The sequence below is a fragment of the Ornithorhynchus anatinus genome, chromosome X5, assembly GCF_004115215.2.
Source record: "Ornithorhynchus anatinus isolate Pmale09 chromosome X5, mOrnAna1.pri.v4, whole genome shotgun sequence".
Taxonomy (NCBI): Eukaryota; Metazoa; Chordata; class Mammalia; order Monotremata; family Ornithorhynchidae; genus Ornithorhynchus; species Ornithorhynchus anatinus.
In genome coordinates, this window is record NC_041753.1 from 2279104 (window position 1) to 2529141 (window position 250038).

Sequence of the window (250038 nt, forward strand, 5' to 3'; positions counted from 1 at the left end):
AGTTAAGTAACTTGTCCACATATGGTCACACAACAAAGAGGCAGAGCTGGAACTAGAACCCAGGTCATCTGACTCCCTGGCCTGTGCTTTTTCAATTAAGCAAATAAATGCTGCAGCTGCAGTTATAGCCCCCTCCCCCTTGCCTCCCTCTCCCCCCACCCCCACCCCGAAGGCTGTCCCCAACATCCTCTCCTACCAGAATCACTTCCTCCTGTGGGGATGGGTGGGGAAGGGCACGGGTGCCTCTGGGCTTCCAGAACAGCCTGCATCAGGTTAGTTGACCAATTCAAAGAGGCGGGCCCCCGCACCCAAATGTGGGTTTGGGACCCTCCGTGAGGGGGGCCTGGACCACCTCTCTGGCCAGGCCTTATCCACGCAGCCCAAGATCCCATCTCCAACAGCAGCAGGGGGACCCTCTGGAGAAGTCTAAGGGGTGGTTGCCTTCCTGGACCCCCATCTTCCCAGATGGGGACACCTCATCACCTCCCACCCCCCAGCTCTCTTCCACCGCTCCCCCCGATCACCCACAACAGAAGCCCCAGTCCATGAGTTGATTCAGATGTCTCTTGACCCTGCTTATGTTTCAGGTCTGCCCAAACTACGATGGGAACCAATTTCCCCTTTCTTGCTTGCAGGGGAAGGGTTTTCCCCCGCTTTGTTCAGAATCTACAGCACTTCAGCGGATCAATCAATCGGTGGGATTTGTTGAGCAACTATTATGTGCGGAGTACTGTACTATGTGCTTGGGAGAGTACGATTCAACAGAATCGGAAGCGCGTGCCCCGCGCACAGGGAGCTGAAGGTCTAGAGGGGAAGACAGACATGATTATAAATGTCGGTTATGGGCACGAGGGCTGTGGGGCTGAGGGTGGGGTGAATCTCAAGTGCTTAAGGGGGATCTATATCCCTACCTATGCCCTGGTCTGATGGGGTTTGCTGAACCCCAAATCTGGGTTTGCCTCGACTTCCCCCTTCGTGATTTGTAAACTTCAGCCATGTCCTTTCTCAGCCTTTCTCTTTCCAGAGTTGAGCCGGAAGAGCAGGGGCAGTGATTCAGTGCTTATCGTGGGGCTGAGCACTGTGCTAAATGCTGGGGTTGATGCAAGATGAACACAATGGTTTTTTCCCTCATGGGGCTCACAGTCTAAGAGAGACGGAGAACAGGGATCTTCCCAGTGTTTAGAACAGTACTTGGCACAGAGTAAGGGCTTAACAAATACCATCATTATTATTATTATTATTCTCCCCATTGAACAGATGGGAAAAGTGAGGATGGAGGACATGCGACTTGTCCAAGTCACTAGAGAAGCCGTGTGGCCTAATGGATGGAGCACGGGCTTGAGACTCCCGGCTCTGCCACTTGTCTACAGCATGACCTCTGGCAAGTCGCTTCATTTCTCTGTGCCTCAGTTACCTCCTCTCTAAAACGAGGATAAAGACTGTGAGCCCCATGTAGGACAGGGACTGTGTCCGACCCCATTAGCTTGTATCCAACCCAGTGCTTAGAGCAGTGCCTGGCACATAATAAGCGCCTAACAAATACCACAGTTAACAATTAAGTTCTCACAGCAGGTTGGGGAGTTTAGAACCCAGGTCCCCGACCTCCAGGCCCATGCTCTTTCCATTAGGCCCCTCTGCCCCCTTAGTCGTTTATTCTCATTCTGAAACTCCTCTGTCCCTTTGATCATCCTGGTTGCCCTTCCCTGTCAATCAAACGGTGGGATTTATTGAGCGCCTCCCAAGTACAAAGTGCTTCTGAGAGTGCAATATTGTTAATAGACATGATCCCAGCCCTCAAAAGGTTTATGGTCTAATTGTCCAGCAGAAGGGCAAGAGGCAGCAGGGGTGGGGAGGGATGGGTTGGGCAGAAGGGAAGGAGGCAAGAGAGGAGAGAGGAGACAAACAAAACAGAAACTAAAATAAAAGTTCACTTCCTCAATACCGGGGAACTCATGTGACGGGCTCGGATTCCTTTAAAAGTTCCCTCCAAGGCGTTCCACTGGATGTTTTCGGACTCCTTCCTCCTCGACAGATCCCAGGACCTCGCAGTCGGGAACGCTGGGTAGGTAACTCCGTTTTCCTCTCGCCCTCCTTTCCTGGGCTACCACATCCCCGCTGGGCTCTGAACAGTTCTCTCACAGGAAGTGAACAACGAAATCGCTTCCTCCATCTCGCTCTTGCCTCGATAAACCCTAAGCGGGTTGGCTTTTGGGAGGGGACGCAGGCTCGGCCTCCATTGACCCCTTTGTGTGTCTGTGGGGGGCCGCAGACCGGAGGGTTGCGGATGGCCAAGATGGAATGGTTTTCTTGCCGAAATCGGGAGGACTCTTAGGAGGAATCGCAACCAACTGGAAGTTGGGTGAAGCAGCGAACCTTGGGCTGTTCCTAAATATGGAAATGTTTTTTTCGAACTGAATTTATGGATGCTTTTGAGGAAGGCTGGGACTTGGGGGTCGGGGTGGGGCATCACTCAGAGGGAAGAGGAGGAACAAATCTCAGTCAACCCCAGCCCCCAGAGGGCCAGGGGAGGGGGAGATATCCCTTGTGGGCTTTAACCCTCCCTTCTCCAGGATTCAGGTGACCTGGACCTCTATCTGTCTGGGACCGATAGCTCCTTCTCCCTATAGTGCTATTTAGGGGGTCAAAAGCAAAAACAGTCCCCCAGTGCTACAAACAATATGATAAGGGATCGGTTTGGGCGTACGGCCAACAGGCTGGTCAGGACTGGATCCCCCCCTAGCTTCTTCAGACCCACACATGCTCACCGGGAATTTTACCATCAGAGATATCTTCTCTGAACTCAGAGGATTACTTACTCTCTTTAGCTCTCTCCTCGTCTCTTTCCTTCTCTCTGTAATTCTTTCTTTTGCTCTGTCTCCATTTCTTCTCTCTCTCCCTCTCTCTTTCCTTCTCTTATTAATCCCTTCTGTCTCCATTTCTTCTCTCTCCCCTTTTCCTCTCTGTATCTCCTCTTCTTTTGCCTTCTCTCATCCTTCTGTCTCCATTTCTTCTCTTTCTCTGCCCTGCCTCCCCGTGTCTGCTCCTCCCTTTCCTTCTCTCATCCTTCTGCCTCTGTTTCTTCTCTTCCCTCCCTATCTCTTCCTCTTTTTCATTCTCTCTCTCTCTCGGTCTCTCTCCCCACCCCCACTCTCCCTCTCCCCACCCACCCCTTTCTCTGGGCAACTTTTTTTCCACACCAGTTGGCCGTGGTGGCCAACGGCTGGTGTGGGAGAAATTGAGGGCATGTCCGATTCTCTTTGCCAAGGTTGGGTAGTCCCTGGCACTTCCATGACCAAGGACAGCGGGTTGGGGGTAAGGATGGTGGGGGGGCGTGCGGCTGATTGAGAAATCTCAGCACCTCACTGTCACACTGTACTGGTTGGGGACGGAAGTGGTGTAGGCCCCAGCCTGCAGCTTAAATGGCCCACCCACAACCTCCCCTGGTGTCCCGCCCCTTCCTCCTTATTCAGGCAGGATGAAGCAGTTGGTGTGGCTTTTTCTGACCTGGGCCTCTGCCCAGGGGTTCCTGCAGCAGGATTCATCTTTGGACACCCACTGGGACCTGTGGAAAAAAACCCATGGCAAACACTACAGCCAAGAGGTAAAATGGTCTGGTGGGAACACTGCCCGGGAAGTGGAGTGGCTTTTAGAAACAATTCGGGCTTGGGAGTCAGCGGACCTTGGTTCTAATCCTGGTTCTGCCTGCTGGGTGAACTTGGGTGAGGCACCTCACTTCTTCGGGCCTCAGTTACCTCATCTGTAAAATGGGGATTGGAGTATGAGGTCCATGTGGGACAGGGTCAGTGTCCGACCTGATTAATTTGTATCTACCTCAGAGCTTAGAACGGTGCTTGACATATAGTAAGTGCTTAACAAGGACCATTATTAGTATTATTATTATTCAGTTTTTTCACCTGTTAAGTGGGGATTCAATGCCTGTCCTCCCTCCTACTTAGACTGTGACCCCAATGTGGGTCGGGGACCGTGACCAAGGTCACCTAGTAAACCTGATGCTGAGCTGGATCTTGAACCAGAGTCTGCTGAGTCCCAGTTCAGGGCTCCTTCCACTAGGTCACCCTGAAGCCTGAAGGTGGGAGGGGGCCAGGTGGAAGGTTTAAAAAACTACCCCAGAGAGGGGAGGAAAAGAGGGGATGATAGGGAGGCTGTTTGTCCTTTTGTCAGCTGGCTATCCCTGGTCTGGATATGACCCCGGATACAGCCTGTGGGTCTGGGATTTTTAATTTTGTCGCCCAGCTTGTGTGCTCTAATAGATAGAACCCAGGTCTGGAAGTCAGAAGGATGTGGGTTCTAATCCTGGCTCCGACAATGTCTGCTGCTGTGTGACCTTGGGCAAGTAATTTGACTTCTCTGTGCCTCAGTTACCTCATCTGTAAAACGGAGATTGAGACCGTGAGCACCACATGGGGCAGGGACTGTGTCCAACCCAATTTGTTAGTATCCACCCCAGCACTTAGTACAGTGCCTAGTACATAGTAAATGATTAACAAATACCAAAATCATCATTATTAATTATTATTTTGTTGCGGCTCCTGGGGCAGAGTGCCACGACTTGGAAGCGGAGTCCATGAGGAGGAACCTGGGAGGAGATGCGATGGGGGAGTCACCCAGAATAACTCTCTAGGCTACCTACAAGATGTCCAGAGTGACGTATGTGACGTCCCGAGAATCTGGAAGTCTGGGGTTTCCAAGGTCCAGGGCTGATAGGATTTCGGGTTGGTTGGCCCATCCATCTCCAGCTCTCTGGGGGCAATAGGCAGGGATGTGCCCTGATTGGCTAGAAACTTCTGGCACATGCCCAGAGGCCTGTGATGAGCAACCAACGTTCTTACTGGCTTATAAAAGCAAAGAAGATCCGATAACAATTACAACATGAACAACCAAAAAGGTCTAAATGTGATGACTGTAATTAAGTCCCTCAGGCACTGCCTACGCCTGTAATTTTTTTTTTGTTTATATTAATGTCTGTCTCCCCCTGTAAACTGTAGACTGTGAGCCTGTTGTGGGCAGGGAATTTGTTTATTGTAACATTGTACTCTCCCAGCTGCTCTGCACTCAGTAAGTGCTCAAAATACGATTGGATGAATGAATTAATGAACTGAGACTATTCTAGTCCCAACTCTGCCACTGGCCCACTGCGTGACCTTGGGCAAGTCACTTACCCTCTCTGGGCCTTACGGTCCTCATCTGTAAAATGGGGATGAGATCCCTGCTCTCCCTCCCAGGGACCTTGGGCAAGTCACTTCACTTCTTTGGGCCTCAGTTTCCTCAGTTTGGAACAACAGGAAAAGAAGCGTAGCCTAGCGGATGGAGCATGGCTCTGGCAATCAGAAAGATCTGGGTTCTAGTCCTGGCTCCACCACTTGTCTGCTGTGTGACCTGGGGCAAGTGGCTTTATTTCTCTGGGCTTTAGTTACCCCATCTATAAAATGGGGGTTAAGACTGTGAACCCCATTTGGGACATGGACCGTGACCAACCTGATGATCTGGTGCTTACCCTAGCTCTTAGTACACTGCCTGTTACGGAGTAAGCGCTTAAACAAACACCTTAAAAAAAACGAGGCCGCGTGCAACAGAGGCTGAGTCCTACCCGATTATCCCCACTGGCGCCCAGCACATAGTAAGTGCTTCATAGATACCGTTATTTTTAGGTATGCCTGCTTTCGGCATGGAACTTAGGGTCGTAACAACCGCGTCCTTTTCTCGTTCCCGCTTTGAGAACCGTTATTAGGGCTGCCTCCTGAGTTTGTGCTTCCCTCCCTTGACTTCAGAATGAGGAAACAGTCCGGAGGCTGATCTGGGAAAAGAATCTGCGATTGGTGATGCTGCACAACCTGGAACACTCCTTGGGACTTCACTCCTACGATTTGGGGATGAATCATTTGGGGGACATGGTAGGTCAATCCCATCAGCCGGGAGATCTGGAAGAGCAGTAAGAGGAGTAGCAGTAGGAGTAATAACGAGCGGCGATGGCAGTTGTAGTAATTGGAGCGATAGGGGCAGCGATAGTAATCGGAGCAATAGGGGCAGCGGTAGCAGTAGCAGTGGTAACAGGAGACTGTGAGCCCGTCGTTGGTCAGGGATGGTCTCTATCTGTTGCCGAGTCGTCCATTCCAAGCGCTTAGTACAGTGCTCTGCACATAGTAAGTGCTCAATAAAGCACTTGAGAAGCAGCGTGGCTCAGTGGAAAGAGCTCGGGTTTGGGAGGCAGAGGTCATGAGTTCTGATCCCCGCTCCGCCGCCTGTCAGCTGTGTGACTTTGGGCCAGTCGCTTCACTTCTCTGGGCCTCAGTTACCTCATCTGGAAAATGGGGATTCATTTTCAGGACAGCGTTCTGCACAAATAAAGACTAATAAATACCACTGATCGATCGATTGACGGCTAGCAGTGACTGTTGCGTTGAGACTACTCAGGGGGCTGGGAATTAAGTGGGGAACGCTTTTTGGACAAGGTGGGATATGGGGAGGAATTCAAACAGCCAGGCATCCCCACCAACTTTCAGGGTTGCTAAAGTGTGGCAAAATAGCTGAGTTTCCCAGCACGTTCTAGGAAAGACGCTAAGGAGATGTGAACCCTCCCAAAGTCAGTCCCCAATTGGGGCTGAGGGGGAGAAATCTCAAATAAAGCCCAGCCTGGAGATGCAGATGCAGGGAATAAAGAAGTGAAGGTCCACCCTGGGTCCACCAGCCATAGACATTCCAGGGTGACTCCAGACAAAGAAGCTGAGGTAAAGGAGAAGCTGAGGGAAGGCCGAGGGAGTGGGTATATGTGTGTTCGGGGGTGGAGTGGGGTGTGGGGCGGCAACTCGAAAACCCAGGCGTGCCTGTCTCCCTAGACCAGTGAGGAAGTGGCCTTTCTGCTGAGCAAATTGCAAGTGTCTCCGCAGCGGACCAGGAATGCCACCTACAGGTCAAACCCCACTCAGAACTTGCCCGACACGGTGGATTGGAGGGAAAAGGGCTGCGTGACCGAAGTGAAATCTCAGGTGAGTGGGGCATTCTGGCACGGCAGTTGTGCTCTGAGTTCGGCCAAGGGGCGACTCCCCTGGGAGGAAAAGGTCATCCGGTCAAGACCCCTGCCTCTGGACAGGTGAACGGCCACCTCCTGGGCCATGACAGGGTCCTTTTTTAATGGGTCGGGAGGCAGCAACCTACCCTAGTGGCCTGGTGGGTCCCGTGGAAAGAGTCCAGGGCTGGGAGTCGGGAGACGTAGGTTCTGGGCCTGCTCCATCGGCTAGGCCACCCTGCTTCTCCGCATGTGATGTCACGTGCTCCCAGCTCTGCCACTTGTCCACCACGTGACCTTGGGCAAATCGCTTCTCTGTGCCACAGGTTCCTCATCTGCAAAATGGGGATTCAATACCTGTTCTCCCTCCTACTTAGACTGTGAGCCCCACTAGGGACAGAGACTGTGTCCAACCTAATTATCTTGTATCTACTTTAGAGCTTAATACAGTGCTTGGCACAAAGTAAGCACTTGGCAATTATTATTATTATTATTCATCTCCTGGTCTGATATTCTGGGATGGTGAGTGACTCCTTCTCCTACAAACAACTTCCGAAGATGGAAGGCAGTGGACCAGCTCCCTGCCTTTCCCCTCATTTCTGTCTCTCCACACTGCTGGAGATATGCGATTAACTCAACCTCCACAGGAAGTTGGTCGGGACTGAACAAACCACTGGGTCCAATGTGAATCTCAAAAATGCACAGGAGGGAGGTTGTAGATAAGTCACTAGATGGGGAAGCTGGGAAGGGGGAGGGAACGATTAGAACGTTCCGTGATCCATCCCCAACCAGGAGGGAAGATAATGATGGTATTTGTTAAGTGCCTACTATGTAGCAAGTGCTGTTCTAAACGCTGGGGTAGACACAAACTAATCAGATTGGGCACAGTCCCTGTCCCCCTTGGGGCTCACAGTCTTAATCCCCTTTTACGGATGAGGTAATAATAATAATAATAATGTTGGTATTTGTTAAGCGCTTACTATGTGCTGAGCACTGTTCTAAGAGCTGGGGTAGATACAGGGTAATCAGGCTGTCCCACGTGAGGTTCACAGTTAATCCCCATTTTACAGATGAGGTAACTGAGGCACAGAGAAGTTAAGTGACTTGCCCACAGTCACACAGCTGACAAGTGGCAGAGCCGGGATTCGAACCCATGAGGTAATTGAGGCCCAGAGAAGTGAAGTGACTTGTCCAAGGTCCCGCAGCAGACAAATGGCAGAGCTGAGATTAGAACCCAGTTCCTTTTGACTTCTAGGCTTGTTCTCACCCTACGGACTTGAGTCCTGGTATTTACTCAGTGCTTACTTTGGCTGGGCACTGTGCTAAACCCTGGGATTGATGCTGGTTCATCTGCTTAGATGCAGAGGGGCTCACAATCTAAAAGGGAGGGAGAGCGGGGGTCTTATTCACATTTTACATATAGGGAAACTGGGGGTCAGAGAGGTCCAGTGATTTGCCCCAGGTCACACAGCCGGTCAGGGTAGAACCAGGACCAGAACTCAGAACTAATGACTCTCCCTTCTGTGCTATTTACACGAGGCCCTGCAGCCCATTACCCTCATTTAACAGACGGGGAAAACGAGGCCCAATCAGATCCTGGAACTTGCTTCACGTCATGCAGCAGGCCCAGGCAGAGCCAGGACTGGAACCAGGGTCTCCCTACTCCCCGTCCAGTGCCCTATCCACTGGGCCACGCTGCCCCTTGCATCCCGGGGGTGCTGGAGGGAAAAGAATCTCGGGGAGGGTCCGGGAGTCTGAGCAGGGATGGTGACTCTTTTGGGTTGACAGTTTTTTCCCGTGTCTCCCTAGGGGTCCTGTGGGGCGTGCTGGGCTTTCAGTGCTGTGGGAGCCCTGGAGGCCCAGGTGAAACTGAAAACGGGAAAGCTGGTGTCCCTCAGCGCCCAGAACCTGGTGGATTGTTCCTCCAAATATGACAATCATGGCTGCAATGGGGGCTTCATGCAGCGGGCCTTCCAGTACATCATCGACAACAATGGGATCGACTCCGACGCCGACTACCCTTACAAAGCCAAGGTGAATGGGCACTGTCAGAATGATGGGATTGGCCAAGAGTTCACTGTAAAGATAATAATAATATTAATATCCGTTCAATGTATTAAATCGTATTTATTCGATTGTATTTATTCAGCGCTTACTGTATACAAAGCACTATAGAGAAGCAGCATGGCATAGTGGATCGAGCACAGGCTTGGGAGTCAGAAGGTCATGGTTTCTACTCCAGGCTCTGCCACTTGTCTGCTATGAGACCTTAGGCAAGTCACTTCACTTCTCTGTGCCTCAACTCCCTCATTTGTAAATTGGGGATTGAGACTGTGAGCCCCATGTGGGACAGGGACTATGTCTAACCCACTATCCTCCCCAGAGTTTAGTACAGTGCCTGGCACATAGTACGTGCTTACCAAATACCATAATAATAATAATTATTATTACTAAGCGCTTGGGAGAATACAATAGAAAAATAGACACATTCCCTAATGATGATAATTGTGGTATTCATTACATGCTTTCCAAGTTCCAAACACCACTAAATGTTGGGGTAGGTGCAATTCAATCAGATAGGTCACAGTCCTTGTCCCAAATGGAGCTCACAGTATGCGGGGGAGAGAGAACATGATAATATCCATGATAATAATAATTGTGGTATTCATTAAGTTCTTTCCAAGTTTCAAACACCACTAACCATTGGGGTAGTTACAATATAGTCAGCTCAAGCACAGTCCCTGTCCCCCATGAAGTTCACAGTCTGAGGGGAGAACAGTGATAATAACTGTGATAATAATTACTGTGGTATTTGTTAAGTGCTTTTATTATGTGTCAAGCACCATACTAAGTGCTAGAGCTCATTATGAGCAGAGGACAGGACTGCTAATTCTGGTGTATATTGTACTAATCCCAAGTGCTTAGTACAGTACTCTGCACACAGTAAGAGCTCAGTGAATACCGTTGATTCACTCATTCAAATCTATTTACTGAGCATTTACTCTGTGCAAAGCACTGTACTAAGCACTTGGGAGAGTATAATATAACACTGATGGATTGACTGATTGATAGGGTAGATACCAGATAATCAGGTCCCTCATGGAGCTCACAGTCTAAATAGGAGGGAGAACAGGGATTAAATCCCCATTTGGTAGACGAAGAACAGAGGCACAGAGAGGTGAAGTGACTTGCCCAAGATCCCACAGCTGGCAAGTGGCGGAGCAGGCCCTGGGCTCTACCCCCTAGGCCAAGCTGCTTCTCAGCTATGTCTTCACCATCACTCTAGTATCGGCGTAGTTTCAAACGGGCATCTGTGTGGTGTTTTGAGGGACGCTGTGGCGTGACATGACGTGATGTGTCCAGCGTCACACAGGCAGGGGTCAGTGCGGCGGGATGGCCGTCCTATGGACGGTGGCCAGATACCTGAAGCCCAGCTGGGGCCCTGATATATCATAAGGACAGTGGTGGGATTTTGTAAGTGCTTACTCTGTGTCAAGCGCTGTATTAAGTGCTGACATAATCAATCAATCGTATTTATTGAATGCTTACTCTTTGGAGAGCACTTTACTAAGTGCTTGGGAAGGACAATTTAACAGTTAGTAGACACATTCCCTGCCTACAATGAACTTACAGTTTGGAGGGGGAGACATTTATGTATTTACATTAATGTCTGTCTCCCCCTCTAGACTGTAAGTTCGTTGTGGGGAGGGAATGTGTCTGTTTATTGTTATACTGTACTCTCCCAAGTACTTATACAGTGCTTTGTACATAGAAGGCATTCTATAAATATGATTGAATTAATGAACATTAATACAAGTAAATAAACTATGGATGTAGCCATAAGTGCTGGGGGAACTACAGTAGAAGCAGATCAGATACAGTCCCTGTCCTACTTGGGACTGATAGTCTAAGAGAGAGGGAGAACAGGTATTTCATCCTCATTTTACAGAGGAGGAAACTGAGACATAGAGATGTTAAGTGACTTGCCCAAGGTTACGCAGCAGTTACTGGCAGAGGCAGAATTAAAACCTAGGCCCTCTGACTCCCAGGCACATGGTCATTCGACTATGCCACACAGCTCCTCTGTAACTCTTTCTGGGTCTATCTCCTTAATTAAGCACTTACTATGTGTCAGACACTGTTCTAAGCGCTAGGGAAGATACAAGGCAGTCAGGTTGGACCCAGTCCATGTCCCACATGGGGCTCACAGTCTTAATCTCCATTTTACAAATGAGGTAACTGAGGCCCGGAGATGTTAAGTGACTTGCCCAACATCACACAGCAGACAAATGGCAGAGGCAGGATTAGAACTCAGGTCCTTTGATTCCCAGGCCAGTGCTCTATCCGCTAGGCCACGCGGCTTCTAATTAGCGCATTAGGTCCTTGTGGGCAGGGAACAGGTCCCGTGCTTCTGTTGGCCTTTCCTTGGTGCTTAGAACGGAGTTTCTTCCTCAGAAGTTGCTTAATAGACTCCAATCTTAGGCCCGACCGCCATCTGTGGTTTATTTCAGGGTCTGTCTCCCTCTGCTGGATGGATTACAAGCCTCTTGAGGAGCGGGATCGGGTCTGCTGACTCTACCCTCCCAAGGACCTAATAATAATAAAATTGCGGATTTGTTAAGTGCTTACTATGTGCAGTGTGTCTGTTTATTGTTATATCGTAGTCTCCCAAGAGCTTAGTACACTGCTCTGCACACAGTAAGTCCTCGATAAATATGACTGACTGACTAGTACACTTAGTCTAGTGCTCTGCACACAGTAGGAGCTCAGTCAATCCCATTCTGCCTAGAAGCAGTGAGGAGCAAAGAGGGGTTTGCAGGTCATTGACGCGTACCCTTTGTACCGTTCAGGATGGGCAGTGCCAATACAACCCAGCCAGCCGTGCTGCCACCTGCTCCAAATACACGGAGCTCCCGTACGGCAGCGAGGACGTGCTCAAGGAAACCGTGGCCAACGTCGGGCCCGTGTCGGTGGCCATAGATGCCAGTCGGCCCACCTTCTTTCTCTACAAGAGCGGTAAATCTCTGCTCCTCTAAGTTCCCCCTGGGCCAGGAGCTCCCTCCCTGCCCAAAGCTGCCAGGCCACAACTCTCCTGCATCAAACAGAAACAACTCAGAGAAGCAGCGTGGCTCAGTGGAAAGAGCATGGGCTTTGGAGTCAGAGGTCATGAGTTCGAATCCCAGCTCTGCCACTTGTCAGCTGTGTGACTCTGGGCAAGTCACTTCACTTCTCTGTGCCTCAGTTACCTCATCTGTAAAATGGGGATTAAGACTGTGAGCCCCATGTGGGATTCCCTGTGTCTACCCCAGCGCTTAGAACAGTGCTCTGCACATAGTAAGCGCTTAACAAATACCAACATTATTATTATTATTATTAACTCACCATTGGCATTAAAGCCCTCAATCTCCTCGCCCCCTCCTACCTCACCTTGCTGCTCTCCTACTACAACCCAGCCTGCGTACTTCGCTCCTCTAACACCAACCTTCTCACTGTACCTCCATCTCACCTATCTCGCCACTGACCCCTCGCCCATGTCCTGCCTCTGTCCTGGAATGCCCTCCCTCTTCAGATCTGACAGACAATTACCCTTCCTGCCTTCAAAGCCTTATTGAAGGCACATCTCTCCAAGAAGCCTTTCCTGACTAAGCCCTGCTTTCTTCTCCCACTCTTCTGTCCCCCGATTTGCTTCCTTTATTCACCACCCCGCCCAGCACCACAGCACTTATGTCCATAACTGTAATTTATTTATATTATATTTATAAGACGGTAAGCTTGTTATGGGCGGGGAATGTGTCTTAGTGTTAAATTGTACTCTTCCAAGCGCTTAGTACAGTGCCATGCACAGAGTAAGTGCTCAATAAATACAGTTGATTGACTCTTCCAACTCCAAAGCCTTTCCCAAGACCCCAGCTCCTCTGGGAAGCTTTCCATCAACTAATCAGTCCATCAGTCAGTGGTATTTGTTCAGAGTTACTGTGTGCCGAGAGAGTGCTTTACTAAAGCTTGGGAGAGTACAATACAACAGAGTTGGTAGACACGTTCCCTGCCCCAAACGATAATGTCGAGTAGCAGCATGGCCTAATGGATGGAGCACAGGCCTGGGAGTCAGAAGGCCCTAGCTTCTAATCCTGGTTCCACCAATTTTCTGCTATGTGACCTTGGGCAAGTCACTTAACTACTGACTTAACTAACAAATAATGGTATTTATTGAGTGCTTACTGTGTACAGAGCACTGAACTAAGCACCTGGGAGAGTAAACTACAGTAGAGTTGGTAGACACATTCCCTGCCCACAAAGAGCTCACAGTCTAGAAGTGGACAGAGATTAAAATAAATTACACACTGGGGTAATGGCAGAGCACTAAGGATATGTACATAGGTGCTGGACCAACTCTGTTATTTTGTACTCTCCAAGCACTTGGTACAGTGCTATGCGCACAGTAAGCACTCAATACATAGGATTCAAGGATTGATTGATTGATCGATTGCTTTGGGGTTCAAGGTGGGGTGAATAGCAAATGCTTGGAGAGTGGGGTGAATACTCAAGTCCAGATAGTGGTATTGGGGATTTCTGCCACTGTCACTTATTCAGGGTAATCCTTTGTTTTTAGGTGTGTATTTTGACCCAAGCTGCAATAACACAGTAAACCACGGTGTGCTTGTGGTCGGATACGGAAACCTCGATGGCAAGGATTATTGGCTTGTGAAGAACAGGTAATCAATCACTCCACCACATTTTTCACCTGTTTCATAAAGTTCTATTCCTCTGGGGGACCTTCTTTGGAAGCTATGTGGTCTAGGGGAAGGAGCCCAGGCCTGGGAGTCAGAACACCTGGATTCCAATCCCCGGTTCCACCGTCCCCCCTTTGTTTGCTGTGTCACCTCTGGCAAATCACTTTGCTTCTCAGGGCCTTATCTTTAAAATGGGGATTAAATATCTGCTCTCCCTGCCCCCTAGACTATGACTGATCAGGGTTATCCTTTCTCTATTCCAGCATTTAGCACAGTTCTTGGCATATAGTAAATGCCTAACAGATACTGCAATTATTACCCAATAATAATAATAGTAATAATGACACTATTTGTTAAGTGCTTACTATGTGTCAAGCACTGTTCTAAGCGCTGGGATAGAATCAAACTAATCAGGTTGGACACAGCCCCTGTCCTACATAGGGTTCACGATCTTAATCCCCATTTTGCAATTGAGGAAACTGAGACCTAGAGAAGTGAAGCAAATTGCCCAAGGTTGCACAGCAGACAAGGGGCGGAACTGGGATTAGAACCCAGATTTTTCTGACTCCCAGGCCTATGCTCTAGCCACTAGGGCATGCTGATCTGCTTTGTACTTCCAGTCCATGCCGAGTGCTTAGCACAGTGCCCAGGACCCAGTGGATACTCAACAAAGCCCTCCTTTCCTCTTCTCCTGCTCCCTTCTGTGTCACCCTGACTTATTCCCTTTGTTGATTCCCCCCACTCACATCTTCACAAAACTTATGTCCATATCCACAATTTTTAAATTTATATTCATATGTTTCCCCCTCTAGACTGCAAGCTCATTGTAGGCAGGGAATGTGTCTGTTTATTGTTATATTGTACTCTCCCAAGTGCTTAGTTAGTGCTTTGCACACAGTAAGCACTCAACAAATATAATTGAATGAATGAATGAATGAATGAATGGGAAAAACAAAGATCAGGAGAAGTTCGGTTGGTTCACCTGAAGGTGGATTTGCAGCAGGGGTAAAGAATCCTGGTTTTATTTGTTGCATTTATAATGTGGTTTATTATTTTTTTCTTTTTATTTCCTAAAGCTGGGGCCTTAATTTTGGTGAACAAGGGTACATCCGAATGGCCCGGAACAGCCAGAACCACTGTGGCATCGCCAATTACGCCTCTTACCCTGAAATCTAGGCGGGTTTCCCTCACTGTGCCGTCCAGTCTAAAACCTGCTTCTCCTGGTTTCACTCCTACTTTCTGCCTCCTGAAAACGTGATTTATTTTCCTGGTGAGAACGGCTCAAGGAGCACCTTCCTCCAATTCAAACGTGCTTGGTTAGAAAGCTCAAGTTCCAGAGGTAGGATGGTGTGATTTACAGACAACGCAGGACTGATCCTCACTGCACTAGCTCTATACAAAGCACTTTTAAGAAAGAGGATTGTAGCTCTGTCATGTCACAATCAATCGGTCCATCTGTTGATGATATTCACTGAGGGGCTTTTGAAGGACACACGGTCGAAAAACAGTAGCAACCAGGTCTCTTTGAAAAATGGCTGAAACTGAAACTTCTGTGGGACCGAGGAGTTATATTGGAGGCTGTCACTGGTTACTTATTGTCTGTTTTAATTAGTTTGGAAAAGACACCGAATTTTTGGAAATTACACTGTCTGAACCAGTTGTTAAAACATTTAACAAGTGCCCTCATCTAATACTCCAAACAGGAATCACTGTAGTAAAATAAAACAGTAGCTTTCATGATTAGTCTTATCGTCTGTATGTCAACAAGGTGGTCAGTAAAGGTAATGAGTTTATTTCACAGGGCTGGATTTGAACAGAAGCAAGCAGAGAGTGGGAAAGATCAACAAATTGGGCATGTTTACTGACTAGTAATAACCCACGGGAGTGTCAGCTCTTCGTGAGCAGGGATTACCTCATTTCTACATTCTTGAGGAGAACTTATCGAGCACTTACCTCAGTGCATTGCACCAAGTGAGCACGAGATAATAAAAATTACACAGAAAAAGAGAAGCAGCGTGGCCTATTGGATAGAGTGTGAGTCAGAAGGACCTGGGTTCTAATTCTGACTCTGCCAATTGCTTGTCAGGTGACCTTGGGCAAATTACTTAACTTCACTGTTCCTCAGTTTCCTCAACTATGAAATGGGGATACCTGTTCTCCCTCCTACTTAGACTGTGAGCCCTATGTGGGACAAGAACTGTGTCCAGCCTAATTAACTTGTACCTACCCCAGTGCTTAGAATGGTGCTTGACACATGGTAAGCGCTGAATGAATACCATCAAAAAACCAAAAAGCAGGCGCTTACTACATGCTAAATGCTGAATACTAGTACAGTCTTGTCTTGCCTTATGCTGTCGAGTCCTTTCCGACCGATAAAGACTCCATGGACGCATCTGTCCCAAAATACCCCACCTCCATCTGAAATCATTCTGGTAGTGTATCCATAGAGTTTTCTTGGTAAAAATTAGGAAGTGGTTTACCATTGCCTTCTTCTGTGCAGTAAACTTGAGTCTCTGCCCTCGACTCCCTCCCAGGCCGCTGCTGTCCAGAACAGGTGAGTTTTGACTTGTAGCAGATTGCCTGCCATTCACTAGCCATTGCCCAAGCTAGGAATGGAATGGGTAGGCCTCTGCTTGACTCTCCCTCCCGTAGCCAAGACTGGTAGAGGACTGGAAACTCTCCAGGTGCGACCCTGAAAGGGGCTGGGAGAGTATTAATACAGTAGTATGCCCATTATCATTATGTAGCCTAGTTCTCCTTTCTTTGTTCAAAATATGGTGCTTCTCGGCAATGCTGCTTCTCAGAGGAAGAAAATGACATTCTTTTCTCTGTGTCCCCCATCTTTCCCAAATGGGAGTTTCTTAGGGATGGATGTAAGTTTTTTTTTAAAGTGTGCTCCAATACTAGGATTGAAAAGATAATCTCTTTTGCCCAATATGAAATTCTAAGGTTTTTTTAAAAAAAGGAACTCCGGAAGTCAGATGTTTTCCCCATGAAGTGTTGACAGCCACTTGTAGCTTTGAGTTTGGCCCCCACCCTCCCACCCCATTTCCCCCAAGTAAAAATAATCCATAAAATGGGTAGATGAATTGAAACATTATGATGGGCAAGTGGGGATCCCTGGCTGGCTGTGGGGTTCCCGAGGTTTTTCAGGGTCAGATGGAGATCTGACAAATTTAGCGATCTCTGTTGACAAGTCCACAGGGCCAAGAAAGAGCAGGAGGGGCAGCGGGGGGACTGCATTGGGACTGAGTCAAATTTTCCTTCCTAAAATCAACTTTCCTATCAGTTCTGGGTTATGGGATTCATTACGTCCTTACTATGTACCAAGGACTGTGCTAAACACTGGGGGAGAAGGAAACATAACAGACCTGATGCACTCCCTTTCCTAAATGGATCTCACAATCAACCTGATAGATTTTTAACTGCTGGATTTCCTTGGGACATGCTGCTTGATTTTTTTTTAAATGGCATTTGTTAAGCACTTACTATGTGCCGGGCACTGAACTTAGTGGTGGGTAGATAAAACATAATCAGCCCATGTCTCATGTGGGGCTCAGAGTCTTCATTCCCACTGTATAGATGAGTAACTAAGGCACAAGGAAGTGAAGTGACTTGCCCAAGATCCCACAGCAAGCAAGTGGCAGAGTCGGGATTAGACCCAGGTCCTCCTGACTCCTAGACCTGTTCTCTATCCATTAGACCACTCCGCTCCTTAAAATAGATGGTATTTTCTGAACACCTCCATAATGGCTATATCAGTGCCCCTGATTTCCTCTTTTCCCCTACTCCCTTTCCTTTCTGCGTTGCTTATGCATTCAGATCTGTCCCCTTTAAGCACTTGATATTCACCCCACCCTCAGCCCCTCAGCACTTATGTCCATATCTGTAACTGATTTTAATGTATATCTGCACTTCTAGGCTGTAAGCTCCTTGCGGGCAGGGAACATGCCTTCCAACTCTGTTGTATTTTATGGTATTGTACTCTCCCAAGTGCTTAGTGCTCTGCACACAGTAAGCACTCAATAAATACAATTGATTGATGGACTGATGGATTCTCTGCTCAGTACCCACCTTTACCTCCCATTAAGTCCGAAAATATTCACCGTTAGCATGATTTTTCTTCTCTTTTTTTGGAGTGAATTTCTGAGAGATTCAGCCAAATCGTTGCCCAGGGTCTCATGGCATCTGGGATGTTGGAAGACCTGTGGGGGGATTTCTGAAGTGGGAGGATTTTGTGTGAATCTGAAGCATCAGCAGGCTGAGCAAGATTGTGCAAACTTCTTGGGAAGGGTCAGATAATGAAAGCTTCCTTTTAGGGCCTTTGGGACCAAGTTATTTGCCAAGATGATAAGAATAACTCATGCATGTATGATGATGATTATTAGTTATGGTATTAGCGTCAACATTATCTTCCTGGAGGACAGTCAAATGAAACTTGTGGCAAATGTAAAATCAGGCAGTGAATCAATCATACTTATTGAGCTCTTACTGTGTGCAGAGCACTTGTACTAAGCACTTGGGAAAGTACAATATAATAGTAAACAGACACACTCCCAGCCCTCATTGAACTGGGATGTGAGCAACCAGAAGACATGGCAAGGAATGGAAAGCATCCTCTCCATCTTTCAATATCGATATGGGATGAATGAAATGAAATGAAATTAGGACCTGGGTTCCAATCTTGGCTCTACCATATGTTCATTCAATATATGTCTGCTATATGTCCTTGGATGAGTCACTTTACTTCTCTGCACCTCAGTTCCCTCATCTGCAAAATGGGGATTCAATCCCTGTTCTCCCTCTTACTTAGACTGTGAGCCCCAGATGGGACCTGATTATCTTGTATCTACCCCAGTGGTTAATACAGTGCTTGGCATATAGTAAGCGCTAAACGAGTACCATGATGATGATGATGATTATTATTATCATGCTATATGTAATGCATATTACATATAGCATACAGATATATATTATGGATTACATATGCATTATATATGTAATTTAGCATGTATTTTATATAGCATACATTATACCCAAGCACATCTTCGGTGGTTACCCACAGATTACATTTTAAGTTTTCAATACTGCTCTTCAAACTTGTGACAATTTACTGTAAAATGATTCTTGCACAAGTTGCAGAAGGAAATGAAACAAATTTTAGTGAAAATCTCATCCTGGGAACTGAAAGAGTATGTCATTAAATACCTCTTCCTGTTTTCTATTTCTCTTCCCTGGGGGAGGAAGAGGGAATATGGGCCACATTGGTAAATTTGCTGATCAATCAATAATATTTATCGAGTACATACTGTGTTGAGAACACTGTTCAATGTGCTTTGAATGAGAGTAATGGCATTTTTAAATCAATCCATCAATCTGTGATATTTATTGAGCACTTACTGGTTGCAGAGCACTGTACTAAGTGCTTGGTAGAGTCCAATACAATAGAGTTAGTAGACACTTTCCCTACGCACAATGAACTAGGCCCTAATTATGTGCCAAACCCTGGAGGAGACTCAAGATAATCAGCTCATTCATTCATTCATTCAATTATACTTATTAGGCACTTACTGTGTGCAGAGCACTGTACTAAGCGCTTGGAAAAGTATAATACAACAATAAATGGTGATATTCTCTGGCTCACAGTCTAGAGGGGGGGAGACAGACATCAATATAAATAAATAAAATTACAGATAGATACACAATTGCTGTGGGGCTGGGAGAGTGAAAGGAGCAAGTCAACTCAGATCAGACCCAATCTCTGTCTCACAGCTGGCTCAGAGTCCAAGAGGAAGAGAGAACTGGTATTTTCCCCCCATTATACAGATGGGGAAAAGGAAACCAGAGAGGCTAAGTGACTCGCCCAAGGTCACACGGCAGGCAAGTGGCAGAGCCAGGGCGAGAAGGGGGGGTGGTTGGAGGGTGTCTCCTGATTCCTAGTCTTATCTGTTTTCACAGTCATGGCATTCTCTCTCTACAGTAGAAGACACAATCTCTGCCCTCACTGAGTTTAAAAGCTAGTGAGGGAGACACAAAATACATTGCACATACAACCAAGAGGAGAAAGAAAAGAAGGTTATGTAGATGAGTAAGTGATTCAGTGAGAAAACTCTGGTCAGAATTATGATTTGTTTAGATGACTGAAACAAGGAAAGCTGACTTTAATTTTGCTTATTCAAACGATCACATGGTTCACTCGTGGGTAAATCTGTCATCCCCTTCTTAAAGCTCATTTGTTAGGAACTTGCTGATTTAGTATTGAGGGTCATGGAAAAAACAGGGAGGTCTGAGGCTGAGTCTTAAAATCTACTGACTTTTTAAAGAAAAAATGTTAAAAGGTAAGAACCATCTTTCTATCCCACATCTCATGTTATTAGATCACCCAGGAATTTGAAGTTTCCTCAGTTTCTCCAATGATAACTCATCTGTAGGTAACAATAGCTCGCCTGCAAGAGAAGCAGCGTGGCTGAGTGGAAAGAGCACAGGCCTGGGGGTCAGAGAACTGGGGTTATAATCCTGGTTTTCTCACTTATCTGCTGTGTGACCTTGAAGAAGTCACTTCACTTCTCTGTGCTTTAGTTTTTTCATCTGTTAAAAGGGGATTAAGATTGTGAGCCCACTGAGGGTCAGGGACTGTGTTCAACGGGATGAGCCTGAGCCTCTTCCACCACCTTAGTACAGTGCCCGGCACATAGAAAGCGCTTAACAAATGCCACAATTATCAGTATTCTGATTATTGTTGCTAGGATGATGATTATTATTAGGGTGACCCAGCAGTCTCAGGCAGTTCTCTCCAGGATCCCAGCCAAACATCGTGAGGGAAGGATAAACAACTTGGTGCTGGAAACTACTGATGAGAGTCATGACGAAATGCATGCTGAAGGCTCGGTCTGCAAAAGTACTGATTTTTCCTAGACGCTCCAAAATCTTAAAATAATATCCTGGAACCCTTCCAGATTTCTCCACATTCCACCTCCTCAGCACACCTCTGCACAAACCTAATAGAGATTTATTCAGTGCTTAGAACAGCGCTTGGCACACAGTAAGCATTTAACAAATACCATCATTAATCCTCTTCTGAAAATTATGGCTAATTTTCTCATATCCCCATTGTTTCATCCATTATCTTGGATTAACTCCCCCCATTAGGCTGTGCTAGTTTGAGGGTGGTGACTGTACCTTGTGTCTTTCCGAATGTTTCTTAGGAACTCTGCCCAGTGCAAAACAGGTAGCCGGAGGTCTGTCTATATTAAGGAGGGCCACATGATGCCTTTTATCTTCTCATTTATAAATTATTTCAGTATCTGTTTGCCCTGCTAGACTGGAAGCTCCTTGAGAGTAGGGATTGTATCACAGATTACTAACTCTAATTAATAATAATAATAATAATGATAATGTTGATATTTGTTAAGCCCTTACTATGTGCCGAGCACTGTTCTAAGCACTGGGGTAGATACAGTGTAATCAGGTTGTCCCACGTGAGGCTCACAGTTAATCCCCATTTTACAGATGAGGGAACTGAGGCACAGAGAAGTTAAGTGACTTGCCCACAGTCACACAGCTGACAAGTGGCAGAGCTGGGATTCGAACTTTCCCAAGCTTGGAGTACAGAGATCAGTAAATGCTATTGATGGATTGATGATAATGATGGGCAAAAGCCATTTTTACTATTCCCATATTACTGAGTCCAATTTTTTGACTCCATTCAGAAGGAGAGTTGGTAAAGTTGGTGAGGGCTCAAGACAGCAATGATGGTGTAGGGCCTGAGCAGTAAGCGCTCAATAAATATGATTGAGTGAAAGAATGTTGGCTAGAGGTTACATTGAGGAAACTAACGAGTAAATATATGCAATTCTCCCAGGATCTGTCTCCCACTTTAGGATATGGCATTTGTTAAGTGCTTACTATGTGCCAGACACTGTATCAAGCACTGGGATAAATACAAGCTAATCGTGTTGGACACACGCCCCACATGAGGCTCACAGTCTTAAATCTCCATTTTTTACAGATCAGGTAAATGAGGCCCAGAGAAGTGAAGTGACTTGCCTACGTCACACACCAGAAAAGTGGCGGAGCTGGGATTAGAACCCAAGTCCTTCTGACTCCCAGGCCCATGTTCTATCCACTAGGCCGTGCTGCTTCCTTAAGACTGTAAAATCCTTAAAGGCAGGAATTGTGTTTACTAACTCTTCGAAGTTCTTTAGCACCCTGCTTTGTAGCCATTAGGGGCTCAATAAATACTACTGACTGAAGCAGTATGGTCTAGTGGATAGAGCGTGGGCCTGGGAGTCAGAAGTACCTGGGTTAATAATAATAATAATAATAATAATGGCATTTGTTAAGCACTTACTATGTGCAAAACACTGTTCTAAGGGGAAGATACAAGGTGATCATGTTGTCCAACGTGGGGCTCACAGTCTTAATCCCCATTTTATAGATAAGGTAATTGAGGCACAGAGAACTTAAGTGACTTGCCTAGAGTCACACAGTTGACAAGTGGCGGATCTGGAATTAGAAGCCATGACCTCTGACTGCCAAGCCCGGGCTCTTTCCACTGAACCACGGGTTCTAATTCTGACTCCACTCTTGTCTTCTATGTGATCATGGGCAAGTCACTTCACTTCTCTGTGCCTTGGTTACCTGATCTGTAAAGTGGGGATTAAGACTTTGAGCCCCTTATAGTGAACTCATTATGGGCAGAATACATGCCTGCTAGTTCTCTTGTACTGTACTCTTCCAAGGGCTTAGAACAGAGCTCTGCCCATAGTAAATGCTCAATAAATACCATTTGATTGATCGATACGGGACATGGTTTGTCTCCAACCTGACTAGCTCGTTTTAATTGAGGAAAGTCCAGAAGCTGCCTGGCATAGTGGGTAGAGCTCGGGTCTGGGAGTCAGAAGGACATGGGTTCTAATTCTGACTCTGCTACCTGCCTGCCGTATGACATTGGGGAAGTCACTTCACTTCCCTGTACCTCAGTTCCCTCATCTGCCAAATGGGGATTCAGTACCTGTTCTCCCTTCTACTTGGACTGTGACCCTCCTGTGGGCCCTGACGATCTCGTATCTACCCTAGTGCTTAAGAAATCCTGGCTTTGCCACGTGTCTGCTGTGTGACCTTGGGCGAGTCACGTCACTTCTCCATTCTTCAGTTACTTCATCCGTAGACTGGGGATGAAGACTGTGAGCCCCACATGGGATGGGGGCTGTGTCATTCATTCAATCGTATTTATTGAGCGCTTATTGTGTGCAGAGCGTGTCCAGCCTGATTTGCTTGTATTTTCACCCCGGCCCGGGGGGTTAGTATAGTGTCTGGCACATGGTAACGGCTTAACATCTACCACAATTATTTATTACTACTCCAGTGCTTAGCACATAGTCAGTGCCTAATACCATTGGAACACCCCCCGCCCCGCAACCAGGAGGCCGAAGGGCGCTCAGGCGAGAGGAGGTGTGAGGTGTTTCTGGCGGGAATCCTCTCCCTCGAGCCCCTCCCCCCGGCCCTCGGTTCCGGTCTTCGCTAGGCCGGCGGTTGGCGGCCCAGCACGGCTCGCGCCTCGGCGAGCGTTCCTATTGGCTGTCGGCGGGAGGGCGGGGCCTAACCGGAGCGCGCTTCCCAACCGCTGAGGCGACGCGGGAGCGGCGCCCGGCTTTGCCTGTGTCGGGCCTCTGCGTCGCCGGCCCTCTCTCCTCGGAGACGCCAGAAAAATTCATTGTTGTCTCGTCAGAGCGGTAATTTATGCGGATTATTCATTCAATAGTATTTCATTAGCCCCAACCACACACACACATCAGGCCTCGGATTTGGGAGGTGCGGACCCGTCCCACTCTCCTTAGCTTTTTAGGGAGGGAGGAGGCGAGGGATCCTGCCCCCCTCATCCATTCTTAGCAACCTTTTTTAAGCGTAAAAAGAACCGGGAAGGAAACGGGAGTCTCCCTCACCTCGCCCACTCCCTTTTGAGTTTCGTTTTTTGACTAAAAAGAGGGGCAAAGGGGGTCGTCTTCACCACATCCACTTTTCTCAAAGCTCGCTTTTTGAACTAAAAAACCCTCCTCAAAACAGTAAAAGGACTTGGGGCCACCCCCATCTCATCCACTCCCTTCACATTTCTCTTAACTAAAAAAAAAAGTAACGGGGAGTAAACTTCACCTCATCCACCCCCCTCCAAGTCCGTTTTTGAAGTTCAAAACAACTTACGGGACGAGGGGTCATCCCCACATCCATTCCGTCTGTCTCGTTTTTTAGCTTAAAAAAAAAAGTAAAGGGGAATCGATTTCACTTTACTCAATGCCCCCAAAGCTCGTTTTTGAACTAAAAAAGGCATAAAATGACGTAGTAATTCCTACCTCCTCCACTCTCCCCGAGCTCCTTTTTATTAGCTAAAAAACAACCACCCAACAATAAACAGTTAAGGGGAGTCAACTTCACCTTGACTCCCCTAAAAGCTTGTTTTTTGAAGTAAAAGAGAGTAGAAGGACGTACTCATTCCTACCTCCGCTTCCTTCGATCTTCGTTTTATTAAGGAAAACAACAACAACAAAAAAAACAGTAAAGAGGAATCGACTTCTCATAGTTCGTTTTTTGAAGTAAAAAAATAAACATGGAAGGGAAAGGGAGTAATCTCCACCTCATCCACTCCCCTTGTTTCGTTTTTTAACAAAAAAAGTAAAGAATCGATTTAACTTTATCCACTGCCCTCAAAGCTCGTTTTTTGAACTAAAAAAGGAAAAGGACGTGGAGTCATCCCTATCTCCTCCACTCCCCTCGAGCTTCATTTTTTTTTAAGTAAAAAACAAAAACAAAGGGGAGTCGACTTCACCTCAAAGCTCGTTTTTTGAAGTAAAAAAATAGGGAAGAGAAAAGGGAGTCATCCCCACCTCATCCATTTCCTTTGTTTCTTTTTTAACTTAAAAGAAGTACAGTAAAGGGGAATCGATTTAACTTTATCCACTGCCCTCAAAGTTCGTTTTTTGAACTTTAAAAAAGGATAAAAAAGGACATGTAGTTATCCCTACTTCCTCCACCACCCTCGATGTTTGTTTTTTTTAAGTAAAAAACCCCGCAAAGCAAAAAAAAAAAGAAAAACAAAACAACATAGCAAAGGCGAGTCGACTTCAGCTTATCCACTCTCCTTGAAGCTCGTTTCCTGAAAAAAAAAAAAAGAGAAGAAAGACAAAGGGAGTCATCCTCATCTCATCCATTACCTTTGTTTAGCTTTTTTTAACTAAAAAACAAAAACACCCAATAAAGGGGAATCGATTTCACTTTATCCACTGCACTCAAAGCTCGTTTTTTGAACTATAAAAATGGGAAAAGGACTTCCCTACCCTACTCTAGGTCTTCCCTACCTCCACTCCCCTCGAGCTTCGTTTTTTAAATTAACCCCCCCCAAAAAAACCCCTAAAAACAGAAAAGGGCAGTCTACTTCATCTCACACTCCCCTCAAAGCTCTTTTTTTGAAGGTATTAAAGGGTCAGGGAGTCATCTACACCCCATCCATTTCCTTTGTTTCGTTTCATAACTAAAAAAAATAAAGGGGAATTTATTTCACTTTATCCACTGCTCTGAAAGCTCACTTTAAAAATTTTTTTTAAAAGGTAAAAGGATGTATAGTCATCCCTACCTCCTCCACTTCCCTCGAGTTTCGTTGTTTTAGTAAGTCCCCCCCCTCCAAAAAACTAAAAAAACCAAAACAGTAAAGAGGAGTTGACTTCACCTTATTTCCTCCCCTAAAAAGCTCGTTTTTTGAATAAAAAAAATAATAGGGAAGGGAAAGGAATCATCCCTACCTAAACCTTCCCCCCTTTTTCGTTTTTTTTAATAAAAAAAAGGTAAAGAATCATTTTCACCTTTTCCACTTTCCTCAAAGTTCGTTTTTTGAACTAATGTCAACGGATGGGGAGTCATCACTGCATCTATCCCCCTTAAAGTTGATTTTATGAACCACAAAAATGACAGTGAACGGTGAGAAGGAAAGAGAGACCAAAAAAACCCCTTTCCGCTCCCCCAAGCCTGGAAGCACACTTAACTGGTTTTCACAAACAATGAGCTAGTTTATGTCACAGACTTGGATTGAAACCAGAATCTCCTTAAAAAAAAACAACCAAACCCCCCCCAGCTCTCCCTTCTCCCTTTCCCTCCCCCTTGGCCCAGGAGATGATTCCAAAACCACAACGTTGAGGCTTCCTCTCCCTTTCAGCCTAGATGGGGGTTTGATTTTAGACAAGGACATTTAAAATGGAAAAGAAGGGGGCTAGATTGGATTTAGAAAGGACACCCTCTTCTTCTCCACACCCTGACAGGAAACGAGCGGGCTCTGCTGCCTCCTTGCGGCCTGCGTCCTTCCAAGAAAGTTCATGAAAGCAAAGCCAGGTTCAATTTTCCAGCCCTAAAGAATCAATAGGATTTTCTAAAGTACTGCTAAAATACGATAGAGTCGGTAGTCATGATTCTGCCATAAAGAAGAATGTGTGAGACTCTCCTAGCCCTTTAGATCTGCAAAACCCTAAAAAAGGCCTTTCCTCAGGATCACATTTATTGATATTTAGTAATGATGATGATGATGGAGGTATTTGTTAAGCCCTTACTATGTGCAAAGCGCTGTTCTAAGCACTGGGGGGATACAAGGTGATCAGGTTGTCCCACATAGGGCTCAGTCTTAACCCCCATTTTACAGATGAGGTAACTGAGGTCCAGAGAAGTTAAGTGACTTGCCCAAAGTGACACAGTTGACAAGTGGCGGAGCAGGGATTAAGAACCCATAACCTCTGACTCCCAAGCCCTGGCTCTTTCCACTGAGCCATGCTGCTTCTCTTGCTTCTCCTAGTAATGTGCTAGAGAAAGTGTCACAGCTCAACCTAGAAAAGGCAGTGTCTCAGGCCTTATTCTGAATGTTTGGTTTGGGAAGATTTGAAAATAAAGTTGCTAGATGTTGTGTGAATTTTTATGGATGGTTGTGCCCCTCATCCTTGAAGAAGATACCACCCACTGATTGTGAAATTTACCTATGGAGGCACGTGAGTCTGAAAAGGCCAATGTGAGATTCAGTGAATTTATTGTTGGACAGGAAAGCTTAAAGGAAACTCATCCCTCATTCCCCTTGGTAATGCCAAAGTAAAACAAAGATGATGGTATGGATGAGGATTCTACTCCCCTGAGGGGTCCAGATGTTAAAGTCCACTGGAAAAATAAAAATTGCTATACAAATTTGTGGTATTTTTGGAAATTATGAGTATATTTTCCCCAGACAGAATTTAAACTCAAAAGTATTTAAAAAATCCATTTGAAAAATCTGTTTTTCATTCCCAGCCATTATGTATTTCACGTGAAGAAGAGCTGACATAAAGTTTGTGTTTGATTCAAAGGTTGAATTACAGTGAGTGCTTTGAGTGCTTTATTAGCTGAAGAAAGATGGTGACTTCTCAGCACCAGAGGCCTTTAAAGGTAGAAGTACATTTATTTTAATCCCAAATGTCCTATCTCATTTAATGTGAAATCACATTTCAGAATCCAAAAGACCGAACTGTGAAATTCAGAATGAAGGCAGCGATCCAAGCCACATACCCTGACCAGCCAATAGAAGGAAAGTTGTCCTGGCTGCATATTTCAGTTGGGATGCTTCCAATTAAGCTTCCCGGAACTGGAAGTCCACTTTATAAAAGCCTCAAGTACTACTGGGATTCCCCTCTGCCAGCTCACCAGAGAGGTCCCAGGGGTGGGTCCGTCCTCTGAAATGCAAATATCCCTTTTTGTCAGACTTTGAAAGGTCAGAGTTCAAGTGTCTTGCTTATGTCACTACCACTACATCTCACCTATCCTGTTGCTAGAAGAAATCTCTTCCACCCATGGGTATGAAATGAACATTTTGTCAATTATGGTAATAATCATCATCATATCATAATTGTGGCACATCAAATGCTTATTATGTGCTAAGCACTAGGGTATATCCAAAAGAAATAAGCAGATTGGACACAGTCCTTGGTCTTTTTTTGTTAAGCGCTTAGTGTGTGCCAAGCAGTGTTCTAAGCACTGGGGTAGATATAAGGTAATCAGGTTGGACACAGTCCAACTGGTCCCACATGAGGCTCACAGACCAAGTGGTCCCACTTGAGACTTAAAGTCTAATAATAGGAATAACTAAAAAAAGAGTGGCATTTGTTAAGTGCTTACTGTGGTTACACTACGAGAATGACTGCAGATGGAGAGTGGGGCATCTGGGAGAGATGCGTCCATGGAGTCGTTATGGGTCGGAAATGACAGCATAAGACGAGGTGTGCCAAGCACTAGGGTAGATGCAAGCTAATGAAATTGGCACAGGAATTACAGTCTAAGAGGAAGGGACAATGGGTAACATCCCCATTTTACAGATGAGGAAACTGAATTAATCAAATAGAGCTTTATTGACTTGCCCAAGGTCACATATAGTGGGACAGGGCCAGAGCTGAGATCAGAACTGAATCTCCAGACTGCCAGTCCCATTCTCTTTTCACTAGATCCTGCTGCCTCAGTTGTCAATGACCTACAGTCCATCATTGTATCAGAAGCCTCACTGTTGTCAACCTAGAATTTCACCAAATCACACTGGAAAATATTTTAATTCACACTTTTCAGTCACATCAACCCAGCCCCACACTGGACACTTGGCTATTTCCCTCTTATTGTCAAGACATGTACCTATGCAGATTTTTCTTGGTTGATCTATGTGTTCAGCTATTTTCTCTGGATCCAATTTGTGATGCCTCCCTATTATATCCTTTTTCTCCCACCTGAATAACTGTAGTATTTGTTATAAAACTGGGCTATCTGTTAAGCCCCTTCTAGGTGCCAAGCACTGGGGTATGCCCCAGACAATCAGGTCAGACACAATTCCTGTCCCCCAGGGGCTCAGATTATTTGTAAATTTTTGTCTGTCCACCCCATTACACTGTCAGCTCCTGAAGGGGAGTGATCCTGTGTCTTGTTTCTGTTGTACCCTCTGTGGTACTAATGTTTCTTAGTAGTATTTAGTACCCATAAGGCACTCTAAAAAAATCCCAACATCAACAATAATAATGATAATAATAATGACCCTGTTGAATTTTAGGTTGGAACGGAGGGCCCTAATGCCACAATAGAGAACCGATCTTTAACATTTGTGAAGAAGCTCCTTGCAGTTTCCGTGTCCAACATCACATACTTCAGAGGAATATTTCCAGAAGATGCCTATCGAACAAGACACCTAGGAGGTAAGGTGACATTTATAAAAGACTATTTCACTCTGATTTGCTGTGGTTTCTGGCTGTTGTCTCATTTCCTAATCTTGCTGTACCATTTAAGGGTACCTTCTCTAGATGGAAAGCTTGTTGTGAGCAGGGAATGTATCTACCAACTCTTGTATTGGAACTCTTCCCAAGCCCTTAGAAGCAGCAGTGCGTAGTGGATAGAGCATGGGCCTGGAAGTCAGAAGGTCATGGGTTCTAATCCCTGCTTCACCTCTTGCCTGTGTGGCCTTGGACAAGTCATTTCACTTCTCTGTGCCTCAGTTACCTCATCTTTTAAGTGGGGGTTGAGACTGTGAGCCCCTTGTGGGAAGGGACTGTGTCCAACCTGATTGGGCTGTATCCACCCGAACGTGTAGAACAGAGCCTGGCACAGAGTAAGTGCTTAACAAATACCACAGTTATTGTTATTAAGTAAACACTCAGTAAATACCAATGACTGATTAACTGATTGATTGAAGGGCCATATGCAATATTTATCTGTGATGGAAGGGTCTTGTTTTTTTTCCCCAATGCTTTTCAGATGGTTTAAAAAAGACACTTCATATTATACTTTGAACAATCCCTAACACCAAAAGTTTTGCAGTAATAAACTGACTGAAGGGTGGTACAGGTTTGTATAATACATATAACTCTTTCCCTAAGTGACAAGCGTAGTTACCTTTTCTCCCGGAAATTATACGTAGTTAATTCTATTTCAATTGATCTAATACAACATAGTTCCCCCAGGATATATTAATCTCTCCTGCATAAGATCACAAAAGGGTACATGGCCTAATCTTTCATTCATTTTTCAGCAGCTTGAAAGAAAAACAAAAAAAAAGTCTGTACCTTGGCTGGAATGATGATCATCACTGTAAGAATAATTTTCACAGTAAAATTCTAGGAGTGTATTCCATATTACCTTTCTCCTCGGAAGGAAAACTAATTCCCTGTTCCTCTCAGAAGCAAAACTAGATGACAATGATGAAGATCAGGCATTCGCTCATTGTTCACTTCTATTTGTAATGTAAATTTAACAATGCCCGGCTATAACATGACTGAAGAAAATAATGAAAAAAATTTCTACCTGTGATGCCTTCTGCTTCCTAAGAAGAGAGTCATTGATTAAGCGTTAAGGTAGATAGATGCAGCAGAGTAAGATCCGACACAATTTCTGTCCCATGCAAGAGAGGGAGGGAGAGCAGGGATCTTTGCCTCATTTCACAGATGAGAATAACATCAGGTTACTTGCCCAAAGCCAAGTGACAGGTCAGTGACAGAGGTGGGATGAGACCAAGGCCCTTCTCCTGACTCCCAGTCCCACCCTCTGACAGGTCGCGGTCTAACTGTTTCTATTTTTTGTCCAGATGTCTGTATCAAAATTTTGAAAAACGACACCTGTCCGGGATCTGTTCAATTAGCGAAATGGTAAGTATCAGAGAGAGTGAGGATAGTGGCTTCTAAATCATTCTCTGCCAGCAACTCCAGTGAAGGCAAGGAGAAAGAGGGTGTATGTGTATGTATGTGGGGGGTGGTGGGAGAGGAAGTAGTAGAAGTAAGAGTATCTATTAAGCATTTACTACATAACAGGGCACAAAGACCCGACCCGGGTTTTTGTCTTTGGGTCAACATGTAAAAAACAAACAAAAAACCCCAATCACATCAATTAAGTTGTAATAATGGCACAACTTTAACCACCATGTGAACATGGCCTAGTGGCAAGAGCCAGGGTTTGGGAGTCAGAGAACGTGGGTTCTAAACCCGCCTCTGCCACTTGTCTGCCGTGTGACCTTGGACAATTCACTTCACTTATCTGAGCCCCAATTACCTCATCTGTAAAATGGGGATTAAGACTGTGAGCCCTACGTGGGACAATCTGATTACCTTGTATCTGCCTCAGTGCTTAGAACAGTGCTTGGCACACAATAAGTCCTTAACAAATATTATTGTTATTATTATTATTTTGCAAGCCTTTGCAGAAAGAGGTCATCTTTGGGAAATTAATTCAACAGCCAAGTTCACATGGTTTATAACCAATGCAAATAAACTGATTTTTGCAGGATATTGGGATGCTATGATGCTCTGCAGAAAAAATATGTAAGTCTTTCAATATTTTACGTCTTTAGAGAACATCTATATCCTTATGTTTCTTCTAGCTATACAGAGAATCTGTATAATATCATACATATATAATAAGCATAATATTATAATCATGAATCTCATCTTGGGATATACTAATTGCCTCCCCTTCCCAATAAGCTTTTTTCCAAATGGGAATTTTGAAACCACAGAGGAGAAATGTATCTTCTCACCCATTTTGAAAAAAAAAAAAAAAAGTACCTCATAAAATTACAATTTACATTTCCTGTTTTTTGTTGTCTTCTCAGCTAAGGATGCTTATTCTAGAAGTAAGTGTTTTTCTACATTTATTTGTTTTTGAAAACAAGTTAGATTACTGGAGATTCACTGTTTCTTAAATTGTTTAAATAGATTTACACCAGCTCCGGAAAACCTAAGGTACGTGCATTTGTCTTAGAAAGTAAATATGCCTTTAATATCCAAAAAAAGTTTTTTACCATCACAACACCTAATGATGTCACCCAGAAAATTTCACAGAAGCCTGCCCAAATCTATGCCAAGAATACAACCGTGGTCAAAGCAAATAGTGCAATCCTGCTGCCCATTTCAGTCGTACAACCTGTGGCCATCAAAATTTCCACCCTTCCAGAATGCTTAACGGAAAATCCTCTCGGAGTCCCGAGGCTGCCCTCTGCCCACCGCCCCCTCTGACTGTCCGCCCCTCTTGCTTATTGTCTGGTGCTGGTCCTGGTCTTTAGAGACTCAGACTCCAACAGTAGGGGAAAAATAAAAATGCTCCCGAACAGGTTGTGACCTAGACTGTAAATTCATCGTGGGTAGGGAATATGACTGTTATATTGTTGTACTGTCCTAAGCACTTAGTGATAATAACAATAATAATAATAATTTTGGTACTTAAGTGTTTACTATGTGTCAAGCACTGTTCTAAGCACTGGGGTAGATACAAGATAATCAGGTTGGACACAGTCCCTATCCCACATGGGGCTCACACCCTTAATCCCCATTTTATAGATGCAGTAACTGAGGCATAGAGAAGTGAAGTGACTTGCCCAAGGTCACACAACAGACAAGCGGTGGAGCCGGGATTAGAAACCATGTCCTTCTGACTCCTAGGCCCGTGCTCTATCCACTAAACCACGCAGTAAGCACTCAGTAAATATGGGTGACTGCCTGACTGTGCTTCATTCTGGTTGAGGCGAGGCAGCCTGAGAATATGGATTCCCGTTTTACACATTCACAGACCCAGCCCCTTGTACCTGGTACCCAGGGTTCTGGGTTCAAATAACCTCTGTGTTTTGTCATTTAGAAAATCACAGAGGGCTATCAATTTCAATTTAATTACACCGAGGAAGGAGTCAAAATGGACTTTTTAAGGTAAGCCTCTCCGCTGCTCTCTGCTGGGCGTAGTTTACACGGATGAAGATGGCCACTTCCCAGGTCTTCTACACAAGCCCATTCCAGATCAATCTCCTCACTCCTCACCAGTTCCCTCACTCGGTTCCACCAGTCACTCAGGTGACCCAGAGCCCCAAAAGATTCATGAGACTGGGGATACTGTCTTTTCCTTATGTCGTGCCTCAAGTACAGGATTTTCCCTCAGTGGGCACTCAATCGATCCTTTCAAATTAATCCATGGTATTTAGTGAACATTTACTGTGTGCAGAGCTCTGTACTAAGTGCTTGGGAGAGTACAACACAACAGAGTTGGCATACACGATTCTTGCCTGCACGGAACTCCTGGTCTTCATGACCAACTGACCATCGCAAAGAGCCTGCCAGTTTCCCACCAGGAACATCAGGCCACTCACTAACGCTAAGGAGCCTGTCCCCTGTTAGATCCTTTCATTGAAAAAATGCAAAAGTGACCAAAGAAGAGCATTCAGTTTCATAGGTGTCTGAGGGGAGCAGCTGAGTCATAACCCCATAGGGGCTAGTCTGGTGTTTTTCAGGCTGAGGTTTAGTTTAGTAAATTGTCCTTTGGGTCCGGTGTGGTTTAGTAAATTGTCCTCTGGATGGGAATGGGGGAGGGAGAGAGGAATTTGAGACCGTGAAAGAGCTTAGAACTGTAATATTTGTGTAAAAGCATAAAGCTTCCAAAATGCTGTCCTTCCTAGTGCTGACCAAAACAATGAATATCCTTGGGAGGAAACGAAGAAAACAAGCATTACCCTCATTCAGAAGCTTCACGTTCTGATGCAGAACCTGGGCCCTTTACCTAAAAACTTCGGACTAACCATGAAACTTTTCTACTACGACAGTGGTAATATATTTCATTCCACCTTATGCAATCAGATTTCAAAATGTTGGAATGTAAGCAGAGGGGCAGGGATGACATCCACTCTAACTTTGCCGTTTTCTCCCAAGCGCTCAATCAACCTATCCATCAATCTACAGTAATTATTGAACATTACTCTGTGAGGAGCTCCGTACTAAGCACTTGAGAGAATACAATGGAGTTATTAGACGCCATCTCCACCCTCAAGGAGATTACAATGTAGGGAGGGGAGAAAGACACTAAAATAAATTGCAGGCGGGGAAAGCAAATGAATACAATGATATGCGTTTAAGGGACTCAACCCCTCTCAGTACTTAAATGCTTAAAGTACTCAGTGCTCTGTACACATTAGATAGTTTAAGTGGTCCTAGGTTTAGATGTGTGATAGTGTATCACTTCAATGATTCACCGTTAAAAGAATTTTCAGAGGTGGTTGGCTGCTAAGAATTCTCATGTAGGCATCAAGTTTTGAGAGGGAAGGTCACCCCTAATGGCAGTACAGTGCACTGTTCTCTGAATGTGAGGTCAGGCGTGTCAGGCAGGGCTGTCCCTGAGGTGTCCTTTATGAACTCGTCCTCCTTGTTATGTTAGCATGGCAGCTTCTGGTGAGGAGGGATTGTTTCTGTAATCTTCCAAGTGCTTATTCATTCATTCAGTCAGTCAGTCAGTCAGTCAGTCAATCGTATTTATTGAGTGCTTTCTGTGTACAAAGTACTGTACTAAGCCCGTGGGAGAATATAATACAAGAACAAACAGACGCGTTCCCTGCCCACAATGAGCTCACAGTCTAGAGGGGGAGAGAGGCATTAGTATGCATAAATAAAGAAATTACAGATCTGTACATGTGCTATGGGGAAGGGAGGGAAGATGAATGAAAGGAGCAAATCAGGGTGATGTAGAAGGGAATGGGAGAAGAGGAGAAGAGGGACTGCTTAGTGCAGCACATTGTACCCAGGGAACCTCAATCAATTCCGTTACTATTATGGCTAATAGAACTGCTGCTGCTCCTGCTTCCACTACTATTACTATGACCAGGTGGATTCAGGTGCTTAGTTTAGTCCCTGGCACTTGGTGAGCGCTCAGTAAATACCAGTGACAGGATGCACTCTTGTTTTCTTGACATCGCACTTCGGGAGTAGTGGTAGTAGCAGTCAGTCAGTTGAAAGTATTTATTGAGAGCTTACTGGGTGCGGAGCACTATACTAAGTGCTTGGGAGAGTTCAAAAGACTGTAAGCTCATTGTGGGCAGGGAATGTGTCTGATTATTATCATGTTGTACTCTACTAAGGGCTTAGTAGAGTGCTGTGCACACATTAAGCACTCAATAAATATGACTGAGTGAATGAATACAATATAGCAGATACATTCTCTGCCCACAACGAGCTTAGAGTCTATTCATTCATTCATTCAATAGTATTTATTGAGAGCTTACTATATGCAGAGCACTGTACTAAACACTTGGAATGTACAATTTGGTAACAGATAGAGACAATCCCTGCCAATGACAGGCTCCAATGCACTGTGTTAATGTTGGTATTTAATGTTGGTATTTGTTAAGCGCTTACTATGTGCAGAGCACTGTTCTAAGTGCTGGGGTAGACACAGGGGAATCAGGTTGTCCCATGTGGGGCTCACAGTCTTAATCCCCATTTTACAGATGAGGTAACTGAGGCACAGAGAAGTTAAGTGACTTGCCCACAGTCACACAGCTGACGAGTGGCAGAGCTGGGATTCGAACTCATGACCTCTGACTCCAAAGCCCGTGCTCGTTCCACTGAGCCACGCTGCTTCTCGTGTTAAGCACTTGGGAAGTACAAAATGCAATACGAAGACGGGGTACCTTCTGTGCCCTCAAGGAGCTTAATACCTCCATGGAGGGGAGTCAGAGAAATTAGTGAACAGACAGTGGCAGTCAATCCAGGAGAATGAGTGTACGTATGTTCTTACGGGCCGGAGCTGGCCGAAGGCTTTCTACTGCTCAGGGTGCCGGGAATTAATCGAGGAAGGCTTGTTGGTGGAGGTGGGAATTCAGGAGAGGTTTGACTGTGGGGAGAGCTCTGTTAGGCAAGGCAGGGAGTCCCCGGCCCAGGAAATGACATGAATGAGGGGACAGAGGCGGGAATGAACAGTTGGCGAACAACTCGAAGATGCTGTGCATTGGTTCCCTAAAGTAGTTCTTGTCAGTAGAGAAGCAGCATGGCTCATTGGAAAGAGCACGGGCTTTGGAGTCAGAGGTCATGAGTTCGAATCCCAGCTCTGCCACGTGTCAGCTGTGTGACTGTGGGCAAGTCACTTAACTTCTCTGTGCCTCAGTTACCTCATCTGTAAAATGGGGATTAAGACTGTGAGCCCCACGTGGGACAACCGGATTCCCCTGTGTCTACCCCAGCGCTTAGAACAGTGCTCTGCACATAGTAAGCGCTTAACAAATACCAACATTATTATTATTATTATTATGGGGAGCAGGGAAGGGCAGCTTTTAATCCTGGTTTCTTGTAGTGACTCCTCCAGACTACCAGCCCCCTGGCTTCAAGGATGGAAACTGTGACGAGGTGAGGTTTGAGGAATCCCTGATGTGCCTCAAAATAGGGGCAATCCTAGCTCCCTGTCATACTATGAAGCTGATGGTGACCACCAAAAAGAATCGCATCAAAAACAACTGCAATGACATTGTAACCGAGGAAGATACGGAAGAATTGCAGAGAAAAAGAAAAGTGCCCAGACCCCTTTCGGACAAACCTGGGGATGTAAGTTTTTTCAGATGGGTGTTTTTCTGTCTTTTTTTATGGTATGTATTAAGCATTTACTATGTTCAACGCATAAGAAGCAGCATGGCGTAGTGGATAGAGCACAAGCCTGGGAGTCAGGAAGTTATGGGTTTTAATCCTGGTTCTGCTACTTGTCTGCTGTGTGACCTTGGGCAAGTCACTTCACTTCTCTGGGCCTCAGTTCCCTCATCTGTAAAATGGGGATGAAGACTGTGAGCCCCACGTGGGACCGGGACTGTGTCCAACCCAATTTGCTTGTATCCACCCCAGTGCTTAGTACAGTGCCTGGCACATAGTACATGCTTAACAAATATCATTATTATTATTATTACTAAGCAGGGTAGATACAAGCTAATCAGGATGGACACAGTCCACATGAGGCTTACGGTCTTAATCCACAGTTTACAGATGAGTTAACTGAGGCCCAGAGAAGTGGAGTGACTTGCCCAAGGTCACACAGTAGACAAGTGGTGGAGCCAGGATTCAAACCCAGGTCCTCTGACTTCCAGGCCCATGGACTTACCACTAGACCATGCTGCTTCTCTAGGATGCTTTTTTGATAGAGAAGACGGAAGGCCAGTACTGGTCACTTGTCTCCCTTAGAGAAGCCATCCTCTCACCCTGGTCATTCCATCACTTCTAATTTGCTTGTGGTAATATTTTACTACTTTTCCTTCACCGGAACTTATATCTGCCCCAGAGCTTAAAACAGTGCTGGTCACCTAGTAAGTGCTAAACAATCACTAAAATAATAATAGTGATAATAATAATAATAATAATGGTATTTGTTAAACACTTACTATGTGCCAAGCACTGTTCTAAGCACTGGGATAGATACAGGGTTATCAGGTTGTCCCACGATTTCTACATTCCTAGCGCTTGTACAGTGCTCTGCACATAGTAAGCGCTCAGTAAATACTATTGAATGAATGAATAATCCCCATTTTACAGATGAGGTTACTGAGGCACAGAAAAGTTAAGTGACTTGCCCCAAGTCACATAGCTGACGAGTGGCGGAGGCGGGATTGTACCCTCGACCTCTGGCTCCCAAGCCCGTGCTCTTTCCACTAAGCCACGCTGCTTCTCTATCATCTGACATACGTCCATATCTGTAATTCATTTATTTATAGTAATGTCTCCCCCTCTATACTCTAAACTCGTTATGAGCAGGGAATGTGCCTGTCATATTGCTATACTGTAGTAATAATAATAATAATAACAAAAATTATGGTCTTAAGGACTTGCTATGTACCAGTCACTCTTCTAAGCACTGGAGTAAGTACAAGGTATTCAGGTTGGACAGTTTCTGTCCCACATGGGGCTCACAACCTTAATCCCCATTTTAAAAATGAGGTAACTGAGGTGCAGAGAAGTTAAGTGATTTGCCCGAGGTCACACAGCAGACATTTGGCGGAACCGGGATTAGAAGTACTTAGTACAGCGGTCTGTGTACAGTAAATGCTCACTAAATATTATTGATTGATTGATCTGACTACTTTATCCAGGAAGTACCGGACAAACGTTCCAAGATGAAAAGGAGCCTGACAACTTCCAGAGGTTAGTAGTGTGTCTGCTAAATAAATAGACGAGTTCACCCTCTTAATTCACCCTGATAAGTAACTGGAGTATTTAAAAGAATCTCTCCCAGGACAAGGTCCAACCCCGCAAGAAGAGAGAGCGGCGAGCCGGGGAGTAAGCCAACATCTGACCACCGCTCATTCTCAGGTACAAAACCAGAGCTCGGACTCTCCTGGGGAACCGGTTTCATAAAGTACAGCTGGTGGTGTTTACCAGAGCAACTCCCAGAACCTAAGACCTCCTTATTTGAGACAGTTTATTCCAACACTTTTTGGCTAAAAAAAAACAAAAACCAAAGAGTCCAGGAGCCCCTGGGGACATAAATCCATCGCGTTTTCCTGCTGGAACTCTGGTCTGGCTCCACAGTGTCTCTTCCGATTCAGGTTGAGTCATCGGCAAGTCGGCTGCAGGAATTTAGAAGCTCCAAAGGGAACACGAGACACAAAAGGTATTTCAGGAACAGCAGCTGACTATCGCCGAGGGGCCACTGAACCTCTCTGAACCGGCTGGCAAAACAAGGCTATCTTTAATAATAATAATAACAGTAATAATAATAATAATTACTGTGATATTTGTTAAGAACTTACTCTGTGCCAGGCACTATACTAAGCATTGGAGTTGTTACAAGATAATTGGGTTGGACATGGTTCCTGTCCCACATGGGGCTCACAGGGTTAATCCCCATTTTATAGATGAGTAAACTGAGGCACAGAGAGGTTAAGTACCTTGCCCAAGGTTGCAGAGCTGGGATTAGAATTTAGGTCCTCTGATACCCAGGCCTGTGGTCTTTCCACTAGGCCACACTGCTTCTCCCTGTACTCTTTGTAGAGATGAGATGATCATCATCAATGGTATTTATTGAGCGTTTACTATGGAATCCTCTCTGGATGGCACCTGGAGAGTTTCCAGTCCTCTATCAGTCTCGGCTATGGGAGGGAGAGTCAAGCAGAGGCCATACTCATTCCATTTCTAGCATGGGCAGTGGCTAGTGAGTGGAAGGCAATCTGCTGCAAGTCAAAACTCCTCTACGTTGGGCAGCAGTGGCATGGGAGAGAGCTGAGGGCCGAGACTCAAGTTGATTACACAGAAGGCACTTTTATATTTTTACCAAGAAAACTCTATGGATACCAGGACGATTGCAGATTTAGGTGGGACGTTCTTGGGGAGATGTGTCCATGGAATCACTATGGGTTAGAAATGACTCGACAGCATAGGATGAGACAAGACTGCATGCACAGCACTGTGCTAAATTCTTGGGAGAGGACAATACAATAGAATTGATAGACCCCATTCTCTGCTCTCATGAACATAGTCTAGAGGGGGAGCCAGATGGGCAGTCATTTGTGTTTGAGGGGTCCAAGTTATTCCTAAGGGTGCCCTGGGCACATTAATGCCCACTTGGTTGTCGCCTTTATTCTGTGGGGGAGCATCAGGGCTTAAATACCGGACAATGGCTTTGTGTTAGCCGGAAGAGCGGAACGCCCAAAAGCACAGTTTACTCCGTTATTCTGCAGAGCCAGGACCAGAACAAAGCTAAGGCTATGCCTAAATCTGGTATTCGGTAGACGCTGCTGACGCTACAGGGCGGCCACAGCCTTGCTCAGAAGTTAGTCCTGCCTCAGCTCCGCAGTGTCGGGAGGAGAGGGTCTAGCAACAGTGTGGTCTAGTGGATAGAGCCTTGGCCTGGAAGTCAGAAGGTCCTGGGTTCTAATCCTGGCTCTGCCACTTGTCTGCTGTGGGACCTTAGCAAGTCACTTTGCTTCTCTGGGCCTCAGTTACCTCACCTGTAAAATGGGGATTGAGACTATGAGCCCCACATGGGACCAGGATTGTGTCCAAACCGATTTGCACGTATGTGCCCCAGTACTCAGTACAGAATCCGACACATAGTAATAATAAGAATATTCATAATGTGATATTTGTTAAGCATGTACTATGTGCCTGGTACTGTACTAAGCGTTGGGGTGGATACAAGCAAATTTGATTGGACACAGTCCCAGTCCCATGTGGGGCTTACAGTAATTGAGGCCCAGAGAAGTTCATTCAGTAGTATTTATTGAGCGCTTACTATGTGCAGAGCACTGTACTAAGCGCTTGGGATGAACAGGTCGGCAACAGATAGAGACAGTCCCTGCCGTTCGACGGGCTTACAGTCTAATCGGGGGAGACGGACAGACGAGAACAATGGCAATAAATAAAGTTAAGGGGAAGAACATCTCGTAAAAACAATGGCAACTAAATAGAATCAAGGCGATGTACAATTCATTAACAAAATAAATAGGGTAATGAAAATATATACAGTTGAGCGGACGAGTACAGTGCTTTGGGGATGGGAAGGGAGAGGTGGAAGAGCAGAGGGAAAAGGGGAAAATGAGGGTTTAGCTGCGGAGAGGTAAAGGGGGGATGGCAGAGGGAGTAGAGGGAGAAGAGGAGCTCAGTCTGGGAAGGCCTCTTGGAGGAGGTGAGTTTTAAGTAGGGTTTTGAAGAGGGAAAGAGAATCAGTTTGGTGGAGGTGAGGAGGGAGGGCGTTCCAGGACCGCGGGAGGACGTGACCCAGGGGTCGACGGCGGGATAGGTGAGACCGAGGGACGGCGAGGAGGTGGGCGGCGGAGGAGTGGAGCGTGCGGGGTGGGCGGTAGAAAGAGAGAAGGGAGGAGAGGTAGGAAGGGGCAAGGTGATGTAGAGCCTTGAAGCCTAGAGTGAGGAGTTTTTGTTTGGAGCGGAGGTCGATAGGCAACCACTGGAGTTGTTTAAGAAGGGGAGTGACATGCCCAGATCGTTTCTGCAGGAAGATGAGCCGGGCAGTGGAGTGAAGAATAGACTGGAGCGGGGCGAGAGAGGAGGAAGGGAGGTCAGAGAGAAGGCTGACACAGTAGTCTAGCCGGGATATAGAAGTTAAGTGACTTGTCCAAGGTCACACAGCAGATAAGTGGCGGAGTCAGGATTAGAACCCAGGTCCTTCTGACTCCCAGCCCCTTGCTCTATCCACTAGTCCATGCTGGTTCTCACTAGGCCGCATTGAACAAATACCACAATTATTATTATTATCTGGTACGCCACTCCTAAATTACATTAGCCCTAGGAATGGGCCGGGGGGAGGGTGGAGGCAGAGGCTGCTGTCCAATTAATTAACAGTGGTATGTAATGAGTGTTTTTTGAGCGTCGAGCACTGACCTACGCACATGGGAGAGTACAATACATGGCCTAGTGAAAAAAGCAAGGGCCTGGGAGTCAGAGCACCTGGGTTCTAATCCTAGCTCTTCCAGTTGCTAGCTGTGTGACCTTGGGCAAATCACTTCACTTCTTTCTGCCCCAATTCTCCTGTTCTCCCTCCTACTTAAAACTGGGACTGTGGACAGGGACTGTGTTGTCCAACCTAATTAACTTGTATCTATGCCAGTACTTAGAAGGGTACTTGGCTCATAGTAAGCACTTAACAAATGCCATACAAAAATACAGTGGCGTTGGCGGATACTCTCCCTGCCCAAAAGGAAGCAGCGTGGCCTAGCAGAAAGAGTCGGGGCCTGGGAGTCAGAGGGCCTGGCTTCTAATCCCGGCTCTACCACTTGTCTGCTGTGGTACCTTGGACAAGTCACTTCACTGGGCCTCAGTTACCACATGGGTAAAATGGGGGTTAAGACTGTGAGGCCCATGTGGGACATGGACTGTGTTCAAACTTGTATCTACCCCAGCATTTAGTACACTGGCTGACACATAGTAAGTGCTAAACAAATACTGTTTTAAAAAAAAGAATTTACAATGTACAGGTTCAGGCGAAGGAGAGGCATTAAATTAGTAGCTCTGGGAGAAGAGAAATCAGGACTTGTAACTTCAGTTGATGGTTCTTGGATGCCCAGTACAGAGCTTGGTCCATAGCAGGCACCCACTACAGCACTCGGCCCACAGTAGGCATTCAGTACAGTGTTCTGCAAACACTGGCATCCGATACAGTGTTCTGCAACAGTAACAGTAATAGTAATGGTATTTACGGAGCTCTCACTGTATGCAAGACACTGTACTGAGCGATTTGGAGAGTACAATAGAGTTAGAAGTCACAATCCCTCTCAAGGCTCTTCAACTCTAGAAAGTGGGGAGGTAACACAAAAAGATTTACAGCTAGGAGGGGAAGGCGGAATGGATATGTCATTGGGTAAGTGTCCGTTTCAAACGCGCATTCTGGTAAAAGCGGAAGTCACAACAATTAAATGGTGACCGTAGTTTGGGAAAATTAACGAATCACTCTACATCTGTGCAGGCCAAGGAAAATCACCCACCTAGGGCTACTAAAAAAACTCAGAAGAAGAATCTGAGGAAAACTGAACTGCCTTTCAATGCTAAAGAAAATCAGAAGAGTCAGTCTTGTTCGGGGAGAGCTGGAACTGTAAGTAGGGGTGGTATTGATTGGGGGCTTCCCAATCAGTCATTAATGGTATTTATGGAGTGCTTTCTGTGGGCATAGCACTGTACTAAGTGCTTGGGGGAGGAGAGTACATCCAAGTTGATAGATCTGTTCCTTGCCCACAAGTCGCTGACAGCCTCGAGGGGGAGACAGATGGAAATTTGATGATGGACGTGGACATAAGTGGTATGAGGCTGGGGGTGGGGTGAGTCTCAATGGGAAAGCCCAGCAGAAGGCCAAAACACATTCCCTGCACCCATAAGGAGCCCTAATTTTAAGTTGCCAGTCAAAAGAGAGGTGTAACCGCTGAGCTGGCAATCTTGCCCCACCTTTCCTCTCTCCTTTTCTGCCCTTTTCCCTCCCCTTCTCCCCACCCCACTGGCAGGGCAACTTGGCTCACACAATAGCAACGCACACACCAAAGAGAAGTGTCCACAGCAAACACTCAGATCCCTCCACCGCCAACACACCCACGTCACTGACTCTAAGCACTGAACAGCTGATCCCCTGCACCCCCCCCCCCCCCCCCCCCCGGCTCTAGATGGGCCCTGATCCGTTCTCCCAATGATCGCCTCCCCGCCATCCAGCTCCGCTGCCCAGGGGCTGCCCCCTCCACCCCGGCTCGGGTCCAGCAGACTGACCTTCCACAGCCACCCTTTCCCAGAAACCTCCTCACCGGAGAGGATGGGGTGGCATTATCAGATCTCAAAAGGCCCTGAGCCCTTTACATGCATCCCTCATACAGGACTGATGACAGCCACATGGAGAGGGTTCCTCAAGGACCTCTGACTTTGGCGTTGGCTTCATTCGTTTGGTTATTAAGAGTCAGACAGGTCCCACTGGGGCCCAGAGATTAAGCCCAGATGGGCTTCTCTATTCTCCATCTCCAGCATCTTCCTTTCCTAAGACTGCCCTGCATATCTGACCCTAACCCTGCTTCTTTCTCCAAAAGAAAGAGAAAACAGCTAAAGATCCCTCCCTCTCCCACTCAAAATAGGTCACCCTCTGCTTTCCCTGCAGGGAGAATTTCAAAAGGCCAGGATTTAATCGCCTCCTTGAAATTTCACACCCAGAGGCCCCAGGAGGAAGAAAATACCCTATTTATCCCATCGTCTGTCATAAACCAACATAGTACAGTGTTGGTTGGTTGGCTGGGAGAGTATAATACATGGCCTAGTGAAAAGAGCAGGGGCCTGGGTATCAAAATAGAAAACCAAAAAAATAGTCTTGTTGTTTTCCAAATTGGATTTTCCCAAAGGAAAACATCTTTATGGTTGGCAGACTTTATTTTCCCTCCACAGGACTGTTACATGGATTCATCTCGCCGCCAAAATCAAGAAGCAAATCCCAAAAGGAGGAGATTCAGCAAACCAAAGTAGAGATGGATTTTTTTTCCTTCCTGCCATGGGGTCCAGGGAAGGGAATTCTCGCTAGAGAATTAACCTTTGGATCATTTAAGCTAAATGGCATTTTGATTCAAAAATATGAGTTTTGAAGGGGTTGTCTTAGTTGTTGAGTTTTCTCCCAAAGGAAGGAGTAAGTTAATTGTTGAGAAAAGCATATGTTATTTATTGCAAGCCTCAAGATGATTGGTTTGGGGAGGTAAAGCCAGGACAGGAAAGATGGAGTGAAACCCGGGTTGCCCCAAGGGAAGATCCCAGGAGATGGGATCCATCCATTTCCCAAGGGCGAATCTGGGCATGGGTTCGGTGGCAGGGCTGGGGGTTTAGACATGTGTGTACCGGATTCAGCGCCTGACATCTTCGCACATTCCTTGACCACCATCCTGAGTCATACAGACATATTAGCAGCAGAGATGGGAGTTTTGCACACATCACATACTGTCTGCTGAGAGTATTAAAACTTGGATGGGGAGGACTAACCCTGGCCCTTTGTAGGGCTAACTGTTCCTAAAAACTTTAGTTTTAGTGTTAGTGACTAGGGTAATTAAAACAATATTTATTAAGCAAGGATGATTACAGCTTTACTCCTCAAGAAGGGTATATTAATGTGAGGATACAGCATTTGTATTCTGGTGTTAAGACTTAAGGAGTGTTATACTGAAGAAGTAACATTTTGAGGAAAATAAAGTATCGGTTGATGCCCAGTTTCTGGCTTTTCTGGTTTTGATTTTAATTGTATTCAAAGCAAAATCACAGATTCTGTAGCCAGGGGAGCTGAGTTCTAGTTCCAGATCTGTCACTGGCTTACAGTGTGGCCTTGGACAAGTCGCTTAAACTCTCTTGGCCTCAGTTTTCTCACCTGTAAAATGGGGATAATTATATCTGTTTCTTCCTACCTTGCAGGGGTGTTGGGAGGCTAAAATGAGATCACTCATATAAAAGGCTTTTAGAAATACAAAGGTGCTGTTCAAAAACCAATGCGGTAACATAATTTTATGGCACATATAACTTCATAACATACTGAACTAATAAAAAATGCAACCATTTGATGTCTCTAGGTCGAGGGAAGGGAATTCGGACTTGGGGAGTGGCCATTCACCCTGAGGCTTGCTGCCTCGGTTTCCCTTTCTCATAAAAGGTGGGAGGAGCGAATCCCATCCCTTTACCCACTACTGTACCACCCCTGACTTGCTCGACCCCTCCTGGGCCAAGCCCGGACCCCACCAAGTGTCAGATCCAGACAGGACACCCTCCTGCGCCGATATGTAGCAGTGAGACACTGTGGGAAGAGCTCAGGCCTGGGAGTTAGAGGACCTGCGTTCTAATCCCAGCTCTGCCACTGGACCCCTGTGTGATATTGGGCAAGTCACTTCACTTGAGAAGCAGCGTGGCTCAGTGGAAAGAGCCCGGGCAGGGGAGTCCAGAGGTCATGGGTTCTAATCCCGGCTCCGCCGCTTGCCAGCTGTGTGACTTTGGGCAAGTCACTTCACTTCTCTGGTCCTCAATTACCTTATCTGTAAAATGGGGATTAAAACTGTGAGCCCCACGTGGGACAACCTGATCACCTTGTATCCCCCCAGCGCTTAGAACAACGCTTTGCACATAGTAAGCGCTTAAATACCACCATTATTATGATTATTATTATCTGGGCCTCACTTCCCTCATCTGTAAAATGGGGATTAAGACTGGGCGCGCACCTAGGACAGGGACTGTGTCCAACCTCATAACCTCGTATCTACCCCAGCGCTTAGTACAGTGCTGGGGCACATAGGTGCTTCCCAAATCAATCAATCAGTGGTAATTGAGCGCCTGCTACATGCACAGCACCGGAGTAAGCGCTTGGGAGAGGACAGTTACAACCGAATGGGCCGGCCACGCTTCCTCCTCAGAACGAGCAAACGTTATTATTATTACTGTCACAGGCCGAGGCGGCCAGTTGGAGGGAGGTCACCGGACCCGGCCAGAGCCCCGCCCCCCCGGGACGGGACCTTTCCCCTCATTGGCCCTCCCCGCTGTCCGTCAGGGCCCGGTCCCGCCCCCCCCCCCCCCCCCCCCCCCCCCCCGTGGCCGGGGTCCGGGGTCCGGGGTCCGGACGGCCCGAAGCCCAGCACAACGGCCGGGCGACGGACGGAGGAACCAGGGGGAGGGCGGAAGGGCAAGGCCCGCCCCCCGGCGCCGCCGATTGGTGGCCCCTCCGCCCCCCCGCCGCCCTCCCATTGGTCCGGCGGGCAGCGCGGCCCAAGCTAGGTTGCCTAGGCAGCCCGAGGAAGCTGATGTGTTCATTCCTCCTCCGCGGAGCCCGACCAGGAAGTAAAGTTTGGGCTCTGCCTTCCCGGGCGGGACCGCTGAGCGCGGCCGCGGCCACGACCACCGCCACGGCCACCGCCAAGGCCGAGCTGGTCCCCGGGGAGGGCAAGGGGAGGACGGCGGCGCCCCGGAGCAGCCGCGGCCCTCGCCCACCCAGCACCCCGAGGTGCAGCAGCGAGGCCAGGTGAGCAGAGGGGGCGGGTCGGAGGGCCGACCCCTCACCCCCGACCCCCGACCCCGCAGTCACCTCCATTAAAGGATGCCCGGGGCGGGGGAGGGCGTTCCCCGGGGGGATCGGGCCCCGCGCCACATCATCCCCTCCCCCGGCTGCACGTTTACCTTGGACATTTGCAGGTGTGTGTCCGGGCCGGAGGTGTCGATGCAAGACAAAGTTTCGTTCCCCAAGCCCCCTTCTACCCCTTTTTTCAGAGCTCTAAAGTTTCCTGGATTCAGGATTGGAAAACCTGCAGCTCCCTCCCGCCCCAACCCCCGACACTGCAGTGTCCCCCTGCTCCCGATCGCCCTGATCCCCCCACCTCTGCTTCCCTTTTCTCTCTGATTATTCTGTTTGGCATAGGTTCCCCCAACCCCGGAGGTGACCCCCCTCCTCCCCCAAGGAGCTGCGTGCCCCTGGGTTACTGCAGGTCACGAAAAAGTACACCTCACATACCGTCTCTCTATGGGCTTTCCCTCTGGCACTGGACCCTTTGCTATAAAGTGGGTTTTTTTTTGTGTGTGTGTGTGTGTGTGTGTGTGTGTTGGGGGGGCAGCGTGAGGTGGTTTTTTTTCAGCCTGTAGCCCTGATATTTTCCCCTGTTCTTCCCATGGGCCCAAATGAGGGACGTGCCATTCTAGTTCAGTCTTTCAGTGACCTTTAGGTCAAGATTTGGTCTCAAAATATGAGCCAGGGTGGGGTTTCCTTGTTCTTCCTTGTTCCTTGAAAGAGTTAGGTTAGGGATTGTCTACGTGTCAATCTCTTCCCCCTCCTCCCCCCTCCCCCCACCGCAACCTCCCTTGCTGCTGCTTAAGGCGTAGATCAGCCTCAAATTGGCCTTGTCAATCAGTCCATCAGTCGTACTGACCGAGCACTTATGCTGTGCGGAGCACTGTTCTAAAGTGTTTGGGAGACAACAACAGAGTTGGCAGACTCCATCCCTTCCCCTACTCTAGACTGGAAGCTTGTTGCGGGCAGGGAACAGGTGTCTCAACTCTGGGTACTCTCCCAAGTGCCAAGTACAGGGTTACACTCCGTAAACACGCAATAAATAGGATTGATTCTTTCCCTTGTGAGCTTACAGTAACATTTTTTGAGCATCTACTGGTCATAGAGCACAAGACTGTAAGCTCGTTGTGGGCAGGGAATGTGTTATATTGTTGTACTCTCACAAGCACTCAGTACAATGCCCTGCACACAATAAGTGCTCAATAAATACTAAGTGCTTAGGAGAGGACAGCAGAGTTAGTAGACTCAGTACCGGCCTTGGGGGAGCTTCCAACCTTTCAGGGGAGACTGATAATAAAATGATTTACAGAGAAGAGGAAGAAGGAAAAAAGTACAGGTACATGAGTTAATGTCCGAGTAATCTCTGTTGGTCTTGTTGTTTCCCTTGGGGTGTGGTGGGAGAGGATGCTTACTGAATTTGTGGACACCTGAACCCCTCCGTTGGGGTCACTGAACCCTAATTTTCAACGTTTGCTAGGCGATGGGCGTGTGTGTATGTGTGCTTCGATTTGGCTGCGTGTCCCACTAGATTGTAAGCTCCTTGAGGCCAAGGATCATGTCTTAGTATAGCAGTTAGTGCAGCACACAGTAGGGGCTCAGTAAATACAGTCCATTGGCCAATAAAGGAGGCTGATCAATATGGGTGTTTGATCAATAAGTACGACTGATTGATGAGTGAGGATGGTGGATCAATAAGTACTCCTGATCAATTAGCAGGTAGGTCTGACTGATAAGTTCCGTTGACTGATTAGCAGGGATGGTCAATCTATGAGTACAAATGATTGATTAAAAAAAAAGGTATTTGTTAAGCACTTACTATATGCCAGGCTCTGTACTAAGCATTGGGAGGGCTAAAGGCTAATCAGGTTGGATACAGTCTGAGACCCCATGAGCCCCACAGTCTTAATCCCCTTTTTTCAGATGAGGAAACTGAGGCCCAGAGAAGTGAAGTGACTTGCCCATGATCACACTGCAGACAAGTCGTGGAGCCAGGATTAGAATCCAGGTCCTCTGGCTTCCAGGCCCGGGCTCTTTCCACTAGGCCATGCTGCCTCTCGTTGATTAGGGACGGCTGATGTGTAAGTATTGTTGGTTCATAGCAGGAGCAGTTGATTGATAAGTACTATTGATTTCTCCATAAGGATGGTTGATCAATAAGTGCTATCAGTTGGTTGCTCAGTGTGGATTGTTGCTTGATAAGTGCTGTTGGTTGCACTTATGTACATATCTGTAAATTACCTTCAATTATTTCTATTAATGTCTGTCTCCCCCTCTAGACTGTAAACTTGTTGTGGATAGGGAACCTGTCATCCAACTCTGCTATATCCTCTTCTTCCAAGTGCTCAGTACAATACTCTGAACATAGTAAGTGCTCCACAAATACCAGTAAGTGATTGATTGAAAGCTCAATTAGGCTGGTTGATCAATAGGGGTTGTTGATTGGCTAGTCAGCAAGGATGAAGGCTGTGTCACTTGTTTGCCAAGAGAAGCAGCTTGGCCTAATGGATAGAGCCCGCGCCTGGGAGTCGAACTGCGGTTCTAATCTCGGCTCTGCCTTTTGTCTGCTGTGTGACCTTGGGCAAGTCACTTCACTTCTCTGGGCCTCCATTCCCTCATCTGTAAAAGGGGGATGAAGACAGTGAGCCCCCTACGGGACAGAGATTGTGTCTAACCTGATTAGCTTGTCTTTACCCCAGCACTTAGTACAGTGCCTGGCACAGAGAAAGGGCTTAACAAATGACACAGTTACCATGATTGCTTGCCCTCGCTCTAGGGACCGGTGAGGATGAGCACCCTGACTCACCGGGGGAGACGCCCAGAGGGGAGCAAGGCATTGGAAAAGCGGGTGGAAGGAGAAGAGGCCGGAAGCTGGGCCCAAGGGCCGGGCAGTGGCAATGATATTGACGGCGGTGACTCCAAGGACATCCGGCTCACCCTCATGGAGGAGGTGCTGCTCCTGGGCCTGAAGGACAAGGAGGTAACGCTCACACCCCCCGGGCCTCCCCGAACCCCCAGCTCTCTCCCAGAAAGCTTCGCGCCAGGACAGCCTGGTGGGGAAATGAAGATTATGGAGAAGCAATGTAATTCACAGGTCTGGGAGTCAGAAGGATCTGGTTCTAATCCCGCTCTGTCACGTGTCTGCTTTGTGACCTTGGGGAAGTCACTTCACTTCTCTGGGCCTCAGTTAATCTCATCTGTAAAACGGGGTTTAAGACTGTGAGCCTCAGGTGGGATGTGGACTGCTTCCAACCTGAACAGGTTGTATCTACCGCTACGCTTAGTACAGTGCCTGGCATATAGTAAGCACTTAACAAATATTAAAAAAAATCAGTTGTATTTATTGAGTTCTGCACAGAGCAAGCACTTACTACAGTGCTCTGCAAAAAATAAGCACTCAATAAATGCCATTGATTGACTGGTCAAGGAGCTTCCAGTATAGCAGGGAACAAATCCCCTTGAATAATTTATGGATAGGAGAAAGAAGTGACTATGCATTTGAGTTAGTGCTTAAACAATAAGGGGTGTAGAACAGCGCTTGGCACATAGTAAGTGCTTAACAATTACCATCATTATTAAGATATTGACTAAATCGATATACCTTGAAGTCCGGCGGGTGGGTATGGTCCACAGGTATTGGGGGAAAGGTAAAGGAATTGGGGAAGACCTCCAGGAAGAGGTGTGATAGAAGGGCTTTGAAGAAGGGGAGAGCAGTGGTCTGCTGGCTATGATGGGGGAGGTACTTCCAGGCAGAAGGGAGGGTGTGAGCAGGAATTTGGGAGTGGGAAAGATGTGGTGGGAGAAGAGAGTGGATGTGTGTGGGCGGGGGGGGGGAGGGGAGGATGCGTGGATAGGGAGGGGAAGGGAGAGAGAGGAAAAGTGAGCACATTGCCTCTCCTCAAAGCCGATGGTCAGAAGTCTCGGCTTGATCAGGAGATGGATGGGCAATCATTGGAGGTTTTTGAGGGGTGGGGAGATTTGGATTGAGCAGGTTTTTTTTTTTAATAGGAAAATGATTTTGGGCAGCAGAGTGAAGTATGGACCAGAGAGGGGAGAGGCTAGAGGCAGGGAAGTCAGAAAGAAGGCTGCCTCATCCAGTTTTGTGTCAACCTCTCCAATAAGAATGGAAGCTCCTTGAGGGCAGGGACCGGGTCAGCTAACTCTATTGAACACTCTCAAAAGCTCAGCACGAGGTGGTGCACACAACAAGTGCTAAGTTCATACTACCGATTGGCTAATGAGATGTGGGCATAGGATTGACCTTGGCTATTAGGATGTTTGCTGGGCAGTTGGAGGCTGACTGAGGTGACATCATCCAGAGGAGAAACTCTAGTTACTGGGCTAGCTTTTTTCTCCTTACCCTGGTCTCTGGGGCGATGTTCTCCCCATCCTCGCTCCTTTCCCACCACACCCCAGCTCTCACACTTCGCTCCTCTCAAGCCAACCTGCTCCCCGCTCCTCGATCTCACCAACCTGTCTCACACCCTCCCACCAGCCTGGAACGCCCTCCCTCTCCACATCCACCCCTCTCCTCATCTTCAAGCTTCCTCTGAAACCACTCTTCTTCCAGGAGGCCTTCTCAGATTAATCCCTTGATGGTCTTATGCAAAACAGTCCTTTTGTGTTTAGTTTGGAAGCTTCAGGACTGAGGCTCAATAAATGCCATTTCTACTGCTCCTCTGAATTGGATTTAGTATTGGTCGTTCCCTGCTAGACTGGTAAGCTCCTTGAGGGCAGCGATCATGTCTCCTAAGTATGTCAATCAATCAATCAATCAGTCAATCATATTTATTGAGTGCTTACTGCGTGCAGAGCACCGTACTAAGTGCTTGGGATAGTACAGTATAACAAAGTTGGTAGACATGTTTCCTCCCCATAATGAGCTTACAGTCTATACAGAGGGGAGACAGACATTAGTAGAAATAAATAAATTACGGATGTGGACATAAGTGCTGTGGGCTGGTTGGGGGTGGTAAACAAAGGAATGTAGTCAGGGTGATGCAGAGGGAAATGGGAGAAGAGGAAAGGAGGGTTTAGCAAGGAAGGCCTCTTGGACGAGATGTGTCGTTAATAAGGCTTTGAAATGAGGGAGAGTCCATTTTCTGTTGGATATGAAGAGGGAGGGGGTTCCAGACCAGAGGCAGGACGTGGGCGAGGGGTTGGTGGCGAATTAGGTGAAATGGAGGTACAGTGAGCAGGTTGGCATTAGAGGAGAGAAGTGTGTAGGCCGGGGTATAGTAGGAGAGCAGCGAGGTGAAGTAGGATGGGATGAGGGGATTGAGGGCTTTCACACTCTCCCAAGCACTTGGTTCAATGCTGTGCTCACAGTAGGTGCTCAATCAGTACTATTGATGAATTCTAACCCTATCATACTCTCCCAAGTGCTCAGTATAGTGCTCTGCACCCAATAGGCACTCTAGCAATAGTATTATTCTTACATTTTGAAGCCCTGATTATGTGCCAGGCACTGTACTAAGCTCTGGGGCAGATTCAAAGTAATCAGGCTGGACACAGGCTCGTCCAACACGGGGTTCACAGTCAAAGTAGGACGGAGAACAGGCATCGAATGCCCATTTTCCAGATGAGGAAACTGAGGCCCAGAGAAGTGAAGGCCACACAGTAGGCACTTGACGGAGCCGGGATGAGAATACAGGTGCTCTGACTCCCAGGCCTGTGCTCTTTCCACTAGGCCAAGGTGTTTTCCTGCTAATACTATCGAACCATTAATTGCTTTGCTCTTGAAGGCCGACAGTGAGCACAAGTTTTGAGCTTCCTGCCGGCTTGGGGGGCAGAGGCGGAATCGGCATGAGGAGAAAGAGGAGGATGGCTAGTGGTGAGATTTTTCATCGGTGCCCGCAGGGCTGACGGTCTACTCCCGCCCCTCCGCCCCTCGGCTTCCATGATCTTTCATTGCTGCCTCGCCCTTCTCCCCAGCTCCCGGGCACGCTGCCACCTGCCTTCCACCTCTGCCCGACTCTGGCCCAGCCTGAGAGGATGTCCAAGAGTTTATATTCCACCTGCCGTGTCTGAGACAGGTCAGGGTCTCCCGAAGGTCATTTGCTCCAGATGATGGTGGCGGCCAGCTGGGGCGAGTGACGTAACACCCCCACACTCGGAGGCAGAGGCCCCAAACCACCCTCTACCTGCCTCAGGTTCCCAGTCGGGAGTGCCTGCTCCCTTTTGGTCAGGAAGTCCTTCCTCAGTTCTGCCCTAAATCTCTCCTGCTGCACTACAGACTGGTTTCCTCCAGTTTGGACTTCTGTCGGGGAGGAGAAGTGAGCAGAGTCTTCCTCAGTGATAGAGATTGAGCATCTATTGTGTGCAGAGCAGTGTACTGAGTGCTTGGGAGAGTGAATAGAGATAGGAGACACAATCCCTGCCCTTAAGGAGTGTACAGTCTAATCTGTGCAGAGCACTGTACTGAGCGCCTGGGAGAATGCAATAGAGATACAAACCACAATCCCTGCCTTCAAGTAGCTTATAGTTGAGAAGGGAGAGACAGATATTGAAATAAATTATGAGTAGGGGAGAGCAATAGAGTCTACAGAGGTGTAAGGGTGGATCGAAGAGCGAGTACCCAAGTGCCTGGGTGACACAGAAGGCCTGAAGTGGTTCTAAGGGGGAAATACGTTAAGGAGGTGAGAGGTAAATCCAGAAGCCTTCCTGGAGGAGGAGTGATCTCAGAAAGGCTCTGAAGATGGAGAGAGTGGCGGTCTGCCGGATGTGAATGGGGAGGGAGCTCTAGGCAGGAAGGAGGGTGGCCAGAGAGATGAGATTGAGGTGCAGGTATTGGTTGGCTGGAGGGGAGCAAGGGGTGTGAGCTGGAGTGTTGGGTTTGGGGGAGGTGGGGAGGGAGATTAACAGTGGGGAAGAAGGGACAGGAGGCTCTCAAAGCTGAGCAGCTGTGTGGCTGGGAGCCGGGGTTGGCGAGCTGGCATCCCTGGGAGCCTTGGGCCGAGGCTGACGACAGATGGGATGGTGAGCTGGCACCTTGTAGGGCACCTCGGGGAGTTGGGGCTGAGCCTGGCTGGGGCCAGTGTGCTGGCATCTTTGGGAGCTCCAGGCTGAGGCTGCTAGGGCCTCAGTGCGCTGGCACCTCAGGGCGCACCTTGGGGAACCTGAGGCCGAGACAGCTGGAGGTCTGGACATCATCAGAGCCGCCTTTGTTCCTGTGGGCAGAGAGTCCATCATCGCAGTGGCTGAGGGCAAAGTCCGACATGGTGACGCCCTCAGGGACGGAGTGGGAGCTGGACTGGCCTGCCTGGAGCAGCTTATTTCAGTACCAGTGGCTGGAGGCCCCAGGGGAAGGGAGTGACTCCAGTCGGGAGCCAGAGCGGGACCGGGACAGCCGGCCGCCATCATCCTCACGGTCGGCGATTTCCCAGGATTCCCTTTGGGCCCGATCCGCCCTGCGTCCTTCAGAAAGAAGCTGGCACTCCTCTGCTGGGCACGTCTGAACAGACGAACAGAACTGAGAGGGAGGAGGGTCTGAGCCCCCTTGTCATGGTAAGGTTGGCTCTGTCAGCTTGGACAGTCAATCAAGCAGTGGTATTTATTGAGCGCTTACTGTGTGCCCTATTCTTAGCACTTGGGAGAGTACAATACAACAGAGTTATTAGTCACATTCCCTGCCCATAGGGAGCTTACAGTCTAGAGAGTAAGAGGAGTTACAAAATTTCTTTTAATAGCATTTTTAAGCACTTACTATGTGTCAAACACTGTTCTAAGGGTCAAGTTAATCAGGTTGGACCTAGTTCCTGCCCCGCAGTCTAAGCAGGAGGTAGAGCAAGTTTTGAATCCCTATTTTAATTGAGGAAACTGAGACCTGGAGAGGTTAAGTGACTTGCCCAAGGTCACTCAGCACACAGGTGGCAGAGCCAGGATTAGAATCCAGATTCCCTGGCTCCCAGGCCCTGATTAATTCCACCAAGCCGCGCTGCTTCCTACCAGGTGCTGTGGGGCTGAGGGGGCCCCGCATTAATCTGCCAAGGGTATGTACTGAGCACCTAATGTAAGCAGGCCACTGTACTAGGGGCTTGGGAAGGGCAACAGAGCAAGACAACCATTCCCTGCCCTTAAGAAATTCACTAATCCCACCAATGAATCCATTATAATAATAATAGTTGTGGTAATAATAATTTTGTTATTTATTAAACACTTCCTATGTCTTTATTGCACACTTACTGTGTGCAAAGCACTTGTCTCTGCTTGGGGGAATCCAGTAGAGTCAGAAGGCACAGTTCCTACCCTTAGGGGGTCTACAGTCTGCTAGGTGAGATTTACAGAGGGGAGGGGAGTTTTTCTGAATGTGGAGAATGCAGTTCCCTCCTTTGAAATGTCGGAACCAGTCCTTTGGAATGTCGGAATCGGTTGGTCTGAAGCCTCTGAAGCCTCCAGCTGGAAAGCAGAGCGGTGGGGTGAGTTTACAAGCCAGGAAAAACACGTCCTGGGTAATTACCATTATAATACATGATCAAATAACTCCTGGGAGGCAGGGAATGTAAAACAGTCCGTCAAATAACTCCTGCTGGGCAGGGAAGACGACTTTCCCAGACGCTTAATCCATCAGTGGTATTTACTGGGTGCAGAGCACTGTACTGAGAGCTTGGGAGAGTGCAATACAACAGAATTTTTTTTTTTTAAATATGGTATTCGTTAAGCGCTTTCTCTGTGCCAGGCCCTGTATTAAGTGCTGGGATAGATACAAGCTAATCAGTTTGGACCCAGTCCCTGCCCCACATGGGGCTCACAGTCTTAATCCTCATTTTCCAGATGAGGTAACTGAGGCCCAGAGAAGTTAAGTGACTTGCTTGAGGCCACACAGCAGATGTTAGTCATGTTCCCTGCCCAAAACGAGCTTTCGGTCCAGAGGGGGAGACAGAGGTTAATATAAAAAAATTACACCATAAGTGCTGGGGCGATGAAGATGGGATGAATAGCACTCCCTTCCCCCCCAAAGACTCAACTCCCTGGGGCCATCAATGGCAGGGAGGGGGCCTGGGAATTTGTTTTTTGTGCTAGAGGGTGGGGGCCAGATGTCCTTTTTTCTCTCCCTCCATTCCCACCCCCTCCCAACTACCTTGAGCTCAGAGCCTGAAGCTTCCTGGCCCTCATGATGCCCTAAAGAAGCTGGGGTGAGTCGCAGAGGGAGGGGCTCCGGTGACCCCCCTGAACCTCAGGGATTCACTCTCCCTTGAACACAGCCTCAGGGTCCTCCTTGCCCTCCTGTACCTTCCCTCCCCACCTCCACTGGTGCCTGAGTAATTGTGGGGCGACCCAGGGAGTGTGGGAGGCGGCCGAGAGCGGGGGTGGGGCAGGGAAGTCAGGAATGCCAGACTGTCCAGCTTCCTCCTACCCAGAAATCCAGAGAACGCTCCTGCCCGCCCATCAGCTAGGATTTTCCCAAAGCTCTCTGCTTTCACATTGCTGACCTCCCTTCGACCCTCCACACCCCCGCAGGGGAGGGAGAGGCAGCCGTCGCCATCTCTCATTTTGCAGGAGGGGAAGCTTGCGGTCCAGACAAGTTAAGCCGCTTACCCTGGGTCACACAGCAGGCTGGGATTAGATCTAGTGTCCTCAGACTCCGGATCTCTTCAACTGGGCTCTGCTCTCTCCCAGATTCATTCATTCATTAGTATTTATTGAGCGCTTACTATGTGCAGAACACTGAACTAAGCGCTTGGAATGTACAGTTTGGCAACAGATAGAGATGATCCCTGCCCAATAACAGGCTCACAGTCTAAACTCTCTGTCTTTTGGGGGCTGGGCGTGGGGTGGATGTAGGTTGTTGAAGGTCATCGTTTCCCTCCCCCTGCCTCCAAGCTGACTGCTCTGGTAGCCAGAGTCGTCCAATAGTCTCTTCGCCATCTTCATATGTTCTCCTCAGTTCTCCTCATCTGGCCCTGACTGAAACGAGGAGAGAAGAGGCTGTCTTTGTGGCCAGGGGTGGGTTGGCGGCAGAATTTAGAGGGCTGGGGGAGGGCCAGGGGTGGGCTGGGGCAGATTGAGGAGGGCTGGGCGGTACTGGTGGTGATCTGAGGGCAGATTGGGGGGCCTGAGGGTTGGTTTGGAGGACGGGGCTGGGGGTGTGCCGAGGAGGTTGGTGCGGGCTGGTGGTGGAAGGCCCCGTACACCAACTGGAACCTGCCCAGCAAGATTAAGCATTTCCTCACCACATCCGGGTCCCCCGCCCCTCCTGTGTATACAGAGCCTCTCTGGCACCTGAACTCATGGGGCAGGGGGCGGGGGGCAGTTGCCAGCGGGGCACAATCCCCTGTCTCACCCAGGGGCCCATTCCCCCCTCCCCTGCTGGCCCCCCTCATGGGGGCGGGGCAGGAGGGGGCTGGTGTCCAGTTGGCGTCGATCATGCCTCGTCCTGGCTCTGGCAGTGGGCAGGGAGGTCACCACCACCCTGGGGCTCACGACCAGCCTGGAAGGGGAGGGTGGTTGTCTCCCCACCCTCCCCAGGACCCTCCAGAGCAGTGTGGGGCTGGAGGCTGTGAGGGAGCAGGGTTGGCATGGTTTGAGCACCTGCTGCGGGTGGGGTACTGGACTGAGAGCTTGGCGAAGGCCTACAGAAGCACCAAACCCACGCCCTGCCCACTGGGAGCTTCCACTTCAGCAGTGGAGAGGCCGACCCTGGAGTCCTCCCAACCCTCCCTCTGCTGCTCTTGGGCCTCAGAGTAGCTGGGGCGGGGGGTTTGGAAAGAGCCTGGGCCTGGGAGTCAGAGGACCTGGGTTCTAATCCCAGCTTTGTGGCCTTAGACAAGTAGTTTGACTTCTCTGTGCCTCAATTACCTCATCTGGAAAATGGGGATTAAGACTGGGAGCCCCATGTGGGACAGGATGTGTTTTCAACCTGATTATCATGTGTCTATCCCAGGGCTTAGTATAGAGCCTGGCACATACTAAACGCTTAGCAAATACCGTAATTATCAGTATTATAACTAGATTGGACCTAGTTCCCGGCCCCCATGGGGCTCACTGTCTCAGAGGCAGAATAGGAATTTTATCCCCATTTGGCAGAGGAGGAAAGCGAGGCCGGAGAGGTGAAATGACTGTCCCTAGGTCACACACAGCAGGGAAGAGAGTGAGGTTAGAACCCAGGTCTCCTGTCTCCCGGTCACACTGCATCAATCATATTTATTGATTGCTATTGTGTGCAGAGCACTGTACTATGCACTAATAGTCCTCTTGACTGTGAGCTCTTTGTGGGCAGGAAATGCATCCGTTATATTGTTTGTCCTCTCCCAACTGCTTAATACAGTGCTTGGCACACAGTAAGCACTCAATAAATACGATTGAACAACTGACTAGAAGATAACAGACTTGCTACATGTGTTTCTGGTGGACGAAGCTCACGTCTTCTCTCTCCCTCCCTCATTCCCTCCATTGTCCCCCGCCGCTGCCCACCGCCCGCTGCCCACCCGTGGCCCAGGGCTACACATCTTTCTGGAATGACTGCATCTCCTCTGGCCTCCGGGGTGGCATCCTCATAGAGCTGGCCTTGCGGGGGCGCATCCACCTGGAGCCCCCCACCATGCGAAAAAAAAGGCTCCTGGACAGGAAGGTATCATGCCGTCCGGCCTCCCCCTCCCCCTTCTCCACTTCCCTGCTCCCTGGGATGCCGGACTCCCCCCACCCACTCGGTCTTCTGCCTTTGGGATAATTTAACATTCCCCACCCCTCCTCACCGATTCTGTATTTGAGAAAATTGGGACCCGCATGGATAAGGATCCTGCGGTCTTTTTCACCGTGTCCCCTCCCACCCTCCCTGTCTGCTCATCTCTCCCTCCCTCTTTCCCTTCCCCACTGTCTCCCCTTCTCTCCCTCCCTCCTGACTGGCGCCCCTGCTAAACCCATGAAAGCATTGGTGTTGATTCATGGCTCATCTCAGATCCTGACTGGATCTTGGGGGACCATTTTCCCCCTTCCCTGGGTCCCGGGGGCTGGGGGAGAGGAGGAAAGGCACAAAAGCGAGGCTGAGGGATGGGAAGGTGGCGGGCCCAGTGGATAACGGGGTACCTGGGTAACCCCCCACTCTGGGCTGCAGGTGCTGCTGAAATCAGACAGTCCAACAGGAGACGTCTTGCTGGATGAAACACTCAAACACATCAAGGTCACGGAGCCGGCAGAGACTGTCCAGACCTGGATAGAGCTACTGACTGGTAAGGGAGCCCGTGGCCCATCTGTGCCCCCCTCAGTCCGCCCCCATCCATCCGTCCCGCTCTGTCCACCCTGCTGTCCTGGCCCCTCCCTGGGCACTTGACTTGGCTCCCGGGGGGGTGCTCCGAGCTAGCCGTGTCCCCTGACCTCTGACTGCTGGATGGAACCCTTTGGATTGACTGGGGGCAGTAAGAGAGGGGGGCTGGGCCTTTGAGGAGCGTCCTTTAGTGGTTATGGATACATGCAACTGTCCAGTCAGTCCTTCGTTTGATTCTTCGTCTCGACAATATACTTCTCTCTGCTTCTCCCGGTTAGAGCGTAATCTCCCTGTAGGCTGTAGTCTCGATCTTCTTTTGTTCTTTCCCAAGTGCTTAGAACAGTGTGCTGCCCACAGGGGGCAGTCAATACCGTTACTGCTCCTACAGTGCATCGCCCCCAGGGGGCGCTCAGCCAGGGCCCTCGCTGCTCCTACCGGTCACTGCCCTCACCTCTGCCACAGGGCACTCCCCCCCCCCCCCCCCCCCCCCCCCCGGCGCGTTTGGCAGTGTCCTCACTGCTCCTATGGTGCATCGTCCTCAGAGGCTGCCCAGCCAGCATCCTTACTGCTTTCACAGTGCACTGTCCCCACCACACACTCAACCAGCATCCCATGTGCGCTGTCCTCAGCGGGCACTCAGTAATACCCTCACTGCCCCCATCGTGTATTGTCCCCAGGGGGTGCCCAGCCATTGCCATCACAGCTTCCACAGTGCATTGTTTCCAGGAGGAGACCAGCAGGGCCCTCACTGCTCCCACAGTGCCCTGCCACCAGGAGACACTCGACCAGTGCCCTAATTGCTCCCACTCCCCAGGGGGCCCAGTAGGGCTCTCCCTGCTCCCACAGTTCCCTGTCTGCAAGGTGTGCCCAACCAGTGCCCTCACTTGTCCCACAATCTCCTGCCCCCAGGGAGGGGGCCAGCAGGGCTCTCACTGCTCCCCCAGTGCCCTACCGGCAGGGTCCTGCCCAGCCAGCACCCTCACCACCCCACCCCGCCTCACCTGCTGACAGGGGAGACCTGGAACCCTTTCAAGCTGCAGTACCAGCTGCGGAACGTGCGGGAGCGCCTGGCCAAGAACCTGGTGGAGAAGGGCATCCTGACCACGGAGAAGCAGAACTTCCTGCTGTTCGACATGACGACGCACCCGGTGAGCAACGCCACGGAGAAGCAGCGGCTCGTGCGCCGCCTGCAGGACAGCGTGCTGGACCGCTGGGTCAACGACCCTCAGCGCATGGACCGCCGGACGCTGGCCCTGCTGGTCCTGGCCCACGCGGCCGACGTGCTGGAGGGCGCCCTGGCCTCTCTGGCTGACGACCGCTACGACGTGGCTGCCGCCCGGGCCAAGGGGCTAGTGGAGCTGGACCCCGAGGCCGAGGGCCCCAAGCACGGACCCGCCGAGATGATCTGGGCTGTCCTGGCCGCGTTCAATAAGTCCTAGGGGGCGGATGCCCGACCCCTGCTCCCCCGCAGGGCCCTGCCGAGAGTGATGGGCAGGGGACAACCAGGGCAGGAGGCCGTGCCGGGGAGAGACGTGTCCTTTGGTCTTTTTGGGAACTGGTTGGTCTTTGTCTTCTTCCTCCTCGATAGCGTGGTGGGGGGCCCTCAGCCATGCTCTCTCTGCCCCGTCCATCCATCTGTCCATCCGTTCAGGGCCCATTGAGCCTGCTCCTCATCCTCCTCTTCCTCCCCTTCCCCTCCTCCCCAGTCTCCCCCTCCTTCTTCTTTTCTTCCTTCTGTCCTCCATTTCCCTCCCCTTCTTCATGCCTTTCTCCCTCCCTCCCCCCTCCCGCCTTTTATCTCTCAGTCCATTAGGGGGTCAGTGGAGAGGCTGTGGGGAGGGCGGACCTCGGATGAAGTCCGAGGTTCTTGTTTTGTTTTTGAGGCACCCGTTCCCTGCTTGTGAAGACCCAGTCATCCCTGGTCCCTGACCCCCACCCCAGCCTGGCGTGGTGCCGACCTGGGTCCATTTATTTTGTGGCGGAGCCTGGTTCTCCCCCATCTCCTCCTGGCTGTGGGCTTTCCCGGCTCCCCTGCCGCCAGGCCCCACGGAAAGGTCCCTGACCCCCAAATGGGGATGAAGCTCGGCCCCCACCCCCCTCCAGATCTCCGGGCAGCACCCCTCCCCAACCCCCCAGAAAGGTCCACAGATTTGGGGGAGTCCCCGTTTCCAGCTGGCAGGGAGAGGTCACCAGCACCCGTCTGCAGCGGCAGGGGCTCCCTCCACTTATCCTGGGAGACCCCAGGCTGCTGAGACTTGGGGTCTTCACAGGACTCCGGCCAGGACCCCATGGATGAGGCTGCTGGTCCAGTCTGGCCCCTGGGACGAGGAATCCAACGAGCCCAGGCCCTGGAATCCCTGCCCGCCCCCACCCTCACCAGGGGTCTCTCTTCTTTCAGCCCCAATGACTCTCTTGCCTGGAAATCTCTTGACTGGAAATCCGGTTTTCCTATGGAAAGCTTTTGTCTCTAGCACCAGATGGGGGGGGGAGGGGCGGGGACTCGTAGGGGACTGAAGGGAGGAGAAGGTTCTGGGTGTGAATCCGTCCTCCCTCGCCCTCTCCCTTTCCTAATAAACGGTGAATTCTAGGCTCCTCCTGGCCTCTCACTGCCTGGTTTCTGGCCTGGGGCGGGGCTGGGCTCACGGAGTGGGTGAGGCTGCAACCCAGGAGGATTAGGTCAGGCTGTGGCCACCCTGTTCATTTTGCTGCCATTTTCTGGGTTTGTGGAGGAAAACAGGCATCAGTGGGCCCAGGGAGAAACTCAACCTCCCCGCTGGACTCTCTCTGGGGGCTTCCCAATGCATTTATTATCATCATTATCATCATCATTATTACTAATAATAAGTAATGATAATGATAATTGTGGTATTTGTTAAGCAATTATTATGGGCCAATCACTGTACTAAACACAGGGATAGATACAAAATAATCAGGTCCTACATTATGCTCACAGTCTAAGTAGGAGGGAGAACAGGTATTGAATCCCCATTTTGCAGATGAGGGAACTGAGGCACGGAGAAGTGAAGTGGCTTGCCCAAGATCATCCAGCAGGTAAGGGGTGGAGTCGGGATAAAACTCAGGTCTTCTGGCTTCCAGATCTGTGCTCTTTCCACTAGGCCATGCTGCTTCTCTAATCTCACATCTAATCAATCATTCAGTGGTATTTGAGTGCTTATTGTGTGCAGAATATTGTATTCATTCAATAGTATTTATTGAGCGCTTACTATGTGCAGAGCACTGTACTAAGCGCTTGGAATGAACAAGTCGGCAACAGATAGAGACAGTCCCTGCCGTTTGACGGGCTTACGGTCTAATCGAGGGAGACGGACAGACGAGAACGATGGCAATAAACAGAGTCAAGGGGAAGAACATCTTGTAAAAACAATGGCAACCAAATAGAATCAAGGCGATGTACATTTCATTAACAAAATAAATAGGGTAATGGAAATATATACAGTTGAGCGGACGAGTACAGTGCTGAGGGGATGGGAAGGGAGAGGGGGAGGAGCAGAGCGAAAGGGGGAAAAGAGGGTTTAGCTGTGGAGAGGTGAAGGGGGGGTGGCAGAGGGAGTAGAGGGAGAAGAGCTCAGTCTGGGAAGGCCTCTCGGAGGAGGTGAGTTTTAAGTAGGGTTTTGAAGAGGGGAAGAGAATCAGTTTGGCGGAGGTGAGGAGGGAGGGCATTCCAGGACCGCGGGAGGACGTGGCCCAGGGGTCGACGGCGGGATAGGTGAGACAGAGGGACGGTGAGGAGGTGGGCGGCGGAGGAGCGGAGCGTGCGGGGTGGGCGGTAGAAAGAGAAGGGAGGAGAGGTAGGAAGGGGCAAGGTATTGTACTAAGCACTTGGGAGAGTATAATACAGCAAACACATTTCCTGCCCACAGTGAGTTTACAGACTAGAGGAGGAAACAGACATTATTATAAATAATAATAATGTTGGTATTTGTTAAGCACTTACTATGTGCAGAGCACTGTTCTAAGTGCTGGGGTAGACACGGGAATCAGGTTGTCCCATGTGGGGCTCACAGTCTTAATCCCCATTTTACAGATGAGGTAACTGAGGCCCAGAGAAGTGAAGTGACTTGCCCACAGTCACACAGCTGACAAGTGGCAGATCTGGGATTTGAACCCATGACCTCTGACTCCAAAGCCCAGGCTCTTTCCACTAAGCCACGCTGCTTTTCTAATAACGGATATGCACATAAGTGCTGGGAGGCTGGGAAGGGGAATGAAGAAAGGGAGCAAGTCAGATGCAGAAGGGAGTGGAAGAAAAGGAAAAGCTTAGTAGACTGCTCTACACACAGGAAGTGCTCAATAAATTCTATTGGTTGATTGATTGGTAGCTGCTCCCTGGGAGTACTGCTGCTTTAGGTCTTGTCCGGACCAGGCCCTGGCTGCTTGCAGTGGCTCCTGTTGTGGGGTGAGGAACAAGATTGTGGGGGCACAGGGTCCTTTGGGGGTGTCATGGAAAAGGCATTGAGTGAGGTGGGACAGTCCAGTGGAAATGGCACAGAGCTGTGAGTCAGGGACCTAATTTTTTTAATGGTATTTAAGTGCTTACTATGTGCCAGGCACTGTACTAAGCACTGGGATAGATAGAAGCTAATCAGGTTGGACACACGGGCCTTTCCCACATGGGGGTCACAGTCTTAATCCCCATTTTAGAGATGAGGGAACTGAGGCATGGAAGAGTGTCTTGTCCAAGGAAACACAGCAGACAAGCTGCAGATGAGTTTATTTGCTAAGCATTGACTATTTTTCTTGTTCTCCCAGCCTCTTAGACTGTGAATGTCGTTTGGGGAAAGGGCTGTGTCCTTTCTGATTATCTTACATCTGCTCCAGGGGCTTAGCACAGTGCCTGTAACCTGGTAAATGCTTATTTAATACCATTATCAGTCAGTCATTCAATAAGAAGAGATATAACATTGCCTAGTTGATAGAGCCTAGGCCTAAGAATCAGAAGGACCTGGGTTCTAATTCTGTTCCACTACTTCTCTGCTGTGTGACCTTGGGCAAGTCATTTTACTTTTCTGTGGCTCAGTTACCTCATCTGTAAAATGGGGATTTAAACTGTGAGCCCCATTTGGAATATGGACTGTGTCCCTTGGGCGCCACTTGAGAACGAAACGAGCTGCCCCCTGGTGGCCAGATGTGACGATGACCCTGAAAGAAACGAGTTGCTCTGCCCCCCTGGTGGCCAGATTTGACAATGATCCTGAAATCCGTTGGGCGCCACTAGGGAACGAAACGAGCTGCCCCCTTGTGGCCAGATTTGGCAATAACCCTGATATCCCTTGGGTGCCACTTGAGAACGAAACAAGCTGCCCCCTGGTGGCCAGGTGTGGCAATGACCCTGAAACTCCTTGGGTGCCCCCTGCGAAAGAAACGAGCTGCCCCCCTGGTGGCCAGATGTGGCAATGACCCTGAAATCCCTTGGGCTCCACTTGAGAACGAAACAAGCTGCCCCCTGGTGTTCAGATGTGGCAATGACCTTGAAAGAAACGAATTGCTCTGCCCCCCTGGTGGTCAGATTTGACCATGATCGTGAAATCCTTTGAGCGCCACTTGCGAAAGAAACGAGCTGCCCCCTGGTGGCCAGATTTGGCAATGATCCTGAAATCCCTTGGGCGCCACTTGAGAACGAAACGAGCTGCCCCCCCGCCCGGTGGTCAGATATGGCAACGACCCCGAGATCCCAGTCTTAGGGAGAGGGAGAACAGATACTTAATCACCATTTTTTAGATGAGGAATCTGAGCCCAAGGAATCTGAGCCCGGGTGCCCTGGCGCCCAGTCTTGTGGTCTATCCATTTGGCCACACTGCTTTTTCCCAAGTCTCCGTTATAATCCTTGTTGACAACATCAACCAATCAATGAATGGTATTTATTGTGTAGAACATTGTACTACGCATTTCGGAGAGTACAACAGAATTAGCAGACACGTTACCTGCCACGAGTTTTTACCTGCCCACGAGGTTATAGCCTAGAGGAGACATTAACATAAATAAATAATTTATAATATAAAATTTAAAGATATATGTCAGTCAATCGTATTTATTGAGCGCTTACTGTGTGCAGAGCCCTGCACTAAGCGCTTAGCGGAGTAGAGTACAATATAACAATAAACAGACACATTCTTTGACCACAACGAACTTACAATAATAATGGTATTTGTCCAAATGTTCAGAGGTCACAGATCCAAATGCAAGGACCACACAGAAGAGAGAGGGAACAGGGGGAAAAAGGGCTTAATACCTCTTAGAGGAGATGTGATTCAGCCACCTGGGAGAGGGAGGAGTCGCCCCCCACTTTCTCTCCAATCATTCAATCAATCCACCAATACTACTTATTAATCATCATCACTATCATCATCAACAAAAATGGTCTTCATTGAGCACTTACTATGTGCACAGCACTTGAGAAAGCACAACAGAATTAGCAGGCACGTTTCCCGTTCTTAACGAGTTTACAGTTTAGAGAGAGAGAAACGGCCAGCAGAAGGCGACAGAGAGCCGTCACAAGGAAATCTCGTCGCCCCCTCCCAGTAGTCTGCCCGGAGGCGCCACCGTGTGGTGAGTTCGTAGCATTGCAGGAGGTCGCAGATCTGCCTTTCGGGAGGAGGGAATGGGCAGCAGCTGGTGCAGAGTTCCTCATCAGGCCAAACTAGACCCAAACTAACACTCGATGGGGCCCCAGATCCTACCTCTCTCCGGGCCACAGGGACCGACTGGTTTCTCTCCTGGTGCCTCTTCCCCGGCCCCGCACAGGCCCCGCACCGGCCCCGCTCCGGGCACCGGCCTCTCCCCTGCAAGGACGTGAATAGCCAGCAGAGGGCGACAGAGTCACTCCAAGGGAACCTTTTCAGCCCCATGGGACGTCTGCTCGGAGGCGCCACCGTGTGGTAAAACTGCAGCATTTCAGGATGTCCAGTCCCAGCCGGGATCAATCAATGGTATTTCTTTGGCAATCACTTTATGCAGAGGGGGAGACAGACCTGAATAGAAATTACGGATATGTACGAAGTCCACGGAACCATCCAGGGACCGGAACCAGAGCAGAAGCAGATTGCTGTCAACAATGGCGTCCGCAGAGGCATGTGCAATCAATCAATGGTATTTATTGAGCAATTACTACGTGCAGAGCACTGTTCGAAGCGCTTGGGAGAGTATAGCAGAATTGCTAGACACGTTCCCTGTGCATAATGAGTTTACAATCTAGGGGTGGAGACAGACATTAATGTGAATAAATAAGTAATTTTATAATAAGAAATTTAAAGATATGTACATAAGTATTGTGGGGTTCATTCATTCAATCATATTTATAGAGCGCTTACTGTATTCAGAGCACTGTACTAAGCGCTAGGAATGTACAATTTAGCAATAAAGTGAGACACTCCCTGCCCACACCGGGCTAATAGTCTAGAAAGGGGGAGACAGACATCAAAACAAGTAAACAGGCCTTAATACTGCTCATTCCGCAGATTTTAATTTACTTGTTCTTTCCCAGTCCTTCACCATCGGCAGCAGCCATCTCCATTTCTGAACCTCCTGGCCATTCATTCATTCATTCAATAGTATTTATTGAGCGCTTACTAAATCACTTCCTCCAGTTGCTCTCAGCACCCCCTCCTTCTCACCCGTTTCCCCTTGATTACCTTGACAACTTCTTCATCTATCAGTGATATTTACTGAGTGCTTACTGTGTGCAAAGCCCTATAGTAAGCGCTTGGGAGAGTACACTACAACAGTTGGTAAATAGTTCCCTGCCCACAGACAAGCTTACGGTCCAGAGGCTGTCCATTTTGCCCAACAAGTGTGACTCACCCAAGCCTCCCCATCACGTCCTCAACCCTCTCTCACCTCCCACTCTCACCTTTCCAATCTCTGTCCTGCTTTCAGGGTCTCCCATTTTCCCCCGTTCTCCCCAGCCTGACTCCTCCCTCGTACAAAACATATGCAGGAACCAAGGAGGGCTGACCAAAAATGGAATTTTCCCTTATTACACCAGCCTCTCATATTAGCTCTGATTGGGACTAGTGACCAATAGAAGTGCTTTAAATGGTGTCTCATCAATCAGTTGCTGAGCTGAATTACAGGGAGCAGTATGGAAAGTGAGAATGAAACTAGCTCCCAGATAGGGACTGTGGTTTTGCACAATTCTGCCTCTGATAAACGAAGTTAAAGTTCACAGGGCCAACTTTCTTATTCCCATCCTCCCCATCCCACTTCGTCAATCCCACCCTGTTGATATTTCTTCAACTCTTCTCTTGTGCTGAGGAGAACGGGTGAGAGACTGATCACTCCTGGTTCCAGTTGAATTTATTTGGTATCAAAACCCATTACTGTGGAACCCATTACCAGTGATGTTGACATCAGATTAGGTTTCCATTCCCCAGATAAACTGCATGGCTTAGTGGGTAGAGTTTGGGCCTGGGTTCTAATTGCTGCTTTCCAATTGTTCTAATTGTTGTGTGACCTTGGACAAGTCACTTCACTTCTATGTGCCTCAGTTACCTCATCTGTAAAATGGAGATTAATACTGTGGGCCCCATGTGGACATGGACTGGATCTAACCTGATTAGTTTTTATCTATTTCAGTGCTTAGTACAGTGCCTGCCACTAATCCTGGTACTAATTTTGCCTTGATTACTATATATATCCCACCTTGATTACTGTATCAGCCTCCTCACTGACCTCTGCGACTCCTGTCTCTTTCCACTCCAGTCCATATTACACTCTGCTGCCTAGATCATTTTTCTACAAAAATGTTGAGGCCATGTTTCCCCACTCCTCAAGAAACTCCAGTGATTGCCCATTCACTTTCACATCAAACAGAAACTCCTTACCATTGGCTTCAAAGCACTCAATCATCTTGCTCCTTCCTACCTCACCTTCTACTTTTGTACTATAACCCATCCCATACCCTTTGCTCCTCACTTAACCTCTCAATCTTGTACCTTCTCAATGTACCTTGATCTTGCCTGTCTCGCTGCCGACCTCTTGTCCACGTCCTGTCTGTGGCCTGGAACGCCCTCCCTCCTCAAATCCGACAGACAATTACTGTCCCCTGCTTCAAAGCCTTACTGAAGTCATGCGTCTTTCAAGAGGTCTTCTCTGACTAAGCCCCCTTTCCTTTTCTCCCACTCCCTTCTGCCATGCCCTGACTTGCTCCCTTTGCTCTTCTTCCCTCCCAGCCTACCAGCACTTTTGTACTTATCTTTAATCTAATTTATTTATATTAATGTCTGCTCACTGTAGGCAGGGAATGTCTGTTACATTGTTGTATTGTACTCTCCCAAGCGCTTAGCCGAGTGCTCTGCACACAGTAAGTGCTCACTTAATGGAATTGACTGGCAAACAATAACATTTAACAAATACCAGAAAACAAAACAAAAAACTTGTGCAGGAGCGGCACACCCTTGGAACCCTGACTTCAGAATCATTACGTTGGGCAGATGTCTTGTTACTTCAGACAGAGGACTGGAGTAATGAGCTTGCTGAGAATCAATCAATCAATCAATCAATCAATCAGTAATATTTATTGAGTGCTTGCTGTGTATAGAGGACAGGATTAAGTGCTTGGGAGACTATGATGCAATAGAGTCTGAGGATGACAAGTGCAACTACAGGAATCCCCTGATTTAGTGCTCTCAATCCTGCTCTCATCTTTGGTAAATACTGTTTTCCTGCATGTGTGCAGTGAGGGGATTTCAGTCATTCAGTCAATCAGAGGACCTGGGTTCTAATCCCAGCTTCGCCACTTGTCTTCTGTGTGACCTTGGGGAAGTTACTTCACTTCTCTGTGCCTCAGTTTCCTCATCTGTAAAGCAAGGAATAAATCTTCCTCCTTCCAATTTAGACTGTAAGCCCTATGTGGGACAGGCACTGTGTCCAACCTGATTATCTTGTAATTACCCCAGGATTTTGAAAGTACTTGGCATATAGTAAGCATTTAATAAATACCGTAAATAAATTGGCACCGGCTTTTGGTCCTCAAGTCCTCATGACAGGATCGGGACTTGGCTGACAATAATGGGGGGAGATGCCATCATCATCATTATATCCATTTTTTAAATTTATTCCTTATATTTCTTCTCTTCTCACTGTTACCAGTCATTCTGATGCTTTTCTTCCTGTGGGCTGTGGACAATTTGTGTCTGCCTGTCTTCCCCTCTTCAAGAGCAGACATTTTACCTTTTGCTGACTGTGTGCTCTCCTGAGTCCCCAGTATGGACACTTGTTCAATCTTAATGGCTAAGGAATGAATAAGTGAATGAATGAATAAGTAACTGAAGGAAAAATATATCAGTCTTCTGTAATTTCCCTACAGAACAGTAATGATGTATTTCTAGCCCCATGTAGTTGTTGGAATTAGCAGTGCCAAAGGGAGAAGCTTCAAGCTGTTCTGCTGCCATGAGGGGCTGTCCTCTGCCCTCCGCGTTAAGGGTCCAGTGGAGATGAGCTGTCTTCTGCCCTCCAAATTTGGAGTCTGGTGGAGGTGAGCTACCCCTCTGCCCACCCAGTTCAGGGTCCTGTGGAGGCAAGTTGTCCTTCTGCACTCCAAGTTCAGGGCCTGGTAGAGGTGGTGGTGGCAGCAGGAGGGGAAAGAGCACTTGGGAACTGATGGAATAGAGCCATGGTAGTTGCTTTCCTGCACTAAGCTCTGCCCCAGTGGGGACCCTCCTCTGGCAGCAGCAGCAGACAATGACCCCCAGGTTGGGCCTGCCCTGTGGGAACAGCAAAGGACCTGGGGACACAGGCAGCTGCACCCCTGGAAGGGGATGGAGAACTACAGGGATCAGAGGACAGGGGCTGAGCATGAGGGACCCCAGGGCTGTGGGCTAAGCAATAGGTTAGTGGCCATAGGAAAGGGATCCTCATCCCCAGAGGCTGAGGCTGATTCCTCCCCAGGGGTCTCCTTAGAGGGTGCATGGACAGGGACAGGGTTTCTCTCAGCCTCTCCAGGCACAGGGCAGATGGTCAGGGGGGTTGGATCTGAGAACCAAAGGCTGAGGAAAGGCCAGAGGGTCCCGGAGAAGGTGGTGTGGGCGAAAGTATAGATGTGGGATCCATCAGTCCTACTGTAGAACGAGATGTTTCCAGCCTCATAGTCTAGGTAAACCCCCACCCGGCGGGGGAAAACATTCAAAGAGAGAGGAGTCTGTGGAGAAGTAAGGGCCCAGTACCTGCTTCTAAACCCCTCCACAACCCAGAATCCATTCTTTGGTGACTCGGAAACCTCTGCTTTTTTCTTCACATTTTCCCTACAGACCCCCAGCCCCCAAGCCTCCCTCCCGCCAACCTCCACCTCCCAATAATGTCTCCCCGAGGTGAAGCCCTCTCGACCCAATACGCGAGGGTAAAAATCAAATCCCTCAGGGTTCTCGGGCAGAGACTTGGGGGTTTCTCTCCATGTGACACATTTCCAATTCTCCAAGAGGGCGAGGTTGGGATGAGCTGTGGCTGGATCCAGGGTGATGTCCACTGCAGAGAGAGAGAGTCCAAGGGTCAGTGCTGGGGGTTCAGTGGGTCTCTCAGGGCCTCTATCCCTGCCTCAGGTAAAGGGACATCAGACAGAGGGAAGCCCAGTACCCTGGGAGAGAAGGCTGCAGTGGCCTCCCTGTCCCTGCCATCATATCCCCTCCCTACTTCAGACTCTGAACCCAGCCTTTTGGACAGTGTTTGCACTGTCAGATGAAGCAGAGAAAGAGGAGGAGCAGTGCACTGTGGGACCTGTCAGTCTTGGAATGAGGAGATGAGCTCAGCAGGAACATTTTCACTCTCTCCTGGTTTGGACCACTTCTCTGTAGTCATGAAAGCTGATATTCTTGTCTGGACAGAGGCTAGTGGTGGTGAGAGGCTAGAGGCTAGAGGCTCTAGAGGCTAGACAGTGGTGACAGCATGAAAGTGGAAATCAGAAGAATCTGATTTCTAATCCAAGCTTTGCCACTGCCTGCTGTGTGCATTGGGTAAACCACTTCACCACTCTCTCTCTCTAGGCCTCAATTTCTATATCTGAAAAACGGGCATAAAAATTACTTGCTTTCCATCTCTCTTAAACTGTGAGTCCTATGTGGGTCAGTCTGTTTCTGATCTTATGCTCTTTTATTTAGCTCAGTGCTTAGCACAGTATCACCATTATTCATTATGATTTCTGGAACTGCAGTCCTTCATATCATGCCAGCTTCTGGAAACAGCCAGTTCCCCAGACATCCTGGGGAATAGGCAGGTCATTTATGAATGTGAAGCTTGCGGGATACAGAGTGAGCTTTATCTTGTCAATGCTGTAGTAGTAGTTGTAATAACATTTATTGAAAACCATTGAGGTTTAGTGTCCTGCATTAAGTGCCACGGCAGATAGAAACTATTGAGATGGGACACAATTTCTGATCCACACAGGATTCACAATCTTTCTTATCTCTATTATGAAGTTGAGGAAAATGAGGTCAGGTGACTTGGCCAAGGACACATAGCAGGCTGGTCGCAGAGCTAGGACTAGAATCTCCTGACTCCTAGCTCCAGGCTCTTTCAAATACAGCGTATGTCACCCCCTGCCCCTCCCCACTTTTTTTCTTCTTTACTTTAAATAGTGTTTGTTCAGAGCTTTCTATGTGCCAGGCACTGTATTAAGCAGTGGAGTATACAAACTAATCATTTTGGACATGGTTCATGTCCTAAATGGGGCTCTCAGTTTTAATGCCCATTTTACAAAAGAAGTAACTGAGGCACAGAAAATAATTGAGGCACAGAAAATTTAAGTGACTTGCCCAAGGACACTTAGCAGACAAGTGGCAGAGTGGGGATTAGAGCCTAGGTCCTTCTGACTCTCAGGCCCATGCTCTTTCTCATTGAGGTCAGGAATTGTACCTATTTATTGTATTATAGTCTCCCAAGTGCTTAGTACAGTGCTCCGCACACAGTAAGTTCTCAGTAACTATGAATGAATGAATAAATGTTGGAGAAATTCCTGGCATTGCAGGCAGGAGCTAGTCTTGACATATGCGGGGAGACCAGGTTGGGGAGGGGTTGGCCAGAGAGAATATCAGGGTCACTTACATGCATGTAATTGGGCCTGACTCCATCCTGCAAGAAAACGAGAGAGAGAGAGAGAGAGAGAGAGAGAGAGAGAGAGAGAGAGAGAGAGAGAGGGTCATCACCAGGCCGGTGAAAGAGGCACTAACATCAAAATGAGGCAATGGATGGAAATGAAGGAAACACAGAACTTACTGAGCTCAGCCTGGTGTTTCCCTGAAAAGGAACAGAAATAAGTCAGGGATCCTCCAGACAGGGAGAAACGGGAGTAGTCATTTAGGTCTGGGATATGCCCAGAACTTGGGATTAAACCATCAATTTTCTTGTAGTTTTACCATTTTTATTGTGTTTTTTCCTTTTCATCCTTTTGAGTTCCTCCTTTTTTCTGAATTCCTTTTTCCTGCTCCGCTTCCACAAGAGACAAAGGCCCCAGGTGACGAGCAGTCCCAGTGCAGGCAGGGTCACAGACAGAACAATGATCCTGACCCTTGGGAAGAAGTGAGCTGAAAGGGGACAATCCAATCAATACTTTGACTTTAGCATCTTCTTCTGTTCTCTTTTATGGGAGTTTCAGCCTTTCTTTGGAGTGAGTGTCTCTCCTCCGATCACCCCTAGAGGCTCTACAACAGAACAGAGGCATTTTGGAAAAGTCAGACACTTACTCTCCCCATCTTCAAAGCCTAATTGGAGGAACTTCTCCTCCAAGAGGGCTTCCTTCACTAAACCCTCATTTCCTCACCTCCCACCCCCTTTTGCATTGCTATGACTTTCTCCTTTATTCACCCATCAGCCCCATAGTACTTATGCACACATCTGCAATATATTATATTAATGTCTGCCTCCCCCTCTAGACTGTAAGTTTGTTGTGGGCAGGGAATGTGTCTAGTAATTCTGTTATATTGTACTTTCTCAAGCCCTGAGTAGAGTGCTCTGCACACAGTAAGCACTCAGTAAATACAATTGATAGATCAGACCCCATTCTGGGGTGGGGACTCAGGGATGGGACAGCCTCTTCCCTGCTATCTCTCCCCCACTCCTGGGACTTTGGGTGCCATCCCGAAGCAGAGTGGCTTAGTGGAAAGAGCACGAACTTGGGAGTCAGAGGTCGTGGGTTTTAATCCCGGCTCCGTCACTTGTCTCTTGACCTTGAGCAAGTCTCTTAACTTCTCTGTGCCTCCGTTACCTCATCTGTAAAATGGGGATTAAGACTGTGAGCCCCATGTGGAACAACTTGATTAGCTTGTATCTACCTCAGTGCTTAGAACAGTGCTTGGCACATAGTAAGTGCTTAACAAATACCACCATTATTATTATTATTATCCAGCCTACGTGCACTCCAGCCAGACTCCTCTATCCTCGACCCCCCACCTTTTGGAGGTAAGAATCGAAGTGCACAGCTGGGGTGGGAGAAATTTGCCTGAAAAGTTCAAAGGGAGATCTCCATTGATGGCGGGGCATCATTTTTTAATGGTATTGGTTAAGCACTTACTGTGGATCAAACACTATTCTAAGTACTGGGGTAGATAGAAATTGGTTGGGTTGGACACAGTCCCTGTCCAGCATGAGGCTCACAGTTTAAGTAGGAGGGAAAACAGGGGAACTGAGGCACAGAGAAGTTAAGTGACTTGTCCAAGGTCACAGAGCAAGCAGTTGACAGAGCTGGGATTAAAACACAGGTCTTCCGACTCCCAGGCTTGGGCTCCTTCCACTAGGCCATGCTGCTTCTCAGTGTACAGGCATTTGGGTGTTTGTGATGTTGCACAGTGTCCTAGAGTCATGCTACCAGGCTGCTAATGGGACTACCCATTCTGGGACTCATTTCCAAATAACTTCATGGTCTTACTTGTGAGTACTGTTAAGTTCGGTTGTTCAGGAGTTGGAAATGGAAATTGCTGAATGTGTATGTGTTTGGGATAGTGGCATGTAAGAGTGAGAGTGAGTTTCTTTTTCATGTCAAGTTGACATGTGTGTGTAATAATAATAATAATAATGTTGGTATTTGTTAAGTGCTTACTATGTGCAGAGCACTGTTCTAAGCGCTGGGGTAAACACAGGGGAATCAGGTTGTCCCACGTGGGGCTCACAGTCTTAATCCCCATTTTACAGATGAGGGAACTGAGGCACAGAGAAGTTAAGTGACTCGCCCACAGTCACACAGCTGACAAGTGGCAGAGCTGTGTACACACATCTCTCTACTACCAATTATTCTGCAGCCCCCAACCTTCTTGGCTTTGGTACAGTCTACAGTGGAGCCTGAGACATAGGGAGAAACACTCCCCAGTGGTCACAATGAAGAACAGTCAAAGGTCAAATCAGTCATTCACCTGCCACCCGCAGCTCTATGTTGGCCTGTTCATGTATTATCTTTAAAACTGCAATAGTAATGTCCTTTATCAGACTCTCTGACACAGTGTATTCTCACAGCCACACTTCCTTTTGCTATGTTGTCTCTCAACAACTCCGTTCTCTCTTGATACTCCTCCATCTGCTCCTGTAACTGGTCCTCTCTGTTCTTGTATAAGTGCATGATGTCAGAGGACTGGGATCAAAACCACCTGACCTCCATGTGCTCAGCGCTCATCTTGGGGTACAGGTGACACGGTAACTCGGTGTCTTCCCCCACCTGGGCCAGGATGGGCTTGGCAGGACTAATCACAGCAAACTGAGCTGCAGGAGCAAAGGAATACAGAGAGAGAGGAGCTGGTGCTGACCCAAGGCATAAAAAAACAGGAACCAACCCCCCTGCTGTTTCAGACCAAACATCCATCTGGCCCAGGATTTTGTCCTTGACTGTGCATGGCACTTAGGTGCTTGAAGGAACCTTGAGATAGTGACTCAGACATCCATCCCAATTGTCTCATATGTGAACAACCTTACAATTTAACTTGTCCTATTGTGACCGGTCATGGACTCTTGGCCAGGAATTTATCCAAATTGGGTCATCCAGACCAATTGTTATAGGTGAACAAACTAATATCCCTAACTTCCTCTCTAGTTATCTATCATGGACTCTTTCTCTTTTATGGTATTTGTTAAACGCTCCATGAGGGTTGTTCCTCGTGGGGTTCACAGTTTTCCTCCCCATTTTACAGATGAGGTAACTGAGGCACAGAGAAGTTAAGTGACTTGCCCAAGGTCACACAGCAGACAAGCGGCGGAGCTGGGATTAGAACCTATGACCTCTGACCCCCAAGCCCAGGTTCTTTCCCCTGAGCCACGTGAGCCTGGGGGAAGGACAAATCAATGAAGTGACTAATTCCATGCTCACAAGGAAATTTCCCTGTAAAGATGAAGGGGACCAAAACAAACAGTTGACTTTCATCTGTCACTGAGGGTTGTTGGGGGTGACAGCCCATGGAAAAGGTGGATCACCCCCTGTGGGCAGGAAAGGCCAAACCAGAGTGAACCCATGCTGACTGGAGTCTGAGGAGGAGGTGGCTCAGGAGGACTGGACTGCCCAGATGCTGCTGCCACAAAGTGTTTCATGGGGATGATTGGAGGCCAGAGACTCTGGAGGAAGATTCTTGGGCAGGGTGGGTGTGGGCATCCCTGGTGCATGCTGGAGCCCCACCCAGACAGATTCCATGGGGACAGAGCTGGGACTGCAGTGTCTTCCCTGCTCCATATGGAACCTGAACCCAGAACTCAGAGGGAGCATATAGCTTCTCCAGAACCCCTGACTCCTGACCTTCAGAGCTGCCCCTAAATTCCCTTCCTATAATGGCTATGGAGGGCGGGGAGAATGGACTGTGCCAGAGACCCACCCCAAAACAAGAAACCCCCACTTGCATGTCCATTAGCAAGTCTTCTCCAGGCTACCCAGCCTCTCCCAGAGCTGAGTTATCAGTCCACAGCTGGCCAGTCCGTGGCCACAACTGATACCAGCTTTTCTGGGTAGCAATGGTGCTCAACAGCCTAAGTACCCCATCAGAGTGGCATGGTGGGAACGTGGCACTGATAGATAATGAGGGGGTGGGGAGAGATGATAAAAACCTGAAGGCAATAAACATCCACACTAGGGACCAAACCATCCGAGGAGCAGGGAAGAGGAGGACCCTACTCCCCCAAGGCCCCCTTTTCTGGGTCAGGCCAGGAGAAGATCCTGGAGAAGAGTCAGAGAGAACAAGTAAATTCAAATCTGTGGACTATGCACATGCCTCTGTGTATGCCACTGGTTACAGCATATTCCTTCTGCTCCAGTTCCTGTCCCTGAAAGGTGTCTGGTTAATTCTTACTGCCGTGGACCACTTTCTGCTGCCTGTCCCAGATCACCATCGCCACCTGCTCTAACAGCGAGATAACCACTGAGCCACTGTTTCTTCTCTGAGGGACATTGCCACGGTCTCTGGGCTCCAACAGTGGCAGTGATGATGGGTTTTCCAGATTCCTCAATGCCCAGATGTCTTCTCTTCCTCCAACTCCTCCAGATGGCCACGCTAGGCTCAGGTAGGGAATCTTTTCTCTCTGCTCCGAGGGGACTTCTGAAGGAAAAAATTTTTCCACTCATTCCCAGTCTGAATAATTTCCCCCAGAAAGCAGAGCCAAAGAAAATGTTTTTTTCTCAGATCAGGGGACTTCTAGTGCTTTCAGAGGGTGAACGGGGGTGACTCTCTCCTTCCCCTGGGGTCATGTATCTTCCCCTCCACTAAAGCCCCAGTGCCAGATCCTTGGTTTTTTTTTTCCTTTTTGTAATCATAATTGTTAAGTATTTACTATGCCAGGCACTGTATTAAGCACTGCGGTAGATGTAAAACAGATCAGACACAGTTCCTGCCCCATGATAGGGCTCACTGTCATAATCCTCTTTTAACAAATGAGGCAACTGTGGCACAGATACATTAAATGACTTAACCAAGATCACACTTTAGGTGAAGTTGTGGAGCTGGGATTAGAATCCAGCATCTCTGACTCCCAGGCTCATGCTCTTTCCACCAGACCATGCTGCTTCTAATCCTCTCTGTTGGTTTGCCTTGGTTACAGCTCAGTTTGCTGTGATTGGACCTGCAGAGCCCATCCTGGCCCTGGAGGGGGGAGATGCTGAGTTATCCTGTCACCTCAATCCCAAAATGAGTGCAGAGATGATGGAGGTCAGGTGGTACCGAGCCAAGTTCTTCCCGGCCGTGTATGTGTATCGAGCTGGGCAGGACACAGACAAAGAGCAGATGGAGGAGTATCGAGGGAGAACAACATTAGTGAGAGATGCTATTGCAAATGGGAGTGTGGCACTGAGAATACACAATATCAGAGCTTCTGATGAAGGAAGATATCACTGCTTTTTCCAGAGAGACGCAGTAAGCGAAGAAACCATTCTAGAACTGCGGGTGGCAGGTGAGTGAGTGGCTGGTTTTTCTCTTTGGGTGTTCCTCACTAAGACCAAAGAGGGATGTTTCTCTCACCTAGTAAGCACTTATCAAATACCATAACAATAAAGAAGATATTAAAAATGATCTAATTCATCCCCAAAACTTTGCGGATTGTCCTCATCCTGCCCATGGGCCATCCAGCTGCCCCCAGCCCCATGATGGTTTTTCTATGATAGAACTTTTCTATGTACTCCATGACAGTACATTTTCTATGGTATTTGTTAAGTATTTACTGTGTTCATTAATTCATTCATTCAATCACATTCATTCATTCAATCAATCAATCAATCACATTTACTGAGGTACACTGTACCTTGTGCAGTGTACTGTACTAAGCACTTGGGAAAGTACAATACAGTCACAAAGAGTGACAATCCCTGCTCACCTTGAGCTCCCAGTCTAAAATGGGGAATATGCCAAGCACTGTTCTGAGATAGATCCAAGTTAGTCAGGACAAACACAGTTCCTGTCCCACATGGGGCTCCCAGTTGAGAGGGCTGCCCAGTGGAAAGTTTTCTGTTGGTCAGTCTCTTTCCATGTTTGTTTCTGGACTGGATTCCTGGGATGCCCAGGGACTTGGAGCTAAGGTGTGCAGGACACCTACCCTGACACCTACTGGATTGTCTTTTCTCACATCTGGGCCTGGTTGTGCTCCATTGTGGTGGGGACTGGTCAAAGGTCAAATGGGGTTGGGTGGATGTGGCGTGGGGTGTGGTAAGGACTAGTTTCAGTGTCTAGGGGCAACAGGAGTCATCAGAGTATCACATCCTCCGTTATGAACTTGAGTAGTGAAGGGGACATGGTTCTGGATAGGGGCACAGGACTCCTGACCCTTGGATCTGGGCAGGGTTGGGGCAGGCAGGGTTCTTGTGTCCCCAGACAGTCTGATTATGCTCCAACGCAGTGAAGCTTGGTCAGGAGTCACATGAGGTAAGGGAGGGATGGGTGGAAGGGAGCTGAGGTGAAGTCAGGGCTGGTTGGGGTAGGGAATCACACCTACTGTTGCATATGCACGCACACATACAAATTTGAGTTGTGAAGGGGACAAAGGTCTGAATGGGTTTCAGGCCAGGGAAACAGAAAATGGAGGTGTGGAGTGAGGTCAGGAGGAACTTCAGAGTTCAGTTCAAGTTAGTACAGAGTCCAGGATCCTCCTCCCCATCACAACCTTCTTCCCCCCATAAAAACATTGGGTGCTGCATTAATGCCCTTCTCTCCACCTCTTTCTCTGTGGGAAGCACTGGCAGGGTGGACACAGGGAGTGGGAGGCCCAAAGGAAGCAGTATTTTCCTTAAACTATGGGGATCCTGTGCAGGAAGAAACTGTCGAAGCCCGAGAATGGGGAAAAGGGGCTTGAGACACACCAACTGGGAATCACGAGAGGTTCCTTCTCTCCAAACCCATGGATCTCTCACTCCAGCCCAGACTGGTCAATGTAATGCTCTCCCTTTTTGTTTCCCTACATTGACTCTGAGATCTCTGTTTTACCCAACACCCGGAGCTCCCAGCTCCAGGCCCACCTGGAGAGAAGAGGGAAATCTTGGAATCACTTGTCCCTGCTTTGAGCTCTCACTGTGGCTTGGTGCAGAAACATAGCTAGGATCTGGCATCCCTGGATATGCCCCCCTCATGGGTCCTAATTCTCCCAGAGCCTGGGTAAAGTCAGGGATTGCCCCATACCTGTCCATGATGGCATTTTTGGAAATGTTGTTTCAGGTCCCTTATTCCCGAGGGCCTATCCTTTGATGGTGACTCTTGCTGTGACTCTTCCTGCACTAGGACTCCTTATCACTGGGGGTCTTTATCTCATCTGGAAATTGGACAGTGATAAAGGTAAAATACCAAAAATATTTCTGTGACATCCCTGTTGCTGCAGGTTAAGGCAGGAGACCAGAACTGAAGTGGGGAAGTGACAGACAGATCAGAGGTCAGATGCCCCCGCCCACAACCCCATCCTTCCACAAATGACACATAACCTGATGTTCCATTTTCCCCAAAGAAGGGACTGACTCCACACATGGGGTGTGGGGAAACCATAGGGTATAGGGGCCCCAACCCCAACTTCTGTAGTTCAGAATGAAGTCCACCTCTCCCCACCCTGATCCTGCAACCAAGTTCCCCCAGTACAGCCACCATCCCAATGAAGTGTGGATAGAGCATGGGCCTGGAAATCAGTAGATCATGAGTTCTAATCTTGGCTTTGTGCTTTGTGACCTTGGGCAAGTCACTTCACTTCTCTGGGCCTCAGTTCCTTCATCTGTAAAATGGGGATTGAGACCGTGAGCCCCACTTGGGATAGGGATTGTGTCCAACCCAATTTGCTTGTATCCACCCCAGCGCTTAGTATGGTGCCTGGCACATAGTAAGCACTTAACAAATGCCATATTATTATTATTATTGTTATTATCTGAGCTCTGGGAGTTGGCTGGCTGATACTAAACCAACTGGGGTTCCTTGAAATTCTAGGACAATGAACTCCATTCCAGATCCATGGATGATTCTCTGATCAGTGGGGATTCTTTGCAAGGGACCAGTCCCATGTTGCATGACCAAGACACATACTCCCCTCTACCCCATCCCATCCTGTCCCAACATTAGAGAAGCAGCGTGGCTCAGTGGAAAGAGCACGGGCTTTGGAGTCAGGGCTCATGAGTTCGAATCCCAGCTCTGCCACTTGTCGGCTGTGTGACTGTGGGCAAGTCACTTAACTTCTCTGTGCCTCAGTTCCCTCATCTGTAAAATGGGGATTAAGACTGTGAGCCCCACGTGGGACAACCCGATTCCCCTGTGTCTACCCCAGCGCTTAGAACAGTGCTCGGCACATAGTAAGCGCTTAATAAATACCAACATTATTATTAGTCTGTGGATTGTTTGTGGAGGGTTGGGGTTATGGGCTGGTGTCTTCCTTAGGCAGCTGGAAATTCTGACCTTTGATCTTTCTCTCTGTCTTCCCCACCCTGGTTCTGGTCTCCTGCCTCAACTTGCAGTTCTCTCTGTCTGGAAACTCTCTGACTTTATCTCTGTTCCTTTTCAGGAAAATTCCAGGCTGAGCTCAGTAAGTTCTGTGTTTCCTTCATTTCCCTCCATTTCCTCTTGTTGGCATTTGCGTCCCATCCACCAGCCTGGTGATATCTCTTCTATCTGTTCCCTTGCAGGGTGGAGACGGGCCCTGTTCCCTGCTGGTAAGCGACCCTGACATACTCTGTGAATCTCAGCTCCCTCCCGCCCTGGGGCTTCTGTCCCTTCCCAGCTCTGCTCCTGAGAGTCAGACCCAAGGTCGTTTCCAGGACCATCTGTGGCCTCCTCCTCCTCCCTGCTGCTGTCAGGGGCCCCAGAAGCCTTCTGGAATGGCTGAATCAGATGTGGGGGGCACTGGGGAGCTGAAGCTTCTGGGAAGAATTGGGAATCCCCAATAGAGACCTGAGTGTCCTCGGTCCTGAGCCCTGGTGGGGTGGGTGAGTGGGGAGCTGGGCTCCAAAGGAGAGTTCTGGATGGGGATGATTCTCTCTGGGAAAGAAAGAGGTGAGGAGAGAGTGTCTCCTTTTGGCATCTCCAGGCCGGGTCTATGTCCCTGTTTCTATCTGGACTCTGGACACTGACCCTGAGGGAGGAAGGGCTGGGGGTGGGGGGAGGGTTGTGTCTAGCCCATGGCAGAGGCCACACACCCACTTTCTGTTCTTTCCTGTGGCTACTTCTGTCCATCTCCCTTCCTTCTGCCCTCCTCTGCTGGGGTCATCCAGCTGGTCAAATTGTCACAGGACAGGGTGACCAGTCTTGGGGTTCAGTAACACTGTCACTGCTTAGCCCAGCCAGCCCATCCCAGCCAGCCCAGGGGATCATCCCCACAATACACTGCTCCGTCTATGGACAGCCTGTTCAGGGGCAACTGGGCTGCCATTTCTGGGTTTTCAGAAGGGAGAGGTATTGGGGAAGGTCATTCTGCTCCTCTCCCAGGGTGTCAGTGATTCCTCAGTCACCCCAACGCTGGGGACAGGGGACAACATCCTGGGGGGATGGAATCCCACAGCGAATGACCCTGCTTATCCCTAGGGACCCCAATTGCTCCAGCACTGACCCTGGAACTCTCTCTGCAGATGACATCACTCTGGATCCAGACACAGCTCAGCCCGAACTCATTCTTTCTAAGGATCTAAAATGTGTGACCAGGGGAGACACATGGCAGGACCTGCCCAACATTCCTGAGAGATTTGATCCAAAGGCTCAGGTGCTGGGCCGTGAAGGCTTCACCTCGGGAAGACATTGGTGGGAGGTGGAGGTGGGGGACAGGACCTGCTGGGATGTGGGGGTTTGTAGTGAAAATGTGACGAGAAAAGGGATGATCCCTGTGTCACCTAAGAATGGATTCTGGGCTATAGGGTCAGATGGATCAAAGTACTGGGCCCTCACTTCAGCACTGACATACCTTTCCGTGAAAATACCACCCCACCGGGTGGTGGTTTACCTGAACCATGAAGCCGGAGTCATCTCGTTTTACAGTGGAACTGATGGATCCCACATCTACACTTTCTTCCACACCACCTTCTCTGGGACTCTCCACCCTTTCTTCTTCCTTTGGTCCCATGACCCAGGCCCCCTGACCATCTGCCCTGTGCCCAGTGGGACTGTATGAGATCCATCCCCTTCCCCCTCCCAGGATGCCCAGTGCCCCCTAAGGGGAGGGACCTGCCTCAACTCCCACCCAACCCACACCTGAGGTTCCTCCTGCCCCTTAGGCTACAGATCCCCTTCTGGTAACAGCTGCAGCTGCCAATGTCCCCGGCTCTTCTAATGCTCCCCCAGGGCAGGCACAATCTGGGAGTCATTGTCTCCCTGATGCTGCTGCTGCTACTTCCAGGGAGGGCCCCCACAGGGGGCAGAGCTGAAGAAGACTGTGACACTCTGATCTTGGACGGGACAGTGGTGTCCTGAAACTGCTGCCAGAACCACATGCTTAGGACAGGAGGATGGACAGGGCTGGATTTCCCAGACACTGAGGCTTGGGCTAAAAAGGGATCATGAGACTGCCCAGCTCATGGACTTGGGTCATCTAGAGGGAGGGAAGACCTTTCTTGTGGATCTTTCCACACCATCCAAGTCAATCCCTGACATTCCATCATGTGAACCTGCAGAAACTGCAGATTCTTTACAGGATTCCCATGACAACCTTAGGACAGTTTTTGTCTGTCCATCTCCCCCGATTAGACTGTAAGCCCGTCAAACGGCAGGGACTGTCTCTATCTGTTGCCGACTTGTTCATCCCAAGCGCTTAGTACAGTGCTCTGCACATAGTAAGCGCTCAATAAATACTATTGAATGAATGAATGAATGACTGGGCCCCTGAAGGCTCCCCCATGGGCACCACCACGCTTGGTCAGGGAAGAAGATGGTGATGTATAGGGGGATGGGGATGGCTCAGCTTTTGTCACATCAGGGGAAATTCACAACTGTTTGTGGGTAACAAGGCAGCAGAACAGCTCTCTGAACCTGGCTCATCGTGGCTGGGCTCCACTGTCTCCCTCTCCACTGTCTCCCTCCAGCTCTGGGATCCCACTGGGCCACTATCACCCTGCTCTAGTCGTCCCTCCGCATCAACCACTGAATGACCTCTAACTGCTGACAGTTCCCCAGCCCCGTGAGTTTATTGGAAACAGATAACTTCAAACAGAGACCACCAGGCAAGAAGTCCCAGAGAGACCAAGGTGGGCTGGGAGTCCATGGAGGCTGGAGTGGAATCCAAAAAGAAAATGACAACAAGACAAGGTCTGCTTCAGGATGTGAGACTGTTTCCTCTGATTCTGGAAGAATCCAGACTGGGAGTGTTTGTATCACTTCCGGGGATTGGATTTTCTGCCCTTTTCCCTTTGTCTCGGTGCTGATGGTGAGAGTGTCTGCAGCATCAGTGTCTTTTCCATGCTGATGACCTGTTGGTTCTGTCCCCTAGGTCTCTGATCTCTCTGTTAGCTGCCAATAAGGGCTTGTTTCAAACCCCCAAACTGTGTGTGTCTGCTATGTTGATTGGGTAGAAGCAATGACAATAGCATATACTGAGCAGCAACTGGATTTTGTGTTCTGTACCGAGTGCTGGGGAAGGACAAAACAAAGAAGTGACTAATTTCCTTCCCACAAGGAGATTCCCCCTTAAAAATGGGGGAGCAGGCACAAACCATTGACTGCCATCTGTCACTAAGGGTTGTTGGAGTTGGCAGCAGGTGGAGAAGGAGGATCAGCCCCGATGGACAGGGAGGGCCATGACCCCAGGCTGCGGGTGGTGGTGGCTCAGGAGTAGAGGACTGTCCAGATGCTCCATCCAGAAAGTGAAGTCGAGTGGAGACCCCAGCAACAGAGCCCTGACCAGGGTGGGTGTGGGGACCCCTGGGGGTGCAGGTTGGAGCTCCACACTGATAGAGTCTGAGGAGACCTCAGTCTGGCTCCAGGCTAGGGCAACCCCGGGGGGACAGGGCTGGGGCTACAATGTCTTCCTGGTCCACAGAGAACCTGGGACCTGGAGCTCAGAGGAAGTGGGTGGCTTCTCCAGACTCCCTGACCCCATGACCCCCAACCTCTAGGCTACAAGCTTGTCATGGGCAGAGAACGAGGCTAACAACTCTTTTATAGTGTACTCTCCCAAACACTTAGTACAGTGTTCTGCACACAGTAAACACTGTTGCGGACCGCCGCAAGATGGCGATGGTGAGGCCAGCCTCAAGCCTACGTCATGGAATCTGCGTCATTGCTATAAAATACCCGCGCCATTACCTGTGCCATGTGGACTGTAAAATAGCCACGCCACGTGAAACCCCTCCACCATGTGCTACTTCAAACCTCGCGCACCATTCTCGCGCGGACCGGTCGGGTGTCACGGGATCATGAAAGTGCTTACTGATTGGTTACTGTTACTATGTGTGCCTAGCCCCGATTGGGTGCCCTGTGTCAGCAGGGGGTTTCGCCTTACCAATAAAGCTGGCAGGGCGGCCCAGGATCGGGGTGGTGCGGGCACTCGTACCCCACTGGGGTGAACGGGCCGCTCGCCACTTTCCTACTGTCCTGTTCTTTGACCCGTTCTCTCGGAGTCTTTCGTCTCTTCATCGACTAAACGAACCCTTTCTAATTTGTCTAATTATTGTCGATAACAACACTTAACAAAAATGACTGATTGTTTGATTTACCTACAGAGCCGCCCCAAAAGTACCCTCCTAAGATGACCCTGTGAGGAGGGAGGACTGAGCCCTGTACCCAGAAAGCGAGGGGCTGCTCCAAAGCAGGAAGCCCCCATTTTACATGTCCTTGAGCCACTCCTCCCCAGGCCATTCAGCCTCTCCCAGAGCTGAGCTATCACAGTGCAGCTGGCCAGCCCATGACCCCGAATGATACCAGGCTTTCTGGGCAGCCCCTGTGCTCAGAGGCCCCAGCACCCTGTCAGAGGTGCAAGATGGAAATGTAGTACTGATAGATAGTGAGGGGGTGGAGTAGAAACTGTAAGAACCTGAAGACGATAAGCATAACCACCAGGAGAGGGACTGTTCCAAAGCAGAAAGTCCCCAGTCTCCATGCCTGTAAGTCAGCCCTTGCCCAGAGTCGAGCTATCAGTTCCCAGATGGACAGCCACGGCCACAATTGATACTAACTTTTCTGGGCAGCAACTGTGCTCAGCAGCACCAGTGCCCTCTCAGACGGGCACAGTGCGGATGTGGCACTGATAGATAGTGAGGGTGGGAGAGAGATGGTAAAAACCTAAAGATGATAAATGTCCACCTGGTGAGCCAGAAGTGGGGTGACCCCACTCCCCCAAGACCTCATTTTCCTAGGTCAGATCAGGGGAAGATCCCAGAGCCAAGAGAAACATCTTATTCAGTTCCCTGTCTTCCTACTGCCTAGTCCAGTTTGCCCACAAAGGTTGAGGGAGACTGTAGCATCCAATGGACAGATCATTGGCTAGAAGGTTCAGGAATAGAGCTGGTGGCTGCCAGTGGTGAAGGAGTGGGAGAAAACAAGTAAATTAAAATCTGTGGAATGTGCAAATGTTTCAGTGAACACCATTAGTTACAGCAAAGTCTTTGTTTTTATGGTATTTGTCAAGCATTTCCTATGTGTCAAACATAATTCTAAGAGCTTAGGTAGGTGCAAGTTAATTAGGTCAGATAGGCTCAGTCAAATACCAGTTCTAGACTCTGCAGGGTGTCTGGATGATTCTTCCCACCCTGGACCCCTCCCTGTTGCCTGTCCCAGGTCACCGCCTCTTCCTTCTCCAAAGGCAAGATAACCACTGAGCCATCACTCCTCCTTTTGAGAACATTGAACAAGCCAGAGTCTCTGGACTCCAGCAGTGACATAGATGGCAGGTTTCCAAGGCCCCTCCATGTCTGGATCTGTCATCCCCTTCCTCTTCCTTCTCCTCCAGATGACTATGCTGGGCTCAGGTAAGACTTTCCTTTGTTTCCATATCTCGTTATATAAATTTCCTGTGTACTCTCATTCTCAACATTATTCCCCAGAGAGCAGAGTTTAGCAGATGGCAATCTCTACCCTCTATCAGTTCAGAATGCCTTGCTGAGCTCTGCCACTTGTCTGCTGTGTGACTGTGTATGGTAACTTCAATTTTCTGGGCCTCAGTTGCCTTATCTGTAAAATGGAGATTAAGACTGTGAGCCCCATGTCCAACCTGATTAGCTTGTGTCTACCTCAGAGTTTAGAACAGTGCCTGGCACATAGTAAGGGCTCAACAAATACCATAAAAAAACAAAAAGAATCCCAGACCGTGGCATAGTGAATAGAACATTCACTATGTTGGGAAGCAGGGTGGCTCAGTGGAAAGAGCCCGGGCTTGGGAGTCAGAGATCATGGGTTTGAATCCCGGCTCTGCCACTTGGCAGCTGTGTGACTGTGGGCAAGTCACTTCACTTCTCTGTGCCTCAGTTACCTCAACTGTAAAATGGGGATGAAGACTGTGAGCCTCGCACGGGACAACCCGATTACCCTGTATCTATCCCAGCGCTTAGAACAGTGCTCTGCACATAGTAAGCGCTTAACAAATACCAACGTTAACATGGGCCTGGGAGTCAGTAGATCACGGGTTCTAATCCTGACTCTACCATTTGTTTGCTGTGTGACTTGGGCAAGTCACTAGCCTCTCTGTGCCTCAGTTGCCTCATCTGTAAAATGGGGATTATGTCTGTGAGCCCTATGTGGGACAGAGACTGTGCCCAAACCGTTTTGCTTGTATCTATCCCAGCACTTAGTACAGTGCCTAGCACAGAGTAAGAGCTTAACAAAAGCTACAATTATTATTATTATTATTATTATTATTAAGGAATGTTAAGAGGCCATCTGGGTCAGCCCTCTGCCTCCAGGCAGGTGTGCAACTAGGTCAACCAGAGCCAGTGGCTTCTTTTGAAAAGATCTCTTGGAACAGAGACTCTCTAGACTGTAAACTTGTTGCAGGAAGGGAATATGTCTGTTATATAATAATAATAATAATTATGGTATTTGTTAACCGCTTACCCTGTGCCAAGCACTGTTCTAAACACTGGGGTAGATACAAGGTAATCAGGTTGTCCCATGTGGGGCTCATAGTCTTAAACCCCATTTTACAGATGAGGTAACTGAGGCAGAGAGAAGTGAAGTGGCTTGCCCAAGGTCAAGAGTAGCAGAGCAGGGATTAGAACTCATGTCCTCTGACTCTCAAGCCCATGCTCTTTCCACTAAGCCATGCTGCTTCTCTACTGTACTTTCCCAAGTGCGTAATACAGTGGTCTACGCAGAATAAGTGCCCAGTAAATAAGATTGATGACAGACAGAGGGTGGACAGGGGATAATTCTGCCCTTCCCCTGGGGAGATGGGTCTTGCCCTCTTACTGAAACCTCAGTGCCAGTTCCTCTATGACTACCTCTCTTTGTTACAGCTGAGTTTACTGTGATTGGCCCTACCAATTCCATATTGACCTTGGAGGGGAAAGAGGCTGAGTTACCCTCTCACCTGGACCCCAAGATAAGCGTGGAGGATATGGAGGTGAGATGGTTCCGATCCATGTTCTCCCAGGTTGTGCCCGTGTATTAGGAATGGAAGGACCAGCCCGGAGAGCAGATGGAGGAGTATCGAGGGAGAACAGAAATGATGAGAAACGCCATAGCCGAAGGGAGTGTGACTGTGAAGATACACAATCAGAGGATCTGATGAGGGACAGTACTGCTGCTTTTTCCAAGGGAACTCATCTTATGAAGAAGCCAGTCTGGAGCTGCTGGTGGTAGGTGAGTAGTTCATTTTTCCTTGTAATTGTTCCCCTTTGTGACCAATGGGGATGTTTCTCTCTCCAACTGACCACTGCAGTGTCTTATCTCTTTCCAGAATTCCCTCCAATCACAGAACACTGCCCAGTGTCCTCTCCTTCTGCCCAGGGTCCTGTCCTGCTGTCCCAGCCCCTGCTGGTCCACGGGCTTCACTGCCAATGAAATGTTTCCTTTGAACCTTTTTTTCTGTGTCAGTCTCTTCCCGGATCTCTTTCCAGTCTGGATTCCGGGGACAGCCTGTAGTTTGGGGCTTAGCCCAAGTACCTCCCCCCACTCCCAACCTTCTCCTGGTGATAAGGGGTGATCTACTGCTGCCCCTCTCCCCACTCCTTCCCAGGGGGAAGCACTGGCAGGATGGACACAGGGAGCGGGACCCCAAGGGGAAGCAGTGGTTCCAGGTTCCATAGGGATAGTGGGCTGGAACAAACAGTCGAAACTCAAGAATGGGGAGAAGGGGAGAGAGACCCTCTCACTGAGAACACAGCGCTTTCCCTGGGGAATCACGAGAGGCTCCTTCTCCTCCCTGACCCCACTGTCCCCTCAGGAAACTCTCACCCTTTGCCCCTCCTCATGGTGGCTCTGAGCTCTCTGTGCTCCCAAAACCAACAGGCTCCCAAGCCCGCCTCCATGCAAAGAGGAGGGAAGTCCTGAAGTCCCTGACCCAGATCTGGGCTCCAAGCATGGCTTGGACCAGAGCATTGCTGGAATTCCTGGACATACCCCCTCCCTTGGGGTTCTAACTCCCACAGAGCTCAGGGAAATATTGGATTTGTCCTATATTTCCCCCTTATGGAATTTTTTTGAATTCTGTTTCAGTTCCCCTAACAATGGGACTCTCTCCCTGTATGGTAGCTCTGGCTGTGATCCTGCCTGAGTTAGACCTGGTCATCGTTGGAGGCCTTTGTTACATCTGGAAATTTACACTTTACTAAGGTAAAATAGCAAGAATATTTCTGTGATATCTCTGTTGCTGCAGACAAAAGCAGGAATTAGAAACCGGGGTGGGGAAAGCAGACATACAGGTCAGAGATCAGAGCTCCCATTTGCTGGAGAAGGCACCAGCCCACAGCGCCAACCTCCCACCAACGAACCATGACCTGATATTCTGTTTCCCCCAGAGAAGGGACTGACCCATCCTGTGTCTGTGCCAAATGTCACTCAAAGAGGTGAGGAGACAATAGGGAGGAGAGATCCCAGTCCCCACTGCTCTACATCAAACTGGAACCCACCACACCCCATCCTCTTCCTGCCACCACCTGCACCCTGCCAACCAGTTTCCCCAGTGCAGTGATGACTCCAGCAGAGCGTGGAGATCTGAGCTGGGAGATATCAACTGATAACAACCAACTGCTCTTCCTGGAGATTCTGGGGTCAGTGGTCACCATTTCAGATCAACGGATCACTTCCTAGGCAAGGGAGAATTTTTCCTAGGGAGGCCAGTCCCTGGCTGCAAGGCCCAGACACAGACCTCTGCCCCCCGCCCCCGATCTCACCACATTTTGTCCTCTCCCAGCCTACCCCCAGATCCCCTGTCTGGAGTGGTCCTGACCTGTTTTCTGTTCTTTTTCAGTGAAACTCCAGGACAAGTTTAGGAAGCTCTGTGTTTCCTTCATTTCTTTTAAATTCCTCATGTTGGTGTTTTTGCTTCATTCTCCCAATCAATCACTCATTCAATGGCATTTATTGAGTGCTTACTGTTTACAAGTAAGTAGACTTACCACCCCTCAAGAAGCTTACACTCTGAAAGGAGCGATACAATGTAATCTCTTTTTGGGCAGGGAATGTCACTGTTTATTGTTGTGTTGTACTTTCCCAAGTGCTTAGTACAGTGCTGTGCACACAGTAAGTGCTTAATAAATGCAATTTAATGAATGAATTAATTAATTTAAAATGAACTACAGGTAGGGGATGCAACAGAGTATAGGGAAGCAGTGAAGCCTAATGGATAGAACAGAGGGCTTGGAGTCAGAGGACATGGGTTCTATTCCTGGCACTGCCATGTGTCTGCCGTGTGACTTTGGGCAAGTCACTTTACTTCTCTGTGCCTTAGTTACCTCATCTATAAAATGAGGCTTAAGACTGTGAGCCCACATGGGACACGGACTGTGTCAAGCCTGATTAGCTTGTTTCTACCCCAGCACTTAGTACTGTGCCTGGCACATAGTAAGTGTTTAACAAATACCATAAAAAAGTATAAAGATTTGTACATAGATGCTGTAGGGTTGGGAGTGTGGTGAGTACCAAAGGGCTTAGTGGGTGGGGCTAATTGCATAAAGAGTAAGGAGAAGAATTAGAGTGGGAAAATGAGAGTTTAGTCAGGGAAGGAGACTTCCTGGAGGAGATATGATTTTAGTAGGGCTTTGTATATGGAGCAGAGTAGTGGTCTGTCAGATATGAAAGGAGAGGGAGTTCCAGGCAGGAGGGAGGATGTGAGCAAGAGGTCAATGATTAGAAGAGATGATGGTGAGACGAGGTTGAGAAGCAGCGTGACCTAGTGGAAAGAGCATGGGCTTGGGAGTCAGAGGTCATGGGTCCTAATCCCGGCTCCACCACTTGTCTGCTGTGTGACCTTGGGCAAGTCACTGAATTTGCCCAGTTAGATTAGATTAGACTGTAGCCCGTCAATGGGTAGGGATTGTCTCTATATGTTGCTGAATTGTACATTCCAAGTGCTTAGTACAGTGCTCTGCACATAGTAAGCACTCAATAAATACTATTGAATGAATGAATGAATGAACTTCTCTGGGCCTCAGTTACCTCATCTGGAAAAATGGGGATTAAAAAATGTGAGGCCCACGTGGGACAACCTGATTACCCTGCATCTACCCCAGCCCTTAGGACAGTGCTCAGTACATAGTAAGTGCTTAACAAATACCATAATTATTATTAAGATCCACCAGTTGTGTACTGTGTGACCTTGGGCAAGTTATTTAACTTCTCTGTGCCTCAGTTACCTCATCTGTAAAATCTGGATTCAGACTGACTGTGTCCAGCTTGATTATCTTGTATTTGCCCCAGTGCTAAGTACAGTGCCTAGCACATAGTAAGCTCTAAACTAAAAAATGATCGGTTAGAGAAGGAGAAGGAAAGTGAGAAGACATAAAGTTGTTCAGAAAATTGGGAGTAGGGTTTGGGGGCTGTGGACGATAGGAAGCAGTGCCTAGAGCACAGGCCTGGGCGTCAAAGGATCTGGGTTCTAATCCTGGCTCTGCCATTTGCCTTCTGTGGGACTTTGGGCAAGTCAATTAACTTCTCTGTGCCTCAGTTTCCTCAACTGAAAAATTGGGATTCAATAATTGTTCTCCTTCCTACTTAGACTGTGAGTCCCCTCTGGGACAGGGACTATACCCAGGCTGTTTGTCTTGTATCTACCCTAACATTTAGAATAGTGGCACAAGGTCAGCTCTTAACAAATACCATTCAAACAAAACAAATCTGTGGTTGAGGTAGGTAGTGGAAGTGGATTATAAGGCACCCAGTCTGGTGATGTCTCCTTTGCCTATTCCCTTACAGGGGAGTGATTAGGCCAGTTAGATGCAGACATGAATAATAATATTAATAATGGTATTTGTTAAGTGCTTATTAATGTGTGCTAGCCACTGTACAAAGCACAGGGGTAGATACAAGGTAATTGGGTTGGACACAGTCCCTGTCCCACATGGGGCTCACAATCTTAATCCTCATTTTAAAGATGATGTATCTTAGGCACAGAGAAGTTAAGTGATTTGCCCAAGGTCAAACAGCAGATATGTGGCAGAGCCAGTATTAGAATCCAGGTCCTCTGACTCCCAGGCCCATGATTTATCCCCTAGGCCATGCTACTATTTTCTGTGGGTGACAGCTCCCTCCCTCTCATGGGCCTGTGTCTAAAAGGGGCCTCATCAGCCTCCTTCTGACTTGTGACTTCTCCCACTTCTATCTCCCCTCCCACTGTCTTCCACTGCAGGGGACATCCAGCTGGGCACATTGCTACAGGACAGCATGTCCAGCCCTAGGGTCCAGTGACATTGTTACTGCTGAGCTCAATCTTGCCCAGCTTATCTTTCCATCCTGGGGTATCCCACAATACACTGCTTCTCCTGTGGCAGGCTGTGCAGGGGCAGCTGGTTCTGCTGTCTCTGTGTGAGTGAGGAGGGAAGGACATGGGGAAGGGGAAGTCTGTTTGCTCCCCTCCCAGGTTCTCGGGGACCCCTCAGCTTGCAACTCTTCCCTTGGGGCCAGAGGAATAGGTTCTGGGGGTCTCACAGATAATGGCCTTGCTAACCCTTGGGACCCTGAGCCCCCATTGCTCTGACCCTTGGATTCTCTCTGCAGCAGACATCACTCTGGATACAGAAATGGCTCATCCCCACCTCGCCTGGTCTGAGGATTGGCAACATGTACTGTGAGGATACACACCAAAGAACCCTCCCAATATCCCTGAGAGATTTGATATGGAGTCCTGTGTGCTGGGTCCTGAGGGCTTCACTTCGAGCAGTGGAGGAGGAAAGGGTGATAGCCACAGAATCACCGTGCTACTTCATCAACATCAGTGGAATTTTTTGAGCTCTACTATGTGCAGAGCATTGTAGTAAGCACTTGGGAGTGTACAGTCCAACAGAGTTGGTAGCCGCCTTCCCTGCGCTCAACAAGCTTACTTTGGAGACAGGTTTCATTTCTGTCAGGTTTTTGTTTTGTTTCATGATTAAAAATGCTCTAGAATCTAAAATAGAATGAGATACTGTTTTTCAAATGCGTGTGGTAAAAATTTTGCATTCCAGGCTGGCAATGGCAGCTTCCCCAGTACAGTTCAGATTTAATGCTTACTCCCAGGTGGGATAGGGGTGATATAGCAGCATTTGACAAGAGGGAGATGGGAGAGATGATGAGAGATGCAGCCGGGTCCAGGCCTACAGAAGAAGGTCCAAGCTTACTTTCTTTCCCTCCCTGGCTGCCTCTCCGCTTGGGAAGAAGCAAGGCCTAGTAGAAAAAGCATGGGCCTGGGAGTCAGAAGACCTGGGTTCTAATCTGGGCTTTGACATTTGACTGCCTTGGTCAAGTCATTTTACCTCTCTATCCCTCAGTTACCTCATCTGTAAATGGGGATTAAATCCTTCTCTTTCCTACTTAGGCTGTGAGCCCCATGTGGGACAGGGACTTGATCCAACCTGATTAATTTTGGCCTACCCAGCACTTAACGCAGTGCTTGGTATGTATAAAGCGCTTAACAAGTACCATAACACAAAAGTACCATAGTAGTACAGGTGAAAGTAGCATTTAAAGGATTTGGGAAACCATTGGTTTGACCACTACCTGGGCTTCATGGCAGCCGGTCATTAAGAGACAGAACATCAAGCCACAGTTCCTTTGTAGAATCCTCCTATTGCCACCAGCCCCTTCTCTCACCTCCCCCACCCCAGGACCATTCAAGGATGGGTCAAGTGGGGCCAGGGAAGTTTTGAGGAGGAGAGTCCAGGGCACAGTTAAGGGATGAGCCTGTAGGGCATGAGAAAGTGGGTGAGGAGACTCCAGAGAGGCAGTTGAAAACAAGCTCCCCACTCCCACCTTAATTCCGGCCCCCAGTAGGGAAGCAAAACCAAGACAGGAACTGGCTCTGCTCCTGCAGTGCCGCGGAGGAACTGAGCCTTAATGGGCAGTCATGACTGGCGAATCCCTTGATGAAAGTGGAAGGGTGGTGCCCAGTGATTAATACTGAATGAACCTGCCCAAATGAAGCAATTTAAATGCTGTCTTGGTCCAGCTCCTGTGCAGAGGGAGGATAGGGGGATGGCCAGGTGGGTGGGGGAGGGGGATGCAGCGTCTTCCCCACCTCATGGGGAACCCCAGCTTCAGAGCTTGGAGGGAGAGGGAAGCTCCTCCAGATCCCATGACCCCCAACCTTCAGAGCTGCCCCCAAAGTTCCCTTCTACGGTGGCTATCAACTATGGTGGGTGGGGAGGGCGGACTAAGTCTTGAACCCTGAGACTCAGGGGTCGCTCCAAAACAGGAAGCCCCCAGCCTCTGTGTCTATGAGCCAGCCTTCTTTGGTTCATCTGGCCTCCCCCAGAGCTGAGCTATCAGTGCCCAAGTGTTCAGACTATGGGCACAACTGATAACAGCCTTTCTCGGCAGAGGCTGCACTTAGCTGCTCCAGTACCCTGTCAGAGGGACACTGTGGGGAAGTGGCACTGATAAATAGTGAGGGGGTGGGGTAGAAACTGCAAGAAGATGATAAACATCCTTACTCTCGATGACACCACCCTCAGAGCTGAGAGCGGGAAGAATCTGCTCCCCCAAAGTCTCCTTTCCTGGCTCAGGCCAGGGGAAGATTCCAGAGCTTAGAGAAACATCTTATCCCTGCTCCCTGCTCCACTGCTGCTTGGAACCAGTTGGCCCACGATGGTTGGCAGAGACTCTGGTATCTGATGGACAGAGCATTGGCCAGAAGGTTCAGGAATGGAGGTAGTGGCTGCTGATGTTGGAGTGGGAGAAAACAAGTAAATTAAAATCTGTGGAATGCAAACGTGCTTTGCCAGAAGCCATTGATGACCGCAAACTGCTTCTGCTTTGGTTCCAGTCCCTGCAGAGGTGTCTGGATGGGTTTTCCCTCCCTGGACCCCTCCCTGCTGCCTGTCCCAGGTCATCATCCCTGCCTGCTCTAATGGCGAGATAGCTACTAAGTCACTGGTCCTTTTAAGAGGGACATTGAACAAGCTGGGATCTCTGGGTTCCACCAGCAATGGCATTAATGGCGAGTTTCCCAGAAGCCTCTGTGAGTGGATGCCTTATCCTCTTCATCCTCCTGCAGATGATCATGCTGGGCTCAAGTAAGAGTGTCATTCATTTGTTTTGTTCCTTTGTTTCGTTCCTTTCCTTTTGTTTCGTTCCTTTGTTCCATAGTCCTTTGCTCTATGGGATCTTCCCAAGAAAATAAAATTCCTGTGCATCCCCAATCTGAATGTTTCTCTCTAGAGAGTAGCACCGAGGAGATTATCTGTCATTTCTCATCTCAGGTTGCCTCTGGTGTCTTCAGAGGGTAAACAAGGGGAGGTTCTCTTCCTCCCCCATGGTCACACATCTCTCTCTCTCCTACTGACAATCTGGCACCAGCTCCATCCTTTCTGTCTATTTCCTTTGTCACAGCTCAGTTTTCAGTGATTGGACCTGTCAAGCCCATCCTGGTCCTGGTGGGGGAAGATGCTAAGTTACCCTGTCACCTGGAGCCCAAGACAAGTGCGAAGGACATGGAGGTGAGATGGTTCCGAACTCATGCCTCGAATGTTGTGCACCTGTGCCAGAACGGAACGGACCATCTTGGAGAGCAGTTGGAGGGATATCGAGGGAGAACAGAATTGTTGAGAGATGCCATTGCTAATGGAAGTTTGGCTGTGAGAATACATAAAGTCAGAGCCTCTGATGATGGACAATATTGCTGCTCTTTCCAACATGGCTCTGTATACAAGTGGACCACTTTGGAGCTGCAAGTGACAAGTAAGTGGCTGGGTTTGTTCTTTGGTTGCTTCTTACTGAGACCAGTGGGGGGAGTTTATCTTATCTCAGGCTATCCTCCTTTTTAATGGTATTTGTTAAAATAGCATTTAATTTTATTATGGTATTTAATGGTATAAAATGGTTTAATGGTATTTGTTTATTATGTGTCAACTACTGTTCTAAGCACTGGGTTAGATACTAGTCAATCAGGTGGAACACAGTCCCTGTCCTACATGGGTTTCACATTCCACATAGGAGGGACAAAAGATATTCGATCCCCATTTTATAGATGAGGCAGTTGAGGCAGTGAGAAGTGAAGTGCCTTGCCCAAGGTCAAACACCAGGCAAATGGCAGAGCCGGGATTAGAACCGAGGTCCTCTGACTCCCAGACCTGAGCTCTTACCACTAGGCCACACTGCTTCTCTGCCCAGAATCCCCCCTAGCTCCAGGACCCTGCAGAGTTTCCATTCTTCCCACCCAAGATGTTAACCTTCTGCCCCCCAGCCCTCTCCTGGCCAGCGGGCAGGACTCCCTGGTGCAACATTTCTATGGATTCCTTTCTTTATGACAGTCTCTTCCCAGTTCTGTTTAGCTTGGGGCTAAGATGTGGCTTAGGGCAGGACAACCCCCTCACACCTACTGGACTGGTCTTTCCCCCAGAGACATTTGTGTTGTCTAATATTTGGGTTTCTCCTGACCCAGGGGCCATGCAGTGTTGGGGGAGTACCTGGATTTTATGGTCCCAGACCAGTTTGGTCAGGGTGGGCAAGGCCATGTCTGGGTCTGGTTATGTTCTATCGCTGTAGGGACCAGTCAAGGGTCACATGGGGCCAGGAAGGGTTAGGTTAGGTGGAGGTGGGGTGAGGTAAAGTCAGAGCTGGGTTGGTGCAGGGTTTCGGGGTGTCATAGAGTCATAATAATAATAATAATAATGTTGGTATTTGTTAAGCGCTTACTATGTGCAGAGCACTGTTCTAAGCACTGGGGTAGACACAGGGGAATCAGGTTGTCCCACGTGGGGCTCACAGTCTTAATCCCCATTTTACAGATGAGGTAACAGGCACAGAGAAGTTAAGTGACTTGCCCACAGTCACACAGCTGACAAGTGGCAGAGCTGGGATTCGAACTCATGACTTCTGATTCCAAAGCCCGTGCTCTTTCCACTGAGCCACACATCTTCTATGAAAGACGGCTCAGTATTGTTTCCATCTATCAGATTTGTTTCCAGGAGGATAAGATATAGAAGAGCAAGTCAGTGACAAGTGTTAGGGTATAAACATAATGAATAAAACAAAAGTAGACAGTCCAATAATCAATTAATGGTATTACTGAGGCCCTATGGTATGCAGGGGAAGTAGCATGGCAGTGTGGCAAGAGTAGCAGCTTGGGAGTCAGAGGTCATGGGTTCAAATCCCAACTCCGCCACTAGTGGGCTGTGTGACTTTGGGCAAGTCACTGTACTTCTCTGGGCTCGGTTACCTTGTCTGTAAAATGGGATTAAGACTGTGAGCCCCACATGGGAAAACTTGATAACCTTGTATCTACCCCAGGGCTTAGAACAGTGCTTGGAACATAGTAAACGCTTAACAAATACCATCATCATCATTATTATTGTTATGCAGAGCACTATACTATGCACTTGGGAGAGTGCAAAGAAGCGTCATGACCTAGTGGAAAGAGCCTGGGCCTGAGAGTCAGAAGACCTGGGTGCTAATCCTGGCTCTGCCACTTGTCTGCTTTTTTGACCTTGGACAAGTCACTTAACTTCTCTGTGCCTCATCTACAAAATGGGGATTCAGACTGTTAGTTCCATGTGGGACAGGGACTATATCCAATCTGACTAGCTTATGTCTATCTCATTGCTTAGTATAGTGCCTGGCACATAGTAAGCACTTAACAAATACTACAAACATTATTATTATTACAATACAACAGAGTTGGTAGACACATTTCCTGTCCACAACAAGCTAGAGGGGGAGACTGATATTAATACAAATAAACAACTTACAGTTATTTTACAATATTTACAATAAATCTGTAACTGCTTCCCACATGTGTACTAACAGTTTCTGAAGAAAAAGCATGAACGTGAGTGACTTGACGAGGTTAGGGGTCCCAAACACAGAAAACATGTGTTCTGGTTGCCATATTCATTCATTCATTCATTCATTCATTCATTCATTCATTCATTCATTCAATAGTATTTATTGAGCGCTTACTATGTGTGGAGCACTGTACTAAGTGCTTGGAATGTACAATTTGGCAACAGATAGAGACAATCCCTGCCCAATGATGGGCTCACAGTCTAAACGGGGAAGACAGACAGCAAAGCAAAGCAAAACAAAAGAAAACAAAAAAACAAGACAACATCATCCAGATAAATAGAATCAAGAGGATGTACACCTCATTAGCAAAATAAATAGGGTAATAAATAATATATACAAATGAGCACAGTGCTGAGGGGAGGAGAAGGGGGAAGGGGGAGGAGCAGAGGCTGGTGTGGGGGACAGGGGAGAGGGAGCAGAGATGGGAGAGCCCCGGCAGAGGTACTGACAAGGTTCCCTTGGAAGGAGTTGGGAATTGTGATAGAAGAGTGCAGAGAACAGATGATTCAAAACAAGGCATCTGGGCCAGTAAAATGAGAATGAGAAAGAATTTCCACCCCAGGTGAGGAGTCTCTGATGCTCCATTCAGGCCTGGGGACCCACTCAGGGTGGGGGCTGGAGAACTCAGGAAGACCTCTCATTCCCCAGCTCTGGGCTCTGACCCTCACATCCGCATGGAATGGTACAAGGGTGGAGGAATCTGGATGGAGTGCACATCGGCCGGATGGTACCCGGAGCCTGTGGTGCGGTGGAGAGATGCCAGGGGACAGACGGTCCCCGCCCTTTCTGAGTCCCGACCCCGAGCCAGAGATGGCCTGTATGGAGTGGCAGTGTCCTTGGTCGTACGAGATGACTCCGTGGGGATGGTGTCCTGTTCCATCTGGAACCCCCGCCTTGGCCAGGAAAAGAAGTCGTCAATTTCCATAACAGGTCGGAATGATTCCCAACCATAGACTCAGAATTCAGGAAATCTGTTAGAAAGTCTTTAGCAGGAATCTGAGGAAAGATGGACCATTTCTCCCTTTCAAATCTCTCGAACACTTAGTCTCTGTCCTGGGATTCAGGGAATGGATTTTACCCAATTTGATCCTTTCTCCCTCATATTCTAACCAGAATGGCATTTGGCCCTCTGCATTCCCCATCCCTGCAGTAAGTGCTTGGGAGAGAACAATAGATCTTGTAGACATAATCTCTGCCCTCAGGAAGCTTGCAATCTAGGGGTGGAGAAAGACATAAAATAAACTACAGGTACAGACCCAAGTGCAAAAGAAAGGGAGAACAGGATGGGGAGATGAGCAGTTAATCATGGAAAGCTTCCTGGTGGAGATAGGAATTTAGTAGGGTTTTAAATCTGTCAATCAGTGGTATGTAATGAACACTTACTTTGTGCAGTTCATGTACTAAGCTCTTGGGAGAGTACAATACAACAGGATTTTGAAGATGGGGAGTGGCGATTGGTCAGATATGAAGGGGGAGAGAGCTCCAGACTGGAGGGTAGGTATTAGCAAAGGGTGGACAGGGAGAGAGTCACGGCCCTGCACAGAGGAGGGAAACAGCAGTGATTTGTCCCTGTTTCAGCTCCCTTCTTCTGGAACACCCAACCTTGGAAGATGACTCTGGCTTTGATCCTGCCTGTGCTGGGACTGGTCATCGCTGGAGGCCTTTATCTCCTTTGGAAATAGTACAGGGAAAATGGTAAAGGAAGAAGAACGTGCCATGTAATCCAACTTCCTGCTGTGGATGGTTGGTCGCCAGAGTGGACAAGGGGTGAGGGCAGATGGACGGAGGGGTCGGTATTTAGTGCCAGCAGCTTAGAGAAGATTCACTATCCCATTTCCCATCCCTCTCTGTGCCATGATTCTTTATTTCTTTTTAACTCTATTTGTTAAGTGCTTATTATGTGCCAGGCACTATATTAAGCACTGGGGTAGATAGAAGATATTCAGGTTGAACAAATCCATGTTCCACGTGGGGCTCATAGTCTTAATATCTGTTTTACAGATGAGATAACTGAGGCACCTAGAAGTGACTTACCCAAGGTCACACTGCATCAAGTGACGGATTAGAACCCAGGTCCTCTGACTCCTAGGCCCAGGCTCTTTCCTCTAATTTCAGTTTGCCTTTCAGTTTCCCCCAGAGACATGTTGGACCTTCCTTGTAATTGTGCCAACACAGAACAGGAAGAAATATAGGAATTGTGACTCCAGCTCTCTTGTAGAAACCTTAAACTCACGATGTTCCTGCTATTAACCTCACTACCCTCATCCTGCCCTCATCCTGCTGTCAAGTTCCCACCAGTGTGGGCACATTCCAAGCAGAGCATGGAGACCTGAGCTATGAGAGATGCTGGTGGATAACAACCATCTGGCTCTTCCTGAAGATTCTGGGGAGAATGGTCACTATTCCAGAATCATGGATCATTCCATGGACAGTGGAAATATTTTCCAAAGGGCCAGTCCCCTGCCGCATGTCCTTGACAGAGACTTCCCCTGCCCCACCCCATCCCCATCCCCTTCCATCTCATACCCAGTTCCCCCGGTCTGAAGGGTTGTTGACTAATTTCTGTTCTTCTTCAGACAAACTCCGGGATGAACTCAGTAAGTTCTGTGTATCCTTCATTTTCCTCCATTTCCTTAAATTGGCATTTGTGATTCCTTCATCCACTCTGGTGATATATTTTCTCTTTCTCTTCCTTGCAGTGCAAAGACAGGCCAAGTTCCATACAGGTAAGTGACCCTGATATTTTCTGTGGTCTCAGCTCTCTCCTGCCCTGGAGAGAGCTAGCTCCATCCCTGAGACAGACCCAGGTCCATTCCCAGAACCTTCTGTGGCCTCTTCCTCCTCCTCCTCCTTCTTATCTTGTCAGGGACCCAGGAAACTCCTGGAATGGCTGGACCAGAGTAGGGGAACACACGGGAGCTGAAACCCTAGACAGGAATAGGGGATCCCCAGCAGAGACCGGTGGACCCTAGGTCTTGAGCCTGAGGTCAGGGACAGAGTGCAGCGTGATGATGTCCCCCTCTAAGTTTTGCTGGAGAGAGTCATGTCTCCATGTCCAGGTAGACCCTGAGTGTGGCAGTGCCCGAGGGGTCCTGCGGGGTGGGTGCCACAGCTCTGGAGTGACCTCCCCCAGCCCACAACCATCTAGACCAGCCAATGGGGTCTGGGCCCCCCATAATTCTCCCAGGGGGTTCCTCTGGCCCCACCACCCCCTCCGAACAGCCACTCCTGTTCTCCATGGTGGGGATGCTCCCGGGATCCGGCCTGCCCTGAGCTCCAATGCTCATCCTGCCACTCTCTCTGCAGCCACTGTCACTCTGGATCCAGACTTGGCCCAGCCCCTCCTCCTCCTGTTCAAGAATTGGAAACATGTAACACTGGGAGACAAATGGCAGAACCTGTCTGACAACTTGGAAGGATTTGATGAAGAGCTCTGTGTGTTGGGCCATGAGGGCTTCACCTCAGGGAGACATTGCTGGGAGATGGAAGGGGGCAGATGGCAGTGGCCGGGATCTAGGAGTTTGTGGGGAAAATGTGAAGAGAAAAGCGGTGATCTCAGAGTCACCTGAGATTGGATTCTGGGCAGTGAGGAAATGCAGAAATAACTACTGGGCTCTCACTTTTCCCCACATAACTCTCCTCTTGAGGTCATGTCCCTGCCAGTTGGTGTTCTTCATGGGCTACGAGGCAGGAGACATACCATTCTACAATGGGACTGACGGATCCGTTTACACTTTCTCCCTGTCTCTTTCTCTGGGACTTTCCAACTCTACATCAGGCTTTGGTTCTTAGATCCAAACCCCCTGACTGCCCTGTGCCTGGCAGGACTGAGGGAGACCCTTGCCCTGACCCTGCCCCCTCTGAGGAGATCCCAGTGACACCCCCACCCCACAGAGATAAGACCAGCCTCACTGGGAATGTGGAACACTTTCCTGGGGGCAATGCCTTATTACTCCCAATTCCACCAACGCCAGGGTCCCTTCTGCCCCTTAAGGGAGCATCCCAACAACTGCCCTTTGCTCCCTGCACGGGTCCCTTCTGCCCCTTAAGGGAGCATCCCAACAACTGCCCTTTGCTCCCTGCACCTCTCCGTCCCCCATGGCTGAAGCTGCCTGTGCTCCTCTGCTACTCCCCCCGGGGCAGGCCCAGCCTGGGGGATCTCTGCTTGCCTGCTGCTGCTGCTGCCACATGGGGAGGTTGGAGTTGGAGACTAATACTGCAATCCCGATGGGGATGGCAGTGCCCTGAAATGTGCGGCCTAATGGAAAAAGCAAGGACCTGGGAGTCAGAGGACCTGAATTCTTATCCTGACTCCATCACGTGTTTGCTGTGTGACCTTGGGCAAGTCACTTAACTTCTCCGTGACTCAGTTACCTCATCTGTAAAATGGGGATTCAACGCCTGTCGTCCTTCCTACTTAGATTGCGAGCCCTGTGTGGGACAGAGACCTTATCTGTCCTGATTGTCTTGTTTCTCCCCCAACGTTTAGAATAGTGTTTGACACATAGTAAACACTTAACAAATTCCACAATTATTATTATGTTGCGGTTCCAGTACACAGTCACACCTCAGGGCAGACACCCGGTGGGGCTGACCCCTTCTCTTGTGGCGGCACTCTGTCGCCCTCTGCTAGCCATTCCCTCAATAACGAGCGTGAGGAGAAGCAGGGAAGGATCCACCCAAGGAGAAGCCAGTGTCGGGCCCAGTGGCCTGAAATGGGGAAGATCCAGTGTCCAGTATCCAGGGTCCAGTGTTGAATGTCCAGTGTCCAGTCTTGGTGTGTGTCTGTTTCATGCTGCCACAGCGGGCTGACCTCTGTTGGTCAACCTGAAAACTACAGATTGCCGAAGCCTTTAGCAACATCACTCCTTAGGGGCTCCGACGACGAAATAAAAAGCTGATGGGCAAGCTACAAAGCCTATCGAATGGAGGGAAGATGAACTCGGTGTCATCTGGAATTTCCCTAGCACCAGAAAGCTGCCCTAAGGGGTGAAACTGACCGGAACTCGGGAAGGAGGAGTTGGTCCAAGTGGCTTTAATTAGATAGGGTCTGTTAATCGTGGTGGGTTTTGACATCAATTAAAGGGAATCTTGGTTGCCTGTGCAGAGAAGTAGCGTGTCCTACTGGATATAGCCCAGGCCTGGTAGTCAGAAGGAACTGGGTTCTAAACCCAGCTCCATCACTTGTCTGCTCTGTGACCTTAGGCAAGTGATCTAACTTCTCTGTGCCCAATTTCCTTCATCTGTAAAACGGGGATTAAGACTGTGAGCCCTACTTGATAAGACTGTATCCAACTTGATTGTCTTGTAACCACCCCAGTGCTTAGTACAGTGCCTGGCACACAGTAAGTGCTTAACAAATGCCATTTTTTTTAAAGGTGAGCAGCCAATTGGTTTTGTGGGAGCAGAGTGACAATAAGGAGTCAAGGATGATACCATATGTTTAGGCTTTAGTTACTGGGAGGGTGGTGGTGTTCTTAACAGATATGGATGTCTGTCTTCCCCTCTAGACTATAAGCTAATTGCGGGCAGGGGATTTATCTGTTGTTATATTTTACTCTCCCAAGCACTTAGTACAATGCTCTGCACACAGTAAGTAATAAATACGATTGAATGAATGAATGAATGAATATGGGGAAGTTGGGAGGAAGGGAAGGGTCAGGAGGGAAGATGAGAAGTTCATTTTTGAGAAGGCTGCAGCAGTTGAACCATAGGGCTAAATTCCTGTCTCCGGGTATAGAGACTTCCCTGTCTGTATACTCCACTGTGACCAATCACACCCTAGCCAGGCTAACGACCTTAGCTCACTAGCACCGGAGGGGTTGGCAGTAAGTAATAGGAAGCATTAATACTTCCCATATCGCCTGGTGCTACCTACCGGAGGGGTTGAGTGAACAATAAGGCCAAACAATTGGACCCAGAATGAGAAAATTGTAATGGGTCTTGTCCCTTGATCCTTTTTCACCCCAAATACAGCCAACGGAAAGGAAGAGGATAGGGAAGTAGAAAGGTATATCTTGGGAGGAATGTCCACGAACTCTTGGATGTAGGTTGGAACTCTGTCTCACCAATGTGAGCTGGGGATGCCCACTCTGTCAGACCTGGTGTGGCACCGAGAGACCTATTGGACGACTTCATTAGAGTTAGGAGGAGTGAGTATTCTAGGAACTTGACCTGGGAACTTGCAAGGAAGCCCCTTTGGGATGGTTTTGAGAGGTAGCCTGTTTGACGTTACTTGTTTGAGAGGTAGTCCGTTTGGGGTTTCCTATTTAGAGGTAGCCCATCTGGGATTAATTGAAAGGAAGCTCATTTAGGGTGGTTGAGAGTACTTGTGGTGGTTTGTGAGGCATCTCCTTCCCAGTTTTATCAGCTGCTAGAAGTGGGGTACCATGCTGACTGGTTTATTTATTGCTTATTAGTCTTGGAAGAACTTTGCTCCTGAAGGTTCTTTGTGTTATCATCTTAATAAAACTGCTTCCATCACCCATAACCCCAAGTTGGTGAATCCATTTCCGACCCTCCGATCTGCAACTCAGAGGTTACCTGGCAGCTGATTGCACCCGGTGATACCCACTCATGCCCACCCCACATGGGTTTGAACTAGTCTTGGTCCTACAGCTTTTTCAGCTGTTGCTTTCATGTTATTCATCAGGGTCAAGTTTTTCTTGTCCATAGGTACATCTGACTTAATTGTTCCCCTGAGGATAAATAGTTACTTTATTGAAAATTTTAAATATTAACTCTCCTCCCAAATCCTAGTTGTTAGATTGATTCCAGCTTATTCCTGATTCTTAGGTATGAAGCAAACTGAAGAAAACACAGAAAGAGGTCAGTGTATAAAATCTGTTACCACACAAAGTTGTGCATGATAAAAATAGCAGTTCAAGAGGGGCTTAGACTGGCCGATGGGCCAGTAGTTCATGAGGGGACACTAGGGGGAAGATTGTGGGTATTGGGTAGTACGTTCCTTACTATTATTATTATTAGTAGTAGTGGTAGTATTTTTTCTTTTATTATTTGTATGGTATTTGTTAAGCACTTACTATGTGTCAAGCACCGATCTAAGTATTGGGGTAGAAGTGAATTAATTAGGTTGGACATAGTTTCTATCCCACAAGAGGCTCATAGTCTAAGTAGGTTCTGCCCAGAAGCCTGGTGGACCTGGTCCTCTGAACTGATAGGGAATAGGTGCCCTACTGAAAGTTTCAGATATTATCTCTCATCTCAAATCTCAGTGGCTAGATCGATTCCAGTTTATACCTATTTCATAGGTATAAAACAAACCAAAGGGAATCAACATCTTCATACAGAAGGAGGTCAGCATACGAAATCTGTTACCATAGGAAAATGCGCAGGCTGAAAATATCAGCAAGTTCAAGAGGGGCTCCAATTGACCGATGGGTTAGTGGTCCACGATGGGATCCGGGACTTGATTGTATAAAGTAATGGCTGGGGTCCTGAGCTTCCAGTAGAACGCCCCCGGCTCAAAGGGGCCAAACCCCCCAGCAGCCCAAAGCTGGGCTCTTGGGCGACACTCGGAATTCGGCCGACCTCAATTTTCAGGAAGATAGGCTGTGAGTTCCAGGAATACAGCCAGCACTGGTCATGTGTTCCATTTCCTACTGGAGAGCTTCTCTTTCATTTCCAACCACCCCTGGTGCCTCTTTTCCCTGACTACAGAGATGATCCAACTACACGCAGGGATCAGATTGGAGGAGAGACCCTACTACTCCCCCTCCCAACATTCTTCATTCCAGCCAGGTTTGTGAAGAATGAGATGGGACTGTCCCCAGGGTGGGGCAAGGGTAGGGTGGTCGACCTAGACTTTGCCCTCTCCCCTCACCCATGGCTGGGGAGACATTGTATACCTAGAAAAGTCTTTGTAGTCCCAGGTGCTGCCTGACCCTGGGGTGTGCCCTGCTGGGCAGACTGGGAAACCCTTCAGGGAGAGTTGAGGCTGCTTAACCCAGGAAATCCTCAGCTCTTGCCTGCAGTTTCACTTTGGGAGACAGAGAAGAGAGAGGGGGCTTCTGGATACCCCTGGATGGGCTTGAGACACTCCTCAGGGACGGGGATCTGGTCACCTGGAGTGTCCCAGAAATCCTGGGAGAAACACGGCCTCTGCCTCCTCCCTGTGGTCACTGGAAACTCCCATAATTACCCAGGAGTCCAACATTGATGGTGATATAGGGAGGAATTCTTCCATATATTCTGTGCTGGGGGGTCTTTGTCCTGTTGTGAACTCTGTGTGAGGATCAAGTGACTGGGTACTCTCCTCCCACCATTTGTTTTATGCCTCACCATAACAGGGTGTAGTGGGGAGTCCAGTCCAGAATTCAATCTGTGCCCTGTTCTGCTTTCACTTTCACACTGTCTGAAGGGGTAGCAGGAAGGATGGAACATTCTGGTTTCAGCCATTCTCTGTGGGGAGGGGCTGGCAGGAGCCTCTGGGGTCAGAGATCACTTAAAAATCCCAGGCATTTGCCCAGCTCTTGTCAGGCTCCCACCACCACTGACTGGAATCTGGCAGGCAGAGATATTGGAGCCCCCAAAGTCTCTAAGGCCCCTCAGTCTCTGATCTCAGACCACCGGTCCCCAGGTCCGTGAACTGCAGCATAACCCTGGCCGAGGGGTTGGAGCCCTGACTCCTGCTGCCCATGTTGGAGTCAACAGTAGATCCAGGTTGTCTTCCTTATTCATCCTGAGGGGCAAAGACTGTGGGAGATATGGAGGAGGCCAGCTGTGTTGGGGATTGGGATCTGGGCTCTTGGTCATGGAGATTTTGTTTGGGAGAGAGGATGTCACAGGTGACCAGGAGCTGAATATCTTCCTGATTCAGGTCCCCCAGCCTGTCCTCCCTGGATCCCTCCCCTGCTGCCTGTCCCAGGTCATGGTCCCTGGCTGCTCTAAAGGCAAGATAACCACTGAGATACTGTTTCTTCTGTCAGGGATATTGAACTGGGCTCCAGCAGTGCCACTGATGGTGGGTTTTCCAGCATCCTCCATGCCCAGTTGCCTGGTCCATCTCCTCCTTTTCCTCCTGCTCCCAAAGGACATGCTAGGCTCAGGTGAGACTTTCCTGACCCTCTTCCCTCCTCCGTGGGAACAGCTCAAGCAGAATTATAATTCTGTTTGTACCCCCTGTGTGAACATTTGACCATGGACCAGTCTCCCTTCCCTCTACATGTCCAGATGCTCAGCAGGAATAGTTTTGGGGTGGCTCTATTCTTCCACAGGGGGCTGTGAATGTCTCCCCTCCCACTGAGGCCCCAGTGCCAGCTTCTCTCTGATTGTCTCACTTTGTTCCAGCCCAGTTTTCTGTGATTGGACCTGACAAACCCATCCTGGCTCTAGTCGGGGGAGATGCTGAGCTTTCCTGTCACCTGAACCCCAAGAGGAGTGCTGAGCACATGGAGATCAAATGGCTCCAATCCCAGTCCCTGAACATTATACACTTGTATGACAATGGGCAGGACAATAATAATGTTCAGATGGACAAGTATCAAGGAAGAACAGAGTTGGTGAGAAATGACATCAAGGAAGGGAGGTTGGCACTGAGAATATCTGAAGTCAGAGCCACTGATGATGGACAGTATCTCTGTATTTTCAACGAAGGTCCTCTTAGTGAAGAAACCACCCTGGAACTGCAGGTGGCAGGTGAGTCACAGGTTTTCCCCATGAACAATAGGGAATGTTTCTCTTCCAGTTTCAGCGACTCCATCACGTATCTACTTTGTGACCTTAGGTTCTTGTGCCTCGTTTTGTCATCTGTAAAATGGGGATTAAATACTACTTCCTCCTATCTAGACTGTGAGCTCCATGTGGGACAGGGGTCTTGTCCAAACTGCAAACCTTGTATCTACACCAGTGTTCAGAACAGTGCTTGGCACATAGTAAGCTCTTAAAAAATACCATAAAGAAAGAAGGAGACATTTGTGTTTTCTGTGACACTCATGTTTTTCTGACCTTTGGGACTGTGCAGGGTTGGGGCAGAATCAAGTTCTGGGTGGTTCTGGTTGGGGTAGGGCATGGCCCTGTCTGGATCTGCTTATGCTTCATCATGGTTGGGACTAGTTGGGGGGCAGTCACCTGGGTTCAGCGGGGGTTGGGTGGAGGAGAGGTGAGGGCAAGGCTGTTGGGGGCAGGGCCTGGGGGAGCTATAGGGGTCATCAGAAGATTGTAAGTATATCCTTTGATTGACAGCTCAATTCTGTATCCATCTCCCACCTGCAGTCATCAGTGAACCTGCTAAGTCAATCTCATTCTGTGCATGTGTAATGTGTAAAAGAACAGCTTTGTTTAAGTATACCAAGACTGTCTTTCTTCCCATTTCTATCAGAACTGTAGCAGGGAAGTCTAGACAAAGTACTCCTAGTCAGTGACAAGACTGAGTACAGATATAATGGATAAAATGATGGTAGGTAGTCCAATAAATGCAATTCAGCTGTATATCTGGGTACTAAAGGAGGCTGTTGGGAAGACAGCTCCTAGGAGGGAAGTAGAGGCAGAAATAAGGAAGGAGGAGTTCAAATGAGAAGCAGCAAGGCTTAGTGGAAAGAGCCCAGCCCTAGGAGTCAGAGGACCTGGGTTCTAATCCTGGCTCTACCACTTATCTGCAGTGGGATCTGTTTGCTGTGAATAAATTTCATTGGAGGTTCTTGAGGAAGGGAGTAATATTATTAATAATAATAATGATAATGATTATAATGATACTGGTAGTATTTGTTAAGCATTTACTATGTCCTAAGCACTGTACTAAGTGCTGGAGTAGATAAAAGTTAATCAGGTCCCACTTGGGATTCACAATCTAAGTAGAAGGAAGAACAGATATTGAAACCCTATTTTAGAGGTGAGGGAACTGAGGCCCAGAGAACTGAAAGGACTTGTCTAAGGTCACACAGCAGGTACGTGTCAGAGCTGGAAATAGAATGCAGGTCCACTGACTCCTAGGCCCGGATCCTTTCCACTAAGACATGCCGCTTCTTGGTGATGTAGTCTGAATGGCACTGTGAGAGACTGATCCAGGCTACAGAGTGTGGAGGTTGGAGTGAAGAGGGGAGGGGCCAGTAAGGAGGAGTCTTAAACAGGAGTCCAGATGGGTGAGAGCTAGAGTTGGGACCAGGCTTTGGGCCATGAGTGAAGACAAGAAGGGGCAGATACCAGAAACAAAGTGGAGCAACACAGTGGACAGGGCTGGGGGGAAGCCCCTTTGGGAAGAAGAAAATTGAGGTCTGGAGTGAGGGTGTGAGTGAATTAGGAGGTCCAGAGAAAGGTATAAACAGAACCCGGGACCCTCCTCTGACTCAGAATTTCCATTCCAGATGTTGTTATAAATGATGTCCTGATGTCCTCTCAGCTTCAGAGCAAGGGTCCAGGAACTCAGGTAGATCTCTTCCTCTCCAGAAATGGGCTCTGACCCCCACATCCGCCTGGTGGGGCATGAGGATGGAAGGATCCGGCTGGAGTGCTCCTCGGCTGGATGGTACCCAGAACCCCAGGTTCTATGGAGAGATGCCAGAGAAGAGACATTCCCATCTCTGTCCAAGGCCCTATCCCAAACTGCAGATGGCCTGTTTGGTGTGGCAGCGTCTGTGATCATCCAAGAAGGCTCCATGGGGACTGTGTCCTGCTCTGTCCAGAACTCCTGCCTCAGCCGGGAAAAGATATCAGCCTTCATTTCTATATCAGGTTAATGATGTTCCAAATCACAGAGCCCAGAAATGGCATTTATTTATTTATGTATTTATTTATTCATTCATTCTGTGGTATTGTTAACCCCTATGCATGCAGAGCAGTGTGGAAAAGCCTCCTGGATGAGGTGAGAATTGAGGGATGTAGTCTGGTGGATTTGAAACTGAAAGAAGAGTCAGGCAGAGGGAGGACTGTGAGCAACGGTTTGGGAATGGGAATGTAGGAAATGAAGTAAGATAGAAACTTAGCTTGGAAAGAGAAAAGAGTCTGACTTGGGGAGAAACTTGTCAAGAAAACTGATATCAAAGAAGGAGAGAGCTGATTAGCCAGAAGCTGTGATTTGATGAGTGGGGGAATGGGTTTAGAGGGATGGAGAGGCAAAAATCATACATCCTCTTATTGGTCTTTCCCAACTAAGCCTTCATTTCCCCTACTCCCTCTTCCTTCGGTGTCATCTATGCACTTGGATCTGTGCCTTTTAAGCACTAGATATTTACCCCCCCCGCCCCCCAGCCCCACAACATTAGGCAAATATCGTAATTCATTCTAATATCTCTCTCCATCTCAAGACTGTAAGCTCCCAGTGGGCAGGGGGTATGTCTATCAACTCCGTTGAATTGTACTCTCCTTTGCCCTTAGTAGAGTGAAGCAGCGTGGTGCAGTGGAAAGAGCACGGGCTTTGGAGTCAGGGCTCATGAGTTCGAATCCCAGCTCTGCCACTTGTCAGCTGTGTGACTGTGGGCAAGTCACTTAACTTCTCTGTGCCTCAGTTCCCTCATCTGTAAAATGGGGATTAAGACTGTGAGCCCCACGTGGGACGACCTGATTCCCCTGTGTTTACCCCAGCGCTTAGAACAGTGCTCTGCACATAGTAAGCGCTTAACAAGTACCAACATTATTATTATTAGAGTGTATTCATCCAATAAGTGCTTCATAAATACCATTGATTTAGTAATTAATTGACTGTAGAAAGATGATCAGGTCCACACACTCTAGCAGGAGAGGATGGAGGCAGGAAGGCCAGGAGGAGACTGAGGCTGTGGTCTAGTCAGCACATGATGAGAACCTGAACTGGGGGGAAAAATGGGGCAGAGCCAGGAAATCTTGTGAAGTAGGAAAAGACCAGTTTCTCCCTCAAGTGCTTCCTGGCAATGACTCTGGGTTTGCTGCATCATTGTCCCTTTGGGCTACCTGTCCTGAACCCCATCTGGGATAGGCAGGAATAGCGGTTTAATAATTGTCCTTGCTGTGGATCTGCCACTGTTTTGGGAGTCGTTAGCCCTAAATCCTGGCTTAAATAGCCTTTGGTGACATTAGTCATTCAATCAATCGTATTTATTGAGTGCTTACTGAGTACAGAGTACTGTACTAAGCACTTGGGAGAGTAGTAGGCTGAAACTCCCTCTAGATTGTAAGGTCTCACTAGACTGTATGCTTGTTGTGGACAGAGAATGTGTCTATTATATTGTCATGTCATATTGTCCCAAATGCTTAGTATAATGCTCTGCACACAGTAAGCACTCAGTAAACACAATTGTTTGATTTATTGAAGGGTACTTACCTATGGATTTCTTCCTAGGTTTTTTCTGCCCCTTCTCTGAGCTTGGGGCTCGCTTAAATGTCTGCTGCAGGGCCTCAGGAAGAGAGTGAGCCAAGGAATAAATCAACCAATTGTATTTATAGAGCACTTACTATATGCAGAGCACTGTACTAAGTGCATGGGAGAAGTACAATACAACAAAATTAGCAGTCATGTTCCCTGTCTATTACGAGCTTACAGTCTAGAGAGGGAGACAGGTAGTAACATGAATAAATAAGTAATTTATAATATTTGATTTAAAGATATGAACATAAGTGCTGTGGGACTGGGGGTGAGATGAATATCAAATATCCCAAGATCACAGATCGAGGCACATAGATGATACTGAAGTGCAAAGAACCAAGATGATTATTCTCTAGAAGGGTATAACCCATAAACAAGGGAAGGAAATAAACTCTATTTGACCCTGTTTCAGCTCCCTTCTTTCACAACGCCCACCCCTGGATGGTGGCTCTGGCTCTGATCCTGACTGCACTGGGACTGATCATCACTGGGGGCCTTTATCTCATCTGGAAACTACGCAAGGAGAAAGAGGAAGAGTGTAAGGGGAGAAAGAACCAAGTCATAGAAGCAAAGAAAGAACGTGAGGAGAAAGAGAGAACACAAAAAATCAATGGTAACGGAACAAGAATTTTGTTGTTTGCCCCAAGTCCTGCTGGGAATGCAGGTGGCCAGAGTGTATACAGGAAGTGAGTGAACCCACAGGTAGGTCAGACCCCAGATCTCCCAGGAGCCTAGAAAACTCCCCAGGATCAGAACCCCCATCCCTCTTCATCCACGCTTCTGACAGCAGCCTGTCACTGACCTGGAACAATTTTCACACAAAGGGAGGATGACAAGAGTCAAGCGCCACCTCCCACTTCTCTAGTAGAGACGGAATCCCACCACTCCCCATCCATTTCCTGCCCCCACCCCATCCTGCCATTCAGTTCTCAGTGCAGCCACAATCCCAGTGGAGTCTGGAGATCTGAGTGCTGGGAGAGGCTGACCTATAACAACCAATTGGCTCTTCCAGTAGTTTCAGGAATAGTGTCACCATTCTGGGTCAATGGATCATGCCCTGGGCAGTGGGGGATTTTTTCCAGGAAGGCCAGTCCAAGACGCAGACTTGCCATCTCCATCTCATCCCTTGTCACCCCTAGTCCTCCCCATCTGGAGGGTCCCTGACTTATTTCAGTTCCTTTTCAGAGAAACTCCAAGATGAGCTCAGTAAGTTGTTTCCTCCAACTCCCTCTTTTCCTTCATATTGACATTTGTGATCCATTCAATCACTGTAGTTATGTTTTCTCTCTCTCTGTTCCTTTGCAGGATGGAGACGGGTCCAGTTACCCCCAGGCAAGTGACCCTGACAATGTCTGTAGTCTCAGCTCCCTCACCTTGAGGGGTCCTGGCTTTCACTGGCTCTATCCCTGAGAGCCAGACCCAAGGTTCTTCCCAGAACTCTCTGCTCCTCCTCTTCCTGCTGCTGTCAGAGGCCCCAGGAAGCTCCTGAAATAGCTGGAGCAGAGTGTGGGGACACACAGGAGCTGAAGTCCCAGGCAGGAATTAGGGATCCCCTGTCTGGGAATTCTGGATCTTTGGCCTTGGGAGAGGGGCTGATCATAGGGTGATGAGGCCATTTACCATGTTTTGATGGGGAACGACTGTGTCACCACCTCCAGGTGGGTTTTGTGTGAGTGCAGCAGTGCCTGGTGAGTCCTATGGGGTGGGTGCCACAGGTCCGGAGTGGCTTTCTCTGCCCAGAACCTCTAGGCCCGCCGATGGGGTCTGGGCCCCCCATATTCCCAAGGGGTTCCTCTCGCCCCGTTGCCCCCTCTGGACAGCAGCACCTCTTCTTCATGATGGAGATGCTCCTGGACTGTGTCCTTCGCTGCCGGTGCTCTCGGGGTCTCCTCTGCCCTGAGTCCCAAGCGCTCAGCCCAGGTTTCTTTCCGCAGCCGACATCACTCTAGATCCAGATACAGCTCATCCTGAACTTGTCGTGACTGAGGATAAGAAAGGGGTGACTTGGGGAGACACATGACAGAACCTGCACGACAAACCTGAGAGATTTGATCGGCTGCCCTGTGTGCTGGGCCAGGAGGGTTTCACCTCCGGGAGACATTGCTGGGAGGTGGAGGTGGGAGACAGCAAAAACTGTTTTTTGGGAATTTGTAGGGAAGATGTGAAGAGAAAAGGAGAGATTACTTTTTCACCTGAGAAGGGATTCTGGGGTGTGAAAATATGTGAAAATGAATACCAGCCCTTTACTTATCCTTTACCCCCTCTAAAATCCCTGACCATAAAACCCCACCGGGTGGTGGTTTACCTGGACTATGAGGCAGGAAAAGTCTCATTCTACAATGGGACTGATGGATCCCACATCTACACTTTCCACTGCACTACCTTCTCTGGGTCCATCTGCCATTTATTCTACCTTCTGGGCAAAGATCCAAACCCCCTGACCATCTGCCCTGTGCCTGGTGGGTCTGAGGGAGAACCTGACCTTGCATCCTCTCAGAAGACCCCAGTGACTCCCCCAAGGGCAGGAACAGCCTCTGCCCGTGGGGATGGGGATCCCCTTCCTGAGAATGATGCCCCATTGCTCCCTTATAGTACAGCACTTCAATCCCTTTAGCCTCTTAGGGAGCCCGCCCAGTCCCTGACCTCTGGCCCCTGCAGCTCTCTGTCCACTCCCTGGACTGCAGCTGCCTGTGTGTCTGGTTCCTCTGCTCCTCCACTGGTCAGGCCCAGGCTGGGGGCTGCTATTTGCCTCCTGCTGCTGCCAGGGGAGAGTCCCTGTTGGGGGCAGTGGTGGTGAGGGATAATATGATGCTGTGGTCCCTGTTCGTATTGCTACGCCCTTCATTGCTGCTGCTAATGCCCCAACCGGACCCTCAAGCTAGGGTTATGGGCAGGAGTTGGGCTCTCCCTTCCTCTGGTCTCATCCATCCGTCTATTGCCTGGTCAAATCACTCCTTCAGAGGAGCCTTCGCCCACTGGGGGATGGGAGTATGACATTGGGGTCTGATTTCTGCCACCCACCAAGTGCAGGATCCCAAGCCCCAGTTGAGCTAAGGGAGGGGTTAACAGGGGAACAGACAGGACATCAGGGTGATAGTTGGGAGTCGCACACTGACAGGACAGCAACCCCTGGGAAGAGAGTTCTGGAGAGACCCTAGGGGGTCAGCCGGTCCTGAGTGGAATCTGGAGAGAAACTGACAGTAGGAGAACGTCCACTCCAGGGGTTGAGACTGTTTCTCCTTATTCCAGAAGAATTCAGGTTGGGGGAGTTTACACTACTTCTAGATTTTCTGCCCTTTTCCCTTTGTTTTGACACTGGCGGTTAGAGAGTCAGTCATATCAATATCTCCTCTGTGCTGATGGATAGTTGGTTCTGTCCCTTCAGTCTCTGATCTCCTCATGATTGCTTAATAAAGGTCTTCTACCATGTTAATCTTACAACTCTAAGTCTACTCGTTTTGCTGTTCTTGGCTTTTCTGATCTTTTCCCGAGAGGAGCATGATGATGATGATGGAGTTCTCTGTCAGGAAGGACAGACAAGTCTCAATCCTTACTCTTAAGGATGAGAACCTGCTCAGAGGAATCAGTTCCAGCACTGGTTGTTTGCTCAGCTATTTGCTCTCTCTCATCCCTGCCTGACATGTTCCCTTTGGGCAGAGAGTGAGCAGACAGTCAGAGACACAGCACATTGTGAAGTGCAGATTCCCCCACATGAACCAGACTGAAAACCTCTTCTGGGCAGGGAACATGTCTACCAACTCTCAATACCAGTCCTCCTGTCAGCCCATCTCAGTCCTCCCCTTCCACCACACCTCCCCTTCCCCCTCTTCCAGCCAATCCCTTCCCACCCCTTGCACCATCCCTACCCCTCTCCCCCACCTCGACTCTGTCATCCTATCCCTGAGCAACCCCTCATCCCCCTCCCCCTAAGATGGCCACTGACAACTCACACCCATCCAACCCCTTCCAACTCCTTACTCCATCCACTCCCTTAAGAAATCCCCCCCACCCCCAAACAGCCTCAATCAAGTGCGGCCTGTGCAAGCCCTGCTCCATCATGGGGAAGCTTTCCTTCATCCCTGCACTGTTCCTGACTCAGCCACTATTCCTCCTAGCCATCACTGAAACCTGGCTCTCCCCAGAAGGTACGCTCTCCCCTGCTGTGTTCTCCACAGGGGATTTCATCTTCACTCACTCTTCCAGACTCACTGTGAAGGAAGAAGCAGCATGGAGTAGTGGATATAGCATGGTCTTGGGAATCAGGTCATAGGTTCTAATCCCGCCTCTGCCATTTGTCTGCTGTGCGATCTTGGGCAAGGTACTTCACTTTTCTGGGCCTCAATTTCCTCATCTGGAAAAAGGGGATTGAGACTGTGAGCCCCACGTTAAACAGTGACTGAGTCCAACCCGATTTTCTTGTATCCACCCCAGTGCATCATACAATGCCTGGCACATAGTAGGCGCTTAACAAATGCCATAATAATAATAATAATAATAGTAACGGAGGAGGTGTTGGCTTCCTTCTCGTGCCCCATTGCTGCTTTTGCACCATACCACCTCCCCCATTCCTTGCTTTCCTTTCTTTTGAAGCCCATATCATCCACCTCTACCACCCACTCCAGGTTCTAGTAAAGGTCACCCACCTTCCCCCAGGTCCCACCTCCAACTTTTTTTAACCATTATGATCCCTTTCTCACATTCCTTCTCTCTTTCTCCATGTCTACATTGATCCTGGGGGACTTCAATATCCTCATAGATGTTCCTGATGACCCTTCTACTGCCACTTTCTATCATTCCTCATCTCCATTTCCTCCTGCTCCAGCCCACCTCACCCACTCACCACTTGGACACACTGTAGATCTCATCGTCTCTAGCCACTTCACAGTCTGTACCCTCACCAACTCTGAAATCCCTCTTCCTGACCATATTCTCCTCACCTGTCTTCTCTCTCACATAGGTCCTCTCCACATATCTGCGCTGTTCCCCCACAGAGACCTCCAATCTTTTGACCCATCCAATTTTCTCAAGTCATCATGCCCCATTTAGCCTTCATATCCAAACTACCTTCCCTTCATGATCAAACTGAAGCTCTCAACTCCACCTTCTCTCCTGAACACAGTTCACTCACTCTCCTATCCCTTCACTGATGTTGTACCACTAACCCACAGTCCTGGATCACCTGTACAGTTGGCTTTCTGGTACACTAGCTGCAGAGTGCTGCTGGCGGAAATCTAAATATCAGGCTGACTTGGTCCAGTTCAGGTTTATCCTTGTGTGCTTTAACACTGCCCTCTCCACTGCCTGGAGAAATCATTTCTCCATCCTTATTGACACCCATGCCTACCACCCTTGCCAGTTGTTCCAGATGTGTAACTCCCTCCTCAAAACCCCTGTCCCCCAACCTCTCCTATCCTTTGTCCCTAATGACCTGGCCACCTTCTTTATAGAGAAAATTGACACTATCAGGAATGATATTCCTAAATCTCCCTTGCCCTGCCCTTCTAAATCCTCCCTTCTGCCCCTTTTTCAACTCTTCCATCTTTCCCAGCAGTATCTTTAGAGGAGATCTCCTACCTTCACTCAAAATCTACCCCTTCAATCTGCACATCCAACCCCATTCCTTCCCAATTTATCAAAATACTTGCCTCTTCCCTCCTTTCCTCCCTAACTGCCATCTTCAATTCTTCTCTCTCCAATGGTTTCACCCCAAATGCTTTCAAACACACCCATATCTCCCCTATGATAAAAAAATTCTTCCTTGGCTCCCTCCAGTTATTAACCTATATCTCTCCTAACTTTCCTCCCCAAACTCCTTGAGCAAACTGTCTACACCTGCTGTCTCAATTTCTCTTCCAATTCTTTCCTTGACCACCTGGCTTCCATCCCCTTCACGCCACAGAAACATCCCTCTCAAAGGTCACAAAGGATCTCCTTCTTGCCAAATCTAATGGCCTTTACTTCATTCTAATCCTCCTTGGCCTCTCAGCTGCCTTCGAAACTGTTGATTACCCCCTTCTCCTGGAAACATTATCCAACCTTGGCTTCACTGATACTGACCTCTACTGGTTCTCCTCCTGTCTCTTTGGCCACACATTTTCAGTCTCTTTTATGAACTTCTCCTCTGCCTCCCAAGCCCTAACTGTGGGTATCCCTCAAGGTCCCCTTCTATTCTCCATCCACAACCACTCTCTTGGAGAACTCATTTGCTCACATGGCTTCAACTACCACCTTTTTGTGGATGATATCCAAATCTACACCTCCAGCCCTGATCTCTTTTCCACTCTGCAGGTCTTGCATTTCCTCCTGTCTTCAAGACATTTCTACTTGGAATGTCCTCCCATCACCTCAAACTTAACATGTCTATAAGAGAACTTATCTTCCCCCCCAAACCCTGTCCTTCCCTCTACTTTCCCATCACTGTAGGCAGCTCCACCATCCTTCTTATGTCACCAGCCTGTAATCTTGGTGTTATCCTTGACTTCCTTCTCTCATTCAACTAAGATATTCAGTTCATCACTAAATCCTGCTGGTTTTCCCTTCATAACATTACTAAATCAACCCTTTCCACTCCATCCAAACTGCTACCCTGTTAAACCAATCACTTATCCCATCCTGCTTTGATTACTGTATCAGTTTCCTTGCTTACCTCCTTGCCTCCTATCTCTTCCTATTCCAATCCATATTTCACTCTGCCGTATGGATCATTTTTCTGCAAAACTGTTCAGGCCATTTTTCCCCTCTCCCCAAGAATCTCTAGTGTTTGTCCATCCACCTCCACATCAAAGAGAAACTTCTCACCATTGGCTTTAAAACACCCAATCACCTTGCCTGCTCCTACCTCACCTCACTACTCTCCTTCTATAACCCAGCCCACACACTTTACTTCTCCAATGCTAACCTTCTCATTGTACCTTGATCTCATCTATCTTACTGCTGACCTCTCGCTCACTCCCAGCCTCTGGCCTGGATTGCCCTCCCTCCTCTAACAGACAATGCCTTCCCTGACTAACCGCTCTTTTCCTCTTCTCCCACTCCCTTCTCTGTTGTCCTGACTTGCTCCCTTTATTCATCCCCCCTCCCAATCCCAAAACACTTATGCACATATATGTAATGTATTTATTAATATTAATGCTTTCCTTCCCTTCTAGAATGTAAGCTCATTGTGGGCAAAGAATGTGTCTGTTTAATGTTATATTGTACTTTCCCAAGTGCTTTATAGAGTGCTCTGCACACAGTGACTACTCAGTAAACCTGACTGATTGACTGACTAATTAATCTGTTATACTGTACTCTCTCAAGTGCTTAGTATAGTTCTCTGCACACAGTAAGTGCTCAATAAATCCCATTGATTGATTGAATACAATAAAGAATAAAAAATGCTATCTTGTGCCTGCCCGAGCTAGCAAAGTGGAACTTGCAAGCATGGATGGGACATTGTCCCTACAACTGAAACTTCTAGATAGACATCCCAGGCCAAGAATACAGAAGGTCAGTCAGTCAGTCAATCATATTTATTGAGTGCTTACTGAGTGCAGAACATTGTACTAAGAACTTGGGAGAGGATAATGCATCAATAAACAGACACATTCCCTGCCTATAATGAGCTTACAGTTTAGAGGGGGACACAGACATAAATATAAATAAATGAATGACAGATACGTATATAAGTGCTGTGGAGCTTGGAGGGATTTTGACAGGGTGACTTGCTCCCTTTATTCATCCTCCCCTCCCAGCCCCACAGCATGTATGTAAATATCTGTAATTTATTTATTTATTTTAATGCCTGTCTCCCCCTCTAGACTGTAAGCTTGTTGTGGTAGGGAAAGCATGTGATTAGGGTTATTTAGTACTCTCCTAAGCACTTAGTACAGTGCTTTGTACACAGTAAGTGGTCAATAAATATGATTGAATGAATGAATGAACATAGAAGGTGTCCAATTTGATTAGCTTGTATCTCCCCTCATGCTTAGTATAGCACCTGGCACATAGCGAGTGCTTAACAAATCCCACTAAAAAAGGGAGGAGAGAATAAAAAAAACATTTTGTTGAGAGAGAAAAATCTGTTAGGTGAGTAGGGAAAATATCTTGGACAGTGCCCACTGATAGGGAGAAGGGCACACTCCCCTTTCACATTCCAAGGATTTTTATAGAATGAGTTAAGTACTACCTATTAAAGATTAATTAAATAATTTGACTGAAGATCTTTTGCATATTCTTATCACAAGCTGGATTTATGGAATCCTGACTTGGAATGATTATTCATCCCTCAAAAGGGAATATTTATAACTGTTTCTTGGTATGTGTGAGGTCTTCAGGGACCCAGGCAATAAACTCAACTCAATCCACTTAACCAGTGTCGCTTATTTTCAGTGTTGCTTGTAGATGGGGAAAAGGAAAATGAGTCGCTTGGTGTCATGGTCAATACAGCAGCATGGTGTAGTGGATAGAGCACTGGCCTGGAAGTCAGAAGGTCATGGACTCTGATCCCAGCTCTGCCACTTGTCTCTCTGGGACTTTGAGCAAGTCAATTCACTTCTGTGAGCCTCAGTTACCTCATCTGTAAAATGGGGGTTGAGAGTTGGAACCTCACAGGGACAGGGACTGTATCCAACTTGCTTTGTTTATATCCACCCCAGTGGTTAGTACAGTGTCTAGCACATAGTAAGCACTTAACAAATACCACAATAATTAATTATTATTATTACTTATTAGTCATAGGAGTATGAAATACAATTTACTGAAGAGCAACAAATTAAAACTCCCAGAATTGGGGTCATCACAATTGTAGCTATCATACAGAGACTAGTTTTGGAAAGAAGAGACCTGAAAAGAAATTCATAAATTGTCACATTCAGGGATAAATTGATGGGATGGTTAGAGTTTATCTGAGTGTGTGGGGAGGTGGAGAGAGGCTTCTGGGAGGGGGTTTCAGGTCCATTCTGTGTTTCTACTCCCACCAATCCTGAGGGTCCCTAGAAGAGACAGTGAAGTCTCCACTGTTCTTCCAGGGAGAGGAAGACAAAATAGTCTATTTTTCAGTCACTATATGCCAAGGTTCCCAGATCCCTTTTCCCCTTCTCCATTCATGGACTGGGGAAGAAGGGAAGGGCCTTGTTCTTGGTTTGAATTTCCTCTCCTTAATTTCAGACCTACTATACTTGGCATGTTCCTGCCAATACAGAATCCACTTGGATTCAAGGCAAGTCTGCTTCCCCTTCACCATCCCTGGGCTGGGTCTACACTGGTCAGGACTTTTCCCCTGGAAATCTCCATTTCCCAGAGCAACACCAACCTGCTTTGAAATTGCCGACTTCTTCTTTTGGTCAATGCGGGGGTTCCAGGGGGAACAGGACACAGTACTCACAGAGTCATCTTGGACAATCATAGATGCTACCACACTAAACAGGCTACCTCCATCATGGGGGTGGGACTCAGACAGGGACGGGATTATCTTTCCTTGGCATCTTTCCACTGCACCTGTGGCTCTGGGTACCATCTAGCCGACACGCACTGCAGACAGATGCCTCCATTCTCATGCTCTTCCAGGTGGATGAGATGGTTAAGCCTATAACTGGGGATGGAGAGATTTGTCTGGATCAGGACTTATGTCTATTATGTACACATGAAGCCTACATTGTATCATATTTAAAAAGACTTCCCTTTTATCTAAATGTTAATCTGCTTTTGGGAGATGAGAGTATTTCAAAATTGACCCAGCCCCATGGATCAGAGAAGCAGCATGGCCTATAGGATAGAGCACAGGCCTGGGCTTCAGAAGGACCTGGGTTCTAATCCTGGCTCTTCCACCTGTCTGCTATGTGACCTTGGAAAAGTCACTTAACTTTTCTCTGCCTCAGATACCTCATTGATAAAATAGGGATTAAGACTGTGAGCCCTGTGTGGGACATGAATTGTGCCTTTTAAAAAAAATGGTATTTAAGCACTTACTATGTGCCAGGTACTAAGCACTGGGGTAGATACAGGCTAATCAGGTTGGACAGAGTCCATGTCCCACATAGGACCCACATTATTAATCCCTATTTTACAGGTGACAGAACTGAGGCACAGATAAGTGATTTGCTCAAGGTCACATTGTGACTAACCTGATTAGCTTCTCTCTACCCCAGCCCTAGTACATAAGAAGTGCTTAACAAATACTATTAAAAAAATACAAGGGCATTTTAGAGCAACCTGCATATAAAGGGGACTCATGCCTGTCCACTTGTTTTGTTTTGTTGTCTGTCTCGCCCTTCTAGACTGTGAGCCTGTTGTTGGGTAGGGATTGTCTCTGTTTCCGAATTGCACTTTCCAAGTACTTAGTACAGTGCTCTGCATAGAGTAAGGGCTCAATGCATATGATTGAATGAATGAATGAATCCAAGACACACCCCTGGTGTTTAAGGGGCATCAGAAAGGTTACTTCATCAGCAGAAAAACCGTCACTCAACTCCCCCCACTCCCTGGCCCAACAACAACAACAAAAACCCCAAACCAAATATTCTAGATGGTGGATTTTGTAGATGAATGTCAGATAAGGATCAAATTAGATTGAATATCAGTATTATTACCAACAATATTCAGCATGTACTGTGCTACTCGGGCTTTACTAAAGCTAGAAATATGGATAAAGATGGCAGATGGGAAAACAGATCAGTGGTAGGACAAGAACTGTTGGATGTGGACTCAGTGCCATGACTGAACATGGAGAAAAGGGCTGATTTGCTGGAGCAGTAAGGAGCAGGGGAATGGGGGATCATGGGATATAGTGCCTGAATAATGAGACTGTTTTATGTCCTTCTCCCTGTAGTGCGAAGAATAGTGGAGGCTTCACTGTCTCCTCTAAGCACTGCTATATTTCCTTATTTTGTTATTATTATTATTAGTAACTATAATAATGGTAATTTTTAAGCACTTATGATATGCCAGACACTGTAATAAATTCTGGGATGTATACAAACAAATCGAGTTGGACAGAGTTTCTGTCTCACATGGGGTTCACAGTCTTAATTTCCAAGTTACAGATGAGGCACTGAGGGAGGCACAGAGAAGTTAAATGATTTGCCCAGGATCACATTGCAGACACTATGCGGAGCTGGGATTAGAACCCAGGTCTTTCTGACACCCAATCCTGTGCTCTATCCACTAGGCCATGCTGCTTCAATTTTAGGTTCTAAAAGAAGATTTATGTTTACTGCCTCCTCTACTGAACTAGAATGTTCCCCAAGCTCCCAGTTCAGTGCTCTCCATAAATACGGTCAATACCCATGCTTTACAGTGTACTGGAACTGAAAAGGATTAGACTGTGAGCCCGTCATTAGGCAGGGATTGTCTTTATCTGTTGCCGAATTGTACCTTCCAAGTGCTTAGTCCAGTGCTCTGCACATAATAAGCACTCAATAAATACTATTGAATGAATGAATGTCTGTTTATATCTGTTTATGTCTGTTCATGAGTGGCAGAGAAGTGGAGTGTATGGGGTGGGCAGTAGAAAGAGAGAAGGGAGGTGAGGTAGGAGGGTGCAAGGTGATGGAGAGCTTTGAAGTCAAGAATGAAGAGTTTTTGTTTCATGTGGAGGTTGATAGGCAAACACTGGAGGTTTTTAAGGAGGGGAGTAATATGCCCTGAGCGTTTCTGTAGGAGCAGGTTGGGTGTAGAGGAAAGGTGGATTTTAGAAATGTTTCAAAGGTTGAACCAACAGGAGTTGGTGACAGCCTGAATATGTGTGTGGAATGAAAGGATATGTTCAGGTTAATGCAAAGGTTATGGGTTTGTGAGGCAGGGAGGATGGTGGTGTTGTTTAAGTAAGGGAGTAGACAGGGTTTAGGTGGGAAAAAAGGTGTTCTGTTTTGGACATGTTAAATTTGAGGTATCTGCAGGAAACCCAAGTAGAGATTTCTTGAAGGCAGAAGGAAATGTGAGATTGCAGACAAGTGGAGAGAGATCAGGTTTGGAGATGGAGATTTGGGAATCATCTTCATGGATATGGTAGTTGAATCCATGGGAGAGAATGAGTTCTCCAAGGGAGTGGGTTTAGATGGAGAATAGAAGGAGAGCAGAAACTCTAGGGCCTTCAGAGGATGGATAGGGGCATATCTGCCTTTCCCCTAGTAACAGGACTACCCCTCCCACCAGAACTCCAGCTGCAGCTCCTGTCTCCCTTTGTTACAGCTCAGTTTTCTGTGATTGGACCTGCTGAGCTCAACCTGGCCTTGGAGGAGGGAGTTGCTGAGATGCCCTGTCACCTGAACACTAAGAAGAGCTCTGAGGACATGGGAGTGAGATGATTCCTATCCCAGCCCTCTAACGTCGTGCACTTGTATGAGAATGGAGAGAAGCTGTTTGGAGAGCAGATGGAGGAGTATAGAGGGAGGACAGTGTTGGTGACAGATGCCATTGATTATGGGAGTGTGGCTGTAATAATACTCAATGTCAGACTCTCTGATGAGGGAAAATATTACTGCTCTTTCTGTCTTTCATGAAGATAAAGCCCCTCTGGAGCTGCATGTGGTTGGTGAGTGGCCAATTTTTCATTGTGACCAGTGGAGGATTTTTCTCTCTTCATCTTTCTTAGCCTCACAGATAGCCCTGTCCTTACCCAGAATCCCTTACAGCTTCAGGGTTCTCCAATGTCCACTCCTCTTGACCATGGTCCTAGCCTTGCTGCCATCATCCTCCTGCTGGTGCACAGGCAGCACTGCCTGATTCAGTGTTTCCATAGAACATTTTCCATGGGTCAGTCTCTTCCTGGTTTGTTTCTGGACTGGATTCCTGTGATTCTGAATAGCTTGGTGCTAAAATGAGGCTCAGGACAGGACACCGCCCCCACCCCACCCCACCCCCACCTACTCTACAGGATTTTCCCAGGAAGCTTTTATGATGATGATATTGATGATGGTATTTGTTAAGCACTTACTACGTGCCAAGCCCTTTACTAAGTGCTGGGGTGGATACAGGCAAATCAAGTTGGACACAGTCCCTGTCCTCTGTGGGGTTCACACTCTCAATCTCTATTTTATGGATGAGGTAACTGAGGCATAGAGAAGTGAATTGACTGGCCTAGGGTCCCACAGCAAAGTGGTGGAGCTGGGATTAGAACCCATGACCTTCTGACTCTTAGACCCATGCTTTACCTACTACACCATGCTGCTTAATGTTGGGGCCTCTCCTGACTCGAGGGCTGTGCAGGGTTGGGGCAGGACCCAGTTCTACTCTGGATGGGGCAAAGCCCTGTCTGGGTCTGGTTACGCTCCATCGCTGTGGGGGACCAGTCAGGGGTGGCTTCTCTGTCACTGCCGCCCGCTCCGGGCAGCCCTCCCGGGCTCCGGCCTGTCCTGTTCCGGCCCCGGGGTCTCCTCTGCCCTGAGCCCCCAACGCTCACGCGCACACTCTGTCCGCCGCCAATGTCACTCTCGATCCCGACACGGCTCATCTCGGACTCGTCCTGTCTGAGGATCGGAAACGGATGACAGTGGGCGACAAACTGCAGAAACTACCCGTCAACCCGAGGAGATTCACTGGTTCTATCAGTGTGATGGGCCGTGAGAGATTCACCTCCGGGAGACATTGCTGGGAGGTGGAGGTGGGAGATGAAAATAACTGGTATCCAGGGGTTTGTAGGGAAAATGTGAGGAGAAAACGGGAGATCTTGGAGTTACCTGAGGCTCATCTGTTATTTCTGATGGAAGAATCCATCCTTGACCACCTACTGCATTCAGCACCCTCGACTGAGAATGGAATTGTGCACAGAGCACTGGAGGAAGTGCTTGGGAGCATACGATGAGAGTTATAATCATAGTGCCTGACCTCAAGAAATTGGCATTTTCATGGGGACAAGTGGTAAACACAGATTATATTAACAGGATTAATAAGTGAAATAAATCAGCTACACACATGTGCTAATTGTGCTAATCTGTTGGGGTGACATGTTTGAGGAGGTGGAGATTGGTTGGGGATTGGGTTTTGTAGGAGAGGGGTTTTCATGGGGAGCTGTAAAGGGTGGTGGGGAACACAGGCTCAGTGTTTTGAACGTGTCTTGTGAGAGGTGAGAGGAAGGAGTAGTAACAAGGTTGGCTTGTGAGGAATGAAGAGTGCAAGCGTGAGTGGTTGACAATACCGAGAAGGTGAGAAGGAAGCAGTGTGATGTAGCGGAAAGAGCTTGGGTCTGGGAGTCAGAGGACCTGGGTTCTAATCCCAGATCTGTCATTGGACTGCTGTGTGACCTTGGGTAAGACACTTAACTTCTCTGTGCAATGTTTACCAGGAATCATTATTTAATGATGAGTTACTAACTGTTACTGTTTACGAATCTTCATCTATTAGTCATTAACTGCTACATTTTGGGAGATGTCTCAAATTATTTTAAATTATCTCTGGTTTTTCCCGTTTCAGCAAATCTCGGTTCTTCAAGAAAAGCAACCAAACTCCAGCAGAGTTCCCACTACTTAACAGTCTCTTCAGATGCAAGAGCCACACACAACTGGAAGCAGTGTGGTCTAGATGTCAGAGCACGGCCCTGGGATTCAGGAGAACCTAGTCCTAGTCCCAGGTCTGTCACTGGCCCACTGTGTGTCTTCAGGTGAGTCATTTTACCACTCTACCTCAGTTTCCTCATCTGCAAAATAGGAATAATCACCCCTATCTCTCTTTCTTCCTCCTAGGGATGTAGTAAGTACAACATGAGAAGCAGTACAGCCTAGGAGAAAGAGCATAGGCCTGGGTGTCATTCATTCATTCATTCATTCATTCATTCAATAGTATTTATTGAGCGCTTATTATGTACAGAGCACTGTACTAAGCGCTTGGAATGTACAAATCGGCAACAGATAGAGACAGTCCCTGACCTATGACGGGCTTACAGTCTAATCGGGAGAGACAGACAGACAAGAAGAATAGCAATAAATAGACTCAAGGGGATGAACATCTTATTAAGACAATAGCAAATAAATAGAATCAAGGTGATGCACATCTCATTAACAAAATAAATAGGGTAATGAAAATATATACAGTTGAGTGGACGAGTACAGTGCTGAGGGGATGGGAAGGGAGAGGGGGAGGAGCAGAGGGAAAGGGGAAAAAAAGGGTTTAGCTGCAGAGAGGTGAAGTGGGGGATAGAGGGAGCAGAGGAAAAAGAGGAGCTCAGTCTGGCAAGGCCTCCTGGAGGAGGTGAGCTTTAAGTAGGGTTTTGAAGAGGGGAAGAGAATTAGTTTGGCGGAGGTGAGGAGGGAGGGCATTCCAGGACTGCGGGAGGACGTGGCCAAGGGGTCGATGGCGGGATAGGCGAGAACGTGGGACGGGGAGGAGGTGGGCGACAGAGGAGCGGAGCGTGTGGGGTGGGCAGTGGAAAGAGATAAGGGAGGAGAGGTAGGAGGGGGCAAGGTGATGGAGAGCCTTGAAGCCTAGAGTGAGAAGTTTTTGTTTTGTGCAGAGGTTGATAGGCAACCACTGAAGGTTTTTAAGAAGGGGAGTGACATGCCCAGAGCGTTTCTGCAGGAAGATGAGCCGGTCAGTGGAGTGAAGAACAGACTGGAGCGGGAAGAGACAGGAGGAAGGGAGGTCAGAGAGCAGGCTGACACAGTAGTCTAGCCGGGATATTATGAGAGCCTGTAACAGTAAGATAGCCGTTTGGGTGGAGAGGAAAGGGCAGATCTTGGTGATATTACAAAGGTGAGAACGGCAGGTGTTGGTGATGGATTGGATGTGTGGGGTGAATGAGAGAGCCGAGTCAAAGATGACACCGAGGTTGCGGGCCTGAGAGACGGGAAGGATGGTCGCGCCATCCACGGTGATAAGGAAGTCAGGGAGAGGACAGGGCTTGGGAGAGAAGATAAGGAGCTCAGTTTTGGTCATGTTGAGTTTTAGGTGGCGGGCAGACATCCAGGTAGACACGTCTTGGAGGCAGGAGGAGATACGAGCCTGAAGGGAGGGGGAGAGGACAGGGGCAGAGATGTAGATCTGTGTGTCATCTGCATAGAGATGATAGTTGAAGCCGTGAGAGCGAATGAGTTCATCGAGGGAGTGAGTGTATATGGAGAACAGAGGAGGGCCAAGAACTGACCCTTGAGGAACCCCAACAGTTAGAGGATGGGAAGGGGAGGAGGAGCCCACGAAGGAGACCAAGAATGACCGCCAGAGAGATAAGAGGAGAACCAGGAGAGGATGGAGTCCGTGAAGCCAAGGTGAGATAAGGCGTGGAGGAGAAGGGGATGGTCGACAGTGTCAAAGGCAGCTGAGAGATCAAGGAGGATTAGGATAGAGTAGGAGCCATTGGATTTGGCAAGAAGGAGGTCATGGGTGACCTTAGAGACAGCAGTCTCGGTAGAGTGGAGGGGACGAAAGCCAGATTGGAGGGAGTCCAGGAGAGAATGGGAGTTAAGGAATTCTAAGCAGCGAGTGTAGGCGACTCGTTCTAGGATCTTGGAAAGGAAGAGTAGTAGGGAGATAGGGCGATAACTGGAAGGGGAAGTGGGGTCGAGAGAGGGTTTTTTTAGAATGGGGGAGACATGGGCATGTTTTAAGGCAGAGGGGAAGAAGCCATTGGAGAGAGAGTGGTTAAAGGTAGAAGTTAAGGAGGGGAGGGCAGGGGCGATGGTTTTCATAAGGTGAGTGGGAATGGGGTCCAAGGCACAGGTGGAGGGGATGGCACTTGCGAGGAGAGAGGAGATCTCCTCTGAGGATACTGCAGGGAAGGATGGGAAAGTAAGGGAGAGGGTTGGGAGGTGGAGGCAGGAGGGGGAGGGGTGACTTTGGGAGCTCAGACCTGATTGTGTTAATTTTTGTGATGAAGTAGGTGGCCGGATCATTGAGGGTGAGGGATGGGGGAGGGTGAGGAACAGGGGGCCTAAGGAGAGAGTTAAAGGTCCGGAACAATTGGCGGGGGTGACGGGCATGGGTGTCAATGAGGGAGGAAAAGAAGTTTTGCCTGGCGGAGGAGAGGGCAGAATTAATGCAGGAAAGGATAAATTTGAAATGGATAAGGTCGGCTTGGTGCTTGGACCTTTGCCAGCAGCACTCAGCAGCTCGAGCATAGGAGGGTAGGAGGTGGACAGAGGCAGTGACCCAGGGCTGTGGGTTAGTGGAGCGAGAGTGGCGGAGGGAAAGGGGGGTGAGAGAGTTGAGATGAGTAGAGAGGGTGGAGTTGAGAGCGGTGACCTGATCATCCAGAGTGGGAAGAGAGGACGGGGGCTAGGTGGGGAGAGATGCTTTTGGAGAGGTGGATGGGATCAAGAGAGCAGAGGATCTGGGTTCTAACCCCAGCTCTGCCTCTTACCTGCTGTGTGATTTTGAGCACGTCACTTAATTACTCTTACCTCAGTTTCTTCTTTTGTAAAATGAGGGTGAAAAACCTATTTTTCCCTCCCACCAAGACTGAGCTCCGTTAGGAGAAAGGACTGTGTCCAGCAGTCTGATTATCTTCTATCAACCCCCAGGCTTAGGACAGTACGCGACAAGTTGTAAGACCTTAACGAATTTCACAGTTACTACGATTGAGATCCATGATGTAAAAGTGCTTTAAAAATGGAAATGCAATACAACTTCAGTGTATTATTATTCCAACCCAGAATCTCAGATGGTGAAATTAATATGTATTGTAAACATTCCTAAAGACAAAAGCTAAAATTTCCTTATTCCTTTGCCATCTCTTCCTCACCTCCCTTCCTCCAATCAATCAAATTTATTAAGCACTTACCGTGCGCAGAGCACCCTGCTAAGTGCCTAGGAGAGTACAGTATAGTAGAGTTAATAGACACACTCCCTGCCCACAGGGAGTTTATAGTCTAGAAGGGGAGGCAATGTCGGTACTTCTGAGATGAAAAGAACAGATGGCAGCAGTCTTTGGCCAAGATTGTGGTAGTGTTTGTCACCAAATATGGATTCCTTTTGTCAGAGAGTTTGTGGAGAGTCCTGGAGAGTTTGTGGAGTTCTGCTTGCAGGAGGTGAATCCTCCCGGGAGATCCAGGGGCACTACTGCGGGCTAAGAGACATGCAAACTCAGCTCACAAGCCGCCATTCTATTAATCAGTTTCCCTTTCACTCTTTTAACCGTCTCTGAGGGGTTCTGCCCAGTGACTGATGAGACCTACAAATGCTGCGTTTCTATTGGAGGGTGGCGTTCATCTGCGTCAATTCCTGGTACTGATCCTACAGAAGGATCCTACATCAGTTCCTGGTGAGGTGAGCCTGGGTACTAGCAAACAATGAAGAATCTGTCCTGCTGCTGGGGCTGCTGGCTGTAATGGTCTAGGGAGAAGTCGGGCTGGTGAGCTTGGGGGAACCCTGCTTTTGGGGGCTGGAACTGAGTTTTGGGGTAACTGTCTTGGAAATTGGAGGGGGGATGGGGTAATAATGATAATTATGATAATAATAATAATGATGGCATTTGTTAAGCGTTTACTATGTGCCAAGCACTGTTCTAAGCGCTGGGGAGGGGGGTGATACAAGGGGATCAGATTGTCCCATGTGGGGCTCACAGTCTTAATCCCCATTTTACAGATGAGGGAAATGAGGCACAGAAAAGCTAAGTGAGTCCTCCAAAGTCACACAGCTGACAAGCGGCGGATCCGGGATTAGAACCCACGACCTCTGACTCCCAAGCCTGCACTCTTTCCACTGAACCACGCTGGTATCCAAGGGATGTCCAGTAGGAGTGGGGTGGGTGGGGGTGACCAAAGGAAGGGGGCAGAGGGGACAGCCTGAACACCCCAAACTCCCTAATCAATCAATCAATCAATCAATCAATCAGTCAATCAATTGTATTTATTAAGTGCTTACTGTGAGTTGAGCACTGCACTGAGCACTTGGGAAAGTACAGTATGACACAGTTTGTAGACATATTCCCTGCCCACAGTGAGCTTACAGTCTAGGAGGTCTCTCCTCCACTTCCCATTGGCCACAATTGTTGGGTTGTTCCGGTAGCCCCGGTCCACATTTCCCCCAGGAGGTTTGGCCCCATGAGGTCTGTGGGTAGCGGGAAGGTTGGAGTAGATGGGGGATGGTGGAAAACAGTTGGAAGAAGAAAAGGGGAAAAGACCTTCATTTGGCCCCCGAACCCTAATTCCCTGACCCCTGAATGGCTTAGGGGTGGCAGTCCCTCGCCTCCCCTCCCTAACAGAACTCCTCACTTACCCTAATCCTGAGCCTGGAGAAGCTGGAGGCAGAGAACCTAGGCTGACCCAGCTCTTGCTTCCTCCTCCACCTTGGGAGACTTTGGAGGTCAGATGGGTGGCCAGGGGTGACAGCAGGGCAGCTGGAGAAGCAGCATGAGTTAGTGGAAAGAGCACGGGCTTGGGAGTAAGAGGACCTGGGTTCTAGTCCCAGCCCCGCCACTTGTCTGCTGTGTGACCATGGGCAAGTCACTTAATTTCTTCGTGCCTCAGTTACCCCAACTGTAAAATGAGGATTAGGACTGTGATCCCCATGAGGGACAACCTGATTCCCTTGTATCTACCCCAGGGCTTAGAATAGTGCTTGGCACATAGTAAGCGCTTAACATATAACATCATCATCAACAGGCAGAAGGAGGGTGCTGTGGAAAGGGGCCGGAGTCCAGCATCCCCTTGTGCCTCTGTTCCCACCCGCAGTTCTCAGAGGGTAGTAGTTGGTTGGGGGAAGTGGAGCGGGGTGGGAGCTGAGAGAAAAGAGGGACTATCCACCCACTGCAATGCAGACCCCAGGTCCATATGGCCCAGCAGTCCTAAAGGGAGCTGTGGAGAAGCAGGGTGGGCAGAAGGGCAGAAAGGTCATGGTGTGAAGTTGTGTTGTAACCACCAGCCTCTTGGGCAGAGAGGAAGGGGGGGAGACTTTGGCTGCCCTGAGGGGACCCATGGATGAGGGATCCTGATGAAACTGTTGCCCACATTGGACCTCAGAAAGGCACTGGGCAGACAGACTCCAGAGCTTGGGGTTTAATCATCCTGACTCTCCCCATCACAGCCTTCCTGGCCCCAGGGGAACTTTCCCTGTGTCCCTATTGGCCTTGGGAACAGTGTAGCCTCATGGGAAGAGCCTGAGTCTGGGAGTCAGGAGACCTGGGGTCTAATCTGGGTTCTACCACTTGCCTGCTATGTTGCCTTGGGAAAGTCACTTCTCTTCTCTGGGCCTCATTTTTTTCATTTGTAAAATGGGGATAAGATACCTTATCTTCTCCATTAGACTATCTCACTATTTAGCGCAGTGCACATAGTAAGTGCTTAAGAAATACCACCGTTATTACTACTATTATTTTCATTGTCATTATTACTGTTTTCATTTTTTGGGCTCTCAGTGAATATGTGCAGGGGCTACAGCAGATAGTAGCATGTTTTTAGGGATTCTGGACCCTTCCCTTTCTTCCCTGTCCACTCTCCCCTGACCCTGCCCACATCATCCTGTCTTTACATGGGTTTGGGGAAGGAGGGAGGGGCAAAGTTTGGAAATTAGATCTGGTCATCCCCTTCCTCTCCCCAGTTTGGGTTAGCAACATCTGAGTGTCAGGAGAAACCATAGGGGGTTTGGGCTTTATCCCCACCTTCTAGTTCCTGCATCAAGACCATTACCCCATCATTGCCTCACCCAGTGACACCCTCGCCTCCAGGGCAGAGAGAGAGAAAGAAGCCCTGAACATCCCTCTTCTAGGAAGGTATGGGATTAAGGCATATGGTGAAATTGTTAGAGGATCTGTCCTCCTGCTCCCTCCCTCCACCCCCTCCAGCCTGCCTAATTCTCCTGGGGAGCAGGGGCAGAGGGGAGGTGGAAGGAGTGAGGGAACCAGGCCCTCAAATCAAACATTCACAGAATAGGGATGGTGGTTGGTGCCCCTCCCCAATCCACAACCCTGCCTCTGTCATCCAGGAAAATCCATATACCCCCAGGGACCTTGGCTCCTCTACTCCCTGCCCAGCTGGGGTCTGTCCTGGCTGCCGAGAACCTGGGAGGGACATGAGGGTCTTCAGAGTGGGGAACTAGTTCCCACCACAGGGTTCACACAGGTCCCATTGGGTATGGGAGAGGATACAGGGACTTCATAGTCTCCTCCCACAGCCATTATTATTCCTCCCAATAACAGGGTGTGGTGAGGAGTGTAGAACAAAATCCAGTCCACACCCTTTTCTACCTTCACATCTACAGTGACGTGTGGGGGCAGGGAGAAGTCGTACCTTTCTGTTAAGAACCGTGCCCCGGAGACCACTTGGGGCTGGGACCCTCTGAGGACCCTGGACCACAACTCAGTCCTTCAAGTGTCCTTAATCCCTGCCCTGACTCTGAAAATACTAGATGGAGATAAAGACATTGTCCCAAAGCTCCAGCTGACCCTTGACCACTGTTATCAAACCACCAACTCTAAGATCAGTGTCCTGCAACTGTGAATGCCCAGAAGATGCCAGCCTACTGTCCAGAGGCCAGATCCTGAAGCCCATGTCGGAGCAAAGAGCAGATCTAGGTTGTTTCCTTGACTCAACCGGAGGGACAGAAGCTGTGCATGGTCTGGCGGAGGCCAGGAGTGTTGGGGACTGGTATCTGGGCACCTGGGGGCAGAAATTTGGTAGAGAACAGTTGGTGACATATGAGACAAGATGCTGCCCTTGTACTGAAGTCAGGTCTAGGAGTTTTCCCTGTCATGTGGCCTGTGTTCCTTCCCCTTCCTGGCTCTTTCATAGTGAGGAACAGGTGTTGATTGAGCCATTATTGTCTCTCTAAGGCCCCAGTGATGAAGACGATGGAGGATTTCCCAGAATCTTTCACATCCAGATGCCTCCACCACCTCCTCCTCCTCCAGCTGGTCACACTCGGCTCAGGTAGGAGTTTCTTTTCCAGTTCACTGCCCCATAGTTATGTTTCAGAAGAGGAACAAAATCCCCTGTGTCCCCCCAGTCTGAATGCTTCTCTCCAGAGATAAAAAAAGTTGGTATTTGTTAAGCACTTAGTAAGTGCCAAGCACTGTTCTAAGCGCTGGGGAAGATACAAGGTGATTAGGTTGTCCCATGTAGGGCTCACAGTCTTCATCCCCATTTTACAGAGGAGGTCACTGAGGCACAGAGAAGAGAAGAGACTTGCCCAAGGTCACACAGCTGACAAGCGGCAAAGCTGGGATTAGAACCTATGACCTATGACTCCCAAGCCCAAGCTGTTTTCACTGAGCCACGCTGCTTCTCTAAGATAAGAGCCGAGGGGACTGTGTGTCTACTGTCAGCTCAGGTTATTCTTGGGGCCTTCAGATGGTGGATGAGGGGCAGCTCTGCCCTTCCCTTTTGGGGTATTGTTTTCCCCCTCCAACTGATATCCAACTGATAGGGAAGCAGCGTGGCTCAGTGGAAAGAGCCTGGACTTCGGAGTCACAGGTCATGAGTTCGACTCCCGGCTCTGCCACTTGTCAGCTGTGTGACCGTGGGCAAGTCACTTCACTTCTCTGTGCCTCAGTTCCCTCATCTGTAAAATGGGGATTAACTGTGAGCCTCACGTGGGACAACCTGATGACCCTGTATCTGCCCCAGCGCTTAGAACAGTGCTCTGCACATAGTAAGCACTTAACAAATACCAACATTATTATATCCAAGTCCCAGCTCCTCTCCTACTGTTTCCCTTTGTTCCAGCTCAGTTTGTTGTGATAGGGCCTGATGAGCCCATCCTGGCCTTGGAAGGAGAAGTTGCTGAGTTACCCTGTTACCTCGACCCCAAGATGCCTGCTGAATACATGCAGATAAGGTGGTTCCGATCCCAGGTTTCTAACATTGTCCACCTGTACGATAATGGAAAGGATCAGTTTGGAGACCAGATGGAGGAGTATCAAGGGAGAACGGAGTTGGTGAGAGATGCCATGGATTATGGGAATATGGCTGTGAGAATACACAGTGTCAGAGACTCTGATGAGGGAAAGTTTCGCTGCTCTTTTTATGATGGCCAAGAGTATGAAGAAGCCCCTCTGGAGGTGCAGGTGGTTGGTGAGTGGCTGTTTTTTCATTGTGACCAGTGGTGCATGCTACTCTCTCAGTCTGAGGCAGCCTTCTAGACCGTCTGCCCCTACCCAGCATCCCCTTCTCCTCTAGGACTCTACAGGGTCCTTTCCTTCTGTAAAGAGTCCTTTCCTACTGTCCCCAACCCCCTGCTGTTCCACAGGCAGTAATGTCCACAGCAGCAATTCCATGGAACATTTTCCATGGGTCAGTCCCTCCTGGGTCTGTTTCTGGACTGGATTTCTTTGATTCCAAGCAGCTTGGGGCTAAGATGTGGCTCTGTGCAGACATCCCCCTCTCACCTGGAGACATTTGCTCTGGAGACATTTATGTTTTCTATTGCTTGGCTTTCTTCTAACACAGAAGCTGTGCAGGGTCAGGGAAGGACTAGCTTCCGGTTGTACTTAATCCAATCTGTTAGGGCTGGGTGCAAAGCCCTCTCTGGGTCTGGTTATGCTCCATCACTGTGGGGACTAGTCTTTGGTAATGTGGGATCAGGGAGGGTTGGGTGGAGGTGTGGTGTGGTGAGGCCAGGGCTGGTTGGGCTAGGGCCTTGGGAGACAATAGGAGTGATAATAGTAATATAAATAACAATAATTGGGGTTTTTTTATGTGCCTACTGTATGCCAAACACTTTACCAATCCCTGTGGTAGATACAGCATAAGCATTTCAGACCCACTCCTTGTCCCAACTGAGCTCACAGCTTTAAGGATGTCAATCAACTATGCCTTTCCTATATAGCCTTGCTAATCCCCCAGTAAAACCCACCTCAATCACCTCACTCCTCCAATGCCCACCTACTCACTGTGTCTTGATCTCAATTATCTCGTTGTTGCCTCCTTTCTCACTTTCTCTCTCCTGACTGGAACTCCCTATTCATTTATAACCCACAGACAACCACTCTGCCAATCTTCAGAGCCTTACTAAATTCATGTCTTCTCCAAGATTTTCCCTTCTTTTGTCATTGCCTGTGCACTTGGGTGTTTACTCTTGAAGCACTTTGATACTCACCCCATTCCCTGCCCATTTCCCCTACTTGAAATTTATTTGAGTATCTGTTTTCCCCTCTAGATTGTAAGATCCTTGAGGGCAGGGATCACATTTACAAACTCCATTGTATTGTATTCTCCCAGACTTAGTCTGGTCCTGTGTGCACAGTAAGCACCTAACTAATAAAATTGATCAAGTGAGATGAGGTAACTGAGGCACATAGAGTTTAAGGGATTTGCCCAAGGTCCCATAGCAGGCATTTTAGACAGCAGGAAGCAGCATGGTCTATGAGTCAGGAAGACCTGGGTTCAAATCTTGGCTGTGCCACTTGTCTGCTGTGTGACCTTGGACAAGTCATTTAACTTGTCTGTGTCTGAGTTACCCATCTGTAAAATGGGGTAAGACTGTGAGCCCTATGTGGGACAGGAATTATGCCCAACTCAATTATCTTGTACCTATCCCACTGCTTAACAGTGCCTGGCACATAGTAAGTGCTTAAGAAATACTATGAAAAAAACCAAGGTGACAAAGTCAGAATTTGAACCCAGGTCCTCTGATTCCCAGGTTCATGTTCTTTCCATTAGGCCATGCTTCTTCACTGTGGATTTTTAGCAAACAGTTGTAGACATCACACCATCCTATCACGTATGCACACACAGATACAAGTTTTAGTTTTGAAGGGCACACAGGCATGAATGGGGGCACTGGTCAGGAAAGCAGAAAATGGAAGTGTGGAGTGAGTTTGGGAGGGAATTTGGAGTTTAGGCCAAGGTAGGAACAGACTGAGTGCCATCCTTCCCCTCTTGCCCTTCTCACCACAGTGAGGAAACCTGTGTGTTGCACTGTTGTCCCTCCCTCTGCATCTTCCCAGAGAGAACCACCGGCAGGGTGGACAGGGAGCAGGAACACAAGGGGAGGCAGCTGTTTCCTGGTTCCAAGGGAATCCTGCCCTGGAGGAAATGGTCAAAGCTTGGGAAAAGAGAGAAGGGGAGTGAGATCTCACAGTGAGGACTCAGCGCTCTCCCTGGAGAATCATTCATTCAGTCCTTCATTCATATTTATTGAGTGCCTACTATGTGCCAAGCACTGTACTAAGTGCTTGGAAAGTTCAGTTCAGCATAAAGAGAAACAATCCCTGCTCACAACGGGCTTACAATCAAGAGGCAGGGAGACAGACATCAAAACAAGTAAACAGGTAGAGGCCCCTTCTCCTCCCAGACCCTATTGTCCCCTCACCCGAGCCCAGCCTGGCCAGTGAAATATTTTGCCCTTTGTCCTTCCCCATGGTGACTCTGTGCCCCCAAAACACTGGGCTCCCAGCCCCCATCCCCTCATGCCATGCAGAAAGAAGGGGAGTCCTGGAGCCCCTGCCCTTGTATCTGGCTCTCAATGTGGCTTGCAGCAGAGATGCAGCTAGAGTCCTTCTCGTGGGGCTGTCAATCCCCCGGAGGAAAGTTAATGGCTGGAATTGTTCCATGTTTCCCTCTGAAGGTATTTTTGTGAATTTCAGCTCCCCTCTTCCCTACGGCTTTATCCTTGATGGTGACCCTGGGTGTGACCCTCCCTGTGCTGGGACTGCTCATCGCTGGGGGTCTTTATCTCATCTGGAAACACCCCAGGGACAAAGGTAAAGGAACAAGAATGTTCCCGTACACCCCATTACTGCAGGGAAAGATAGGAGGACAGCATGGGATTGGAGGGCAGATAGGTCAGAGTTCTGAGCTCCCAGCTGACTGGTCGGAGGGGAGACCAGGCCACAGGCCCAACCCCTCAAATGACTCCCAACCTGACATTCTGTTTTTCCCAGAGAAGAAACCAGCTAACCCTGTGTTTGCAACGACTGTCATTGATGGAGGTGGGGAGACAATAAGGAGTAGAGACCCCTTCCTCAACTCCTCCATTCAGACTTAAGCTCAGCTCTCCCGATCCATTTCCTGCCCCAGTCCCGTCCTGCTGTCCAGTTCCCCAGTGCAACCACAATCCCAGAGGAGCCTTGAGATCTGAGCAGTGGGAGATGTTATCTGATAACAGTAAATTGATGGGGGTGTGTTTGTGTGTGTGTGTCTGTGTGAATGTGTTTGTATATCCGTATCCTGAGTGTAGTGCCTGGGCCAGGGAGACCACTTCATCTTAATTTATTTATTTATATTAATGGCTGTCTCCCCCCTAGGCTGTAAGCTCCTTGTGGGCAAGGAACTCTGTTGTACTTTATTCCCTGAAGCACTTAGTATAGTGCTCCGCACACAGAAAGCACTCAGTAAATACCATTAATTGCATGATTGATTGATGATAACCAACTGGCTCTTCCTGGAGATTTCAGTGACAGTGGTCACCATTCCAGATCCATCCTCTTGGCAGTTGGGATTCTGTCCACTGGGTCATTCCCTGCTCTATGTACCAGAAGTAGACTCCTCTGACCCCATCACATCCCCTCCCAGCCCACCCCGACTTCTCCCCCTTCTGGCGTGTCCCTGAGTTATTTTAATATTTCTTTTAAATTAATATTAATTCTTTTCCTTTTCAGGGAAACTCCAGATGGAGCTCAGTAAGTTCTGTGTTTCTTTCATTTCTGTCGGTTTTCTCCTGTTGGGGTTTGCATCTGCTGCATCAGCCCAGTGACGTCTCCTCTCTGTTCTCTTGCAGAGTGGAGCAGGGGCCAGTTGCACATGGGTAAGTGACCCTGACATTCTCTGAGATCTTAGGTCCCTCCCACCCTCGGGGGTCCTGGCCCTTCCTGACTCCATCCCTGAGAACCAGATCCAGGCCTGTTGCCAGTGGCCTCTGCTACCTTCTCCTCCTCTTTCTCAGTCACTCAGTCAGTCAGTGGTATGTACTGAGTGGTTACTGTATGCAGAGCACCGTACTAAGCGCTTGGGAGAGAACAATAACAACGATGAACAGACATTTCCTGCACACAACGTCCTCACAGTCTAGAGGGGTAGACAGGCATCAATAGAAATAAATGAATTATATATATATATATTCCTCCTCTTCTTCCTGCCCCCCCTACCCCCCTGCTGCTGTCGGAGCTCCAGGAGCCTCCCGGAATGGCTGGACTGGAGTAGGGGGAACAGAGGGGAGGTGAAGCCCCAGGCAGGGGCGGGGGACTCCCCGCCGGAGATGGGGGGCAGCTGGTGCCTGAGCCCTGGGGACGGGGCGGAGCGTGATGACGTCACCGCCGTCTCGTCCGGGGGGCGGGGCGGAGCCTCGGGGCGGGGCCCGTGGGGGACACAGTGTGCGGCGGTAGCCGGGGGGCCCGCGGGGCGGGGGTCACGGCTCCGGACCCGCCCTCTCCGGGCAGCCCTCCCGGGCTCCGCCCTGGCCTGGCCCGGCCCGGGGTCTCCTCTGCCCCGAGCCCCCAACGCTCACCCACACACTCTGTCCGCAGCCAACGTCACTCTCGATCCCGACACGGCGTATCGCTATCTCGTCCTGTCTGAGGATCGGAAACGGGTGACAGCGGGAGACACACGGCAGGACCTGCCCAACAACCCGGAGAGATTCACTGGTTCTGACTGTGTGCTGGGCCGCGAGAGCTTCACCTCCGGGAGACATTGCTGGGAGGTGGAGGTGGGAGAAGCGACTCGCTGGTATCTGGGGGTTTGTAGGGAAAATGTGAGGAGAAAAGGGGAGATCTGGGAGTCACCTGCGAATGGATTCTGGGCCGTGAAGAAAGATCATGATGAATACTCTGCGCTCACCTCTCCTCACGTCCCTCTCCCCCCGACCACCTCCCCCAGCCGGGTGGTGGTTTACCTGGACTACGAGGCCGGAGACGTCTCCTTCTACAGTGGCACCGACGGATCCCACATCTACACTTTCCCCCGCGCTGCCTTCTCTGGGACCCTCCGACCTTTCTTCCGCCTTTATTACACCGATGAATCCCTGACCATCTGCCCTGTGCCTGGTGGGGCTGGGGAAAACCCTGTGCCTGCCCCCGCTCAGGAGACTCCAGTGAGCCCCCCAGGGGAGGGACCAGCCTCAGCCACTGGAGATGGGGATCCCCCCCCTGGGGCCGATGCCCCATTGCTCGCCCCCCAGCCCGGCCCGGGGGTCCCTCCTGCCCCTTAGGGAGCCTCCCGGCCCCTGCCCTCTGCACCCTGTAGCGCTCCTTCCCCTCCCAGGTATGCAGCTGCTGTGTCCCCGCCTCCTCCTCTGCTCCCCCAGAGCAGGCCCAGCCTAGGAGGGGTCTCTGCTACTGTTGCTGCTACTGGGGAAGTGTCCCTGCTGAGGGTGGGGCTGGGGGCAGTAAAGCAGCTGCTGCCACTCTGGAACCTCAGTGGGGTTTTACAAGTGCCACTGACCCTTCTGCTCCTTACTCCTCCACCGGACCCCGAACTCGGAGGGCAGAGGGGCAGGTCGCCTCCACCGCACAGTTGTGATAGACTCCAGATTCTCCTGGTTTATGGCAATTCTTTTTGAACATTCGTGTGGGATTGGGTTCTGTTCCTGGCTCAGTGTGGAGCTGGCTAATGTGGTTACGGGCCTCACCTTGAATTTACCAGAATAATAATAATGATGGCATTTGTTAAGTGTTTACTATGTGCCAAGCACTGTTTTAAGTGCAGGGGTAGGTACAAGGTAATCAGGTTGTCCCACGTGGAGCCAAAGATCTTAATCCCCATTTTATGGATGAGGTAACCGAGGCACAAAGAATTTAAGTGACTTGCCCAAAGTCACACCACTGGCAAGTGGCGGAGCCTGGATTAGAACCCACGACCTCTGACTCCCAAGCCCGTGCTCTTTCCACTAAGCTAATAGTTATGGTATTTGTTAAGCTCTTACAATGTTCCAGGCATTGTACTAAGCAGTGGTGTGGATACAATCAAAATGGGTTGGGCACAAATTCTGTCCCACGTGGGACTCTTGAGAAGCAGCATGGTGTAGTGGCTAAGGCACGGGTCTGAGAGTCAGAAGGTCATGGGTTCTGATCCCGGCTCTGCCACTTGTCTGCTGTGAGAATTTAGTCAAGTCACTTCTCTGTGCCTCAGTTACCTCATCTGTAAAGTGATGATTAAGAGCGTAAGCACCACGTGGGATGGGGAACGAGTCTACCCTGATTACCTTGTGTATACCCCAGTGCTTAGAACAGTGCTTGGCACAAAGTAAGTGCTTAATAAGTTCCATTATGATGATGATTATTATTAATCTCCATTTTATAGAAGAGGTAAGTGAGGCACAGAGAAATGAAGTGACTTGCCAAAGGTGACAGAGCAGACAAGTGAGAGAGGCTGAATTAGAAATCAGGGCCTTCTGATCCCCAGGCTCAGGTTGTATCGATTAGGGCACACTGCTTCTCAGTGTGTGATGCCTCATACCCGTCGACACTGTCGCTGCTCTCCGTGCCCCAGCGGGAATAGGATGGGTGGGATGAGAGAATGTGAATGGTGCTACACAGACCAGACCAGCAGAGCTCCAATCAACTCCTCCCTGCGCATTCTCACCCCAAATTCTCAGAACTGAGGCTCATCCCTTATTTCTGATGGGGGACTCCATCCCTGAGCCCCTACTGCATTGAGCTCACCCGACTGAGAATAGATGTGCACAGAGCGTTGGAGGAAGTGTTTGGGAGCATACGATGAGAATTACAGTCACTATGCCTACCCTCAAAAAACTGAGATTTTCATGGGGAAGAGTGGTAAACACAGATTGTATTAACAAGATTAATAAGTGAAATAAATCGGCTAAACACATGCTAATTTTGTTAATCTGTTGGGGTGACATGTTTGGGAAGGTGGGGATTGGTCGGGGATTGGGTTCTGTAGGAGAGGGGTTTCCATGGGGAGCTGTAAAGGGAGGTGGGGAACACAGGCTCAGTGTTTTGGACGTGTCTTGTTAGAGGTGAGAGGAAGGAGTGGTAACAAAATTGGCTTGTGAGGAGTGAAGAGTGCAAGCGTGAGTGGTTGAGAATACCAGAAAGGTGAGAAAGAAGCAGTGTGGTGTAGTGGAAAGAGCCTGGGTCCGGGAGTCAGAGGACCTGGGTTCTAATCCCAGAGCTGCCATTTGTCTGCTGGGTGACCTTGGGCAAGACAGTTAACTTCGCTGTGCCTCAGTTGCCTCACCTGTGAAATGGGGTGTAAGACTGTGAACCCCTGTGGGACATGGACCGTGTCTAATCTGATTACTTTGTATCTACCCCAGCGCTTTCTACAGTGCCTGGCACATAGTAAGGGCCCAACCAACACCATAAACTCTAATAAAGGAGAGAGCTGGGGGAGAATCCTAAATCCCATTGGCAGAAAGGTTTGCTTTTTCTGGAGAAATCTGTAACCACGGGAGGTTTTTGAGGAGCTGAGTGAAGGCTCTGATTTGTAGTCAGTCAATCATTTTAAGAACACAGTTCCCAGAGTGGAATGTAGAAAAATCTAAAAACAATAATTATGGTATTTGTTAAATATTTACCATGTGCCAAGCACTGTTTTAAGCACTGGCGTAGACACAGGGTAATCAGGTTGTCCCATGTGGGGCTCACACTTCTAATCCCCAATTTACCGATGAGGTAACTGAGGGACAGAGAAGTTAAGTAACTTGCTCAAGGTCACACAGCAGACAAGTGGTGGATAGGGAAGGGGCTGGGGACAAGAAGATTAGTGAGTTGCATCGGTGCAACTGAGAGATGACAGGAACATGACCCAGCCTGGTGATTGAAAGAGTGGGAGGAAGGAGCGAATCTGGAAAATTTGAAGGGAAAACCCAGTAGGATGTAGTGGCGCCGTGGCCTAATGAAGCACGGGCCTGAGAATCAGAGGATTCTAATCCTGGCTCTGCCAGTGTCTGTTTTGTGACTTGGACAAGTCACTTAGCTTCTCCGTTGCCTCAATTACCTCCTTTGTAAAACATGGATCAAGACTTAGAGCCTCAATAGGACATGGTCTATGTCCAATCTGATTACCTTTTATCCAAGCTAGCACTTAATACAGTGCCTGGCACATAGTAAGCACTTAACAAATGCCATTAAAAAAGAAGTGTTGGACTTGAAGTGGGAGGAAGAGGACAGAACGCAGACAAGATGACACCATCTGGAAGCTAGTGACCAGGGGCCCACAGTTGCTCAGCAACCCAACCTAATCATGAGAATGATGATAATAATGATGATGATAATACCAATAATAATGAATAATAATAATGACATTTGTTAAGCGGTTACTATGTGCTAGGCACTGTTCTAAGCACTGGGGTAGATACAAGATAAACGAGTTGGACACAGTCCCTGTCCCACGTAGGGCTCACAGTCTTCATCCACATTTTACCGATGAGGGAACTAAGGCACAGAGAAGCAAAGTGACTTGCACAACGTCACACAGCAGACAAGTATCAGAGCTGGGATTAGGACCCTGACCTTCTGGCTCCCAGGCCCATACTTTATCCACTAGGCCATGATGCTTCCCATGATAAGTGTGATATTTGTTAAGTGCTTACTAGGTGCCAAGTACTGAGACGAAGCATGGCCTGGGAATCAGAAGGACCTGGGTTCTAATCCTAACTCTGCTAGTTGTCTGCTGTGTGACCTTGGCCAAACCACTTAACTTCTCTGTACCTCAGTTACCTCATCTGTAAAGTGGGATTAAGACTGTGAGCTCCTGAGGGACCTGGACTGTGTCCACCCTGATTAACTGGTTTTTAGTATAGTGCCTGGCTCATATTAAGCATTTAACATACTATAAAAGAAAACAAAATGCTTCTAGGTGCTGAGGCAAATCCAACTGAATGAGGTTTGACACAGTCCCTTTCCCACATGGGGCTCACAACCATCTCTCTCCCCACCAAGTGCTCTGATGACATTCTTATTCACCAGTTCACAGAGAAGATTGAGACTGTCAGGTTGTGGTTCCCTCTCACTTTTCCCTTTGCCTGCCCCTGCATCTTTCCCCACTGCTCTCCTGTCCCCACTTTCCTTTGGTCTCTGCTCAGCGCTGCTTTGTTCCTCCAGACCTGAACATGCTTCCTGTTCCCCTTTTCCTCCAACTCTAACCGAAAACGGCTCAGCTTCATTGCACTTTCAATGCGCTCATCGTTGTCCTTGTCTACTCTTTCGGGTTGGTTTTTCTGTATTCATCTTTCCTCATGTGCCTGTCACTGTTACTGTCCATTTCCTGCTTTTCCTCAGAGCACTATGATTTCCACAGGGGCCACCCACAGATCTCGGATCATGCAAGGTCTATCTTTACTAAATAAATCACCCCCATCGCTCTGTCCGCTGGTGAGGGTGCTCACACAAACCGTGGGCAATAAGGCTGGAGACCCGGAAGTGAGCAGGCTGCGGATGGACTCGGAATGGTAATTAACTCTTCATTCAAACCCAGGTTCCTTCTTGCTGTCAGATAATCAAGCGAGAGTCCTGGGGGATGTGAGGTAATTAGATCTGCTCTCTGCTGGAACAGAACCCCAGCAGATTTCCTGGTTATACATGCTAAACCTGTTTGGGTTCTGCTAGGGAAAGAGAGGAGGAAGAAGGTTGTTACTCAGCTCCCCATCCCACCAAGACCCCTGCTCCAGCTCCTTTCTAGCCATGTCCCTTTGTTACAGTTCAGGATGCTGTGAATGGACCAGTGACGCCCATCATGGTTTGGGTTTGGGAAGACACTCAGCCTGTCACCTGAACCCCAACATGAGTGCTGAGAACATAGAGATGCTGTGTGGAATAGTGGATAGAGCATAGGCCTGGGAGTCAAACAGTCATGAGTTCTAATCCTGGCTTTGCCACGTGTCTGCTGTGTGACCTTGGGCAAATCACTTTACTTCTCTGGGCCTTGGCTATCTCACCTGTAAAATGGGATTGAGACTGTGAGCCCCACATGGGACTGGGATTGGGTCCAGCCCAATTTGCTTGTATTCAACATAGCACATAGTACAGTAAGCATAGTAAGCACTTAAATACCACAATTATCATTATTATTATTATTGTTTTTATAGGGGTGAGGCGGTTTTGATCCCAGTTCTCCCCAACCATGCAATTCTATCGGGATGGGCAGAACTTGGGTAGAGACTCAGTGGAAGAATATCGAGAGAAAAAGGAGTTTGTGAGAACTTCCACTGTGGATGGGAAAGTGATACTGAGAATATGCAAAGCTGGAGTCTCTGAAGAAGGCTGTCACCAGTGTTTCTTCTAAGGTAGCATCTGTCATGCCTAAGCCATTCTGGAGCTGCCGGTGGAAGCTGGAGTGGCTGATTTTTGCCAATTGGGGATGTATCTCTCCCAATCCCAAGCCCCACTACATCCTCAATCCCTTTCAGCTGCAGGACACTCCAGACTGACCCCTCCACCTCCACAGGATTGCATCCTGTTGCCAGACAGCATGCTGGCAACAGGCAGCACTGCTTAACACAGCCCAGAATCCTTTAGGTTGCAGAGTTGACTTCATCCCTGAAAACATTCCACAGTGGTAGCGCTGTCTGGAGGTGGCCAGGGATATTTAGGTGGTGGAAAGAGGCAGACTCAATCTCAGACATTCTCTGGTCCATCCTGGTATCCCTGGTGGGGGAAAATCCTTGGATATTTGGGGTGGATTTGAGGATGCTGTAGGGAACACAACACACTACTTTCCTCCCTATCTCACAAACCTGAAACCTTGGTTTGGTCCTCGACTCATCGTTCCCGACATATTCCATCTGTCACCAAATCCTTTCGTTTCTACCTTCAAACATTGTTGAAATCTGCCCTCTCCTCTCCATCCAAACCACTGCCATGATAATCCAAGCATTTATCTCATCCCACCTTAATGACTGTATCAGCCTTCTGGGTGACCATCCTGCCTCCTGTCTCTTCCCACTCCAGTCCATATTTCACTCTGCTACATGACACATTTTTCACCAAAAACATTCAGTCCATATCTCCCCACTCCCCCCACTCCTCAAGAACCTCCAGTGGCTGCCCATCCACATTCACATCAAAAGGAAACTCCTTATCACTGGCATTAAGGCACTCAATCAGCTCACCCCATCTTCCCTCACCTCACTAATCTCACTAATCACCTCACTGATCACCACACTCCACTCCTCTAGCACCAGTTTACTCATTCTGCCCTGATCTATTCTACCTTGCTATTGATCCCTTTCCCATATCCTCCTCATGGCCTGGATCTCCCTCCCCCTCCAAATACACTATACCACCACTTTCTCCACCTTCAAAGCATTGTTAAGGTCACATTTCTTCCAACAGTCTTTTCACAATTAAGCTTGCTTTTCCCTGGTTCACTCTCTCTTCTGTATTGTCTTTGCACTTGGATCTGTGACCTTTGGACATTTGCCATTCACTCCAATCCCTACCCCAAAGTATTTGTATACATATCTTTAAATTATATATTATGAGCTACTCATTCATTTTAATGTCTGTCTCCCCATCAAAACTGTAGGCTCGTTATGGGCAGGGAAAGAGCCTGCTAATTCTGTTGTACTGTGCTCTCCCAAGTGCTTAGTACAGTGCTCTGCACATAGGAAGTGCTAGATGAATACCATTGTTTGAATGATGGTGGGAGCTCCATGTGGGATCTGATTATCTTAATTTACCATAGTTCTTAGTACATAGTAAGCACTTAACATACATTATTATTATTATTATCCACCTGAAGGGACATGAGGATGGAAGGGCCCTGCTGGAGGGGTGTATGTTGCTGAAAAGTGAACAGTTGAAGATGGCAGTCACGGAGGAAGGAAAGAGGGTGTGCGTGTTTTAGAAAGATATGAAAGAATGGGGTCAGAAACACAGGTGGAAGGGGGCTGCTAGTTGTCTGTTGTGTAATCTTGAGTAAGTCAACCTCTGTGATCCTCAGTTTCCTCATCTGTTAAATGGGGATTAAGTTTGTAAACCCTGTAAAGGACAGGAACTAAGTCCAACCTGGTCATCTAATGACTACCCCAGCACTTACTACAGTGTCTGGTACATACTAAGTGCTTAACAAGTATCATTAAAAATCTAAATATGTCAATTAAATGGGTGTTTTTCCTACTATTTGGTTTGCTGGGTTTATCAATGTTTATTGGGAATTATTTACTAATGAATTATTAATTGTTTCCAAATCATCTATTAATCACTGCATAATCAATATTATTATTCCAACTCAGAATTTCAGATGGAGAAATTCAGAAGAATATACTGTAAATATTTCTAAAGACAAAACCTAAAATTCCCTTATTTCTTTGTCATCTCCTCCTTGCCTCCCTTACTCCAATCAATCAGTCAATCAAATTTATTGAGCACTTTCTATTTGCAGAGCACTGTATTAAGTGCTTAGGAGAGTACAATATAACAGAGTTAGTAGACACATTTCCTGCCCACAAGGAGCTTTTGGTGCAGAGGGGAGGCAATGTAGGATACTTCTGAGATAAAAAGATCAGCTGGAAGCAGCTTGTGGCCAGGACTGTAGGAATGTTTGGCACAAAACGTGGATTTCCTTTTTCCAGGGAGTAGAGCCCAGAAGAGTTTGTGGGGTTCTGCCTGCACCAGATGACTACTCCCTGGAGGTCAAAGGGCACCAAGGCAGCCTAACTGACATCCGAACTCAGCTCACAAGTTGTAATTCCTGTTCATTAGTTTCCCGCTCACTCTTCCAACTGCCTCTGATGAGTTCTGCCAGTGACCGATAAGACATTCAAATAGCGCCTTCCTATCGGAGGGTGGTGCCCTTCAGAGTCAAGTGTTGGAACTGATCCTGCAAAAGGGACTTCAGTTCCTGGTGAGGTAAGCGTGGCCACCATCAAATAACGGAGAATCTGCCCTGCTGCCAGGGCTAACGGCTGTGACAACCCAGGGAGGTGTCAGCTGGTGAGTCCGGGGGAAACCCAGTCTTGGGGGCTGGAGATGAAAATTCTCCTGTGAACTGGAGGCGGGTAAGGGTGTCCACATAATAATAATAATAATGTTGGTATTTGTTAAGCACTTACTATGTGCAGAGCACTGTTCTAAGCGCTGGGGTAGATACAGGGTAATCAGGTTGTCCCATGTGAGGCTCACAGTTAATCCCCATTTTCCAGATGAGGGAACTGAGGCACAGAGAAATTAAGTGACTTGCCCACAGTCACACAGATGACAAGTGGCAGAGTTGGGATTCAAACCCAGGTCCTCTGACTCCCAAGCCAGGGCTCTTTCCATTGAGCCACTCTGCTTCCCCATGATGTAGAGGATGGTGTCGTTGTGACAGGAGAGGTCATGGGGGTTGCCCCTTCCCAGAACAACTACAGTTAGGGGGGGAAGGGAGTGGGGCTGCCCACAGGAAGGGGTTGGAGGGGGACCACCCCAAACTCCCTATAATCAATCAATCATTCAATGTATTTATTGAGCATTTTTGTGTCCTGAACACTGTACTAAGCACTTGGGAGAATAAATTATAACTGAGTTGTTAGACACATTCCCTGTCCACAATGGGTTTACAGTCTGGGGGAATGTTCAGGCTCTCTCCTCCTCATCAAATGGGCCTCAATATCTGGGTTATTCCAGTAGCACCGGTCAACATTGCCCCCAGGGAGTTTAGGTCCAAGAGGGCTGTGAGTGATGGAAAGGTTGGAGATGATGTGAAGTACTGGGAAACAGGGAGAAGAAGAAAAGGGGGAAAGACTTTCATTTGACCCCTTAACTCCAATCTTCCTGATCCCGTAGTAGGGAGGGTGGGTCCCTTTCCTCCCCTCCCCAGCAGAACTCCTCACCCACCTCACCCTATGCCTGGCGAAGTTAAACATAGAGAACCTAGGCTGACCTGCCACCCAGCTCACTCTTTCTCCCCCACCCAGGGGGACTGCTGGGGCAGGTGAGTGGCCTGGGGTGCCAGCTGGGCAGTCAAGAAGGGATATCCTTCTCTTATTGGCACCCTTATTGACACCCATGCCCATCACCCTCATCAGTTGTTCTGGACAATTAACTCACTCCTTAGGCCCCCTCCCTCTCCCCTTCCCCCATCCCTCACCCCCAACGATCTGGCCACCTACTTCATTAGGAAAATTTACACCAACAGGTCTGATTTTCCCAAAATCACCTCTCCCTCTCCGCCACCCCCCCACCCCCTGACCTCCTCTTCTACTTTTCCATCCTTCCCAGCAGTATCTTCAGAAGAGATCTCCTCCCTTCTTTCAAGTTCCACCCCCTCCACACGCGCATCAGATCCCATTCTCTCCCACCTTATAAAAACTCTCACCCCTTCCCTCCTCCCCTCCTTAACTTGCATCTTCAACTGCTCACTCTCCATCGGCTTCTTCCCCTCTGCCCCTGAACATGCCCATCTCCCCATCCTTAAAAAATCCCCGCTTGATCTCACAGCCCCCTCCAGGTATCACCCCAGCTCCCTCCTACCCTTCCTTTCCAAACTTCTGGAGTGAGTCATCTATACTCCCTGCCTTGAATTCCTCTCTGCCAGCTCTCTTCGTGACCCCCTCCAATCTGGCTTCCATCCCCTCCACTCCACTGAAACCCCCTCTCAAATGTTACCAATGACCTCCTTCTTGCCAAATCCAATGGCTCCTACTCCATCCTAATCCTTCTTGACCTCTCAGCTTCCTTTGATACCTTGGACGATCTCCTCCTCAACATGTTATCCAACCTTGGCTTCACTGTATCCATCCTCTCCTAGTTCTCCTATCTCTCTGGCCATTCATTCTCAATCACCTTTGTGGGCTTCTCCTACCTCACCTCCGTTCTCTCCTTCTACATCCCAGCCTGCACACTCTGCTCCTTTGGTGCTAACCTTGTTACTGTACCTCCTTCTCACCTGTCCCTCTATTTTGGCTCATGTCCTACTTCTGGCCTGGAATGCCTTCCCCCTTCAAATCCCCCAGTCACACTTTCCCCTTTCAAAACCCTACTGAAGGCTCACCTCCTTCAAGAGGCCTTCCCAGACTAAGCCTGCCTTTTCCTGAGCTCCCTTTCCCCTCCCCATTGCCCGACTCGGTCCCTTTGCTCTACCCTCCCGCCCCACTGCACTTGTGTATATATGTACATATCTATAATTCTATTCATTTATATAAATACTATTGAATGAATGAATGAATAAATACCTGTTCACTTGTTTTGATCTGTACATGTCTATAATTCTATTTATTTATATTGATGCTATAGATGCCTGTTTTGATGTCTCTCTCCTCGCTTCTAGACTGTAATCCCGTTGTGGGCAGGAATTGTCTCTCAATTTCTGAATTGTACTTTCCAAATGCTCTGCACACAGTAAGCTCTCAGTAAATATGATTGAATGAATGAATGAATGAAAAGAGGCAGAAGGAGGGGGCTGTGGAGAGGGGCCAGATTCCAGCATCTCCCTGTCGCTCCATTCCTACCTGTGTTTCTCAGAGGATAGTAGTCAGTGAGGGGAAGTGGAGCAGGTAGGAGAATCCATGAACAGCACTGCTGACCCCAGTCCCATATTACCAAGGAGCCCTGGAAGTATCCATGGAGAAGCAGGTCGGGCAGAGGGGCAGAAAGATCAAAGTGTGAAGTCGTGTTGTTGCTCACTGGTCTCTGGGGCACGGAGGAAGGGAAGGGGGTATTTGGCTGCCCCCAAGGAGACCATGGATACTAGCCCCTGATGAAATCCATTGCCTATGTTGGAGCCCAGAAATGCATTGGACAGGCAGGCTCCAGAGACTGGGGTTTAAATGATCCTGGCCCTCCCCACCAGGCCTCCCTACCCCCATTGTACCTTCTCTGGTTCCACTTGGGCATGGGAACAGTCTTGCACAGGAGGAAGAGCTTGGGCCTGGGAATCAGGAGAAAGAGATCTAATCTCAGCTCCACCACTTGCTTGCTTGCTCCACCTTGGGAAAGTCACTTCTATACCCTGAGCCTCAGTTTTCTCATTTGTAAAATGAGGATACGATACCTTATCTCCTTCCCCATTAGACTGTAAGCCTTACGTGTCCCATTGGCTAGTATGCTATCTACCTCAATATTTAGTGCAGGGCACATAGTAAGTGCTTTACAAGTACCACAGTTATTACTACTACTATTATCAATGTTATCATTATTATTTTTTTTTTACTATTATTGGGGCTCCCAGTGAATATGTGCAGGGGCTCCTGCAGATGTTACCATGCTTTTAGGGATGCTAGGTCCTTCCCTTTCTTGTGTTTACCCTCCCCGCTGACTTTGTGGAAAGATCAGGGGCTTGGGTTCTAGTTCATTCAATCATATTTACTGAGTGCTTACTGTGTGCAGAGCACTGTACTAAGTGCTTGGAAAGTACAATTCAGCAGCAAATAGAGACAATCCCTACCCAACTACGGGCTCACAGACTAGAAAGGGGGAGACAGACAACAAAACAAAACAAGTAGAAAGGCATCAATAGCATTAATATAAATGAGTAGACTTATAGATATATACAGAATTAATGAAATAAATAGAATAATTAATAAGTACATATACACATAAGTCCTGTGGGGCAGGGAGGTGGGGAGAGCAGAGGGAGGGAATGAAAGAACACTTCTCTAACAAGCAGTCCCTCAGGGACAATTCTGCTCAGGGTATGATGTAAGGAAGGAGAAGTGACTGGACACTAGGTTTGACGCCTGGAAATTTACCTCAAAACTGATCTTCCAATCTTCTGCCACATAATTTTCACTATGATTCTCTACCTCCTAAGATAAATGATGACAGTACCATTTTTGCTTACTGCGTTTTTTATTGGCTTTCATTTATCTCCAGAATGATGAAAAAACAAAAACCTCTGACCCTGCTGCACCCATAGGAATTCTTCCAGGCAGCAGATGGCTCTGATTTCTGTTGGCAGGGTGGGGAACAAAGCTTTAGACAGAGTTCCCCAGGAAGAGATTGAGCTCTGGCTCTGCCTCAGTCCGGCTTCTGTCCCCTTCACTCCACAGAAACTGCCCTCTCAGAGATCATCGATGATCTCTTTCTTGCCAGATCCAACAACCTCTACTCGGTCCTAATCCTCCTCGATCTCTCAGCTGCCTTCAACACTGTGGACAGCCCCCTTAACCTGGAAACATTATCCAACGTTGGCCTCACTGACACTGCCCTCTCCTGGTTCTCCTCTTTTTTCTCTGGCCACTCATTCCAGAGGTCTCTCCTTCGTGGGCTCTTCCTCTTCCTCACACCCCCTACCTCTGGGTGTCCCTTAGAATTCAGTTGTGAGTCCCCTTCTATTCTTCATGTACACCTCACTCTCTTGGAGAACTCATTCACTCCCATAGCTTCAACTACCACCTCGATGCAGATGTTTCCTAAATCTACAACTCCCATCCTGATCTCTCTCCCTCTCTGAGTCTTGCATTTCCTCCTGCCTTCAAGAGGTCACTATGAGCCTGGCTCTAGCAAACAATGGAGAATATGTCCTGCTGCTGGGGCTGCTGGCTGTGATGTCCCAGGGAGAAGTCGGGCTGGTGAGCCTGGGGAGACCCTGCTCTTGGGGCTGGAACTGAATTTTGGGGAAATTGTCTTGGAAACTGGAGGGGGGATGGGTTATCCACAATCCACAGGATGTAGAGGTGATGAAGAATAGTTAGAGGTAGGGGTGGGGGGCGTGAGGGTGACCCAAGGAAGAGGGCAGAGGGAACAGCCTGAACACCCCAAACTACCTTAATCAATCAATCAATCAATCAATCAATCAATGTATCAATTGTATTTATTAAGCGTTTACTGTGAGTTGAACACTGTACTGAACACTTGGGAGAGTACAGTATAACAGAGTTGGTAGACCTATTCCTTGCCCACAGTGAGCTTACAGTTTAGGGAAATGGGCAGGGTCTCTCCTCCCCTTCCATTGGCCCCAGTTGCTGGGTTGTTCTGGTAGCCCTGGTCCACATTTTCCCCAGGGAGTTTGGCCCCATGAGGTTTGAGAGTAGCTGGAAGGTTGGAGTAGATGGGGGATGGTGGAAAACGGGTGGAAGAGGAAAAGGGGAAAAGACTTTCATTTGAACCTGGAACCCTAATCCTCTGGCCCCTGAATGGCTTGGGGGGTGGCAGTCCCTCGCCTTCCCTCCCTAACAGAACTCCTCACCCACCCTCATCCTGAGCCTGGAGAAGCCGGAGGCAGAGAACCTAGGCTGACCCAGCTCTTGCTTCCTCCTCCACCTTGGGAGACTTTGGGGGTCAGGTGGGTGGCCTGGGGTGACAGCAGGGCAGCTGGAGAAGCAGCATGAGTTAGTGGAAAGAGCACGGGCTTGGGAGTCAGAGGACATGGGTTCTAATCCCAGCCCCGCCACTTGTCTGCTGTATGACCAAGGGCAAGCCACTTAACTTCTCTGTGCCTCAGTTACCGCATCTGTAAAATGAGGGTTAAGACTGTGATCCCCATGAGGGACAACCTGAGTATCTGGTATCTACCCCAGGGCTTAGAACAGTGCTTCACACATAGTAAGCGCTTAACAAATAACATCATCATCAACAGGCAGAAGGAGAGTGCTGTGGAGAGGGGCCAGAGTCCAGTTATCCCTCTGCTCCTCTGTTCCCACCCGCAGTTCTCAGAGGGTAGTAGTCAGTTGGGGGAAGTGGAGCAGGGGGGAAGCTGACAGAAAAGAGGGACTATCCACCTACCACAGTGCTGACCCCAGGCCCATATGGCCTAGGATTCCTAAAGGGAGCTGTGGAGAAGCAGGGTGGGAAGAAGGGCAGAAAGGTCGTGGGGTGAAGTTGTGTTCTAACCACGAGCCTCTGGGGCACAGAGAAAGGGGAGGGGAGACTTTGGTTGCCCCGAGGGGACCCATGGATGAGGGATCCTGATGAAACTGTTGCCCACATTGGAGCCCAGAAAGGCACTGGACAGACAGACTCCAGAGCCTGGGGTTTAATCATCCTGACTCTCCCCATCACAGCCTCCCTGCCCCCAGGGGAACTTTCCCTGTGTCCCTATTGGGTTTGGGAACAGTGTAGCCTCATGGGAAGAGCCTGAGCCTGGGAGTCAGGAGACCTGGGGTCTAATCTCACCTCTACTACTTGCCTGCTATGTTGCCTTGGGAAAGTCACTTCTCTTCTCTGGGCCTCATTTTTCTCATTTGTAAAATGGGGATAAGGTACCTTATCTCCTTCTCCATTAGACTACCTCACTATTTAGCACAGTGCAGATAAGTGCTTAAGAAATACCACCGTTATTACTATTATTATTTTCATTGTCATTATCACTGTTTTGATTTTTTGGGCTCTCAGTGAATATGAGCAGGGGCTACAGCAGATAGTAGCATGTTTTTAGGGATTCTGGACCCTTCCCTTTCTTCCCTGTCCACCCTTCCCGCACCCTGCCCACATCATCCTGTCTTTGCATGGGTTTGGGGAAGGAGGGAGGGGCAAAGTTTGGAAATTAGATCTGGTCATCCCCTTCCTCTCCCCAGTTTGGGTTAGCAACATCTGAGTGTCAGAGGAAACCATAGGGGGTTTGGGCTTTATCCCCACCTTCTAGTCCCTACATCAAGACCATTACCCCATCATTGCCTCACCTAGTGACACCTTCGCCTCCAGGGCAGAGAGAGAGAAAGAAGCCCTGAACATCCCTCTTCTAGGAAGGGATGGGACCAAGGGATGCGGTGAAATTGTTAGAGGATCTGTCCTCCTGCTCCCTCCCTCCACCCCCTCCACCCTGCCTAATTCTCCTGGAGAGCAGGGGCAGAGGGGAGGTGGAAGGAGTTGAAGGAACCAGGCCCCCAACTCGAACATTCACAGAATAGGGATGGTGATTGGTGCCCCTCCCCAATCCACAACCCTGCCTCTGTGATCCAGGAAAATCCGTGTACCCCCAGGGACCTTGGCTCCTCCCCTACTCCCTGCCCAGCTGGGGTCTGTCCTGGCTGCCGAGAACCTGGGAGGGACATGAGGGTCTTCAGAGTGGGGAACTAGTTCCCACCACAGGGTTCACGCAGGTCCGGTTGGGTATGGGAGATGATACAGGGATTTGGTAATCTCCAACAGCCATTTTCATTCCTCCTAGTAGCAGGGTGTGGTGGGGAGTGTAGAACAAAATTCAGTCCACACCCTTTTCTACTTTCACTTCTACAGTGACTTATGGGGGCAGGGAGAAGTCGTACCTTTCTGTTAAGAACTGTGCCCTGGGGACCCCTTGGGGCTGGGACCCTCTGCAGACCCTAGACCACAACTCAGTCCTACAAGTCTCCTTAATCCCTGACATGACTCTGAAAATACTAGATGGAGATAAAGACATTGTCCCAAAGCTCCAGCTGACCCTTGATCTCTGTTCTCAAACCACCAACTCAGTGTCCTGCCACTGTGAATGCTCAGAAGATGCCAGCCTACTGTCCAGAGGCCAGATCCTGAAGCCCATGTCGGAGCAAAGAGCTGATCTAGGTTGTCTCCGTGACTCAACTGGAGAGACAGAAGCTGTGCATGGTCTGGCGGAGGCCAGGAGTGTTGGGGATTGGTATCTGGGCACCAGGGGGGCAGAAATTTGGTAGAGAACAGTTGGTGACATATGAGACAAGATGCTGTCCTTGTACAGAAGTCAGGTCTAGGATTTTGCCTGTTGTGTGGCCTGTGTTCCTTCCCCTTCCTGGCGCTTTCATAGTGAGGAACAGGTATTGATTGAGCCATTATTGTCTCTCTAAGGCCCCAGTGATGAGGACGATGGAGGATTTCCCAGAATCTTTCACATCCAGATGCCTCCATCTCCTCCTCCTCCTCCAGCTGCTCACACTGGGCTCAGGTAGGAGTTTCTTCTCCAGTTCAGTGCCCCAGAGGTATGTTTCAGAAGAAGAACAAAATCCCCTGTGTCCCCCCAGTCTGAATGCTTCTCTCCAGAGATAAAAAAAATGTTGGTATTTGTTAAGCACTTACTAAGTGCCAAGCACTGTTCTAAGCACTGGGGTAATAATAATAATGTTGGTATTTGTTAAGCACTTACTATGTGCTGAGCACTGTTCTAAGCGCTGGGATAGACACAGGGGCATCAGGTTGTCCCACGTGGGGCTCGCAGTCTTCATCCCCATTTGACAGATGAGGGAACTCAGGCGCAGAGAAGTGAAGTGACTTGCCCACAGTCACACAGCTGACAAGTGGCAGAGCTGGGATTCGAACTCATGACCTCTGACTCCCAAGCCCGGGCTCTTTCCACTGAGCCACGCTGCTTCTCCGATACAAGGTGATCAGGTTGTCCCATGTAGTGATCACAGTTTTCATCCCCATTTTACAGAGGAGCTCACTGAGGCACAGAGAAGAGACTTGCCCAAGGTCACACAGCTGACAAGCGGCAAATCTGGGATTAGAACCCATGACCTATGACTCCCAAGGCCAGGCTGCTTTCACTGAGACACGCTGCTTCTCTAAGATAAGAGCCGAGGGGGACTGCGTGTCTACTGTCAGCTCAGGATATTCTTGGGGCCTTCAGAAGGTGGATGACGTGCAGCTCTGCCCTTCCCTTTTCGGGTATTGTTTTCCCCCTCCAACTGATATCCAAGTCCTAGCTCCTCTCCTACTGTTTCCCTTTGTTCCAGCTCAGTTTGCTGTGATAGGGCCTGATGAGCCCATCCTGGCCCTGGAAGGAGAAGTCGCTGAGTTACCCTGTCACCTCAACCCCAAGATGCCTGCTGAATACATGCAGATAAGGTGGTTCCGATCCCAGGTTTCTAACATTGTCCACCTGTACGATAATGGAAAGGATCAGTTTGGAGACCAGATGGAGGAGTATCAAGGGAGGACGGAGTTGGTGAGAGATGCCATGGATTACGGGAGTGTGGCTGTAAGAATACACAGTGTCAGAGTCTCTGATGAGGGAGAATTTCGTTGCTCTTTCTATGATGGCCAAGAGTCTGAAGTAGCCCCTCTGGAGCTGCAGGTGGTTGGTGAGTGGCTGTGTTTTCATTGTGACCAGTGGTGCATGTAACTGTCTAAGTCTAAAGCAGCCTTCTAGACCGTCCAGCTCCTACCCAGCATTCTCTTCTGCTCTAGGACTCTACAGGGTCCTCTCCTCCTGTAAAGAGTCCTTTCCTACTGTCCCCAACCCCCTGCTGTCCCACAGGCAGTAATGCCCACAGCAGCAATTCCATGGAACGTTTTCCATGGGTCAGTCCCTCCTGGGTCTGTTTCTGGACTGGATTTCTTTGATTCCAAGCAGCTTGGGGCTAAGATGTGGCTCTGTGCAGACATCTCCCTCTCACCTGGAGACATTTATGTTTTCTATTGCTTGGCTTTCTTCTACCACAGAAGCTGTGCAGGGTCAGGGCAGGACTAGCTTCTGGTTGTACCAGTCCAATCTGTTAGGGCTGGGTGCAAAGCCCTGTTTGAGTCTGGTTATGCTCCATCACTGCGGGGAGTAGTCTGTGGTAATGTGGGATCAGGGAGAGTTGGGTGGAGGTGTCGTGTGGTGAGGCCAGGGCTGGTTGGGGTAGGGCCTTGGGAGACAATAGGAGTGATAACAGTAATATAAATAACAATAATTGGTTTTTTTTGGTTATGTGCCTACCGTGTGCCAAACACTTTACCAATCCCTGTGGTAGATACAGTGTAAGCATTTCAGACACACTCCTTGTCCCAACTGGGCTCACAGCCCTCTTCCCAGCCGAATCGGCCACCACATGGACTCGGGAGCTCTCCTCCCAGGCGGCGGTTCCTTGGGCTGCCTGCCCCCCATTTCCAGGCTAGCTCTTTAGCAGGCTTTTTGGCCGCCGACCGCCGACTCATCCACGCTGAGACCGACCCTCTCTCCCGGGAAGCTGAGCCTTGTCATCGCCCGGAGCCTTGGAACCATTACCACGTGGGCTCGGGATCTCTGCTCCCCTGGGGGTGAGTCTCAGACCGCCGGTCCCCCTCTTCCCAGCCGAATCGGCCTCCACATGGACTCGGGAACTCTCCTCCCAGGCGGCTGTTCCTTGGTCTGCCTGCCCCCCATTTCCAGGCTAGCTCTTTAGCAGCCTTTTGGCCACCGACCGCCGACTTTAGCTGCTTTTTGGCCACCGACTGCCGACTTTAGCAGCTTTTTGGCCACCGACCGCCGACTCATCCACGCCGAGACCGCCCCTCTCTCCCGGGAAGCTGAGCCTTGTCATCGCCCGGAGCCTTGGAGCCATTACCTTGTGGGCTCAGGATCTCTGCTCCCCTGAGGCGCAGCCTCGGCCCGCCCGGCCCCGATTCCCGACAAGCCCCATCTTTGCCTCCCGCTTGCCGACTCATCTGCGTCTCCTCCGCCTCCCCCGGGGAGCTGAGCCTTGGACCGCCTGGACCCGCGCCCGCCTCATCCTTTCCCAACCTGGACCTCCGCACCCCTGCTCGGGAACTCCGACACTAGGGATCTTCACCCCCACAGACCCCCAGCCACCAGCTCCCATTCCACCCCCCCCCCCCCCCCCGCTCGGGCCCGGGGACATAGCGCTCCCCTTCTCGACCCTGGGGACATTGTGCTCCCCTGCTCGGCCCTAGGGGCATTGTGTCCTCTGGGGACATTGTGTCCTCTGGGGACATTGTGTCCCCCTGCTCGGGCCCGGGGACATTGTGCTCCCCAACCGCTCCCCGACTCTTCCCCAGGTGGCCATTTTGGGAAGCCCTCACTCCCTCTTCCCCCTTGAGGTGATTCATCTCCCCCGCCCCGGGCGACGATGTCCTTGTTCTCACCGTGTTACCTTACCTTAGCCACCGCCTACGGCCGCAACCCACCCCGGACAACCTCAGGGCCCCCCCCGCTGCCACAGGGACATTTGGTCATGAGCTCTGGGTCTCTCTCTGCCGCTGGCCGCTTGACTTTGAGTCTGATTGGGTAGGGTCGGGTTGTCCCCCGACCCTGGTCATCACCTGCTTATTAACACTACTGTATTGTATCATACTGTATCATGTTGCTATATTAACACTACTGTATTGTATCATACTGTATCATATCACTATATTACTGATTTCGTTTGTTACTGTTTATTGTTGTCAGTGTTGCCACCCACCTCTCTGGCCTCGCCATGTCCCTCCTCCCTCCCTCCTCCCTCCCGCCCCTTCCTATCGTCCCCTTCCCCTTCCCCCCCTCGCTCAGCTCTTTCCCGCTCTTTCCTCTGCCTTCTCCCCCCCCGCCCTAGAACCCCACTTTACCAGCGCTACCCTTCTTCCCCCTCCCCCTACTCTTCCCCCCACCAAACCCCCTCCTCACCCCCTCCCCCCTTCTCTCTTCCCCACCCACGCCCCATCCCAGTCCTCTTGTCCCACCGCTACCCCTCATCCCCCTCTCCCCGTCCAGGGCCCCGCCACCTCCTTCCCATCCAAACCCTCCCCTCCCCCTGCCCTTCCCCCCCTCCCCCCCTTGCACCCACAGCTACTTTCAAGTGTGGCCTCTGGAACCCCCGCTCTATTACAGGTAAGATACCTTTCATCCATGACCTTTTCCTCTCTCGCTCTTTCCTCCTCCTCGCCCTTTCGGAAACGTGGCTCTCTCCCGAAGACACGGTCTCTGCCGCCGCTCTCTCCAGTGGAGGCCTCTCCTTCTCCCACTCCTCCAGACTCACCGGTAAGGGACGAGGCGTCGGCTTCCTCCTCTCGCCCCGTTGCCGCTTCCGCACTATCCCTCCTCCCCCCTCCCTCTCCTTCCCCTCCTTCGAAGCCCATATCATTCGCCTCTACCACCCCCTCCAGTTACTTGTCGCTGTCATCTACCGCCCTCCCGGTCCCACCTCCGACTTCTTCAACCACCTTGACCCCTTTCTCACCTTCCTTCTCTCCTTCTCTCTGCCCACTCTGATCCTTGGAGACTTCAACATCCATATGGATGTTTCCGACGACTCCTCTGCTGCCCGCCTGCTATCCCTCCTCGACTCTGCCGACCTCCTCCTCCACCATACCGCGCCCATTCACCGACTCGGTCACACCCTCGATCTCGTCATCTCCTACTGCTGCACTATCTCCTCGCTCACCGACTCTGAAATCCCTCTCTCTGACCATAATCTTCTCACCTGCCTCATCTCTCACACTCCCTCCCCCTGCAAATCTTCGCTACTGCCCCACAGAGACCTCCGCTCTCTCGATCCCATCCGTCTTTCCAATAGCATCTCTCCTCACCTGGCCGCCCTGTCCTCTCTTCCCACTCTCGATGATCAGGTCTCCTCTCTCAACTCCACCCTCTCTACTCATCTCGACTCTCTCGCCCCCCTTTCCCTCCGCCGCTCTCGCTCCACTAACCCACAGCCCTGGATCACCTCCTCCGTCCGCCTCCTACGCTCCTATGCTCGAGCTGCTGAGCGCTGCTGGCGAAAGTCCAAGCACCGAGCCGACCTCACACACTTCAAATTTATCCTTTCCTGCCTTAACTCTGCCCTCTCCTCCACCAGGCAAAGCTTCTTCTCCTCCCTCATCAACACCCATGCCCGTCACCCCCGCCGATTGTTCCGGAGCTTTAACTCTCTCCTTAGGCCCCCTGTTCCTCCCCCTCCCCCATCTCTCACCCCCAATAATCTGGCCACCTATTTCCTCACGAAAATCAACACGATCAGGTCTGAGCTCCCCAAAGTCACCCCTCCGCCTCTCCCCTCCCCCCCACCAACCCCCTCCCCTACTTTCCCATCCTTCCCTGCAGTATCCTCAGAGGAGATCTCCTCCCTCCTCGCAAGTGCCACCCCCTCCACCTGCGCCTCGGACCCCATTCCCTCTCACCTTATTAAAACCATCGCCCCTGCCCTCCTACCTTCCTTAACTTTTATTTTTAACCACTCAATCTCCAAGGGCTCCTTCCCCTCTGCCTTCAAACATGCCCACGTCTCCCCCATCCTAAAAAAACCCGCTCTTGACCCCACTTCCCCCTCCAGTTATCGCCCTATCTCCCTACTACCCTTCCTTTCCAAAATCCTAGAACGAGTCATCTACAATCGATGCTTAGAATTCCTTAACTCCCATTCTCTCCTGGACCCCCTCCAATCTGGCTTCCGTCCCCTCAACTCTACCGAGACCGCTCTCTCTAAGGTCACCCATGACCTCCTTCTTGCCAAATCCAATGGCTCCTACTCCATTCTGATCCTCCTTGACCTCTCTGCTGCCTTTGACACTGTCGACCATCCCCTCCTCCTCCATACCTTATCTCACCTTGGCTTCACGGACTCTGTCCTCTCCTGGTTCTCCTCTTACCTCTCTGGCCGGTCATTCTCGGTCTCCTTCGCTGGAGCCTCCTCCCCCTCCCATCCTTTAACTGTTGGAGTTCCTCAAGGGTCAGTTCTTGGCCCTCTTCTGTTCTCCATTTACACTCACTCCCTCGGTGAACTCATTCGTTCTCACGGCTTTGACTACCATCTCTACGCAGATGACACGCAGATCTACATCTCCGCCCCTGTCCTCTCCCCCTCCCTTCAGGCTCGCATCTCCTCCTGCCTCCAGGACGTCTCCACCTGGATGTCGGCCCGTCACCTAAAACTCAACATGAGCAAGACTGAGCTCCTCATCTAGTTACCTCATCTAATTACAGGAACAGTTACTACACTGTTTTCTAGTGTCAGGGTCTCTCCTGACCCAGGAACTGTTCAAGACCAGGGAAGGACCTGGTTCTCTGAGCCCACTGTTGGGTAGGGACTGTATCTGTTGCCAAATTGTATTTTCCAAGTGCTTAGTACAGTGCTCTGCTCTGCACACAGTAAGTGTTTAATAAATACGAATGAATGAATGAATGAATGAATGGAGGCTGCAGCCCAGTCTGGTCTGGATAGAGCAAGGTCTTTTCTGGGTCCAGTTATTCTCCATCACTGTGGGGATCTGTCACAGGTCAAGTGGGGTCAGGGAGAGTTGGGTGGAGGTGAGGTGAGGGGATCTCAAGGCTGGTTGGGGCAGGGTCTGGAGGGGAAATTGGAGGAATAATAATGATGATGATGATAAATTTAAGTTCTTAGATGTGCTCAGCACTATACTAAGCTTTGGGGTAAATACAGCATATGTAGACTGGACACAGTCCCTGTCCATATGGGCTTATAGTCTAAGGTTGGAGGAGAAAGAGGGGCTTTAAGGCTCTCAATCAACTCTCCCTTTCCTACCCAGTCTTGCTAATCTCCCTCTACAACCCAGTCCACCTACTTCACTCTTCCAATACCAACGTACTCTCTGTACCTCGATCTTATCTCTCTCACCATCACCTTCTTGTTCATGTCCTCCCTCCTTCCTGTAACTCCCTCCCCATTCATGTCAGACAAAACACCATTCTCCCCCTCTTCAAAATCTTACTAAACTCATATGTCCTCCAAGATTTGCCCTCCCTTCAGCATTGCCTGTCAACTTGGGACTGTTCTCCTGAAGCCCTTTGTTACTCATGCCACCCCCAACCACTCAGTACCATATATCTATATCCTTGTACTCTGATGTTTCCCCTATCTATAATTTATTTTAATGCTTGTCGCCCCTCTAGACTGTAAGGTGCTTGTGAGCAGTGATTATGTCTACCAACTCTTTTGTATTAAACTTGCCCAAGTACTTAGTATGGTGCTCTGTACATAGTCACCACTCAATAAATAAAATTGATTAATTGAGAGGTATAGAATCCACATATACACAGGAGGTAACTGAGTCACAGAGAAGTTAAGTTACTTGCCCGAGGTCACACAGCAGGTAATAATAATAATAATGTTGGTATTTGTTAAGCGCTTACTATGTGCAGAGCACTGTTCTAAGCGCTGGGGTAAACACAGGGGAATCAGGTTGTCCCACGTGGGGCTCACAGTCTTAATCCCCATTTTACAGATGAGGGAACTGAGGCACAGAGAAGTTAAGTGACTTGCCCACAGTCACACAGCTGACAAGTGGCAGAGCTGGGATTCGAACTCAGGAGCCCTGACTCCAAAGCCCGTGCTCTTTCCACTGCGCCACGCTGCTTCTGGATTAGAACCCTGGTTGGTCCTCTGACTCCCAGGCCTATGCTCTTTCCACCAGGCCAAGTTTCTCTATAGGCTTTTCAACCCTCCCAACCCCCGCCCTTTCTCCTCCCTAATCCCACTGTCCCCTCACCCTAGCCTGGACTCATCAGGGAGCTCTTACCTTTATTATTCCCCACAAGGACTGAGTTTTCTGTGCTCTTTGAACCTCTGGGTACCCAGCCCAGCACCCCCTAACCTCACCAGTCCTGCAGAGGCGAGGCGAGTCCTGGAGTCCCTGCTCCTGCTCTGGGCTCTCCGTGTGGCTTGGAGCAGACATAGGTAGAACTAGGGGCCCTTACCTTCCCCCCTCCTGTGAGGTTTTAACTCTCCTGGAGCCAAGGAAATTCTGTTATAGTGGATTCGTCAATGTACTTAGTACAATGTTCTGCACACAGTAAGTGCTCAATAAATACCATCAACTGGCCAATTGATTGAAATGTCTGAAATTGCTCCATGTTTCCCTCTGAAGGTATTTTTGGGAATTCTTTGTAAGCTCCTCTATTCCCCATGGCTTTGGCCTTGATGGTGGCCCTCGATGTGACCCTCCCTGTGCTGGGACTGCTCATCGTTGGGGGTCTTTCTCTCATCTGGAATCAGCACAGGGACAAAGGTAAAGGGACAAGAATATTCCCCTGACATCCCCATTACTGCCGGGAAGGCAGGTGGGCAGAAAGAGGAGGGGGAGGGCAGACAGGTCAGAGATCAGAGCTCCCATCTCCCTCACCAGCCCAGAGCCCCAACTTCCCACCAAGACCCTCACCTCACGTTCTATTTCCCTCCCAGAAAAGGTACTGACTGACCCTGTGTCTGTGCCAACTAACATATGGGGGTTGGGGAGAGCACGGGAGTAAAGAACCCAACCCCCACCTCTCCAGTTCAGACTGAAGTCAGTTATCCCCCTTCTATTTCCTGCTATCATCCCATCCTGCTGCCCAGGTCCACACTGCAGTCACAGTTCCAGCAGAGCATGGAGATCTGAACGTTGGGAGATGCCAGTGGATCTTGAACCAACTGGCTCTTCCTGATAAGTCTGGAAACAGTTGTCTCTATTCTGTATCCATGCTCATTTCCTGGACAGTGGGAATCCTGTCCACAGGACTAGTCCCTGGCCACATTTGCTGGAAATAGATTCCTCTCATTCTCTCTCCCCCCACCCAGACTGCCTCTCATGCTGGAGAGCCCTTGACTTATTTCCATTCCTTTTCAGAGACACTTCAGCTTGAGCAAGGTAAATTCTGTTTCTTTCCTTGCTGTCATTTATCTCATGTTCCTGTTTGTGTACCTCCACCAGTCCATTGATGTCTCCTCTCCCTGTTCCCTTGCAGGGTAGAGCCGGGCCCAGTTACATGAGGATAAGTGACCCTGACATTCTCTGTGGTGTCTGCTCCCTCCTGCCCTAGGTCCCGTCCCTGAGAGCCAGACCCTGGGCTGTTCCCAGAATCCTCTGCTGCCTTCTCCTCCTCCTCCTCCTCCTCCTCTTCCTTCTCCTCTTCTTCTCCCCTTTCTCTTCTTCTTCCTCCTTCTTCTCCTTCTCCCTACTGTCAGAGTCCCTAGGAATCTCCTACAGCAGCTGGACCAGAGTTGGGGGACACATTGGAGCTGAAGACCCATGCTGGAATTGGGGATCCCCAGCAGAGATAGGGAGATCCTGGGTCCTGTGCCCTGGGGGTTGGGGCAGAGTGTGGTGTGATGATGTCACCCACCATGTTATGCAAGAGAGGGTGGAGTCCTGGGGGGGGTACCTATGTGAATATGGCCTTTCCCAAGGGATCCCGCAGGGTGGGTGCCACAACCCCAGAGTAGCTCCCGGCCCAGAACTTTCTAGACCAGCAGATGGGACCCAGGCCCCTGGTGTCTCCTCTACCCTGAACCCCCAGCATTGACCCCAGAACTCTCTTCACAGTAAATATCACTCTGGATCTGGACACAGCTCAGTGCTATCTCCAAGTGTCCGAGGACCAGAAACGCATGACAGTGGGAAACATCCTGCAGAACCTGCCCAAAAACCTAGGACATTTTATGGTTCCATCTGTGTGCTGGGCCGCGAAGACTTCACCACTGGGAGACATAGCTGGGCTGTGGATATGGGGAATATGGCTGACAGCTATCTGGGGATTTGTAGGGAAAATGTTGAGATAAGGGAACATCACTGAGTTACATGCAATATATTTTTATTAAAGCAACAGAGAATCTCATATGGACAACCTTCAGGAGAATTTAACCCACACATTCAATCCATAACTAAATTCTGTCAGTCTTAGCTTTACAACATCACTAAAATCCACCCTTTCCTCTCCATCCAAAATGCTTCCATGTTAATACAATCACACATCCTATCCCACCTGGATTACTGCATTACTCCTTGCGTACCTCCCAACCTCCTATCTGTTCCCACTCTGGTCCATACTTCACTCTGCTGTCCAGATCAATTTTCTACAAAAACATTCAGGACATATCTCCCAACTCCTCAAAAAACTCAAGTGGCTGCCCATCCACTTTCCCTTCAAGCAAAAACTCCACACCATTGGTTGAAAACACTCGATCACCTTGCCCCCTCCTACTTCACCTTGCTACTCTCCTACTTCAACCCTGCCCTCACACTTCGCTCCTCTAATGCTACCTTTCTCACTGTGCCTCAGTCTCATCTATCTCACCACCAATCCCTCGCCCACATCCTACCTCTGGCCTGGAGCACCCTCCCCCCTCAAATCTGACAGTCAATTACTCTCTCCACTTTCAAAGCCTTACTGAAGGCACATCTCCTCCAGAGGCCTCCCCTAACATTCCCCAACTTTTCCTCTTCTCCCACTCTCTGCTGCATTGCCCTGACTTGATCCCTTTTTACTTCCCCACTCCCAGCCTCTCAACACTTATGTACACATCTGTAATTTATTTATTTATATTAATGTCTGTCATCACCACCCCCCACCCGGCCGACCCCAGACTGTAAGCTCACTATGGTAAGGGAATGTGTCTGTTTATTGTTGTACTGTACTCTCTCAAGCACTTAATACAGTGCTCTGCACATAGAAGGTGCTCAATGAATATAATTGAATTGTAAACAGTAGTTAAAACAAAATCTGAATTTCTTTTATCCCTTTACCATCTCCTCCTCACATCCTTCCCTCCTTCCCTCCCTCCAATTCTGGATACTTCGGGGATGGAGATATCAGATTGAAGCAGCCAGAGGGCAGGACATTAGGAAGGTTTGGCGCTAAATTTGGTTTTCCATTTCCCAGAGAATAGAGCCCTGAAGAGTTTGTGGAGTTCTGCCTGGTCAAGGAGACTTCTCCCTGGAGGTCACGGGGCACCAGAGCAGCCTAAGTAACACACAAAGTCAGCTCACAGACTGCAATTCCTGCTCACCAATTTCCCCCTTTTTAAATTGTGTCAGTGAGTGCTGCCCAGTGACTGATGAGACATTCAAATGCTGCCTTTCTATTGGAGGGTAGTGTCCATCTGAGTCAATTCCTGGAACTGATCTTGTGAAAGAAACTTCAGTTCCTTGTGAGGTTAGGCTGGCCACACCAAACAATCGAGTACCTGTCCTGCTTCCGGGGCTGCTGGCTGTGGCAGTCCAGGGAGGAATCAGACTGGTAAGCCTGGGGGGACCCTGTTCTCAGGGGGTTGGAGCTGAATTCTGGGGAAATTCTCTTGGAAACTGGAGGTGGGGGTGGGAAACTCTGAACCCATCAGCAAGGGAGACCCAGGCCATAGCAGGGAGGAAGTAAGAAAAAGACATACTGCATGATGAAATTTGGTCTTGAGTTTTTAAAGACAGATTGGTTTTGTGAGAGCTGGTGACTGGTGAGTGCAAAATGTTTCAGTAGAAGTCAGGATTCTGCAGTAACAATAATAATAATAATAATGGTATTTGTAAAGTGTTTACTATATGCCAAGTTCTGTTCTAAGTGCTGGTGGAGATACAAGGTAATCAGGTTGGCCCAGGTGGGTCTCACAGTCTTAATTCCCAATTTACAGATAAGGTAACTGAGTCACAGAGAAGATAAGTGATCCCCCAAATCGCCCAGCTGACAGATGGTGGATCCTGGATTAGAACCCATGACCTCTGACTCCTAAGTCTGTGCTATTTCCACTAAGCTATGTTATAATGTCTTCTCCAGATGCAATGTGGCTACCTCCCCCTGCCTCTCCCTCATAGGTGAATGTTGCTGATGAGGCTCCAGTTCCTTCTCCAGGGGACAACGAACTAGCTGGCCTCTCAGACTAGCAGTGATAGATATGGCGAATTTCCCAGCATCCCCTCTGCCTGTCTGCCTCAACTCCCTCCTCCTGCTTCTTCAACTGACCATGCTAGGGTCAGGTAAGAGTTTCTTCTCTCCATCCCCTATTTCCTAGGATGGGGACTTTCAGAGAAATAAATCCAATCCCTGGGGCTCTCTAGTCTGAATATTTCAATTCAGATAGCAGGTTCAAAGGCCATGGAAAAGGGCCCATCCCATCTTAGTTCAAGATGCAGTCTTCAAAGCTGGGATAAAGAGTGGCTTTCTCATTTTTTTAAATAGTATTTGTTAAGAGCTTACTATGTGCTGGACACTATTCTAAAGGCTAGACTAGATAGAAGCTAACACATGGGGTTCACAGTCTTAATCCCTATTTATAGATGAAGTAACTGAGGTGCAGTTAAATGAAGTGTTTTACCCAAGGTCACATAGCAGACAAGTAGTGGAGCTCGGATTAGAACCCAGCTCCTTCTTTCATTCATTCAGTCATATTTATTGAGCACTTACTATGTGCAGAGCACTGTACTAAGTTCTTGGAATGTACAATTTGGCAACAGATAGAGACAATCCCTGCCCAATAACGGGCTCACAGTCTAAATTGGGGAGACAGACAGCAAAGCAAAACAGAACAAAACAAAACAAGACAACATCATCAAGATAAAAAGAATCAAGGAGATATACACCTCATTCACAAAATAAATAGGGTAATAAATACTATATACAAATGAGCACAGTGCTGAGGGGAGGGGAAGGGGGAAGAGCAGAGGGTTGGGTGGGGTAGGAGCAGAGGGAAAGTGGGGCTCAGTCTGGGAAGACCTCCTGGAGGAGGAGAGCTCTCAGTAGGGCTTTGAAGAGAAGAGAGTTGGTTTGCCGGATGTGAGGAGGGAGGGCATTCCAGGACAGCTGTAGGATGTGGGCCAGGGGTCGACGGTGGGACAGGTGCAAATGGAGGACAGTGAGGAGGTGAGCGGCAGAGGAGCGGAGTGTATGGAGTGGGCAGTAGAAAGAGAGAAGGGAGGTGAGGTAAGAGGAGGCAAGGTGATGGAGAGCTTTGAAGCCTAGGGAGAGGAGTTTTTGTTTCGGGAAAAGGTTAATAGGCAACCACTGGAGGTTTTTGAGGAGGGGAATGACATGCCCAGAGTGTTTCTGTAGGAAGATGATCAGGAAAGCAGAATGAAGAATAGACTGGAGTGGGGAGAGACAGGAGGAAGGGAGATCAGAGAGGAGGTTGACACAATAATCCAGTCGGGATATTATGAGAGCTTGTACCAGCACGATAGTCATTTGGAGGGAGAGGAAAGGGCAGATCTTGGTGATATTGTGAAGGCAAGACCGGCAGGTGTTGGTGACAGATAGGATGTGTGGGGTGAATGAGAGAGCAGAGTCAAGGATGGCACCAAGTTTGCAGGCGTGTGAGATAGGAAGGATGGTCATGCCAGCCACAGTGACAGGGAGAGAACAGGGTTTGGGAGGGAAGATAAGGAGCTCAGTTTTAGACATGTTGAGTTTTAGGTGGCGGGGAGACATCCAGGTGGAGACATCCTGGAGGCAGGAAGAGATACGAGCCTGGAGGGAGGGGGAGAGAACAGGAGAGGAGATGTAGTTTTGGGTGTCATCTGCACAGAGATGATAGATGAAGCCATGGGAGGTTCACCAAGGGAGTGAGTGTAGATGGAGAATAGAAGAGGGCCAAGAACTGACCCTTGAAGAACCCCTAAAGTTAGGGGGTGGGAGGGCGAGGAGGAGTCCACAAAGGAGACCGAAAATGAACGGCCAGAGAGATAAGAGGAGAACAAGGAGAGGACGAAGTCCATGAAGCCAAAGTGAGATAAAGTGTGGAGGAGAAGGGGATGGTCGACAGTGTCAAAGGCAGCTGAGAGGTCGAGGAGGATTAAGATAGAGTCAGAGCCATTGGATTTGGCAAGAAGGAGGTCAAGGGTGACCTTTGAGAGAGCAGTTTCAGTGGAATGGAGGGGACAGAAGCCAGATTGGAGGGGGTCCAGGAGAGAGTTGGAGTTGAGGATTTCAAGGCAGCGAGTGTAGACAACTTATTCTAGGAGTTTGGAAAGGAAGGGTAGGAGGGAGATAGGATGATAACTGGAAGGGAAAGTGGGGTCGAGAGAGGGTTTTTTTAAGATGGGGGAGACATGGGCATGTTTGAAGGCAGAAGGGAAGAGGCCATTGGAGAGTGAGTGGTTACAGATCGAAGTTAAGGAGGGGAGGAGGGAAGGGGCGATAGTTTTTATAAGGTGAGTGGGAATGGGGTCGGAAGCACAGTGGAGGAGGTGGCACTTGCCAGGAGGGAGGAGATCTCCTCTGAGGATACTGCAGGGAAGGATGGGAAAGTAGGGGAGAGGGTTGGGAGTGGGGGGGATGGAAAAGGGGGAGGGGTGACTTTGGGGAGCTCAGACCTGATAGTGTTAATTTTCGTAATGAAGTAGGTGGCCAGATCGTTGGAGGTGAGGGATAGGAGAGGGGGAGGAACAAGGGGCCTGAGGAGAGATACCTAGGCCTGTGCTCTATCTAGTAGACCATACTGCTTCACATCCCATTAGGGTCTATCACAACTCCCCTCTGATTGTCTCCCTTTGTTCCAGTTCAGTTTGATGTGATTGGATCTACCAAGCCCATCCTGGCCCTGGTTGGGGAAGATGCTGAATTACCCTGTCACCTGGAACCCAAGGTGAATGCTGAGTTCATGGAGGTGAGGTGGTCCCGATCCTCAACCCTTAAAATTGTGCACCTGTACAAGAAAGGAGAGGACCAGTTTGGAGAGCAGATGGAGGAATATCGAGGGAGGACTACGTTGTTGAGAGATGCCATCGCTGTTGGGAGTATAGCACTAAAGATACACAACATCAGCATCTCTGATGGTGGAGAGTACCGCTGCTGTTTTAGAGAATCCTCCTTCTCCGATGATGTTGATCTGATCTTGCAGGTTGCAGGTGAGTGGCTGGTTTGGTCCTGTGGCTCTTTTTCACTGTGACCAATGAAGGCTATTCATTCATTCATTCAATAGTATTTATTGAGTGCTTACTATGTGCAGAGCACTGTACTAAGCGCTTGGGATGAACAAGTCAGCAACAGAGACAGTCCCTGCCGTTTGACGGGCTTACAGTCTAATCGGGGGAGACGGACAGACAAGAACAATGGCAATAAATAGAGTCAAGGGGAAGAACATCTCATAAAAACAATGGCAACTAAATAGAATCAAGGCGATGTACAATTCATTAACAAAATAAATAGGGTAATGGAAATATATACAGTTGAGCGGACGAGTACAGTGCTGTGGGGATGGGAAGGGAGAGGTGGAGGAGCAGAGGGAAAAGGGGAAAAAGAGGGTTTTTAGCTGCGGAGAGGTAAAGGGGGGGTGGCAGAGGGAGTAGAGGGAGAAGAGGAGCTCAGTCTGGGAAGGCCTCTTGGAGGAGGTGAGTTTTAAGTAGGGTTTTGAAGAGGGAAAGAGAATCAGTTTGGCGGAGGTGAGGAGGGAGGGCGTTCCAGGACCGCGGGAGGAAGTGGCCCAGGGGTCGACAGCGGGATAGGCGAGACCGAGGGACGGTGAGGAGGTGGGCGGCAGAGGAGTGGAGTGTGCAGGGTGGGTGGTAGAAAGAGAGAAGGGAGGAGAGGTAGGAAGGGGCAAGGTGATGTAGAGCCTTGAAGCTTAGAGTGAGGAGTTTTTGTTTGGAGCGGAGGTTGATAGGCAACCACTGGAGTTGTTTAAGAAGGGGAGTGACATGCCCAGATGGTTTCTGCAGGAAGATGAGCCGGGCAGCGGAGTGAAAAATAGACTGGAGCGGGGCGAGAGAGGAGGAAGGGAGGTCAGAGAGAAGGCTGACACAGTAGTCTAGCCGGGATATAACGAGAGCCTGTAGCAGTAAGGATATTTCTCTCCCAGTTTCAGGTCCCATTGCAGTCTGTCCTATGTTTGCCCTGAATCCCCTGCAGAGTGTCCAATCCCTCTGCTCAGGGTCAACCCTGCTGTCTCCAATCCACAGCATGGTCCCAGGCAGCAAGGCCCCATGCACTGTTACCTTGGAAACTTATCCTTGGGTCAGTCTCTCCTGGAGTCTGATATGTGGTGAGTTTTCTTTTGATGGGGAGTAAGCTTGGAGCTAAGATAAACTCAGTGGTGGAGCTCTTGCTTTGTTATAATGAATTGATTTGACCCAGGAAATGTGGTTGATTGGTTTATTCTGCAGCCTGGCAGCCCAACCCTGTGACTGGCTTTAGAAGTGTCAGATTCCTCCTGATAATTTCTGAACCCTGCCATGCTAAAAATAATAATAATGGTATTTGTTAAGTGCCTACTATGTGCAGAGCACTGTTCTAAGCGCTGGGGTAGATACAGTATAATCAGGTTGTCCCACGTGAGGCTCACAGTCTTAACCCCCATTTTACATTTTACAGAGAAGCAGCATGGCTTAGTGAAACAAGCTCAGGTTTGGGAGTCAGAGGTCATGGGTTTGAACACCTGCTCTGCCCCTTTTCAGCTGGGTGATTGTGGGCAAGTCACTTAACTTCTCTGTGCCTCAGTTCCCTCATCTGTAAAATGGGGATTAAGACTGTGAGCCTCACGTGGGACAACTTGATTATACTGTACCTACCCCAGGGCTTAGAACAGTACTCTGCACATAGTAAGCGCTTAACAAATACCAACATTATTATTATTATTTACAGATGAGGTAACTGAGACACAGAGAAGTTAAGTGACTTGCCCAAAGTCACATAGCTGACAAGTGGCGGGGCCGGGATTAGAACACACGACCTTTGATTCCCAAACCCGTGCTCTTTCCACTAAGCCATGCTGCTTCTCATGGCTGTCCCCCTTGCCACAAGACCTGCCCTCAGGATGGGTTCTAGAGGACTCAGGCAGATCTCTCCTTCCCCAGCTCTAGGTTCCAACCCCCACATCCACCTGGAGGGATACAAGGATGGAGGGATCCAGTTGGGGTGCTCGTCAGCCGGATGGTACCCTGAGCCCCAGGTGCAGTGGAGAGATGCCATGGGAAAGATGGTCCCATCCTTGTCCAAGTCCCAACCCCACACCCTTAACGACCTGTTTGGTGTGGCATCCTCCATGATTGTCCGAAAAGACTCTGTGGGAACCATAACCTGCTCCATCCGGAACCCCCTCCTCAACCAGGAGAAGGGGGCAGTGATTTCCATAGCAGGTCAGTGTCATTCCCAACCACTTCTCCAGAAAAGGAGATGTCCATTGGGCAAGGACTTGGACAGGACTGAAGATGGACCATTGTCCCCCCCCTTCCAACTGGCACCTCAGACTCTGTCCTGGGTCCCAAGGGATGGATTTCTAGCCCAGTTTGCCCATTGTTTTGTGTGTGTGGGGGGTTTAATGGTGTTTATTAAGCATTTACTATGTTTCGGGCACTGTACAAAGCACTGGGGTAGATTCAATCTAATCAGGTTGGACACAGTCCCTGCCCCACGTGGGGCTCACAGTCTTACTCCCCATTTTACAGATGAGGTAACTGAAGCACAGAGAAGTGAAGTGGCTTGCCAAAGATCACACAGCAAACAAGTGGTGGAGCGAGATTAGAACTCAAGTCCTTTTGACTCCAGGCCCATGTTCTATCCATCAAGCCATGTTGCTTCTCCTACGCATTTCAACTCCTTCTCTCACATGTCTCTCATATGATGATTCTGGGCTCCCTGTATCCCCAATCCCTTTGGGCTCCCAATCCTGGCACCTCCCCAGGAAAGACTGATGTAGGGCTGAAGTCATTGCCTCTGCTGCGGGTACTCCGAATGGATTGGAAGAAGCACTCAGCATGGACATGGGTGGCTCCCAGAAGCACTATCAATCAATCAATCAATCAATCAATCAAATAACTGAATTTACTGAGTGCTTACTGTGGGCAGAGCACTGTGCTAAGCGCTTGGGAGAGTATTTCCCTGCACACAACAAGTTTACAGTCTGGAGGGGGAGACAGACTTTAATATGAATAAATAAATTACTGATATGGACATAAGTGCTGAGGAACTGACAGAGGGGAGAAAAGGGAGAAAATCCAAGTGCAAGGGCCCTGCATAAGGGAGAGGGAGAAGAGGAATCAAGGGCTTAATCAGGGAAGGCCTCATAGAGGAGATGTGTTTTCAATAAGGTTTTGAAGGTGGGGAGAGTGATTGTTGGATATAAAGAGGGAAGGCCTCCCAGGCCAGAAGCAGGAGGTGGGCAAGGGGTCAGTGTCTAGATAGACGAGACTGAAGTACAGTGAATAGGTTGGCATTAGAGGAGTGGGTTGAGTTGCAGTAGGAAATCATGGAGGTACAGTAGGAGGGGGCAAGATGATTGAGTGCTTTAAAAGCCTATGGTATGGAGTTTCTTTCTGTTTAATGCAGAGGTAGATGAGCATCCATTGGGCCCAGGGAAAAAAAAGCTGGATTTGCTCCTATTTTTATTCAGTGTCAATCTCAGGGATTCCATTTCAGCTTCCTTTTTCCCACGGGCCTCTCCTTCCACGGTGGCTTTGTCTGTGATCCTGTTCATGCTGGTACTACTCATCGCTGGAGGCCCTTATCTCCTCAGGAAACTGCAGAGGGAAAAAGGTAAAAGAGGGGCATTTTCCTGTGAACTCCACATTCCTACAGGGGGAGGTGGGCAGGCAGATTGGATGAGGAGTAGAGGGGAAAGAGGCAAGTCAGATCCCAGAGTTTCCAGCAGCCTAGGGAAAATGCCAAGTCATCATTTCTCGCCTTTCCCTCCCAACCACAAATGTCTATTAAGTTTTTCCCTGGGAAGGATTCACATCTGGCTGGGACAATTCTCAAATATGGTCAGATGCTGGAGAACAGGATCAGGGTCCCTGGATCACTAGTTCCGGTCTGAAGCCCACCATTCCCCATCTATGTCCTGCAGTCACTCCCATTCTACTGCCCAGTTTCCCCAGTGCAAACACGATCCCAGCAGAGCGTGGAGATCTGAGCTCTGGGAGATGGTGACTGATACCAAACCAACTGACTCTTCCGTGAAATTCCAGGGATAATGTCACCATTCTGAATCCATGAGTCATTACCTGGACAATGAAGATTCTTTCCAAGAGACCAGGCCCCTGCTCCATGACCCAGAGAGAGACTCCAACCCCGCCCATGCCCAGTTCTCCCTGTCTTAAAGGTGCCTGCCTTATTTCTGTTCCTTTTCAGGGAAAATCCAGGCCAAGCTCAGTAAGTTTTGTGTTTCCTTCATTTTTCCCCATTTACTTTTTGTTAGTGTTTATGTCCTGTCCACCAGCCTGGTGACGTTTCCTCTCTCTGTTCTCTTATAGGCTGGAGGTTGGCCCAGTTACACGCTGGTAAGTGATATTTTCAGTCAGCAAGAAAGTTATTTTTTTTCAGTGGAATTTGTTTAGAATTTATGATGTGCCAGATACTGTACTAAGTGCTGAGGCTTACTTCAGTACAGTACAGAGTTTAAAAAACACTAACTAAGGTTTACATCAGAAAATTCCAACCTCCACTTCCCTGGCCTACCATACCATCAGCCCCATCAGCTAAATTGGAGGGAGGGGCATTCTCCCTGAGGGGAGCTAGCTCCACAGGGTAGGATGCAGTGTGTTCTTGCTCCACCAGCACCAAGAGAGGAGAAAGGAGATTTTCCCCGGGTTCTCCAAGAGAACTCTGAGGATTTGGCCTCATCCAGGACTACACCTTATTGGGGTGCTAAAAGGTCGTGAGTCACCCGCTTTGCATCTTGGGAAATGCAGACTTTCTCTGCTTTTCTGCATTTCCCTTGTTAATTTCCATCACTCCCAGCTCTCAGTCTAACACTGATGCTGGCACTCCCTCTGCAGTGGATGTCACTCTGGATCCCGACACGGCTCATCCCGAACTCATCTTATCTGAGGACCTAAAACGCGTGACACGTGGAGACACCCGACAAACCCTACCTGACAACCCAGAGAGATTTGATGTCTTCCCCTGTGTGCTGGGCCACGAGGGCTTCACCTCGGGGAGGCATTACTGGGAGGTGGAGGTAGGGGTCAGGAAGTCCTGGGGTCTGGGGATCTGTAGGGAAGATGTGGCAAGAAAGTGGTCATCCTCCGAGTCACCTGAGAATGGATTCTGGGCTTTGGAGTTGTATGAAAATGAATACCGGGCTCTCACCTCCCCCCGGACTCCTCTCTCCCTGACTGAGCCCCTTCGTCGAGTCGGGGTTTACCTGGCCTACGAGGCTGGAAATGTCTCATTCTACAGTGGGACTGACGGATGTCTCATCTACACTTTCCCCCATATCACCTTTTCTGGGACACTCCGGCCTTTCTTTCACCTTTGGTTCTATGACCCAACCTCTATTAGCATCTCCTGTGTTCCATGGAGTTTGAGGGAATCCCTGATTCTGCCCCCTCTCAGGAGACCTCAGAAACCCTCTCCAGAGGCAGGACCAGCCTCAGTCACTCAGAAAGGGGATCCCCTCCCTGGAGTTGATGCCCCATTGCTCCCCCCACCAGCCCAGACCTGAGGACCTCCTGCCCCTTAGGGAGCCGCCCACCTCCTGCCCCCTGCAGCCCTCCATCCCCTCCCAGGGCTGCAGCTGCCTGTGTCCCCACTTCCTCTGCTGCTCCCCCTAGGCAGGGCCAGGCTGGGGGTCACTCTCTGCTGATGCTGTTTCCAGGGGAGGGTCCCCACTTGGTGGCCACTGTGATGGTTTTACTTAAACCTCAAATAGATCCTGAGGCCTGGCCCTCCATCCTAGATTGCCCTAGGGCTACAAGGATACCTCATCCATCTGCTGATGGCACCCAGGGAAAGGGGGAACCCCACTGGCTGTCACCTTCAGGCAAATTAATCAACCAATTATTGGCTTTGATTGAGCAACTACGGAGTCCTAGGTTCTATGCCAAGCACTTGGAGGGAGTCCCTCAGTAGCCAGAAACATCTTTTCCTGCCCTCAAGGAGTTTCCAATCTAATGGGGGAGAGGGGCAGACTCTACATGTTTTTCTCCATTTTCCCAATCTGTAAATAAAGGAGGAAGTTTCTGCATAGATTCTTGGATTCATCTTTCCTGCTTACCAGGACCACCAGGGCAGAGAGGGACCAGCATGGTCAGCCCAATTACATGGGACAGTTCCATTCGTATGGATGGAAGAGAAACAATGTTATCCAGTGGATAGAGCACGGTACTGGGAGTCAGAAGGACCTGGGTTGTGATCCCGGCTCCACCACTTGTCTGCTCTGTGACCCTGGGTGGGTGACTTAAATTTCTCTGTGCCTCAGTTGCCTCATCTGTAAAATGGGAATTTTCACTGAGAGCTCCATGTGGGACAAGGACTTAGTCTAACCTTGTACCTCCCCCTGTGCTTAGTAATAATAATGTTGGTATTTGTTAAGTGCTTAGTACAGTGACTGGCACATAGTAAGCTGTTAATATCAGGAGCAGCTGCCCAGAGTGAGTGGCGGGGTGAGAAGAACCCCCCCGCCCCGGGCTGGAAGGGGGTACCAAACCCCATCAGCCAACCATTCTGGTTTGGGGTTCCACTCCGGAGCTATGACGTCCACCCCATGGGACCATCCGGGCACTGCAGCACCCACACAGGACCAATCTGGAGGCTGAGACATGCTCCTCCCATGCAAAACACTGCCTCTGGTGTTATCATGCTCTCTTCTGACCCTTACTCTAGACTCAAGACCAAGGGTTCCCTAGTCACTTCTGGAGATCCCCAATTCCTGCCCAGGGCTTCAGGTCTCATGTGTCCCCCTCACCCCTTTGTTCTAGCCATTCCAGGAGGCTTCTGGGGCCCCTGACAACAGCAGGGAGGAGGAGGAGGTCACAGAGGGTTTTGGGAATGGCTCTGAGTCTGGGCCTCAGGAATGGAGCCAGCTCTCTCCTGGGCAGGAGGGACCTAAGACCACAAAGAATGTCAGGTCACTTACCCATATGTACTGGGCCCTGCTCCACCCTGCAAGAGAACAGAGGGAGAAGATGTCACTAAGCTGGTGGAGGAGACACAAACACCAACATGAAAGAAATGGAAGAAACACAGCACTTATTGAGCTTAATCAGGAGTTTTTCTGAAAAGGGATAGAAATAAGGCGAGACCCTTCAGAACCAGAGAACTGGCCCTGGGGTGGGAGGGGGTGAGATTTCAGGTCAGAGGAGTCTCTTCCTGAGATGTGTAACAGAGGACTGACCCTTGGGAAAGAATTCCCACTGCCCAAAGAAGGATCCGTGGATATGGAATGGTGACCACTGTCCCCAAAATCTCCAGAAAGAGGCAGTTCGTTCGGTATCCACTGGCATCTCCCAGCGCTCAGATCTTCACATTCCACTGCACCTGTGTCCGCACTAGGGAACTGGTCAGCAGAATGGCAGTAGTGAGAAGAAATAGATGGGTAGTGGTGGGTACCAGTCTGAACCAGAGAGATGGGAGCTGGGATCTCTCCTCACTAATGTCTCCCCACTCCCATGAGTGACAGTTGACACAGACACAGGGTCAGTTGGTCCCTTCTCTGAGGGAAAGAGAATGCCAGACTGTGGGTTGTTGGTGGGAGGGTGAGATTGAGGGTTGACTTGTGACCAGCCTGTCTAACTTCCTCTCCCACTTTCCCTGCAGCAATGGGGATGTCTCAGGTATATTCTTGTTCCTTTACTTTTGTCCCTGTCGTATTTCCAAATAAGTGTTTCCAATTACTGCTCCCAATAATGAGCAGATGCAGAAAAGGAAGTGTCACTCCCAGGGCCACCATCAAGGACTAAGCTCTCGGGAAGAGGGGAGCTGTAATAAAATTCCAAATTATCCCTTCAGAGGGAAATATAGGGCAATTCCAGCCCCACAGGAGTTAGAGCCCTGTAGGAGGGGGCATGACCCGGGTCCCCATGTGCTAGCTGTGTCTCTCCTCCAAACCAAGCCCAGAGCCGAGGGTAGTGGCAGTGACTTCTGGACTCCTCTCTCCTCTCTGGGGTGGCTGGGGCTGGGGACCCAGTGGTTTGGGGAACACAGAGAACTCACTGTCTCCATGGGGAAGAGCAAAAGGTGAGTGTTTCCCTGACCAGGCTGGGATGGGGTGAGGGGACAGTGGCACTGGGGAGGAGAAGGAGACTCTCATGATTCTCCAGGGAGAACATTGGGTCCTTGGTTGGAGGATCTGGCTCTCCAATTCTCCATTCTCAGGATTCAAGTGTTTCCTCCAGCACAGGATCCCATGGAACCAGGTAAAGGGTGCGTCTCCTCAGCTCCCACACCCCACATCCACCCTGCCAGTGAAGGAGCAGGGAGAGGGGCAGCAGTGCAGCACCCAGGGTTCTCACCAGGGGAGAGAAGGGTGAGAGGGAGAAGATGACCCTGACTCTGTTCCTACCTTGGCCTGGACCCTAATTCCCTCTAACCTCACTCTAAACCTCCATTTTCTGTTTCTCTAACCCGCGAGCCCATGCAGACCTCTTCTTTCAAAATGTAAGGGCGGGGGTGTGTGTGTGTCTTTATTTATTGAAGGCTTTGTGTGCAGAGCACCCTACTAAGTGCTTGAGACAGTACAACACAGTAGAGTGGTGTGGCCTAGTGGGAAGAACATTGACCTAGGAGGCAAAGGGCCTGGGTTCTAATCCCAGCTCTACCAATTGTCTGCTCTTTGACCTTGGGCAAGTCACTTAACTTCTCTGTGCCTCAGTTAACTCTCCTGTCAAGTGGGGATTAAGACTGTGTTCAACCTGAGGATCTCGTATGTACCCCAGCCCTTTTTACAGTGCCAGGCACATAGTATGAGCTTAAAAAATACCATTTAAAAAAAAGTAGAGTTGGTAGACATGATTCTGGTCCTCAAGTAGCTGGTGAGTCAATTAATGGAATAAATTAAACACTTATTTTGCACAGAACACTGTACTGAGTGCTTGAGAAATTACACTACAAGAGAGTTGGAAAACGTGATCCCTACCTATAAAGAGCTCACAGTCTAGTCAGGGAAACAGACATTAAAATAAATAAAAGAGGGGGGAAATGGCAGAGTACAGGGGGATGGAAATAAGTGCTGTGAGGTCAAGTGTGCAGTGAGTATCTAAGTGCTTCATGGGAACAGGCCCAATTTCATAGATCTTAGCGATGTGAATTTAATAAGTCTTAAAAGATGGGGAAAGTAGTGGTCTGTTGGACATGAATGGGGAGGGACTTTCAAGCAGGAGGGAGGACATGAGCAAAGGAACAATGGCAATAGAGATGAGATTGAGGTATAGGGAATAGGTGGGCATTAGAGGAGTGAAGTGGGTGGGCTGGGTTGTAGTGTGAGACTATTAAAACTAGGTAGAAAAGGAAGAGTTGATTATAAGCCTTAAAGCCCCTTCTGCTCCTCCAACCTTAGACAGTGAGCCCATGTGGGACATTGATCGTGCCTTACCTGCTTATGTTGTATACACCCCAGTCCTTAGTATAGTGCTTGCCACATAGTGACAGTTATTATTATTATAACTATTATTATTATTATATTTCATAAGTGCTTATTTTGAATCAAGTACTGTATTAAGCACTGGGGTAGATAAGATAATCAGGGCTTATGTGGGGCATGCAGCCGAAGTAGGAGGGTGAACAGGAATTGAGTCCCCATTTTGTAGATGAAGGAAATGAGGCAGAGAGAAGCTAAATGACTTGCCTAAGGTCACAGAGCAGACACGTGGTGGAGCTGGGATTAGAACCCAGGTCCTCTGACTCCTAGGCCCAGGTTCTTTCTTTTAGGCCACGCTATTAATTTTATTTTTATTACTATTTTTAGTGCCTCCCAAGCCTTACTGCAACCCACTCCAACCTTACCTCACCCATCCCTCCCTAATCCTCCTTGACCCCATGTGCCCCCTGATCACTTTCCACCTCCATGGAGCATAATCAGATCCAGATGTAGCTTTTTTCTATCATAACGAGGTAGGGCTGAGACCACCAGAACCTGCCACAGCGCTACACAGCCCTAGGTCAGGAGAGACCCCCAACATTAAAAAACACAAATGTCTTTTGGGGAAAAGTCAGTCTAGTAGGTGCAAGAAGGGTACCCTACCCTGAACCTCATCTCAGACCCAAGATACTGGTAATCACAGGAATCCAGTCCAGAAACAGCCCCAGGAAGAGACTGACACATGTAGAGTGTTCCATGGATGGAGAAGGGCTGCCTGTGGCTAAGTAGGGGATTGGGGGCAGCAGGATGGGACCCCGGGCAGAAGTGGACACGGTAGAGTCTTGGAATAGAGGGGGATTCTGGGTAGGAACAGGTCAGTCTACGAGGCTGCCTGAGATTGGGAGAGTAATGTGCCCCACTGGTCACAGTGTAAAACCAAATACTCACCAACCAGCTGCAGCTCCAGAGGGGCTTCTTCTTGAAAGCCATTATCAAAAGAGCACTGATACTGCCCCTGATCAGAGACTCTGACATTGTGTATTCTCACAGCCACATTCCCATAATCCACGGTGTCACTCACCAACTCCATCCTCCCTCGATACTCCTCCATCTGCTCTCCAAACTGGTCCTTTCTCATACAGGTGTACGATGTTAGAGAAAATGGACCAGAACCACCTCACCCACATGTCCTCAGTGCTCATCTTGGGGTCCAGGTAACGGGGTAACTCAGCAACTTCCCCCTCCAGGACCAGGATGGGCTGGACTGGTCCAGACACAGAAAACTGAACTGTAACAGAGGGAGATAGAGAGGAGCTGGGACAGGGGTCTCAGTGGTAGGGAGAGACCTCCGTGTCCCAAGGGGAAGGGCAGAGACTCTGAAGGTCTCCAGGGCATCATAAGAAGCAGCATGGCATTGTGCATAGAGCACAGGCTTGGGAGGCAGAAGGTCATGGGTTCTAATCCTGTCTCCACCACTTGTCTGCTGTGTGACCATGGGCAAATCACTTCACTTCTCTGTGCCTCATTTGACTCATCTGTAAAATTGGTGTGACTGTGTGCACCATGTGGGACAGGGACTGTGTCCATCTTGATTTGCTTGTATCCATCTCAGTGCTTAGTAAGTGCCTGGTTCACAGTAAGCGCTTAACAAATACCATTATTATGACTATGGTTATTATCATTATGATGATCCTGAGCTGAGAGCAGACACACAGTTCCTTCGTCTTTGATCTCTGGAAAGAAACATGCAGACTACGGACATATAGGGTCCTCCGAACCATCCCCATTTTGCAGTAAGGGGAATGGAAATTCCTACCTGAGCCCATTGTGAGAAGGTGGAAAAGAGGAGGAGGATGATGAGGTATCTGGATGTGTAGAATTCTGGGAAAACTACCATCTTCTTCAGTGCTGGGGCCATAGAGAAACAATGGTCATTCAGTCAATACCTGTCACTCACCATCAGAGAGCCAGATAGAGGCTGGGACGTGGGGCACACAGCAGTGGAAGACTCCTGGTCCTGACATTGGTAGGGATCAGTTTTCTGTCACATGTACCATCAATTCTCCCAAACCAAATTTCCAGCTTCAGGAGCCCAGATACCAATCTGCAACATCCCCTGGCCACCCCTAGGCACTCCCAGCCTCTGTCCCTCAGGATGACTCAGGGAGATGATTTGGATCTGCTCTTCACTTTGACACAGGTGGCAGGATCAGGACTCCGGCCCCTTGACTGGTTCCCCTGGACATTCACAGTAGCAGGACACTGACCTTAGAGTTGGTGGTTTGAGATTAGAGGTCAAGGGTCAGCAGGAGCTCCAGGATGGTTCCACTGTCTTTACTTGATGTTTCTAGAATTAAAGTTTAGAATTAATAGCAGAAAATGCTATTAAAAGTGGGTCCAAACTATGGACCAGGGTCTGCAGCGGTCCCACCCCAGGGAACTGGTTTTTATCAGAATGCTACAACTTCACTCTATCTCCACAGCCACTATAGTAATGAAAATAAACCAGTGTGGCCAAGTGGAAATAGTGTGGGCCTGAAAGTCAGAGGCTCTGTGTTCTCATCCACTATCCACCACTTGTCTTGCTGTGTGACTGTGAGCAAGTAACTTAACTTGTCTGTGCCTCAGTTATCTCATCTGTAAAATGGGGATTAAGACTCTGAACCCATGTGGAACATGAACTGGTTACAGCCTGATTTTCTTGCATCTATCCCAACGTTTATTACAGTGCCTGAGGTAGATACAAGATAATCAGGATGGATACAGTCTATGTCCCACATGGGGCCCACAGTCTAAAACCACAACTAAAAAATACAACAGAACAGCAACAAGACAGGACTCTGTCCTGGACTCCCATCCCCCCGTGATGGTGAGGAATAAAAATGATTGGGGAAGGACAATACCCATTCCCTGTAACCTCTCACAGACTCAGATTGGACCTGTATGAACCCCATGGTAGGAACTGTTTCCCCACTTTGAGGATCCTTGAGTCCCTCCCGGGTCCTCGGCAGCCATGATGGACCCCAGCTGGGCAGAGAGCAGGGGAGGAACTGAGGTCCTCACAGGTACAGGGATTTTCCTGGATGTTGGAGGTGGGGACATGGATGGGGTGGGGCAGAGACCACCATCCCTGCTCTGGGAATGATCAAATTGGGGAATCACTCCCCCCTGCTTCTCTGACCTCTTCACTGGCCCTGCTCCCCAGAAAGGTTAGGGGTGGGGTGGGGCATGAAGAGGCAAGAGGAGGAGAGAGAAGAATCAGATCACTCCCCAACTCCATCGGTAGCTAGATCCCTTAGCCCCCTCCCTTCCTGCAATAGGGATGGGTGGGACCTCCTCTCTCCCTCTCTGCCATGGAGGCTGGGGGTGTTAGTGGGTAAGGTTGAAATGAAGGAGGGCCTGGAGTGCAGGGAGCAGGAGTGGGGAGACAAGTCTGATCCTCCAGCTGCTCCTCTGATTCCCAATCCCCCTAACCAATATGGGGAAAGGCGATGACGCAGCTCCAACCTACTTCCCCTCCCCCTCTTTCCTTCCCCAGGCCAATGTGAGGCTGGTGATGGTGGGGGGAGGAGGTGGTACAAGTGGACGGGGAAGAAGGAGCAGGGCCAGCATCTCTAAATCTCCAGAACATGGTGCCATCTGCAGCCTCCACTTCACAAAATTATTGGGAGACCCTAACAATAATAATTGTGCTGTTAATTAAGTGCTTACTTTGTGCCAAGCACTGAAGTAAATATAATAATAATAATAATAATTATTATTATTATTAATTATTATTATTTTGGTATTTGTTAAGCACTAACTACATGCCAAGCACTGTTCTAAGTGCTCGGGTAGATACAAAGTAATCAGGTTGTCCCACATGGGGCTCACAGTCTTAATCCCCATTTTACAGATGAGTTAACTGAGGCACAGAGAAGTTAAGTGACTTGTCCAAGATCACACAGCAGACAAGTGGCAGAGCCAGGTAGATACCACAAGCAAATTGGACACAGTCCCTGTCCCACACAGAACTCAAAATCTAATGGGGAAGGAAAAGTTATCCTCATTTTACAAATGAGTAAACTGATGCTCAAAGAAGTAAAGTGACTTGCCCAAGGAAAACCAGAAGGCAAGTGGTGGAACCAGAATTAGATCCCAGGTCTTCTGATCCTCAGACCTGGGCTCTTTCCTCTAGGCCACACTTTTTCCATGCCCTGCACAAATCCAGACAAGTCTCCCTGGGGGCAAGGAAGGCTGAGATGGAGAGAGTCAGGATCACTAAACCCTGGGCTCTGGAGCCTATCTGCCTGATGCCTTTGTGGGTTCCTTCCTGTTGACACCCCCCTACCCTAGCCAACCCTTCTTCTAGCTGTTCTGAAGATGGGGCAGCCCTCAGGACATCTCCTGTCCCCCCCATATCACCCTTGACATCCCGTGGATACCCCACCACCCTCCAGTTTCCCAGAGAATTTTCCCACATTTCAGATCCTGCCCCGGAGAGTAGGGTTCCCCCAGATTCACCAGGCTGTCTCCTCCCTGGGCCATCACAGCCAGCAGCAGGGCATATTTTCCATTGTTTGATGGCGGCCAGTCTCACTTCACTAGAAACTGAAATTCCAAGACTTAACTCTGTTGGAAACTACCCTCCCATAGAAAGGCAGCATTTGAACGTCTTAGTCACTGACAGAACTCACTGAAGGCAGATAGACAAGAAAGGAAAACTGATGCATGGAAATTGGGACTTGTGAGTTGAGTGTGGGTTTTAATTAGGCTGCTCTGGTGTCCCGGTCACCTCCAGGGAGGTGTCACTTCAGAACTCCACCAACTTTCCAGGGCTCTAGTCTCTGGGAAAAGGACATCCACCTTTTGTGTCAGACACTCTTGTCCTGAACACCATCGTCTTCCATCTTATCTTTTTGTCTATGAAGTACCCAGCACTGGAGGGAGGGAGGGAGAGAGAGATGAGATGTTTAAGGGTTAAGGGATGTTCAGGTTTTGACTTTAGCAATGTTTATAATATATTCTTGTGAGTTTCTCCATCTGAGAACCTGGTTTGGGGCAATATTAATGTATGATTTGCATTGCACTTGCATTTTTAGAGCACTTTCTCATCAGGGATCTCATTAATAGTAACTGTGGTATTTGTAGTATTTATTAAGTTCTTACTATGTGTCAAGCACTGTACCTAGCCCTTGTTTCACTACAAGAATATCAGTCTGGACACAGTCCCTGTTGCTTATGGGGCTCATAGTCTAGAAGGGAGAGAAAACAGAGATTTCATCTCCATTTTACAGATTGGGAAGCAGTGGTGCCTAATGGAAAGAGACTGGGCCTGGGAGGCAGATGATTCCTGGCTCCACCAGTGGCGTGTGACTTTGGGCAAGCCACTTAACTTCTCTGGACTCAGTTTCCTCAACTGTAAAATGAGCATTCCAAACCTGTTCTCCCCCCTACTTAGACCCCTGTGTCTTAGCTGATTAACAGTGCTTGACATAGAGTAAGCACTTATCAAATATCATAATAAAAAAAGATGCAGAAACTGAGGCCCAGAAAACTTAAGGGACTTGCCCAAGGTCTCTTAGCAGAGCTGTAACTGGCAGAGCTAGGATTAGAACCCAGGTCCCCTTGACTTCCAGGACTGTGCTCTTTCCACTGTACCAAACTGCTTCTCATGCTGTTCTTACTATATCCCTATGGGGTAGAAATTGATAGGGATCATTATTCCCATTTAACAGATGAGGAAACTGAGGCACCTAGAGGTAAAATGATTCACCTGAGGACACACAGTGGGCCAGTGACAGAAATGGGACTAGAACAAGACTCTCCTGACTCACAGGACCATGCTCTTTGATCAGAAATGATAAGAGAGGAGCAGGGGCAAGGGTCTCCCTTAGAAGGGGAGCTCTTCTTCTTCTCTTTCCCCCATGGACACCAGACAAGTTTTGAGTGTGTTACCCAGAATCTCAGCAGCCTTCTCCCTCCCCACAGTCCCCTTTTCCCTGGCAGCAGTAGGGCCCCTGGGGTTCTGGTCCAGCAGGAAGAAGATCCAATTAGCTCATGTCCCCATTGGACCTTCCCCCCGATTTTCGAAGCTTATTACTCTTGCGAGTGCATCCGTAGCCTTTCTGTCCACCTCCAGGCTCCCAACCTTATTGTCCATGCTTCATGTAATGCCCTCCAGAGGACGGGGCGATGTGGCTGCTTTCTTCAGTAAGGGTATCCAAAATATAGGAGGTCGGTCAGTCAATCATAGTTATTGAGTGCTTACTGTGTGCAGAGCATTGTACTAAGCACTTAGAGAAGCAGCGTGGCTCAGCGGAAAGAGCCCGGGCTTGGGAGTCAGAGATCATGAGTTCAAATCCCAGCTTTGCCACTTGTCAGCTGTGTGACTTTGGGCAAGTCACTTAACTTCTCTGTGCCTCAGTTACCTCATCTGTAAAATGGGGATTAACTGTGAGCCTCACGTGGGACAACCCGATTACCCTGTATCTCCCCCAGCGCTTAGAACAGTGCTCTGCACATAGTAAGCGCTTAACAAATACCAACATTAGTATTGGCAGAGTAGAATATATCAGTAAACACATTGCCAAGCTTACAGTCTAAAGGGAGAAACAGACATAAATATAAATAAATAAATTACAGTACATTTGTGCTATGGGGATGGGAGGGGGGATACATATAGGAGGCAAGTCAGGGTGATGCAGAGAAGAAGAAAGGAGAGCTTAGTCAGGGAAGACCTCTTGGAGGAAATATGCCTTCATTAAGACTTTGAAGGCGGGGAGAGTAACTGTCTGTCAGATATGAGGAGGGAGAGCATTCCAGGCCAGAGGCAGGATGTGGGTGAGAGGTCAGTGGTGAGATGGATGAGATCAAGGTAGAATGAGAAGGTTAGCATTAGAGGAGTGAAGTGTGTGGGCAGAGTTGTAGTAGGAGAGTAGGTCTGATTATTTTTTCACCTGTTCCCCCAGGATCTCTGTGTGTGGTCCCTGCTACTGAGAAAACGCGGAAAAGGGCAAGAACAGTGACAGGTAGATGAAGAAAGGGTAAATACAGAAAGCCTAAATGTGAAGAGAAGACAAGAACAGTGATGAGCAGCAGTTAGAGTGCAAAGACGTTGAGCCATTTTCAGGCAGAGTTAGAGGAGAAAGGGGAACTAGCACTAGGACTGGATGAATGGCAGCACTGGTCAGAGATGGGCAGAAAGGGGGACCGAAGAGCAGCGGGGAAAGGAGAGGGGGAGGGAGGGTGGAAAGAGGGACCTCCAGTCCAAGAGTCTTGATCTTTTCTGTGAAGTCACGGATAATAATAATGATGATATTTGTTAAGCGCTTACTATGTGCCAAGCAATGTTCTAAGCACTGGAAGAGAGGTACAAGGTAATCAGGTTGTTCCATGTAGGGTTTACAGTCTTCATCCCCATTTTACAGGTGAGGTAACTGAGGCACAGAGAATTTAAGTGACTTGCCCAAAGTCACACAGCAGACAAGTGATGGAGTCAGGATTAGAACTCATGATCTCTGACTCCCGAGTCTGGGATCTTTCAGCTGAGCCCCGCTGCCTCTTTATCATCACCATCAGCCAACCATCTGGGGTGGAGAGAGATGGTTGGGAGCCCCAGATGGGAAGGGGATTGTGTCAAACACAGTTGGATTAGATTTGCCTCAGCACTCAGACCAGTGATTTTTTAGTTTTGTTTTCAAAGGGTATTTGTTAAGCACTTACTAAGAAGCAGCGTGGCTCAGTGGAAAAAGCCCGAGCTTGGGAGTTAGAGGTCATGGGTTCAAATCCCAGCTCTGCCACTTGTCAGCTGTGGGACTTCGGGCAAGTCGCTTAACTTCTCTGTGCCTCAGTTCCCTCATCTGTAAAATGGGGATGAAGACTGTGAGCCTCATGTGGACAACCTCATTACCTTGTATTTACCCCAACTTAGAACAGTGCTCTGCACATAGTAAGTGCTTAGCAAATACCAACAGGTACTGAACTAAGTCCTGGGATAGATACAAGATAATCAGGTTAGACAAAGTCCATGTTTCACATGGGGCTTTCAGTCTTAATCCCCATTTTACAAAAGAGATAACCAAACCACAGAGAAGATGTGACTTGGTCACAAAAAAAACCAGTGGCAGAGCTGAGATTAGAACCCAGATTCTATGACTTTTGGGCCCTTGCATCAGTAGACCACACTGCTTCTCTACACTGACACAAAATAAGGCTGGTTTTTCCTTACAAAATTCTCTACATTCACTCCTTCCTTGCCACCCATTCAAGCACCAGGCTGGGCCATATTCTTTTCACCTCTCAGTTGCATTACTGCAACTCGCTAGTCTCCCTACCCCCAGCCTCTTCCCCATTTAGGTTTTTCTACTTTCTGCTTTGGGGATTGCGTTCTAAAAATGAATGATTGCATGATTAAAGATCAGGGTACTCCAGTGTGTACCTATTTCTACAAAAAAAATAAATATTTCAACACATTTGAATTTAGATTATCCCCCAAATGTCTCCTTCTTACCTCTCCAATGTCCTCACTCCCACTCCAACTCTTCACTCCACTCAAGGCAACCTTTTTACTGCTTCCTCTCACCTATCACATATCCAAAACATTGAGCCCATCTTCACAGCCCCCTTGAAAATATTCCTCCTCCAGGACCCATTTTCTGACCAATCCCCACCTCTCCAGTCATGTCACTCCAACAGACACAATTAGCATACGTAAGTAATTGGTTGGTTTATTTCATCTGCTGATCTTGTTCATACAATTTCTGCCTACTGCTCTCCCTCATGGGACTGTCAACTTCTTGAGGGCAGGCATGATGAATGCTCCCAACACTTCCTACAGTGCTCTGTGCACATTCTGTGCTCATATGAGTGTGCTGCACACAAGTAGGTCTTCAGGGATGGGGTCTCCCATCAGAAATGACAGATGAGCCTCAGTTCTGAGAATACAGGGTGAAAATGTGCACAGATGAGTCGATTCTAGTGCTGATGGTTTTTGCAAAACCATTCATACTCTCTTGTCCTGCTCATGAGGTCCCCACTGGGCACCGAGAACACCAAGACAGTCATCATTCAGGGTGCAGAACTTGCTAAAGTGTAAGTCTGGCCTGTGCCCACGATAACCAGCTCCAGGTTGAGATGCAAATAGAACCCAGTTCCATGGGGATTTTGGAATAGTGGACCAAAAGAAGGATCCAAGCTGTTCCACAGCCATGAGAAGAGTTGGAAGAAGTGGGAGTCTCTGGTAATTGGGGCCACTCATTCCTTTATTCAATTGTATTTATTGAGTGCTTACTGTGTGCAGAGTACTGTAATAACCACCTGGGAGAGTACAATATAACAACATATAGACACATTCTATGCCTATAAAGAGCTCACCAAGAAGGCGCGCTGCCCCTCTGCCCTCCGAGTCCAGGGTCCAGTGGAGGTGAGCTTCCCCTCTGTCCACTGAATTTAGGGTGCTGTGGATGTGAGCTGACCCTCTACCCTCTGAGTTCATGTTCCAGAGGAGGTGGAGGCAGTAGGAGGGGCAGTGGCACTTGAGAAACCTCCAGTGATGGACCAGAGCTGCAGCAGCCACTATAATGTCCCCCAGTCCCACCCCCAGCGGGGACCCTTCCCCAGAGCAGCAGCAGCAGACACAGACCTCCAGCCTGGGCCTGCTCCAGGGGAACAGCAGAGAAGCCAGGGACACAGGCAACTGCAGCCATGGGAGGGGACAGAGAGCTGCAGGGCACAGAGGGCAGGGGCTGGGCGGCTCCCTAAGGGGTAGGAGGGACCTTGGGGCTGGGCTGGGTGAGAAGCACTGGGGCATCGGCACCAGAGATGGGATCCCCATCCCTAGGGGCTGCAGTCCTAAGTACCTTTAGGAAGGTAACTTGGGTCTCCTGAAATGGGGCAGGACCAGAGGCAAGGACAAGGTTTCCCTAAGCCTTACCAGGCACAGAGCAAATAGTTAGGGGGATCGGGTCAGTGGACGAAAGCCAGAAGAAAGGCCGGAGGGTTCCAGAGAAGGTGACACGGGGGAAAGTGTAGATGTGGGATCCATCAGTCCCACTGTAGAATGAGATGACTCCAGCCTCATAGCCTAGGTAAACTGCCACCCGATGTGGTGGTTTGGTCAGGGAGAGACGGGTCCAGGGAGAAGTACGGGCCCAGTATCCGTCTTCATTTTTCTCCACAGTCCAGAATCCCTCCTCAGGTAACACGAAGATCCACCCTTTTCTCTTCACGTTTTCCCTACAAACGCCCAAATGCCAACCCATCTTGTCTCCCACCTTCACCTCCCAGCAATGTCTCCCCGAGGTGAAGTTCTCTTGGCCCAGCACACAGGCACAACGATTAAATCTCTCAGGGTTATTTGGCAGTTCCTTTTCTTCATCTCCCACTTCCACCTGTTTCAAATTCTCGGATAGGATGAGATAAGGATAAGCTGTTTTCGGATCCAGAGTGATGTCCACTGCAGAGAGAGTCCCACAGTCAGTGATCAGTGCTGGAGGGCCCAGGGTTGAGGGGCCCTCATAAGGTAGGATGGAGCCCGGGACCAACCCCGGATCCTATCCACTGATCCAAACAGTTCTGTGTGCGGGGCCACTCTGGAGTTGTTGCACCCACCCTGTGGGACACCACCCCCTCCCACCACCAGGCACTGCCACACTCACATAGAACCTGTCTGGAGGCTGAGACATGACCCTCCCCAACAAAACAAGGAACATGATGTCATCAAACTGCACTCTGCCTTTCCCCCAGGGCTCAGTACCCAGGATTCCCCAGTCTCTACTAGAGATCCCCAATTGCTGCTTGGGGCTTTAGCTCCTGTGTATCCCTCAACTCTGATTCAACCATTCCACTAGGCTTCTGGGGCCACTGAGAGCAGCAGGGAGGAGGAGAGGGTTCCGGGAAGAGTCTGGCGTCTGGCTCTCAGGAAGGAGCCCTGAAGGTCCATGACCCCTGGGATGGAAGGAAGGAGAGACCACAGAGAATGTCAGGGTCACTTACCCTTGTGTAACTGGGCCTGGCTCCAGCCTGCAAGAGAACAGAGAAAGGAGGCATCACTGGAGTGGTGGAGTGAACCCAAAATCCAAAATGAGGTAAATGACATAAATAGAGAATCACTGAACTTACTGAGCTCAATCAGGAGTTACTCTGAAAAGGAACAGAAATAAGTCAGGTACCCTCCAGATTGGAAAACTTGGGTTGGACTGAGAGGAGAGGTGTTGGAATAGGAGGAGTCTATTTCTGGAATATACAGCAGAGGAAATGGCCCCATGGACAGTATCCCCACTGCCCAGGGAATGATCCATGGTTCCTGAATGATCACTATTGTCCCTGGAATCTCCAGGAAAAGCTGGTTGATTATCAGCCAGTATCTTCCAGAACTCTGATCTCACTGCTCTGCTGGGATTGTGGTTGCACTCAAGGAACTGGATGGCAGGATGGGGATAGGGAGTGGTGGGCTTTGGTCTGAACTGGAGAGGTAAGAGATGGGGTGTTTACTCTCTATGGTCTTCCCTCTCCCATATGTGACAGTTGGCACAGACACAAGATCATTCTGTCCTTTTTCTGGGGGGAAATGGAATGTCCAGTTGTGGGTCATTGGTGAGAGGGTGGAACTGTGGGTTGGTGCCTTCCCTGGGCAGTTGGGACCACTGACCTCTAACTTGTCTGTCTGCCCTCCACCTCCACAATTTGCCTCCCTGATTTCCCTGCAATGATGGACATGTCACAGGAATATTCTTGCTCTTTACCTTTGTACCTGTTCTGTTTCCAGATGAGATAAAGACCCCCAGCGATGAGCAGTCCTAACAGAGGGATGGTCACACCGAGGGCCACCATCAAGGACAAAGCCATCGGGAAGAGTGGAGCTGAAACAGAATTCCCAAAATACCCTTAGAGGGAAAGATGGAGCAATTTCAGCAGTTTCCTTTGCTGCAGGAGTGTTAGAGCCCCATGGGAGAGGGCGTGTCCAAAGGCCCCAAGTCCTAGCTGTGTCGCTGCTGCAAGCCTTTCTGGGAGCCCGGTGCTGGGGCAAGGACTTTAGAACTCACCTCCTCTCGGCAAGGGCTGCAGATTGCAAGACTGGGAACCCAGTAATTTGGGGAGCACAGAAAGTCACCTCACTGTGGGGAAGAACAAAGAGCTAGAGTTTCCCTGGATTGGCCAGGGTTAAGGAACAGTAGGGTCATGGAGGAGAGGGGTGTCTCATGATTTTCCAGAGAGAGCGCTGTGTCCTTGGTGGAAGGGTCTGGCTCCCCATCTCCATTCTCCGGCTTTACTGTTTCCTCCAGCAAAGGATCCCTATGGAACCAGGGAAATGCTGTTTCCCCTCAGGCTCTCACTCCCTGTGTCCACCTTGCCAGTATTTCCCCCAGGGAAGGAGCAGGGAGAAGAGCAGCAGTGTAGCACCCAGGTATTTTCATTTGGAGAGAGGCAGACAGGAGGGGGAGGAGAGCCCTGGACTCTCGGTTCCTACATTGGCCTGGACCCGAAAATTCCCTCCCAATTTCATTCCACATCTCCATTTTCTTCCTCCTTGACCTGTGCATTCATCCAGACCTGTTCCCTTTTCACAACTCAGGTTTATATGAATGTGTGTATGTGTGTTTATGAAATGTTCACAAACCTCTTTTGAAACCCCACAGAGAAGCATAGCCTAGTGGAAAGAGCATGAGCCTGGGATTCAGCGACTTGGTTTCCAATCCTGACTCCTACTCTAGCCTGCTGGGTGAACTTGGGCAAGTCTCTTAAGTTCTTTGAGCCTCAGTTAGCTCTTTTATAGAATGGGGATAAAGCACCTGACCTCATATAATCAATGGAATTTATTGAGCGATCATTCTAATACAGAACTCTTCAGTTCTTGTATCCCCACTCCTCTAGAACTTCCTGTAGTTTCCCATCAAACAGAAACTCCTTACCATTAGCTTTAAAGCACTCAATTACCTTGCTCCCTCCTATCTTACCTGCCTGATTTCCTACTACAACCCAGCCTACATATTTCTCTCCTCCACTGCCAACCTAATCGCTGTAACTCTATGTCATCTACCTCAATGCCAACCCCTCACCCACATCCTGCTTCTGGCCTGGAACTGCTTCCCTCTTCATATCTGACAGACCACCACAATCTCCACTTAAAAAAGCCTTATTAAAATCACATCTACTCAATGAGGTCTTCCCCAATTAAGCCCTCATTTCCTCTACTCTCTCTCTCTCTCCCTCATCCAGACCAATCTGTGTTGGGACCACAAGAACTGAGTCTTGCCCTGGCTCTGCACAGGCCCTGGTTCAGAAGAGATCCTAATATTAGAAAATATGAACATCTCCTGGGGAAAGACCTAGCCAGTAGTTGAGAGGGGGTTTCCTGCCCTGAACTCCATCTTAACACCAAACTGCTGGGAATCACAGGAATTCAGTCCAGAAATAGACCCAGAAAGAGACTGACCCAAGGTAACAGTTGTATGAAAATGCTACACTGGACAATGCTGCCTGTGGATCAGCAGGGGACTGGGGACAGCAGAACCAGATGCTGGTAAGGAGAGGTGGATACTGTGGAATTCTGGAGCAGAAGAGGATTCTGGGTTGGAATGGGAGAGTCCAGGAGGTTGCCTCAGACTAAGACAGTAATGTCCCCCATTGGTCAAAAAGAAAAACCAGCTACTCACCAACCACCTGAAGCTCCAGAGTGGCAACTTCACTCACTTGACCATTATAGAAAGAACAGCGATACTGTCCCTCATCTGAGACTGTGACATTGTATACTCTCACAGCCACACTCCCATAATCCATGGTTTCAGTCACCAACTTTGTCCTCTTATGATACTCTTCCATCTGCTGTTGAAACCGGTCCTTTCTGTTCTCATACAGGTGCACAATGTCAGAGGGTTGGGATCGGAACCACCTCACCTCCATAGACTCAGCATTCATCTTGGGCTTCAGGTGACAAGGTAACTCAACATCTTTCCCCTCCAGGGCCAGGATAGGCTCCGCAGGTCCAATCACAGAAAACTGAGCTGCAACAATGAGAGGCAGTCAAAGAAGCTGGCACTGGGGTCTGTGTAGGCAAGAGAGAACCCCAACCCATGTCCACCCTCTGAGGGGCCCAGAGGCATCCTGAGCCTAGAGGGGGGACTCAATCCCCTCAGCTCTGATCTCTGGAGAGAAACATTCAGTCTGAGGACTCACAGGAGAGTTTGTTCTTCTTCTGAAATGTCCCTATGGAGCAGTAAAGAGAAACGAAAACACCTACCTGAGCCGAGGGTGAGCAGTTGGAGAAAGAAGAGGAGGAGGATGAGGGACTTGGATGTGAAGAATTCTGGGAAACCCACCATCTTCTTCATCACTAGGGTCATACAGAGATAATGGTGGCTCAGTCAATACCTGTCACTCACCATCAGAGAGCCAGACAGGAGTGGGACATGGGACATGGAGCACACAGCAGTGGAAACTCCTGGATCTGACATTGGTACAGGTCAGCTTCCTGTGACAAGTCACCAATTCTCCCAAACCAAATCTCTGCTCCCAGGCACCTATATAGCAATCCCCATCACCCCCCAGCTTCCCCCAGACTACTCACAGTCTTTTTCCCTTAGGATAATTCAAGAATAGAACCTGGATCTGTTCTTCACTCTGACATGAATGGCAGGGTCAGGGCCTGGCCCCTCTGCCGGGTTTTCTTGGACATTCCCAATTGCAGGACGCTAACCTGAGAGTTAATGGTTTGAGATCAGAAGTCAAAGGTCAGCAAAAGTCCTCGGACAGTTCCTGTGTCTCTCTACCTGACATCTCTAGAGTCTGTTCAGGGATGAGGAAGCCATGAGGGGCCGATCTGTGGATCAGGGTCTCCAGGGGTCCCAAGGGGTCGCCGGGGAACTGATTCTTAGTAGACTGTTACAACCTCCCTCTGGTCCCCCAAGCCACTCTGGTAATGAAACTAAATACCATGGCCTGGTGGAGAGAGCCCAGGCCTGGGAGTCAGAGGACCTGGGTTCTTATCCCAGCTCTGCCACGTCTCTGCTATGTGACCTGTGACCTTATTGTGTAACCTTCACTTCTCTGTGCCTCAGTTACCTCATCTGTAAAATGAGGATTAACTGTGAGCCTCACGTAGGACAACCTGTTTACCCTGTATCTACCCCAGGGCTTAGAACAGTGCTCTGCACATAGTAAGCGCTTAACAAATACCAACATTATTATTATTATTATCTACTCTAGCATTTACAACAGTGCCTGGCACAAAGTAAGCACTTAACAAATGCCATAAAACAAACGAACAATAAAATACTACTGTCCTCTGAGGGCCATTGGAGGGAATGGAGGGGTAGAGGGATGCTGGACACCAGCCTCTCTCCACAGCCCCCTCCATCTGCCTGTTCTCTCCCCTGCTACCCGGCTGCTTCCCCAGGCCACTTATTTACCCCTTAGCAGCCCCCCAGCATTGGCACAGGAAGCCAGGGCTGGGCGTTGGTTCTGCCTGGGTTCTCTGCCTCTGACTTCCTTGGGCTCAAGGTGAGGGTGGTTGAAGGGTCCAGAACGGAAGAGGAGGAGAAGGACCCACACTTCTGATCCGGGGGCCAGGAGGATCAAGTTCAGAGGGCTAAGTGAAGGTCTTTTACTCTTCTCTTTCCCCCCATTTCCTGCCATCCCTCATGTTACCTTATCTTTCTCACCACCCTGATCCTCATGTGCCCAAACCCTGTGAGGGCAACACAGACCAGGAGCTACCAGAACAACCCAGTGTGACTGTGGTCAAATATGGAGGGGAGGATTAGGAAATGCACCCACTCCAGGGATATTGAGGTGTTCAGTTATTCCCGTCTACTTCTTTCCTGTGTGCACCCCTCACCCTTGCCACCTCTTCCTCGAGCTGTTCTGGGGAAGAGGCAGCTCTTAGGACATCTTCCATCCCCCCACATCACCCTCTACATCCTATGGCTACCCCTATCCTCCTCCATTTTTCAAGAGATTTCCCCAGAATTCAGCTCCAACCCCCCAAGGGTAGGGTCCCCCCAAGACTCACCTGTTCGACTCCTCCCTCAGGCTTCACAGACAGAAGCCCCATCAGCAGGGCAGATTCTCTGTTATTTGATGTTGGCCAGGCTCACTCTACCAGGGCCTGAAGTTCCTTTTGCAGGATCAGTTCCAGATCTTGACTCTAATGGGCACCACCCTCTGATAGAAAGGCGGCATTTGAACATCTTATCACTCACTGGCAGAACTCACCAGAGGCAGATGGAAGAAAGAGAGGGAAACTGATGAACAGGAATTGCAACTTGTGAGTTGAATTTGGGTGTCAGTCAGGCTGTCCTGTTGCTCCGTGACCACCAGGGTGGGGTCACCTGGTGCAGGCAGAACTCCACAAACTCTCCAGGGCTCTACTCTCTGGAAAAAGGAAAATTGGTGCCAAACATCCCTCAGTCCTGGACACAGGCTATTTCCATATGATCTTTTTGTTTTTGAAGTACCCAGCACTGAAGGGAGGGAAGCAAGGAGCAGATGCTAAAGGAAAAGAGAAGTTCAGGTTTTGTCTTTTGCAATGAGTACAATACATTCTCACAAGTTTCTTCATCTGAGATTCTGCGTTGCAATAATAACATTATATTGAATTTGTTTTACCCTTCTATTAAAGTACTTTTACATCAGGGACTTCATTAACAATAATTATGATATTTGTTAAGATCTTAATATGTGCCAAGCACTAGACTAAGCAATGGGGTCGATGCAAAAAAAAACCAGGCTGTACACAGCCCTTATTCTACATGGATCTCACATTCTCAGGGGAGGGAAAACAGGTATTTCATCCCCATTTCACAGGTGAAGAAACTGAGGATCAGAAAAATTAAGTGACTTGGCCAAGGTCATATAGCAGCTGAGTGACTCAGGGGGAATTAGAACTCAAGTTCTCTGCCTCCTAGTCCTGCCCTCTTTCCACTAGATATCTCTGCTTCTAATGCTTCTCTCACTTCATCCCTAAGAGGTAGAGGTAGGGACTGTTATTCCCACTTTGCAGATGAGAAAACTGAGGCACATAGAGGTAAAATGACTCACCCAAGGATACACAGCTGGCCGGTTTCAAAGCTGGAACTAAAACCAGGATCGCCTGAGTCCCAAGGCCATGCTCTTTCTACTAGGTTATCCTACTTCCAGATGTGAATGGTTCTTGTTTCTGAAGAGACTGTTAGGCAGTGGGATCTTTGAGAGGGTTTGGCTTCTTTTTTTGAAGAATAGTGATTTCCTGAGTCAGAGAAAACCAAAGATACCTTAAGAACAAAGTATTATTTTTGTTGACATGGTGGCAGAGCTGGTGTAAAACCAGAGTCTTCTGACTCCCCGGCTGTGCTCTTTCCACTAGACCACACTGCTTCCTGAAGTAAGTGTCTTTTGTGTCTGAAGAGTCTCATAAGCAGCAGGATCTCTGCTAGGGGTCTTGGGTTCTTTTCTTGAAGAACAGAGGTTCATTGAAACAGGGAAAATCAGGGAGTCATCAAGAAGGAAATACCTCTAGAGCCTCTAATGGTTGCCCATTCACCTCTACATCAAACAGAAACTCCTTATCATCGGCTTTACCATTCAATCACCTTGCCCCCTCCTATCTCACCTTGCTGCTCTCCTACTACAACACAGCCCATATACTCACTCCTCTGGTACCAACCTACTCACTGTGCCTCTACCTAGTTTGACCTTTCCGCCAACCTCTTGCCCACATCATGCCTCTGGTCTGGAATACCCTTCCTCTTCATATCCAACAAACAATGATTGCCCCCCTCTTCAAAGCCTTATTGAAGGTACATCTCCTCCAAGAGACCTTCCCTGACTAAGCTCCCCTTTCCTTTTCTCCCACTCCTTTCTGCATCACCTTGATTTGCTCCCTGTATTCACTCCCATCTCAGCCACACAGCACTTATGTCATTCTCTGTAATTCATGCATTCATATTAATATCTGTCTCCTCCTCTAGAATCTACTTTCATTGTGGGCAGGAACTTGTCTACCCACTCTGTCATATTGTTATATTGTCCTCACCTGAGGACTTAGTACAGTACTCTGCACTCAGTAAGCATTCAATAAATACGATTGATGGATTGAAATGTTGTCTTTGTCACCCCAGAACCTGGAGAAAATCTAAGGAGTTTCAATCTTAACCATATAATTGTTAGGCAGTTAAGAACCCAACTGGATGGGGGACCCAGTCACAACTGAAATTGGTTCCTTCCCAAGTCCTTGGGATCCAAGGCTTAAAACTTTTCCCAGTCTCTTAAAAGGAAAGCCCTATTTCAAAGATAAACAGACATACTGACCCTTTTCTCTTCAAATATAACTATATACATCATTTGTCCACAGACCACATACTTCATTTGTCAGAGAAGCAGTGTTGCTGAGTAGAAAGAGCATGGGTCTGGGAATCAGAAGACCTAGGTTCTAATCCCAGCTCTGCTACTTGTCTGCTGTGTGACTTCAAGCAAATCACTTAACTTCTCTGTCTTGGTTCCCTCATCTGCAAAATGGAGTCTAAAACTGTAAGCCCCTATCTGGGACATGGACTATGTCCAACCTGAATAGCTTGTATCTCCCCCAGCCCTTAGTACAGTACTTAGCACATAATAAGCATTTGACAAATGTCATTAAAAAAGAAAAAAAAAGATTTCCACCCATTCTCTAGATGGCAACCACTTCAGTCACTACCCTGAGTGACAATACTCTATTCACTGCTAGCCCATACACCAGGGTAATTTTTCTGCATCTAGCAATCAATCAATTGTATGTATTGAATACTTATTGTGTGCAGAGTACTAAGCACTTGGGAATATACAATTTAACAGAATTGGTAGATATGTTTCCTGCCCACAATGAGCTTACAGTCTAAAGGGGGAGACAGACATTAATATGAATAAATTAAATTACTGATATGTGCATAAGTGCTGTGTAACTGAGGGAGGGGTGATTAAAGGGTGCAAATCCAAGAGCAAGGGCAAAAGCAGAAGGAGGTGGGAGAAGAGGAGCAGAGGACTTGGTCGGGAAAGGCCTCTTGGAGGAGATGTGCTCTTAATAAGACTTTGAACATGGTGGGAAGGATTGTCTGTTGGCTATGAAAAGGGAGGGTATTCCAAGCTAGAGGGAGGACGTGGGGGCTGGCATACCGAAAGGTTTGACCAAAAGTCCCAAACTCCAAGAGGCTTGGATTCTCCAAAATAAAGCAAAGTGGAAGAAGGAGGATAGTGAAGAGGAAAGTAGAAGGATAGATCAAGTTGAAGACAATCAGGCAAGAGATGGATAAAGGGAAACTCTTTTAAAGCCTAGCACATCCCAGAGGCTTGTGAGAGCTCCACCCTAGATCTTTATGGCCAGGAACATGGAGGGGAAAAAAAGCAAAATTTGAGATAAGAATGGAGAGAAATTCATTTTCTCTTCAAAATCCCTCTTGAACCAAGTAAGAAATCCGCCTCCATTAATGCCTGGACCCTGGAGAGAAAAATCTTGTGAAATAGCCCTAAAAAGCTGCAATTTCACAGTTGAAAGAGGAAGGCAACTCTTTAAAGGGAAAAGAGGAAAGTCTCGCCTGGAAACAATTAATGCAGCTTCCTAAACAAAAAACATTCAAATTTTTGTGTCCCACCTCCTGGAGGGAAGAGATTGGCTTCATACCAAACATCCTCCTTAATTTTCCTTAGGCCTTCAAGACCTCCCCTCTTAGGGTCACACCTGGAGAGTTTCCAGTACTCTACCCGTCTTGACTCTGTGAGGGAGAGTCAAGCAGAGGCATACTCATTCCATTCCTAGCTTGGGCAATGGATAGCCAGTGGAAGGCAATCTGTTGGAAGTCAAAACTCACCTGTGTTGGGCAGCAGTGGCTTGGGAGAAAGTTGAAGATGTAGACTCAAATTTACTGCATGGAAGGAGGCAATGGTAAACCTCTTGCGTGTTTTTACGAAGGAAACTCTATGAATCCACTTCTGGAACAATTACAGATGAAGGTGGGGCATCCTGGGAGAGAGTGTCCAAGGCATTGCTATGGGTCAGAGATGACTCGATAGCATAGGAGAAGACTTCAAAAACTGGATATGTTTCTCCATTTAATTCTCTCTTTCAGGTCTTCACAGCCCATCCCTTTTCCCCCAAGACTGTAAGCTCATTGTGGGCAGGGAATGTCACTGTTTATTTTTGTACTGTACTTTCCCAAGCTCTTCAGGCAGTCCTCTGCACACAGTAAACGCTTAATAAATATGATTGAATGACTGAATGAGAGGTCAGAGATGAGATAGACAAGACTGAAATAGAGTGAGTAGACTGGCATTAAGGAGCAAAGTGTGTGAACTGGGCTATAGTAGGAAAGGTTGGGGGAAACAAAGTGACTGAGTGCTTTAAAAATGATGGTAAGAAGTTCCTATTTGATGAGGAGGTGGGAGGAGTGGGGAAACATGGCACAAAGTAATAATAATAATTAAAATAATAATAATAATTGCAGCATTTAAGTACTTACTACAGTCCAGGCACTGTACTAAGCCTGGGGTGGATACAAGCAAATAGTAATGGTAATTATTGAGAACGAAGCAAAATGTTTCTACCAGAAGGCAGACCAAGTCATGATGTAGAGGAACCCGCCAAAGCCTGGGAAGAGTGGATAAGAGACAAGAGACACTGGATAAAAGATGAGAGAGGAGGGGTTCCAGGACCTGGAGCTAGGCCCAGCCAGAGGGTGGAGCAGCAACACCCAGCCAAATCCATATCAGACCACTATCTAGGTGGAATAACTCAGACACAGGGAGGAGGGGTAGGATATGAATCCAGGCTGAGGCTGGTCCCGCTTCTGGTGAGGTAACTAGTGCCTGTTGAGATAACATTCTCACTGTGCCTCGTTCTTTCCTGTACCACCATCAACCCCTGCCCCACATCCTACCTCTGGCTTGGAATGCCCGCCCTCCTCAAATCTCCCAAACTAGCACACTTCCTCCCTTCAAATCCCTATTGAAAGCTCACTTCTTCCAGGAGGCCTTTCCGGACCAAGCCCTCCTTTTCCTCTGCACCCCCCTCCTCTCCCCATTGCCCCTCTGCTCCCTCTGCTCTATGCCCCTCCCTGCCCCACAGCACTTGTGTATATACATGTACATAGTTATAATTCTATTTCTTTTATGATTGATGTGAATATATCTCTAATTCTATTTATTTATATTGATGCCATTGATGCCTGTTTACTTGTTTTGATGTCTGTCTCCCCTTTTCTAGACTATGAACCAACTGTGGGCAGGGATTGTCTCTATTTGTTGCTGAATTGTACTTTCCACGTGGTTAGTACAGTGCTCTGCACACAGTAAGTGCTCAATAAATACTATTAAATGAATGAATGAATGAATAATAGTGGCATTGTTAAGCACTTACTACGGGCCAAGCACTGTTCTAAGCACTGGGGTAGATACAAGGTAATCAGGTTGTCCCACATGGGGCTCACAGTCTTAATCCCCATTTTATAGATGAGGTAACTGAGGCACAGAGAAGTTAAGTGACTTGCCCAAAGTCACACAGCAGACAAGTGGCAGAGTCGGGATTAGAACCCATGACCTCTGACTCCCAAGCCCATGCTCTTTCCACTGAGCCACGATGCTTTGGGTCTCTCTCAGCACCACCAGAAACGGGTGGATGGTCAGATGTATTTGATCTTCAGTCAAGAAAGGCCAGAGGGCCCCCAAGAAAGCTATATGGGGGAAAGTGTAGATATGGAATCCATCAGTCCCACTGTAGAACAGGACATCCTCATAGTCCAGATAAACTCCCACCTGGTGGGGGCATGAGGTCAATGGGAGATGGGGGCTTGGGTAAGTGAGGACTTGCTAGTTATTTCCAAATTACCCCAGTGCCCAGAATCCATCCACCGGAGACCGTGAAATTCTCCCTTTTCTCCTCACATTTACCCTACAAACAGCCAGATCTGAGTCAGACATTTCCCACATTTATCTCCCATCAAGGTCTCTCTGAGGTGAAGCCCTCCTTGTCCAGCGCACAGTAACAAGTATTAAATCTCTCAGGGTTGTTGGGCAGATTCTGTCATGTGTCTCCTCCTATCACATGTTCCTCAAACAGGATGAGAAGGAGTCAAGTCCTGTCCAGATCCAGAGTAATGTCAGCTGCAGGGTCAGTGCTGGGGGCTTGGGGCTAAGACCCCCGAGACCCCAGAGAGGCAAGATGGAGTCTGGGAGTGTCCCTGCAGTGGAGAACAGTAGCAAGTGCCTGGAGGGGGAGGCGGGTTGAGAGAAAGTCCCCAGGGGGTGCCCGGATCCCATCAGCTCATCCGGATGGTTCCGGAAAGTCCACTCTAGCATTGTGGCACCCACCCCACAGCACCAGCGGGCACTGCTGTACTCACACAGGACCCACCCAGTGGTGAAGACAAGCCCTTTCCACAAAACATAGTATGTGTTAGCTTAGTACAGTGCTCTACACACAGTAAGCGCTCAATAAATATGATTGAGTGAATGAATGTGACACCATTACACCACACCATGAATCCAGAGTTGCATGGTTATGTCAAATGGCACATGGGAATGGCATTTTGGATTACTGACAAAAATTCTGAAACAGGTATTCCCTTGAGAAAAATGCTTTCTTTCCTCCAAAAACAGAGACAGGGACACAGACCCAGGTTGGAGATGCCCAGCGTAGACACCTTCACCCACTTCCTCCTTCCTCAGGGAAGCTGACTTCCCACAGGGCTCAGAACCAATGATCCACATCAGTCTCGCTGGGGATACCCAATTCCTTCCTGGGTTTTCAGCCCCCTTTTGTTCCCCCACTCTGGTAGAGGCGTTCCAGGAGGCTGCTGGAGCCCTAACAGCAGCAGGGTGAAGGAGGAGGAGGAGGCTGCAAAGAGTTGTGGGAGTGGCCCTGGATCTGGCTTTCTGGAATGGACCAGGAAGAGTCCGGACCGCCAGGCAGGAGGGAGCTGAGATCCTCAGAGAATTTCAGCGTTTTTTACGTGCTTCTAACTTCTCCCGGTTAGACTCTGCAAGATAACAGAGATAGGAGACGTCAGCAGTGCATGAATGGACACAAAGACTGACACAAACTACAGAAGGAAATGAAGGAAACACAGAACTTACTGAGCTCGTCCCTGAGTTTCTCTGAAAAGAAAAAGAAATAAGTCAGGGACCCTCCAAGCAGGAAGAACTGGGGTGAGAGTCTACATCTGGGATATATAGCTGTGGACTATACCTTTGGAAAAAGAGTCCCATTGCCAATGGGTTTCACTGACACTGTCCTCTCCTGATTCTCCTCCTATACTTCTGGCTGATCCTTCTAAGTCTCTTTCACCATCTCCTCTTCTGATTCCCACACTCTTTGAAGCTCAGTCCTGAGTCTCCTTCCAATGCTCCATCTGCACCCACTCTCTTGGGAGGATTCATTCACTCCCATGACTTCAACTACCATCTCTACATAGATGATTCCCAAATCTACCTCTCCAGCCCCAACGTCTCACCTCTGTCATCTTGAATTTCCTTCTGCATTCAAGAAATACCTACTTGGATGTCCCACTGACACTTCAAACTTAACTTGTCCAAAACAAAACACTTCATCTCTAGAAGCAGCGTGGCTCAGTGGAAAGTGCACAGGCTAGGGAGTCAAAGGTCATGGGTCCAAATCTCAGCTCTGCTGCTTGTCAGCTATGTGACTTTGGGTGTCACTTAACTTCTCTGTGCCTCAGTTACCTCATCTGTAAAATGGGCCTTAAGGCTGTGAGCCCCACTTGGGACAACCTCATCATCTTGTATCCTCCCCAGCGCTTAGAACAGTGCTTTGCACATAGTAAGCGCTTAACAAATGCCGTCATTATTATTATTATTATGTTTTCCCCAAGATTTTCCCATCACTGTTGACAACACTACCAACATCCCAAATAATAATTATTATTATGGTAGTTATTAAGCATTTACTTTGTGCCAAGCACTGTACTAAGCTCTGGAGTAGACACACGACAATCAGGTTGGACATAGTCCATGTCCCAAATGAGGCAAAAGTTGTAAGCCCCTTTTCCTGTCTCACAAGCATGTAAACTTGGTATGATCCTCAATTCATCCTCCTCATTCAATAAGCATACTCAGCCGGTCACAATATCTTGTCGATTCTATCTTCACAATATCTGCAGAATCTGCCCCACCTTGCTATCCAAACTGCTCTCATGCTTGTCCAAATGGTCTTGACTACTGCATAAACCTCCTCACTGTCCTCCCTGTCTCCAACCTTTCCCCTCCCCACATACTTCACTCTGCTCCCACTATTACTTTCTAAAAAATCATTCTATGCATGTTTCCCCTAAAATCTCCAGTGGTTTCCTATTATGGTATCAAACAGAAACTCCTCACAAACGGTTTTAAGGCACTCAATCAGTTCGTTCCCTCCTACATCTTCTCACTCATCTCCCACTACAACCCAGTCACAAACTTTACTCCACTACTCGGCCTCACTGTTGTCTCTCTCACTGGTGACCTTTTCCTCATGCATCCCACCTGTCTGGAACTCCTTCCCCCTCTATATCCACAGGCCACCACTCTTCCGTTCTCAAGACCTACTTCAATCGTATCTCCTTCAGGAAGACTTTCTTAATCAACCCCTCATCTCCCTACCCTCTCCTCCCTCCCTTCTACTATAGAAATGTCAGGACATGAGTCATTTACAGAAGGTTGAGCCTGTGGGCTGGTATATTTCCCAGGCAGCTGGGAGCTCTGACCTCTGACTTGTCTATTTACTTTTCCCACCCTACTTCTGGTCTCCTGCTTTTGCCTGCTGCAATGTGGATGTCAAAAAATGTTCTCAATCACTTACTTTTTTCCATGTGCTGTTTCCAGATGACATAAAGACCCCCAGCAATGATCAGTCCGAGAATAGGCAGCAGCACAGCTAGAGCCACCTTCAGTGGATAGGCCCTCGGGAATAAGGGACCTGAAACACAATTGCCCAATATCCTATCATCAGGGAGAACATACGATAAATTCAGCCAATACCTGGTTTCTGGAAGGGCTAAAGCCTTATGAGAGAAGGCATGACCTGGGGCACCAGGTTATAGCTGGGTGTCTCCCCCAAGCCAAGCTAAGATCCTCGAGCAGGGGCAGTGAATCCTGAACTTCCTTCCTCTCTTCAGGAGGGGCCAGTGCTGAGAGCCCAGTGGTTTGGGGAGCACAAAATGCCCAGAGTCACTGTGGGGAAGGACCAAGGGTGAGGGTTACACTGGCCAGGCTAGACTGGGCTGAGGGGACAGAGGGCTCTGGGAGGAGAGGGGACCTCTTGTGATTCCCCAGAGAGAGGGCTCTGTCCTTGCTGGAAGGATCTGTCTTCCTTTCTCTCAATTCTTGGACTTCGACTGCTTCCTCCAACACAGGATCCCCATGGAACCAGGAAAACGTTGCTTCTTTTTGGGCTTCTGCTCCCTATGTCCACCCTGCCAGTGTTTCTCCTGGGAAAGGAGTGAGGAGAGGAGCAGCAGTGCAGCACCCAGGGGTTCTCACCTAGGGAAGAAGGGTGGTATGGGTAGAAGGGTCCTGGGCTCTGTTTCTACCTTGGACTGAACCCCAAAATTCTCTCCCAACCTTACTCCACATCTCAATTGTCGGCTTCCCAAACCAGTGCCCCCTTCTAGACCCATGTTTCCTTTACAACTTAAGTTTGAATATGTGTGTGAGCATATGACAGAGGGTGTGGTGCTCAAAATGCTGTGATGGCTCTTATGCCTTCCCACACCCTGCCCCAACCCAACCCTGCCCTCACCCCACCGCCATCCAGTCCTCTCTGACCTCATGTAATCCCTTATGGGTCCCCACAGTGATGGAGCTTAAACAGACTCAGACTGGTCTTACCTTGTTCAGACCAGATCTGGTTGGGACCACAAGAACTGAGTCTTTCCCTGGTCCAGCACAACCCCCGGGACAGGGAAGACCTTGACATTAAAAAACATGAATGTCCCCTGGGGAAAAGCCAGTCCAGTAGGTGAGATGGGGGTGTCCTGTTTTGAACCCCATCATAGCCCCAACTTACAGGGCATTCCAAGAATTCTGACTGGAACAGATCCAGGAAGAGACTGATCCCTTGAAAGGTTTCCATGGAATGCTACACTGAGCAGTGTTGCTTGTGAACCAGCGGGAGTTTGGGGGCAGCAGGATAGAACCCTGAGCAGGAGTGGACACTGCAGTATCATTGAGCCGAAAAGTAATCTGGATAGGGATGAGACTATATGCACTGCTATCTAAGTCAGGGAGAGGAATAACTGCCTTTGATCACAGCCAGGAAGAGCCACCAGGCAAAAACAGCCACTCACCTACCAGCTGGAGCTCCATTGTAGTCTCACCCTGCTCGGTGTCACCACTGAAAGAGCAGTGATACTTTCCCTCATCAGAGAGGCCAATGTTTCGTATTCTCAGAGCCACGTTCCCTTTGTCGATGGCATGTTTCACCATCTCCGTCCTCCCTTGATACTCCTTCATCTGCTCTCCAAACACGTCCTTCTGGTCCTTGAACTGGTGCACGATGTTAGAGGGTTGGGTTCGGAACCATCGCACCTCCATTTTCTCGGCGCTTTCCTTGGAGACCAGGTGACAGGGTAACACAGCGACTCCCCCCAAACGGGCCAGGACGGGCCCAGCAGGTCCAACCACAGAAAACCTAGCTGTAAAAGGAAGGTGATTCAAGAGGAGCTGCCACGGGACCTCCGTGGGAGCGTGAGACTCCTATCTCTAGGAGAAGGACAGATCTGCCCCCATCCACCATCCAAAGACCCTGAGGGCATCCTAATGACAGAGCTCTCTTGATTCTGATCTCTGGAGAGAAATATTTAGAAAGAGGACCCAGAGGGGATTATGTTCTTCTGATGAGATGTCCTTTTGGGGCAATGAAATGGAAAAGGAACTCCTACCTGAGCACAGAGTGGGCAGCTGAAGAAAGAGAAGGAAGATGACGAAGTGTCTGGCTGTGAAGTATTCTGGGAAACCCGCCATCTTCTTCATTGCTGGGGACATAAAGAGACTGTGATGGCTCAATCAATACCTAATAATAATAACAGTATTTGTTAAGCACTTGCTATGGTTCAGGCTGGGGTGGATACAAGCAAGTTAGGTTGGACACAATCCCTGTCCGATGTGGGGCTCACAATCTCAATCCCCATTTCTCAGATGAGGTAACTGAGGCACAGAGAAGTGAAGTGACTTGCCCAAGGCCACACAGCAGACAACTGGTGGAAACAGGATTAGAACCCATGACCTTCTGACTCCCTGGTCTGTGCTCTATCCACTATTATGCTATGCTGCTTCCCTATCACTCACTATCAGAGAGACAGGCAGGGGCTAGAATATAGGGCACACAGCAGTGGAAGACTCCTGGACAGGATCAGGTCAGGTCAGCTTCCCATCATATATGTCACCAATTCTCCCAACCCAAATCTCCACCTCCAGGTGCCCAGTTACAAATCCCCAACACCTCCAGGTCTCCCTCAGTCCATTCCCATCTCTGTCCCTCAGGGTGAGTCAGGGAGAAGATCTGGATTTGCTATTTGCTCGGACACAGGCAGTGGTATCAGAATTGAGCCCCCTCAACCAGGATCTCCTGGACATTCTCCACTGCAGGACACTGACCAGAGAGTTGGTGGTTTGAGATCAGAAACCAAAGGTCATCAGAAACCCTCAGACAGTTACTGGGCCTCTTCCTGAGATCTACAGAACCCAGTCAGGATTGAGGGAACTGTGCAGAGCCGAGCTTTGGATCAGGATCTGCAGGGGTCCCAGAACCCAGAGCGGCTCACCACGGAGCTGGTTCTTAGCAAAATGCTACAACCTTACCCTGCCCCACATGTCACTCTAGAAGTGAAAGTAGAATAGGGTGGAGACCGGACTTTGTACTGGATTCCCCACCACACCCTCTTATGGTGAGGGATAAAAATGATTGTGTGAGGGCAATACCCAGTCTGGAACCCCTGATAAAACTTTTGGGGGAGGCTGTTCCCCCTGTGCTCAGTTCTGTGACCCTTCAGGACCCCTCAGCAGCCATGACTGATCCAGGGTAGGGGGACAGGGAGCAGATGAAGGAGCTGGAGCCCATTATGTCTACAGAGACCCCACTGGCTGTGTCTTGTTTCCTGGTGAGAGCCTCTATCCCCACTCCACGTTTGCCCAGGAGACCTGCCCATGCCCTTTGCCCCCATTGACTATTTCAGACATTTATCTCTCCCTTGAAGCACCCTCCATACTCCCATTTCCCACTCTCTTGACCCTGCTGCTTTCACCAGCTACTTCGTTCATATAATTGAAACCAGCAAGTTTGGGGCACCCAAAGTCTTTCTTTTCCATTATCTCACCTTGGCATCACTGAAACTGTCCTCTCCTGATTTTTTTCCTAGTTCTCTGGCTGCTCCTCCTCCTCCCACTATCTAACTTGGGGAGTCCCTCAAAGCTCAGTTCCAGATCCCCTTCTATTCTCCATCTTCAACCATTCTGTTGGAGAACTCATTCGCTCATATGGCAACTACAATTGGTATGTGAATTATTCCCAAATCTACCTCTCTAGTCTTGATCTCTCTCCTTCTCTGCATTCTCACATATCCTTCTCCCTTCAGGACATCTCTACTTAGATGTCCCGCTGACACCTCAAACTTAATATGCCCAAAATAGAACTCCTCATCATCCCACCCAAACCTTATCCTTCTCCTGAATTTCCCAACACTATTGATATCATTATCCTCTTTGCTTTGCAAGCCTGTTAACTTAGCATTATCCTCCACACATCTCTCTCTTTCAATCTGCATTTTCAGGCTGTCACCATATCCTACCTTCACATAGTTTCTAGAAACTGCCCTACCTTCTCCATCCACACTGATCCAAGAACTTGTCCTATCCTGCTTTGAGTACTGCATAAGCCTCCTCGCTGACCTCCCTGCCTCCTGACTCTTGCCTCTCCAGTCCATACTTCACCCTGCTGTCCGAATCATTTTTCTTAAAAAAATGGTCAATCCATTGAGAGGCAGCATGACCTAGTGAATAGTTACCTTGCCTGAGAGTCAGAGGGACCTCAGTTCTATTTCCAGCTCCAACTATTCTGCTGTGATCTCAGACAAGTCACTTAACTTCTTTATGCCTCAGTTACCTCACCTGTAAAATGGAGATTGAAGTTGGGAGCCTCATGTGGGACATGGATTGGGTCCAACCTGATTAGCTTGTATCTCTTCCAGTGTTTAGTATAGTTCCTGGAATATAGTAAGCACTTACCAAACACCACAAGAAAAAACCCTCCAGTGATGCCCATCCATCTCCACATCAGACAGAATCTTCTTACCATCAGCTTTAAAGCACTCAATCAGCTCTGTCCGTCCTCTAGACTGTAAGCTCGTTGTGGGCAGAGAATGTGTCAGTTATATTTTTCTATCATACTCTCCCAAGAACTTAGTACAGTGGTCTATCCACAGTAAGTGCTCAATAAATACAATTGACTGACTGACTACTACATTACCTTGCCCAATTTGACCTACAGCCCAGCCCGCACACTGCCCCCTCTATTGGCAACCTACTCACTGTACCAAGATCTTGTGTTTCCTGCATTTGGACCCTTGCCCTTGTCCTCCCTCTAGCCTCAAATTCCCTACCCATTCATATTGGGCAGATCACCAGTTTTCCCATCAGGAGTCCTACTACATTCTATCTTCTCTAACAAGCCTTCCCTGAATAGGACCTCACTTCCTGTATTCTCCCTTCTCCATCATCTATGTACTTGATTCTGTACCCATTAAGCACTTTGATATTCACCTTATTCCCGGCCCCATGCCACTTTTATAAATACGTATTGGTATTTCATTTTAATGTCTGTCTTCCCTTCCAGACTGTTAAGTAAGCTCCTTGTGTGCAGGGAGTGTGTCTATCTACTCTACTTTATCAAACTCTCTCAAGTGCTTTTAATGTGCTCTGCATGCAGTTGTACTCAGCAAATACTTTGCCTACCCCTCACTTTCTGATCATTACCTCCTTGGACATTTTACTCATTCGTTGCTGACATCATTTCTTTCCTGTGGACTTGGTCATTATTAGTGGCTGGGTGTACTGCATTTAACCTCTGTTTTCTTATAAATCTATATTTGCTCTAACAAAGTTTGTTTGCCAATGGCAGGAGCTGTAATTAACCCTTAGTAAGGGCTCTGGGTCCAGGGTCCTGACACTCACTGCCCCTTGACCCTTTTGTCCTCTTGGGAACAGGCTTCTCAGGACGCTCCCACCATCCAGAACTGTTGTGATTGTGACACGGCCGAGTTGTCACCCCTTACCTCTGGGAAGAGGGGTTCAAGATGTCAGAACCAAGTTTGGGGCAATGTAGTCAACAAGGACCTCGTTCAGCTCCATAAGAAACTAAGTTTGCAACCCTTCCCCCACCATTTCCTGGGTTCCTTTGGTTGATGGGACTGGATCTCCCCCCACCTCTGTACAAGAAAACGTTCCCCAGAATTCAACTCCAGCCTCAGAGAGCAAGAGATCTCCCAGACTCACCGCCTCGACCTGTCCCTCTTCAGTTCCAGCCAGCAGCCCCAGCAGCAGGAAGTAGGAAACAGACACAGTTTGGGCCCAGGATATCAGCTCAGCTCCCTTCTTTACCCCCTGAAGACTGGCATCCTCCTTTCAAGATCCCACTCTGCGATTGGTCCAGCGGGGCCTCACCATCCAATGGGAGGACCAACTCTGCCCATCTCATCAGTCACTGGGCAGATCTCTCCAGGGCTGATTGCAAGAGTGAAAATGAAATTTGGTAGTGGGAAGCTGAGGGTGGAGGGGTGAGGCCTGGACCCTAAGGACTCAAAAAAGCCTCCAGCACAGAAGAGGTGGGGGCAAGCAAGCACACAACTGTTGTCCATCAAATGTGGCAACAGCAGGATGATGAGGCATATACTGAGTGTGACAGGGGCAGCCTGGAAACACACAAAGGGTGGTTCATTTCCCCAGTGGATGGTCAGCACAGAGAGTGTTCCTGGGGCAGCTGTGGCCCTGGATCTATCAGTGGACAATAGAGGGTTTGGAAAATGTTACCAGAATCCCCAGCACCTCCTCTCCTCATTCTGCACCATTCCCCGGAATCTGGCAGGACCCGGTTGTTGGCTGGATCAGGTTGCCGGCCCTGTACTAAGCGCTGTGGTAGATACAAGCTAATAAGGTTGGGCACAGTACAAGTCCCAGCCACATAGGGCTCACAGACTTAATCCCCAGTTTACAGATGAGGTAACTGAGGCACAGAGGAAATAGTGACTTGCCCAAAGTCACAAAGCAGATAAGTGCTGGGTATGGGAATAGAACTCAGGTCAATCAATCAATCAATGGTATTTATTGAGCAATTACAATGTGCAAAGCATTGTTCTAGGTTTTTGGAAGAGTAAATAAAGCAGAACTAGCAGATGTGTTCTCTGCTCATAAGCTTACAGGCTAGAAGGGGAGGTAGGCAAGTAATATGAATAAATAAGTAATTTATAATTCATAATATCTAACTTAGAGATATGTACATAAGTCCTGTGGGGTTGGGGTGTGGTAAACATCAAATGCCCAAAGGTCACAAATCCAAATGCAGAGATGATGCAGAAAAGAGAGAGAGTGGGAGAAAAAAGAGGGCTTAATAAGGGAAGGCCTCTAGATGTGACCCTAATAAACTGTGTCCTTAATAAGGCTTTGAAGGTAGAGAGAGTACTGTTCTGGTGTATATGGATGGGGATGGAGTTCCAGGATAGAGGCAGGACAGCAGAAAGGGGTCGGCTGCAAGATAAACAAGATTGGGGGAGAGTGAGCAAGAGGGTACCATAGGATTGTAATGGACTGGGCTGTAATAGGAGATCAGTAAAGTGAGGTAAGATGGGGTGAGTTGATTGAGTATTTTAAAGCCAGTGATAAGGAGTTTCTGTTTGATATTTATTATCTATTTATTGCTGCATTGTACTATCCCAAGTGATTAGTACAGTGCTCTGCACACAGTAAGCACTCAATAAATACAGTTGAATGAATAAATGAATGAATGTGGATGTGGTTGGGAAGCCATTGGAGGTTCTTGAGGAGTGGGGCAACATGGACTGGACATTTTTGTTGATAAGTGATCCTTGCAGGAGAGTGAAGTATGGACTAGAGTGGGGAGAGACAAGAGGCCAGGAGGTCAACAAGGAGGTAAATTCAGTAGTTAAGGAGCGATATAATAAGTGCTTGGATCAACATGGTTATAGTTTGGATGGAGAGGAAACGGTGGATTTTAGCAATGTTGTGAAGGTAGAGCCAAAAGGATTTGGTGACAGACTGAATATGTGAGTGGAATGAGGGTGATGTTCAAGGACAACACCAAGATTACAGCCTTGACAGAACCTTCTAACTTCCAGATCTCTGCTCTATCCACTTTGCTGCTTCTCTGAGAGCTTACTGTGTGCAGAGTACCATATACTGCAAATATTAGTAGTAGTAGTAGTAGTTGAACTAATAATACTAATGATGTATTTGTAAAGAGCTTACTATTTGTCAAACACTGTTCCAAGTGCTGGGGAAGATACAAAATAATCAGGTCAGACACAGTTCCTGTCCCACACAGGGCTCACATTCTAAGTAGGAGGTAGAACAACATTTTGAATTTTACAGATGAGGTAAATGAGGCAAAGAAAAGTTAAGTGACTTCCCCTAGGTCACAGAGCAGGCATGAGGTGAACGTGAGATAAGAACCGTGTCTTCTGACTTCCAGGCCAGTGCTCTTTCCACTATTTCACGCTGCTCCTCTATGCTGTTCTTGGGAGACTACAATACAATTAAGTTGGTAGACATGTTCCCCGCCCACACTGAGCTTTCAGTCTAGAGGAGGAGCAGACATTAATAGAAATAAATAATTTATAATATAAAATTTAATGATATGCACATTAGTGCTGTGGGGCTTAAGGTAGAGTGAATACAAAATGCCCAAAGGTCACAGATCCTAGTGCCCAGTTGACGCAAAAGGGAGATGGAGTAAGAGAAAAAAGGGTTTAGTCTAGGAAGGCCTCTTGCAGGAGATGCAAAGCTTAATAAGCCTTTGAAGGTGGTGGAGAGTGACAGTCCGGTGAATAAGAAGGAAAGGGAGTTCCTGGCAAGAGGGATGACATGAAAGGGGTTGACTGCAAGATAGAAAAGATCAGGGTACAGTGAGCAAGATAGCGCTAGTGGAGCAGAGTGTGCGGGAAGTAGATCCAATTCACTCACGTCCCCATCAGACCCAACCCCCCTTGTACAACAGAGGAAGGAGCCAGGGTTGGAATGAAGACTTTATTACCATTCCTAGCTCATCTACCCCTTTCCCATCTGCCTCCAGGCTCCCAAACGTATCACCCACCTTTCCCAGTGTGTGTGCTTTATTCACTAAAAGTAGACCTTGTGTGACCTGGGATCTCTGTGTGCAGTCCCTGAGGGAATTCTTATCCTCACAGGAAAGGCAAGAAAGGGACAGAAACAGCAACAGGCACAGGAGGAATGATTAAATTAGAAAGCCAAAAGCAGAGGAGCAGTGTGGCCTAGTGGCAAGAACACAGGCATGGGAGTCAGAGGCCCTCGGTTCTAATCCAGACTCTACCACTTGCGTGTTATGTGACCTTAGGCAGGTCACTCTAGTTCTCTGGGTCTCAGTTCCCTCATCAGTAAATGGGGAATAAGATTGAGCCCTAAAATAAAAATATATAACACACACCACATACACTCACACAATGCCAAGGGAACATGAAGACAACGATGTGTGTTATGAGAATGCAGGACACAGATTGTTTGGGGACAGATTTGGAGAAGGGGAACACGCAGCATGTTCAGTGCTGGAGGAACAGGACAGCACTGATCAGAGACCACAGAATGGGTGAGAAGGGACGGGTCTTGATCTTGGTTTGAATTTCCAGCTTCCTCTCTCTTATTTCATACCTGCTGTCATTGGCCAGTTCCTGTTAATACAAACTCCATATGGTTTCAAGGCAAATCTCTTTCCCCTCCACCATCATGGGCCGGAGCTACACCGGCCAGGACCTTTACCAAGGAAAGCTCCATTTCTGAAAGTGACACTGTCTTTCTATGGAAATCTCTGCCCATTTCTCCTGGCCAAGGTGGGGGTTCTGGTTAGAGGACATGGTCCCCACAGAATCATCTCTAATGATCACAGATGCTGCCACAACAAACAAACCATCTCTCACTCAGGAATGAGACTCATACAGAGCCGTTTCTCCCCTGACCTCTGTCTACCACACCTGGGGCTCTGGGTACCATCCGGCCAGTGTGCGCCCCAGCTGGATCCTTCTCTCCTCATGACCCTCTGGGAAGATGTGGGAGTCAGAGCCCGCGCTTGGGAGGGAGAGATCTGCCTGAATCAGAAGTTATCTGTACCATGTACAGATACAAAGTTTAGATTACCAGATGCATAAAAAGATTATTTATTTTGCCTCTGGGTGCCAATCAATCCGTTGTAGTTACTGAGTGCTTGCAGTGTGCTAGGCACTTGGTAGAGTACAACACAGTAATATAAAAATACATTTCCTGCCCACAGCAAGCTTATGCTCTAGAGTGTGAGGCAGACATTAATATAAATAAATCAATTATGGATATGTAAGTGCTATTGGGCTGTGGATGAATAAATAAATCAATCAATTCACCATATTTATAGAGTGCTTACTGTGTGCAGAACACTTACTAAGTGCTTGGGAGAGTAAATACAACAGAATTAGTAGGCACGTTCCCTGCCCATAACGACCTTACAGTCTAGAGGGAACAAGTCATGGTAACATAGAAGGGATAGGGAGAAAAGGAAATGAGGGCTTTGTCAGAGAAGTACTCTTGGAAGAGATGTGCCTTCAGTAAGTCTTGGAAGGTGAGGAGAGTAACTGTCTCTAAGAAATGAAGAGGGAGGGTGTTCCAGGTCAAAAGCTGGATGTGGGTGAGAGGCTGGTGGCGAGATAGACAAAATTGAGGTACAGTGAGAAGTTTAGCATTAGAGGAGTGAAGTGTGCTAATGACCTATCTTTGTAGAGCTAGAGTATTCAAAAGGATCCAAAGTAACAAGTTTGAATTTTTTTGTATGTCCGAATTTTATTTCTCCACGAAGAAGAATTATCATTTCATTCCACATGGGCTGAGAGAAGCCATACACACACTCCACCCCTGATCCACACCCAAGTCCAGTCCTACCCCGCCCAGCCTCTCTTTAAAACTCTCTTCTCTCTTCAATGAGTCTGTTAAATATTTTTACCTTCTCCAACATGCACATTCCCTATTGCAATCCCTAATCCACTCCCAAATTCTCAAGGTCTTTCCACCAATGGGAAATCCAGGGTCAACAGTGAACTATTCTGAGAATTCTGAGAACTGAATTTGCCTCCTTCCTTTATTTAGATATTACAGGATGCAAGCCTAAGCACCTATAGACCGGGATACTACCAACAACTTTGTAGAGTTGAAGACAACACTGAACCGAAGAGAATTCTGGGTAATTTTATGGTATTTTATGGCATGCTCGGCTAGATAAAAGATAATCAGGTTGGACGCACTCTGTGACCCACACAGAGCTCTCTACCTTAATCCATATTTTACTGGTGAGGAAACTGAGACACAGAGGAGTCAAGTGATTTGCCCAAGTCACGAAACAGACAATGGTAGAGCTAGGATTAGAACCCAGGTCCTCAGGCCCTTGCTTCATTAGGCCACACTGCTTCTCCACATTGCTACTTGATCCTGCTGGTTTTTCCTCACAGAATTTTCCACATTCTCTCCTTCATCCCACCCAATAAACCACTAGACCAGGTCATTTTCTTGTCATCTCCCGGTAGCATCACTACAACTCACTAGTCTTCCAGCCTCCAGCCTCTCTCCCATTTAGGCTTTTCTACCTCCTTGTTTGGGGATTGTGTTCTTAAAATGATTTGATTGAGTGACCAAAAGTTAGAGCACTTCACTCAGCTCTTCAAAAACCTTCAGTGTTTTTGCATTTCTCCAGAAAAAGGAAATATTTCTACCCTTTGGATTTCGACTCTCCCCCGGCTATCTCCTTCTCACCTTCCCAGTGTCCTCATTCACTCAAATTTACAGTCTTCACTCCTTCCAAGCCTAACTTGTTACCATGCCTTCCTCTCACCTCTGACACATCCCAAACATTGAGCCCATTTTCCCTGCCTCCCTCCACAGCCCCAGTTAAAACGCCTCCTCCTCCAGGACCCATTCCCCCACCAATCCCCACTAAAATGTTCATGACAACTCAACAGACACAAATTAGCCAATGTTTGTAATGGTTTTATTTCATCTATTAATCCTGTTCATACAATTTCTGCCTACTGCTCTCCCCTGTCAATTTCTCGAGAGCAGGTGTGATGTCTGTAATGCTCATCGTAAGCTCCCAAACACTTCCTTCAGTGCTCTGCGCACAATCCATGCTCAGTTGAGTGCACTTCACACAGGTGCTCAGGGATAGAGTCTCCCATCAGAAATGACAGATGACCTTTCCCTAAATTCACATTTTCTCCATGAGGTCTTCACTGATTAAGTCCTCATTTCCACGGCTCACTCTCCATTCTGTGTTGTCTATACATTTGGATCTGTGCCTTTGAACATTTAATATTCCTCCCACAGCCAAACCCAGAGCACTTATGTACATATCCTTAAATGATGTATTATAAATTACTTATCTATTTATATACTTATCTATTTATATTAATGTTTCTCTCCCCCTCTAGACAGTAAACTCATTATGGACAGGGCTGTGTCTGCTAATCTGCTGTACCCTCCCAAGAGTTTAGAATAGTTCTGCACTTAGTAAGTGCTCAATAAATAGCATTGATTGATTGATTGATGAGCCTCAGGTCTGAGAACTCAGGATGAGAACGTGAACAGAGAATTTGATTTTAGTGCTGGTGGTTGAAGTGGCACCATTCACAATCTCCGGTCCTGTCCTTCATTTTCCCACTGGGGCATGGAGTACAGCAAAGACAGTGGATGGAGATAGCTGATGGTAAAGTGTAGGTAGCTCTGCCCTTGTTAGCCAGCTCCAGGGCGAGCCTTAGAGCCCTGACATAGCCTCGTGGATACAGCGCAGGCCAAAGAGTCAGAAAGACCTGGGTTCTAGTGCTGGTTCTGCCACCTCTCTAAGGTGTGAGTACTTAACTTTTCTGTGTCTCAGACACCTCAACTGTAAAATGGAGATTAACACTGTGAGCTCCATGTGGAATAGGGTCTGTTTCCAACCTGATTAGCTTTACCTTCCTCAGCGTTTAGTACAATGTTAAATGCTAAATCCAGTGGAGGCAGGGGGGAGATGGCAGGAAGGTGGGGGCAGCAACGTGGCATTGGACCTGGAGAGGGACTCTCCATCCCCAGCAACGGAGGCTAGTCCAGCCCCTGGGAGAGGAAGGGGAGGTCACTAGGATCTCCTGAGAATAGGCAGGCCAGGGTCAGGATCAGCTTCTCCTTCAGCAACTCCAGGAACAGGGCAGATAGTCAGAGGGGTTGGATGATTAGACAAAAGGCAAAAGCCAGGCAGAAGAGTCCCAGAGAAGGTGGCGTGAGTGAAAGAGTAGATGTGGGATCCATCAGTCCCACTGAAGAACGAGATATCTCCAGCCTCGTAGTCCAGGTAAACCACCACCCGGCGGGGACGTGTGGTCAGGGAGAGAGGGGTGAGGGGAGAAGTGAAAGCCTGGTATTGTCCCCACAATGCCACAGCCCAGATTCCATTCTCAGGTGACATGATGATATCTCCTTTTCTCCCCACATTCTCCCTACAAATTCCCAGACCCCAGGCACTGTTGTCTCCCACCTCCACCTCCCAGCAATGTCTCCCTGTGGTGAAGCCCTTGCGGCCCAGCACACAGGGCTCCACATCAATTCTCTTAGGATTGTCGGGCAGGTCCTGCAGTGTGTCTCCCCGTATCACTTGCTTCCAATCTTCAGACAGGATGAGTTGCGGATGAGCTGTGTCTGGATCCAGAGTGACATCCACTGCAGAGAGAGCTCTGGGGTCAGTGCTAAGGGCCCTGGGTTTGTAGGGTTAGCAGGGTCGGTTACTTTGGGACCCCCAGGACCTGTTTCCCTATTTCCAGAGTTGGCCAAGGGGAAATGAAAGAGTAAACTCAGGGATAACCAAAAAACTGGGAGAAGAGAAGCAGACTACCACTTCTCCTTTCTCCTCCCTCCAGATAACCCACAGAGCCTGCAGCTCCAGCCACCTCTGAACTGCCGATCCAAGGGAGAAGTACTGCATTTTGGGGGCAACACCTAGGATGGGGAGATAGGGCTGGGCTGGACAATTAGACTCAGCAGTGAGAATGTCACTGGACTCTACGGCCAGACACCCTGTCCAGAAGCAGTGACTGGCTGGATGTGTCCAGGAGTGGTGGACAGAGGAAGGGGAGACAAGGGCAAGAGTAGTGACAAGTGAGCTCAGAGGGTGTGTGTGGCCTCTGCTATGATATAAACACTGACCCTTCCCCATACCTTCCCTCCTTCCCTCAGGGTCAGTGTCCAGAGTCCAAACAGATACAGGGATACAGACCCAGATTGGAGATGTCCAGAAGAGACACTCTCTTGCTGCTTCTTCCTTCCTCAGGAAGAACAGTCCTGACCCAAGATCCTCCTGAGGTGCTCCTGCCAGGGCTCAGGACCCAGGGTCCCCTGGTCTCTGCTGGGGATCCTCAGTTCTAGCCTGGATTTCAGCTGTTTCATGTCCCCCCTTCTGTTCTAGCTATTCTAGGAGCCTCCTGGGGCCCCTAACAGGAGTAGCAGGGTGGAGGAAGAGGAAGAGGAGACTGCAGAAGTTCTGGGAATGGCTCCAGCTCTGGTTCTCAGAGAAGGAGCCAGTAAGGACCAGAACATCTGGGGCGGAAGGGAACTGAGACCACAGAAAATGTGAGGTTCACTCACCCTTGTGTAACTGGGCCCGACTCCACTCTGCAAGGGAACAGGGAGAAGAGACGTCACTGGGCTGGTGGAGGAGACACAAACCCCAACATGAAATAATCAGAGAAGCAGCATGGCCTAGTGGATAGAGCATGGACTGGGAGTCAGAAGGACCTGGGTTCTAATCCTGGCTCTGCCACTTATCTGATGTGTGACCTTAGGCAAGTCACTTCACTTCTCTGTGCCTCAGTTACCTCAACTGTACAATGGGCATTAAGACCATAAGTCCTATGTGCCCAACCCAATTATTTTGTATCTACCCCAGAACTTAGAACATGCCTGGTACATAGTAAGTGCTTAACAGATATCATCATTATCATCATAGCTGACATAAATGGAAGAAGCACAGAACTTACTGAGCTGGAGTAGGAGTTTCTCTGAAAATGAAAATGAATAGAAATAAGTCAGGTATGCTCCAGAACTGGAGAATTGTAAGGTTGGGAGGAGGGGGGAAGGAGATGATTGGGGTGAGAAAATTCTGCTTCTGGGGCATGTGGCAGAGAACTGGACACTTGGAAAGAATTATCACTGCCCATAGATCTATAGATCCAGAATGGTGATCAATGTCCCCTGAATCTCCAGGAAAAGCCAGTTGGTTGTTACCAGTCAGTATCTCCCAGGGCTCAGATCTCCACACTCTGCTGAGAGTGTGGCTGCACTGGGGGAACTGGATGGCAGGATTGGGATAGGGAGTGGTCAGCTTCAATGTGAACTTCAGAGAGGGGGACTGGGGTTTCTGCTCCCTATTGTCTCCTCACTCCATGTGAGACAACTCACAGAGTCAGTCGGTCCCTTCTCAGGGGGGAACAGAGCATTAGGATGTGAGTTGTGGGAGTTTGGGCTGGTGGGCTGGTGTCCCCTCCCAGGCAGCTGGAACCTCTGACCTCTCACCTGTATGTCTGCCCTCCCTCTCTCCATTTTGTCCTTCTGCCTTCCCTGAAGTAATAAGGATGTCACGGGTTTATTTTCGTTCCTTTACCTTTGTCCCTGGAGTGTTTCCAGATGAGAAGGAGGCCCCCAGCGATGAGCAGTCCCAACACAGGGAGGGTCACACTCAGGGCCACCATCAAAGACAAACTCGAAGGGAAGAGGGGAGCTGAAATAGAATTCACAAAAATATCCTCAGAAGTAAATAGGGGGTAATTCAGCATTTTCCTTGGCTTCTGGGAAGTTGGAGCTCCACAGGAGAGGGAAAGTACAAGGGCCCCAAGTCCTTGCTGTGCATCTGCACCAAGCCACGCTAAAAGCCCAGACCAAGGGCGGGGACTCCAGGTCTCCTTCTGACTCTTTCCCTGCCCCTCCCCCAGAGAGGGGCTAGAGCTGTAGCTCAGAGTCACTGTGGGTAAGGACCAAGGGCGAGAGTTTCCCTGGCCAGGTTGGGCTGAGGAGAGGGAACAGTGGGGTGGGAGAAAAGGGGCCTCTAGTGATTCCCAGGGAGAGCCCTGTGTCCTTAGTTGGATGGTCTGTCTCCCCTTCTCTACATCCTTGGGCTTTAAGTATTTCTCCCAGCACAGCATCCCCATGGAAACAGGAAAACACTGCTTTCTCTTAGGCTTGCCCTCTCTGTGTCCATCCTGCTAGTTCTTCCCCCAAGGAAGGAGTGGGGAGAGGGGCAGTAGTGCATTACCCAGGGATTCTCAGGGGAAGAAGAAGGGCGAGATGGGGAGGAAGGTCTGAGTTCTGCTCCCACCTTGGTCTGGAACCCAAATTCCCTTTTAAACTCAATCTAAAACTCCTTTTTTTCCTTCCCCAACAAGTACTCCCATCCAGACCTGTGCCCCCTTCACAACTCAAGTCTGTATGTAAGTCTGCACACATAGCAGTGTGCATTGCTCACAATCTTCTGTTGAAAACCTGTAGGGAAGACGTTCAACCTAGTGGAAGAAGCACAGGCCTGAAAGTCAGAGGACCTGAGTTCTAATCCAGCCTCCACCATTTTCCTGCTGTATGACGTTGGGCAAGTCACATCTCCTCTGTGCTTCTATTACCTCGTCTATAAAATGGGGATACAATACCTGTTCTCAATCAATCAATCAATCAACAGTATTTGCTGAATGTGTACTGCATACAGAAAAATATCCTAAGCACTTGGCAGACTACTAAACTACAGAGTTGGTAAACACCATCCCAGCTCATAAGGAGCTTACAGGCTAGTGGTGGAGACGGACATTGAAATAAATGATATATAGGGAAATGGCAGGGTATAAGGATACAGACATAAGTGTTGTGTGGCTGGAAGAGGAGTATCAAAATGCTTCAAGGGAACAGACACAAGTGCATAGGGAAGGCAGAAAGGAGGGCAAATCTTGAATGAGATGTGATTTTAGTAGGGCTTTGAAGATGGGGAAAGTTGTGATCTGTCATATATGAAGGGGGAGGGAGTTTCATGCAGGAAGGAAAACATGACCAAAGGGATTTTTGGTTAGAAAAATGAGATTGAGATACAGGGAGTAGGTTGGCTTTGAGGGAAGAAAATGTGCAGACTGGGGTCATTGGAGCTTAATAGGTAAGGTAGTAAAGGAAGAGCAGAATGAAGCCTTAGATCCCTTTCTTTTGCAACACCCTTAGACTCTAAGCCAATGTGGGACAGAGACTGTGTCTGATCAACTTATGGTCTATCTACCCAGAGTTTAGTAAAGTGCTTGGCATATAGAGAGCACTTAATGATCAATCAATGAATGGTATTGATTGAGCGCTTATTGCATGCAAAGCATTGTACTAAGCTTTGGGGAGAATATAATAGAACAGAGCTGATGGACTTGTTCCCTGCCCACAACGAGCTTATATTATTATCATTATTATTATTGTAATTATTACTATTCTCTCCAACTTTGTGATCCCCCATGTGGAACATGGACTGTGTCCAACTTGATGATCTTGTATCTACCCCACTGCTTCGTCAAGTGCCTGGCACAGAATAAGCACTTTATTAAAAATAATAATAATTAGTATTATTACATCATCATCATTTTTATTATTATTCCTGATGTCTTCCAGACCCTGCCCCAACCAAGCCTGACCTCACTTTACACCACTTCTGCCTAAACCTCCCCGATTCCATGTGACCCCTGACTGGTCCCCTTGATAATGGAGTGTACCCAGACCCAGACATGGCCTTGACACATCCCAAACAGACTGTGCTGGGGCCCCCAAAATAAAGTCCTGCCCTAATCTTGCATGGCCCCATGGTCAGTAGAGACCCTGACATTATTATTATTTATTATTAATAATAACTATACTATTAATTGTGGTATTTGTTAAGTGCTTACTATGTGCCAAGCACTGTACTAAGTGCTGGGATAAGTGCAAGATAATCAGGCTGGACACAGTTCCTGTCCCACATGGAGCTCACAGTCTGAGTAAGAGGGAAAACATGATTAGGAAACATGAATATCTCCTGAGGGAAAGGCCAGTGAAGTAGATGTGATGGGGGTGACCTGCCCTGAGCCCCATCATAGCACCAAGTAACTGGGCCTCCTAAGAATCCAGCCCGGAAACAGATTCGGGAAGAGACTGACCCTGTTCCATGGAACCACTGCACCGGGCAGTGCTGCCTGTGAACCAGAAGGGGGTTGGGGACAGCAGATTGTGACACTGGGCAAGAGAAGTGAACATTATAAGGTCCTGGAACAGAAGGGAATTCTGGTAGGGACATGGCAGCCTGGGAGGCTGCCTCAGACCAGGAAAGTAACATCCCCCATTAGTCATAAGGAAAAACCAGGCACTCACCGACCACTTGGAGCTCCAGTAGGGCTTGTTCATTCACTATGCCATCATTGAAAAAGCAGCGATACTGTCCTTCATCAGAGATTTTGACACTGCTTATTCTCAAAGCCACACTCCCATAATCGATGGTATCTCTCACCAGTGCTGTCCTCCCTCGATACTCCTCCATCTGTTCTGTGCCCAGCTCCTGCCCTCTCAAATATACATATACAGGTGGGGAAATCTCAGATCGGAACCACCGCACCTCCATGTCCTCAGCATTCATCTTAGGCTCCAGGTGACAGGGTAACTCAGCAACTTCCCCCTCCAGGGCCAGGATAGGCTCAGCAGGTCCAATCACAGTAAACTGAGCTGGAACAAAAGAAAACAGTCAAAAAGGAGGGTATATATTTGTCCCTAAAGGGAAGGACAGAACCACCCCTGGTCCCCCCTCTGAAGACCCCAGGGGCATCCTCAGTTGAGAGAAGATATATAATCCCCTCAGATCTGATTTCTGGAGAGAAATGTTCATGCTGAGGACCCACAGGGGAGTTTGTTCTTTATCTGAAATGTCCCCATGGAGCAGTGAAGAGGAATGGAAACTCCTACCTGAGCCCAGTGTAAGCAGCTGGAGAAAGAGGAGGAGGAGGTATCTGGATGTGAAGGATTCTGGGAAACCTGCCATCTTCTTCATCACTGGGGTCTTGAGGAGACAACGGTGGCTCAGTCAATCCCTGTCACTCACCATCAGAGAGCCAGAAAGTATCTGGCAAATGGGGCACACAGCAGTGGGAGACTCCTAGATCTAACATTGGTGCAGTTCAGCTTCCACCAACTGTCTCAAACCAAATCTCTGCCCCCCCCCAGGTGCCCAGATACCAATCTCTCACACTCCCAGCCTCCCCCAGATCACTCCTAGTCTCTGTCCCTCAGGGTGAGTCAGGCAGATGACCTGGATCTGCTCTTCACTACAGCAGGGGCAAAAGGGTCAGAAAAATGTCCCTCAGCCTGGATCTCCTGGACATTTGCAGCTGCAGAACACTGACATGAGAGTTGGTGGTTTGACTTCAGCAGGGGCTCTGGGATATTTTCTGTGTTGGGGGAGGAAGATAAGGAGGATGAAAAGTAGGAGGAAAGGGAGGAGGAGGAGAAAAAGGAGGAAAAAGAGGACAAAAAAAGGAGAAGGAGAAGAAAGAAGGGCAAAGGAAGAACTGTCATATTAAGTGCTTACTATGTGCCAAGCACTGCAGTAAGTACTGGGGTAGGCACCCTGTGATCAGATTTAACACAGTCCCTAACTGATATAAGGCTCACATTCTAATGGGAAAGGAGAAAAAGTTATCTTAATCCAGTTTTACAAATGAGAAAACTGAGGCCCAGAAAAATAAAGTGGATTATTGCATGTGATAACACAGCAGACAAGGTGCCAGTTCTCCTGACTCTCAGGCCTGGGCTCTTGCCATTAGGCCTCACTGTTCCCATGCCTGGCAGGGAGATCCAGACAAGGTTCCGCTGCTGAAAGGAAGGCTGTGATGGGGAGAGTCAGGCTCTGGAGTCTGTCTGCCTGATGTGTTTCTGGGCTCCAATGTTGGCAATGGGTTTCAGCAGGATATAGAATCCATGGATTCCCCTATGTGCAGCCAAATCCTTCCACCCCTGCCCCTGTGCACCACAGGCTGGAGAGTAACAACACAATTTCACTCCTTCACCTTTCTGCCCATCTGCCACCCCCACCTCCAGCCCCCTCTTCTCCATGATTCCCTCCAGGGCTCCTCTGCTGTTTGAGGCTGGGGTCAGCAATGAGGTCAATGGATACTCCCCTTTTCTCTTCACTCCCCACTATTCTCCTTCCCTCACCACTATTGCCCTCTGGAGGTGGCCAGTGGGAACAGAGGGGTTGGGGGGACCCTGGACTCTAGTCCTTCTCCACAGCCTCCTCTTTCTGCCTGTTCCCTCTCCAGCCACCTTGCTGTCTCCCCAGGCCACTCACCTGTTTGCAGAAGTCCCCAGGAGTTGGGGAGGAAAACAGGACTGGGTAGCAGGTCAGCCTGGGTTCTCTGTCTCCAGCATCTCTGGTCCTAGGGTGAAGTTGGGTGAGGACTTCTGTAAGTGAAAGGAAGGAGAAGTTCAGGAGTCAGAAGGATTAGAGTTAGGGGGCCAAGTGAGGGCATTTCTCCCTTCTCTTCTTCCCCTGTTTTCTGCCACCATTCATGTTACTCCACCCTTCCCACCACCACTGACCCTCACGTGCCCAATCCCTCTGGGGCAGCATGGATTGGGTGCTTCCGGAAAAACCCAGGAACTGCAGTCAGTGTCGGGGGGAAGAAGAGACCCTGCCCACTCCAGTGAGTTTGGGGGGTTTGGTCTTTTCCCTCCACCCCCTTCCTCTGGGCACCCCTCTATCCCCCAACCTGGCCACTCCTAACTAGCTTTTCTGGTGTAGGGACAACCTTCAGGAGATTTCCTGTCTCCACAACATTACTTTCTACATCCTGTGGTTACCCCCTCTCCAGTTTCCAGGAGACTTTCCCCACAGTTCAGCTCCTACCCCCTAGAGTAAAGTCCACCAAGACTCACCAGCCCGAATCTGCAGTCACAGCCAGCAGTCCCAGCAGCAGGGCAGTTCTCCGTTATTTGATGGTGGCCAGGATAACCTCACCAGAAACTAAAGTCCCTTTTGCAGGATCAGTTCCAGGACTTTACTCTGGTGGGCGCCACCCTCCAACAGAAAGGCCGTATTTGAGAAGCAGCGTGGATCAGTGGAAAGAGCATGGGCTTTGGAGTCAGAGGTTACGGTTCGAATCCCCGCTCTGCCACTCGTCAGCTGTGTGACTTTGGGCAAGTCACTTAACTTCTCTGTGCCTCAGTTACCTCACCTGTAAAATGGGGATTAAGACTGTGAGCCCCACGTGGGGCAACCTGATTCCCCTGTGTCTACCCCGGCGCTTAGAACAGTGCTCTGCCCATAGTAAGCACTCAACAAATACCAACATTATTATTATTTGAACGTCTTATCAGTCACTGGCAGAACTCCCCAAAGGAAAGTGGAAGAGTGAGAGAGAAAATGATGAGCAGGAAATGCAGCTGGTGAGCTGAATCTAGATGTCAGTTAGCCTGCCCTGGTGCCCCGTGACCTTCAGGGAGGAATCACCTGGTGCAGGCAGAACTCCACAAACTCTCCAGGGCTCTACTCTCTGGGAAAAGGAAAATCCCATTTGGTGCCAAACATTCCCACAGTCCTGGACATAATCAATCAATGGTATTTACTGAGCTCTTCCTATGTAATAGTAATAATAATAATGGCATTTGTTAAGCACTTACTATGTGCCAGCACTGTGCCAAGCACTGTTTTAAGCACTGGGGTAGATACAAGGTCATCAGGTTGTCCCACGTGGGGCTCACAGTCTTCATCCCCATATTACAGATGAGGTAACTGAGACACAGAGAAGTTAAGTGACTTGTCCAAAGTCACACAGCTGACAAGTGGCGGAGCCGGGATTAGAACCCATGACCCCTGACTCCCAAACCTGTGCTCTTGCCATTAGGCCATGCTGCTTCTAACTATATGCAGAGCACTCAACTAAGCGCTTGGGAGAGTACAATACAGCAGAATTACCAGACAGAGTCCTTGCCCACAACGAGATTACAGTCTAGATGGGGAGACAGACAGTGATATAAATAAATAACTTATAATAAATAATTTACAGATATGTACACAAGGGCCATGTGGTTGGGGATGGGATCAATATCAAATGATTGAAGGGCACAGATCCAAGTGAATAGCTGATGCAGAAGGGACAGCAAGCTGGGGAAAAGAGGGCTTAATCCAGGAAGGCCTCATGGAGAAGATGTGACCTTAATTGTGTTTTGAAAGTGGAGAAAGTGGTGGTCTGGAATACAAGAAAAGGAAGGGAGTTTCAGGCTAAGGGGAGGACACAGGAAAAGGGTCAGCGGAGAGATAGACGAGATGGGGGCAGAGTGAGTAAACACTCACCAAAAGAGTAGAGTATGCAGACTGGGTTGTAGTAGATTAGTGAGATTAAGTATGATGGGGAGAGCTGATTGAGTGCTTTAAAGCTGAAAAGGAGTTTCTGTTTGATTCAGAGGTGTATGGGGAGCCACTGGAGGTTCTTGAAGAGTGGGGAGACAAGGACTGTTTGGGTTGATAGATGATCCTTGCAGCAGAGTGAAGCATGGATGGGTATGGGGAGAGACAGAGGGTCGGGAGATCAGCAAGAAGGCAGATGCAGTAGTCCAGGTGGAATAGGACATGTGCTTGGATCCGCATGGTAACAGTTTGGATGGAGAGAAAAAGAGCATATTTTAGCAATGTTATGAAGGTAGAACTGACAGGATTTGGTGACAGATGGAATATGTGGATGAAATGAAAGAGAGGAATCGAGAACAATACGAAGGTTATGGGCTTATGACGCAGGGAGGATAGTGGTGTTGGAAGGACACTAGAAGGCCTGGGTTTGGGTGGGAATAATAATAATAATAGTACTAATTGAGCATTTGTTATGTGCCAACCACTGTTCTAAGCACTGGAGTCCAAATTAATCAGTTTGGACACAATCCCTGTCCCACATTGGACTCCCACTCTTAATTCACATTTTACAGGTGATGTAAGGAAATGCAGTTAAATCCAGAGAAGTTAAGTGACTTGCCCAGTTCACACAGCAGATATGTGGAGGATCCGGGATTAGAACCCAGGTCCTTCTGACACCCAGACCCATGTTCTATCCACAAAACCAAAGATAAGGAATTGTTTTTGACATGTTTAATATGAATTGTTGCCAGGACAACCAAATAATACATCTTGAAGGCAGAAGGAAATGCAAGATTGCAGCAAAGGAGAGAGGTCAGTGCTGAAAATGTAGATTTGGGAATCATCTGCATAGAGATGGTAATTGAAGCCTTGGAAGTGAAAGAGTTCTCCAAGGGAGTGGGTGTAAATGGAGAATAGTAGATGGCACAATGAAGTAATGGTAATTTTGGGGAGCAAACCATTGAGAATCAAAGGAATAATGTGCAAAATGCTGCTATCAGAGGGCAGACCAAGTCATGATGGAGAGGAACCCACCCCAGCCTGGGAGGACTTGATAAGAGAGGAGAGAAACAGGAGAAGAGACAAGAGAGGAGGGGCCCTAGGACCTGGAGTCATGCCCGGCCAGAAGGAGAAGCAGTGGCAGCCAGCCAAATCCAGATTTTGCCACTGTCTCAGTCACAAGGAAGAGGGGTGGGATATGAGTCTGGGCTGAGGCTGGTCCTGCCTCTGTGGGGGTACCTAGGGCTTGTTAAGAAGGGTCAAGGCCAGGGGCAGGCCCAGGTTCTCCCTCAGCACCACCATTCACAGGGTGGTTGGTCAGATATATTTGATCTTTAGTCAAGAAAGGCTGGGGTTTTCCAGAGAAGACAGGACAGGGAAAAGTTTAGATGTGGGAGATGCCAGTCCTACTATAGAATGAGACAATTCCAGCTTCCTAGGCCATGTAAACTACCAGCTGGCAGGGGCATGTGGTCAAGGCGAGACAGATGCTTGGGTAAGTGAGGATTTGTTAGTTATTTCCAAATTTCCACATAGTCCAGAACCCATCCACAGGAGGCCATTAGATTCCCCCTTTTCTTCTTATATTTCCCCTACAAACTCCCAGATCTCAGTCAACATGTTTCCAACATCCATCTCCCAGCAATGCCTCCACTAGGTGAAACCTTCTTGGCCCAGCACACAGTGACAAGTATCAAATCTCTCAGTGCTGTCACGCAGGTCCTGCAGTGTGTTTCTCCATATTGCACATTCCTGATCCTCAGATAGGACAAGGAGCAGCTGAGCTGAGTCCAGATCAAGAGTGTCATGGGCTGTGGAAAGACTCCCAGGGTAAGTGCTGGAGGCCTAGGGCAGAGAAAATGACCAGCGGGGCCGGACAGAGCCTGGTAGTGTCCCAGTCATGGAGAACAGAAGCAGCTGTGCCGAGGGGACAGAGGGGAGAGAGGAATTTCCCCTCCGGGGCATCCCAGACTCCATCGGCTGTTCTGGACTGTTCTAGGTGAGGAGGCTGCTCCGGAGCTGTGGCTCCTGCCTAGTGGGATCGCCCCCCCACCCCCCAAGCACTACTGTGCTCACAGAACTGGCTCGGATGGTGAGACATACCCTTCCCACGCAAAACACAGCATGTAACAACATTAAACTGCACTATGCATCCAGAGTTGCATGATTATGTCAAAGGGCACATGGAGACAGCACTTGGGATTATTGACAAAAATTCTGAAACCATTTTTCTCCTTAGAAAAAAGCTTTATTTCTTCTGAGACAGAGACAGGAACGCAGACCTGGCCTGGAGATGCCAAGAGGAGACACTCTCTCCCGCTGCTTCCTCCTTTCTTAGGGCAATTGCCTTCCCCCAGGGCTTGGAACCAATAGACCTGGGGTTTCTGCTGGGGATCCCCAATTCCTACCTGGAGCTTCCACTAGAGTGTGTCCCCCCACTGTAGTCCAGCCATTCCAGGTGGCTCCTGGGGCCCCTGACAGCAGCAGAGAGGAGGAGGAGGAAGGGGAGGAGGAGCAGAAGGAGGAGGAGGAGGAAGAAAGGAAGAGGAGGAGAAGGAGGAGGCTGCAGACATTTCTCAAAACCACCCTGGGACTGGCTTTCAAGGAGAGAGCCAGGAGGAGCCAGGAACCCCCCCCCCCCCCCGGGCTGGAGGGAACTGAGACCCACAGAGAATTCCCAGGTCATAACATGACTTAAACTTTTCCCCTTTCAACCCTGCAAGGGAACAGAGAGGAAATGTCACCAAGTAGCTAATGGGACACAAAGGCTATCACAAGGCTGCAGAAGGAAAAGAAGGAAACATGAAACTTACTGAGTTTCTCACTGAGTTTTCCTAAAAGGAACAGAACTAAGTCAGGGACCATCCAGGGAGGGAGAACTGGGCTGAGAATTTGCATCTGGGACATACACCCAGGAACTGGAGCCTTGGAAAAACTTTTCACTGTCGGCTGGTTTCACTGACATTGTCTTCTCCTGATTCTCCTCCTATTCCTCTGGCCAATCAATTTAGTCTCTTTCACCAGCTTCCCTTCTGACTCTCACCCTCTGATTTTGGGGGTCCTTCAAGGCTCAGTTCTGGGTCCCCTTCTATTCTACATCTTTACTCACTCTCTTGGGAGAATTCATTTGCTCCCATGGCTTCAACAACCATTTCTATGCAGATTACTCTCAAATCTACCTCTCCAGTCCCATCTTCTCACCTCTGCAGTCTCCCCTTTCCTTCTGCCTTCAGAAAATCTCTACTTGAATGAACCACTGACACCTCAAATTTAACAAGTCAAAAATGAAACACTTAATCTCCCCACCCAAAAAATTCTCTCCTACTGTAGACTTTCCCATCACTGTAGACAAAACCACCATCCTCCCTAATAATTATTATTATTGTAGTTAAGTGATTACTAGGCACCTAACATTGTACTAAGTGTCGGGATAGATGCAAGATAATCAGATTGGATACAGTCATTGTACCACATGGGGCATACAATTCTAAGTTCCTATCTCTGTCTCATAAGTGTGCCGCCCTGGTATATCCTAGACTTGTATCTATCATTTAACCCATATTTTCAGCTAGTCGCAAAATCCTGTCGAGTCTAATTTCACAACATCTGTAGAATCTGCCCCACCTTAACATCCAAACTGCTATCACGCTTGTCCAAACATTTGCATATCAGTTTTCAACTACTGCATAAGCCTCCTAACTATCCTGCCTCCAACTTTTCCCCTCCCAGACCATGTCACTCCATTGCCCATATTCTTTTTCTACAAAATCATTCCACATTTTATTTCCAGGCCCCTAAAATCTCTGATAATTTCCTAATTCTTATGGTATCACACAGAAACTCAAGCCAAAGATAGAACCCAGGTCACCTGGTTCCCAGAGTATGGTTCTGTCCTATGGGCCAACGGCAGGGCTCAGGGACTCGAGAGAAGTTAAAGAATGAAGGTAAAGTACTTCTGACTCCTGAGTTTCCATGTAGATCCTAGAAAAGACATATTCTAGTCCCATGCAAATATTGTTATGGAGGGGACCAAGTTGTCGCCCATGAGCAGAAAAGTGGGAAGAATCTGAGGTCTCCGACCATCAGGGTCACAGAGGTGAGCTGCCCTTCTGCATTCCAAGTTCTCGGTCCTGTGCAGGCTAAATGCCCCTCTGCCCTCCAAGTTCAGGGTCCAGCAGGAGGGGCAGCAGTACTTGGGAAACTCCTATTCTTGGAATGGGGCTGCAGCAGCCACTTTACTGCCCCCCCAGCTCCGCCCCAGACCCAGCCCCGCCTCCCCCAGCAGTTGCAGCAGCAGCAGCAGCAGCAGAGATCCCAGTCTGGGCCTGCCCCAGGAAAGCATCAGAACAGCCAGGGACACAGGCAGAGAAGTCCTAGGAGGGGATGGAGAGCTGCAGGGGGCAGAGGGCAAGAGATGGGAGGCTCCCTAAGAAACCCCAGGGCTGGGCTCGGGGGAGAGCAATGGAACATCAGATGGAGGAGGAGGATCCCTGTCCCCAGTGACTGAGGTTGGTCCTTCTTCTGCAGGGGTCACTGAGGTCTCCTGAGAGAGGGCAGGACCAAGGGCAGGGACCGGGTCTCCTACAGCCCCACCACGCACAGGGCAGATGGTCAGTGGCAATTGCTCATAGAAGCGAAGCCAGAAGAAAGGGCGGAGAGTCCCAGAGAAGGTGGCGCGGGGAAAAGTGTAGATGTGGGATGTATCAGTGCCACTATAGAACGAGACATCTCCAGCCTCGTAGTCTAGGTAAACCACCACCGAGCGGGTGGGTGTGGTCAGGGGGAGGCGGGTCTCAGGAGAAGTGTGGGCCCCGTACACACCACTGTTTTTCTCCACAGCCCAGAATCCATTCCCGGGTGACACCGAGATCCACCCTTTTCTTATCCCGTTTTCACTACAGACCCCCAGATACCAGTGATTCCTGTCTCCCACCTCCACCTCCCAGCAAAATCTTCCCAAGCTGAGTCTTTGGCGGCCCAGCACACAGAAACAAGGATCGAATCGCTCAGGATTGTCAGACAGATTCTGCAGTGGCTCTCCCAGCGTCACCCTTTTCTGATCCTCAGACAGGATGAGGAGGGCATGAGCAGTTTCCGGATCCAGAGTGACATCAACTGTAGAAAAAGTCCCAGAGTGAGTGCTGGGGGCTCAGAGCAGAGGAAACCCCGGGCTCCTGTGGGGCAGGACATAGTCTGGGAGCATCCCTGCAGCAGAGAACAGGAGTGGCTTCCCGGGGTGGGCAGCATGGCAAGAAGAACCCCCAATGGGGCACCCAGACCCCGTCAGCTGGTCCAGACAGTTCTGGGCAAGGGGGGCAACTCCAGAGCTGTGGCACCCTCCACGAGGAATCCCCAGGACACTGCTGTACTCACACAGGACCAGTCTGGTGACTGAGATATGCTCCTCCCCAAAAAAACAGTGTGTGTGACAGCATCATGCTATGCTCTTCTCCTTCTCCCAGTCTCAGGACCCAGGTTCCTCCAGGCTCTGCTGAGGATTCCCAATTCCTGCCTGGGGCTTCAGCTCCCGTGTGTCCCCCCCACTCTGGTTCAGCCACTTAAAGGTGCTTCCGGGACCCCTGACAGCAGTAGGGAAGAGGAGGAGGCCACAGAGGGTTCTGGGAATGGCCCTGGGTCTGGCTCTCAGGGATGGAGGAAAAGAGCTGAGACCCCAGAGAATGTCAGGGTCACTTACGCTCATATAACTGGAACAAACACCACCCTGGAAGAGAATAGAGAGATGAGATGTCACCAGGCTGGTGGGGGGGACATAACCCCAACATGGGAAAACTTGCTGAAATTGTAAGAAACACAGAACTTACTGAGCTCAATCTGAAGTTTCTCTGAAAAGGAACAGAAAGTTTTCAGGGACCCTCCAGAATGGGAGAGCTAGGGGTGGGCTTGGGAGGTGATTTGATTGGGTTGGAGGAGTCTATTTCTCATACATACAGCAGGACACTGGCCCCTTGGAAATAATTCCTACTGTCCAAAAAATGATCTGTGGATCTGGAATGGTGACCACTATACTTGGAATCTCCAGGAAGAGTCAGTTGGTTGTTATTAGTCAACATCTCCCAGTGCTCAGATCTCCACACTCTGCTGGGACTGTGACTGCACTGGGGGAACTGGACAACAGGATGGAAGTGGTGGAAGGAAATGGATGGGAGTGGTGGGCTCCAGGCTAAACTGGAGAGACAAGGGCTGGGGTTTCTATTCCCTGTGATCTCCTCTTCCCCCAAATGTGACAGTTGGCACAAAGGGTTGATGGGTCCCTTCTCTGGGGGGAAACATAATAACAGGTTGTGGTTCATTTGTGGGAGGTTGGGGCTGTAGGCTGGTGTCCTCCCCAGGCAGCTGGGAGCTCTGACCCCTAAGCTGTCTGTCTTCCCCTCCCCATTCTGTCCACCTGCCTTCCCTGCAGCAAGGGAAATACTACGGGAATATTCTCATTCCTTTACCTTTGTCCCTGTGCAGTTTCCAGATGAGATAAAAAACCCCAGCGATGAGCAGTCCTAGCACAGGGAGAGTCACACCCAGGGCCTCCATCAAGGACAAAGCCGTCAGGAAGAGGGGAGCTGAAACAGAATTCCCCAAAATATCTTCAGATGGAAACATGGGGAAATTGCTGCCATTTTGTGGGCTCCAGGGGAGTTACAGCATAACCAGGGGCCCTACAACCTAGCTGTGTCTCTACTCCAAGCCATGCCAAGACTCCAGGATAGGGAAAGTAATCCTTGAACTCCCCCCCTCCACTCTCCAGGAGGGTAGGGCCAGGGGCACAGTGGTTCAGGGAGAACAGAAGCCTCAGAGTCACTGAGGGGAAAGTCAAAGGATGACCAGGTCTGGGTGGGGTGAGAGGAGTAGAAGGGGCCTTTCTTCATTCCCCAGGGAGAGCATTGTGTTCTCAGTTGGAGGGTCTCACTCCCCTTCTCCCCATTCTCAGGTGTCAACTGTTTCCTCCAGCACAAGATCCCCATGGAACCAGGAAAATGCTGCTTCCACTCCCACTCCTTTTGTCCACCCTGACACTGCTTCCCCCGGGGAAGGAGCAGGGAGAGGGGCAGCAGTGCAGCTCCCAGGGTTTCTCAATGGAGAAACCTTCTTACCTTGGCCTGCACCCGCATCCCCCCATCTCCCACAGCTTCATCCAAGAGTGACCAAGTGTGTCCAAGTTAGTTCAGGGGATGAGCTAGGGTAGAGCAGGAAGTCAGTGGAGTTGACGATTCATAGAAAGTGGGCAGCATAAGAGTTGTCAGGAACATTTATTTGGATATTAAAGTCCCCAAGGGACTTAATTTGGGAAAGCTTCATTATGGGAAAGCTTCCCTTCATCTTCAACCTGTACCTGACCCAATCACTGTCCTTGCCATCACTGAAACTGGCACTCCCCAAATGACAATGTCTCCTCTGCATGCTCTCTAGAAGAGGTCTCATTTTCTCCCACTTCTCTACATTCACTGGTAAAGGGGGAGGAGTCAGATTCCTTCTCACTCCCTAATGCCACTTTCTCATTCCGCCTCCCCCATTCCTCTCTTTCTCTTCCTTCTAAACCCATATCATCCACTTCTACCACCCACTCCAGATTCTAGTAATGGTCATCTACTCCAACCCAGGCCCCCCCTCCAACTTTTTTAACCATTTTGATCCATCCCTTTTGCACATTCCTTCTCTCTCCATCTCTACATTGATCCTTTGGGGACTACAATATCCAAAGAAATGTTCCTGACAATGCTTTCTGCTGCTCACTTTCCATACTCCTCAACTCCACTGACTTCCTACTCCAGCCGAGCTCAGCCACTCACAAACTTGGACACACTCAATCTCATCATCTCTAGTCACTGTACAATCTCTACCCATGCCAACTCTGAAATCCCTTTATCCAACCACAACCTCCTCACCTGCCCTCTCTCCCAACACTCTCACCCTGCAAATCTGTCCTGTTCTGTCACAGAGACCTCCGATCTTCTGACCCTATCCAACTTTCTCATCATGCTCCATTTAGTTTCCATACCCAAGCTACCACCCCATGACAACCAAATTGACTCTCTCACATCACCCTCTATACTGAACTCAATTAACTTGCTCTCCATCCCTTTGTTGATCTCGTACCACTAACCCACAACCCTGGATCACCTCCACAGTTCGCTTCTCTTCACTCCGTCCATGAGCCGTAGAGTGCTGCTGGTGAAAATCTAGATATCAGACCCATGTCCACTTCAAGTTCAGCCTTGCCTGTTTCAACTCTGCCCACCCCTCGGCCGGGGAACATTATTTCTCCATCCATATTAACTCCCATTGCTCTTTCCAGTTGCTTCAGATGTTTAACTCCCTCCTCGAACCTCCTGTCCCTCTGCCTCCGCATCTCTCACCCTTAATGAGCTATACACATATTCTATTGATAAAATTGAAACCATCTCCCAAATGATCTCCCTAAAATCTTCCCTGCTCCTCTCCAGTTCCTCCCTCCTTCTGCCCCTTCTTCAACTTTCCCATCTTTCCAAGCAGTATGTCAAGAGGAGATCTCCTGCCTCCTCTCAAAATCCATCCCCTTCACCTGGGTCTCCAACTTTATCCCTTCACACATAAAAATAATAACAATAATGGTATTTGTTAAGTGCTTACTATGTACCAGGCACTGTTCTAAGCTCTGGAGTGGATACAAGCAAATCTGGTTGGGCACAGTCCCTGACCCACACGGCGCTCACACTCTCAATCCCCATTTTACAGATGAGACAGCTGAGGCACAGGGAAGTGAAGTGACTTGCCCAAGGTCACAGCAGACAAGTGGCAGAGCCGGAATTAGAACCCAAGTCCTTCTCACTCCCAGGTCCATGCTCTATCCACTACACCATGCTGCCCTTCTTCCCTCTCCGGCTGTCATCTTCAACATGTTGAAGGCTTTTTCCCACTGTTTTCAAACATGTTCATGTCCCCCCACCCTAAAAAAACTCTCCCTTGACCCCGTGGTTCCCTCCTGTTATCACCCCATCTCCCTCCCACCATTCCTCTCCAAACTCCTTGAGGGAGTTGTCCACAACCTCTGTCTCTTGCTCTTTTCCTCCAATTCTCTCCTTAGCCACCTCGAATTTGACTTCCGTCCCCTTAATTCCATAAAAACTGCCCTCTCAAACGTCATAAATGATTTCCATCTTGCCAAATCCAACAGCCTCTGCTCCATCCTAATTCTCTTCAACCTCTCAGCTTGCTTTCAACACTGTAGACCATCGCCTTCTCTTGGAAACGTTATCCAACCTCGGTTTCGCTGACAAAGCCCTCTCCTGATTCTCCTCCTATCTCTCTGGCCACTCATTGTCAGTCTCTTTTGCAGGCTCTCCCCCTGCCTTCCACCCCCTTATTATGGATTCCCTTCTATTCTATTTCTACATGCACTTCCTTGGAGACCTCATTCGTCCCATGGCTTCTACTGCCATCTGTATGCAGATGATTCCCAAATCTACCTTCCAGTCCTGAACTCTCTCGTCTCTGCAAGCTCATATTTCTTTCTGTCTTCAGGATATCCATACTTGAATATCCTGTTGACACCTCAAACTTAACATGTAGACAACAGAACTCCTTATCTTCTGACCCACCCAAACCCTGTCCTCCCCCGACTTCCATGTCACTGTAGACAGCACCACCAACCTCCCTGACTCACAAACCCATAAACACCAAGACCTGACCCAACCCTGCACAGCCCTGGGTCAGGAGAAACCCCAACATTTAAAAACACAAATTTCTCCTGGGCAAAAGTCAGTCCAGTAGGTGCAAGTGGGGTGTCCTTCCCTGAACCTCATCTCAGACCCAAGCTACTGGGAATCACAGGAATCTAGTCTGGAAACAGACCTGAGAAGAAACTGATCCCTGGAAAATGTACCATGGAAATGCTGCATCAGGTAGTGTTGTCTGTGGACTGGCAGTGGCTTAGGGACAGCAGGAAGGGACCCGGGACAGGAGGAGTGGACAGTATAGAGTCCTGGAGTAGAAAGGGATTCTGGGTATTCATTCATTCATTCATTCAATAGTATTTATTGAGCGCTTACTATGTGCAGAGCACTGTACTAAGCGCTTGGAATGAACAAGTCGGCAACAGATAGAGACAATCCCTGCCATTTGACGGGCTTACGGTCTAATCAGGGGAGACAGACAGACAAGAACAATGGCAATAAATAGAGTCAAGGGGAAGAACATCTCATAAAAACAATGGCAACTAAATAGAATCGAGGTGATGTACATTTCATTAACAAAATAAATAAGGTAATGAAAATATATACAGTTGAGCAGACAAGTACAGTGCTGAGGGGATGGGAAGGTAGAGGGGGAGGAGCAGAGGGAAATGGGGGCAAAAAAGGGTTAAGCTGCGGAGAGGTGAAGGGGGGCGGTAGAGGGAGTAGAAGGAGAAGGGGAGCTCAGTCTGGGAAGGCCTCTTGGAGGAGGTGAGTTTTAAGTAGGGATTTGAAGAGGGGAAGAGAATTAGATTGTCGGAGGTGAGGAGGGAGGGCATTCCAGGACCGCGGGAGGACGTGGCCCAGGGGTCGACGGCGGGATAGGCAAGACCGAGGGATGGTGAGGAGGTGGGTGGCAGAGGAGCAGAGTGTACAGGGTAGGCAGTAGAAAGAGAGAAGGGAGGAGAGCAGGACCTCCTGCTCCACTCCACGTCACCCACTCACCAACCGGAACACATATTTGATTTCAATCTCTCTAGCCAAGGCACAATCTCTGAAATCCCTCTTTCTGACCACAACACCCACACCTGTCTTCTCTCCCACACTTCTCCGCACAAATCTGTGCTGTTCCCCACAGAGACCTCCAATTTGACTCTATCAAATTTTCCCAAGTCGTCATGGCCCATTTAGGCTCCATAGCCAAACTAGGTTCTCTTGATGACCAAATTGATGCTCTCAACACCACCCTCTCTTCTAAATGCAACTCACTCACTCCCCTATCCATTATCGATCTTGTACCACTAATCTATAACCCTGGTTTACCTCCACAATCCACCTCCTTTCTCTTGTGAACAAGCCAGAGTACTACTGGCAGAAATCTAGATATCAGGCCAACTTTGTCCACTTCAAGTTTATCTTTTTGTGCTTTAACTCTGCCCTCTCTTCTGCCTAGTGAAATTATTCCTTCATCCCTATTGACATCCTTGCCCTTTGTCCTTCCCAGTTGTTCTAGATGCTTAACTCCCTCCTCAAGCCCTATGTCTCCCCATATTCCCCATCCTTTGCCCTTACTGACCTGGCCACTACTTTATTGAGAAAATTGACACTATCAGGGGTGATTTCTCAAAAATCTCCCTGCCCCTCCCCAATCTCTCCCCCATCCTGCCCCTTCTTCAACTTTCCCAACTTTTCCAGTAGCATCTCTAGGGATCTCTGGACTTCTGTCAACCCCTCCACCTGTGCTTCTGACCTTATTCCTTTGTACCTTATCAAAACACTTGCCCCCTCTCATCTCCCCTCGCTAACTGCCTTCTACAACTATTTGCTTCCCAGTGGCTTCTTCCCCACTACTTCAAATTTGTCCATGTCTTTTCTATCCTAAAAAAAACCCCTCCCTTAACCCCATGGCTCCTTCCAGTTATCATCCTATCTCCCTCTTACTGTTCTTCTCCAAACTCCCTGAGCGAGTTGTCTACACCTGTTCTTATCAAGTTTTTCTCCTCCAATTCTCGTCTCGACCCCTTCCAATCTGGCATCCCTCCTCTTCACTCCACAAAAAAAGTTCTCTCAAAGGTCATCAGTGATCTCTTTCTTGGGAAATCCAATGGCCTCTACTCCATCCTAATCTTCCTTGACCTCTCTGCTGCCTTTGACAGTGTAGACCACTCCCTTCTCCTGGAAATAATGTCCAACTTTGGCTTCCCTGACACTATCCTCTCCTGGGTCTCCTCCTATCTCTTTTGGCCACTCGGTCTCAGTCTGTTTTGCAGACTCCTCCTCTACCTCCCATCCCTCCAGGCAGAACATAGCTAAAATCCATCTTTTCCTCTCTATCCAAACTACTACCATGTTAATCCAACCACTTATCCTATTCCTTCTTGGTTACTATGTCAGCCTCCTTGCTGACCTCTCTGCTTCCTGTCTCTCCCCATTCCAATCCATATTTCACACTGCTACCGGATCATTTTTCTACAAAAACGTTCAGTCCATGTTTCCCCACTCCTCAAGAACATGCAGTGGTTGCCCATCCACCTTTAAAACACTCTATCACCTTGTCCCCTCCTACTTCACCTCAGTACTCTCCTACTACAACCCATACAGCACACTTTGCTCCTCTAATGCCAGCCTTCTGTACCTTGATCTCATCTATCTCGCTACCAACTTCTCGCCCACATCCTGCCTCTAGCCTGGGAAGCCCTCCCTCTTCTTCTACAACAGACAATTACTCTCCCCATCTTCAAAATCTTTATTAAAGGCACATCTCCTCCAAGAGGCCTTCCCTAAGCCCTATTTTCCTTTTTTTCCACTCCCTTCTGTGTCACCTGTCTTGCTGCCTTTATTCATGCCCCATCCCAGCCACACAGCACTTATGTACATATCTGTAATTCATTTATTAATGCCTATCTCCCCCTCTAGACTGTAAGGTCTTTGTGGGCAGGTAATGTGTCTGTTATATTGTTATATTGTACCTTCCCAAGCATTTAGTACAGTGCTCTGCACACCATAAGCACTCAATAAATATGATTGATTGATTGATTTCCCATATCATCCCTTGGCTAACCCAGCAGGCAATAATGGAACAACAAATTAAGCATCTCAGAATTGAGATAATCACAACTGTAATCATCATCCAGGGATGAGTTCTTGGGTAGAAGGGACCTGAAAAGGAATCCATGAGAGTCATATTCTATAAAGAGTATGATCCCAAAGAGGTGGAAGGGACTACAGCCCCTCTAGAAGGTGAGGTGGAGAGAGAGGAGATGGGAGGCTTCTGAGAAGGGATTTCAGACCCATTCTGTGTCTCTGTTCACACCTATCCTGAGTGTCCCAGAAGAAACAGTGAAGCCTCCAGTATTTTCCCACTACTGGGAGGAGAGAAAATGGTCTCTTTATTAAGTCACTCTGTGCCATGGTCTCAGCTGCCCTTTCCCCATCTTCAACCATGGACTGGGGAAGAAGGGACAGGCCTTTTTCTTGGTTTGAATTTCCAGCTTCCTCTCCCTAATTCCACCTCTGCTGTGCTTGGTCTGTTCCTACCAATTCAGCTGGAGTCAAGAAAAGTCTGCTTCTCCTCCACCATCCCTGGGCTGGGGTTACACTGGCCAGGATTTTCCCAAAGGAAATCTCCATTTCTGGGAGCGATGCTGACCTTCTAGTGAAATCCCTGACCACTTCTTCTGGCCAAAGTGGAGGTTCTGGGAGGAGCAGGACTTTGTCCACTAGGGCCATCTCAGATGATTATGGATGCCACATCACCAAACAGGCCTTCTCTAGTTCAGAATCGAGACATGGACAGAGATGGGACATTCTCTCCCCTGGGATCTCTCCACAGATCCCATGTAAAAACCAGCCCCCGTTCAACCCAGCCAGATCCCCCCATCCTTATGCCCCTCCAGGGGGACATAGAGGTGGGGTCCACAGGATTCCACAGTTGGGAAGGGAGAGATTTGCCTGAATCAGAAGCTATCTTTACCATGCACAAATATTAAGTCTAGATTGCAGAATGCATAAAAGGAAGGTTTATTTTTCCTCTAAGAGCCAATAACCTATATTTGGAGTGCCAAATCATTACTAAAGGATTAAGAATGTCTGAATTTTATTTGTCCATGAAATCAAGTAAGTTATTGTTTCATCCCACACGGGCTGAGAGTAAACCACAAACCCACCCCACACTTCCTCATCCACTCCAGGCCCTCTTCTGCCCCTCTTCCATCTCTCTTTAAAGTTCTCTCTCTCCCCATTGTCCTCTGGAAAAACATGAAAGGGACAGTAACAGTGTTAGGCATATGAGGAAAGGATGTATACAAAAAGACAATTCATTCATTCACTCAATAGTATTTATTGAGCACTTACTATGTTCAGAGCACTGTACTAAGCGCTTGGAATGTACAATTTGGCAACAGATAGAGACTATCCCTGCCCAATGACGAGCTCACGGTCTAATTGGGGGAAGAATAGATAAGAACAATGAGCACAATGAAAGGGCAAGGATGCAGAGCTGTTTTCAGGCAGAGTTGAAGGAGAAGGGGAACAAGAAGCATGTTCAGGTTTGGAGGATTAAGGCAGAAGTGATCAGAGACCAGAGGAAAGCAGGGACAGGAGAGCAGCGGGACAGGATGCAGGAGCAGGCAAAGGAAAAAGTGAGAGGGAACCACAACCTGATAGTCTCAATCTTCTCTGTGAACTGGTGGATAAGAACATCATCTGACCATCTGGAGTGAAGGGAGACGGTTGTGAGCCCCGTGTGGGAAAGGGACTGTGTCAAACCTCTTTCGATTGGATTTGCCTCAGCACCTAGAAGACTGCTTTTTTTTTAATGATATGTTTAGTGCTTGATATGGGCCAGGCACTATACTAAATGCCAGTTAATCAGGTTGGACACAGTCCATGTCCCACAGGAGCTAACAGACTTAATCCCCATTTTACAGATGAGGTAACTGAGGTACAGAGAAGTTAACTGGTTTGGTCAAGGTCACACAGCAGACAAGTAGCAAAGTTAGGATTAGAATGCAGGACCTTGTGATTCCCAGGCCACACTTCATCTCAGTACTTGACACCTAGTAAGAACTTAACCATTATCATACTTCTCATGGAAAGCATCATGGCCTAGTGGATAGAGCATGGGCCTGGGAGTCAGAAGGTCATGGGTTCTAATCCCAGTTCTGCCACTTGTATGCTTTGTGATCTTGAACAAGTCACTTCACTTCTCTGTGCCTCAGTTCCCTCATCGGTAAAATGTGGATTAAGACTGTGAGCCATATGTGGGACAGGGACTGTGTCCAACCTGATTAACTTGTATCTACCCCAGGACATAGAAGAGTCCCTGGAACATAGTAATAATAATAGTTATTATTATTATTATTATTATGGTATTTGTTAAGTGTTTAATATGTGCCAAGCACTGTTCTAAGCGCTAGGGTGGATATAAGTTAAACAGGTTGACCCATGTGAGGCTCACAGTCCTAATCCACATTTTATAGATGAGGTAACTGAGGCACAGAGAAGTTGAGTGACTTGCCCCAGATCACAAAGCAGACAAGTGGCAGAGCCAGGATTTCCACTGATCCACGCTGATCGATTGACTACAAATCAGAGCATTTCACTCAGCTCCTCAAAAACCTCCTGGGGTTCCAGATTTCTCCAGAAAAAGCAAATCTTTCTGCCCATTGGATATAGGATTCTGATTCTTCCACCCAACTCTCTCCTTTCTTAGAGTTTATTCATTTATTCAATAGTATTTATGAAACTTGTTGGGCCCTTACTATGTGCCAGGCACTGTAGAAACTGCTGGGGTAGATACAAGTTAATCAGATCGGACACGGGCCATGTCCCATAGGATTTTCAAAGTCTTAATCTCCATTTCACAGATGAGATAACTGAGGCACAGAGAAGTTAAGTGTCTTGCCCAGGGTCACACAGCAGACAAGTGGCAGATCTGGGATTAGAACCCAGGTCCTCTGACTCCGAGGCCCAGGCTCCTTCCACTATACCATACTGCTTCCTTCTCACCTTTCCAGTGTCCTTACCCACTCACACTCGCACTCTTCACTCCTCACAAACCAACCTTGGTACCACTCCTTCCTCTAACCTCTGACATGTCCAAAACATTGAGCCTGTATTCCACAACTCCCTTCACCTTGAAAACCCCTCTCCTACAGAACACAATCCCCAGTGAAACCCCACCTCCCCGAACATGTCACCCCAACAGATTAGCACAATTAGCAAGTGTGTGTTGCATGTTTATTTCATCTATTAATCCTGTTAATACAATCTGTGCCTAAGGCTCTCCCCCATGAGAAGGCCAATTTCTTGGGGGCAGGCACTGTGGCTGTAAGTCTCATTGTGTGCTCTCAAACACTTTCTCCAGTGCTCTGTGCACAAACCATTCTCAGTCAAGTGTGCTGAATGCAATAGATGCTCAGAGATGGACCCTCCCATCAGAAATAAGGATGAGCCTCAGTTCTGAGAATTTGGAGTGAGAATGTGCAGAGAGGAGTTGATTGGAGTTCCGCTTGCCTGTGTGGGACAATTCACACTCTCTCATCCCGCCCATCCTATTCTCAATGGGGCTTGGAGAACAGCGAGAGAGTTGGAGGGTATGGGGCATCATATTGAGAAGTAGTGTGACCATTAGCCTGAGCATCAGAAGGCCCTGGGTTCTAATGCCGCCTCTCTCACTTGTCTGCTCTGTCACCTTTGACAAGTCACTTCATTTCTCAGTGCCTCACTTACCTATTCTGTAAAATGGGATTCATAATGACAAAATAATCATAATAGTATTTATTAAATGCTTACTATGTGCCAAGCACTGTTCTAAGCACTGGGATAGATACAAGATGATCAAGTTGGACTCAGTCCCCATCCCAGGTGGGGCTCACAGTCTTAATCATCATTTTACAGATGAGGTAACCGAGGCACAGAGAAGTGAAGTGATTTGCCTAAGATCACACAGCAGACAAGTGGCAGAGGCAGGATTAGAACCCATGACCTTCTGACTCTCAGGCCCTTGCTCGAGTCACTACACCATGCTGCTTCTCAAGAGTGTGAGTCCCATGTGGGATAGTGTCTAAGCCAGTTTGCTCGTATACATGCCACGGCTTAGTATTCATTCATTCAAGAGTATTTATTGAGCGCTTACTATGTGCAGAGCACTGTACTAAGCGCTTGGGATGAACAAGTCGGCAACAGATAGAGACAGTCCCTGCCGTTTGACGGGCTTACAGTCTAATCGGGGGAGATGGACAGACAAGAACAATGGCAATAAATAGAGTCAAGGGGAAGAACATCTCATAAAAACAATGGCAACTAAATAGAATCAAGGCGATGTACAATTCATTAACAAAATAAATAGGGTAACGAAAATATATACAGTTGAGCGGACGAGTACAGTGCTGTGGGGATGGGAAGGGAGAGGTGGAGGAGCAGAGGGAAAAGGGGAAAAAGAGGGTTTAGCTGCGGAGAGGTAAAGGGGGGGTGGCAGAGGGAGTAGAGGGAGAAGAGGAGCTCAGTCTGGGAAGGCCTCTTGGAGGAGGTGAGTTTTAAGTAGGGTTTTGAAGAGGGAAAGAGAATCAGTTTGGCGGAGGTGAGGAGGGAGGGCGTTCCAGGACCGCGGGAGGACGTGGCCCAGGGGTCGACAGCGGGATAGGCGAGACCGAGGGACGGTGAGGAGGTGGGCGGCAGAGGAGCGGAGCGTGCAGGGTGGGTGGTAGAAAGAGAGAAGGGAGGAGAGGTAGGAAGGGGTGAGGTGATGGAGAGCCTCGAAGCCTAGAGTGAGGAGTTTTTGTTTTGAGCGGAGGTTGATAAGCAACCACTGGAGGTGTTTAAGAAGGGGAGTGACATGCCCAGATCGTTTCTGCAGGAAGATGAGCCGGGCAGCGGAGTGAAGAATAGACTGGAGCGGGGCGAGAGAGGAGGAACGGAGATCAGAGAGAAGGCTGACACAGTAGTTTAGCCGGGATATAACAAGAGCCTGTAGCAGTAAGGTAGCCATTTGGGTGGAGAGGAAAGGGCGGATCTTGGCAATATTATAAAGGTGAAACCGGCAGGTCTTGGTAACGGATCGGATGTGTGGGGTGAATGAGAGAGACGAGTCAAAGATGACACCGAGGTTGCGGGCCTGAGAGACGGGAAGGATGGTCGTACCATCCACAGTGATAGGGAAGTCTGAGAGAGGACCGGGCTTGGGAGGGAAGATGAGGAGCTCAGTTTTGGTCATGTTGAGTGAGTTTTAGGTGGCGGGCAGACATTCAGGTGGAGACGTCCTGGAGGCAGGAGGAGATGCGAGCCTGAAGGGAGGAGGAGAGGACAGGGGCAGAGATGTAGATCTGTGTGTCATCTGCGTAGAGATGGTAGTCAAAGCTGTGAGAGCGAATGAGTTCACCAAGGAAGTGAGAAATGCTTGGTTAAACCCACAATTGATTTAGAGGACAAACAATTCACTCTGCTCTGATCTCTGGAGAGAAACCTTCACACTGGTGACCCATGGAGGATTTATTCTTTCCCTCTGACATGTCCCCAACGAGTAGTGAAAAGGTAAAGAAACTCCTACCTGAACCCATCGTGAGCAGCTGGAGAAAGAGGAGGATGAGGAATCTGGATGTGAAGGATTCTGGGAAACCTGCCATCTTCTTCATCCCTGGGTCCATAGAGAGACAACAGTGGTTCAGTCAATACCTGTCACTTACCATCAAAGAGCCAGGCAGGGGCTGGGTCAAAGGGCACACAACAGTGGAAAACTCCAGGGCCTGATAGTTCAGGTCAGCTTTCTCTCATATCTTACCTACTCTCCCAAACCAAATCTCTGCCCCTAGGTGCCAGATACAAATCCCTAACACCCCCTAGCCACCCCCAGACCATTCACCTTCTCTGTCCCTCAGGGTGAGTGAGGGACACGAACTGTATCTGCTCTTTGCTCCAACGAGTTTGACAGGGTTAGGGCTCCAGACCATAAACTGGGATTACAGCTACAGGACACTGATCTGGGAGTTGGTGGTTTGAGAACAAAGGTCAAAATCAGCAGGGGCTCTGGTACAGTTCATGTGTATTCACCTAAGGTCTTTAGAGTCTGGGCAGGGGCGAAGAAGCTTTGCAGGACTGAGGTGTAAATCAGCAACTGCAGAGGTCCCAGACCAAAAAGGGCCACTGATTCTTAGCAGAATACTACTACCTCTTCTTGCCCCAAATGACCACTGTGGAAGTGACAGTAGAATAGGGCTGGGACTGGGTTATGGACTGGACTCCCCACCACACCTCATGATGATGAGGACTAAAAACAAATAAGGGAGGAGAATACCCAGTCCCTGGATTAATTAATCAATCTTATTTTTTGAGCACTTACTGTGTGCAAAGCACAGTAATAAGCTCATAATTGCTTGGGAGAGTACAATATAACAAAGCTGGTAGAAACATTCCCTGCCCAAGGTGAGCTTACAGTGTAGAAGGGGAAACAAGGTCCTGGGTTCTAATCCAGATTCTGCCATTTGTCTGCCTTGTGACCTTGAACAAGTCACTTCACTTCTCTGGGCTTCAGTTAAATCATCTGTAAAATGGGGATTAAGAGAGTAAGCCCCTTGTGGAAAGGGACTGTATCCAAAATGATAAATTAGTATGCACCCCAGTTCTTAGAATAGTGCTTGGCACTTAGTAAGTACTTTACAAGTACCATAATTATCATTATTGTTACCTCATCTGCAAAATGGGGAGTAAGGGTGTGAGTCCTATATGGGACAGGTACCGTGTCCAGTCTGATTTGTTGGTGTTCACCCCAGCACTTAATAACTGATTCTCTTCCCCTCTTCAAAACCCTACTTAAAACTCACCTCCTCCAAGAGGCCTTCCCAGACTGAGCTCCTATTCTCCCTCTACTCCCTCTACCCCCCCCCCCCACCTCTCCGCAGCTAAACCCTCTTTTCCCCTTTCCCTCTGCTCCTCCCCCCTCCCTTCCCATCCCCTCCGCACTGTACTCGTCCGCTCAACTGTATATATTTCCATTACCCTATTTATTTTGTTAATGAAATGTACATCGCCTTGATTCTATTTAGTTGCCATTGTTTTTACGAGATGTTCTTCCCTTGACTCTATTTATTGCCATTGTTCTTGTCTGTCCGTCTCCCCCGATTAGACTGTAAGCCCGTCAAATGGCAGGGACTGTATCTGTTGCCGACGTGTTCATTCCAAGCGCTTAGTACAGTTCTCTGCACATAGTAAGCGCGCAATAAATACTATTGAATGAATGAATGAATGAATGAATACACTGCCTGGCTTATAGCAAGTGCTTAACAAATACCACAATTGTTATTTTTATCATTAGCATAAATAAATTATGATTATGTACTTGAGTCCTGTGGTGCTAAAGGAGGAGTGAGAGAAGGGATTAAATTCACATTCAAGGCAGATGGAGAAGGGAGTGGAAGAAGAGGAAATGAGATCCTCTCAAAGACTCAGACTGGACCTGAGTGAACCCCGTGGTGGGAACTGTTTCTCCACTTTGAGGACCCTTGTGTCCCTCCCTGGTCCTTGGTGACCATGACAGATCCCAGCCGGGCTGGGACTAATAACAACAATGATGGCATTTGTTAAGCACTTATTATGTGCCGAGCACTATTCTAAGTGCTGGGGGAGATAAAAGGTAATCAGGTTGTTCCACATGGGGCTCACAGTCTTAATCCCCATTTTACAGATGAGGGAACGGAGGATAGAGAAGTTAAGTGACTTGCCCAAAGTCACACAGCTGACAAGTGGGCAGAGGTGGGATTAGAACCCATGACCTCTGACTCCCAAGCCCAGGCTCTTTCCCCTGAGCCATACTGCTTCTCTTGGAGGGGAGCCAGGGTCCCCATGGGTACAGGGATTGTCCTGGATGATGTAGGCAGGGGTGTGAGGAGGAGGGGCAGGGACCACCACCCCTGTTCTGGGAATGATTGATTTGGGGCATCAGTCTCCCTGCTCTTCCCTCCTCCCTTCTGCCCCTGCTACCCAGAAGAGTTTGGCAGAGTGGCAGGGATGGGGCAGGAAGAAGAGAGAGAAGAACCAGATCTCCCCAACTCCACCACATGCCAGATCCCATAGTGCTCTCCCTCTCTAGATCAGGGTTGGAGAGGGGTCCTCTCTCCCTCTGCCATAAGGCCGGTGGATGAGGCAGTAATGGGGGAGGTTTTGGGGTGCAGGGAGAAGGAGGTGGGGAGCCAAGCCCGGTCCCCCAACAGCTCCTCTAACCCCACAGTTCCCCTAACCCATGTGGGGGACAGGAAGGGGATGACTGACTCTATTATCCTCCTCCTCCCACTTCCCCAGATCATTGCAAAACCAAGGTAACAGGATCAGGAGATGGTGGGAACAAGGAAAAAGGAGGAGGGCCCAGCACTCCCAAATCTCCCAGAACATGGCACCATGGTGCTTTGCACACAGTCACTGGGCAGCCCTAATGCTAATAATAATAATTGGAGAATTAGTGAAATGCTTACTCCATGCCCAACAATCCAGTAAGAACTGGGGTAGAAACCCTGTATTCAGATCAGACCCAGTCCCTGGCCCACATAGGGCTCACAGTCTCATGGGGAAGGAGAAAAGTTATTTTATCCCCATTTTACAAATGAGACAGCTGAGGCTTAAAGAAATGAAGTGGCTTGCCCAAGGTAAAACAGCAGGCAAGTAGGGGAGCCAAGATTAGATCCCAAATCTCTTGATTCCCTGGCCTGCTCTTTCCATTAGGCAACAGTGTTCCCATGTCAAGCAGGCATTGAGGCAAGGTTCTTCTGGAGTCAGGAAGGTTGTGATAGAGAGAGTCAGGATGATTAAACCCCAAACTCTGGAGTCTGTCTGCCTGGTGCCTTTCTGGGTAACAATGTGGGCAGTGAGTTGCATCAGGATTCAAAATCCATTGGTCCCCTCTATACAGCCAGATCCCCCTCTCCTTTCCCCTTTTGCCCCAAAAGGATGGTGGGTAACAACACAACTTCACACCCTGACCTTTCTTCCCCTTTGCCTGCCCTGCTCCCTCCAGGGCTCCTTGTGAGGTTGGGGTCAGCAGTGTGGTCAATGGATGCTTTGTTTTTCTCTCTACTCCCCTGCTCCCCTTCCTACACCAACTACTGCCCTCTGAGGGCCATGGGAGAGGTGCAGGAGGACACTGGGCTTTAGCCCATCTCCACACCCTCTCCTTCTGCCTGTTCCCTCTCCAGCCTCCTCACTTTTTCACCAGACCACTCAACTGGCTGCCAGCAGCCTCCCAGGGTATGGGAGGAAGCTGGGGTTAGGTAGTGAGTCAGCCTGGGTTTTTGCCTTCTGCCTCCTCAGGACCAGAAGGACGATGGGTGAGCACTTCTGTGGGGGAGGGGAGGGGAAGAGAGGGACTGCCCTTCCTATTCTGGGGCCAGAAGGATCAGGTTTAGGGGGCCAAGTAAGGGTCTTTCCCCCATCTCTTCATCTTCCTGCTTCCCACCATCCCCTATGTTACCCAACCTTCCCACCTTCCCCCCAACCCCCAACCCTCATCTGCTCAAAATCCCTGGGGGCAGGTTGGACTGGAGGCTACAGGAGCAACCCAGAGACTGAGGTCAGTGTCAGGGGGAGGAGAAAGGAAAAACCCAAGGACTGAGGTCAATGTCAGGGGGAGGAGACAGTCCACCCAGGTTAGGAAGTTTGGGGTGTTGGGTCTTTCCCCTCCACTCTGTTCCTGTGGGTACTCTCTATCCCAGCCACCCCTTCCCCTACCTGTGCTGGGGAAGTGAAAGCCCTCAGGACATTTCCCATCCACCCCACACATGGCCTTCTACAAACTGTGGTTATTCCCAACCCCCTCCAGTTTCCAAGATAATTTCCCCAGAATTCAGCTCCAGCCCCAGAGGGCAGAGTCCCCATAGACTCACCAGCCCGACACCTCCCTGGGCTGTTCCACCCGGCAGTCCCGGCAGAAAGGCAGATTCTTTGCTGTTTGGTGGCAGCCAGGTTCTTCTCACCAGGACCTGAAGTTGCTTTTGCAGGATTAGTTCCAGGACTTGACCCTGCTGGGCTCCACCCTCCGATAGAAAGGCGGCATTTGAACGTCTTATCGATCACAGGCGGAACTCGCCAGAGGCAGTTGGAAGAGTTACTGTGTGCCAGACACAGTATTAAATGCTGGGGTAGATACAAGATAATCAGGTTGGATGCAGGCTGTGACCCACATAAGACTCACAGTCTTAATCCCCATTTTACAGATGAGGTAACTGAGCCACAGAGAAGTTAAGTGACTTGCCCAAGGTCACCCAGCAGACAAGTGGTGGATCTGAGATTAGAACCCAGGTCCTTCTGATCCCAGGCCCGTATTCTATTCTACTAGGCTGCAATAGTTCTTTCTACGTTTGAAGAACTGCACTAAGCAGTGGGGTCGATACAAGATAATCAGGCCACACCCAGGCCCTGTTCCACATGGGGCTCACAGTCCTGGCAGGGAGGGGAGAACTCAAAACTGGGATTTCACTGATGGATTAGTTTGTGTCCGAGTCTCCCACTAAAATGTTCACTCCCTGAGGGCAGGGTTCATGTCTACGAACATTATTGTACATTCACAAGCCTTTAGGTCATTGCTCTGCACACAGTAAGTGCTCAATCAATACTATTAATTGACCGATTGATTGATTCCCAGAATGACTCTACCCATTGCTCCCTGTGCCAGGGAACATATGTGGCCATATTGTTTCTTCACTCTCCGGGAACCAGAGCCCCACCATAGGGCAGGAAAACATTTCATAAATTAATTAATGAATTAATTCAATCGCATTTTTGAGCACTTATGTGTGCAGAGCACTGTACTAAGTGCTTGGAAAGTACAATTTGGCAACAGATAAAGACAATCCCTACCCAACAATGGGCTCCCAGTCTAGAAGGGGGAGAAAGACAACAAAACAAAACAAGTAGACAGGTATCAATAGCATCAAAATAGAAAAATAGAATTATAGATAAATACACATCATTAATAAAATAAATAAAATAATAAATATGTACAAAAATATACAGAAGGACTGTGGGGCAGGGAAGGGGGTAGGGCAGAGGGAGGGAATAGGGGCGATGGGGAGAGGTGGAGGAGCAGAGGAAAATGGGAGCTCAGTCTGGGTAGGCCTCCTGGAGGAGGTGAGCTCTCAGTAGGGCTTAGAAGGGGGAAGAGAGCTAGTTTGGCGGATGTGAGAAGGGAGGGCAATCCAGGCAGAGGTAAGACATGAGCCAGGGGTTGATGGCAGGAGAGGTGGAATGTGTGCGCTGGGTTGTAGAAGGAGAGAAAGGAGGTGAGGTAGGAGGGGGCAAGGGGATGGAGAACTTTGAAGTCAATTGTGAGGAGATTTTGCTTCATACGAACGTTGATAGGCAACCACTAGAGATTTTTGAGGAGGGGGGTGACGTGCCCAGAGTGTTTCTGTAGAAAGATAATCCCAGCAGCAGAGTGAAGTTTAGGCTGAAGTGGGGAGAGACAGGAGGATGGGAGATCAGAAAGGAGGCTGATGCAGTAGTCCAGTCGAGGTGTGATGAGAGATTGTACCAACAAGGTAGTGTTTTGGATGGAGCGGAAAGGGCGGATCTTGACAATGTTGTGAAGGTGAGACCAGCAGGTTTTGGTGACAGACTGGATGTGTGGGATAAATGAGAGAGAGCGGAGTCAACGATGACACCAAGGTTGTGGGCTTGTGAGACGGAAAGGATGGTAGTGCTGTCCACAGTGATGGGAAGTCAGGGAGAGGACAGGGTTTGGGAGGGAAGATAAAGAGCTCAGTCTTCTGGGCCTTGGGCTTCAAAGAGTAGTAGCCTGACCCGATGGAAAGAGTCCAGGCCTGGCAGTCAGAGGATCTGGTTTCTAATCCTGACTCTGCCATTTCTTTCCTGTGTGACCTTGGGCAAGTCAAGTCACTTCACTTCTCTGGGCCTCAATTCCCTCATCTGCAAAATGGGGAGTCAGTACTTGTGCTCCCTCCTACTTAGAATGTGAGCCCCATGTGGAACCTGTGAGAAGCAGTATGGCCTAATGGATAGAGCACAGGCCTGGGAATCAGAAGGACTTGGGCTCTAATCCTGCCTCTGCCACTTGTCTACTGCATGACCTTAGGTAAGGCCCTCTACTTCTCTGTGCCTCAGTTCCCTCATTTAGAAGCACTGTTGCCTATTGCCTAGTGGAAAGAGCACCAGCCTGAAAGTCACAGGATGTGGACTTTAATCACAGATCCACCATATGTCTGCTGTGTGACCTTGGGCAAGTCATTTAACTTCTCTGTGCCTCAGTTCCCTTATTTGTAAAATGGGGATTAAGAATGTAAACCCCATGAGGGAAAGTAAATAAAGTAAGTAAAGAGTAAATAAATGGATATATGCATAAGTGCTACAGGTGACTTGGAGTGTGTAAGTGCTGAGAAGAAATTTCATTAGGGAAAGCCTACTGGAGGAGGTGGGATTTCAGGGGACTTTAAAAATGGAAGAGAGCAGTGGTTTGGTGACTGTATGGAGGGAGAGGCAGCTCCAGGCAAAAGGAAGCATGTGACCATGGGATCAGAGGTGAGGGAGATGAGAATGAGGTACTGTGAGGTTACCTTTGTAAAAATGAAGTTGGTACCATCGTGTTTCTCACCAAACATGGTGGTGTCCAGTCTTTTCCGTGATTGTGTTGCTCGATCTAGCAAAGACAACATCTGGCTTCTTGAGCAGTTTTGCTAGTGACCGGGAAGCAGAGCAATCTACTCATCAAATTCTAATAAACAGTTTCATCAATCAATCATATATATTGAGCACTTACCATGTGCCAAGCACTGATCTAAACACTTAGGAGACTACAATGTAACAGAATTGGTAGACTTCTTCCCTGCCCATAATGGAGCACTTTGTACTATTCTCTGCACATAGTAATTGCTCAGTAAACACAATCGAATGAATGAGATGAAACTGCATCAATGTGGTATGTAGTCCAGAGTGGGGACACCTTTGAAAGAATGATCTGTCGATTTTTGAGACCTAAAGTTTGGCCAGAAAAATTAGCTTATCCTAAACCAGTTTTGATTAACATAGAACAAATAAACCTTGAGGCATAAATGGACTGATGTAGCCCATCTGCTTGCATCGCAGCAATGTAATATGCAGACTCAAGTTATTAGTATAGCAAATGGAGTAATATGCACATTTATTTTCTCACACCATATTTTACTATTACATGTATATTTAAATTAGGTTTTCATCATTGTCATCAGCATTTATTAAGCAGAGCCCCTTTGGTGTACGGAGGGAAAACAAAATACAAAAAAACAAAATAGAAGTTAAAGATGCGTTCCTTCTCCCCAAAGACTGAAAAATCTAATAATGACCTAACAGCACTTGTTGCTCATATTTTACTTCTGGCTTTTCTCAGTGCTTGGACAAAGTATAGCATCAGGTATGTTCAGCTCTTGAGTTTGTGTTGATCTCATAACAGAATGTAGGCTAAATCTGTGAAAGTAAAGACAATAAACTTTCTGATTTTAAATTCTGCCTTTAATTTAGATAAATATCCACTGAATGGAATTGGTACCAACTCACTGTTAATCCCCCATCATTGCCTTAATATTGAAACATGGATCGAGCTCCCATCTGTGTGTTGGATCATTTAAGGGTCCAGATAGATGATGGAGGAGGGCTGAGAATAAGAGCTGTTGCTAGAGTAGCAGCAGCAGCAGCAGCCAAAGCAGCATGGTGTAGTGGATGGAGCACAGGCCTGGGACTCTGAAGAACAAGCATTCTAATTCCAGCCCTAT

General features: G+C 48.7%; 15 protein-coding genes, 1 long non-coding RNA gene and 2 other non-coding genes across 32 annotated transcripts; 10 read left to right on the forward strand and 8 right to left on the reverse strand.

Moving 5' to 3' along the window:
* The first annotated feature begins 1959 nt into the window (after positions 1–1959).
* Positions 1960–15498, forward strand: CTSS (cathepsin S). The gene is made up of 8 exons (XM_029056079.2): positions 1960–2062; positions 3471–3601; positions 5790–5912; positions 6855–7004; positions 8834–9058; positions 11875–12040; positions 13635–13737; positions 14832–15498. Exons 2-8 carry the CDS (start codon positions 3476–3478, stop codon positions 14929–14931), a joined length of 993 nt encoding a protein of 330 aa, XP_028911912.1. The 5' UTR covers positions 1960–2062; positions 3471–3475; the 3' UTR covers positions 14932–15498.
* An 821-nt stretch (positions 15499–16319) lies between these two features.
* Positions 16320–16457, reverse strand: LOC114808352. The gene has a single exon (XR_003756198.1). It is a non-coding gene; the product is annotated as a small nucleolar RNA SNORA7 (small nucleolar RNA).
* A 6911-nt stretch (positions 16458–23368) lies between these two features.
* HORMAD1 (HORMA domain containing 1) lies at positions 23369–44225 on the forward strand. 4 transcript variants are annotated; one of them, XM_007659810.3, is made up of 14 exons: positions 23370–23489; positions 27123–27201; positions 28841–28982; positions 30365–30425; positions 31058–31094; positions 31385–31405; positions 31488–31514; positions 32404–32471; positions 33212–33357; positions 35872–36119; positions 37646–37697; positions 37777–37865; positions 41974–42099; positions 43419–44225. In XM_007659810.3, exons 2-14 carry the CDS (start codon positions 27169–27171, stop codon positions 43494–43496), a joined length of 1128 nt encoding a protein of 375 aa, XP_007658000.2. In that variant the 5' UTR covers positions 23370–23489; positions 27123–27168; the 3' UTR covers positions 43497–44225. The 4 variants fall into 4 exon arrangements, with proteins under 4 accessions (XP_007658002.2, XP_007658000.2, XP_007658001.2 ...); XM_007659811.3 differs by having other exon boundaries at positions 37789–37865; XM_007659812.3 differs by lacking the exon at positions 31488–31514 and having other exon boundaries at positions 23369–23489.
* LOC114808465 lies at positions 38595–38733 on the forward strand. The gene has a single exon (XR_003756313.1). It is a non-coding gene; the product is annotated as a small nucleolar RNA SNORA7 (small nucleolar RNA).
* A 1611-nt stretch (positions 44226–45836) lies between the features above and the next one.
* On the forward strand, positions 45837–60841 carry GOLPH3L (golgi phosphoprotein 3 like). Of its 3 annotated transcripts, none has more exons than XM_029056152.1 (5): positions 45837–46011; positions 48824–49027; positions 57485–57616; positions 58100–58214; positions 59261–60841. In XM_029056152.1, the coding sequence occupies exons 2-5, from the start codon at positions 48836–48838 to the stop codon at positions 59686–59688; spliced, it is 867 nt and encodes a 288-aa protein (XP_028911985.1). In that variant the 5' UTR covers positions 45837–46011; positions 48824–48835; the 3' UTR covers positions 59689–60841. The 3 variants fall into 3 exon arrangements, with proteins under 3 accessions (XP_028911985.1, XP_028911982.1, XP_028911983.1); XM_029056149.2 differs by lacking the exon at positions 45837–46011 and adding an exon at positions 48038–48128; XM_029056150.1 differs by lacking the exon at positions 45837–46011 and adding an exon at positions 48390–48414.
* Positions 60842–66473: 5632 nt separating this feature from the next.
* On the reverse strand, positions 66474–75550 carry LOC100091044 (butyrophilin subfamily 1 member A1-like). Its single transcript, XM_029055485.1, has 7 exons — positions 75511–75550; positions 73831–73942; positions 71611–71756; positions 71471–71491; positions 71300–71326; positions 69213–69727; positions 66474–66515 (listed from the first exon to the last, which is right to left on the reverse strand). Exons 1-7 carry the CDS (start codon positions 75548–75550, stop codon positions 66474–66476), a joined length of 903 nt encoding a protein of 300 aa, XP_028911318.1.
* On the forward strand, positions 75324–82687 carry LOC114808012 (butyrophilin subfamily 1 member A1-like). The gene is made up of 6 exons (XM_029055258.2): positions 75324–75721; positions 76256–76603; positions 78355–78471; positions 79673–79693; positions 79794–79820; positions 80733–82687. The coding sequence occupies exons 1-6, from the start codon at positions 75643–75645 to the stop codon at positions 81266–81268; spliced, it is 1128 nt and encodes a 375-aa protein (XP_028911091.1). The 5' UTR covers positions 75324–75642; the 3' UTR covers positions 81269–82687.
* A 10506-nt stretch (positions 82688–93193) lies between these two features.
* On the forward strand, positions 93194–100777 carry LOC107547505 (butyrophilin subfamily 1 member A1-like). Its single transcript, XM_029055486.1, has 7 exons — positions 93194–93728; positions 94045–94392; positions 97147–97428; positions 98077–98157; positions 98724–99095; positions 99198–99224; positions 99805–100777. The coding sequence occupies exons 1-7, from the start codon at positions 93641–93643 to the stop codon at positions 100065–100067; spliced, it is 1461 nt and encodes a 486-aa protein (XP_028911319.1). The 5' UTR covers positions 93194–93640; the 3' UTR covers positions 100068–100777.
* Positions 100778–105502: 4725 nt separating this feature from the next.
* On the forward strand, positions 105503–110883 carry LOC114808013 (butyrophilin subfamily 1 member A1-like). Its single transcript, XM_029055261.2, has 4 exons — positions 105503–105566; positions 105808–106155; positions 107902–108186; positions 110205–110883. The coding sequence occupies exons 1-4, from the start codon at positions 105503–105505 to the stop codon at positions 110480–110482; spliced, it is 975 nt and encodes a 324-aa protein (XP_028911094.2). The 3' UTR covers positions 110483–110883.
* A 3230-nt stretch (positions 110884–114113) lies between these two features.
* LOC114808014 lies at positions 114114–127725 on the reverse strand. Its single transcript, XR_003755988.2, has 3 exons — positions 127479–127725; positions 119085–119363; positions 114114–114143 (listed from the first exon to the last, which is right to left on the reverse strand). It is a non-coding gene; the product is annotated as an uncharacterized LOC114808014 (long non-coding RNA).
* A 37-nt stretch (positions 127726–127762) lies between these two features.
* LOC103167750 (butyrophilin subfamily 1 member A1-like) lies at positions 127763–138283 on the forward strand. Of its 4 annotated transcripts, none has more exons than XM_029055254.2 (7): positions 127763–127963; positions 131466–131562; positions 132358–132705; positions 135219–135335; positions 136233–136253; positions 136352–136378; positions 137097–138283. In XM_029055254.2, exons 1-7 carry the CDS (start codon positions 127862–127864, stop codon positions 137777–137779), a joined length of 1395 nt encoding a protein of 464 aa, XP_028911087.1. In that variant the 5' UTR covers positions 127763–127861; the 3' UTR covers positions 137780–138283. The 4 variants fall into 4 exon arrangements, with proteins under 4 accessions (XP_028911087.1, XP_028911090.1, XP_028911088.1 ...); XM_029055255.1 differs by having other exon boundaries at positions 127963–128048; XM_029055256.2 differs by lacking the exon at positions 127763–127963 and adding an exon at positions 129865–130406.
* A 7102-nt stretch (positions 138284–145385) lies between these two features.
* Positions 145386–155037, forward strand: LOC100086807 (myelin-oligodendrocyte glycoprotein-like). The gene is made up of 3 exons (XM_029055263.1): positions 145386–145469; positions 153195–153291; positions 154079–155037. The coding sequence occupies exons 2-3, from the start codon at positions 153204–153206 to the stop codon at positions 154465–154467; spliced, it is 477 nt and encodes a 158-aa protein (XP_028911096.1). The 5' UTR covers positions 145386–145469; positions 153195–153203; the 3' UTR covers positions 154468–155037.
* An 8429-nt stretch (positions 155038–163466) lies between these two features.
* LOC100091051 (butyrophilin subfamily 1 member A1-like) lies at positions 163467–173681 on the forward strand. 4 transcript variants are annotated; one of them, XM_039910794.1, is made up of 8 exons: positions 163467–164031; positions 164560–164759; positions 167277–167624; positions 169569–169850; positions 171130–171246; positions 171841–171861; positions 171963–171989; positions 172488–173681. In XM_039910794.1, exons 2-8 carry the CDS (start codon positions 164678–164680, stop codon positions 173153–173155), a joined length of 1545 nt encoding a protein of 514 aa, XP_039766728.1. In that variant the 5' UTR covers positions 163467–164031; positions 164560–164677; the 3' UTR covers positions 173156–173681. The 4 variants fall into 4 exon arrangements, with proteins under 4 accessions (XP_039766728.1, XP_028911083.1, XP_028911085.1 ...); XM_029055250.1 differs by having other exon boundaries at positions 164598–164759; XM_029055252.2 differs by lacking the exon at positions 169569–169850 and having other exon boundaries at positions 163471–164031; positions 164598–164759.
* Positions 173682–185689: 12008 nt separating this feature from the next.
* LOC114808067 (butyrophilin subfamily 1 member A1-like) lies at positions 185690–188123 on the reverse strand (the record flags this gene model as incomplete). The annotated part of the gene is made up of 3 exons (XM_029055487.1): positions 185690–187442; positions 187982–188008; positions 188108–188123. Coding segments are annotated over 3 exons (576 nt in total), but the record flags the coding sequence as incomplete, so codon positions are not given.
* Positions 188124–188134: 11 nt separating this feature from the next.
* Positions 188135–194536, reverse strand: LOC114807919 (myelin-oligodendrocyte glycoprotein-like). 4 transcript variants are annotated; one of them, XM_029054766.1, is made up of 6 exons: positions 194024–194536; positions 192996–193357; positions 191588–191681; positions 191226–191318; positions 190642–190989; positions 188135–188847 (listed from the first exon to the last, which is right to left on the reverse strand). In XM_029054766.1, the coding sequence occupies exons 4-6, from the start codon at positions 191314–191316 to the stop codon at positions 188639–188641; spliced, it is 648 nt and encodes a 215-aa protein (XP_028910599.1). In that variant the 5' UTR covers positions 191317–191318; positions 191588–191681; positions 192996–193357; positions 194024–194536; the 3' UTR covers positions 188135–188638. The 4 variants fall into 4 exon arrangements, with proteins under 4 accessions (XP_028910599.1, XP_028910598.1, XP_028910600.1 ...); XM_029054765.1 differs by having other exon boundaries at positions 191553–191681; XM_029054767.2 differs by lacking the exon at positions 194024–194536 and having other exon boundaries at positions 191553–191681; positions 192996–193788.
* A 5011-nt stretch (positions 194537–199547) lies between these two features.
* LOC107547177 (myelin-oligodendrocyte glycoprotein-like) lies at positions 199548–207594 on the reverse strand. Its single transcript, XM_039910940.1, has 6 exons — positions 207470–207594; positions 203863–203955; positions 203269–203616; positions 201783–201899; positions 200063–200083; positions 199548–199965 (listed from the first exon to the last, which is right to left on the reverse strand). Exons 2-6 carry the CDS (start codon positions 203951–203953, stop codon positions 199925–199927), a joined length of 618 nt encoding a protein of 205 aa, XP_039766874.1. The 5' UTR covers positions 203954–203955; positions 207470–207594; the 3' UTR covers positions 199548–199924.
* Positions 207595–213717: 6123 nt separating this feature from the next.
* Positions 213718–217806, reverse strand: LOC120638159 (butyrophilin subfamily 1 member A1-like). The gene is made up of 4 exons (XM_039910843.1): positions 216861–217806; positions 216238–216258; positions 215846–215872; positions 213718–214924 (listed from the first exon to the last, which is right to left on the reverse strand). The coding sequence occupies exons 1-4, from the start codon at positions 217402–217404 to the stop codon at positions 214347–214349; spliced, it is 1170 nt and encodes a 389-aa protein (XP_039766777.1). The 5' UTR covers positions 217405–217806; the 3' UTR covers positions 213718–214346.
* A 1775-nt stretch (positions 217807–219581) lies between these two features.
* On the reverse strand, positions 219582–221740 carry LOC120638160 (butyrophilin subfamily 2 member A2-like). Its single transcript, XM_039910844.1, has 3 exons — positions 221577–221740; positions 220196–220289; positions 219582–219958 (listed from the first exon to the last, which is right to left on the reverse strand). The coding sequence occupies exons 2-3, from the start codon at positions 220278–220280 to the stop codon at positions 219582–219584; spliced, it is 462 nt and encodes a 153-aa protein (XP_039766778.1). The 5' UTR covers positions 220281–220289; positions 221577–221740.
* Positions 221741–250038: the final 28298 nt, after the last annotated feature.

Excerpts from the sequence above, each read along its gene's own strand:
- CTSS (XM_029056079.2), top strand. The coding sequence starts at position 3,476 with ATGAAGCAGTTGGTGTGGCTTTTTCTGACCTGGGCCTCTGCCCAGGGG. Across the intron at positions 5,913-6,854 it reads TGAATCATTTGGGGGACATG|ACCAGTGAGGAAGTGGCCTT; the intron begins GTAGGTCAATCC and ends CTGTCTCCCTAG. Across the intron at positions 12,041-13,634 it reads CTTCTTTCTCTACAAGAGCG|GTGTGTATTTTGACCCAAGC; the intron begins GTAAATCTCTGC and ends CTTTGTTTTTAG.
- LOC114808013 (XM_029055261.2), top strand. The coding sequence starts at position 105,503 with ATGCCCAGTTGCCTGGTCCATCTCCTCCTTTTCCTCCTGCTCCCAAAG. Across the intron at positions 105,567-105,807 it reads AAAGGACATGCTAGGCTCAG|CCCAGTTTTCTGTGATTGGA; the intron begins GTGAGACTTTCC and ends ACTTTGTTCCAG. Across the intron at positions 106,156-107,901 it reads CCTGGAACTGCAGGTGGCAG|AAATGGGCTCTGACCCCCAC; the intron begins GTGAGTCACAGG and ends CTTCCTCTCCAG.
- LOC120638159 (XM_039910843.1), bottom strand. The coding sequence starts at position 217,404 with ATGGGGATGCTGTGCTGGGAGAAATACTTAAAGCCCAAGGATGTAGAG. Across the intron at positions 216,259-216,860 it reads GAAACACTCCAGGGACAAAG|AGAAACTCCTACTCCAGCTC; the intron begins GTAAAGGAACGA and ends TTTCATTTTCAG. Across the intron at positions 215,873-216,237 it reads GAAACTCCTACTCCAGCTCA|AGTGGAGTCGGGCCCAGTTA; the intron begins GTAAGTTCTGTG and ends GTTCCCTTGCAG.
- LOC107547177 (XM_039910940.1), bottom strand. The coding sequence starts at position 203,953 with ATGAAGAAGATGGCGGGTTTCCCAGAATACTTCACAGCCAGACACTTC. Across the intron at positions 201,900-203,268 it reads AATGGAGCTCCAGCTGGTAG|GTCCCTTATTCCCGAGGGCC; the intron begins GTGAGTGGCTGT and ends ATTGTGTTTCAG. Across the intron at positions 200,084-201,782 it reads GAAACAGCACATGGAAAAAA|AGAAACTCAGGGACGAGCTC; the intron begins GTAAGTGATTGA and ends TTTTCTTTTCAG.
- LOC103167750 (XM_029055254.2), top strand. The coding sequence starts at position 127,862 with ATGAGACCTACAAATGCTGCGTTTCTATTGGAGGGTGGCGTTCATCTG. Across the intron at positions 131,563-132,357 it reads GCTGGTCACACTCGGCTCAG|CTCAGTTTGTTGTGATAGGG; the intron begins GTAGGAGTTTCT and ends CCTTTGTTCCAG. Across the intron at positions 135,336-136,232 it reads GAAACACCCCAGGGACAAAG|GGAAACTCCAGATGGAGCTC; the intron begins GTAAAGGAACAA and ends TTTCCTTTTCAG.
- LOC114807919 (XM_029054764.1), bottom strand. The coding sequence starts at position 191,328 with ATGACCCTAGTGATGAAGAAGATGGTGGGTTTCCCAGAATTCTTCACA. Across the intron at positions 190,990-191,225 it reads ACTGCTCACCCTCGGCTCAG|CTCAGTTTTCTGTGATTGGA; the intron begins GTAGGTGTTTTC and ends TCATTGTTGCAG. Across the intron at positions 188,848-190,641 it reads TCTGGAGCTTCAGGTGGTTG|CTCCACTCTTCCCGATGGCT; the intron begins GTGAGTAGCTGG and ends ATTCTGTTTCAG.
- LOC100091044 (XM_029055485.1), bottom strand. The coding sequence starts at position 75,550 with ATGGTGATCTGGGACAGGCAGCAGAAAGTGGTCCACGGCA. Across the intron at positions 73,943-75,510 it reads GCAGAAAGTGGTCCACGGCA|CTCAGTTTGCTGTGATTAGT; the intron begins GTAAGAATTAAC and ends TTGCTCCTGCAG. Across the intron at positions 71,492-71,610 it reads GAAAAAACACAATAAAAATG|GGAAACACCAGGCTGAGCTC; the intron begins GTAAAACTACAA and ends GTTCCTTTTCAG.
- HORMAD1 (XM_007659810.3), top strand. The coding sequence starts at position 27,169 with ATGGTGACTTCTCAGCACCAGAGGCCTTTAAAG. Across the intron at positions 27,202-28,840 it reads AGCACCAGAGGCCTTTAAAG|GTTGGAACGGAGGGCCCTAA; the intron begins GTAGAAGTACAT and ends GTTGAATTTTAG. Across the intron at positions 33,358-35,871 it reads ACTTTTCTACTACGACAGTG|TGACTCCTCCAGACTACCAG; the intron begins GTAATATATTTC and ends GGTTTCTTGTAG.
- LOC100091051 (XM_039910794.1), top strand. The coding sequence starts at position 164,678 with ATGGCGAATTTCCCAGCATCCCCTCTGCCTGTCTGCCTCAACTCCCTC. Across the intron at positions 171,862-171,962 it reads GAAAATCCAGGCCAAGCTCA|GCTGGAGGTTGGCCCAGTTA; the intron begins GTAAGTTTTGTG and ends GTTCTCTTATAG. Across the intron at positions 171,990-172,487 it reads GTTGGCCCAGTTACACGCTG|TGGATGTCACTCTGGATCCC; the intron begins GTAAGTGATATT and ends CTCCCTCTGCAG.
- LOC107547505 (XM_029055486.1), top strand. The coding sequence starts at position 93,641 with ATGGCATTAATGGCGAGTTTCCCAGAAGCCTCTGTGAGTGGATGCCTT. Across the intron at positions 98,158-98,723 it reads GGGACTGGTCATCGCTGGAG|AAACTCACGATGTTCCTGCT; the intron begins GCCTTTATCTCC and ends TGTAGAAACCTT. Across the intron at positions 99,096-99,197 it reads CAAACTCCGGGATGAACTCA|TGCAAAGACAGGCCAAGTTC; the intron begins GTAAGTTCTGTG and ends TCTTCCTTGCAG.
- LOC114808012 (XM_029055258.2), top strand. The coding sequence starts at position 75,643 with ATGATGGGTTTTCCAGATTCCTCAATGCCCAGATGTCTTCTCTTCCTC. Across the intron at positions 75,722-76,255 it reads GATGGCCACGCTAGGCTCAG|CTCAGTTTGCTGTGATTGGA; the intron begins GTAGGGAATCTT and ends CCTTGGTTACAG. Across the intron at positions 79,694-79,793 it reads AAAATTCCAGGCTGAGCTCA|GGTGGAGACGGGCCCTGTTC; the intron begins GTAAGTTCTGTG and ends GTTCCCTTGCAG.
- LOC100086807 (XM_029055263.1), top strand. The coding sequence starts at position 153,204 with ATGAGGACGATGGAGGATTTCCCAGAATCTTTCACATCCAGATGCCTC. Across the intron at positions 153,292-154,078 it reads GCTGCTCACACTGGGCTCAG|CTCAGTTTGCTGTGATAGGG; the intron begins GTAGGAGTTTCT and ends CCTTTGTTCCAG.
- GOLPH3L (XM_029056152.1), top strand. The coding sequence starts at position 48,836 with ATGAGCACCCTGACTCACCGGGGGAGACGCCCAGAGGGGAGCAAGGCA. Across the intron at positions 49,028-57,484 it reads TGGGCCTGAAGGACAAGGAG|GGCTACACATCTTTCTGGAA; the intron begins GTAACGCTCACA and ends CCCGTGGCCCAG. Across the intron at positions 57,617-58,099 it reads AAAGGCTCCTGGACAGGAAG|GTGCTGCTGAAATCAGACAG; the intron begins GTATCATGCCGT and ends TCTGGGCTGCAG.
- LOC120638160 (XM_039910844.1), bottom strand. The coding sequence starts at position 220,280 with ATGAAGAAGATGGCAGGTTTCCCAGAATCCTTCACATCCAGATACCTC. Across the intron at positions 219,959-220,195 it reads GCTGCTTACACTGGGCTCAG|CTCAGTTTACTGTGATTGGA; the intron begins GTAGGAGTTTCC and ends CTTTTGTTCCAG.